At 44.7% G+C, this 244,296-nt stretch overlaps 7 protein-coding genes and 1 long non-coding RNA gene across 15 annotated transcripts in view; all 8 read left to right on the forward strand.

Moving 5' to 3' along the window:
• Positions 1–3,075, forward strand: part of LOC110502588 (protogenin B-like) — a 37,196-nt gene extending 34,121 nt beyond the window's left edge. Inside the window, exons 19-20 of the mRNA XM_036960800.2 lie at positions 1,131–1,238; positions 1,374–3,075. Of these exons, the coding sequence (XP_036816695.2) occupies positions 1,131–1,238; positions 1,374–2,264 (999 nt within the window). The 3' untranslated portion in view covers positions 2,265–3,075. The remainder of the gene's footprint in view (positions 1–1,130; positions 1,239–1,373) is intronic.
• An 8,156-nt stretch (positions 3,076–11,231) lies between these two features.
• Positions 11,232–14,048, forward strand: LOC118943910 (uncharacterized). Its single transcript, XR_016490206.1, has 3 exons — positions 11,232–11,940; positions 12,946–13,051; positions 13,961–14,048. It is a non-coding gene; the product is annotated as an uncharacterized LOC118943910 (long non-coding RNA).
• A 6,803-nt stretch (positions 14,049–20,851) lies between these two features.
• On the forward strand, positions 20,852–23,759 carry LOC110500919 (cAMP-regulated phosphoprotein 19). Its single transcript, XM_036960813.2, has 3 exons — positions 20,852–21,374; positions 21,965–22,087; positions 22,349–23,759. The coding sequence occupies exons 1-3, from the start codon at positions 21,312–21,314 to the stop codon at positions 22,523–22,525; spliced, it is 363 nt and encodes a 120-aa protein (XP_036816708.1). The 5' UTR covers positions 20,852–21,311; the 3' UTR covers positions 22,526–23,759.
• Positions 23,760–29,960: 6,201 nt separating this feature from the next.
• LOC110500932 (unconventional myosin-Va) lies at positions 29,961–75,329 on the forward strand. Of its 4 annotated transcripts, none has more exons than XR_016490210.1 (40): positions 29,961–30,171; positions 31,409–31,519; positions 33,366–33,537; positions 37,106–37,250; positions 37,412–37,568; positions 37,710–37,853; positions 38,202–38,283; positions 40,705–40,812; positions 40,936–41,042; positions 43,879–44,144; positions 44,367–44,448; positions 44,912–45,052; positions 46,704–46,829; positions 47,115–47,198; positions 47,688–47,810; positions 48,802–48,899; positions 53,189–53,275; positions 53,664–53,772; positions 54,774–54,985; positions 56,327–56,483; positions 56,795–57,034; positions 57,564–57,812; positions 58,021–58,114; positions 58,314–58,456; positions 59,050–59,223; positions 59,685–59,924; positions 60,040–60,345; positions 61,800–61,864; positions 61,994–62,071; positions 62,479–62,677; positions 62,992–63,085; positions 63,371–63,511; positions 64,144–64,329; positions 65,049–65,138; positions 65,543–65,693; positions 66,994–67,178; positions 72,196–72,293; positions 73,711–73,885; positions 74,143–74,223; positions 74,829–75,329. XR_016490210.1 is itself a non-coding variant. In XM_090214109.1 (40 exons), exons 1-40 carry the CDS (start codon positions 30,145–30,147, stop codon positions 74,979–74,981), a joined length of 5,649 nt encoding a protein of 1,882 aa, XP_090070235.1. In that variant the 5' UTR covers positions 29,961–30,144; the 3' UTR covers positions 74,982–75,329. The 4 variants fall into 4 exon arrangements, 2 of the variants coding, with proteins under 2 accessions (XP_090070235.1, XP_090070240.1); XR_016490211.1 differs by having other exon boundaries at positions 59,715–59,924; XM_090214109.1 differs by having other exon boundaries at positions 64,144–64,298.
• Positions 75,330–77,707: 2,378 nt separating this feature from the next.
• Positions 77,708–131,862, forward strand: LOC110502593 (unconventional myosin-Vc). Of its 2 annotated transcripts, XM_090214120.1 has the most exons (40): positions 77,708–77,895; positions 78,248–78,358; positions 81,798–81,969; positions 83,020–83,164; positions 84,170–84,326; positions 88,409–88,552; positions 88,792–88,873; positions 89,663–89,770; positions 91,247–91,353; positions 94,258–94,523; positions 97,619–97,700; positions 97,881–98,021; positions 102,053–102,175; positions 102,439–102,522; positions 106,227–106,358; positions 106,593–106,690; positions 107,665–107,751; positions 107,978–108,089; positions 108,389–108,600; positions 112,421–112,586; positions 112,715–112,861; positions 114,132–114,390; positions 115,828–115,891; positions 117,688–117,868; positions 118,330–118,423; positions 119,175–119,238; positions 119,340–119,420; positions 121,437–121,711; positions 121,820–121,883; positions 122,131–122,287; positions 122,839–122,923; positions 123,024–123,122; positions 123,617–123,771; positions 123,997–124,086; positions 124,257–124,407; positions 127,511–127,698; positions 128,701–128,798; positions 130,161–130,338; positions 130,896–130,976; positions 131,143–131,862. In XM_090214120.1, exons 1-40 carry the CDS (start codon positions 77,869–77,871, stop codon positions 131,296–131,298), a joined length of 5,223 nt encoding a protein of 1,740 aa, XP_090070246.1. In that variant the 5' UTR covers positions 77,708–77,868; the 3' UTR covers positions 131,299–131,862. The 2 variants fall into 2 exon arrangements, with proteins under 2 accessions (XP_090070246.1, XP_090070253.1); XM_090214127.1 differs by lacking the exons at positions 123,617–123,771; positions 123,997–124,086; positions 124,257–124,407; ... (3 more) ...; positions 130,896–130,976; positions 131,143–131,862 and adding an exon at positions 123,505–123,609.
• A 2,861-nt stretch (positions 131,863–134,723) lies between these two features.
• Positions 134,724–151,253, forward strand: LOC110500941 (guanine nucleotide-binding protein subunit beta-5a). Its single transcript, XM_036960848.2, has 11 exons — positions 134,724–135,306; positions 140,329–140,465; positions 140,818–140,859; positions 145,240–145,316; positions 145,463–145,595; positions 146,566–146,709; positions 147,090–147,181; positions 147,373–147,421; positions 147,581–147,677; positions 149,565–149,731; positions 149,944–151,253. The coding sequence occupies exons 1-11, from the start codon at positions 135,171–135,173 to the stop codon at positions 149,953–149,955; spliced, it is 1,086 nt and encodes a 361-aa protein (XP_036816743.2). The 5' UTR covers positions 134,724–135,170; the 3' UTR covers positions 149,956–151,253.
• Positions 151,254–164,716: 13,463 nt separating this feature from the next.
• On the forward strand, positions 164,717–182,197 carry LOC110500952 (uncharacterized). 3 transcript variants are annotated; one of them, XM_036960858.2, is made up of 11 exons: positions 164,717–165,780; positions 169,793–169,844; positions 170,065–170,082; positions 175,607–175,696; positions 175,962–176,063; positions 178,186–178,347; positions 178,436–178,540; positions 178,662–179,972; positions 180,422–180,547; positions 180,739–180,883; positions 181,003–182,197. In XM_036960858.2, exons 1-11 carry the CDS (start codon positions 165,241–165,243, stop codon positions 181,496–181,498), a joined length of 3,147 nt encoding a protein of 1,048 aa, XP_036816753.2. In that variant the 5' UTR covers positions 164,717–165,240; the 3' UTR covers positions 181,499–182,197. The 3 variants fall into 3 exon arrangements, with proteins under 3 accessions (XP_036816753.2, XP_090070272.1, XP_090070276.1); XM_090214146.1 differs by having other exon boundaries at positions 164,873–165,780; positions 175,607–175,713; XM_090214150.1 differs by having other exon boundaries at positions 165,134–165,780; positions 169,793–169,890.
• Positions 182,198–183,656: 1,459 nt separating this feature from the next.
• Positions 183,657–209,137, forward strand: LOC110502598 (ATP-dependent clpX-like chaperone, mitochondrial). Of its 2 annotated transcripts, none has more exons than XM_036960860.2 (15): positions 183,657–183,934; positions 184,440–184,512; positions 184,963–185,123; positions 185,492–185,609; positions 185,785–185,939; positions 189,207–189,357; positions 191,026–191,067; positions 193,065–193,229; positions 193,341–193,505; positions 199,039–199,127; positions 201,067–201,231; positions 203,774–204,073; positions 204,580–204,672; positions 204,893–204,999; positions 206,672–209,137. In XM_036960860.2, the coding sequence occupies exons 2-15, from the start codon at positions 184,458–184,460 to the stop codon at positions 206,763–206,765; spliced, it is 1,860 nt and encodes a 619-aa protein (XP_036816755.2). In that variant the 5' UTR covers positions 183,657–183,934; positions 184,440–184,457; the 3' UTR covers positions 206,766–209,137. The 2 variants fall into 2 exon arrangements, with proteins under 2 accessions (XP_036816755.2, XP_036816760.2); XM_036960865.2 differs by lacking the exon at positions 183,657–183,934 and adding an exon at positions 183,991–184,220.
• Positions 209,138–244,296: the final 35,159 nt, after the last annotated feature.

Here is a 244,296-nt window from a genome sequence, read left to right on the forward strand (position 1 = left end):
GTTGTTGTCCTGTTGGAAGGTGAATCTTCGCTCCAGTCTGAGGTCCTGAGTGCTCTGGAGCAGGTTTTCATCTCTCTGCACTTTGTTCCGTTCATCTTTCTCTCAATCCTAACTAGTCTCCCAGTCCCTGCCGCCGAAAAACATCCCCACAGCATGATGCTGTCACCACCATGCTTCGCCGTAGGGATGGTGCCAGGTTTCCTCCAGATGTGACACTTGGCATTCAGGCCAAATAGTTCAATCTTGGTTTCATGAGACCAGAGAATCTTGTTTCTCATGGTCTGAGAGTCTTTAGGCGCCTTTTGGCAAACTCCAAGTGGTCTGTCATGTGCCTTTTACTGAGGAGTGGCTTCCATCTGGCCACTCTACCATAAAGGCCTGATTGGTAGAGTGCTGCAGAGATGGGAGAAACTTCCAGAAGGACAACCATCTCCACAGATAAACTCTAGAGCAGTGTCAGAGTGACCACCAGGTTCTTGGTCACCTCCCTGACCAAGGCCCTTCTCCCCCGATTGCTCAGTTTGGCCTGGCGGCCAGCTCTAGGAAGAGTCTTGGTGGTTCTAAACTTCTGCCATTTAAGAATGATGGAGGCCACGGTGTTCTTGGGGACCTTCAGTGCTGCAGAATATTTTTGGTACCCTTCCCCAGATCTGTGCCTCGACACAATCCTGTCTCGGAGCTCTACGGACAATTCCTTCAACCTCATGGCTTGGCTTTTGCTCTGACATGCACTGTCAACTGTGGGACCTTATATAGACAGATGTGTGCCTTTCCAATTCATGTCCAATCAATTGAATTTACCACAGGTGCACTCCAATCAAGTTGTAGAAACATCTCAAGGATGATCAATGGAAACAGGATTCACCTGACCTCAGTTTCATGTCTCACAGCAAAGGGTCTGAATACTTATGTAAATCTGAAAGGAAAAAAAAGATTTGTTTTTTTTCTCGCTTTGTCATTATGTGGTATTGTGTGTAGATTGCTGAGGATTTTTTAAATTTATTGAATCCAGTTTAGAATAAGGCTGTAACGTAACAAAATGTGGAAAAAGTCAAAAAGGGGTCTGAATACTTTCTGAATGTACTCTACGCCTTTATCTGTCTCTAATCTGGTTCTCTCTCTGTTTTCAGGGTGGGACAAACCTGGTGATTACAGGAGCCGGCCCGGTCTGCGGTATCAACCGCAGCGAGAGATGGCACTTTTTTAAGAGGGAGAGATACAATAGAAATACAAGCCAGGTCGGTCTTCAGACATGAACCAAATCATGTTGCTGCTATCAAAATACCAGTCATGGAGTTTACAGTATTGAGTATTGGTCATTTGTTATACAATGTTGTTATACAACAAATATCTCTCCTCTCCTTTATCTCTAGGCTGAGAACAGAGCATATCTGTACGAGGCAGGGAAGACCGTTCTGTGTTACGAGGAGAAGGAAGGTGCGCCTCCCCTCCAGCCCTCCAGCCTGCATATCCTGTTCGGGCCACTAGGGGACATGGAGAGCTCCGGGGGCTTCAGTGAGGGAAACAGCTCTGGAACTACTGAGACCAGTGACGGAAGTCAGGAGACAGGAGACTCTGGTCACTACTCCAACGAAGAGATAAGCAATGAGATGAGCAACCCGTCCACCGCCACCTCAGGCCGTAACTCCAGGCCTCCGTCCTTCGGGTCGGAGTTGGATGACAGCCCAACTCCAAAGAAGGAAGAAGAAGAAAAGCCTGGTTTTAAAGTGGAATCTGAGGTGACGCCACTAAGACCTCCCTACCGTCTCCACCATGGTCTCCACCAGCCTGGTCATGACACTGTCCAGCATCCCTGTTCCCTCTCGGCTGAGGAAGCTGTTTATCTTGCCCAGGCCACGGTCCAGCATCCCTCACGGCCCTGTTCCCGCTCGGCTGAGGAAGCTGTTTATCCTACCCAGGCCACCGTCCAGCATCCCTGTTCCCTCTCGGCTGAGGAAGCTGTTTATCCTGCCCAGGCCACCGTCCAGCATCCCTCACGGCCCTGTTCCCTCTCGGCTGAGGAAGCTGTTTATCCTGCCCAGGCCACCGTCCAGCATCCCTCACGGCCCTGTTCCCTCTCGGCTGAGGAAGCTGTTTATCCTGCCCAGGCCACCGTCCAGCATCCCTGTTCCCTCTCGGCTGAGGAAGCTGTTTATCTTGCCCAGGCCACGGTCCAGCATCCCTCACGGCCCTGTTCCCTCTCGACTGAGGAAGCTGTTTATCCTGCCCAGGCCACGGTCCAGTCAGCAGGCTCGTCCTGGTGATAGGTTACCCGACCTGAATGCGGCTTATTTTCAGTTGAAGCAGCCCACCTTTCTCGCTTCTTTGCCTCCTGAAATAGGTCCTTGGGCAAGGAACATACACTTACATAGAGGGATCAGGAAGTTTAAGCTTTAAGGAGGAAATGGGTGTTTGCTTCAGGTCTACCTCAAGATATTTATAATGAATGTTGATGTTTTCCTGATTCATTTGGATCTTATTTTCAGTCTGTCTGGTTTCTGTCTTTGTGTCAAGTCTTTAGGGATGATTTCTTAGACACCTACCTCAGCGGGGTTGGATGCATCCGGTTGTCAGGGGAACTGGAAAGAGAGACTTCTGCTTTAGGACGTTAACAAGTCGACCAATTCCATCTTAACTCCTCCTCCACATTTACAGGATTGGTTGAACAGTGTAGAAGAGAACCGCCCCCCCCCCATATTAGCACACCAAAGAAAGAAACACCACACAGATGATGCTTTGTCATGAATTGGTGAAAGGGATGTTATGGGATCCTGATAAGCATGTTCAGTGAAGATTGGACATTGGAAGGGGCTTTACAGCATGTTCAGTGAAGATTGGACATTGGAAGGGGCTTTACAGCATGTTCAGTGAAGATTGGACATTGGAAGGGGCTTTACAGCATGTTCAGTGAAGATTGGACATTGGAAGGGGCTTTACATTTTTTTTTTTACAAAACTAAGCTTAATCTTTGTCCGGGAAACCAGTCCTTAATGTCTGTCCTAAACCAAAGCTCACCCAACAATGAATGTTCAAAAGAATGTAAAAAAATATATTGCTTCGTGATACATTCTATAATTAAGGAGATTGTTTTCTTCCATTGAAGCAGAGTGACCCTCCTCATTGCTGATTGTCTACCTCAGTTACTCTGACTCTGTGTATATATAGTACTACCTCATTTATAACAGTATATTGTGCAAGTACCGTATTATACTACTACCTCATTTTAAGAGTATATTGTGCAGTTTTATTTTCCCTAACTCAGGGTAATGAGGTTGAAAATATTTCCAAGCCATGTCGTCTTACCTGCAGGAGTTATAGTTACAGGCTGAATTTAGTTTGAAGATTTGTGAAAATTCCTTTTGGAATTATTTGTTTGTTTTTTTGTTGTAAGGTTGGAAAAGCGTTTACGTTTTTATTTTTATTTTTATGACGAGCCTCTTCAGTATAGTTCTAACATTGAAGCATTAGATACTGTATCACCAGTCTCTATTTGAGTAAGATCAAGTAACTAAAAATTAAACGTTGAACTGGCATTTTCAGTACGGCGTACCTTTTAAAAGCTTTAAAATGGCCTTATTACGTGGGAAAAGGGCTTGGCAGATGATTGTAGATACAGAGAACCAAAGAAAGAGTAGGAACACGCGACATAACAGCCCTACAGTATTGTAAGTGTCCTCTGAATCATTTCGCTGCCGTGTCAAGTATGTATATTTCTCATTGAATTATCGAGTTGAATACAATTCTTATTGTACATTTTCGAGACACGTTTTTATATCTGGTTGAAAGCTTTAGTGCTCTGTCTTTCAGACGAGTGTTCTCCATTTGCCTTCTATGTACAGTAGATCATTGATGCTAAATGCAGCGTTGGCGCTGTGCTATTAGATGCCAAAGAGTTGTCTACTTCCTCAGATGGGGGGATTCAGATAGATGATAGATCAGACTGGAGGACTGGTGGGTCCTCCAGATAGATCAGACTGGAGGACTGGTGGGTCCTCCAGATAGATCAGACTGGAGGACTGGTGGGTCCTCCAGATAGATCAGACTGGAGGACTGGTGGGTCCTCCAGATAGATCAGACTGGAGGACTGGTGGGATATTTGTATCCACTGTATTTCTAGCCTGGTACCAGATTTGTTTGTGCTATATAGCATGCCAGCCATGACAATGACCATAGGAGTTGGCTACACAGATCAAACACATCTGGGAGCAGGCTGCTATTATATTACACACCCCAGTTTGACAATACCACAAGATTCTGACTATCAAATCAATAACCCCTATGTGTGAAGAGCAACGTAATCAAGTTTTATATCTTTGAAAAGCAAATAATCTTGGACCAAAGAAGATGTTGTTTTAATAATTAGTTATTTGGTTTTACTTCTTTTTTTTCTTTCACAACAGTATTTGCATAATGTGTTATAAGTTGCTAGGATTTTTTGATTAACTAGAAAAGGCATTTTTAAAGTCGAATCATTGTGATGCCAAGTTCCATTTTGTTTTGTGTGGCTTGAGAGGTCAAAGAGCGCTCAGTTGTCAGTTGGATCGTGTTCATGAGATTTCACCTGAAAGATGTTCAAAGTTTACTTTTGGGACTTTATAAAACATTTTATGGCTTTGTTTTATTTTAGGATAGTTTTATTTCGTGTTAAAGCATATTTTTCCTGATGTCATGTCTACACTTCTGCTATCGGAATACGAAGGTCGCATTGAAAAGACGGGTCGCTTTGTGGTCTGATTGTGTTCAGATCTGGTTACCACTTCAGGAGTTGGTCAGGGATGCATTGTGTGCGGATTTCTCCTCAGTCTGGACACAATTCAGGCTACCGAAAGTGCATACAGTGGGCGATGTCATCAGCACTCCTCTCATAAGTCTCCAGAAAGCTTGTTTTGAAATCGAGAGGCGCCTTTTTCATTATAACGTTGGAGGACATACATTGTTAGTGTGTGAGGAATGTGTTTGCTGGCCTCAGAAATGCTAGCCAACAAGCTAATATTTAGAATAGCTATTTTTTTTTAGTTTGGCTAGAGTTATGCAAACCCTTTTGCAATCCATTTAGTGTTGCTTGCTAGCTACAGAGGTTAGCTGGCTGGTTAGCTACAGTAGTTAGCTACAGAGGTTAGCTGGCTGGTTAGCTACAGTAGTTAGCTACAGAGGTTAGCTGGCTAGTTAGCTACAGAGGTTAGCTGGCTGGTTAGCTACAGTAGTTAGCTACAGAGGTTAGCTGGCAGGTTAGCTACAGTGGTTAGCTACAGAGGTTAGCTATAGAGGTTAGCTGTCTAGTTAGCTACAGAGGTTAGCTGGCTGGTTAGCTACAGTAGTTAGCTACAGTAGTTAGCTGGCTAGTTAGCTACAGTGGTTAGCTACAGAGGTTAGCTGGCTAGTTAGCTACAGTAGTTAGCTATTGCCATCAGTTGTTGTTGTGTTATTATCATATTTAGCCTATTCCACCGTTTGTAGAATGCATACTGGCATTTGAATATAGCGCAGGAAAAAGGGGAATCCGGGCACTATGTGGACACGGTTACACATTTATTTGTAGGTGTAGACACATGACACTTTCGGAATTCCATGATCAGAATTCCCTGATCAGAATTCCATGATCAGAATTCCATGATCAGAATTCCATGATCAGAAATCCATGATCAGAATACTAAAGCTGCGTGAACTGTCAAGTCTAGACACGGCCTTAGATGGATATAAGAAAAGACTGGGCTATTGTCCCCCTCTGTCTGTGTTCTCAGAGCCTGCGTCAGGGACAGGTTTTGTCGGCTATGGGAGCTTCGCTGCCTTTGCCGGACACCAATTTGAATGTGTCCTTTTATTTCTACTATTGAACATGTGTTTTTGTTGTAACTTCCTGATTTTTGTCATTCATATTTACCATATCATGTATTTCTTTCTCCCAAGTGTTAAAGTAAACAGTGTTTCCGTGTTACAAACCACATTATTTTATCCTCTCAAGATGGTCTCATCATTTGAATAAAAATGTTTCCTGAAAAAGTTTTCCAGTGATAGTTTTTTTCAAAAATCATTGATATGGATGTGATGAGGACATAGTTTTATCTCAGTGTCACCAAAATACACTATACAGTGTCGACAGATACAGGATTGGTTTGTATATGTGGATCTAAGTCTGTCTAGCAAACCAAAAAATGGTTCTGTGTGAAAATTGCATTCTGGGAACTTTTGCAGCAAATGTTCTCATAACTCAAAAAACTGTCTTGTCGTGCTGAGGATTTATAGAACGTTTGTTTTAAACATTTACCTGTTGTTGCAAGAACATTTCTAGAAAATATTGAATCTGTTCTTTGAAGGTTACCAGCATGTGTCATTAGGTTATTGGGAACATTGTGAGAACGTCACAAAAAGATAAGTTCACGAAAACACACACACACACACACACACACACACAAAACTCCAGTAGTGTCGACATTCAGATCATGTCTGTAAAAAAATTACAAGAATGTTGACAGAACAGCCTTTGAGGTTTAAAAAAAAAAAAAAAAGGTTCCCAGAACATTTAATTAGGTTGTACATTACAGGCGATGGGTTCCCGAAACACAATGCTCAGTTGTGATGACATTCATACAATGTTTAAGTTAGGTTGCACAGAACATTCCCATAATGCTGTATGATGTTTCCACAATTTCTAAATAAGTCTGTTTTTCTATGACGTTCGTAGCCTCTTTGTTTTAGGTTTAACATAATATTCAAATATATATATAAATATATATATATATAAACACAACATGCAACCATTTCAAAGATTTTACTGAGTTACGGTTCATATAAGGAAATCAGTCAATTGAAATACATTCATTAGGTGCCTAATCTATGGATTTCACATGACTGGGAATACAGATATGCATCTTGTTGGTCACAGATACCTTAAAGGTAGGGGTGTGGATTAGAAAACCCAGTCAGTATCTGGTGTGACCACCATTTGCCTCATGCAGCGCGACATCTCCTTCACATAGAGTTGATCAGGCTGTTGATTGTGGCCTGTGGAATGTTGTCCCACCCCTCAATGGCTGTGTGAAGTTGCTGGATATTGGCGGGAACTGGAACACGCTGTTGTACACGTCGATCCAGACATCAGCAAACCGCTCGCCCACACAACGCTGTCTGCCATCTGCAAGGTAAAGTTGAAACCGGGATTCATCCGTGAAGAACACACTTCTCCTGCATACCGGTGGCCATCGAAGGTGAGCATTTGCCCACTGAAGTCAGTTACGACATCAAACTGCAGTCAGGTCAAGACCCCTAGTGAGGACGACGAGTATGCAGATCAGCTCGGATCGATGAGCTCGATGAGACGGTTTCTGACAGTTTGTGCAGAAATTCTTTAAATGTGCAAACCCAGAGTTTCATCAGCTGTGCAGGTGGCTGGTCTCAGATGATCCCGCAGGTGAAGAAGCTGGATGTGGAGGTCCTGGCGTGGTTATACGTGGTCTGTGATTGTGAGGCCAGTTGGACATACTGCCAAATTCTTTAAGGCGGCTTATGGTAGAGAAATTAACATTCAATTCTCTGGCAACAGCTCTGGTGGACATTCCTGCAGTCAGCATGCCAATTGCACGCTCCCTCAAAAGTTTAGACATCTGTGGCATTGTGTTGTGTGACAAAACGGCACATTTTAGAGTGGCCTTAGATTTTTCCCCAGCACAAGGTGCACCTGTGTAATGATCATGCTGTTTAATCAGCTTCTTGATATGACACACCTGTCAGGTGGATGGATTATCATGGCAAAGGAGAAATGCTCACTAACAGGGATGTAAACAAATTGGTACACATCATTTTAAAGAAATAAGCTTTTTGTGCGTATGGAACATTTCTGGGATCTTTTATTTCAGCTCATGAAAATGGGACCAACAGTTTATATGTTGCGTTTATATTTTTGTTCAGTGTACATTTAACTTTGTCTTAGAGGTCCTCAAAACATTTCAAGAAAATTTAGAAAATGTTATATTGAATTTTTACAACATTCTCTTTAAAGCACATTGGAATACATGCCCACGATGTTTCTCTCCAGATTGAATGGCAATACGCATTTGAGGACTGTATTGTAGGACCACTACAAGCTGATATAGACCCACAGGACATTTGAACAGCATTTAATCATAAACACACAAACCTATTTATTTTACTGTTTATACCGTATGTTGACAATCTGCACATGTGGGGTTTGAAACTGTCACGACTTCCACCGAAGGTGAATCCTCTCCCTGTTCGGGCGGCGCTCGGCGGTCGTCGTCACCGGTCTACCTGCTGCCACCGATCTTTTTTCCTTTTCTTTTGGTTATGTCTGTTTTGTGGTTCACCTGGTTTCATTTTTGGTTAATTAGGGGGGGTATTTCATCTCGACATTTCCTTTGGGTTTTTGTGCGGGATTGTTTTCGCTAGTTCATGTTTGTTTTTCCCTGGACTGTGTCTGAGTGGGGTTTTATGGCTACTGCTGTAGTCCGGTGTCCTGTGATTTTTGAGCTGATTAAACGCCCTTTTCATTCATTACTTGTTTCTCCTGCGCCTGACTCCACACCCACATCTCCTTGGGGAGTTTTGACAGAATCGGCAATGCTCGGTTCCCTAGCCAAGTCTTTTATCCTCTGCCCAATCACGGAAGCTCTCTTATTGTTTTAGTGTGTAACCATGGCAGTATGCTCAATGAGGAATTGCATGGTTCCTTTTTTATCCTTCTTAAACATAACTAACCCAGGGATATACTGGCAACTGGGTTACTCACCATCACTTCCCCCACCCTCTTTATATTCTGTGTACTTCTGGTCCTATATTTATATCCAAGACTGTGAATGTTGATCTAGGATCACTTTTGCTTTTCAGATCATAAAAAAATAAGAAAGAGGTGACTATGTCAAGCGTCTCAAAGTAGGAATTATATTGGGTTCATTTAAAAAAAAAAGTTGGAACAGTCTAACAACCTGGGGGTGAATTATTGTAACGACCTTGGGTTTATAACCGCGGAAATCGACCTTGCCACACGAGCATGCTTTTGAATGTCTGGTGCAAATTGAACATCTACCGTCAGTAGTTCAGGAGTACGTCCTGCAGATGGCAGCAAAGCGCTTCAGACACCTGACGTCTGCTATGACGAACGAATAGAGGAAAGACGTAAAGACATGTTTGAACAATGCGGGGCCTGTTTAACTCCGGCCATGGGATGATGTTTGTACATAATGACTGCAAGTTATAACTATTTGGTGTTCTTTGCCTTGTTTAGCGTCGACAACTTTTGTCTGCATCTCTAGTTAGGTATGGACCGCTGTTATCGCTGTTATCGCGTTCAAAACAACTGGGAACTCAGGGGGGAATAAAACGAGATCCGACTGGGGAAAAATAGCTCCGACCAGAAAATTACTGACGTCATGATTTGACCTCGTATTTTTCCGAGCTCTCAGTTGTTTTAAACGCAGCATACACACTACGAGCTGCAAGAGCATCCGATGTGTGGACCAACGCTAGCTAACTAACAGATACTGATGATAATTAACCCCTAGACAGCAAGTTATTTTTTATTTTTTTTGTGTTATTTCGTACATTATTAGCCCAGCCCATACAGCCGGAAATCCTTTTTGGATGTCAGAGCAGCGGTAACAGGCGATAACAGCAGGAATAAAACTTTCCTGAATTGGATCCTTAGTTCGTTAATCAAATGGCTACCCAGACTATTTGCATTGTTCCCTCCCCTTTATGCTGCTGCTACTCTCTGTTTATTATCTATGCATAGTCACTTTAACTCTACATACACGTACATATTACCTCAATACCTCGACTAATCTATGTCCCCGCACATTGACTCTGTACCGGTTCCTCCTGTATGTAGCCTCGCTATTGTTATTTTACTGCTGCTCTTTAATTATTTTTATTTTTTACTTATAAATTTTTTACTTCGCTTATTTTTCTTAACTGCATTGTTGGTTAGGGGCTTGTAAGTAAGCATTTCACTGTACACCTGTTGTATTCGGCGCATGTGACAAATAACATTTGATTTGATTTGGTGTGATTGTTATAACATACAGAAACACAAGTCCTTTTGTTAATCCGACCTAAAATACCTTACAATCAAATGCCGACCAAGAGAATTCCCTTCGGTTAGAGTCACAGCCTTGTATATTCCCCTTCAAGCCCATACCACGACGGTCCTCAAGGAACTACACTGGACTTTATGCAAACTGGAAACCACAGAGGCTATCTTTATTGTAGCTGAGGATTTTAACAAAGCAAATTTTGAGATAAACTCTACCTAAGTTCTTCTTCCTGTAGGCAGAAACTCAAACAGGAAGTACCCGTGCCATCGCACTGCACACTGCCCTGTCCCATCTGGATAAGAGGAATACCTATGTAAGAATGCTGTTGATTGACTATAACTCATCATTGAGCTCGGGGCCTGGGTCTGAAATCCGCCCTGTTCAACTGGGTTCTGGACTTCCTGACGGGCCGCCCACAGGTGGTGAAGGTAGGAAACGACACCAACACTTCGCTGATCCTCAACACAGAGGCCCCGCAAGGGTGCATGCTCAGCCCCCTCCTGTACTTCCTGTTTACCCATGACTGCGTGACCACGCACTACTATCTCTTCACTATAGCACTTGTTTTTCTCAATTATTTTAAATCGCCTCCGCATAGGAGATTCGATTGACTCCTCACAACTTTTGCCACCTCAATCTCCTTCACCCTTACAGGGCACTCCAGGAACTCAGGATCATGAACATGATCCCCCACCAACACCGTCGTCCTTCTACACACTTTCGTGCGTTTTGCCAGCAGCTCTTCGTTGTGCGTCAAGCATTTCGCTGTTTATGACTTCAAGCCTATCAACTCCTGAGACTCATTGTAAAAGGAACCACCAGCTTTCATATGTTCTCATGTTCTGAGCAAGGAACTGAAACGTTAGCTTTCTTACATGGCACATTTGCACTTTTACTTTCTTCTCCAACACCGTTTTTGCATTATTTAAACCAAATTGAACATGTTAATTTTATTGATGTATTATATTAAGTTAAAATAATTGTTAATTCAGTATTGTTGTAATTGTCATTATTACAAATAAAAATAGGCTGATTAACCGGTATCGGCTTTTTTTTGGTCCTCCAATAATCGGTATCAGTATCGGAGTTGAAAAGTCATAATCGGTCGACCTCTAATACACATTCTTACGCAACAAACACATCTCAACAAGAAGCGATGTATTATCCTCCATACACGTATCCTCCACTCCAATTTGAGACAATTTCACGTTTTGTTCGATACTTCTGTTGTCCGAACATTCGTCTTTACCGACTTTGCTCTACGTGTTGCTTGATTCCAACTCAGCCTCCTCCATCTTTTCCTCTCTCCTCTCTCGGTTTCTTCCTTTCTAAGGATGTTTTTCTTCTTCTAGCCACTTGTGCTTCTACATCTGCGTTGCTTGCGTTTTAGGCTGGGTTTCTGTATAGTAGAGCCGGGATGATATCAGTATCGCGATACTCTTAGAATCTTAGTATTGTGGCAAGGAAACAAAACACAAAGCAGATTTTTAACTATCCAGGGTCACATTTATTTTCTAAGCTATATATCCCACGATGTTACATCCAGCAGGTTTTTTAAAGGACCAAAGAGTCTAGTCTGCTTTGCTTTGTGTTTTAATTTTTTGCCATGGAAAAAAGTTATTGCGATACTGGCATCGTCACAGCCCTTAGTGTATAGCACATTGTGACAACTGCGGATGTAAAAAAAAGGGCTTTATTTAAAAAAATTAAAAAAACATTTTAATTGAATTTGATCAAGTATTCATAAAGTAAATATCCTCATGTAGCTACTACTAGTAGTCGTAATATTTGTTCCCTGTTTTATTTGTTCCGTGCTTCAGGACAACTCGTTGGAGTTTGAGAAGCGCGGAAATATTCCAGTCAAGTACAGAAGGGAGTTGTGGGGCAAGATAAGGTAATTTATTGATCCAGTTTTTTTTTAATCCTCTCACATGGCTCTTCAAGTCACCTCAGTTCATCGTATCATTGTTTACATTGGACTAATTGCGTTGTTAATGTGTGAGTCCATTTTAAATGCTGACTAGAATAGCAGCAACCTAACTTCTTTTTTGTTATTTTAGTGGAGGCGATTGTTAAGAGGAATTTTGTTCCTATGTGTTCATTAACCAATGCGATTAATACATTCTGTCTGTTTCTAAGAATTTGTAAGGTTCTAATTTAAATGAAACGGACAGAGATCAGTCAACTTCTTGAAGACTGGGAAAAGCAATGTAGGTTGGATCTCGTCACTACCTCTGTCGTGTACCAGTTCACCACTGGCCTGAAATAAACCCTCAATTCAGAGGTCAGGTCTTTGCCTTACGGATCCTGGATCCACCCGTGCACGGTTTTCAGCGGTTCCTCGGGACGACAGAGGTATCGAAGGACCAATTGATAAGATAGTTATGTTCTCCAGGTACCCAATTTAATTATATTACTCTCAGTCTGCAAACCATAATTTGTAAGATCCTGGTCGAATGAAACAGACGGAGGCCCAGCTAAAACAGTCAAAAAAGGTTTATTAACGGGAACATTCTAAAGTCAAGAATACGAATCAATTCATTTTATACTGACTTCTCACGCCCACACATTCACACAGCCATACACACACACACACACACACACAAACAGACGCACATACACACATACCCACACACACACGCACACAAACAGAAGCACACACATGTCCTGCTACGCACACACTGTCTCACCACCCAGCCGACAGAGATAATGACCTTGTCCTTGAGATGTACACCCTGTTCTCTCCCAAATCTCTAGTCAGGTCGGCACCAAGCTCAGACAGTCTGTGTTTATAATACCATAAAGACATATTGTTTCACCCTGATTCTGACTAGGACTACACATTTATTGATTATGATTTCATACATTCTAATCAATTCCATACAATTATATGTTTCAGGGCGGAACATTCTAATCATTCAATTAACAGACAATTCTCACCTATCAGTGATGAAGAAGGTGGAAGAGATCAAACAGAAACAACAGGCAAAGTTTATCATGAACCGGTGAGTACAATTCATAGTTTTCTGTTTTTGGTATAGTAAATAACAAGCAAAGTCCTAAATTAAAATGTGTAAAAAAATTGGCACATGCTTCGTAAACAACAGGTGTGGACACAGAGTGAATGCTTCCTGACCCTGTGATAGTAATGCTTCCTGACCCTGGGATAGTAATGCTTCCTGACACTGGGATAGTAATGCTTCCTGACCCTGTGATAGTAATGCTTCCTGACCCTGGGATAGTAATGCTTCCTGACCCTGGGATAGTAATGCTTCCTGACCCTGGGATAGTAATGCTTCCTGACCCTGGGATAGTAATGCTTCCTGACCCTGGGATAGTAATGCTTCCTGACCCTGGGATAGTAATGCTTCCTGACCCTGGGATAGTAATGCTTCCTGACCCTGGGATAGTAATGCTTCCTGACCCTGGGATAGTAATGCTTCCTGACCCTGGGATAGTAATGCTTCCTGACCCTGGGATAGTAATGCTTCCTGACCCTGGGATAGTAATGCTTCCTGACCCTGGGATAGTAATGCTTCCTGACCCTGGGATAGTAATGCTTCCTGACCCTGGGATAGTAATGCTTCCTGACCACCCTGGGATAGTAATGCTTCCTGACCCTGGGATAATAATGCTTCCTGACCCTGAAATTATAATTCTTCCTGACGGGCCCTTTAATTATAGGCAGAAGTTGTGATCTGATATTTGAAGGAACTTTGGGAGTAGTTTGCAAAGTCTTTGTGCCAATGTGTATATATTGGATACAAGGCAGCGTTATGATATGATTATATATTATTATTATATTATGATATCTCAGTAAATCAGTGGATTAGCAAGTCGTTGTGTCAATCTGTATGTATGGAAATGATAGCTCAATGAGCTCATACCTGTTTCTCCATCTGCTCATCCTACAGGCTGAAGAAGGGCAAACAGTTGGAGAAGGAAGAGGCCATAAGCGAAGTGAAGAAGAATATTCACCTCATCAAAGCACCTCATGCAGGCGAGACACCTGACTACAACATACACAGCTATTACTACAACATACACAGCTAGTACTACAACATGCACAGCTGTTACTACAACATGCACAGCTCTTACTACAACATACAACATACACAACTATTACTACAACATAAAACATACACAGCTAGTACTACAACATACACAGCTAGTACTACAACATGCACAGCTAGTACTACAACATGCACAGCTAGTACTACAACATACACAACTAGTACTACAACATACACAGCTATTACTACAACATACACAGCTATTGCCTCTTCTCTCCTTCCCTCTGATCACCTCACCTCTTTGCTTCCTGACCCTGAAATTATAATTCTTCCTGACGGGCCCTTTAATTATAGGCAGAAGTTGTGATCTGATATTTGAAGGAACTTTGGGAGTAGTTTGCAAAGTCTTTGTGCCAATGTGTATATATTGGATACAAGGCAGCGTTATGATATGATTATATATTATTATTATATTATGATATCTCAGTAAATCAGTGGATTAGCAAGTCGTTGTGTCAATCTGTATGTATGGAAATGATAGCTCAATGAGCTCATACCTGTTTCTCCATCTGCTCATCCTACAGGCTGAAGAAGGGCAAACAGTTGGAGAAGGAAGAGGCCATAAGCGAAGTGAAGAAGAATATTCACCTCATCAAAGCACCTCATGCAGGCGAGACACCTGACTACAACATACACAGCTATTACTACAACATACACAGCTAGTATTACAACAAACACAGCTGGTACTACAACATACACAGCTAGTAGTACAACATACACAGCTAGTATTACAACAAACACAGCTGGTACTACAACATACACAGCTAGTAGTACAACATACACAGCTAGTACTACAACATACACAGCTGGTACTACAACATACACAGCTAGTACTACAACATGCACAGCTAGTACTACAACATGCACAGCTGGTACTACAACATACACAGCTGGTACTACAACATACACAGCTATTACTACAACATGCACAGCTAGTACTACAACATACACAGCTATTACTACAACATACACAGCTATTACTACAACATACACAGCTATTACTACAACATACACAGCTATTACTACAACATACACAACTAGTACTACAACATGCACAGCTGTTACTACAACATGCACAGCTCTTACTACAACATACAACATACACAGCTAGTACTACAACATACACAGCTAGTACTACAACATGCACAGCTAGTACTACAACATGCACAGCTATTACTACAACATGCACAGCTATTACTACAACATACACAGCTAGTACTACAACATACACAGCTATTACTACAACATACACAGCTATTACTACAACATACACAGCTATTACTACAACATACACAACTAGTACTACAACATGCACAGCTGTTACTACAACATGCACAGCTCTTACTACAACATACAACATACACAACTATTACTACAACATAAAACATACACAGCTAGTACTACAACATACACAGCTAGTACTACAACATGCACAGCTAGTACTACAACATGCACAGCTAGTACTACAACATACACAACTAGTACTACAACATACACAACTAGTACTACAATATACACAGCTATTACTACAACATACACAGCTATTACTACAACATACACAGCTATTGCCTCTTCTCTCCTTCCCTCTGATCACCTCTTCTCTCCTTCCCTCTGATCACCTCTTCTCTCCTTCCCTCTGATCACCTCTTCTCTCCTTCCCTCTGATCACCTCTTCTCTCCTTCCCTCTGATCACCTCTTCTATCCTTCCCTCTGATCACCTCTTCTCTGCTACATGTTCAGTTTGACAAGAGAACAAACGTCTCCTTGACTGACTTTAAAGGGGTTGAATGCTTGTTGAGAGCAGCTTTTTAAATACATGCCCTCATTGATCTGCAGGCCAAGCCAAACAGCTGGAAGAGAAGATGTGGAAATGGGTAATGATTAACGTGTTGCTTTCGATGTGGTTGGTTTCAACAACTCATATTTCTGTTTGCTGTGTTTGAAATGTAACTGTTCCAAAGACAAGTGGTGTCAGTCTTCAAAGCATACTGTGTATAATACAGAGGACATGTGTTTTTAAAGACATTGGATACATAAAAGGAATTGATGTATCCTGCCAAGTGAAATAGGTTTCGGACGTTCTTATACATTCCATCTTATGCATTCCATCTTATGCATTCCAGCTTATACATTCCATCTTATGCATTCCGTCTTATGCATTCCGTCTCATGCATTCCGTCTCATGCATTCCGTCTTATGCATTCCATCTTATGCATTCCGTCTTATGCATTCCGTCTTATACATTCCGTCTTATGCATTCCGTCTTATGCATTCCGTCTTATGCATTCCATCTTATGCATTCCATCTTATACAGTGCCTAGTGAAAGTCTACCCCTCGCACAGTCTTTACATTTTGCGGCCTCAAAAATTAATCTAAAAAGGATTACATTCTATTTTTCCCCCCTACAGATCTACACAACCTACTCCACGTTTTGAACGTGGGAAAAAAAGTTGTAGAGCATTTTCCAAGTTAATAACAAATATTCACACCTTGTCTCTGATTTTCAAGCAAATTTAAGTCGGGACTGAGACTCAGGAACACTCAACACATCTTGGAAAGACATTCTGGTGTGTCCTTGGCATCATTTCTTTGTAACTGTCTCGCTGAAAAATAATACTATTCCAGAGTTAGGTTTTCCTTTAACTTTTCACCTGAGCCTTGCTCGTTTCATATTTATTTTGATCCTGACAAACTCCCCGGACCCTGCCGATGACAAGCATACCCATAACATGATGCTGCCGCCCCAGTACTTGAAAATACAGAGGGTTTCACACTGTTGTGTTGTATTGGATATGACCAAAACCTGTAGTTTTTCCATTTAGGCCAAAAAGTTAATGTCTTTGCTGTGTTATCTTGCAGTATTACTTAACAGTCTTGTTGCAAACCAAATGGATGGTTTGGAGTGGATTTTTTTTAAAACACATGCTTCCTTCTTTTCTCTTTGTCATAAAGGCCAGCAATGTGAAGTGAATACAATGTTGTTGATCCCTTTGTATTTTTAAAGTATTGTGGTGGCAGCATCATGTTATGGGTAGCCTGGCGGGTAGGAGCGTTGGGCCAGTAACCGAAAGGTCTCTGGGCTGACAAGGTAAAAATCTGTTGTTCTGTCCCTGAGCAAGGCAATTAACCCACTGTTCCCCGGGCCCTGAACAAGGCAATTAACCCACTGTTCCCCGGGCCCTGAACAAGGCAATTAACCCACTGTTCCCCGGGCCCTGAGCAAGGCAATTAACCCACTGTTCCCCGGGCCCTGAGCAAGGCAATTAACCCACTGTTCCCCGGGCCCTGAACAAGGCAATTAACCCACTGTTCCCCGGGCCCTGAGCAAGGCAATTAACCCACTGTTCCCCGGGCCCTGAACAAGGCAATTAACCCACTGTTCCCCGGGCCCTGAACAAGGCAATTAACCCTCTGTTCCCCAGGCCCTGAACAAGGCAATTAACCCACTGTTCCCCGGGGAACAGGAGCTAGGAGCTCAGATGCAAAAAATATTTATGCCCAACGTATAATACCCTGATGAAGACAGCTTGTCTGTCGAAACGATGAAACGATGGACATAAATATTTTTGCATCTGAGCTCCTGGAGTGTGTGGCCTCTTTTTTTTTAGAGGGAAATCTAACCCTGGGATAGAGTTTCATTTTTTCCATGGGACAATTACACCCGTTTATTGCTAAAGACGTACCACAATGCATTTCAAGAGGTGTTGAGTATTCCAGTCTCCATCCGGACTTAAATCTGTCAAATATATTTAAAAAACAATCTGAGACAAGGTTTTGAATATTGCTGTCCGTCAATGACTCCCAACCAAATTCACTGAGCTTGAGCAATTTTAACAGAAACAATGGTTGTACGTTACACTAAGAGTTGGGCAAGGCTGGTTGAATCATATTAAAAAATGATTCGCAACTGTAATGGCAAGGCTGGTTGAATCATATTAAAAAATGATTCACAACTGTAATGGCAAGGCTGGTTGAATCATATTAAAAAATGATTCACAACTGTAATGGCAAGGCTGGTTGAATCATATTAAAAAATGATTCACAACTGTAATGGCAAGGCTGGTTGAATCATATTAAAAAATGATTCACAACTGTAATGGCTGCCACCAAGTGTTAACTCAGGGGTGTGAAGATATACGCAATCAATACATCCCACATTTTTTATGTCTTAGTCATTTGGAAATTTTGACATTCTTACATGTGTTGATCGATTGGAGAAAACAATCTAATTGAATCAATTTTTTAGGTTTAATTTTAAAGAACTAGTTTACTATTTTCTAGGTTGATGTCTGAAAAGTAGTCTATGGGCCAGGAGAAACTAATAAATGGTTCATTTTTCTATAAAAAGCAGTTACAAACTTCAGCTAACTTTATCCACCACTAGTTGAAATCTATGGAAGTGATGTGAGCATGTTGTTGATTTTTTTTCATGACCAAATCACCTTCTAACTAACATTAAACCAAATATGGAGTTGATTTCAGGTGAGTTTTTTTTAAAACATGCCCCCATCACTTTCATAGATGTTTAGCTAGTGGTTGCTAAAGTTAGCTAAAGTTTAATCGCTGTTTACAGTTTCCCCTGGTCCAGAGACAACTTCCAGGGTAAGGAACCATCTAACGTCAAGATGTAAAATAGTGTACTAGTAGTCCTTTTTAAGGCAGCAAAATGTGAAGACTGCAAGGGGGTGTGTAGTCCCTAGTGAAAGTCTATGTATTAGTTTAGTTTAAACAAAAAAACGAGACAAATTATTCACGTAATGTTTGTCTCTGTCTTGAGCATTCCATTCAGCAATCATATCTGAAATGAGTTTGAGGTTGATATTATTAGTAATTTGTTATTCGTTATTCACTGTGTGTATATATATATTCCTTGTCATATTATTTATTTATTTATTTAATATTTTATATCGAAAATTCATTGTTGAAAAAGCGACCCGTAAGAAAGCATTTAACTGTTAGTCTACACTGTTGATTACGAAGCATGTGACAACTAAAATGTGATTTTATCTGTTTGGGGGAAATGCATATAATCAGGGATGCAGCTTAAGCCCCACCCTCTTCAACATATATATCAACGACTTGGCGCGGGCACTAGAACAGTCTACAACACCTGGCCTCACCCTACTAGAATCTGAAGTCAAATGTCTACTGTTGGCTGATGATCTGGTGCTTCTGTCACCAACCAAGGAGGGCCTACAGCAGCACCTAGATATTCTAAACAGATTCTGCCAGACCTGGGCCCTGACAGACCTGGGCCCTGTCAGACCTGGGCCCTGACAGACCTGGGCCCTGTCAGACCTGGGCCCTGTCAGACCTGGGGCCCTGACAGTAAATCTCAGTAAGACCAAAATAATGGTGTTCCAAAAAAGGTCCAGTCGCCAGGACCACAAATACAAATTCCATCTAGACACTGTTGCCCTAGAGCACACAAAAAAATATACATACCTTGGCCTAAACATCAGTGCCACAGGTAACTTCCACAAAGCTGTGAACGATCTGAGAGACAAGGCAAGAAGGGCATTCTATACCATCAAAAGGAACATAAAATTCAACATACCAATTAGGATCTGGCTAAAAATACTTGAATCAGTCATAGAGCCCATTGCCCTTTATGGTTGTGAGGTCTGGGGTCCGCTCACCAACCAATACTTCACAAAATGGGACAAACGCCAAATTGAGACTCTGCACGCAGAATTATGCAAAAATATTCTCCGTGTACAACGTAGAACACCAAATAATGCATGCAGAGCAGAATTAGGCCGATACCCACTAATTATCAAAATCCAGAAAAGAGCTGTTAAATTCTATAGCCACCTAAAAGGAAGCGATTCCCAAACCTTCCACAACAAAGCCATCACTTACAGAGAGATGAACCTGGAGAAGAGTCCCCTAAGCAAGCTGGTCCTGGGGCTCTGTTCACAAACACAAACACACCCTACAGAGCCCCAGGACAGCAGCACAATTAGACCCAATCAAATCATGAGAAAACAAAAAGAGAATTACTTGACACATTGGAAAGAATTAACAAAAAAACAGAGCAAACTAGAATGCTATTTGGCCCTAAACAGAGAGTGCACAGTGGAATATCTGACCACTGTGACTGACCCAAAAGTAAGGAAAGCTTTGACTATGTACAGACTCAGTGAGCATAGCCTTGCTATTGAGAAAGGCCGCCGTAGGCAGACATGGCTCTCAAGAGAAGACAGGCTATGTGCACACTGCCCACAAAATGAGGAGGAAACTGAGCTGCACTTCCTAACCTCCTGCCCAATGTATGACCATATTAGAGACACATATTTCCCTCAGATTACACAGATCCACAAAGAATTAGAAAACAAATTCAATTTTGATAAACTCCCATATCTACTGGGTGAAATTCCACAGTGTGCCATCACAGCAGCAAGATGTGTGACCTGTTGCCACAAGAAAAGAGCAACCAGTGAAGAACACACACCATTGTAAATACAACCCATATTTATGCTTATTCATTTTCCCTTGTGTACTTTAACCATGTATACATCGTTACAACACTGTGTATATATATATATATATATATATATATATATATAATATGACATTTGTAATGTCTTTATTGTTTTGAAACCTCTGTATCTGTAATGTTTACTGTTAATTTTTATTGTTTATTTCACTTTTGTATATTATCTACCTCACTTGCTTTGGCAATGTTAACACATGTTTCCCATGGCAATAAAGCCCCTTGAATTGAATTGAGAGAGAGAGGCACACAGAGAGAGAGAGAGAGGCACAGAGAGAGAGAGAGAGAGAGGCACAGAGAGAGAGAGAGAGAGGCACAGAGAGAGAGAGAGAGAGAGAGAGAGAGAGAGAGGCACAGAGAGAGAGAGAGAGAGGCACAGAGAGAGAGAGAGAGAGAGAGAGGCACAGAGAGAGAGAGAGAGAGAGAGAGAGAGAGAGGCACAGAGAGAGAGAGAGAGAGAGAGAGAGAGGCACAGAGAGAGAGAGAGAGAGAGAGGCACAGAGAGAGAGAGAGAGAGAGGCACAGAGAGAGTTTTTTTTCTCTCTGTCTACATACAATCTGCTGCACCACGAGAGAAAAGGGAGGGAGCCACACGGTCTTTTTTTGTGTAGGTGGTCTGGCTAGTAGCTGTGTGTCTAGTGTTGTTGGTGTAACCTTCGTTTTTGTAGAAAACTGGACATTTACATAGTTCGCCATGTCCGAGGAGATTGAAGGAACAAGGCCTGCCGTCGGGGAGGCAGCCCACGAGGAACAGCAGGTTAGAGTTGTATTACGTTGATGCTAACAAGCTAGGTTAATGATACATTGCTAGTAGCCATGTCAAATATGTCTGTCAAAGCAGCAGTTTAGTTAGTTAACGTTTAGTAACTTAATTTATTTCAAATGTATCATCACCGTGCATTGAACTGTGCACATAACCATTATTTTTTATCTATCAATATGAGTGGTTAGCTGGTTAGCAACACAGAGATAGCTTTATTAATTTTACCGGTAGCTAGCTAGCTAGCTATGTAGCTTAACTAGATGTTTTCAACAATTTTGTCTGCCTGCGTTCATGCATGCCGCTAAACTACGCTTTTTTGGGGGGGAGGGGGGCACATTGCAGATAAGCTGAAGGCTATGTTGCCAGCTAGCAACCTAACCCCACTCATTGGAGAATCAAATCAAAGGTCATAATTTATCTGATAGAATCATAACCAGTAGCTAAACTAAGCGACTTGTCAACCCTCGAGATGGACAAAAACACCATTTTGTTGCTGTTGATCATGGTAACATGACATACCATGTCACCACAACCCTATTAATTTGTGTTTATACTGTGTATTGTGTGTTGTTCCGTCAACACAGGAGATGGATGACACAGTCCTCAGCCCGGAGAAGGCAGAGGAGGTGAAACTCAAGGCCAGGTTCCCTCATCTTGGAGCCAAGCCTGGGGGCTCTGACCTGCTCCGGAAACGGATTCAGAAAGGGGTAATAATGGCCTGATGGTTGTGCCCTGCAAACACAACACTAGTTAGGCTGAACGTGCAAACTAGGCTATTTACACTTTACATTCACTTGCTTTCACAGCAATGCATTTTTGTTATGGAATCCTTGTCATGCTTTTTTTTTATAAGCATTGGTTTTCATTTTCTTGGACAACACAAACATCTTTGTAAAGGCTGTAACAAATCTGATCTGTGATTTATTTATATATACAGTATATATATATATTTTTTTTTCTCTGTTCAGCAAAAGTTCTTTGACTCTGGGGACTACAACATGGCCAAGGCTAAGGTGAAGAACAAGCAGCAGCTCCCTGCAGTGACGCCGGCTGAGAAGGCAGAGATAACCGGGGACCACATCCCCACACCCCAGGACATCCCCCAGAGGAAGCCCTCCATCGTGGCCAGCAAACTGGCTGGCTGAGGGGCTGATGGAAACAGGGAAGCTTTGGAAAATTTGAAATCTGTTCTGTTCTGGTGTTACCATTCCATCGCTCTCTCTCTCTCTCTCCTCTCTCTCTCATGCCAGTCCCAATTCAATCCCTACTTCCTTTACCTCTTGGCCCTAACCCTTCAATGTTTGATATATCTTGCTGTGGCTTCCACCACAGTACCTACACCTTACAGATTTGCAATCATTGAATGGTTAGAGCCAGAGGGAACAGGCAGAGAGGTAATTCAGATCAGTGCATTCTGTCTCCCTCCATCTCTTTTCTTTCCTAGACAGCTGTATTCTGCCCCCCAATTTTTTGTCCTCACCATCACCACCATCTCTATATGAATTCTGAAAAATAATATTTTTGAGAATCAAGCAGAAAGACTCCTGAGAAATATTGCTGCCAGAGGAGGACTGTCTTCGGATACTGACTGAAAAAATTGGTTTAAAGGGACACGTTTTTTGCAAAGTCTAGTTCAAAGTGGCCTGTATCTACTGTAGTGACTTATGTAAACTGTACATAGCCTATCACCATGTATGGGAGAGGCCAGGTCAATATCTTAGACATGTTTTACCTTCTATGGCTTCCGTTGACATTTTAAATTGTGAGGTAATATTCTAGAACCAACCGATGAGAATTCTTGATCACTCTTAGAATCCTGTTCTGGTTCCAGATCTATTTCTGTTTGTCTGGACAGCTTCTTGACCTTACAGTCATTGTCTAGACAACACAAACCGATCTGGTACCATCAGTCAAATGCCCTCCTCCACTGTCCAAAAGCTATGTTGTTTGTTTTGATGCATTGATTGAACATAGCCTGTATCGCACAGTAGCTGTCATGTATATTATGACTCTCATCTAAACCTCTTAAATGACCTTTAACAGTTTATGAGCCTCTGTTTTCTCTTGGGCAATATTTGCTCACTCACTCCAGTGAGAGAATCTCTGCTTGTCTGATGATATGGATCCCTATATAGTGCACTCCCTGTGAGGCTCTGGTCAAATGTAGTGGACTAGGGGTTAGGATGCCATTTCTGATGACATAGCCTCTGTGAATCTAGCCTAGGAATGCCTGCCTGCCTCTATATCTGAGACTCGGGTAAATTAGGTTTAGTAGTCGAGCAACTCGCTTTAAATGAAGTGTTGGTTTGAACGGTGTGCATGTGCATTGACTGTGCAGTCACGTTGTGCCATTTGTAAATAAAATAGTTTTGCACAATAGCTTTGTTTTGACCTTTTGTTCTCTTGGTTGATGTTTTACTTGTTTTCTGCTTTCACAGTAGCTCTAATACTACAGCTTTAATGTCTACGTTGACCAACACTGGCAAAGAACACAATGAACGTGGAAGAGAATATAATAGGCCCATTTATCTTCAAATCCATCCATTTATTAGTCTGGGTGACGGTCTGTAGCCTGGGTGACGGTCTGTAGCCTGGGTGACGGTCTGTAGCCTGGGTGACGGTCTGTAGCCTGGGTGCCGGTCTGTAGCCTGGGTGCCGGTCCGTAGCCTGGGTGACGGTCCGTAGCCTGGGTGCTGGTCTGTAGCCTGGGTGCTGGTCTGTAGCCTGGGTGACGGTCTGTAGCCTGGGTGCTGGTCTGTAGCCTGGGTGACGGTCTGTAGCCTGGGTGCTGGTCTGTAGCCTGGGTGACGGTCTGTAGCCTGGGTGCTGGTCTGTAGCCTGGGTGACGGTCTGTAGCCTGGGTGCTGGTCTGTTTACTCTCTTGTCAACTCCTAATGGAATTGTCATACCAAATGACCGCAATGGAGCTGGCAAGAACACAAACTGATCTGGAAACAGGTCGGCTCTATGAGCTCATCTGCATTTGACAATCGATGTGTTCTTTTAATATTTCATATTGATTCATCCAGTATCCCACATGTTTGGCTTCTTTTCCCCCCCAAAACAGAACCGTGAACTGTTGAAACAAAGTTGATTTCTAATAATAATACATGGGATTTATGTAGAGACCCATAAGTCACTTTCCAATTGTTTTTCAATTTATAATTTGAAATGACTTGTAATCTTCATAACCTAAAAGTTTTTTTAATTTATTTTACTTACTTGACACATTTGTAATTTGACAAATCTGAACAGTGTTTTCAATAACATTATTAAATACATCTGGACTGTGTTTTCCATAACATTATTAAATAAATCTGGACTGTGTTTTCAATAACATTATTAAATAAATCTGGTTGTTTTTATTCTTACCGATTGAATTTATTTTGGGTAACATACATATTCAACAAAATGTACAATGTGGACCCAGAGGATATCACAGCTTGTTTCCATAGTGATCCTCGATGGTAAAAACAATAACACGTCTAATGATTAAAAGACAAAGAGAAAATTACAAAATAACCATAAATACATTCATTTATTTTAACATCCTAAAAAGTGACACTATTCACAGCACTTCTCCCGAACCTTAAAAATCAACCGTTATTAACTTCACGTTAAAACAAATCTATTAATCCTTCAAATAAATACACCGTACTAGCAGTAGGGGGCGCAAGAGGCAATGTAGTGGTTTCTCTGATTTAGACAACCTTGTCCAGATTAAAATCTTTGCCTGCTTTTTTAAACTATTTCAGAGGCCATTCCATAGACAAATGCCTGTATAAAAAAAAAACGTGCTCCTCACAGTACTGTTTACTCTTGGGATTTTACAAGACATAACAAACACTAGCTCTGCTATTGTAACTGTGTTGGTTATGGACCATATCAATGTGGTTTTTCATATAACCTGGGGTACGATAATTTAAGATTGATTGACATGAGGCTGATTCCAATAGGGCTCTTGGTGACAGGATATTAAATTCTGCGTGACTTGGTTATTTTGTATAAATGGATAATACACTAATATTGGTTTTAAACTAAACCTTTACCGTCCGTACATAGCCGTTGTAATACCTACTAATTTGTAGTATTGTACGGGTATAAAGGGTTAAATTATCAAGCCCAAAACCTCACCTTAACATTCACTCTCCTCTCTCGGATGCCAGCGCTCTCACCCTGGACCCCAACACAGCCTACTGCCAGCTGTACCAGTCTAGAGGCAACAAGAAGGTGGACCCCAACACAGCCTACTACCAGCTGTACCAGTCTAGAGGTAACAACAAGGTGGACCAGCACTACCACAGCCTACTGCCAGCTGTACCAGTCTAGAGGCAACAAGAAGGTGGACCCCAACACAGCCTACTACCAGCTGTACCAGTCTAGAGGTAACAACAAGGTGGACCAGCACTACCACAGCCTACTGCCAGCTGTACAAGTCTAGAGGTAACAACAAGGTGGACCCCAACACAGCCTACTACCAGCTGTACCAGTCTAGAGGTAACAAGAAGGTGGACCAGCACCAACACAGCCTACTGCCAGCTGTACCAGTCTAGAGGTAACAAGAAGGTGGACCAGCACCAACACAGCCTACTGCCAGCTGTACCAGTCTAGAGGTAACAAGAAGGTGGACCAGCACCACCACAGCCTACTGCCAGCTGTACCAGTCTAGAGGTAACAAGAAGGTGGACCAGCACCACCACAGCCTACTGCCAGCTGTACCAGTCTAGAGGTAACAAGAAGGTGGACCAGCACCACCACAGCCTACTGCCAGCTGTACCAGTCTAGAGGTAACAAGAAGGTGGACCAGCACCACCGCAGCCTACTGCCAGCTGTACCAGTCTAGAGGTAACAAGAAGGTGGACCAGCACCACCGCAGCCTACTGCCAGCTGTGCCAGTCTAGAGGTAACAAGAAGGTGGACCAGCACCACCACAGCCTACTGCCAGCTGTACCAGTCTAGAGGTAACACCACCGCAGCCTACTGCCAGCTGTACCAGTCTAGAGGTAACAAGAAGGTGGACCAGCACCACCACAGCCTACTGCCAGCTATACCAGTCTAGAGGTAACAAGAAGGTGGACCAGCACCACCACAGCCTACTGCCAGCTGTACCAGTCTAGAGGTAACAAGAAGGTGGACCAGCACCAACACAGCCTACTGCCAGCTGTACCAGTCTAGAGGTAACAAGAAGGTGGACCAGCACCACCACAGACAGTACCTCAAGGTTCGACTGCCAGCTGTACCAGTCTGTACCTCAAGGTACCTCAAGGTTCGACTGTCTGCCCCAGGTCCTCTGCCAGCTGTACCACCTAATGCCAGCTGTACCAGTCTAACTGCGCCAGGTCCTCTGCAAGGATCCCTTGTCCGGAGGTGCCTACTACTGGGAGGTGGAGGGAAAAGGGGGGCCTGCACCTAAAAGGACCTCAAGAGGACAGGCTACGGGGACAGCTCCGATTCTAGCCACTCTGCCCAGCATAGTAAAGACCAACTGGATATCAATGCACCCTATTCATCCCGGATAGGGGTCTTCTTGGACCTATCGGCAGGCACCCTCTCCTTCTACACCATGAGGGGTACCATGTCTCTCACCTACCGCTTCAATGCCTCTTCCGCTGAGCACGTCTATCCAGGTTTCTGAGTCTGGTATCAGTCAGCGGTCACCATTGCGCTTTCACACCGAGGATTGGTGATTATCGAGGGGCAGATTTGTGGAAATATAAAAAAAATAAAATAGTTTTCATATATTATTATTCACTATGGATGTTCAAAAAGCTATGACTTACATTTCTGAGCAGCAGACCAGGTACATCTATATGTGCTCAGGCCCTCAACATGATCAGGACAGAGAAACCAGACACACGTTCCCTCAACATGATCAGGACAGAGAAACCAGACACACGTTCCCTCAACATGACCAGGACAGAGAAACCAGACACACACTCCCTCAACATGAGCAGGACAGAGAAACCAGACACACACTCCCTCAACATGACCAGGACAGAGAAACCAGACACACGCTCCCTCAACATGACCAGGACAGAGAAACCAGACACACGTTCCCTCAACACGACCAGGACAGAGAAACCAGACACACGTTCCCTCAACACGACCAGGACAGAGAAACCAGACACACGTTCCCTCAACACGATCAGGACAGAGAAACCAGACACACGTTCCCTCAACACGATCAGGACAGAGAAACCAGACACACGTTCCCTCAACACGATCAGGACAGAGAAACCAAACACGTTACTCATTGCTCACACTCCAAACAAAAGACAATGAAAATAAATACATTTGATCAAATAAACCAAAACTTGTTTCTCACAAGTGTAGCAGGTTGTGAACTCTGCAAACAATGTTTCCTCTCCGAGAATGAGAACGGTAAATTACTGTAATTAATACATGCACTGTAATTAATACATGCATTAACAAAAATGAATGTAAACAAACGACAGGGGGATTAACGGTACATTTACTACAGGCGAGTGGCAACATATGTACTGGTGAATTAATAAAAATAAGAAATAAAAGGGAAAACAATTCACACAATGAAACAATGAATGAGAGAGACTGGTCTATATCTTCACCACACACCCCTGCCCCGCTGAACCAGTCTGGAGAGAGAGACTGGTCTATATCTTCACCACACACCCCTGCCCCGCTGAACCAGTCTGGAGAGAGAGACTGGTCTATATCTTCACCACACACCCCTGCCCCGCTGAACCAGTCTGGAGAGAGAGACTGGTCTATATCTTCACCACACACCCCTGCCCCGCTGAACCAGTCTGGAGAGAGAGACTGGTCTATATCTTCACCACACACCCCTGCCCCGCTGAACCAGTCTGGAGAGAGAGACTGGTCTATATCTTCACCACACACCCCTGCCCTGCTGAACCAGTCTGGAGAGAGAGACTGGTCTATATCTTCACCACACACCCCTGCCCTGCTGAGCCAGTCTGGAGAGAGAGACTGGTCTATATCTTCACCACACACCCCTGCCCCGCTGAACCAGTCTGGAGAGAGAGACTGGTCTATATCTTCACCACACACCCCTGCCCTGCTGAGCCAGTCTGGAGAGAGAGACTGGTCTATATCTTCACCACACACCCCTGCCCTGCTGAGCCAGTCTGGAGAGAGAGACTGGTCTATATCTTCACCACACACCCCTGCCCTGCTGAGCCAGTCTGGAGAGAGAGACTGGTCTATATCTTCACCACACACCTCTGCCCTGTTGAGCCAGTCTGGAGAGAGAGACTGGTCTATATCTTCACCACACACCCCTGCCCTGCTGAGCCAGTCTGGAGAGAGAGACTGGTCTATATCTTCACCACACACCCCTGCCCCGCTGAACCAGTCTGGAGAGAGAGACTGGTCTATATCTTCACCACACACCTCTGCCCCGCTGAACCAGTCTGGAGAGAGAGACTGGTCTATATCTTCACCACACACCTCTGCCCCGCTGAACCAGTCTGGAGAGAGAGACTGGTCTATATCTTCACCACACACCCCTGCCCTGCTGAGCCAGTCTGGAGAGAGAGACTGGTCTATATCTTCACCACACACCCCTGCCCTGCTGAGCCAGTCTGGAGAGAGAGACTGGTCTATATCTTCACCACACACCCCTGCCCCGCTGAACCAGTCTGGAGAGAGAGACTGGTCTATATCTTCACCACACACCTCTGCCCCGCTGAACCAGTCTGGAGAGAGAGACTGGTCTATATCTTCACCACACACCCCTGCCCCGCTGAACCAGTCTGGAGAGAGAGACTGGTCTATATCTTCACCACACACCTCTGCCCCGCTGAACCAGTCTGGAGAGAGAGACTGGTCTATATCTTCACCACACACCTCTGCCCCGCTGAACCAGTCTGGAGAGAGAGACTGGTCTATATCTTCACCACACACCTCTGCCCCGCTGAACCAGTCTGGAGAGAGAGACTGGTCTATATCTTCACCACACACCTCTGCCCTGTTGAGCCAGTCTGGAGAGAGAGACTGGTCTATATCTTCACCACACACCTCTGCCCTGGGCCAGCTGCAGCTTAACTAGGTCTTTCCTTGCAGCACTGGACCCCATGACTGGACAATAATCAAGATTAGACAAAACTAGAGCCTGCAGAACTTGCTTTTTGGAGTGTGGTGTCAAAAAAGCAGAGCATCTCTTTAATAGGGACAGACCTCTCCCCATCTTTATAACCATTGAATCTATACGTTTTCACCATGACAGTTTACAATCTAAGGTAACGTCAAGTAATTTAATCTCCTCAACTTGTTCAACAGCCACACCATTCATTACCAGATTCAGCCGAGGTCTAGAATTTAGGCAATGATTTGTACCAAATACAATGCTCTTAGTTTTAGAGATGTTCAAGGACCAGTTTATTACTGGCCACCCATTCCAACACTGACGGCAGCTCTTCGTTAAGGGTTTCAGTGATTTCATTAACTGTGGTTGCTGATGCGTGTATGTTTGAATGTTATTATGTTTGAATGTTTGAATGTTTGAATGTAATATGTAATAAGCCAAGCAGCCACAAGGAGGTCACCTTTCAAGGCAACAGCCACCGGACGCGCGGAATAGATATACCCATAATGCACAGAGACTTCACACTTGAAGAAGTATGGAGATTCCTGTCGGCACGTAGCCGCTATTTTCTCTCTCTCCGCTACTTTTTCCTTTATATTTTTCATATTTATTAACTGGGTCGCAAATGAAGAGACAGAGGCCAAAGTGAAGAGTGGATATAAAGGCATATTGAATGTCATGGCAGCTTCTGAACTATACTCCAAGGTAGGCTAATATGATTAGTAGGTTTCTGTCAGTGGCATGTAAGTTAGTAGGACTATAGGATCATTTACGGATAGAGACAACAGTTAAATGGAGTTACGCTATTTTATCAACGTTGCCCTCAGTTTTGTTCTCACAGTTATAATGTGTGTGTGTCTTTATGTAACGTTAGGTCATTGCGATAGACTTTTTGCTACATGTCAATAACTACCACAGACAGTGAAGAGTGATGACACAGCTGTGGAAAGTTAAAAGTTACTCCGTGTATATCGCCTCGATTTAAGAGAATGGGAGTTGAGCGTTCCTCAACTACTTTGTGAGTTGCATCAAGATTATAAAGTTATTAGTAACATCAATGGTTTTGTTGGTGAGAAATGTCAATGATGATTATTGACTGAATAAGTAATGTTGTCATCTCATCCATAGTGATATTAGATTGTATATCCGAAGAGAATGGTCACAGATGTGTTTTTTTTTAAATGGCATTGATCATTTAGATTAGACTAGAATGCAGTTGTGTATCCAGAATAGATTCTGACTGTATGCGTGTTCACAGCTGCACTCGGATCGGACAAACTTCCTGTATAAATTAAGACACCGCAGAGCCGGCTCAAAATATGTCTGGGAAAATGGACCACAATCCAGGAATGAGACATCAGTTATACTCTGAATTGTCCCATTATCCAAACTCTTACACCGAGAAGATTGAACGAATGCTAAATAAAAATAAAAAAAACTAGCTCGTGTAAGAGTTGGGATAATAGGACAATTAGGAGTAAAAATGCATTTCTCATCCCTGGATTGAGATACATCCAGCTCTGCAGAAGCTTGTCTGACCCGAGTGTAGCTGTTAGCAAGCATAGGGGTCTGAATCTATTCTGGATAGTAGTAGTGCAACATTGTCCTTATGTTGACATGTCCATGCATTAACCTGTGTCCCTCTACTCCCTCTGTATAATTAGACTAGATCATACTAAAAAATGTCAGTATGTTGCCTAGCCATATCTATGACTCGTCGCTTTTTAAGTCCTAGATGTAGCTGTTATGTTGTTGACATTTCTATGCATTAACCTGTGTCCCTCTGTCCCTCTACTCCCTCTGTATAATTAGATTAGATCATACTAAAAAATGTCAGTATGTTGCCTAGCCATATCTATGACTCGTCGCTTTTTAAGTCCTAGATGTAGCTGTTATGTTGTTGGCATGTCCATGCATTAACCAGTGTTCCGCTGTCCCTCAGTATGCCCGGGTCTGGCTCCCAGATGCTGTGGAGGCATGGAAGCCAGCAGAGCTCACCAAGGACTACACTCCTGGAGACAGAGCTCTGTGTCTACAGCTGGAGGATGGCACAGTGAGAGAGGAGCTGGGTCTGGAGGGGTGGAGGGATGGGTCTGGAGGGGTGGAGGGATGGGTCTGGAGGGGTGGAGGGATGGGTCTGGAGGGGTGGAGAGATGGGTCTGGAGGGGTGGAGGGATGGGTCTGGAGGGGTGGAGGGATGGGTCTGGAGGGGTGGAGAGATGGGTCTGGAGGGGTAGAGAGATGGGTCTGGAGGGGTGGAGGGATGGGTTCTGGGTCTGGAGGGGTGGAGGGATGGGTTCTGGGTCTGGAGGGGTGGAGAGGTGGGTTCTGGGTCTGGAGGGGTGGAGGGATGGGTCTTGAGGGGTGGAGGGATGGGTCTGGAGGGGTGGAGGGATGGGTCTGGAGGGGTGGTGAGATGGGTTCTGGGTCTGGAGGGGTGGAGGGATGGGTCTGGAGGGGTGGAGGGATGGGTCTGGAGGGGTGGTGAGATGGGTCTGGAGGGGTGGTGAGATGGGTCTGAAGGGGTGGAGAGATGGGTCTGGAGGGGTGGTGAGATGGGTCTGGAGGGGTGGTGAGATGGGTCTGGAGGGGTGGAGGAGTGGAGAGATGGGTCTGGAGGGGTGGAGAGATGGGTTCTGGGTCTGGAGGGGTGGAGTGATGGGTTCTGGGTCTGGAGGGGTGGTGAGATGGGTCTGCAGGGGTGGAGAGATGGGTTCTGGGTCTGGAGGGGTGGTGAGATGGGTCTGGAGGGGTGGTGAGATGGGTTCTGGGTCTGGAGGGGTGGTGAGATGGGTCTGGAGGGGTGGTGAGATGGGTCTGGAGGAGTGGAGAGATGGGTCTGGAGGGGTGGAGAGATGGGTCTGGAGGGGTGGAGAGATGGGTCTGGAGGGGTGGAGAGATGGGTCTGGAGGGGTGGAGAGATGTTCCTAAGTAGCCTAAACATGATATTTTTTTAGATCAAGCTAGATACAGGGACTGAAACGTAAGAGGACACAACACCCGCGGTGCTTTTACTCCAAACCTTTTTACTGTTGCACAGCAGCTGACGGTTCAAGTTGAGGCATGTAAATCCATGTACTTCAGGTATGGAAATAAGCCCAAGATGTTATCCGAGTGGTTGGGCAGAAGAGGATCAGCATTTCAACTCTCTATTTAATGGAAGCATGGAGGAGAGACTAATTACACTATAAGGAGTTCAGTATTTAATGGAAGCATGGAGGAGAGACTAATTACACTATAAGGAGTTCAGTATTTAATGGAAGCATGGAGGAGAGACTAATTACACTATAAGGAGTTCAGTATTTAATGGACACATGGAGGAGAGACTAATTACACTATAAGGAGTTCAATGCTGCAATATGTCACTTTTTTTGGGGGCGACCTGATGAAATTCACATAGAAATGTGAATTATAGATGTGTCATTCCCATTGAAAGCAAGTCTAAGAAGTGGTAGATATGTTCTATGTGCTCTATTTGTATTGTTTCTTGTTAAAAAAAAATGTCCGTTCGGTTTTCTACACCAGCTTCAAACAGCTGAAAATACAATATTTTAGGTGATGGAACATATATTTAACAGTGGTTTTAGACGGTACAATGATTCTCTACACTATACTTGCTTGTTTTGTTACATAAATTGAAATTAGGGGAACTATTAGAATTTTAGCAACCAGGAAATGGTGGAGCGGTTTTTGCATAGTGCCCTCTTTAATTAATTATAAGGCATACTGTATACAATTACAATGTTGAATAAACAACCCATATTAGATACATTGCACCATCTGACATAAGCTTACACTAATTCCCGGTGCTTGTCCAGTGAATATATATATATATATATATATTTGTTATTGTTATTTTTGGGTTGTTGCTTTCATCTGATTGCGGTGTTTTCTTCCAGAACTTGGAACACAAGATCGACCCCCAGACCAATAGTTTACCCCCGCTAAGGAACCCTGATATCCTGGTGGGGGAGAATGACCTGACGGCTCTCAGCTACCTCCACGAACCAGCAGTTCTACACAACCTCAAAGTGCGCTTCGTGGAGTCCAAGATCATCTACACCTACTGTGGTAAAGACACACTCACACTCCATCTACACCTACTGTGGTAAAGACACACTCACACTCCCAAGATCATCTACACCTACTGTGGTAAAGAGACACTCACACTCCATCTACACCTACTGTGGTAAAGACACACTCACACTCCATCTACACCTACTGTGGTAAAGACACACTCACACTCCCAAGATCATCTACACCTACTGTGGTAAAGAGACACTCACACTCCATCTACACCTACTGTGGTAAAGACACACTCACACTCCCAAGATCATCTACACCTACTGTGGTAAAGAGACACTCACACTCCATCTACACCTACTGTGGTAAAGACACACTCACACTCCATCTACACCTACTGCGGTAAAGACACACTCACACTCCATCTACACCTACTGTGGTAAAGACACACTCACACTCCATCTACACCTACTGTGGTAAAGACACACTCACACTCCATCTACACCTACTGTGGTAAAGACACACTCACACTCCATCTACACCTACTGTGGTAAAGACACACTCACACTCCATCTACACTTACTGTGGTAAAGACACACTCACACTCCATCTACACCTACTGTGGTAAAGACACACTCACACTCCATCTACACTTACTGTGGTAAAGACACACTCACACTCCCAAGATCATCTACACCTACTGTGGTAAAGACACACTCACACTCCATCTACACTTACTGTGGTAAAGACACACTCACACTCCATCTACACCTACTGTGGTAAAGACACACTCACACTCCATCTACACCTACTGTGGTAAAGACACACTCACACTCCATCTACACCTACTGTGGTAAAGACACACTCACACTCCATCTACACCTACTGTGGTAAAGACACACTCACACTCCATCTACACCTACTGTGGTAAAGACACACTCACACTCCATCTACACCTACTGTGGTAAAGACACACTCACACTCCATCTACACCTACTGTGGTAAAGACACACTCACACTCCATCTACACCTACTGTGGTAAAGACACACTCACACTCCATCTACACCTACTGTGGTAAAGACACACTCACACTCCATCTACACCTACTGTGGTAAAGACACACTCACACTCCATCTACACCTACTGTGGTAAAGACACACTCACACTCCCAAGATCATCTACACCTACTGTGGTAAAGACACACTCACACTCCCAAGTCCATCTACACCTACTGTGGTAAAGACACACTCACACTCCCAAGATCATCTACACCTACTGCGGTAAAGACACACTCACACTCCCAAGTCCATCTACACCTACTGTGGTAAAGACATACTCACACTCCCAAGTCCATCTACACCTACTGTGGTAAAGACACACTCACACTCCCAAGTCCATCTACACCTACTGTGGTAAAGACACACTCACACTCCATCTATACCTACTGTGGTAAAGACACACTCACACTCCCAAGTCCATCTATACCTACTGTGGTAAAGACACACTCACACTCCCAAGTCCATCTACACCTACTGTGGTAAAGACACACTCACACTCCATCTATACCTACTGTGGTAAAGACACACTCACACTCCCAAGTCCATCTACACCTACTGCGGTAAAGACACACTCACACTCCATCTACACCTACTGTGGTAAAGACACACTCACACTCCATCTACACCTACTGTGGTAAAGACACACTCACACTCCCAAGTCCATCTACACCTACTGTGGTAAAGACACACTCACACTCCCAAGTCCATCTACACCTACTGTGGTAAAGACACACTCACACTCCATCTACACCTACTGTGGTTAAGACACACTCACACTCCATCTACACCTACTGTGGTAAAGACACACTCACACTCCATCTACACCTACTGTGGTTAAGACACACTCACACTCCATCTACACCTACTGTGGTAAAGACACACTCCCAAGTCCATCTACACCTACTGTGGTAAAGACACACTCACACTCCCAAGTCCATCTATACCTACTGTGGTAATGACACACTCACACTCCCAAGTCCATCTACACCTACTGTGGTAAAGACACACTCACACTCCCAAGATCATCTACACCTACTGTGGTAAAGAAACACTCACACTCCCAAGATCATCTACACCTACTGTGGTAAAGACACACTCACACTCCAAAGATCATCTATACCTACTGTGGTAAAGACACACTCACACTCCAAAGATCATCTATACCTACTGTGGTAAAGACACACTCACACTCCCAAGTCCATCTACACCTACTGTGGTAAAGACACACTCACACTCCCAAGATCATCTACACCTACTGTGGTAAAGAAACACTCACACTCCCAAGATCATCTACACCTACTGTGGTAAAGACACACTCACACTCCAAAGATCATCTATACCTACTGTGGTAAAGACACACTCACACTCCAAAGATCATCTATACCTACTGTGGTAAAGACACACTCACACTCCCAAGTCCATCTACACCTACTGTGGTAAAGACACACTCACACTCCATCTACACCTACTGTGGTAAAGACACACTCACACTCCATCTACACCTACTGTGGTAAAGACACACTCACACTCCATCTACACCTACTGTGGTAAAGACACACTCACACTCCCAAGTCCATCTATACCTACTGTGGTAAAGACACACTCACACTCCCAAGATCATCTACACCTACTGTGGTAAAGACACACTCACACTCCAAAGATCATCTATACCTACTGTGGTTAAAGAAACACTCACACTCACACTCCATCTATACCTACTGTGGTTAAGACACACTCACACTCCCAAGTCCATCTACACCTACTGTGGTAAAGACACACTCACAGTCCCAAGATCATCTACACCTACTGTGGTAAAGACACACTCACACTCCCAAGTCCATCTACACCTACTGTGGTAAAGACACACTCACACTCCCAAGATCATCTACACCTACTGTGGTAAAGTCACACTCCCAAGTCCATCTACACCTACTGTGGTAAAGTCACACTCCCAAGTCCATCTACACCTACTGTGGTAAAGACACACTCACACTCCCAAGTCCATCTACACCTACTGTGGTAAAGACACACTCACACTCCCAAGTCCATCTACACCTACTGTGGTAAAGACACACTCACACTCCCAAGTCCATCTACACCTACTGTGGTAAAGACACACTCACACTCCCAAGTCCATCTACACGTGTTGCAGGTAAAAACTAAAGCCTTTAACTCTGTTCTGGTGACTCACTGTAGACTTTGGAGTCCCGTTCACAGGACTGTGCGTTCCGTTCGAGGTAATATAGATAGTGTCGATCATATATTCAGAAGTCCTGACATTCTGACCTACCGTTCAGAATGTTCTACCTAAATATGCTTATTTTAACCGCTGTAAATATGCAATTGTGGTGGAGCTGCAGAGTTTTTTATCGGGAAATTTCATGTGGAAATTAGATCATTGTTGTCATTGTTGTTATTTCTGTATCTGGCAAAATATTTGTTGTTAACTGCTATCAGACCTGGGCTATTTGAAATGTTTTAAATGCTGTGTGTGTGTGTGTGTGTGTGTGTGTGTTGATACATCATGTCACTGATTCGTTAATGTGAATTCATTCAGGCATCGTGTTGGTTGCTATAAACCCCTATGAGAGCATACCCATCTATGACCATGACATCATCAACGCCTACAGTGGACAGAACATGGGCGACATGGATCCTCACATCTTCGCTGTGGCAGAGGAGGCTTACAAACAGATGGCCAGGTCTGTCAATCACTCAGCTCAATGCTTTGTCCTTGCTTCCTTCCTCTCTTGACGTGATTGGACAGGTCTCCATCACGTGACTTTCAGCTGTCCAGTCATGCAACTTCAGTGATTACTTCAAGGATGGCTGTTCTATCTTGTTCTTCTTCTTCTTCTTCTAGAGATCAGAGGAACCAGTCTATCATAGTGAGTGGGGAGTCTGGGGCTGGTAAGACAGTCTCTGCTAAGTATGCCATGAGGTACTTTGCTACGGTCAGCGGGTCCTCCAGCGAGGCTAATGTGGAGGAGAGAGTGCTGGCCTCCAGCCCCATCATGGAGGTAAAGAGACCACCGGTCTGTCTTTCAATTCAGTAAACTTTATTTAATCCTAGAAGGGCAATCGTTGTTGTAAGTCAACTACCCAAATGATACCCGGAGCTCGTTCATTCTATTCCCCCCCCCCCCCCCCCCCCCCCCTAGGCCATCGGGAATGCAAAGACGACTAGAAACGACAACAGCAGTCGCTTTGGGAAGTACATCGAGATTGGATTCGACAAAAACTACCACATCATCGGGGCTAACATGAGAACGTACTTGCTGGAGAAATCTAGAGTGGTGTTTCAGGTGAGGTCCAATACGTGGACTGTATTTGGTATGGCTGGAGTTCAGGGTGTGTTCTTTAGGGCAAACCGTAGCTAACTGGTTCATACCTACTCAACATTACCTCATTTATAAGTTTCTCATCTGTAAAAAAATAAATAATAATAATAATAGTTATTCACTGCATGTTGACTGGGGAGCCTGGGTTTTGCTACAGCTGAGATGTCCTCGTTCCTCTTCGTCCTAATGAATTATGGGGCTTTACGATTTTCTAACAAACACATTCCTGAAGAGAAAGAGGTAGTGTGCCACTGGCCCAGTCTGTCTTATTTTTAAAACTCAATTTGATTATACACTTTGTTGTCTTTGCAGGCTACCGAGGAGAGGAATTACCATATCTTCTACCAACTGTGTGCCTCCTCACACCTTCCTGAGTTCAAACCTCTCCAGTTAGGTATGGTGTGTTGGTACCATGTTTTAAGAGCGTAAATAAAATATCCCAAAAATGTTCCATGCGCACAAAAAAAATACTAATTTCTCTCAAATGTTCTGCACAAATTTGTTTACATCAATGTTCGTGAGCATTTGTCAGGTGTGGCATATCAAGAAGCTGATTAAACAGCATGATCATTACACAGGTGCACCTTGTGCTGGGGGACAAATCTTGTCACACAATACAATGCCACAGATGTGTCAATTTGAGAGCTCATGCAATTGGCATGCTGACTACAGGAATGTCCACCAGAGCTGTTGCCAGAGAATTTCATGTTAATTTCTCTACCATAAGCCGCCTCCAACGTTGTTTTAGAGAATTTAGCAGTACGTCCCACTGGCCTCCCAACCACAGACTACATGTATGGCGTCGTGTGGCTGAGCGGTTTGCTGATGTCAGCGTTGTGAACAGAGTGCCCCATGGTAGCGGTGGGGTTATGGTATGGGAAGGCATAAGCTACGGACAATGAACACAATTGCATTTTATCGATGGCAATTTGAATGCAGAGACGCCGTGACGAGATCCTGAGGCCCATTGTCGCGCAATTCATCCTCCACCATTATCTCATGTTTCAGCATGATAATGCACGGCCCCATGTCATAAGGATCTGTACACAATTCCTGGAAGCTGAAAAGGTCCCAGTTCTTCCATGGCCTGCAGACTCCCCAGACATGTCACCCATTGAGCATGTTTGGGATGCTCTGGATCGATGTGTACGGCAGCGTGTTCCAGTTCCCACCAATATCCAGCAACTTCCCACAGCCATTGAAGAGGAGTGGGGACGACCTTCCACAGGCCACAATCAACAGCCTGATCAACTCTATGTGAAGGAGATGTCGCGCTGCATGAGGCAAATGGTGATCACACCAGATACTGACTGGTTTTCTGATCCACGTCCCTATTATTATTATTTATTTTTTAAAGGTATCTGTGACCAACAGATGCAGATTTTATATCTTTGTTCAGTATATATTATACACCAAGGCTCTCCAACCTTGTTCCTGACGACCTGCTGTCCTGCAGGTTTTTGCTTCAACCCTAATCTAGGGTTAGTTACAACTGGGGTTGGAGTGAAAGCCTACAGGAGGGTAGCTCTCCAGGAACAGGGTTGGAGTTAATACCTACAGGAGGGTAACTCTAGGAACAGGGTTGGAGTGAAAGCCTACAGGAGGGTAGCTCTCCAGGAACAGGGTTGGAGTGAAAGCCTACAGGAGGGTAACTCTAGGAACAGGGTTGGAGTGAAAGCCTACAGGAGGGTAACTCTAGGAACAGGGTTGGAGTGAAAGCCTACAGGAGGGTAGCTCTCCAGGAACAGGGTTGGAGTGAAAGCCTACAGGAGGGTAGCTCTCCAGGAACAGGGTTGGAGTGAAAGCCTACAGGAGGGTAGCTCTCCAGGAACAGGGTTGGAGTGAAAGCCTACAGGAGGGTAACTCTAGGAACAGGGTTGGAGTGAAAGCCTACAGGAGGGTAGCTCTCCAGGAACAGGGTTGGAGTGAAAGCCTACAGGAGGGTAACTCTAGGAACAGGGTTGGAGTGAAAGCCTACAGGAGGGTAACTCTAGGAACAGGGTTGGAGTGAAAGCCTACAGGAGGGTAGCTCTCCAGGAACAGGGTTGGAGTGAAAGCCTACAGGAGGGTAACTCTAGGAACAGGGTTGGAGTGAAAGCCTACAGGAGGGTAGCTCTCCAGGAACAGGGTTGGAGTGAAAGCCTACAGGAGGGTAGCTCTAGGAACAGGGTTGGGCAGCCAAGTTATACATAAATATAAAAGAGTATTCCTCTTGTTCTCTATAATCTTACCACTCATGCTTCCATCCAGAGCGTGGAATGCTGTTGTCACGGCAACAGCAAGTCATGCTTCCATCCAGAGCGTGGAATGCTGTTGTCACGGCAACAAAGTTGTGCACTCCATCCAGAGCGTGGAATGCTGTTGTCACGGCAACAGAAAGTCATGCTTCCATCCAGAGTGTGGAATGCTGTTGTCACGGCAACAAAGTTGTGCACGCCATCCAGAGCGTGGAATGCTGTTGTCACGACAACAGAAAGTATGGCACTCCATCCAGAGCGTGGAATGCTGCTGTCACGGCAACAGAAAGGCATGCTTCCATCCAGAGCGTGGAAAGCTGCTGTCACGGCAACAGAAAATCAAACCATTGTGAGCAGCTATTCCCACATGTATGAAAGGAACATGTTTCCACACAGAGTGGTTTGGATGGAATATCCTTAATGAAATGCATCCCAAACATAGAAAAAACCTGATCCCAGATCCGGTTGTCATGCTAACTCATTGCAGGCTCCGTAAACATGTTTGAATGATTGATTCATAGGAAATCTATGGCAGGTAGATGAAGTCTGTTGTTGTTGTGTATGGTTCCTGTCTGCAGGTAACGCTGATGATTTCCACTGTACCAACCAGGGAGGTAGCCCTGTCATAGAGGGAGTAGACGATGCCAAAGAGATGTGCAGCACCAGGAAGGCTTTCTCATTGTTGGGTGAGTTAGGATAATAGGGAAACACCCCCCAAATACTTACTTCCTGGTTGAGCCAGGTGGAGGGCCACACTAAACCTGTAGTCACTAGAGACGACACTAAAAGAGGCTCTTTTTTTTTTTCAGGAATCAATGAAACGTATCAAATGGATCTCTTCCAGATCCTGGCCGCTCTGCTTCACCTTGGCAACGTGGAGGTGGAAGAGAGATCGGCAGACAGCAGTACCATCCTGGCGAGTTCAAAACAAAACCTCTTGACTATGTCCCAAAAATGGCACCCTTTCCCCCATTTTAAAGCATGACATTTTCTAGCTCTATGGATCCTGGATAGGCATTGAAATTAGGGAGCTCTTTAAGAATCTCTTATAACACGTTTGACTATTCTCACAGGGGCTGTCCTGCACATTTCCCTGGTCAGCGTAGAGCTATGCTGTACAAGGCATCACAGAGTGTAGCCTAAGGGGCTGTTGAAAGTACAACAATGCTGCCAATTCCATGTTGGTTTTGTATGGAATGCTGGCCCTTTTGTGTTCGGCCCAGTTTCCCGGACACTGATTTTGTTTAAGCCTAGTCCTGAACTAAAAAACACACTCAATGGAAAATCTGAATTTTTTTTTTTTTTTTGGCCACTGAATCTCCATTGAAAGTGTTATTTAGTCCAGGACTAAACTTTAATCTGTGTCCAGGAAACCAGCCCTTTGTCCCAAACTGATCATGTTGTGTTTGTCCCAAACTGATCATGTTGTGGTTTGTCCCAAACTGATCATGTTGTGGTTTGTCCCAAACTGATCATGTTGTGTTTGTCCCAAACTGATGTTCATGTTGTGTTTTGTCCCAAACTGATCATGTTGTGTTTTGTCCCAAACTGATCATGTTGTGTTTGTCCCAAACTGATCATGTTGTGTTTTGTCCCAAACTGATCATGTTGTGGTGTGTCCCAAACGGATCATGTTGTGGTTTGTCCCAAACTGATCATGTTGTGGTTTGTCCCAAACTGATCATGTTGTGTTTGTCCCAAACTGATCATGTTGTGTTTGTCCCAAACTGATCATGTTGTGTTTGTCCCAAACTGATCATGTTGTGTTTGTCCTAAACTGATGTTCATATTGTGTTTTGTCCCAAACTGTTCATGTTGTGTTTGTCCCAAACTGATGTTCATATTGTGTTTTGTCCCAAACTGATCATGTTGTGTTTGTCCCAAACTGATGTTCATGTTGTGTTTTGTCCCAAACTGATCATGTTGTGTTTGTCCCAAACTGATCATGTTGTGTTTGTCCCAAACTGATCATGTTGTGTTTGTCCCAAACTGATCATGTTGTGTTTGTCCCAAACTGATGTTCATATTGTGTTTTGTCCCAAACTGATCATGTTGTGTTTGTCCCAAACTGATGTTCATGTTGTGTTTTGTCCCAAACTGTTCATGTTGTGTTTGTCCCAAACTGATCATGTTGTGTTTGTCCCAAACTGATCATGTTGTGTTTGTCCCAAACTGATCATGTTGTGTTTGTCCTAAACTGATGTTCATATTGTGTTTTGTCCCAAACTGTTCATGTTGTGTTTGTCCCAAACTGATGTTCATATTGTGTTTTGTCCCAAACTGATCATGTTGTGTTTGTCCCAAACTGATGTTCATGTTGTGTTTTGTCCCAAACTGATCATGTTGTGTTTTGTCCCAAACTGATCATGTTGTGTTTGTCCCAAACTGATCATGTTGTGTTTGTCCCAAACTGATCATGTTGTGTTTGTCCCAAACTGATGTTCATGTTGTGTTTTGTCCCAAACTGATGTTCATGTTGTGTTTTGTCCCAAACTGATCATGTTGTGTTTTGTCCCAAACTGATGTTCATGTTGTGTTTTGTCCCAAACTGATCATGTTGTGTTTTGTCCCAAACTGATGTTCATGTTGTGTTTTGTCCCAAACTGTTCATGTTGTGTTTGTCCCAAACTGATGTTCATGTTGTGTTTGTCCCAAACTGATGTTCATGTTGTGTTTGTCCCAAACTGATCATGTTGTGTTTGTCCCAAACTGATCATGTTGTGTTTGTCCCAAACTGATCATGTTGTGTTTGTCCCAAACGGATCATGTTGTGTTTGTCCCAAACTGTTCATGTTGTGTTTGTCCCAAACTGATCATGTTGTGTTTGTCCCAAACTGTTCATGTTGTGTTTGTCCCAAACTGATCATGTTGTGTTTGTCCCAAACTGATCATGTTGTGTTTGTCCCAAACGGATCATGTTGTGTTTGTCCCAAACTGTTCATGTTGTGTTTGTCCCAAACTGATCATGTTGTGTTTGTCCCAAACTGATCATGTTGTGTTTGTCCCAAACTGTTCATGTTGTGTTTGTCCCAAACTGATCATGTTGTGTTTGTCCCAAACGGATCATGTTGTGTTTGTCCCAAACTGATCATGTTGTGTTTGTCCCAAACTGATCATGTTGTGTTTGTCCCAAACTGTTCATGTTGTGTTTGTCCCAAACTGATCATGTTGTGTTTGTCCCAAACTGATCATGTTGTGTTTGTCCCAAACTGTTCATGTTGTGTTTGTCCCAAACTGATCATGTTGTGTTTGTCCCAAACTGATCATGTTGTGTTTGTCCCAAACTGATCATGTTGTGTTTGTCCCAAACTGATCATGTTGTGTTTGTCCCAAACTGTTCATGTTGTGTTTGTCCCAAACGGATCATGTTGTGTTTGTCCCAAACTGATCATGTTGTGTTTGTCCCAAACTGATCATGTTGTGTTTGTCCCAAACTGATCATGTTGTGTTTTGTCCCAAACTGTTCATGTTGTGTTTGTCCCAAACGGATCATGTTGTGTTTGTCCCAAACTGTTCATGTTGTGTTTTGTCCCAAACTGTTCATGTTGTGTTTGTCCCAAACGGATCATGTTGTGTTTGTCCCAAACTGATCATGTTGTGTTTGTCCCAAACTGATCATGTTGTGTTTGTCCCAAACTGATCATGTTGTGTTTGTCCCAAACTGATCATGTTGTGTTTGTCCCAAACTGTTCATGTTGTGTTTGTGGTGTTATATTATCATTATGTTATTAAATATTATTGTGTCTTTGCAGCCTGACAATACTCACCTGACGGTGTTCTGTGAGCTGATGGGCGTGGCCTACCAGGACATGTCTCATTGGCTGTGCCACAGAAAATTGAAGACTGCCACGGAGACCTACGTTAAGCCCCTCTCCAAAGTGCATGCGGTCAACGCACGGGACGCGCTGGCCAAACACATCTACGCTAAACTCTTCAGCTGGATCGTAGACCACATCAATGAGGCTCTGCGCTCTGCTGTCAAACAGCACTCCTTCATTGGGGTTCTCGACATCTATGGGTGGGTGTGTGGTGGTGGTGGTGGGGGGGGGTCAGTGATGTTTTCTGGTGTTTACATTGTGAATGTACACTGAGTGTACATAACATTAAGGACACCTTCCTAACCCTTTTGCCCTGAGAACAGCCTCCGTTCTGTCATGGAAAGAGCAGATGTTCTTAATGCTTTTGTCCGCTCAGTGTATAAATGGTCTCTTGACCTTAGTCATGTTTTTTCCCCCCCCAGGTTTGAAACGTTTCACATCAACAGCTTTGAGCAGTTCTGTATTAACTATGCCAACGAGAAGCTTCAACAGCAGTTTAACATGGTAGGTGTCTCTCTCTCTCTCTCTCTCTCTCTCTCTCTCTCTCTCTCTCTCTCTCTCTCTCTCTCTCTCTCTCTCTCTCTCTCTCTCTGTGTCTTTTACATCTCCTCAAGTACCTAGGGTATAGGGGCTAGGGCTTGATTTGGGATTTAGGCTTTTACATCTCCTCAAGTACCTAGGGTATAGGGGCTAGGGCTTGATTTGGGATTTAGGCTTTTACATCTCAAGTACCTAGGGTATAGGGGCTAGGGCTTAATTTGGGATTTAGGCTTTTACATCTCCTCAAGTACCTAGGGTATAGGGGCTAGGGCTTGATTTGGGATTTAGGCTTTTACATCTCCTCAAGTACCTAGGGTATAGGGGCTAGGGCTTGATTTGGGATTTAGGCTTTTACATGTCAGCCGTTTGTCATACTTGTCTGTTTGAAACGTTAGGTCAGAGGTCAGCTTGTGTTCTCTCACTGCAGCATGTGTTCAAGCTGGAGCAGGAGGAGTACATGAAGGAGGAGATTCCCTGGACTCTGATAGACTTCTATGATAACCATCCCTGTATCAACCTCATCGAGGCCAAGATGGGGGTCCTGGACCTGTTGGATGAGGAGTGCAAAGTAACACGAAATACACACACACACACTAATAATAATGATGATGGATGGTCCTAGAATAGATCCTTGTGGAACACCAAGACAAGAGGGAGGAGTCTACTCCACACATACAGTGCCTTCAGAAAGTATTCATACCCCTTGACTTACTCCACATTTTGTTGTGTTACAACCTGAATTGAATTATTATTAATTTTTTTTTTTTCTTCTTCTCACCCATCTACACACAATAACCTGTAATGACATCACAGTACCCTGTAATGACATCACAGTACCCTGTAATGACATCGCAGTACCCTGTAATGACATCGCAGTACCCTGTAATGACATCGCAGTACCCTGTAATGACATCACAGTACCCTGTAATGACATCACAGTACCCTGTAATGACATCACAGTACCCTGTAATGATATAAAAAGTGAACACATGTTTTTAGACATTTTTTGCACATTTATTGAAAATGTAATTTCTCTGAGTATTCACACCCCTGAGTCAATATTTTGTAGAAGCAAAGTTGGCAGTGATTTTAGCTTTGAGTCATCTTTGGTATGCATACCATCTTTGCACATCTGAATTTGGGGATTTTCTCTTTGAAGTTAGATGGGGAGTGGCGGTGAAATGCAATCTTCAAGCCTTTCCACAGATTTAATGGGATTCAAGTCTGGGCCACTCAAGGACTTTCACATTGCTGTTCTGAAGCCATTCCAGCGTTGCTTTGGCTGAATGCTTGGTGTCATTATCCTGTAGGAATGTAAATCTTTACCTCCAGACTACGGTCGTTTGCTCTCTGAAGGTTCTCTTCAAGGATTTGCCTGTATTTGGCTCCATTCATTGTTCCCTCTATCCTTACCAGTCTCCTAGTCGCTGTCGCTGAAAAGCATGGGATGGTGTTAGATGGGTGATGAGCTGTGCCTGGTTTTCTCCAGTGATAGCTCTTTGCATTCTCAGGAGTGGCTTCCGTCTGGCCATTCTCCCATAAAGCCAAGATTGGGGAAGTGCTGTAGTGACTGTTGTCCTTCTGACAGGTCCTCCCATCTCAGCCAAGGAACTCTGTAGTTCTGTCAGAGAGGTCATTGGGTTGTTAGTCACCTCCCTGACCAAGGTCCTTCCAGACCAAGGTGCTCCCTGACCAAGGTGCTCCCTGACCAAGGTGCTCCCTGACCAAGGTGCTCCCTGACCAAGGTGCTCCCTGACCAAGGTGCTCCCTGACCAAGGTGCTCCCTGACCAAGGTTTCTTTCTAAATCATGTCTAAACGATGGAATTGTCCACAGGTGGACTCTAATCAAGTTGTAGTGACATCTCAAGGATGATCAATGGAAATTGGATGCAACTGAGCTCAATTTGGAGTCTCATAGCAAAGGGGGTATGAATACTTATGTAAATGAGATTTCTGTATTTCATTTTCAATCAATTTGCAAAAAAAACTTTGAAAAAACAAACATGTTTTCACTTTGTCGTTATGGGGTATTGTGTGTAGATGGGTGGGGGAGTATTTAAACCATGTTGAATTCAGGCTGTAACACAACAGAATGTGGAATAAGTAAAGGGGTATGAATACTTTCTGAAGGCATTGTACATACACACATATTTAGGATGTGAGTCAGGCTGATGTGTTCACTAACTTCTCCCCTTCCTTCCTCTCCTCCCTCCCTCAGATGCCCAAAGGCTCTGATGACACATGGGCTCAGAAACTTTACAACACCTTCCTGAAGAAAAGTGATCTTTTTGACAAACCTCGTATGTCCAACAAAGCCTTTATCATCCTCCACTTTGCAGACAAGGTACACAAGCATCCGTGTAAATTTAAAAACAAACAAAAAATGGTCATGTCAGACCTTCTATTTATGTATACGTTGACGGAGGCCATTGCCTGCTGTCTGACTGTAGGATGTGGTTTGTTGAGTGTAGGTGACTGACTGACTGAAATAGCTCTCCTCGTTTGAGCAGTACTAACCAAACCACTCCCGTTCTAGACTGAGGGTCAGGTTGAATATCTCATGTTATCTTCATCTTCTTATCATGAATTGACATGTTCCCTCTGTTTAACACGACCTTTTTGTCCCTAGGTGGAGTACCAGTGTGAGGGATTCCTGGAGAAGAATAAGGACACTGTCAATGAAGAGCAGATTACTGTGCTCAAGCTAAGCAAGGTTTGTTTGTTTATTTGTTTTGTTTGTTTATTTGTTTGTTTATTTATTATTATTTTTTCATATCAGTCAAACACGCAACCTTTCTCCCATCTTCCAGTCTGTAAATACCTTCTGTATACTAGTCTTCTGTAGAGGACCATCGTAGTGCCCTCGGGTTAACTAGTGTGATGTTTGAACTTGGAGAACACACCCAGCACAGAGCTGTAGCAACAAGTCTATGTTTAGATCTTGACAGACCGTTTTATGTCACGGATAAACTGCCCCCTGGTGGTGAATACAGGTACCTCGTTCTTCTTCGTTTTATTAGTGCACTTTTCATTTGGTGACAAAACCACTGGAGAAAGAAAAACGTCACAGTTAGCAGACAAAGAACCAAAAGATTACAGTCGAGATGATACAAGAAATGGTCACAAACAACCGTTTAAAAAACAACAACAACAACAACAGTTTCCTGTTCCTGTTTGAGACGTGTTTGACTCTTCCCTCCAGTTTGATCTGCTGTTGGAGCTGTTCAGCGACGAGGAGAAGCCTGCAGGCTCCCTGACCAGTCGCAGTAAGATGACACGGCCTGTTCAGGCTCAGAGAGACCACAAGAAGACCGTTGGAACGCAGGTGAGAGGGAGCTAGCAGAACAAGGCTAAAACATAATGGTGTTGTTTTTTAGATTCAGATTTCTTTGGAAGTTATAAAACACGCGTTGCCATGTTACAACCTTCTCAATGTAAATCTGATAGTTTTAGCATGACTAGTACTTTGCTACATTTAGATGAGCCTCATAGCCTGGTTCCTCTCTAGGTTTATAATCTCCACCCCTCATAGCCTGGTTCCTCTCTAGGTTTATAATCTCCACCCCTCATAGCCTGGTTCCTCTCTAGGTTTATAATCTCCACCCGGCACAGCCAGAAGAGGACTGGCCACCCCTCATAGCCTGGTTCCTCTCCAGGTTTATAATCTCCACCCGGCACAGCCAGAAGAGGACTGGCCACCCCTCATAGCCTGGTTCCTCTCTAGGTTTCTAATCTCCACCCGGCACAGCCAGAAGAGGACTGGCCACCCCTCATAGCCTGGTTCCTCTCTAGGTTTATAATCTCCACCCGGCACAACCAGAAGAGGACTGGCCACCCCACATAGCCTGGTTCCTCTCTAGGTTTATAATCTCCACCCGGCACAACCAGAAGAGGACTGGCCACCCCACATAGCCTGGTTCCTCTCTAGGTTTATAATCTCCACCCGGCACAGCCAGAAGAGGACTGGCCACCCCTCATAGCCTGGTTCCTCTCTAGGTTTATAATCTCCACCCGGCACAACCAGAAGAGGACTGGCCACCCCACATAGCCTGGTTCCTCTCTAGGTTTATAATCTCCACCCGGCACAACCAGAAGAGGACTGGCCACCCCTCATAGCCTGGTTCCTCTCTAGGTTTCTTCCTAGGTTTTGGCCTTTCTAGGGAGTTTTTCCTAGCCACCGTGCTTCTACACCTGCATTGCTTGCTGTTTGGGGGTTTTAGGCTGGGTTTCTGTACAGCACTTTGAGATATCAGCTGATGTACGAAGGGCTTTATAAATTGATTTGATTTGACCCTTTGTCTCGCCCCTCTCCTCAGTTTCGTAACTCTCTACATCTGCTGATGGAGACTCTGAACGGAACTACCCCTCACTATGTACGCTGCATCAAGCCCAACGACCTCAAATCCCCATTCATGTGAGTCTGCCCCCACACTCCTTTACCTTTAGGTTATGTTCATTAGGCACCAAACGGAGAAGAACAGGATGAAATAGCAAGGGACTATCTGGAGTTGTCCAATCAGAAATGTTCATTTTTGTTTTCAAAAACGTTTTTTAATTATTTTTTTTTAAAGTGATGTTCCCTAATAAATATGACATAGTTATTATCGTTTTGTAGCACCCTGGGAAAGAGAGGGTAAAAATCTGTCACCAATATGTTGATTCACAACGTTGTTTCAACATATTGTGACATTAATCTACGTGGAAAATACATTGGATTTGAAAAAAAGTCAACGTTTTGAGGATGAAATTTCAACCACGTGATTGTCATGGTAACTACTTTTCAACTGACAAAAACCTTGTATAAAATACAGTGGGGCAAAATACTTATTTTCCACCATCATTTGCAAATAAATTCATAAAAAATCCTACAATGTGATTTTCTGGATTTTTTTTCTCATTTTGTCTGTCATAGTTGAAGTGTACCTATGATGAAAATTACAGGCCTCTCTCATCTTTTTAAGGGGGAGAACTTGCACAATTGGTGGCTGACTAAATACTTTTTTGCCCCACTGTATGTTGAATTTGTACCTTTTGAAACAATTTGTACCATCTTCAACATTATATCCACTATCAGAACAAAAACAATAGGATGGGCAGCATCTCCAACTGGAGAATTGATCCATCTACAGCACCTCCTATTGGAGAGATGATGTATCTACAGCACCTCCTACTGGAGAGATGATGTATCTACAGCACCTCCTACAGGAGAGTTGATGTATCTACAGCACCTCCTACTGGAGAGTTGATGTGTCTACAGCACCTCCTACAGGAGAGTTGATGTGTCTACAGTACCTCCTACAGGAGAGTTGATCTATATACAGCACCTCCTACTGGAGATATGATCTATATACAGCACCTCCTACTGGAGATATGATCTATATACAGCACCTCCTACTGGAGAGATGATCTATCTACAGCACCACCTACTTGAGAGTTGATCTATCTACAGCACCACCTACTTGAGAGATGATCTATCTACAGCACCACCTACTTGAGAGATGATCTATCTACAGCACCTCCTACTGGAGAGATGATGTATCTACAGCACCTCCTACTGGAGAGATGATGTATCTACAGCACCTCCTACTGGAGAGATGATGTATCTACAGCACCTCCTACAGGAGAGTTGATGTATCTACAGCACCTCCTACTGGAGAGTTGATGTGTCTACAGCACCTCCTACAGGAGAGTTGATGTGTCTACAGCACCTCCTACAGGAGAGTTGATGTATCTACAGCACCTCCTACAGGAGAGTTGATGTATCTACAGCACCTCCTACTGGAGAGTTGATGTGTCTACAGCACCTCCTACAGGAGAGTTGATGTGTCTACAGTACCTCCTACAGGAGAGTTGATCTATATACAGCACCTCCTACTGGAGAGATGATCTATATACAGCACCTCCTACTGGAGAGATGATCTATATACAGCACCTCCTACTGGAGATATGATCTATATACAGCACCTCCTACTGGAGATATGATCTATATACAGCACCTCCTACTGGAGAGATGATCTATCTACAGCACCACCTACTTGAGAGATGATCTATCTACAGCACCTCCTACTGGAGAGATGATGTATCTACAGCACCTCCTACTGGAGAGATGATGTATCTACAGCACCTCCTACTGGAGAGATGATGTATCTACAGCACCTCCTACTGGAGAGATGATGTATCTACAGCACCTCCTACAGGAGAGTTGATGTGTCTACAGTACCTCCTACAGGAGAGTTGATGTGTCTACAGCACCTCCTACTGGAGAGATGATGTATCTACAGCACCTCCTACTGGAGAGATGATGTATCTACAGCACCTCCTACTGGAGAGATTATGTATCTACAGCACCTCCTACTGGAGAGATGATCTATATACAAGAAATGACATGTCACCGTACTTTATCGCTCATATATCACCAATTAGACTCTTTTACAAAGCATTCACAAAGTCATCAACAGCCATTGTTTTAATTCAACCCAGAGTTCAACTAAACATATACATACATATCAATTAGGCTTAGTGTTTCAAACTTCTGTTGATTTCTAATTTAATCTTCAAATGAATGATTCGTGTGTTGGATTAACGTCTCCATTTTTAACCAAAAATCAAAGTTAAAGAATAGGACAAAATCAAACCAAATCAAATCTTCAAATGTACTTTAAATAAAGTTGATTTTCAATTCGTTCTGTTCTTTTAACTTTTCTTTTTGGCGGGGGGGTTGAGATGGAAATGTGAATCCAACATATGAATAATTAATTTGTAGACAAACTGGAATTAAAACTGGGATTAAAGCCAGTCTGGAATTAAAACTGGAATTAAAACTGGAATTAAAGTCAGATACACAAAAGATACATAGCCTTTAAATGTTGATATTTGGTTGCGTTGTCAACCAAACACAACATCACTTTTCTAGCCTGTAATCGAACCCCAAATGCTGATGCTCCAGATACTCAACTAGTCTAAAGAAGGCCAGTTTTATTGCTTCTTTAATAAGACCAACAGTTTTCAGCTATGCTAACATAATTGCAAAAGGGTTTTCTAATGATCAATTAGCCTTTTAAAATGATAAACTTGGATAAACACAATGTGCCATTGGAACACAGGCCTGATGGTTGCTGATAATGGGCCTCTGTACGCCTATGTAGATATTCCATTTTAAAAAATCAGCCGTTTCCAGCTACAATAGTCATTTACAACATTAGTGCGGCTAGGTTGGGTTGTGTATCGGAGGACGCATGACTTTCAACCTTCGTCTCTCCCGAGCCCGTACGGGAGTTGTAGCGATGAGACAAGATAGTAGCTACCACAACAATTGGATACCATGAAATTGGGGAGAAAAAGGGATAAAAAAAAAAACGACAACAACAAAAAACATGAACAACTGTATTTCTGATAAATTTGATGTTATTTTAATGGACCAAAAAAATTTGCTTTTCTTTCAAAAACAAGGACATTTCTAAGTGACCCCAAACCTTTAAACGGTAGTGTACATGCCAGTCAACAGCTTGAACACACCTACTCAAGTCCAGGGTTTTTATTGATTTTTACTATGTTCTACATTGTAGAATAATAGTGACGACATCAAAACTATCAAATAACACATATGGAATCATGGTTAAATAAGTGCTCAGCATATGTGGGAACTCCTTCAAAACGGTTGGAAAAGGATTCCAGGTGACTACCTCATGTAGCTGGTTGAGAGAATGGCAAGAGTGTGCAAAGCTGTCCTCGAGGCAAGGGGTGGCTACTTTGAAGAATCTCAAATATATTTAGATATTTTTTTTAACACTTTTATTGGTTACTACATGATTCCATATGTGTTATTCCACCAATCAGTTATTTATGGTAGAGTGGCCAGACGAAGCCACTCCTCAGTAAAAAGGCACATGACAGCCCGCTTGGAGTTTGCCAAAAGGCACCTAAAGACTCTCAGACCATGAGAAACAAGATTATCTGGACTGATGAAACCAAGATTGAACTCTTTGGCTTGAATGCCAAGCATCACGTCTGGAGGAAACCTGGCACCATCCCTAAGGTGAAGCATGGTGGTGGCAGCATCATGCTGTGGGGATGTTTTTCAGCGGCAGGGACTGGGGGACTATTCAGGATCGAAGATGAACCGAGCAAAGTACAGAGAGATCCTTGATGAAAACCTGCTCCAGAGCACTCAGGACCTCAGACTGGGGTGGCGGTTCACCTTCCAACAGGAAGGTGTCGCCCCCCATAAGCACACAGCCAAGACAACGCAGGAGTGGCATTGGGACAAGTCTCTCAATGTCCTTGAGTGGCCCAGCCAGAGCCTGGAATTGAACCTGATCGAACATCTCTGGAGAGACCTGAAAATATCTGTGCAGCGACACTCCCCATCCAACCTGACAGAGCTTGAGAGGATCTGCAGAGAAGAACGGGAGAAACTCCCCAAATACAGGTGTGCCAAGCTTGTAGCATCATACCCAAGAAGACTCAAGGCTGTAATCGGTGCCAAAAGGTGCTTCAACAAAGTACTGAGTAAAGGGTCTGAATACTTATATTAATTATTTAAAAATAGTTTTAATACATTTGCTTCGTCATTGTGGGGTATGGTGTGTAGATTAATTAGGGGGAACTTATTTTTTTTTAGAATAAGGCTGTAACGTAACTAAATGTGGAAAAGGGGTCTGAATACTTTCTGAATGCTCTGTATGTATGTTGTCTTTGTAATAGGATGGACCCCATGAGGGCAGTACAGCAGTTACGGGCTTGTGGAGTCCTGGAAACCATCCGCATCTCAGCAGCAGGCTTCCCATCCAGGTACAGCAACACCAACGACAACACCAATACCAGCACCACCAACAGCACCAACAACACCACCACCAACAGCACCAACAACAGCACCACCAACAGCACCAACAACACCACCACCAACAACAACAACACCAACACCACCAACAACACCACCAACAACACCACCAACAGCACCACCAACAACAGCAGCAACGTCACCCTGCCCTTTGGCGCTGATTTAGCCAGCTCTAAAAGGAACTCTCACATAACATATACACAAGCATTCAACTTTCTCTCTACACACACACACACACACACACACACACACACACGTCACAAAGTGTTACCACAGCATGTTCCCGTAACAACAGAATCAGGAGCATATGTTCCTCACCTCACCTGTACCTGTGGACAGGTGGACCTACCAGGAGTTCTTCAACCGGTACCGGGTTCTGATGAAACTGAAGGACATTCTCTCAGACAGGAAGCAGACCTGCAGGAACGTCCTGGAGAAATGGGTTCAGGTAGGAAGTGTCAGGGGTTAGAGGTCAGGCCTTAGGGTTCAGGAATTGACCTGACTTGGAGAGATGGGTCACAGTAGGGACAGAGTGTACAAAATATATAAATGGATATATCTTACCATGTGAACAGCTTTACCATACTGGCCTAAACTCCTCTACCCAGAACCGTACTAGGGTGTCGACCAAGACCTGGTCATATCCATCATACCACAACCCTAGATCCTCCTTCATTTCTGTTTAAAAGGTTAGGCGTATCTTTATGCAATACATCCCTCTCTCCTGATTACAATCAAAGACTCTCACCTTCACTATACTCCACCTCCTTCCATACTGGGTGAGTGGATTCATATAGCTCTCTCTCTCCAAATGAGCTATGACCTGTGTCCACGATCGATATGGGAACCTGCACTGATATATGCCATAATTTCACACACAAACTGTCTACTTCAATTACTTCCATCCAGTTTGTATCCAGACTGGATACAAAGGTAGCATAGATATCAAACAAACAATGGTTAAATCAAATCAAATGTATTTATATAGCCCTTCGTACATCAGCTGATATCTCAAAGTGCTGTACAGAAACCCAGCCTAAAACCCCAAAACAGCAAGCAATGCAGGTGTAGAAGCACGGTGGCTAGGAAAAACTCCCTAGAAAGGCCAGAACCTAAGAAGAAACCTAGAGAAGAACCAGGCTATGTGGGGTGGCCAGTCCTCTTCTGGCTGTGCCGGGTGGAGATTATAACAGAACATGGCCAAGATGTTCAAATGTTCATAAATGACCAACAGGAGATTAGAACAGAACATGACCAAGATGTTCAAATGTTCATAGATGGCCAACAGGAGATGAGAACAGAACATGACCAAGATGTTCAAATGTTCATAGATGACCAACAGGAGATGAGAACAGAACATGACCAAGATGTTCAAATGTTAATAGATGACCAACAGGGTCAAATAACAATATGTGTACTAAAATGCTCAACAACCCTCTTATCTCCAAGGACCAGGACAAATACCAGTTTGGAAAGAGCAAGATCTTCTTCAGGGCGGGTCAGGTGGCCTATCTAGAGAAGCTGCGTTCTGATAAACTGAAGAAGGCGTGCGTTCGTATCCAGAAGACGATCAGATGTTGGCTGACCAGGAAGAGGTATCTCCGTATGAGACAAGCTGCCATCACCATACAGAAAAACACACGAGGTTACCAGGCGCGCTGGTGAGTGGAGAGACTACAACCTCACAGGGTTTCATTATATACCTATACTATTCATTTATATACCTTCCAGACAAGGAAAGCCAGGGAATGTAATCGATGTACGTACAGTATCGAATCATTATTTTACTGTAATTTGTCCCCACATTGCTTTTCTCACTGTGTGTAGGTTTCCACTAGTTCCCACAACCACATAGTCAAAATTGACTATATTGGAAAAATTCATTAAAAAAACAAAATGTAGAGTTTAGGCAGAAGGTTAGCAGTGTGGTTAGGGTTACGTTTAAAATCACATTTTAAGAAGATCGATTGTAGAAGTAGGCATGGGGTATGACTGTGGCAGTGGTACCTAGTGACGACCCCGTATGTGTGTCATGAACATTCTAATCTGTAGACCTGAAAAGTCCTGGAATTAGTCGTGTCTAAAGAGTGGGAACCCTGATCATTAATAGAGTCAGACATCTGGCCTTTAGGTGTATTATCTCTGACTCTCTCACTCTCACTCCCCCTCACCTCTCTCTCCTCTCTTGTCTCCCTCTCTCTCGCCTCTCTTCTCTCTCTCTCTCAACCTCACTCGCCTCTTGCTCCTCTCTCTCGCTCCCTTTTTCCCCCTCTATTTTCTTTCTGTCCTCTTTTCTCTCTCTCTCACCTTCTCTCTCCCCCTCTTTCTCTCTCCTCTCGCTCTCTCTCCTCTCTCTTACCTTCTCTTTCCTCTCTCTCTCTCCTTTCGCTCTCTCCCTCGCTCTCGCTCCCACGCTCTCTCTCCCTCACTCTCCCTCACTCTCTCTCACCCTCTCTCACCCTCTCTCTCTCCCTCCTCTCACCCTCTCTCTCCCTCCTCTCACCCTCTCTCTCCCTCCTCTCACCCTCTCTGTCCCTCCTCTCACCCTCTCTGTCCCTCCTCTCACCCTCTCTCTCCCCTCTCTCACCTCTCTATCTCTCTCTCTCTCTCCCTCCTCTCACCCTCTCTCTCCCTCCTCTCACCCTCTCTCTCCCTCCTCTCACCCTCTCTCTCCCTCCTCTCACCCTCTCTCTCCCTCCTCTCACCCTCTCTGTCCCTCCTCTCACCCTCTCTGTCCCTCCTCTCACCCTCTCTCTCCCCTCTCTCACCTCTCTATCTCTCTCTCTCTCTCTCCTCTTCTCTCTCGCACCTTCTCTCTCTCTGTCTCTCTCTCTCTCTGTCTCTCTCTCTCTGTCTCTCTCTCTCTCTCTCTCTCTCTCTCTCACCCTCTCTCTCTCTCTCTCTCTCTGTCTCTCTCTCTCTCTCTCTCTCTCTCTCTCTCTCTCTCTCTCTCTCTCTCTCTCTCTCTGTCTCTCTGTCTCCTCTTCTCTCTCCTCTCTCAGTCTGGTAGCGTTCCTGAGGAGGACCAGAGCAGCGGTTATCATCCAGAGGAACCAGCGTATGTTAGTGGCCAGGAGACGCTACCAGCAGCAGAGGTCTGCATCCATCACCATGCAGCGTCTGCTACGGGCCTACCAGGCCAGACAGACCTACCGCAAGGTATCCAACACACACCCGACCTGCTCCAAACTTCAAAACACACTTCTCTACACACAGTCGATCATTCAGGGGTCGGGTTCATTCAGGGGTTGTGTTCATTCAGGGCACAATATCAAAACGAAAAGCAGGGGAAAACGTTTTTAATTGGTTCAGACAGTACCTCCCTGTTTCAGACAGTTTTCTTGTGTTTAGAACCTACTGAAACACGACTCCGGTCTACAACAGTGATTTGTATTTATGTAGACCTTTTCCAGGTGCTTTACATAGTAAGGAGGAAACTCACCTCAACCACCATTCTCTGCTTCCCCCAGCTGCTGTACGAACACAAGGTTCTCACCATCCAGAGGTGGGTGAGAGGCTGGCTGGCCAGGCGGAGGTGCAGACGCTCCCTGAGGGCCGTGGTTTATCTCCAGAGCTGTGTGAGACGCATGGCTGCCAGGAGGGAACTGAGGAAGCTAAGGGTGGAGGCTCGCTCTGTAGAACACTTCAAGAAGCTCAACGTCGGCATGGAGAACAAGATCATGCAATTGCAGAGGAAAGTGGACGAACAGGTGAGAAACGGCACTTTCTGTATGGACGTAGGCACTTTCTGTATGGACGTAGGCACTTCCTATATGGACTTAGTCACTTCCTGTATGGACATAGTCACTTCCTGTATGGACGTATTCACTTCCTGTATGGACGTAGTCACTTCCTATATGGACGTAGTCACTTCCTGTATGGACGTAGTCACTTCCTGTATGGACGTAGTCACTTTCTATATGGACATATTCACTTCCTGTATGGACGTAGTCACTTCCTGTATGGACGTAGTCACTTCCTGTGTTAAAAGCTACAAATAGTAGTACTACTACAACTAAATGAACAAGTGAGACCAGGCAGTCTGGTTTCATGTTTATTTTGAGTAATGAATATTTTGGAAATCTTACTCTTTCGAGACACGCACCACTGTCTCCTTAGAAATATCTGTTTACTTCAGTATTGACCCCAGTTGAAAACAGGACATTGTTTCATGAGGTAATGCTGGTTGTTTGTCACATGTAAACCCTCAGTGTGTGTCCCCCCCCCTCCCTCCTGCAGCACAAGGAGAACAGAGAGCTCAGTGAGAGGTTGCGTACTGTGGAGCGGTCCCGGGCAGCGGAGAGCGAGAGACTGGGTGGAGAGGTGGAGCGACTGCGCGTGGCAGAGGAGGAGAGCAGAGTTAAAGCAGACGGGGTACCCTCCCTCCTGGAACAGCTGTCATTCCTCCGTCAGGAATTGGAGACTACCAGGGAGGAGAAAGAGGCCATACGGGAGGAGGCTAGGACATACAGGGTGGACACTGAGAAGGTAACGCAACTGCTGCATTCACCTACTAACTTAGACGGAGAAGGTAGAGCTAATACGGTCGTTTCTCCAAAGGGACTTAGAAAACGGTCAATGTCACTGATACATTGTATTAAGAATGGAACTTCCAAGCCTGATGTTGCCAGCACCATGCTGTACTGAGCCATGGAAACAAGTGTCCACTAATGTGGTTCCCTCTTCCGGCCACTAGGTGGTGTCAGAGTTGAATGAGAACAACCGCTCGTTGATAACGGAGAAAGACGATATGAATCAGCTGATCCAGGAACAGAGGCAACAGATCGCAGGTACAGTACAGGGGTCATGTTCATGATGGCACACAGTAAAAAAATATATATATAAAAAAAACGTTTTTCAATGAAAAACATAAACAATTTTTTTATAAACAATTTTTTTATTGGACAAGTCCATTTTACTCCTCCATTTTTTCCGTCTGTTGTCTTCCATTTGTTGCCTAATGAACACTTCCCTGTTCCCTTTGTCCAGAGAGCAAGGCCCAGGCTAAAGTCGGTATGCAGCTGGAGAGTGATATCCGTGAGGAGCGTGACCACTACCAGAGTCTGCTGAGTGAATACACACGTCTAAAAGAGAGACACGCTGACCTGAAAGAAGAGATGACTATCAGCGTGGTAAGATGAGTTATGAAGCATTATAGACCTTATAGACGTTTATTCATACGCAGGGGGTTGGAATGCTGTTATCCATCTCATACTGACATTCAAAGCTATTTATCTTACGTTTCCCAACGTACAGTGGGGCAAACAAGTATTTAGTCAGCCACCAATTGTGCAAGTTCTCCCACTTAAAAAGATGAGAGAGGCCTGTAAATGTCATCATAGGTACACTTCAACTATGACAGACAAAATGAGAAAAAAAAATCCATAAAATCACATTGTAGGATTTTTAATGTTTAATGTGATTTTCAGGATTTTTTTTTCTAATTTTGTCTGTCATAGTTGAAGTGTACCGATGATGAAAATTACAGGCCTCTCTCATCTTTTTAAGTGGGAGAACTTGCACAATTGGCCATCTCTTGGGATTTTGAATAATAATAATATACCGATCTTGGTTTGGTTTGACAGTGAAGTAACACTGCCGCTTTCCTAGCCTGGATTTCAGTGGCTTAAACCACTGCATACATTAGGTCGATATGAAAATAACGTACAGGTTTGGGTCAGTTTCGGCTACCTATCTAACCTCCATGCCATGCTGTCTAAACCAGATCACCAATAAACCAGGCCGCCGGAGAACAGACTCCAACCACAGCAGCAATGAGTCTGAGGGAACTCCCAGCTCTGAATCTGCAGAGGGAAAAAACAGTTCGGTGAAAACTCACAGCTCAACACGCAGCTCCTCGGGGTTCACCGAGTCCGAGACGAGATCTCTACGAGGAGACGTAAGGAACTCCAATATAAACATATGGAAAAAGCAACAAAAAAAAACTCCCCATCGTTGAGGTTTACGTGGTGGCTCACCACCACCCATAGCTTCCACAACGTCCGAGTGATGAACAAGGCTCAGGAGTATGCCGAGCACAAGGCTTCCACCCTCATTTTATTTTATTTCACCTTTATTTAACCAGGTAGGCAAGTTGAGAACAAGTTCTCATTTACAATTGCGACCTGGCCAAGATAAAGCAAAGCAGTTCGACACATACAACGACACAGAGTTACACATGGAGTAAAACAAACATACAGTCAATAATACAGTATAAACAAGTCTATATACGATGTGAGCAAATGATAGTCCTAGTCCAACAACAACAACAGGATGCTTTTCCTCTCCCATTTAGAATTCGCTCAGTCTTATTTTTTTTAAGATGAACTAAAACAAACGTTTTCTGGTGTTGTTGTTCAGGACGCGCCACACCAGGACGCGCCCCACCAGGCCGCGCCACACCAGGACGTGCCACACCAGGACGCGGTTGACATGGCAGTCCTGTTGAAGCTGCAGAGGAGAGTCACTGAGCTGGAGCAGGACAAACAGACACTGCAGAGACACCTGGATAAGCGGGAGGAGGCACAACAAGACCACGTCAAAAATGCAGAGAAGCAAAGAACTGCAGGGAGAGCTGAGCTGGACCTGGAGGCTCTGAAAGTGATGACATTTCATAAATTATTACTGCACAGTTACATTTGACCATTTCTTAGTTCATATCTGGTAATGTCTGTATATGTATAGCCGTTCTGAACTCTGTCTCCTCTCTCCTCAGCGCCAGGAGCTGGAGTCGGAGAACAAGAGGCTGAAGACAAACCTGGCGGAGCTGCGTCAGTCTCTAGCTACAGTCTCCAGCACCAACCCCGGGGCTAAGACCAACCCCGGGGCTAAGACCAACCCCGGGGCTAAGACCAACCCCGGGGCTAAGACCTCCACCAGCAGCCCCGGGCCGGGCTCCGCTCCCTACAACGTGCTCCTGGAGCAGCTCAACTCCTCCAACGAGGAGCTGGAGGTCAGGAAGGAGGAGGTGCTGCTCCTCCGCTCACACATGGTCCGCCAGGAGGTGCTCAAACACAACAAGGTAGGAGGAAGTAGTCCCAAACGGTACCCTAATTCCCTATGTAGTGCACTGGTCCCTGGTCTAAAGTAGTGCACTATATAGGGAATAGGGTTCTATAGGGCTCTGGTCTAAAGTAGTGCACTATATAGGGAATAGGGTTCTATAGGGCTCTGGTCTAAAGTAGTGCACTATATAGGGAATAGGGTTCTATAGGGCTCTGGTCTAAAGTAGTGCACTATATAGGGAATCTGGTTCTATAGGGCTCTGGTCTAAAGTAGTGTACCAAATAGGGAATAGGGTTCTATAGGGCTCTGGTCTAAAGTAGTGTACTATATAGGGAATAGGGTTCTATAGGGCTCTGGTCTAAAGTAGTGTACTAAATAGGGAATAGGGTTCTATAGGGCTCTGGTCTAAAGTAGTGTACTATATAGGGAATAGGGTTCTATAGGGCTCTGGTCTAAGGTAGTGCACTATATAGGGAATAGGGTTCTATAGGGCTCTGGTCTAAAGTAGTGCACTATATAGGGAATAGGGTTCTATAGGGCTCTGGTCTAAAGTAGTGCACTATATAGGGAATAGGGTTCTAGTAGTGCACTATATAGGGAATAGGGTTCTATAGGGCTCTGGTCTAAAGTAGTGCACTATATAGGGAATAGGGTTCTATAGGGCTCTGGTCTAAAGTAGTGCACTATATAGGGAATAGGGTTCTATAGGGCTCTGGTCTAAAGTAGTGCACTAAATAGGGAATCTGGTTCTATAAGGCTCTGGTCTAAAGTAGTGCACTATATAGGGAATAGGGTTCTATAGGGCTCTGGTCTAAAGTAGTGCACTATATAGGGAATAGGGTTCTATGGGGCTCTGGTCTAAAGTAGTGCACTATATAGGGAATAGGGTTCTATAGGGCTCTGGTCTAAAGTAGTGCACTATATAGGGAATAGGGTTCTATAGGGCTCTGGTCTAAAGTAGTGCACTATATAGGGAATAGGGTTCTATAGGGCTCTGGTCTAAAGTAGTGCACTATATAGGGAATATGGTTCTATAGGGCTCTGGTCTAAAGTAGTGCACTATATATAGGGAATAGGGTTCTATAAGGCTCTGGTCTAAAGTAGTGCACTATATAGGGAATAGGGTTCTATAGGGCTCTGGTCTAATGTAGTGCACTATATAGGGAATAGGGTTCTATAGGGCTCTGGTCTAAAGTAGTGCACTATATATAGGGAATAGGGTTCTATAGGGTTCTGGTCTAAAGTAGTGCACTATATAGGGAATAGGGTTCTATAGGGCGACTGCTGAGCAGAATCCCTCATCTTGACGTAATGAGTCGTTATTCGGGAGGTGAATTGTAGATCAGTGATTCTGCGCTGCCCGACTGAAAAATGAACTAAACATTCTGATTTACAAAATACGTAGTACTCGTGTACTGTTTTGAATGTGTTTTTCTCTACACTACTTGACTCCCCTTTCCTCTTTGGTAGGAAGCGTATGGAGAGATGCATAAGATGATTCATCTTGGTGAAACTCCACCCAAAGAGGCTGATGGGTAAACACTTCCAACTCACCCCACCCATTCTGGATCCTTTTACATTGATTGACCGCTGACATCTTGGTTTAGCTTGTTTTAAGTTAGTTGACTTGATATTGGTTTACTTGTTTCCCCTGTTTGCGTCAGATCCACTCCTGATTACCACAAGTTGAACGAGGATGGAGAGCTGTGGCTGGCTTATGACGGGTTGAAGGAGACCAACAGGTGAGCTGAGGGATAGCAAGAGGAATGTGTTCAAGGTTTTCAAGGCAATACAAAGGAACTAGATAAGGAAAACATTATGATGATGAATATGTCTCTTGTCTCTCTCTGTTTCTCTGTTTATATGTTTCTTTCTCTCTCTCCGTCTCTGTCTCTCTCTCTCTCTCTCTGTCTCTGTCTCTGTCTCTGTCTCTGTCTCTGTCTGTCTGTCTGTCTGTCTGTCTGTCTGTCTGTCTGTCTCTCTCTCTCTCTCTCTCTATGATGTTTCTCTCTCTCTCTCTCTTATGTTTCTCTCTCTCTATTATGTTTCTCTCTCTCTCTCTCTCTCTCTCTCTCTTATGTTTCTCTCTCTATTATGTTTCTCTCTCTCTATTATGCTTCTCCCCCTCCTCCCTCCTCCCTCCTCCCAGCCTGTTGGTGTCTCAGCTGCAGGTGCAGGACAGGAGGCATGAGGAGGAGTTGGAGGAGCTGAGAGAGGAGGTGCTCAGGGTGAGAGAGGAGAACAGGCAGCAGCAACAGTTCCTCTCCCAGAGCCTCCTCCTCCCCCAGGAGGCTCGCATCGAGGCCAGCCTGCACCACGAGATCACACGCCTTACCAGCGACAACCTGGTAGGTACCAGCCAGGGCTGCGTTCAGCAGGGTACGACGTTGTGGAACGTTTAGGTTCCGTAGGACTCAATTCAATTCAATTCAAGGGCTTTATTGGCATGGGAAACATGTGTTAACGTTGCCAAAGAAAGTGGGGTAGATAATATATAAAGTGAATATATAAAGTGAAAAACAATAAAAATTAACAGTAAACATTACACATACAGAAGTTTCAAAACAATAAAGACATTACAAATGTCATATATATACAGTGTTTTAACACTCTCTGATGTGTATAATAAGGGTCTATTCAGTACTCTACTTCTATCTTACAGGACCTGATGGAGCAGCAAGAGAAACAGGACAAGATGATCCGCAAACTTAAAAAACAGCTCAAAGTCTACGTGAAGAGGGTAGAGGAATACGAAGGTATACACACAGTTTATAATGCATTAATATAAACTATAAATAATAGAGGTCCTAAAATCTCATTTTAAGTGTCTATTAGTTGATTATCACGTATAATAGATACTGATTTTATTTCTACAATATAAAAGTCATTATGGTTTTTCAAACCGTATCGGACATAACCAGTACACTCTCTCTCTCTCTATCTATCTCTCTATCTCTCTATCTCTCTATCTATCTATCTATCTATCTATCTACCTATCAACCTATCTACCTACTTACCTACCTGGTCGTTGGTCTCATTAGCTGGCGGTCAGATGGAGAGGGTGGCTCCAGGTCCAGAGCCTCGCTCTCCTGTTGGTATCACCCGGAAGGAGAGGGACTTCCAAGGCATGCTGGAGTACCGGAGGGGGGATGAGAGCAAACTACTGAAGAGTCTGGTTGTGGGTAGGTTCTGCATGTTTCCCTGTTATTCTGCAGTTTCCAATAGTGGAAAAAGTAAATGTTTGTAACAAGTAAAAGACATAAATTGATTGATATATCTATCTTTGTCAGAGCTGAAGCCTTGAGGTGTGGTTGCTAACTCTGCTGTGCTAACTCTGCTGTGCTGTGCTGTGCTAGCTGTGCTGTGCTAACTGTACTGTGCTGTGCTAGCTGTGCTGTGCTAGCTGTGCTGTGCTAACTGTGCTGTGCTAACTGTGCTGTGCTAGCTGTGCTGTGCTAACTGTACTGTGCTGTGCTAGCTGTGCTGTGCTAACTGTGCTGTGTTAAGGCGGCAGGTAGCCTAGCGGTTAAGAGCATTGAGCCACCTCTGTGAAAAATATGTCAATGTGCCCTTGAGCAAGGCACTTAACCATAATTGCTCCTGTAAGTCTCTCTGGATCAGAGCGTCTGGTAAATGACTCAAATGTTGTTGTTTTTTAAAAATGGTGTTAACTGTGCTGTGCTAGCTGTGCTGTGCTAGCTGTGCTGTGCTGTGCTAGCTGTGCTGTGCTAACTGTGCTGTGCTGTGCTAGCTGTGCTGTGCTAACTGTGCTGTGCTGTGCTAACTGTGTTGTGATGACTGTGTTGACCCTTAGAGCTGAAACCTCGTGGTGTGGCGGTTAACTTCCTCCCTGGTCTGCCGGCCTACATCCTGTTCATGTGTCTGAGACATGCTGACTACTCTAATGATGACCAGAGAGTCAGCGTCCTGCTCAACTCTACCATCAACAGCATCAAGGGAGTCATCAAGGTACAGCGTTAGCATCAAGGGAGTCATCAAGGTAAAGCGTTAGCATCAAGGGAGTCTTCAAGGTAAAGTGTTAGCATCAAGGGAGTCCCCGAGGTACAGCGTTAGCATCAAGGGAGTCCCCGAGGTACAGTGTTAGCATCAAGGGAGTCCCCGAGGTACAGCGTTAGCATCAAGGGAGTCCCCGAGGTACAGCGTTAGCATCAAGGGAGTCCCCGAGGTACAGCGTTAGCATCAAGGGAGTCCCCGAGGTACAGCGTTAGCATCAAGGGAGTCCCCGAGGTACAGCGTTAGCATCAAGGGAGTCCCCGAGGTACAGCGTTAGCATCAAGGGAGTCCAAGGTAAATTTGGATTTTGATAGGCCTATGCTATTGTATTCTTATGGATTTCAGTGTGTTGAATTATGAGGGCGCTAGGTAGCCTAGCGGTTAGAGGGTTCGACCAGTAACCGAAAGGTCCTTGGTTCGAATACCCGAGCCGTCAAGGTGAAAATCTGTCCATGTGCCCTTGAGCAAAGCACTTAACCCTAATTTGCTACAGGGGCACTGTACTGCTATGACTGACCCTGTAAAACAACACATTACACTGCACCTGTCCAGTCTATGTGACAAGAAAACTTCTCATCAAATGACATCACATACTGAGGATGCCAAGTCAAGTTCAGTTGACCCATGGTAAAGTCCCACCCCATGAGTTACTGTTGCAATCTGTTTTTTGTTGTTGTTGTTCCCCCCCCCCCCCCCCCCCCCCAGAGGCGAGGAGATGACTTTGAGACTGTGTCTTTCTGGCTGGCCAACACCTGCCGGTTCCTACACTGCCTGAAGCAGTACAGTGGAGAGGAGGTAGGCTGGAGAGGAATCATCTCATGACAGTTATTGCTCGACTGATTTTTTTTAACTGTTTAATCCACAGTTACCAAGCACACACCGTTTGCTTAGCAAGTACAGCTTCCTCCTGAGTTGGCTCCAACCCCACACCCTCTACCTCCTGATGCATCCTAACTACTCCGTAGCACAAAATGGAGACACCTTCAAGTTGTGGAATGAGTTTCACAGATGCCCATCTTCTATACACACACACACACACACACACACACACACACACACACACACACACTCACAGAGAGAGTAGTGCTAGGTTCTGAGATTAGGATGGGACACACAAACCCCTTGTGTTGACTGTTTTTTACAACCTTATCTGTAGCTGCGGTTTGACCTCCTGTTTCTAACCATCTCCTGTCCTGTAGGCGTTTGTAAAGAACAACACCCCGCGGCAGAATGAGCACTGCTTGTGTAACTTTGACCTGTCAGAGTACCGTCAGGTCCTCAGCGATCTGGCCATCCAGAACTACCAGCAGCTGGTCAGATGCATGGAGGAGGCCCTGCAGCCCATGATAGGTGAGGAAACATTTAGCAGACGCTCTTATGCAGAGCCACTTACATTCAGTCTATTCAACTAAAGTAAGCAAATTAACCACATAGTATGATCAGAGTATGATGATCATGATAATATGCAAGAAAAACCTTCAAATGAGCAATGCTAGTGAGGGTGAGCAATGCTAGTGAGGGTGAGCAATGCTAGTGAGGGTGAGCAATGCTAGTGAGGGTGAGCAATGCTAGTGAGAATGAGCAATGCTAGTGAGAATTAGCAATGCTAGTGAGGGTGAGCAATGCTAGTGAGGGTGAGCAATGCTAGTGAGAATGAGCAATGCTAGTGAGAATTAGCAATGCTAGTGAGGGTGAGCAATGCTAGTGAGGGTGAGCAATGCTAGTGAGGGTGAGCAATGCCAGTGAGAGTGAGCAATGCTAGTGAGGGTGAGCAATGCCAGTGAGAGTGAGCAATGCCAGTGAGGGTGAGCAATGCCAGTGAGGGTGAGCAATGCCAGTGAGGGTGAGCAATGCCAGTGAGAGTGAGCAATGCTAGTGAGAGTGAGCAATGCCAGTGAGGGTGAGCAATGCCAGTGAGGGTGAGCAATGCCAGTGAGGGTGAGCAATGCCAGTGAGAGTGAGCAATGCCAGTGAGGGTGAGCAATGCCAGTGAGGGTGAGCAATGCCAGTGAGGGTGAGCAATGCCAGTGAGGGTGAGCAATGCCAGTGAGGGTGAGCAATGCCAGTGAGGGTGAGCAATGCCAGTGAGGGTGAGCAATGCCAGTGAGGGTGAGCAATGCCAGTGAGAGTGAGCAATGCCAGTGAGGGTGAGCAATGCCAGTGAGGGTGAGCAATGCTAGTGAGGGTGAACAATGCCAGTGAGGGTGAACAATGCCAGTGAGGGTGAGCAATGCCAGTGAGAGTGAGCAATGCCAGTGAGAGTGAGCAATGCCAGTGAGGGTGAGCAATGCCAGTGAGAGTGAGCAATGCCAGTGAGAGTGAGCAATGCCAGTGAGAGTGAGCAATGCCAGTGAGGGTGAGCAATGCCAGTGAGGGTGAGCAATGCCAGTGAGGGTGAGCAATGCCAGTGAGGGTGAGCAATGCCAGTGAGGGTGAGCAATGCCAGTGAGGGTGAGCAATGCCAGTGAGGGTGAGCAATGCCAGTGAGGGTGAGCAATGCTAGTGAGTGTAAAGGATAAACAAGTACAGTAGTGACACTTCTGAAATAACCATGCAGGGAAGAGTAGCGCTACTCACACAGTCCAAATGAGAAACGACAACAAAACAACTTAACAAACAAGTGACATTTTATTGTCCAACAATATCCCAGTTCCGGGTATGCTGGAGCATGAGAACTTCCAGGGAGTTCTGGGGTCTAAACCCACGGGCCTACGGAAGAGGACGTCCAGTTGCCCCGGAGAGGCTGTTTACACGGTGGACAGCATCCTACAGCAACTCAGTCTCTTCCACGCTACCCTGATTCAGCATGACGTCGACCCCGAGCTCATCAAACAGGTGTGTGTGTGTTGAGGAGTAAACTCTTGAGACAAATCTAGATGTGGTGTTCCACAGGCATGGATTGTTGAACCTCTGTTCTTTCTAGTTGATATGTTATCTCCCAGGGGGGAGGCCAGAGTTCTAGTTGATATGTTATCTCCCAGGGGGGGGGAGGCCGGAGTTCTAGTTGATATGTTATCTCCCAGGGGGGGAGGCAGCAGTTCTAGTTGATATGTTATCTCCCAGGGGAGGAGGCAGCAGTTCTAGTTGATATGTTATCTCCCAGGGGAGGAGGCAGCAGTTCTAGTTGATATGTTATCTCCCAGGGGGGAGGCCGGAGTTCTAGTTGATATGTTATCTCCCAGGGGAGGAGGCAGCAGTTCTAGTTGATATGTTATCTCCCACGGGTGAGGCAGCAGTTCTAGTTGATATGTTATCTCCCAGGGGAGGAGGCAGCAGTTCTAGTTGATATGTTATCTCCCAGGGGAGGAGGCAGCAGTTCTAGTTGATATGTTATCTCCCAGGGGGGAGGCCGGAGTTCTAGTTTATATGTTATCTCCCAGGGGGGGAGGCAGCAGTTCTAGTTGATATGTTATCTCCCAGGGGGGGAGGCAGCAGTTCTAGTTGATATGTCTCCCAGGGGGGGAGGCAGCAGTTCTAGTTGATATGTTATCTCCCAGGGGGGGAGGCAGCAGTTCTAATTGATATGTTATCTCCCAGGGGAGGAGGCAGCAGTTCTAGTTGATATGCTGTATGCTATATGTTATCTCCCAGGGGGGAGGCAGCAGTTCTAGTTGATATGCTGTATGCTATATGTTATCTCCCAGGGGGGAGGCAGCAGTTCTAGTTGATATGCTGTATGCTATATGTTATCTCCCAGGGCGTGAGGCAGCAGTTCTAGTTGATATGCTGTATGCTATATGTTATCTCCCAGGGCGTGAGGCAGCAGTTCTAGTTGATATGCTGTATGCTATATGTTATCTCCCAGGGCTGGAGGCAGCAGTTCTAGTTGATATGTTATCTCCCAGGGGGTGAAGCAGCAGTTCTAGTTGATGTGTTATCTCCCAGGGGGGGAGGCAGCAGTTCTAGTTGATATGCTATATGTTATCTCCCAGGGCGTGAGGCAGCAGTTCTAGTTGATATGCTGTATGCTATATGTTATCTCCCAGGGGGAGAGGCAGCAGTTCTAGTTGATATGCTGTATGCTATATGTTATCTCCCAGGGCATTAGGCAGCAGTTCTAGTTGATATGCTATATGTTATCTCCCAGGGGGGGAGACAGCAGTTCTAGTTGATATGCTGTATGCTATATGTTATCTCCCAGGGCGTGAGGCAGCAGTTCTAGTTGATATGCTGTATGCTATATGTTATCTCCCAGGGGGTGAGGCAGCAGTTCTAGTTGATATGCTGTATGCTATATGTTATCTCCCAGGGGGGAGGCAGCAGTTCTAGTTGATATGCTGTATGCTATATGTTATCTCCCAGGGGGTGAGGCAGCAGTTCTAGTTGATATGCTGTATGCTATATGTTATCTCCCAGGGCGTGAGGCAGCAGTTCTAGTTGATATGCTATATGTTATCTCCCAGGGCGTGAGGCAGCAGTTCTAGTTGATATGCTATATGTTATCTCCCAGGGCGTGAGGCAGCAGTTCTAGTTGATATGTTATCTCCCAGGGGGTGAGGCAGCAGTTCTAGTTGATATGCTGTATGCTATATGTTATCTCCCAGGGCGTGAGGCAGCAGTTCTAGTTGATATGCTGTATGCTATATGTTATCTCCCAGGGCGTGAGGCAGCAGTTCTAGTTGATATGCTGTATGCTATATGTTATCTCCCAGGGCGTGAGGCAGCAGTTCTAGTTGATATGCTATATGTTATCTCCCAGGGCGTGAGGCAGCAGTTCTAGTTGATATGCTATATGTTATCTCCCAGGGCGTGAGGCAGCAGTTCTAGTTGATATGTTATCTCCCAGGGGGTGAGGCAGCAGTTCTAGTTGATATGCTATATGTTATCTCCCAGGGCGTGAGGCAGCAGTTCTAGTTGATATGCTGTATGCTATATGTTATCTCCCAGGGGGTGAGGCAGCAGTTCTAGTTGATATGCTGTATGCTATATGTTATCTCCCAGGGGGGAGGCAGCAGTTCTAGTTGATATGCTGTATGCTATATGTTATCTCCCAGGGGGTGAGGCAGCAGTTCTAGTTGATATGCTGTATGCTATATGTTATCTCCCAGGGCGTGAGGCAGCAGTTCTAGTTGATATGCTATATGTTATCTCCCAGGGCGTGAGGCAGCAGTTCTAGTTGATATGCTATATGTTATCTCCCAGGGCGTGAGGCAGCAGTTCTAGTTGATATGTTATCTCCCAGGGGGTGAGGCAGCAGTTCTAGTTGATATGCTGTATGCTATATGTTATCTCCCAGGGCGTGAGGCAGCAGTTCTAGTTGATATGCTGTATGCTATATGTTATCTCCCAGGGCGTGAGGCAGCAGTTCTAGTTGATATGCTGTATGCTATATGTTATCTCCCAGGGCGTGAGGCAGCAGTTCTAGTTGATATGCTATATGTTATCTCCCAGGGCGTGAGGCAGCAGTTCTAGTTGATATGCTATATGTTATCTCCCAGGGCGTGAGGCAGCAGTTCTAGTTGATATGTTATCTCCCAGGGCGTGAGGCAGCAGTTCTAGTTGATATGCTATATGTTATCTCCCAGGGCGTGAGGCAGCAGTTCTAGTTGATATGCTATATGTTATCTCCCAGGGCGTGAGGCAGCAGTTCTAGTTGATATGTTATCTCCCAGGGCGTGAGGCAGCAGTTCTAGTTGATATGCTGTATGCTATATGTTATCTCCCAGGGGGGAGGCAGCAGTTCTAGTTGATATGCTGTATGCTATATGTTATCTCCCAGGGCGTGAGGCAGCAGTTCTAGTTGATATGCTGTATGCTATATGTTATCTCCCAGGGCGTGAGGCAGCAGTTCTAGTTGATATGCTGTATGTTATCTCCCAGGGCGTGAGGCAGCAGTTCTAGTTGATATGCTGTATGCTATATGTTATCTCCCAGGGCGTGAGGCAGCAGTTCTAGTTGATATGCTGTATGCTATATGTTATCTCCCAGGGCGTGAGGCAGCAGTTCTAGTTGATATGCTGTATGCTATATGTTATCTCCCAGGGGGGAGGCAGCAGTTCTAGTTGATATGCTGTATGCTATATGTTATCTCCCAGGGCGTGAGGCAGCAGTTCTAGTTGATATGCTGTATGCTATATGTTATCTCCCAGGGGTGAGACAGCAGTTCTAGTTGATATGCTGTATGCTATATGTTATCTCCCAGGGGGTGAGGCAGCAGTTCTAGTTGATATGCTGTATGCTGTTTGTTATCTCCCAGGGCGTGAGGCAGCAGTTCTAGTTGATATGCTGTATGCTATATGTTATCTCCCAGGGCGTGAGGCAGCAGTTCTAGTTGATATGCTATATGTTATCTCCCAGGGGGGTAGGCCGCAGTTCTAGTTGATATGCTGTATGTTATCTCCCAGGGCGTGAGGCAGCAGTTCTAGTTGATATGCTGTATGCTATATGTTATCTCCCAGGGGGTGAGGCAGCAGTTCTAGTTGATATGCTATATGTTATCTCCCAGGGGGTGAGGCAGCAGTTCTAGTTGATATGCTGTATGCTATATGTTATCTCCCAGGGGGTGAGGCAGCAGTTCTAGTTGATATGTTATCTCCCAGGGGGGGAGGCAGCAGTTCTAGTTGATATGCTGTATGCTATATGTTATCTCCCAGGGCGTGAGGCAGCAGTTCTAGTTGATATGCTGTATGCTATATGTTATCTCCCAGGACGTGAGGCAGCAGTTCTAGTTGATATGCTGTATGCTATATGTTATCTCCCAGGGCGTGAGGCAGCAGTTCTAGTTGATATGTTATCTCCCAGGGCGTGAGGCAGCAGTTCTAGTTGATATGCTGTATGCTATATGTTATCTCCCAGGGCGTGAGGCAGCAGTTCTAGTTGATATGCTGTATGCTATATGTTATCTCCCAGGGGAGGAGGCAGCAGTTCTAGTTGATATGCTATATGTTATCTCCCAGGGCCTGAGGCAGCAGTTCTAGTTGATATGTTATCTCCCAGGGCGTGAGGCAGCAGTTCTAGTTGATATGCTGTATGCTATATGTTATCTCCCAGGGCGTGAGGCAGCAGTTCTAGTTGATATGCTGTATGCTATATGTTATCTCCCAGGGGAGGAGGCAGCAGTTCTAGTTGATATGCTATATGTTATCTCCCAGGGCGTGAGGCAGCAGTTCTAGTTGATATGTTATCTCCCAGGGCGTGAGGCAGCAGTTCTAGTTGATATGCTGTATGCAATATGTTATCTCCCAGGGCGTGAGGCAGCAGTTCTAGTTGATATGCTGTATGCTATATGTTATCTCCCAGGGGGTGAGGCAGCAGTTCTAGTTGATATGCTGTATGCTATATGTTATCTCCCAGGGCGTGAGGCAGCAGTTCTAGTTGATATGCTGTATGCTATATGTTATCTCCCAGGGCGTGAGGCAGCAGTTCTAGTTGATATGCTGTATGCTGTATGTTATCTCCCAGGGCGTGAGGCAGCAGTTCTAGTTGATATGCTGTATGCTATATGTTATTTCCCAGGGCGTGAGGCAGCAGTTCTAGTTGATATGCTATATGTTATCTCCCAGGGCGTAAGGCAGCAGTTCTAGTTGATATGCTGTATGCTATATGTTATCTCCCAGGGCGTGAGGCAGCAGTTCTAGTTGATATGTTATCTCCCAGGGCGTGAGGCAGCAGTTCTAGTTGATATGCTGTATGCTATATGTTATCTCCCAGGGGAGGAGGCAGCAGTTCTAGTTGATATGCTGTATGCTATATGTTATCTCCCAGGGCGTGAGGCAGCAGTTCTAGTTGATATGCTGTATGCTATATGTTATCTCCCAGGGCGTGAGGCAGCAGTTCTAGTTGATATGCTATATGTTATCTCCCAGGGCGTGAGGCAGCAGTTCTAGTTGATATGCTATATGTTATCTCCCAGGGCGTGAGGCAGCAGTTCTACATCATCTGTTCTGTCACTCTCAACAACCTGCTGCTGAGGAAGGACATGTGCTCCTGGAGTAAAGGACTGCAGATCAGGTACAGTTCATTTTTCTCAGTTCGTTTTTACATGTTTTCACCCCAAAATATTTCTATAGAAGCTAAAAGGGTTTAGGCCCCAAGAATGATACCTGGGAAAACACTCGTTGTTCACTGTTTAAAAATAAAAATAAATAAGATTTACTTGTTAGAGGACTGACTATTTGTTCTGATATGCTGTGTTTTGAAACATGAATCTGTTTGTCACAAAGTGGCTGTCTGTCCTCTGTACTGTACTGTGGTTTTTGATAACTGTGAAAAGGCCTTTTATAAATACCGTACATTGGGATTGATTGGTTTCTCTCTAGGCACAACAAGTGACAGCTGGAGGAGAGGGCTGTCAGACTGTGGAGCTAACTGGGTTGGGGGGGGCTGTCAGACTGTGGAGCTAACTGGGTTGGGGGGGGGGGGGGCTGTCAGACTGTGGAGCTAACTGGGTTGGGGGGGGGGGGCTGTCAGACTGTGGAGCTAACTGGGTGGAGAGGGCTGTCAGACTGTGGAGCTAACTGGGTTGGGGGGGGGGCTGTCAGACTGTGGCGCTAACTGGGTTGGGTGGGGTGGGGGAGCTGTCAGACTGGAGCTAACTGGGTGGGGGGGGGCTGCCAGACTGGAGCTAACTGGGTTGGGGGGGGGGGGGGGGGGGGGGGGCTGTCAGACTGGAGCTAACTGGGTAGGGGTGTCTCTCTAGGTATAATGTGTGGCAGCTGGAGGAGAAGGGGCTGCCAGCCTGTGGAGCTAACTGGGTTGGGGGGAGGGGGGGGCTGTCAGACTGGAGCTAATTGGGTGGGGGGGGGGGGGGCTGTCAGACTGTGGAGCTAACTGGGTGGGGGGGGGCTGTCAGTCTGTGGAGCTAACTGGGTGGGGGTGTCTAGGTATAATGTGTGGCAGCTGGAGGAGTGGCTGGAGGAGAGTGGGCTGTCAGACTGTGGAGCTAACTGGGTTGGGGGGGGCTGTCAGACTGGAGCTAATTGGGTGGGGGTGGGGGGGGCTGTCAGACTGTGGAGCTAACTGGGTGGGGGGGGGGCGCTGTCAGACTGTGGAGCTAACTGGGTGGGGGGGGGCTGTCAGACTGTGGAGCTAACTGGGTGGGGGGGGGGGGGCGCGCTGTCAGACTGTGGAGCTAACTGGGTGGGGGGGGGGGGCTGCCAGACTGTGGAGCTAACTGGGTGGGGGTGGTGTCTCTCTCTAGGTATAATGTGTGGCAGCTGGAGGAGAGGGGGCTGTCAGACTGTGGAGATAACTGGGTGGGGGTGGTGTCTCTCTAGGTATAATGTGTGGCAGCTGGAGGAGAGGGGGCTGTCAGACTGTGGCGCTAACTGGGTGGGGGTGGTGTCTCTCTAGGTATAATGTGTGGCAGCTGGAGGAGAGGGGGCTGTCAGACTGTGGAGCTAACTGGGTGGGGGTGGTGTCTCTCCAGGTATAATGTGTGGCAGCTGGAGGAGTGGCTGGAGGAGAAGGGGCTGCCAGACTGTGGAGCTAAAGAGATGCTGGAGCCGCTGATCCAAGCCGCTCAGTTACTACAGGTCAAGAAGAAGACTGACGAAGACGCCCAGGCTCTCTGCACCATGTGCTCTGCCCTCACCACACTACAGGTACGGTCATCTAGGTGCCATTAGAGTATACATAGCCTGGTCCCAGATCTGTTTGTACTGGGCTTTCCGAACTCAGACTGGATTTGGCTATACAGCACAAACAGATCTGAGATCAGGCTACAGTATACAGAGTAGTAGTAGTAGTAGTAACTGGAAATATTTCTTCCTTTTAAAAAAATAATAATTTTGTGCCATGTGATCTCGTCTATTGATCATTTCTCATGATTTAGTTCATTTCTGTTTTTTTCTCTCGTCAGATTGTGAAAGTGCTAACCTTGTACACCCCAGTGATTGAATTTGAGGAACGGGTTTCAATATCCTTCATTAGAACCATACAGGTAAGGAGCTTGTCTGTGTGTACTTTGCTCTCTCGCATCTCCTTTTTTATATATATTGTCCCTACGTCATTGAGTTGTTCTCTCTCTCTCTCTACTCTCTCTTTCTCTCTACTCTCTCTCTTTCTTTCTCTCTCTCCTCTCTCTCTTCTCTCTTCTCTCTCTCTTTTCTCTTCTCTCTCTCTCTCTCTGTCTCTCTGTCTCTCTCTCGCTCTCTCTCTTCTCCCTCTTGCTCTGTCTCTCTCTCTCCCCCTCCACTCTCTCTCTCTCTCTCTCTCCCCATCCTCTCTCTCTCCTCTCTCTCTCTCTCTTCTCTCTCTCCTCTCTCTCTCTCTCTCTTCTCTCTCTCTCTCTCTTCTCTCTCTTCTCCCTCTCTCTTCTCTCTTCTCTCTCTCTCTCTCCTCTCTCTCTCCCTCTCTCCCTCTCCCTCTCTCCCTCTCTCCCTCTCTCGCTCTTCTCTCTCTCTCTCTCTCTCTCTCTCTTCTCTCTCTCTCTCTTCTCTCTGTCTCTCTCTCTTTCTCGCTCTCTCTCTCTCTCTCTCGCTCTCCCTCTCTCGCTCTCTCCCCCTCCTCTCTCTCTCGCTCTCTCTCTCTCTCTCTCTCCTCCAGGCCCTGTTGAAAGGCCGTGTTGAGTCACCGCTGTTACTTATGGACACCAAGAAGATATTCTCTGTGACATTTCCCTTCACCCACTCCCCTCTGGCTTTGGAGACCATTCAGATCCCTAGCAGTCTGAATCTAGGATTCCTCACACGGGTCTAAAAAAAAAGTGTATCCTTCCATCCTTCCTCCTTGAAGTCATCTCTGATTTACACATAGTTGGACAGGTTTGATGACTTCAAAGGAAGGAAGGGAGGAAGAAATTTGAACGGCGCCCAGGAATTCTCCCCAATGGGAGAAAGAGGGAACTACATGATTCACCAAAGATGCCTGACCATTCATGTTTTACAAATGCCTTAGAAAAAAAGTCAGTCCGTTTTTCATAATGTCCTGACCACATACAATTAGAAACAAGGAACATTTGGAGATCCTTTGTAATAATATGATGTATTTGGCAAGAGATAAATTATATTAAAATACATAATAAATCTTTTAGCAATAGTTACAGTATACTCTTGTGTTTCCCCTATATGTTCGCCACTGTCAAATCGTGGACTCATTTTCAGGATGGCAAAACGTTTTTCAGCGTAAACTTAAACCAGATATAAAGTATGTAGAAAAGATAATGACGCGATATATATATATATATTTTTTAAAATACGATCATCCTCGAGAACTAGCAATCACCAAGATGAGAACTCGATAGACAGTCAGAGAGAATCTAAAATTCCCCAAAATATTATGCTCTGTTGGCCCACCATTGATTTTCCTAAAAATGTTTGAGTCACTCAGATGGCATAAGAACAAGGCATAAGAACAAGGCATAAGAACAAGGCATAAGAACAAGGCATAAGCCATGGCAAAAAAAATGTTTATAATTGCAGCAAATTTGTTTTTTTTACTCAGAATTCTCTCAGCCTCATGACAACATGTGTGGAATTGGAGGAAAAATAGCTTTAAAGCTGTAAAATGTTGTTCTCTGCCCCCCATGGCAAAATGTGTAGAATTGTAGGAAATGTGTTTTTAAAACAGAAAAAAATGTCACTGCTGAAAAGAATCAGGCTACTGTTTACTTGTTAATGTATGCACAGGGAAATGGCACTGTTTTATATTTTACGCATTAAGAAATAATACATTGTTTGACACAACTATACTGAACAAAAATATAAACGCAAACATGCAACAATTTCAAAGATTTTACTGAGTTACAGTTCGCTTAAAGAAAATCAGTCCATTGAAATAAATTCATTAGGCCCTAATCTATGGATTTCACATGACTGGGAATACAGATATGCATATGTTGTTCAGATACCTTAATAAAACAGTAGGGGCGTGGATCAGAACACCAGTCAGTATCTGGTGTGACCACCTTTTGCCTCATGCAGCGCCACACATCTCCTTCACATAGAGTTGATCAGGCTGTTGATTGTGGCCTGTGGAAGGTCGTCCCCACTCCTCTTCAATGTCTGTGTGAAGTTGCTGGATATTGGCGGGACCTGGAACCACGCTGTTGTACACGTCGATCCAGAGCATCCCAAACATGCTCAATAGGTGACATGTCTGGTGAGTATGCCGGCCATGGAAGAACTGGGACATTTTCAGCTTCCAGGAATTGTGTACAGATCCTTGCGACATGGGGCTGTTTATTATCATGCTGAAACATGAGGTGATGGCAGAGGATGAATGGCACGACAATGGGCCTCAGGATCTTGTCATGATATCTCTGTGCATTCAAATTGTCATCGATAAAATGCAATTTTGTTCGTTGTCTGTCGCTTATGCCTCACCATACCATAACCCCACCGCCACCATGAGGCACTGTGTTTACAACATTGACATCAGAAAACCGCTCACCTACACAACACCATATACAGTTGTGAGGCCAGTTGGATGTACTGCCAAATTCTCTAAAAAGATGGAGGTGGCTTATGGTAGAGAAATGAACATTAAATTCTCTGGCAACAGCTCTGGTGGACATTCCTGAAGTCAGCATGCCAATTGCACGCTCTCTCAACATGAGACATTTGTGGCATTGTGTTGTCTGACAAAACTGCACATTTTAGTGGCCTTTTGGTGTCCCCAGCACAAGGTGCACCTGTGTAATGATCATGTTGTTTAATCAGCTTCTTAATATGCCACATCTTTCAGGTGAATGGATTATATCAAGGAAAAATGCTCACTAACAGGAATGTAAATACATTTGTGCTCAAAATTTGAGCGAAACAAGCTTTTATTTTTTGTGCGAATGGAAAGTTTCTGGGATCTTTTATTTCAGCTCATGAAACATGGGACCAACATTTTACATAATGCGTTTATATTTGTGTTCAGTGTAGGTGGATGAGGGAAATGGCACTAAGAGCTGGGATGAAGGGGGCAGGACTACTGCATTTTATTAACCAAAATAAATGTATTTCCACGAGTACCGTATATTTGGGAGCCAACGTTAGTTGGCTGATGCTGACCTATGTAATGTAGTGGCTAGTGCTTACTACCTTTGTAATGTAGTGCTTGTTGCCTTCCCATATATCACAGTAAATATGAATATCATGAGCACCACTCCTATTGTACACTGTGTGCTGGACACCGCAACCAAAGAGCCTTGCTGTTGACTCACACCCTCTGTGTGCCCATTGCTTCCCATAGAGATTAAATGACCATCTGGTTTTCCTAAATGTATAAACCTGAATATCTCCTCAAATGCTTTACAGTAGTTTTAATACTGCTGGGAAAAGGCCGAGATAAATATATAGGCTACGTTTGTTCCATTCCTTGAGTAAACGCAAGGCGCATGCCAATGGAATCACTATAGAATCACCCGCACAACTAAAAACCCGCTGAGGTATGTATCCTGTTTCTATTGTTGTCTTTGTTCAAATGAACACACCCCTAATGTCAAGCTGCTGTCACAAGACTGATGGGCGGGACGAGGAAGGCGAAGTCCACCGCACAGGTAAAGACAACACGCCTGGGGAAGTTGTCGACTTTTTTCACGCCACTGACAGTATGGATGTTGTTGGTTAAACTCACGGATTGTTAAAACTTTACTACCATGGCTTTGTCGGAACTTTATACGAAGGTGAGAAAATATTGAAAAGGGAAGTGATACATGTTTTTTTTTTTAAACTCATTCAATCTTAATACGGAATCTCAATCGGTTAGTTTTAACACCTGTTGAACACGTTGACAAATGTGTTATATGACTAACATATGGTGCACACTGTCCACCTGAATACAGTTTGGGAAATGATTATGCAAATGAGTTTCCAACTTTTCTTGTAGTCCATTATCAAATTGCTGTGTTACTACTAATTACATAGACTTCAATAATAAAGTAACGTATCTGTACACGTTTCTGTACTGTAATTTTGATCTACCGTTCACTCATCTCCATCTTGAGAAAGTAGGCTATAATTAATTGGCTCATTCAGTACAACAGAGTGTGGATACCGGATGAAGAGCATGTCTGGAAGTCAGCAGAGATCCTGAGAGACTTCAAACCTGGAGATGATACTTTACAACTGCAGCTTGAGGATGGCACTGTAAGTACTGAAGACAGACTATGAACCAGGGGGTCTCCAACCTTTTCTAGCATGAGATACTGTAATAAAAATAAAATTATTGGTGTACAAGAGTGTTTTCTGCCAATATACCTGGTAAAATAATAATGATTATTATAAACTGGGTGGTTTGAGCCCTGAATTCTGATTGGCTGAAAGCCATGATATATCAGATAGTATACTACGGGTATGACAAAACATTTCGTTTTACGGCTCTAATGACGTTGGTAACCAGTTTAATAGCAATAAGGCTCCTTGGGGGTTTGTGATCTATGGCCAATATACCACGGCTAAGGGCTGTGTCCAGGCACTTGTGTCTAAGAATAGCCCTTAGCCTTCGTATATTGGCCATATACCACATCTCCTCTAAAATCTGTGATTTTAAAACTCCTGGCTCCAGATTTGTTTTTAACTCTCAAAATTAATATTGTTCAAAGAACTTGGCATGGAAGAAAACTAACACATTTGGATTTTGTGTGTGTAGTTCCCCTTTAATTGCGCATCTAGAGTGAGGCATGTGTCATCTCATGCTGAGCAAACACAACACTTCAAAGATATTAACAACTCGGATGCGCTCAAATTTCCAGATTTCCTTGTACCAAATGTTTAATTCCGTCCATGCACAACCCCAGGACGTGGCTGCTCACGTTCCCTAGCTGATCCTGCCCTGCGGGTTTTTCGGTTGTCGTCGGGGGGAAAAATGCCGATTAGCAAACATGTTTTTGTCGGTGAGATTATTTTATTAGTGTGCCCATTATTATGCGCAGAAGCGTTTAAAAAAAAGAGACTGCGGCGCAGAATATGGACCCACAGACGTGGACAATATGGACTGATATTGTAGAGGATATTGGCCGTAAAAACTTTTAATTTTGAAAAGGATGCCGCGTTTTCTCCACAGCTCCACCAATCTGTCATATTTATGGCTAGCTAAACCTCGCCTATTTCTTCAAATTATCTTATTAATATCTGATTTTTAACCAAACCGCACTGCTAAATTTAAGTCTAACCTTAAATTAGTACCAACAAACGAAATATGATGAATTTGTATGATATGGTCAGTGTTGACTTTGTGGCTGTGGTAACTAGGGACAACCTGCGTGGTGTTGTTGCTTCCCTGTTCGCCATGATTTTTTTGGGGGGTCTAACATGTGGAGTGCTCATTGGCTGTCGCGTCCTAGGTTTTACTGCCAGGTGTAACAGTACAAATTTAGACCGTCCCCTCGCCCATACCCGGGCGCGAACTAGGGACCTTCTGCACACATCAACAGTCACCCTCGAAGCATCGTTACCCATCGCTCCACAAAAGCCGCGGCCCTTGCAGAGCAAGGGGAACTACTACTTCAAGGTCTCAGAGCAAGTGACGTCACTGATTGAAACGCTATTTAGCGCCCACGCTAACTAAGCTAGCCGTTTCACATCCGTTACACTCACCCCCCTTTTGACCTTCCTCCTTTTTCCGCAGCAACCAGTAATCCGGGTCACGGCACCAATGTAACAGTACAAATTTAGACCGTTCCCTCGCCCATACCCGGGCGCGAACTAGGGACCTTCTGCACACATCAACAGTCACCCTCGAAGCATCGTTACCCATCGCTCCACAAAAGCCGCGGCCCTTGCAGAGCAAGGGGAACTACTACTTCAAGGTCTCAGAGCAAGTGACGTCACTGATTGAAACGCTATTTAGCGCCCACGCTAACTAAGCTAGCCGTTTCACATCCGTTACACAGGCGCACCGCCAAAGTCAGAAAGTTATCAGGACATCCTGGTCTGGAGAACCGAACAGTCTTCATCAGTGCGTCCTTGACCCGCTCAAACTACGCGAGTCCCGACGTACTGATCTTAGCCCAAGTTCATAGGATTTCACCCTGATCATGAAAATTCGTCAGGGACGGCGAAATCGTGTAGCTTTATGCCAGGCATAATGTGCCCGTCTAGCGATGGTTTCTGTGCTGCTGCGGCTCATTTCATGGCAAAGTTTACAAATAATAGATAACAATTGATATACTTCCGCCAGGGTAACCTACTTAACATTTTAATTGAGAAGGTTTTGTGAAAAGTAGTTGTCGACCCACAAGATGGGCAATATTGCTGGAAAATTGACTGGCCGATATTGTGTTAGGTTTGGCTTTTTAAGCCATTAGTGGCTAACCAGGGGTGGGGTAATAGCGTCTGCGGTGACTGATACTTCTGAGATTTGTTTATGACAGTTTGCGATGGAACACGTGAAAATTGCATGTACTTTCAGAATTGTTTTGACGATGGATGGGCCTGTTGGAGAGCCCTGTTTATAACTATAGACCACAATACTCTGCACTGTACTGTATGGGCCTGTTGGAGAGCCCTGTTTATAACTATAGACCACAACACTCTGTACTGTACTGTATGGGCCTGTTGGAGAGCCCTGTTTATAACTATAGACCACAACACTCTGCACTGTACTGTATGGGCCTGTTGGAGAGCCCTGTTTATAACTATAGACCACAACACTCTGTACTGTACTGTATGGGCCTGTTGGAGAGCCCTGTTTATAACTATAGACCACAACACTCTGCACTGTACTGTATGGGCAATTTCAGTTTGAATGACAGTGTAACAGTATAACTTTAGACCGTCCCCTCGCCCATACCCGGGCGCGAACCAGGGACCCTCTGCACACATCATCAACAGTCACCCACGAAGCATCGTTACCCATCGCTCCACAAAAGCCGCGGCCCTTGCAGAGCAAAGGAGAACCACTACTTCAAGGTCTCAGAGCAAGTGACGTCACCGATTTGAAACGCTATTTAGCGCGCACCACCGCTAACTAGCTAGCCGTTTCACATCTGTTACCTCAGCACCACCGCTAACTAAGCTAGCCGTTTCACATCCGTTACCTCAGCACCACCGCTAACTAAGCTAGCCGTTTCAAATCCGTTACCTCAGCACCACCGCTAACTAAGCTAGCCGTTTCACATCCGTTACCTCAGCACCACCGCTAACTAAGCTAGCCGTTTCAAATCCGTTACCTCAGCACCACCGCTAACTAAGCTAGCCGTTTCACATCCGTTACCTCAGCACCACCGCTAACTAAGCTAGCATTTCACATCCGTTACCTCAGCACCACCGCTAACTAGCTAGCCGTTTCACATCCGTTACAACAGCATACATTTGCAGCAGGTAGCCTAGTGGTTAAGAGTGTTGTGCTAGTAACCAAATGGTTTCTGGTTCGAATCTCTGAGATGACTATGGGAAAAATCTGTCTCTGTGCCTTTTGAGTAAGGCACTAAAACGACATGTAAATCATACAGCATACTTTTAACGTTGAGCTTCTGTATTTTAGTATGGTTTGTAGACCAGGACTAGGTTTAGTATACTCTGTGTCCTGGAAACTGGCCACAAGAGGCTTTGAATCACCAACATCACACTGTTATTCCCCCTGTAGGAGATGCTGTACTCCCTGGACACATCCAGTCCTCAGCTCCCTCACCTTCGCAACCCTGATATCCTGGTGGGGGAGAATGACCTGACGGCTCTCAGCTACCTCCACGAACCAGCAGTTCTACACAACCTCAAAGTGCGCTTCGTGGAGTCCAAGATCATCTACACCTACTGTGGTAAAGACACACTCACACTCCATCTACACCTACTGTGGTAAAGACACACTCACACTCCATCTACACCTACTGTGGTAAAGACACACTCACACTCCCAAGATCATCTACACCTACTGTGGTAAAGACACACTCACATGTCCATCTACACCTACTGTGGTAAAGACACACTCACACTACCAAGATCATCTACACCTACTGTGGTAAAGACACACTCCCATGTCCATCTACACCTACTGTGGTAAAGACACACTCACACTCCCAAGATCATCTACACCTACTGTGGTAAAGACACACTCCCATGTCCATCTACACCTACTGTGGTAAAGACACACTCACACTACCAAGATCATCTACACCTACTGTGGTAAAGACACACTCCCATGTCCATCTACACCTACTGTGGTAAAGACACACTCACACTCCCAAGATCATCTACACCTACTGTGGTAAAGACACACTCCCATGTCCATCTACACCTACTGTGGTAAAGACACACTCACACTCCCAAGATCATCTACACCTACTGTGGTAAAGACACACTCCCATGTCCATCTACACCTACTGTGGTAAAGAAACACTCCCATGTCCATCTATACCTACTGTGGTAAAGACACACTCACACTCCATCTACACCTACTGCGGTAAAGACACACTCACACTCCCAAGATCATCTACACCTACTGTGGTAAAGACACACTCACACTCCCAAGTCCATCTACACCTACTGTGGTAAAGACACACTCACACTCCCAAGATCATCTACACCTACTGTGGTACTAAAGGAAATACTTCCCCGGCTGTCTTAATGGGATGTCTTTGGTTTTACTGTTCGTTTATCGGCTGGATGGAAGGTGAAAGTTCATGTCTGAGTGACGAGTTGTTGCTTTATATTTGTGTAGAATGTAGGAGATAAGAAAAATAATATTCACAGGGCAAGACATCTATTTTTTTATATTTTTTATTCTATATTAGAAGCTTACGATGTGAAAGCAAATTAGGATAACTCTGACTGTGCTCTATGTCGTGATGGTTTCCTTCACTCCCTTTCAGGAATCATCCTGGTGGCCGTCAACCCATACAAGCAGCTTCACATCTATGGAGATGCAGTCATCCACGCCTACAGTGGACAGAACATGGGTGACATGGACCCTCACATCTTCGCCGTGGCAGAGGAGGCTTATAAACAGATGGCCAGGTAAAAGTTAGACGGGCCGTCCCCGGGAGAGGGGCTGGTTTTGTGGTAGTAATGCCGCCCCCTCCCGGACCAACGCTATGCTCCTGGAGACAACGGTTCAATCCCTGTGTCGTCCCCACCCCCCCATCCCGGACCATGCCCTAGCCCTCACCCTCCGATCCAACAGGTCCCAGACGTGCTCAATGGGATTGAGATCCGGGCTCTTCGCTGGCCATGGCAGAACACTGACATTCCTGTCTTGCAGGAAATCACGCACAGAACGAGCAGTATGGCTGGTGGCATTGTCATGCTGGAGAGTCATGTCAAGATGAGCCTGCAGGAAGGGTACCACATGAGGGAGGAGGATGTCTTCCCTGTAATGCACAGCATTGAGATTACCTGCAATGACAACCAGCTCTGTCTGATGATGCTGTGACACACCGCCCCAGACCATGACGGACCTTCCACCTCCATGTTGCTATCCTGTACCTGTCCTGCAGGTGTGATGTTCGGATGTACCGATCCTGTGCAGGTGTTGTTACACGTGGTCTGCCACTACGAGGATGACCCCTGTAGCGCTGTCTCGTGCGTCTCACAGTACGAACATTGCAATTTTATTGCCCTGGCCACATCTGCAGTCCTCATGCCTCCTTGCAGCATGCCTAAGGCACGTTCATGTAGATGAGCAGGGACCCTGAGCATCTTTCTTTTGGTGTTTTTCAGAGTCGGTAGAAAGGCCTCTTTAGTGTCCTGTGTTTTCATAACTGTGACCTTAATTGCCTACGGTCTGTAAGCTGTTAGTTTCTTAATGACCGTTCCACAGGTGCATGTTCATTCATTGTTTATGGTTCATTGAACAACCATGGGTAACCAGTGTTTAAAACCCTTTTACAATTAAGATCTGTAAAGTTTTTTTATTTATTTTTAGGAACCTTTGAAAGACGGGGTCCTGAAAAAGGGACGTTTCTCTTTTCTAATTTTTTTTTAATGAGATATACATTTTTATTTATTTCCTTTTTTTCTCAGGAACAATAAGAACCAGTCTATCATAGTGAGTGGTGAGTCTGGAGCCGGCAAGACCGTGTCTGCCAGGTATGCCATGAGGTACTTCGCTATGGTCAGCAAGTCTGGCAGCAAAACACACGTGGAAGACAAAGTTCTGGCATCCAACCCAATAACTGAGGTATGTTTTTAAATACATGTGTCCTGGCAGTGAATGGTCATTACATGCAGCATCACAATATGTGAAGGAGGCATTTGATGTAACATGTTTCATTTATGCTTGTGATAATCTGTAGATAAAGGCCCCACAGTGTGATCCACGTGATAATCTGTAGGTAAAGGCCCCACGGTGTGATCCATGTGATAATCTGTAGGTAAAGGCCCCACAGTGTGATATAATCTGTAGGTAAAGGCCCCACAGTGTGATATAATCTGTAGGTAAAGGCCCCACAGTGTGATCCATGTGATAATCTGTAGGTAAAGGCCCCACAGTGTGATATAATCTGTAGGTAAAGGCCCCACAGTGTGATCCACGTGATAATCTGTAGATAAAGGCCCCACAGTGTGATCCATGTGATAATCTGTAGGTAAAGGCCCCACAGTGTGATCCATGTGATAATCTGTAGGTAAAGGCCCCACAGTGTGATCCACGTGATAATCTGTAGGTAAAGGCCCCACAGTGTGATCCATGTGATAATCTGTAGGTAAAGGCCCCACGGTGTGATACACGTGATAATCTGTAGGTAAAGGCCCCACAGTGTGATACACGTGATAATCTGTAGATAAAGGCCCCACAGTGTGATCCACGTGATAATCTGTAGATAAAGGCCCCACAGTGTGATACACGTGATAATCTGTAGATAAAGGCCCCACAGTGTGATCCACGTGATAATCTGTAGATAAAGGCCCCACAGTGTGATCCACGTGATAATCTGTAGGTAAAGGCCCCACAGTGTGATACACGTGATAATCTGTAGGTAAAGGCCCCACGGTGTGATACACGTGATAATCTGTAGGTAAAGGCCCCACAGTGGGATCCACGTGATAATCTGTAGATAAAGGCCCCACAGTGTGATACACGTGATAATCTGTAGATAAAGGCCTCACAGTGTGATACACGTGATAATCTGTAGATAAAGGCCCCACAGTGTGATCCACGTGATAATCTGTAGGTAAAGGCCCCACAGTGTGATACACGTGATAATCTGTAGGTAAAGGCCCCACAGTGTGATACACGTGATAATCTGTAGGTAAAGGCCCCACGGTGTGATACACGTGATAATCTGTAGATAAAGGCCCCACAGTGTGATACACGTGATAATCTGTAGGAAATGGCCCCACAGTGTGATACACGTGATAATCTGTAGGTAAAGGCCCCACGGTGTGATACACGTGATAATCTGTAGGTAAAGGCCCCACAGTGTGATACACGTGATAATCTGTAGGTAAAGGCCCCACAGTGTGATACACTCGTGATAATCTGTAGATAAAGGCCCCACAGTGTGATACACTCGTGATAATCTGTAGATAAAGGCCCCACAGTGTGATACACGTGATAATCTGTAGGTAAAGGCCCCACAGTGTGATACACGTGATAATCTGTAGGTAAAGGCCCCACAGTGTGATACACGTGATAATCTGTAGGTAAAGGCCCCACAGTGTGATACACGTGATAATCTGTAGGTAAAGGCCCCACAGTGTGATACACGTGATAATCTGTAGGTAAAGGCCCCACAGTGTGATACACGTGATAATCTGTAGGTAAAGGCCCCACAGTGTGATACACGTGATAATCTGTAGGTAAAGGCCCCACAGTGTGATACACGTGATAATCTGTAGGTAAAGGCCCCACAGTGTGATACACGTGATAATCTGTAGGTAAAGGCCCCACAGTGTGATACACGTGATAATCTGTAGGTAAAGGCCCCACAGTGTGATACACGTGATAATCTGTAGGTAAAGGCCCCACAGTGTGATACACGTGATAATCTGTAGGTAAAGGCCCCACAGTGTGATACACGTGATAATCTGTAGGTAAAGGCCCCACAGTGTGATACACGTGATAATCTGTAGGTAAAGGCCCCACAGTGTGATACACGTGATAATCTGTAGATAAAGGCCCCACAGTGTGATCCACGTGATAATCTGTAGATAAAGGCCCCACAGTGTGATCCACGTGATAATCTGTAGGTAAAGGCCCCACAGTGTGATACACGTGATAATCTGTAGGTAAAGGCCCCACGGTGTGATACACGTGATAATCTGTAGGTAAAGGCCCCACAGTGGGATCCACGTGATAATCTGTAGATAAAGGCCCCACAGTGTGATACACGTGATAATCTGTAGATAAAGGCCTCACAGTGTGATACACGTGATAATCTGTAGATAAAGGCCCCACAGTGTGATCCACGTGATAATCTGTAGGTAAAGGCCCCACAGTGTGATACACGTGATAATCTGTAGGTAAAGGCCCCACAGTGTGATACACGTGATAATCTGTAGGTAAAGGCCCCACGGTGTGATACACGTGATAATCTGTAGATAAAGGCCCCACAGTGTGATACACGTGATAATCTGTAGGAAATGGCCCCACAGTGTGATACACGTGATAATCTGTAGGTAAAGGCCCCACGGTGTGATACACGTGATAATCTGTAGGTAAAGGCCCCACAGTGTGATACACGTGATAATCTGTAGGTAAAGGCCCCACAGTGTGATACACTCGTGATAATCTGTAGATAAAGGCCCCACAGTGTGATACACTCGTGATAATCTGTAGATAAAGGCCCCACAGTGTGATACACGTGATAATCTGTAGGTAAAGGCCCCACAGTGTGATACACGTGATAATCTGTAGGTAAAGGCCCCACAGTGTGATACACGTGATAATCTGTAGGTAAAGGCCCCACAGTGTGATACACGTGATAATCTGTAGGTAAAGGCCCCACAGTGTGATACACGTGATAATCTGTAGGTAAAGGCCCCACAGTGTGATACACGTGATAATCTGTAGGTAAAGGCCCCACAGTGTGATACACGTGATAATCTGTAGGTAAAGGCCCCACAGTGTGATACACGTGATAATCTGTAGGTAAAGGCCCCACAGTGTGATACACGTGATAATCTGTAGGTAAAGGCCCCACAGTGTGATACACGTGATAATCTGTAGGTAAAGGCCCCACAGTGTGATACACGTGATAATCTGTAGGTAAAGGCCCCACAGTGTGATACACGTGATAATCTGTAGGTAAAGGCCCCACAGTGTGATACACGTGATAATCTGTAGGTAAAGGCCCCACAGTGTGATACACGTGATAATCTGTAGGTAAAGGCCCCACAGTGTGATACACGTGATAATCTGTAGGTAAAGGCCCCACAGTGTGATACACACGTGATAATCTGTAGGTAAAGGCCCCACAGTGTGATACACACGTGATAATCTGTAGGTAATGGCCCCACAGTGTGATACACGTGATAATCTGTAGGTAAAGGCCCCACAGTGTGATACACGTGATAATCTGTAGGTAATGGCCCCACAGTGTGATCCACGTGATAATCTGTAGATAAAGGCCCCACAGTGTGATACACGTGATAATCTGTAGGTAAAGGCCCCACAGTGTGATACACGTGATAATCTGTAGATAAAGGCCCCACAGTGTGATACACGTGATAATCTGTAGGTAAAGGCCCCACAATGTGATACACGTGATAATCTGTAGATAAAGGCCCCACAGTGTGATACACGTGATAATCTGTAGGTAAAGGCCCCACAGTGTGATATAATCTGTAGGTAAAGGCCCCCACAGTGTGATACACGTGATAATCTGTAGGTAAAGGCCCCACAGTGTGATACACGTGATAATCTGTAGATAAAGGCCCCACAGTGTGATCCATGTGATAATCTGTAGGTAAAGGCCCCACAGTGTGATCCACGTGATAATCTGTAGGTAAAGGCCCCACAGTGTGATCCACGTGATAATCTGTAGGTAAAGGCCCCACAGTGTGATCCACGTGATAATCTGTAGGTAAAGGCCCCACAGTGTGATACACGTGATAATATGTAGGTAAAGGCCCCACAGTGTGATACACGTGATAATCTGACAGATCATGTCCAATGTGCCACGGTGTTCCAGGCACAGATTGGCCTCACCAGCCACCTTACTTCTGATACATCTTAATGATACAATCTACACTGTGTTTTGATTAAGCATCAACTATGATGGACAAACTTGTAATGCAAGTTTTTTTTTTGTGTGTGTCAAGGCTATAGGAAATGCCAAGACGACCAGGAACGACAACAGCAGTCGCTTTGGAAAGTACACAGAGATCAGCTTCGACAGGAGATATCAGATCATCGGGGCCAACATGAGGACATATCTCCTGGAGAAATCTAGAGTGGTTTCCCAGGTCATACATCACATACTTGATTCTCAGATTTGATATGTGGTGTGTAAGGTAGCCTAGCTACCGTATAGTTGAGTCATGTTTACCGTTTGGAAGGCTTCAGTGAGCCACTGCTAGCCTGGTTCCAGATCTGTTTGTGTTGTCTTGCCATCTCCTTGCTTTTGCCATGCCGACGACCAACACGAACAGATCTTAATCGTTGCATGACTTTTAGACAGTGACGCTCTCTCCTTTCTCTTCAGTCCGAGAGCGAGAGAAACTACCACATCTTCTACCAGATGTGTGCCTGTGCAGACCAGCCTGAGTTCAAAAGCCTGAGACTGTGTGAGTGACGGACATTTATTTCACATGTAATTCTTCAGTTGTCTCCATTGAGATATATATTTTTTTATTTTATTTTTTATATTTAGCAAGAGAGACCTGTTAAACCCCTGGGGCTTGGTAGTTCTGCTACTGTATTAACTGTAGATGATAGATGGACGATACGGCCCCTAGAGAGAGGGGGACGATACGGCCCCTAGAGAGAGGGGGACGATACGGCCCCTAGAGAGAGGGGGACGATACGGCCCCTAGAGAGAGGGGGACGATACGGCCCCTAGAGAGAGGGGGACGATACGGCCCCTAGAGAGAGGGGGACGATACGGCCACTAGAGAGAGGGGGACGATACGGCCACTAGAGAGAGGGGGACGATAGACACGGCCACTAGAGAGAGGGGGACGATAGACACGGCCCCTAGAGAGAGGGGGACGATAGACACGGCCCCTAGAGAGAGGGGGACGACAGACACGGCCCCTAGAGAGAGGGGGACGACAGACACGGCCCCTAGAGAGAGGGGGACGATAGACACGGCCCCTAGAGAGAGGGGGACGATAGACACGGCCCCTAGAGAGAGGGGGACGATAGACACGGCCTCTGACTAGGCCATGAAAGTCATCTTCTCAATTATTTTATTTATTTATTTATTTATTTGTCTTTCACCGTTATTCAACCAGATGAGTCAGTATTTACACTGACATCCTGACAACAGATCAAATAATGTAGGCTACTGAAGTGTATGGGCTAGGTCAATAACGTGCTAATGGACGTGTGTCTGTGTGCTTGTCTCTCTCCAGTGAGGGCAGATGAGTTCAGGTACACCAGTATGGGAGGGGAGACTGCTATCGAGGGCGTGGACGATAGGAAGGACATGGAGGAGACACGCAGGACCTTCTCTCTGTTGGGTGAGAGACATCGCTCTGTTCATCACTCTGCAGGCCGACGTCGCTCTGCAGGCCGACGTCGCTCTGTTCATCGCTCTGTAGGCCGACGTCGCTCTGTTCGTCGCTCTGTAGGCCGACGTCGCTCTGTTCGTCGCTCTGTAGGCCGACGTCGCTCTGTTCGTCGCTCTGTAGGCCGACGTCGCTCTGTAGGCCGATGTCGCTCTGTTCATCGCTCTGTAGGCCGACGTCGCTCTGTAGGCCAACGTCGCTCTGTTCGTCGCTCTGTAGGCCGACGTCGCTCTGTTCGTCGCTCTGTAGACCGACGTCGCTCTGTAGGCCGATGTCGCTCTGTTCGTCGCTCTGTAGGCCGATGTCGCTCTGTTCGTCGCTCTGTAGGCCGACGTCGCTCTGTAGGCCGACGTCGCTCTGTTCGTCGCTCTGCAGGCCGACGTCGCTCTGTAGGCCGACGTCGCTCTGTTCATCGCTCTGTAGGCCGACGTCGCTCTGTAGGCCGACGTCGCTCTGTACGTCGCTCTGTTCGTCGCTCTGCAGGCCGACGTCGCACTGTTCGTCGTTCTGCAGGCCGACGTCGCTCTGCAGGCCGACGTCGCTCTGTTCGTCGCTCTGCAGGCCGACGCCGCTCTGTTCGTCGCTCTGCAGGCTGACGTCGCTCTGTTCGTCGCTCTGCAGGCCGACGTCGCTCTGTTCGTCGCTCTGCAGGCCGACGTCGCTCTGTTCGTCGCTCTGCAGGCCGACGTCGCTCTGTTCGTCGCTCTGCAGGCCGACGTCGCTCTGTTCGTCGCTCTGCAGGCCGACGTCGCTCTGTTCGTCGCTCTGCAGGCCGACGTCGCTCTGTTCGTCGCTCTGCAGGCCGACGTCGCTCTGTTCGTCGCTCTGCAGGCCGACGTCGCTCTGTTCGTCGCTCTGCAGGCCGACGTCGCTCTGTAGGCCGACGTCGCTCTGTTCGTCGCTCTGCAGGCCGACGTCGCTCTGTTCGTCGCTCTGCAGGCCGACGTCGCTCTGTTCGTCGCTCTGCAGGCCGACGTCGCTCTGTTCGTCGCTCTGCAGGCCGACGTCCCTCTGTAGGTCGACTTACTGCTCAGATCAACATGTACTGTTATCAGACATTTGTTTGATGACCATGCATTTGTAGTTGGGGACCTAATATTGCAGAATATTTTGCTTGCAGGGATCGTGGTTGTTTACTTAATAAATTAAGTTGACTGAACGGATTGTAAGTGTCTCTGGATAAGAGCGGATATTAAATTACTAAAATATCAATGGATTTCTTTAACTCGCTATTCCCCTAGGTATGTCTGCAGTCTTATTCTCCTGTCTTATGAATGTCTTATGAAGTCCTTATGTAGGTATGTCTGCAGGATGCAGTGTTATTCCCCTGTCTTATGTATGGGTTATGAATGTGTTATGAAGTCCTTATGTAGTCGAGTCTACAGAATGCAGTGTTATTCCCCTGTCTGTCCTCTGTCCTCCCTGTAGGGTTAACCAAGGACTTCCAGGCTGATGTGTTCAAGGTGCTGGCTGGGGTTCTACACCTGGGAAATGTGGAGATCAGAAATGTTGGATCAGACAGGTCATCAATTAGTGTAAGTCTAACTTACGTGTATCACGGGAAAACATTGGCTTGATATGTGTATGTGACCGAGTGGAAATCCAACCCGGTGTGAACTCACAACCCTTCATACCAGTGGTCCCCAACCGGTCGATCACCGTCGACTTCTTGATCTCCAAGGCATTTCTAGTCGATCCCAAACATTGCTGTAAAAAACAAACAAAAAAACGAACGATAAATCCTTGTGTGTATTTTTTTTATTGGTCTCGTGCCAGGTGGGCAAACTGTTGCCATTTCATGTGTCTGAAGGAGCAAACTCTGCCTTCCCGGTGGGCCCGGAGAGGAAATCAAGTGCACTATGCTTACCGCCGGCCAATCAGAATGCTCAGATGACCCCGTGTCTGCAGTAACGTAGCAGGCGGTAAAGAAAGACACGGCAGACTTGATACTGTGACATTTGAAAACGTTTAAGACTAGAGAGACTGTTGAATACAGCAAAGAGATGCTGTTTTTATGACTGAGTTCATGTTTAAGCTCTTACTCAGCGCCGTCAACACTTTATATTCAACACTTTTATCAGCCATTAAATGCGTATTCTCCCTATTTCCACTCAGCGCTACAACAAGCACTGCAGCAGTAATGAATGAGGAGGAAAGAGTATCTATAGGCCTTGTTGTTGTTGTTAGTGGCTTGGGGCTTTTAATATCAAGGAATATTTAACCTTCTCTGTTCATAGGAGTAACAACCTGAGTTTGTGCATGAGGCAGAAATAATGTGGTGCGACTCGAGTTTCGTCATCAGCTGGAAGACGGTGTCCCTTTTTGGTCAGAGTCAGTGGAGGAAAGGGAGAGCGGAGGGATGTTGGGAGACGGACCCTCAGCCTGCTGCTCTCTCCCTCTGCTGAGACGGACCCTCAGTCTGCTGCTCTCTCCCTCTGCTGAGACGGACCCTCAGTCTGCTGCTCTCTCCCTCTGCTGAGACGGACCCTCAGTCTGCTGCTCTCTCCCTCTGCTGAGACGGACCCTCAGTCTGCTGCTCTCTCCCTCTGCTGAGACGGACCCTCAGTCTGCTGCTCTCTCCCTCTGCTGAGACTGACCCTCAGTCTGCTGCTCTCTCCCTCTGCTGAGACGGACCCTCAGTCTGCTGCTCTCTCCCTCTGCTGAGACGGACCCTCAGTCTGCTGCTCTCTCCCTCTGCTGAGACTGACCCTCAGTCTGCTGCTCTCTCCCTCTGCTGAGACGGACCCTCAGTCTGCTGCTCTCTCCCTCTGCTGAGACGGACCCTCAGTCTGCTGCTCTCTCCCTCAGTCTGCTGCTCTCTCCCTCTGCTGAGACTGACCCTCGGTCTGCTGCTCTCTCCCTCTGCTGAGACTGACCCTCAGTCTTCTTCTCTCTCCCTCTGCTGAGACGGACCCTCAGTCTGCTGCTCTCTCCCTCTGCTGAGACTGACCCTCAGTCTGCTGCTCTCTCCCTCTGCTGAGACGGACCCTCAGTCTGCTGCTCTCTCCCTCTGCTGAGACTGACCCTCAGTCTGCTGCTCTCTCCCTCTGCTGAGACGGACCCTCAGTCTGCTGCTCTCTCCCTCTGCTGAGACTGACCCTCAGTCTGCTGCTCTCTCCCTCTGCTGAGACGGACCCTCAGTCTGCTGCTCTCTCCCTTTGCTGAGACTGACCCTCAGTCAGCTGCTCTCTCCCTCTGCTGAGACTGACCCTCAGATACAGGCACCATCAGCCCAGTAAAATAAAAAGTTAATTATTTTAAATGTCTGCTCACTCAGCTCTGCCTCACAAGTAATACAACAATGGATCTATTACCGGTGTGATCATATATCCTACCTCAATATTTAGAAATAGAATTAGAAAAGAATGTCCCGAACAACAATGCATTGTCAGGTAAATTCAAGCAAAGCCAATGTGTGGTGATAATGTATTGGGCCTATAGCTTACTGCACAAACCTCATTACTACAGAACTGTTTTTAATTGGTTAATGTTTCATAGGCTTACATTTACAAGTCATGTTAATAAACAAAATCAGAGCGGTAGATCTCAGCTTGCATTGTGACTCAGAAAAGGTTGATGACCACTGCTTTACAACCGTAACACACTCAAAAGACCCGGTCGGTACCATGGACCCAGAAAAGCCAAGGTGTCATCTGGGTCGTGGGTGACTGTAGCGATCCACCTACAAATATCAAGGGAATTCTTTATTAGCAACTGAAAACCTTCCCCCTCCCTCCCCTCCCTTTCCTGCCCTCCTCTCCATCTCTTCCTCCCCTCCCTCCTCTCCATCTCTCCCTTTCCTGCCCTCCCTCCCTTTCCTGCCCTCCCTCCTCCATCTCTTCCTCCCTCCTCTCCATCTCTCCCTTTCCTGCCCTCCCTCCCCTCCCTTCCATCTCCACCTTCCCTCTCCCTCCCCTCCCTTTCCTGCCCTCCCTCCCTTTCCTGCCCTCCCTCCCTTTCCTGCCCTCCCTCCCTTTCCTGCCCTCCCTCCTCCATCTCTTCCTCCCTCCTCTCCATCTCTCCCTTTCCTGCCCTCCCTCCCCTCCCTTCCATCTCCACCTTCCCTCTCCCTCCCCTCCCTTTCCTGCCCTCCCTCCCTTTCCTGCCCTCCCTCCCTTTCCTGCCCTCCCTCCTCCATCTCTTCCTCCCTCCTCTCCATCTCTCCCTTTCCTGCCCTCCCTCCCCTCCCTTCCATCTCCACCTTCCCTCTCCCTCCCCTCCCTTTCCTGCCCTCCCTCCCTCCATCTCTTCCTCTCCATCCCTCCCTCTCATCCCTCCCTCTCATCCCTCCCTCTCATCCCTCCCTCTCATCCCTCCCTCTCTCCCTCTCCCCTTTCTCCCTCTCTCCCTCTCTCCCTTCCTCCTCTCCATCCCTCCCTCCCTCCCTCCATCTCCATCTCTCCCTTCCCTCCATCTCCATCTCTCCCTCCCCCCTCCAGTCCAGTGATCCCCACATAGCAGCCTTTTGCGACCTTCTCGGGGTCAGTCCTGACGGTGTTACCCGTTGGCTGTGCCACCGCCGCTTCGTCATGGTGGCAGAGACGGTGGTGAAGCCGGTAACCAGCAAGCGGGCGGTGAACGCCAGAGACGCCCTCGCCAAGCAGATCTACGCCCACCTGTTCGACTGCATCATCCAGAAGATCAACGCAGCGCTGCAGGTCCCGGGGAAACAGCACTCCTTCATAGGTGTCCTGGATATCTATGGGTAATGTGTGAATACGTTACAACGGAGTCGTTTTAGCAGACGCTTTTATTCACGATGATATTTTAAGTACATTCGACTAAAGTGAGATCAATTGACCACGTGCAAATATCACGATCGTTTTAAAACCTTCGAAAATACGTTGGTGTCGATTATATTAACTGTAGGATAGTTGTACTGCATAGTGTACTATATATTAACTGTAGGTTAGTTGTACTGCATAGTGTACTATATATTAACTGTAGGTTACTTGTACTGCATAGTGTACTATATATTAACTGTAGGTTAGTTGTACTGCATAGTGTACTATATATTAACTGTAGGTTAGTTGTACTGCATAGTGTACTATATATTAACTGTAGGTTAGTTGTACTGCATAGTGTACTATATATTAACTGTAGGATAGTTGTACTGCATAGTGTACTATATATTAACTGTAGGATAGTTGTACTGCATAGTGTACTATATATTAACTGTAGGATAGTTGTACTGCATAGTGTACTGTATATTAACTGTAGGTTAGTTGTACTGCATAGTGTACTATATATTAACTGTAGGATAGTTGTACTGCATAGTGTACTATATATTAACTGTAGGATAGTTGTACTGCATAGTGTACTATATATTAACTGTAGGATAGTTGTACTGCATAGTATACTGTATATTAACAGTAGGATAGTTGTACTGTATATTAACAGTAGGATAGTTGCACTATATATTAACTGTAGGATAGTTGTACTGCATAGTATACTGTATATTAACAGTAGGATAGTTGTACTGTATATTAACAGTAGGATAGTTGTACTATATATTAAATGTAGAATAGTTGTACTATATATTAAATGTAGGATAGTTGTACTGCATAGTGTACTATAAATTACATGTAGGATAGTTGTACTATATATTAAATGTAGGATAGTTGTACTATATATTAAATCTAGGATAGTGTACTATATATTAAATGTAGGATAGTTGTACTGCATAGTGTACTATATATTAAATATAGGATAGTTGTACTATATATTAAATGTAGGATAGTTGTACTATATATTAAATGTAGGATAGTTGTACTATATATTAAATCTAGGATAGTTGTACTATATATTAAATCTAGGATAGTTGTACTGCATAGTGTACTATATATTACATGTAGGATAGTTGTACTATATATTAAATCTAGGATAGTTGTACTATATATTAAATCTAGGATAGTTGTACTGCATAGTGTACTATATATTACATGTAGGATAGTTGTACTATATATTACATGTAGGATAGTTGTACTATATATTAAATCTAGGATAGTTGTACTATATATTAAATCTAGGATAGTTGTACTATATATTAAATCTAGGATAGTTGTACTGCATAATGTACTATATATTACATGTAGGATAGTTGTACTATATATTAAATGTAGGATAGTTGTACTATATATTAAATCTAGGATAGTTGTACTATATATTAACTGCAGAATAGTTGTACTATATATTAAATGTAGGATAGTTGGACTGCATAGTGTACTATATATTAAATGTAGGATAGTTGGACTGCATAGTGTACTATATATTAAATGTAGGATAGTTGTACTGCATAGTGTACTATATATTAAATGTAGGATAGTTGTACTGCAAAGTGTACTGTATATAAACTGTAGGATAGTTGTACTATATATTAACAGTAGGATAGTTGTACTGTATATTAACTGTAGGATAGTTGTACTGCATAGTATACTGTATATAAACTGTAGGATAGTTGTACTATATATTAACTGTAGGATAGTTGTACTGCATAGTGTACTGTAGGGTAGTTGTACTGCATAGTGTACTGTAGGATAGTTGTACTGCATAGTGTACTGTAGGATAGTTGTACTGCATAGTGTACTGTATATTAACAGTAGGATAGTTGTACTGCATACTGTACTGTAGGTTAGTTGTACTGCATAGTGTACTGTAGGATAGTTGTACTGCATAGTGTACTGTATATTAACAGTAGGATAGTTGTACTGCATAGTGTACTGTATATTAACAGTAGGATAGTTGTACTGCATAGTGTACTGTATATTAACAGTAGGATAGTTGTACTGCATAGTGGACTGTATATAAACTGTAGGATAGTTGTACTATATATTAACAGTAGGATAGTTGTACTGTATATTAACTGTAGGATAGTTGTACTGCATAGTATACTGTATATAAACTGTAGGATAGTTGTACTATATATTAACTGTAGGATAGTTGTACTGCATAGTGTACTGTAGGATAGTTGTACTGCATAGTGTACTGTAGGATAGTTGTACTGCATAGTGTACTGTAGGATAGTTGTACTGCATAGTGTACTGTATATTAACAGTAGGATAGTTGTACTGCATAGTGTACTGTAGGTTAGTTGTACTGCATAGTGTACTGTAGGATAGTTGTACTGCATAGTGTACTGTATATTAACAGTAGGATAGTTGTACTGTAGGATAGTTGTACTGTAGGATAGTTGTACTGCATAGTGTACTGTAGGTTAGTTGTACTGTAGGATAGTTGTACTGCATAGTGTACTGTAGGATAGTTGTACTGCATAGTGTACTGTAGGATAGTTGTACTGCATAGTGTACTGTAGGTTAGTTGTACTGCATAGTGTACTGTAGGATAGTTGTACTGCATAGTGTACTGTAGGTTAGTTGTACTGCATAGTGTACTGTAGGTTAGTTGTACTGCATAGTGTACTGTAGGATAGTTGTACTGCATAGTGTACTGTATATTAACAGTAGGATAGTTGTACTGCATAGTGTACTGTATATTAACAGTAGGATAGTTGTACTGCATAGTGTACTGTAGGATAGTTGTACTGCATAGTGTACTGTAGGATAGTTGTACTGCATAGTGTACTGTAGGATAGTTGTACTGCATAGTGTACTGTATATTAACAGTAGGATAGTTGTACTGCATAGTGTACTGTAGGATAGTTGTACTGCATAGTGTACTGTAGGATAGTTGTACTGCATAGTGTACTGTATATTAACAGTAGGATAGTTGTACTGCATAGTGGATACATCATCATATGTTGTTTTCACTCCATTTTGGCACCTATTTCCTCTTTTTTTCCAGCTTTGAAACTTTTGACATCAACAGTTTTGAACAGTTTTGCATCAACTACGCCAACGAGAAACTACAACAACAGTTCAACTTGGTATGTATTCTCTAGTGACACAGACTCCAGTAGCTACAGCCACTCGAGATGTGGCATTGGGTTCTGGGATTACGAAGTCTGCAATGTCTCTTATTCGCAATTGTGGTGAAAGCAATACACTTGTTTCACTGAAAGGTTGTAACAACTAAGATATATATTTTCTGCTGTTTCCTATATCAGCATGTGTTCAAGCTGGAGCAGGAGGAGTACATGAAGGAGGATATTCCCTGGACTCTGATAGACTTCTATGACAACCAGCCGGTCATTGACCTGATTGAAGCTAAGATGGGCATCCTGGACCTTCTAGATGAAGAATGTCTGGTGAGACCAATTTATGTATTTAACAAGGATGTGTATAGATTTTTTTTGTTGTATGACAGGACAGTGTGAAATATAAAATGGATAATTAACTTGGGGCTCTATGCGTTGTCTGGAAAATAAGGAATGACGTGGAAGGTGTGTTTCCTATCGACGCGCTTAGTGGAGTAGGAAAAACTGACCTTCCACAGAGTGGCATTATTTTCCCACAGAACGAATAGAGCCCCGAGTCGATTATCCCTTTTTATACCATGGCTATAATTTAACACATTTTACCTCTAGAAGTGTGTTAATTTGCAGGTAGAAAATGTGTTCAACAGCCACTGAAGTAGCTAGCATGTTTACTAGATAGCTACAGTAGTTGCCGTGGTAACCAAACAGACTTGCTATAGCTCAGCTAACCAAACCATCAGGTCCTAGCTTACCGTTATAAAAAAAATCTAAGTCGACAAAAAATGTTTTCAGTTGGACTTTTACTTTCAAAAGCAGCTCAAACATAGGACATGTGAGAATGAACTAAAGCCATTTAATTCTACCTTGTGTATATGACACATTTGAGTTGTCATATACACGTGTTAAGCAGATGTTATTGTGGGTGTAGTGAAATGCTTGTGTTTCTAGCTCCAACAGTGCAGTAATATCTAACAATTAATATCAAACAATGCACACAATCTAAAGTAAAGGAATGATATGAAATATGGATGAGTAATGTCAGAGCGGCATAGACTAAGATACTGTAGAATAGGATAGAATACAGTATATACAGTGCCTTGCGAAAGTATTCGGCCCCCTTGAACTTTGCGACCTTTTGCCACATTTCAGGCTTCAAACATAAAGATATAAAACTGTATTTTTTTGTGAAGAATCAACAACAAGTGGGACACAATCATGAAGTGGAACGACATTTATTGGATATTTCAAACTTTTTTAACAAATCAAAAACTGAAAAATTGGGCGTGCAAAATTATTCAGCCCCCTTAAGTTAATACTTTGTAGCGCCACCTTTTGCTGCGATTACAGCTGTAAGTCGCTTGGGGTATGTCTCTATCAGTTTTCCACATCGAGAGACTGAAATTTTTTCCCATTCCTCCTTGCAAAACAGCTCGAGCTCAGTGAGGTTGGATGGAGAGCATTTGTGAACAGCAGTTTTCAGTTCTTTCCACAGATTCTCGATTAGATTCAGGTCTGGAATTTGACTTGGCCATTCTAACACCTGGATATGTTTATTTTTGAACCATTCCATTGTAGATTTTGCTTTATGTTTTGGATCATTGTCTTGTTGGAAGACAAATCTCCGTCCCAGTCTCAGGTCTTTTGCAGACTCCATCAGGTTTTCTTCCAGAATGGTCCTGTATTTGGCTCCATCCATCTTCCCATCAATTTTAACCATCTTCCCTGTCCCTGCTGAAGAAAAGCAGGCCCAAACCATGATGCTGCCACCACCATGTTTGACAGTGGGGATAGGGTGTTCAGGGTGATGAGCTGTGTTGCTTTTACACCAAACATAACGTTTTGCATTGTTGCCAAAAAGTTCAATTTTGGTTTCATCTGACCAGAGCACCTTCTTCCACATGTTTGGTGTGTCTCCCAGGTGGCTTGTGGCAAACTTTAAACGACAATTTTTATGGACATCTTTAAGAAATGGCTTTCTTCTTGCCACTCTTCCATAAAGGCCAGATTTGTGCAATATACGACTGATTGTTGTCCTATGGACAGAGTCTACCACCTCAGCTGTAGATCTCTGCAGTTCATCCAGAATGATCATGGGCCTCTTGGCTGCATCTCTGATCAGTCGTCTCCTTGTATGAGCTGAAAGTTTAGAGGGACGGCCAGGTCTTGGTAGATTTGCAGTGGTCTGATACTCCTTCCATTTCAATATTATCGCTTGCACAGTGCTCCTTGGGATGTTTAAAGCTTGGGAAATCTTTTTGTATCCAAATCCGGCTTTAAACTTCTTCACAACAGTATCTCGGACCTGCCTGGTGTGTTCCTTGTTCTTCATGATGCTCTCTGCGCTTTTAACGGACCTCTGAGACTATCACAGTGCAGGTGCATTTATATGGAGACTTGATTACACACAGGTGGATTGTATTTATACTCATTAGTCATTTAGGTCAACATTGGATCATTCAGAGATCCTCACTGAACTTCTGGAGAGAGTTTGCTTCACTGAAAGTAAAGGGGCTGAATAATTTTGCACGCCCAATTTTTAAGTTTTTGATATGTTAAAAAAGTTTGAAATATCCAATAAATGTCGTTCCACTTCATGATTGTGTCCCACTTGTTGTTGATTCTTCACAAAAAAATACAGTTTTATATCTTTGTTTGAAGCCTGAAATGTGGCAAAAGGTTGCAAAGTTCAAGGGGGCCGAATACTTTCGCAAGGCACTGTACATATGAGATGAGTAAAGCAGTATGGAAACATTATTAAAGTGACTAGTGATACATTTATTAAAGTGGCCAGTGATTTCAAGTCCATGTATATTGGGCAGCAGCCTCTAATGTGCTAGTGATGGCTGTTTAACAATCTGATGGCCTTGAGATAGAAGCTGTTTTTCAGTCTCTCCGTCCCAGCTATGATGCACCTGTACTGACCTCGCCTTCTGGATGATAGCGGGGTGAACAGGCAGTGGCTCAGGGTGGTTGTTGTCCTTGATGATCTTTATGGCCTTCCTGTGACATCGGGTGGTGTAGGTGTCCTGGAGGGCAGGTAGTTTGCCCCTGGTGATGCGTTGTGCACCACCCTCTGGAGAGCCCTGCGGTTGCGGGCGGTGTAGTTGCCGTACCAGGCGGTGATACAGCCCAACAGGATCTTCTCGATTTGTAAACGTTTGGCCACCTGGGGACAGCCCGTCAGGAATTCCAGGACCCAGTTGCACAGGGCGGGGTTCAGACCCAGGGTCTCCAGCTTAATGATGAGCTTGGAGGGTACTATGGTGTTGAAGGCTGAGCTATTGTCAACGAACATTATTCTTACGTAGGTATTCCTCTTGTCCAGATGGGATAGGGCAGTGTGCAGTGCGATGGCGATTGCATCGTCTGTGGATCTATTGGGGCGGTAAGCAAACTGGAGTGGGTCTAGAGTGGCAGATAAGGTGAAGGTGATATGAACCTTAACTAGTCTCTCAAAGCATGATGACAGAAGTGAGTGCTACGGGGCGATAGTCATTTAGTTCTTCGGTACAGGAACAGTGGTGGCCATCTTGAAGCATGTGGGGACAGCAGACTGGGATAGGGAGAGAGGGAATATGTCCGTAAACACGCCAGCCAGCTGGTCTGCGCATGCTCTGAGGACGCGGCTAGGGATGCCGTCTGGGCCAGCAGCCTTGCGAGGGTTAACATGTTTAAATGTCTTACTCACATCGGCCACAGTCCTTGGGAGCGGGCCGCGTCGGTGGCACTGTGTTATCCTCAAAGCGGGTGAAGAAGGCATTTAAATGTCTTACTCACATCGGCCACAATCCTTGGGAGCGGGCCGCGTCGGTGGCACTGTGTTATCTACAAAGCGGGTGAAGAAGGCGTTTAGCTTGTCCGGAAACAAGACGTCGATGTCCTCGACGTGGCTGGTTTTCCTTTGTAGTCCGTGATTGTCTGTAGACCCTGCCACATACGTCTAGTGTCTGAACCATTGAATTGCGACTCCACTTTGTCTCTGTACTGACATTTTGTCTGTTTGATTGCCTTGCGGAGGGAATAACTACACTGTTTGTATTCAACCATATTCCCAGTCACCATGCCGTGGTTAAATGCGCTGGTTCGCGCTTTCAGTTTTGAAATTATGCACGCTCTAGAATGCCCTTCAAGCCAATCAGAAACAAGTATTCAACATTGCCATGGTATAATTAAGCAATAAAGAGTGAGGGGGTGGTGTATGGCCAATATACCACAGCTAAGGGATGTTCTTATGCACGACGTAATGTGGAGTGCCTGGATACAGACCTTACTTGTGGTTTATTGGCCGTAAACCACAAACCCTTGAGGTGCCTTATTGCTATTTGCTTATTCTCTCTCTCTCTCTCTCTCTCTCTCTCCAGTTCCCCCAGGGTACAGATCAGAACTGGCTTCAGAAGCTGTATAACTACCTGGTTGACAACCCTCTGTTTGAGAAGCCCAGGATGTCTAACGAAGCCTTCATCATCCAACACTTTGCTGACAAGGTACAGTCACACTCCATGTCCCTTTTATATTACAGTGGAACTTAGCAGGGTTGGACTGAATTCCATTTCAACTCAGTCATTTCAGGAAGCAATTGGAATGTCAGTTTACTTCCTGAAGTGACTACATTTCAATGGAATTCACCTCTGCTCATTTTACATCCAATTTATTCTTAAATTATTTATTATTTATTATTTTTTGTTCACCAATTACATACCTCAAATCTGTGGCTTTTGCTTTGAAAATCTGTGTTGCGCCAATACAGGTAGAATATCAGTGCTGGGGCTTTCTAGAGAAGAACAGAGACACTCTGTATGAAGAGCTGATAGACACCATGAGAACCAGTAAGGTATGGACTGACCTCTCCCTCTCAGTGTGTTTCATAACATGCTGATAGACACCATGAGAACCAGTAAGGTATGGACTGACCTCTCCTTCTCAGTGTGTTTCATAACATGCTGATAGACACCATGAGAACCAGTAAGGTATGGACTGACCTCTCCTTCTCAGTGTGTTTCTCAACATGCTGATAGACACCATGAGAACCAGTAAGGTATGGACTGACCTCTCCTTCTCAGTGTGTTTCTCAACATGCTGATAGACACCATGAGAACCAGTAAGGTATGGACTGACCTCTCCTTCTCAGTGTGTTTCTCAACATGCTGATAGACACCATGAGAACCAGTAAGGTATGGACTGACCTCTCCTTCTCAGTGTGTTTCTCAACATGCTGATAGACACCATGAGAACCAGTAAGGTATGGACTGACCTCTCCTTCTCAGTGTGTTTCTCAACATGCTGATAGACACCATGAGAACCAGTAAGGTATGGACTGTCCTCTCCTTCTCGGTGTGTTTCTCAACATGCTGATAGACACCATGAGAACCAGTAAGGTATGGACTGACCTCTCCTTCTCAGTGTGTTTCTCAACATGCTGATAGACACCATGAGAACCAGTAAGGTATGGACTGACCTCTCCTTCTCAGTGTGTTTCTCAACATGCTGATAGACACCATGTGAACCAGTAAGGTATGGACTGACCTCTCCTTCTCAGTGTGTTTCTCAACATGCTGATAGACACCATGAGAACCAGTAAGGTATGGATTGACCTCTCCTTCTCGGTGTGTTTCTCAACATGCTGATAGACACCATGAGAACCAGTAAGGTATGGACTGACCTCTCCTTCTCGGTGTGTTTCTCAACATGCTGATAGACACCATGAGAACCAGTAAGGTATGGACTGACCTCTCCTTCTCAGTGTGTTTCTCAACATGCTGATAGACACCATGAGAACCAGTAAGGTATGGACTGACCTCTCCTTCTCAGTGTGTTTCTCAACATGCTGATAGACACCATGAGAACCAGTAAGGTATGGATTGACCTCTCCTTCTCAGTGTGTTTTAAAAAAATGTTTTTACTCTGTTTAAGTTTTGAACATACACACACACACACAGACAAGACAAAGCAATATCAATAATATACTCAACTAGAAAAAAATACAAATAAAAATACAAATAAATAAATAGCTTTAAAGATACCATACTTTAGACAAGTTAAACACACCGGGCAGAAGGCTACAGAGGTTAAAGGGCAATCTATAGTACAGGGACAGAGCAAACACCTCACCATTGTTCCTGTAAACAGTCAAGGGATAAGGGTGGAGAAATGCAACCACTCAGAGAGTCATGGCCACAGACCGACCATCCACTGGACAAAAAAAAAGTTTACAATGCTTTAAAATAAAAAAATAAAATGATTATTCATGTAGGTGTGAACAAAATGTAAAAATAACTGGGAAAAACAAGCTCACACTTCAGTCTCTGCCCGGGCAAGATGAACAAGGCATCTGCGGACCACAATCAATAAGCACATGGACCTTAATGCCCCCCCCCAGCAAAAACACAGAGAGAAACTCCCCCAACCCTTAAGTCACAGACTTATTTTAGTATTAATTGGAAAGCCATCAGAGGATGGACTGTTTAAAGTAAGACCGGAATGGAGCCCAAGCCTCATCAAACAGTTTGGGGTTCCCACGTGAATTTAATTTAATTTTTTCTAGTTTCAGAGAGCACAACACATCCCTCACCCAATATTTATAAGATGGGGGAGCTGCCATCTTCCAGTTCTGTAGTATTAGCCGTCTAGCTAAAAGAGTTGTATAAGCAACAGTGTCCGACTGGATTCTTGATAGATAGGGGGGGTACCCATGGGCAGTACTCCAAAAAGGGCTGTAAGGGGAGACGGATCTATTACAGTGTCATATATATATCAGAGAAACATTTTAATATTAATTCCCAGAAACCTGACAGTTTATGACAGCCCCAAAACATATGCAACAGTGTGGCTGGTTCCACCTTACATCTGACACAGGTAGGATCAAAATCAGAGAATATTCTTCCAAGTTCGGCCCCCGACCAGTGGATACGGTGAACCACCTTGAATTGAATGAGGCTGTGTCTAGTGCTAAAAGAGGACGAGTGCACCCTGTGCAGCACAGATTCCCAGGCGTCTTCCCCAAGTTCCTCCCCCAAATCCTTTTCCCATCGAGTCTTTAAAGGCACCAAAGAAGGGTTCTGTAAGTCATGAATGATTGCATATACATCTGAAATTGCGCCTCTAGGAAGCTTGTTCAGCTCCAAGATGCTCTCTATAGCTGTATTCGCAGGCCTATTGGGAAATCCAGGTGTGTTAGCCCTGACAAAGTTTCTAGTCTGGAGATAGCGGAAAAAGTGGGATTGGGGGAGATTGAACTTTTCCTGCAGCTGAGAAAAAGAGGCAAATGTATCATCAAATAATAATTGGGCTAGCGAGGAAAGGCCTAGTGAGTGCCAAATGCCAAAAGCCCCATCATTCAAAGATTGAGGAAATAAAATGTTCTGATTGATTGGGCCTGATAGAGAAAAGCCTCGGAGGCTAAAGGCTAAACGGAACTGATTCCAAATTTTAAGAGACTGCTTTACAATTGGGTTGGCACACCTTTTGCCTAGGGACACTGGGGGAGACGAGCACAGCACAGAGGAAAGTGCTGCAGGTTTACACGATTCAGACTCCATCTGGACCCAGAGTGGTCTAGGGCCAGTAGGATCAGTCTGCAGCCAGTACAGAACGGCTCTGAAATTTGCAGCCCAGTAGTATGTCTGAGAATTTGGTAGTGCTAAACCCCCCAATGACCTAGGCTTCTGTAAATGTTTTCTACCAATCCGTGGTACCTTGCCATCCCAAATAAAATGCATGAATGTTTGTTCCAGTGAAATAAAAAAAGATTGTGGAATAAAAATGGGTAAACATTGAAATAAATATAAAAATTTGTCCAACACATTCACTTTAATGACATTAATCCTTCCGATAAGAGAAAGGGGTAGCGAATTCCAAAAAGTAAAAGATTGTTTCAATCTGTCTGCTAGAGCAACAAAGTTTTCCTGAAACAAATTTGAATATTTCCTTGTCACTTTTACTCCCAAGTAAGTGAATTGATCCCGGACAATCCTAAACTGAGAATGCCCAGATCGGATGTGAAATGGCTAGCTAGTTAGCGGTGGTTCTGAGGTAACGGATGTGAAACGGCTAGCTTAGTTAGCGGTGGTGCTGAGGTAACAGATGTGAAATGGCTAGCTAGTTAGCGGTGGTGCTGAGGTAACGGATGTGAAACGACTAGCTTAGTTAGCGGTGGTGCTGAGGTAACGGATGTGAAATGGCTAGCTAGTTAGCAGTGGTGCTGAGGTAATGGATGTGAAACGGCTAGCTTAGTTAGCGGTGGTGCTGAGGTAAAGGATGTGAAATGGCTAGCTAGTTAGCGGTGGTGCGTGCTAATAGTTTTTCAATCGGTGACGTCACTCGCTCTGAGACCTTGGAAGTAGTGGTTTCCCTTGCTCTGCAAGGGCCGAGGCTTTTGTGGAGCGATGGGTAACGATGCTTCGTGGGGTGACTGTTGTTGATGTGTGCAGAGGGTCCCTGGTTCGAGCCCAGGTATGGGCGAGGAGAGGGACGGAAGCTAAACTGTTAAACATACTGGACTGTTATGTATGACTCATTCTATTCCCTGACACCTATCAGTTTCCTCTCCTGGCCAACTTCTTCCTGGAGGAGGAGCCAGGCGGAGTGGGCAGTAAAGGCATTAAAGTGAGGCCTGCCCGACCGGGGGTGAAGCCAACCAATAAGAATCTCAGGACCACCGTGGGTGAGAAGGTAGGTGACCAATCATGTTTACATCGCTTAGAAAATAAACCAATAAACACAAATAGAATTACGATACTTATCATTAAAACAACATATTGTACAGACTATTTTTTTTTTTAATTGTCAAATGAAAGTCATTTAGCCGACCACCTTTCTTGTTATTGGTATGTGTAATAGAGCTTGGACCTTGTGACAAGTCTGTCTGTATCCTCTCTATGTATGTGACACTGTTTTTCCTTCCAGTTCCGCAGTTCTCTGTACCTGCTGATGGAGACGCTGAACGCCACCACTCCTCACTACGTACGCTGCATCAAGCCCAACGAGGAAAAGATGCCATTCGAGTAAGTAGGCCCGAGCACGGTACCTACTTGATACTCTACGTCCGTCGGGATGAGGTCATTTAAAAACCGCAAACGATCTTCTGCTACTGTAGTCTGTGTTGTCACTGTGCCCTGTCCCATGAGAGATCAGTCTCTTACGAGCTCTGGACTGTATTTGTAGTTTAATATTGCATGATGTGTAAAATGGGGCTTGAAATCTGTGGCAAGACTCCCGTACTTCGGTCTCTTCAAAGGGTTCCTTCTGAAGTCTTTGTGTGTTGGGGGTGTTTCTCAATACGTCTTCTTGATATCCCGGAGTGTGTCTCGGGGGGTGTTTCTCAATACGTCATCTTGATATCCCGGAGTGTGTCTCGGGGGGTGTTTCTCAATACGTCATCTTGATATTCCGGAGTGTGTCTCGGGGGGTGTTTCTCAATACGTCATCTTGATATCCCGGAGTGTGTCTCGGGGGGTGTTTCTCAATACGTCATCTTGATATCCCGGAGTGTGTCTCGGGGGGTGTTTCTCAATACGTCATCTTGATATCCCGGAGTGTGTCTCGGGGGGTGTTTCTCAATACGTCATCTTGATATCCCGGAGTGTGTCTCGGGGGGTGTTTCTCAATACGTCATCTTGATATCCCGGAGTGTGTCTCGGGGGGTGTTTCTCAATACGTCATCTTGATATCCCGGAGTGTGTCTAGCGGGGTGTTTCTCAATACGTCATCTTGATATCCCGGAGTGTGTCTCGGGGGGTGTTTCTCAATACGTCATCTTGATATCCCGGAGTGTGTCTCGGGGGGTGTTTCTCAATACGTCATCTTGATATCCCGGAGTGTGTCTCGGGGGGTGTTTCTCAATACGTCATCTTGATATCCCGGAGTGTGTCTAGCGGGGTGTTTCTCAATACGTCATCTTGATATCCCGGAGTGTGTCTCGGGGGGTGTTTCTCAATACGTCATCTTGATATCCCGGAGTGTGTCTTTGTCTCGTCAGGTATGACTCTAAGCGGGTGGTCCAGCAGCTGAGGGCGTGTGGAGTCCTGGAGACCATTCACATCAGCGCTCAGAGCTACCCCTCCAGGTGATCCTAAACCAGCATCCACCCCTCCATACTTCCGACAGTAACACAGCAGTGAAATCTACGGGCCAGTTTCCCCGAGTACAGCTTAATCAGTCCTGGACTAAAAACTGACTAGAGAATCTTTGCTGAAAGTGCTTTTTAGTCCAGGACTTTTGTCTGTGTCCCGGGAAACCGTCCTTACAAGCTTAACCTTTTGTATTAACTGAACTGTGTTCTGATTGGTCAGGTGGACCTACATAGAGTTCTACAGCCGGTACAGTATACTGATGAGCCAACAGGAGCTGGTTCTCACCGACAAGAAGCAGACTTGTAGGACCGTGCTGCAGAGGCTGATTCAGGTGAGGGTTGAACGTATACAGGAGAAAGGAGTCAACCCCCCCCCCCCCCCCCCCGTCCCGTCCCGTCCCCCGCCCCCCCCCCCCCCGTCCCCCTGATTGCTTTTTATAGCACTCTTCTGTGTCCTTAACTTTTAGAATATTAGTTGAACGTCTCCCGTTGACATCGATGAAAAGGCAAGAGTTGTGCTTTAAAACACAACGCTGAACTGTCTCCTTGGTGAACCTGTTGAGGCGTATATCCAGGTCCATCTGTTCTTTTTATATAAAGCTCCTTTTTGCAAACCGCTTTCCCCTCCCAGGACTCCAACCAGTACAAGTTTGGCCGGACCAAGATCTTCTTCCGAGCGGGTCAGGTGGCGTACTTGGAGAAGTTGCGATTGGACCGTCTCCGAGGGGCGTGTGTGACCATCCAGAAGCATGTGAGGGGGTGGAGCCACAGGAGGACGTTCCTCCGTATGAGGGAGGCGGCCATCATCCTGCAACAGTACGTCCGCGGACAGAGACGGATACGGTGAGTGTCTTCACCACCACTACAACAGACAGTAGACAGAGACAGTGAGTGTCTTCACAACCACTACAATAGACAGTAGACAGTAGACTGATACGGTGAGTGTCTTCACAACCACTACAACAGGCAGTAGACTGATACGGTGAGTGTCTTCACCACCACTACAACAGACAGTAGACAGAGACGGTGAGTGTCTTCACCACCACTACAACAGACAGTAGACTGATACGGTGAGTGTCTTCACAACCACTACAACAGGATGGACGGACGGAATGTATTCAGACCCCTTGACTATTTCCACATTTTGTTACGTTTCAGCCTTATTATAAAATGTGTGAAATCGTTTTTCCAATCAATCTACACACGATACCCAATAATGACAAAGCAAAAACACATTTTTATACTTTTGCTAATTTATTTCAAATAAAAAACTGTAATATCACATTTACTTAAGTATTCAGGCCCTTTACTCAGTACTTTGTTGAAGCACCTTTGGCAGTGATTATAGTCTTGAGTCTTCTTGGGTTTGACGCTACAAGCTTGGCACACCTGTATTTGGGGAGTTTCTCCCATTTATTCTCTGCAGATCCTCTCAAGATCTGTCAGGTTGGATGTGGAGCGTCGCTGCATAGATATTTTCAGGCCACTCAAGGACATTCAGAGACTGAAGCTACTCCTGCGTTGTCTTGGCTGTGTGCTTAGGGTCATTGTCCTGTTGGAAGTAGAACATTTGCCCCAGTCTGAGGTCCCGAGCGCTCTGGAGCAGGTTTTCATCAAGGATCTCTCAGTACTTTGCTCTGTTCATCTTTCCCTCGATCCTGACTAGTCTCCTAGTCCCTGCCACTGAAAAACATTCCCACAGCATGATGCTGTCACCACCATGCTTCACCGTAGGGATGGTGCCAGGTTTCCTCCAGACGTGACGCTTGGCATTCAGGCCAAAAATTTCAATCTTGGTTTCATCAGACACGATAATCTTGTTTCTCATCTGAGAGTCTTTAGGTGCCTGTTGGCAAACTCCAAGAGGACTGTCATGTGCCTTTTACTGAGGAGTGGCTTCCGTCTGATTGGTGGAGTGCTGCAGAGATGGTTGTCCTTCTGGAAGGTTCTCCCATCGCCAAATAGGAACTCTGGAGCTCTGTCAGAGTGACGATCGTGTACTTGGTCACCTCCCTGACCAAGGCCCATCTCCCCCGATTGCTCAGTTTGGCCGGGCGGCCAGCTCTAGGAAGAGTCTTTGTGGTTCCAAACTTCTTCCATTTAAGAATGATGGAGGCCCCTGTGTTCTTCGGGACCTTCAATGCTGCAGGAGTTTTTTGGTACCCTTCCCCAGATCTGTGCCTCGACACAATCATGTCTCGGAGCTCTACGGACAATCCCTTCATCCTCATGGCTTGAGTTTTGCTCTGACATGCACTGTCAATTGTGGAACCTTTTTATATAGACAAATCATGTCCAATCAATTGAATTTACCATGGGTGGACTCCAAACAAGTTGTAGAAACATCTCAAGAATGATCAATGGAAACAGGATGCACCTGAGCTCAATTTTGAGTCTCATAGCAAAGGGTCTGAATTCTTTTGTAAATAAGTGTTTTTCTGTTTATTATTTTTAGTACATGTGCAAAAATGTTTTCACTTTGTGGGGCATTTTGTGTAGATTGATGAAGGACAAATGTTAATCCACTGTAGAATAATGCTGTAACAAAATTTTAGAAAAGGGGGAAGGGGTCTGAATAATTTAATGGTACGGTCCTAAACTGTAATGGTACGGTCCTAAACTGTAATGGTACGGTCCTAAACCAACACTAGACACTATGGAACACAATACAATGTATGTATCAGATGCTCAACATGCTCTGCTCACTCTTACTGTAATGGTACGGTCCTAAACTGTAATGGTACGGTCCTAAACCAACACTAGACACTATGGAACACAATACAATGTATGTATCAGATGCTCAACATGCTCTGCTCACTCTTACTGTAATGGTCCGGTCCTAAACTGTAATGGTACGGTCCTAAACTGTAATGGTACGGTCCTAAACTGTAATGGTACGATCCTAAACCACACAAAAGCAACACTAGACACTATGGAACACAAAGCTTTTACTATCTCATCCTGGAATATACAAGGTCAGAGGTCATCTGGCTTTGGCCTAAAGAGCAGGAACCTGGACTTCTTTAAAGAAAGACAGTCATCCTACAAGAAACATGGTATAGACGAGACAGACCCACTGGCTGGCCTCTAGGTTACAGAGAGCTGGTAGTCCCATCCAGTAAACTACCAGGTGTGAAACAGGGAAGAGACTCAGGGGATATGCTAATCTGGTATAGAGCAGACCTAACCCACTCTATTAAATTAGTCAAAACAAGAACATTTTACATCTGTCTAGAAATGATCTCAACAGAGAAACATTTCTCATGTGTGCTCCCTACAACATTTACCCCAAATATAATCCCCATACTTTAACAATGACAGCTTCTCCATCCTAGAGGGGGAGATCAATCATGTCCAGGCCCAGGGACATGCTAGTGTGTGGCGACCTAATTGCTAGAACCGGTCAAGAACCTGACACACTCAGCACACAGGGGGACAAAAACCTACCTGGAGGTGACAGTACTCTCTCCCCCATATGCCCCCCCTAGACACAACTACGACAACAAAAACGGGTCACAACTCCTGCAGCTCTGTTGCGCACACTGGGTCCGTACATAGTCAATGTTGGGCTTCGAGGAGACTCGTATGATAGATACACCTACAGCTCATCTCTTGGCAGTAGTACTGTAGACTACTTTATCACTGACCTCAACCCAGAGTCTCTGAGCGTTCAGTCAGCCCACTAACAGATCACAGCTAAATCAGTCTACCTGAACAGAGCAATACTCAATCATGAGGCATCAAAGCCAAAGGAACTGCACAATATTAAGAGATGCTAATGTATAGATGGAAGGAAACTAGTGTGGAAACCTACCAAAAAAACAATTAGGCAACAACAAATTCAATCCCTTTTAGACAGCTTCCTGGACAAAACATTTCACTGTAATAGTGAAGGTGTAAACTTGGCAGTAGAAAGACTAAACTGTATATTTGACCTTTCAGCTTCCCTATCCAATCAAAATATTTAAAGCAGGCAACCTTACAAAATTAACAATAATGACAAATGGTTTTTATGCAAAATGCAAAAACCTATCCAACCAAAAACATAGAGACCCAGAGAACCTGAGCCTCGGCCTTCACTATGGTGAATCACTAAAACAATACAGAAATACACTACGGAAAAAGAAGGAACAGCAGCATGTCAGAGTCCATGGAATCGAACCACTTCTGGGGAAAAATGGAACACACTAAACAAACAACCGAACGAAGAGTTATCTATCCAGAATGTAGATGTGTTGGTAAACCACTTCTCCAATCTTTTTGGCTCTATAACAAAGAACAAACAGAAAAAACATATACATGATCAATTACGAATCTTAGAATAAACTATTAAAGACGACCAGAACCCACTGGATTCTCCAATTACATTGACAAAAAAGCCCATCCAACCCAACCCAAAAAGGCCTCACTGCAATGCAGTGCCCTAGACCACTGCGCCACCCGGGAGGCCATACTTAAACTCTTTTAACATCATTCTCAGCTCAGACATCTTCCCCAATATTTGGAACCAAGGATTGATAACCCCAATCCACAAAAGATGGTAGTTATCACATGCTGTTAGCCTCTTCTTCTTTTCACCCTTCCTTCTCCTCCTCCCTTGGCATTGTGGGAATATTGAGATCCGTATTAGAAGGATCGTGGTCGTCTCTCCCCGTCTCTCCAGTAAATCGGTGACGGCTGCAGCGTTGAAGCAGGGCTGGGCTGCTGTGGTCATTCAGAGGTACTGGAGAGGTCATCTCACCAGACAGATCTTTAGAATGGTCCGGTCCTCCTCAATCGTCATCCAAGCCTTCACTAGAGGCTGGATTGCCAGAAAACGCTATAAAAAGGTATTGTGCTGTGTCCTATCTGAAATAAGTGTTGATAGCTACAGCTAAATCAAATCCATCTACCAACTGAGACCGCATTGGGAATTTGACTAAATTTTATTAATGCGTCTCTGTGTGTCAACTCTCAGATGGTGGAGGTGCAGAAAGCGCTGATCTTACAGAAGTACGCCCGGGCGTGGCTCGCCAGGAGACGCTTCCAGACCCTGCGGCGCCTGGTACACAACGTGCAGCTCTCCTACCGGTGCCAGCAGCTCAGGAAGAAACTGGAGGATCAGGTTAGAACCCCCCCCCCCCCCAAAAAAAAACAGTACAACACTGACCTGGAAGAGGTGGGGTGGAGTCTTGTTGGAAGAGGTGGGGTGGAGTCTTGTTGGAAGAGGTGGGGTGGAGTCTTGTTGGAAGAGGTGGGGTGGAGTCTTGTTGGAAGAGGTGGGGTGGAGTCTTGTTGGAAGAGGTGGGGTGGAGTCTTGTTGGAAGAGGTGGGGGGGAGTCTTGTTGGAAGAGGTGGGGGGGAGTCTTGTTGGAAGAGGTGGGGTGGAGTCTTGTTGGAAGAGGTGGGGTTAGTGCGGTGGAGTCTTGGAAGAGGTGGGGTTAGTGGGGTGGAGTCTTGGAAGAGGTGGGGTGGAGTCTTGGAAGAGGTGGGGTGGAGTCTTGGAAGAGGTGGGGTTAGTGGGGTGGAGTCTTGGAAGAGGTGGGGTTAGTGGGGTGGAGTCTTGGAAGAGGTGGAGTCTATCTTGTGTTGGTGTAACAGAGAACGTACTGTAAACTCACTCCACAGCTAACTTGAAATGGAGCAGATGGTGTTGTTTTCTATAGCTCAATCAGTTCGCACGTTGTGGCGGCGGCGAGGTAGAGGACCCTGGTTCAAGCCCGGTCAGAGGCATGTTCAGGGAGGCAGCGCTATATGCTAAGCTAACACACTGATGCCGGTTGAGACCAGGATCTTATTTTATTTATCCGTTAAGGTAAGTTGACTGAGAACACGTTCTCATTTGCAGCAACGACCTGGGGAATAGTTACAGGGGATGAATGAGCCAATTTGTAATTGGGGATTATTAGGTGACCGTGATGGTTTGAGGGCCAGGTTGGGAATTTAGCCAGGACACTGGGGTTAACACCCCTACTACTCTTACGATAAGTGCCATGGGATCTTTAATGACCTCAGAGAGTCAGGATACCCGTTTAACGTCCCATCCGAAAGACGGCACCCTACCCTGGGGTATTGGGATTTTTTTTTTTTAGACCAGAGGGAAGAGTGCCTCCTACTGGCCCTCCAACACCACTTCCAGCATCTGGCCTCCCATCCAGGAACTGACCAGGACCAACCCTGCTTAGCTTCAGAAGCAAGCCAGCAGTGGTATGCAGGGTGGTATGCTGCTGGCAAGGATCTTGTTCTGGTCTCGGTACAACAGGCCTGGGATAAATTTTCTGGTCTGGGTCTTAGTCTCAGCTCATGATCTCTGACCAGACCATAGTGTTTAGTCTTTAACTCGTGTGGTCAAGAAACACCACTGTATAGCATTTCTTTGATGTCTGTCCTTCCAGGGCAAAGAGAACTGTGGGTTGCTCGAGAGGCTGACAAGTCTGGCCGGTGCTCACGCCCAAGGTCTCGACAAGCTGCACAGTCTGGAGGCCCAGCTGGGGAAATCAGCCACTGAGAAGGCTTCGCTAGAGGAGCGAGAGAAGAAGAGCAAGGAGGACGCCGCCAAGACGATCGCCCAGCTTCAACAGGAAAAAGACGGGTTCATCGTGCAAAAACAGGACTTGGAAAAGAAGCTTGCAGATACAGCAACAGAGATGAAAGGTAAAGAGGAAGGAAATGATGGCTCAGATTGTTCTCTCTTTTTAAACCTCGTAAAAAAAGGTGGTCTGTAGTCTAGTTCAGGATTGCACTGGCATGTATGATCTTGGTCCACCGAGCTGGATAACACTGTTGCTATGGATTAGGACCGGGCTATCGATAGTGTCAGATATCGAAGATAATTAAGAGCCCTCGTCGATGGTGACGACATCCTATTTCAACTTTACCGGCACCACACCGTAAAGAGCGTCAATAAATGTTATAAACAATTTACAGAATGCAAGAGTAGAGCAAAATGTCATTTTTTTTTTCTCTCTCTCAATGTCAATGATTTTCGCCACGTAACTGACTCCATTTTAAAAGCCTCATTTTGTATTTTTCGTCCCCTCAATTTGATATGAATATGACTTCAGTTTTTATGCATGCTGGCTGGCATTCTCCCTCCGTGCTACTTCATGATCAAACAACACATGTATCAGACCGTTTGAAATTGTTTTGAATAAGCTAGGACATAATAGGCTGATGGTAATAATGAGAGGTAAAACAACCAATAGCAAGAGAGAACAATTGAACAAGCAGTTTTTTATTTTTTTAACAAAGCTTTACAGTTGAGCAAAGCTTAGTGTGTTATAGATGCATGTATCCCTCTTCCTTGCCGTTGTGAACCAAAAAAAAACAACCAAAAAACGAATCCTACTAAAGCTAAAGTTACAAAGATTTTTTTGTTTCTTCCCCTATTCTAATAAAGTGGGTAATGTCCTAAAGTTGCAGTTTACAAATGGGAACCATTTTGAAAGTCAGTCTCTCTATCGGCCATTTTCTATCACCGCTTGATTTTGAAGGATAATTATTACAGGTAACAAGTAGTGAAATTGAGCAAACATATGAAGATGGGAAATGTCGAATGAGAAGTCAAAAGACTTCTAAAATAAACTGTGTGTAGAGTAGGCCTATTTCCATAGCCTACTATTAGCAAGGTAGGCTACAACCGATCTACAACTATAGAAGCCTAGACCTACAAATTTGAATAAATGAATAATCAGCCAGTTGTGGGGGACAGCAGAGTTATGTGCTCTTCAGCCGGGCCCTTGATGATTTTACAACCGTCCGTCCGTCCGTCCATCCGTCCGTCGAGACACACACACCTCTTTCGTGCCACAGCTCCAACAGAGGCGACTAAAAAAAAAATTGTTAGCTCCAAAATATATTTAGTCATGAAGCCTCTCGTCCCTCCCGGAGCATGTGAGCTTGCGCTAGCTGTCTTTTTAAAAGGTATTTCTTGCCAATAAGGGGCGATACCATCTTTATATCACCATGTTTTATGGGTACTTAATCACGATTGGTCACAGAGGTTGACATCACCCAAACCTACAAGTATGGGTCCAGAATATTATCCCCTTATAGTCATTTTATACTGTGTTTCACTTCTTTAATTTCTAGACGGCTTCGATCAAATCAAGACGACTCTGAAAGAAGATCTGGAACGAGAAGAAAGATTGAGGAAGTAAGAGTTGCTTCGTGTACCTATAACGTTTTTTTTAACTTCTGAGCTGAGCCGAGCTAAACCAAGCTAAGCTGTACTGGGCTGGCCTGGTTACTCATCCACCATAGTAGCAGGAACAGTGGGAATATCTGAGCCAGTCTAGTATGGGTCAGGTCCAGTAATGGTCAGGTCCAGTAATGGTCAGGTCCAGTATGGGTCAGGTCCAGTATGGGTCAGGTCTAGTAATGGTCAGGTCCAGTAATGGTCAGGTCTAGTAATGGTCTAGTAATGGTCAGGTCTAGTAATGGTCAGGTCTAGTAATGGTCAGGTCCAGTAATGGTCAGGTCCAGTAATGGTCCAGTCTAGTATGGGTCAGGTCCAGTATGGTCCAGTCCAGTATGGGTCAGGTCTAGTAATGGTCAGGTCTAGTAATGGTCAGGTCTAGTAATGGTCAGGTCCAGTAATGGTCCAGTGTAGTATGGGTCAGGTCCAGTATGGGTCAGGTCCAGTATGGGTCAGGTCCAGTATGGGTCAGGTCCAGTAATGGTCCAGTCTAGTATGGGTCAGGTCCAGTAATGGTCAGGTCCAGTAATGGTCCAGTGTAGTATGGGTCAGGTCCAGTATGGGTCAGGTCCAGTATGGGTCAGGTCTAGTATGGGTCAGGTCCAGTAATGGTCCAGTCTAGTATGGGTCAGGTCCAGTAATGGTCAGGTCCAGTATGGGTCAGGTCCAGTATGGGTCAGGTCCAGTATGGGTCAGGTCCAGTATGGGTCAGGTCTAGTAATGGTCCAGTCTAGTATGGGTCAGGTCTAGTATGGGTCAGGTCCAGTATGGGTCAGGTCCAGTATGGGTCAGGTCTAGTAATGGTCAGGTACAGTATGGGTCAGGTCTAGTAATGGTCAGGTACAGTATGGTCCAGTCCAGTAATGGTCAGGTCCAGTATGGGTCAGGTCTAGTAATGGTCCAGTACAGTATGGTCCAGTCCAGTAATGGTCAGGTCCAGTAATGGTCAGGTCTAGTAATGGTCAGGTCCAGTAATGGTCAGGTCCAGTAATGGTCCAGTCTAGTATGGGTCAGGTCCAGTATGGTCCAGTAAAGTATGGGTCAGGTCCAGTATGGGTCAGGTCCAGTATGGGTCAGGTCCAGTATGGGTCAGGTCCAGTATGGTCCAGTCCAGTATGGGTCAGGTCCAGTACAGTATGGGTCAGGTCCAGTACAGTATGGGTCAGGTCCAGTATGGTCCAGTACAGTATTGGTCAGGTCCAGTATGGTCCAGTACAGTATGGGTCAGGTCTAGTATGGGTCAGGTCCAGTATGGTCCAGTCTAGTATGGGTCAGGTCCAGTATGGTCCAGTCTAGTATGGGTCAGGTCTAGTAATGGTCCAGTACAGTATGGGTCAGGTCCAGTGTTGGTCAGGTCCAGTATGGGTCAGGTCCAGTATGGGTCAGGTCCAGTATGGGACAGGTCCAGTATGGTCCAGTACAGTATGGGTCAGGTCCAGTGTTGGTCAGGTCCAGAATGGGTCAGGTCCAGTATGGGTCAGGTCCAGTAATGGTCAGGTCCAGTAATGGTCAGGTCCAGGATGGGTCCAGTCCAGTATGGTCCAGGTCCAGTCCAGTATGGGTCAGGTCCAATATGGTCCAGTATGGTCCAGTCCAGTATGGGTCAGGTCCAATATGGTCCAGTCCAGTATGGGTCAGGTCCAATATGGTCCAGTACAGTAATGGTCAGGTCCAGTATGGGTAAGTACAGTGTTGTTCAGGTCAGGTCCAGTATTGTGAAAAGGACACGATATTTATCTAGTTTAGTTTCTCAGGATTGCAGAGAACAACCTTGACCTGCAGAAGGAGGACCATGAGAAGGAGGTGGAGATTCTGAGGGAGGAGAACAGGAGGCTGAAGGAGGAGAGAGTCCGCCTGCAGAGACAGACGGAGGAGGGGGCGCAGGTCAACACTGATCTACAGGACCAGGTCATACAGCTCACCAAGCACGTCAAGGTGAGGTAATTTGGTCGTATAGCTCACCAAGCACGTCAAGGTGAGGTCATTTGGTCGTATAGCTCACCAAGCACGTCAAGGTGAGGTCATTGGTCGTACTGCTCACCAAGCACGTCAAGGTGAGGTCATTTGGTCGTATAGCTCACCAAGCACGTCAAGGTGAGGTCATTTGGTCGTATAGCTCACCAAGCACGTCAAGGTGAGGTCATTGGTCGTACTGCTCACCAAGCACGTTAAGGTGAGGTCATTTGGTCGTATAGCTCACCAAGCACGTCAAGGTGAGGTCATTGGTCGTACTGCTCACCAAGCATGTCAAGGTGAGGTGATTGGTCGTACTGCTCACCAAGCACGTCAAGGTGAGGTTCAAAGGGTGAAGGATTACTTGACTGATGTATTGATTGATGGATGGATGAATGTATTGATTGGTTGGTTAGTTCATTGATTGATTTTCTTCTTCCAAGGTTATACCTGAGTTACGGAAGGATCTTCATAACCTCCAAACCCAGAGAGATGATCTGGACCGGAGAATGAAGGGGCAGTCAGAAGAAGCGATAGGTACAGTAGGTCTACTCGGTTAATTCACACTACTGTGCCCTATACTGTCCTGGTTACCCATCCACCATAGTTGCTGATGCAGTGGAAAGGACAATGTGAAAAGAAAATATCCGAGCCGGTCCAGTACAGTGTAGGTCAGATCCAGTACAGGGTGGTCCAGTACAGGGTGGTCCAGTACAGGGTGGTCCAGTACAGGGTGGTCCAGTCCAGGGTGGTTCAGGTCCAGTACAGTGTAGGTCAGGTCCAGTACAGTGTAGGTCAGGTCCAGTACAGGGTGGTCCAGTACAGGGTGGTTCAGGTCCAGTACAGGGTGGTTCAGGTCCAGTACAGGGTGGTTCAGGTCCAGTACAGGGTGGTTCAGGTCCAGTACAGGGTGGTTCAGGTCCAGTACGGGGTGTGTCAGGTCCAGTGTTGTTTAGGTCCAATACAGTGTGGGTCAGGTCCAGTATGGTTCCGGTCCAGTATGGTTCAGGTACAGTACAGGGTGGTTCAGGTCCAGTATGGTTCAGGTCAGGTACAGTGTGGTTCAGGTCCAGTACAGGGTGGTTCAGCTCCGGTCCAGTACAGGGTGGTTCAGGTCCAGTACAGGGTGGTTCAGGTCGGCATGATAGTGTGAAAAAAGGATGAAGTGCTTCCAAAAGGTTTTGTTGCCAGGCCGTGATCGTTTTGTCGTCAGGCCATGATCGGTTTGTCGCCAGGCCATGATCGGTTTGTCGCCAGGCCGTGATCGTTTGTGACTCTTTTCCTATAGCTAAGATGAGTGTGATTACAAGACAACTTCTTGGTGGCGTGATGGAAGAGGAGGTCATTTCCAGGTAGTGTAATCTCTATACATATGTAACTATATATTATTCTCTATACATATTTGGGACAATGATAGGTTCAATCCAGTTTACACATGTTTTTTTGTTAAAAGGTTGGCCTCCGATGGGCCAGAACAGATATATGAAGCTGGGGATCTGTTGACGGCTTTTGATGGGCTGCAGAAAGCTACCAGGTCTGACACGTTTGGTTTTACCCCATCCACTCTGGATCTCTACATTAACCTGGTCCCAGATCTGTTTGTGTTGTCTCCACAAACCCCTACTGGTCCCAGATCTGTTTGTGTTGTCTCCACAAACCCCTACTCGTCCCAGATCAGTTTGTGCTGTCTCCACAAACCCCTACTGGTCCCAGATCAGTTTGTGCTGTCTCCACAAACCCCTACTGGTCCCAGATCAGTTTGTGTTGTCTCCACAAACCCATACTGGTCCCAGATCAGTTTGTGTTGTCTCCACAAACCCAGATCAGCTTGTGTTGTCTCCACAAATCCAAACTGGTCCCAGATCAGTTTGTGCTGTCTCCACAAACCCCTACTGGTCCCAGATCAGTTTGTGCGGTCTCCACAAACCCCTACTGGTCCCAGATCAGTTTGTGCTGTCTCCACAAACCCCTACTGGTCCCAGATCAGTTTGTGCTGTCTCCACAAACCCCTACTGGTCCCAGATCAGTATGTGCTGTCTCCACAAACCCCTACTGGTCCCAGATCAGTTTGTGCTGTCTCCACAAACCCCTACTGGTCCCAGATCAGTGTGTGCTGTCTCCACAAACCCCTACTGGTCCCAGATCAGTTTGTGCTGTCTCCACAAACCCCTACTGGTCCCAGATCAGTTTGTGCTGTCTCCACAAACCCCTACTGGTCCCAGATCAGTTTGTGCTGTCTCCACAAATCCCTACTGGTCCCAGATCTGTTTGTGCTGTCTCCACAAACCCCTACTGGTCCCAGATCTGTTTGTGCTGTCTCCACAAACCCCTACGGGTCCCAGATCAGTTTGTGCTGTCTCCACAAACCCCTACTGGTCCCAGATCAGTTTGTGCTGTCTCCACAAACCCCTACTGGTCCCAGATCAGTTTGTGTTGTCTCCACAAACCCAGATCAGCTTGTGTTGTCTCCACAAATCCCTACTGGTCCCAGATCAGTTTGTGATGTCTCCACAAATTCCTACTGGTCCCAGATCAGTTTGTGCTGTCTCCACAAACCCCTACTGGTCCCAGATCAGTTTGTGCTGTCTCCACAAACCCCTACTGGTCCCAGATCAGTTTGTGCTGTCTCCACAAACCCCTACTGGTCCCAGATCAGTTTGTGCTGTCTCCACAAATCCCCTACCCGACATAATGTTAGCACTGCTACTATGTGACATAATGTTAGCACTGCTACGTGACATAATGTTAGCACTGCTACTACGAGACATAATGTTAGCACTGCTACGTGACATAATGTTAGCACTGCTACTACGTGACATAATGTTAGCACTGCTACTACGTGACATAATGTTAGCACTGCTACGTGACATAATGTTAGCACTGCTACGTGATATAATGTTAGCACTGCTACGTGACATAATGTTAGCACTGCTACGTGACATAATGTTAGCACTGCTACTACGTGACATAATGTTAGCACTGCTACTACGTGACATAATATTAGCACTGCTACTACGTGACATAATGTTAGCACTGCTACGTGACATAATGTTAGCACTGCTACGTGATATAATGTTAGCACTGCTACGTGACATAATGTTAGCACTGCTACTGTAAGGATTCACATGGCCGTTCTGCCCCAATGTGAGGAATAAACCTTACTGAGTGTTAAGAAAATAGACATCTCTATTTCACACGGTGATCATTTGATGTCCAAGGCTAGTGAATTAAGGTGTTTGTCTGTCTGACACTGGTTGTTTGTCTGTCTGACACTGGTTGTTTGTCTGTCTGACACTGGTTGTTTGTCTGTCTGACACTAGTTGTTTGTCTGTCTGACACTGGTTGTTTGTCTGTCTGACACTGGTTGTTTGTCTGTCTGACACTGGTTGTTTGTCTGTCTGACACTGGTTGTTTGTCTGTCTGACACTGGTTGTTGGTCTGTCTGACACTGGTTGTTGGTCTGTCTGACACCGGTTGTTGGTCTGTCTGACTGTGTGACTTGTTTGTGACTGTGTGTGAGTGTTTTGTCTGTTCGTCTGTCTGCCGGCAGAGTGCTGGAGAGAAAGCAGAAGGAACAGAAAGAGGTCTCCGACAGCCAGATAGAGGGGCTGACGTTCAAGGTGGAACACCTGCAGAACGAAAACAATCAGCTGCAGAAACTCTTCCAAGAAAAAATGTCTGTCAACGACAGCATCGGCCAGGAAGTGACCAGGCTGAACCAGGAAAACATGGTCATACCTGAACTGAAGCAGACGGTGTCAGAGCTACAACGACATAAACAGGAACTGGAGGAGCAACTGGAGGAGCAGACCAGAGGGATGACAGGTAGACACAGTACACTACACCATCACTTCGGCCTCTAGGTTCGGGGTCAGTGTCATTGTTATCCAGTCAACTCAGGAAGTCATTACAATCATTTCTCTTTTTTTTTAGAAAAAATTGAGGAGATATCAAAAAAGCTTCAGATGAATGTTGAAGAGGAAGCCTCCCAACGCAGGTACGGTTGTACATCCTCAAGCCCTGAAATCATATAACAATATTCCATTGTCTACAGATGCTTTTATCCAAAGCGACTTGCAGGACAGTGAGTGCATACATTTACACTGTGTATGTATCAATCCCAACGGGAATTGAACCCACAACCACTATCTCGACATGCTAGCACCACGCCCTTACCAACTGAACCACAATCAAGCCGTCATTACTATTCTGATCTCAACTGACCCCCTAACCTCTCTGTTCAGGCTGTTGGAGCAGCATGAGCAGGTGGAGCGGGAGAAGGAGGAGGTGGAGAGGAGGGTGGAGGAGCTGGAGGAGGTGCTCAGGAGACAGAAGAACACGGAGACCGAGGCCAAGACCAGATTCACTCAGGAGGCATCACGACTCACTGCAGAGAACATGGTGTGTGACTGACTGACTTTGTTTGTTTGTGACTGTTTGTTTGTTTGTGACTGTGAGACTGACTGTGAGACTGACTGTGAGACTGACTGTTTGTGTTTTAATGACTGTTTGACTGACTGACTAACTGTTTGTGTTTGACTGACTGACTAACTGTTTGTGTTTGACTGACTGACTGTTTGAATGACTGTTTGACTGACTGACTGTTTGTTTCTGACTGACTGTTTGACTGACTAACTGTTTGTGTTTGACTGACTGTTTGACTGACTGTTTGTGTTTGACTGACTGTTTGTGTTTGACTGACTGTTTGTGTTTGACTGACTGTTTGTGTTTGACTGACTGTTTGTGTTTGACTGACTGTTTGAATGACTGACTAACTGTTTGTGTTTGACTGACTAACTGTTTGTGTTTGACTGACTGTTTGTGTTTGACTGACTGTTTGTGTTTGACTGACTGTTTGTGTTTGACTGACTGTTTGTGTTTGACTGTTTGACTGACTGTTTGAATGACTGTGTGTGTAATTCAGTCCTTGTGATATTTACGTTTAATTCCAGGACTTTGAAGAACAGCTCGACATGAAGGATCGGTTGATAAGGAAGCTGCAAAATAAAATCAAGAGTCTTCAAACATCCGAGAAAGGTAACATGATTATGCACTGACAAAGTAAACTTCTGGTACATTCCATCTATCATTTGATATTCAGCTCATTTCCTGTTTCTTTTTGTGGTTTCTTCCTCAGCCAATCAAACGCCAGCGCCCACTATTCCCAAAGAATACCTCGGAATGTTGGAGTACAAGAGGGAGGATGAACCCAAGCTCATTCAATACATAATTCTGGGTAATGAACACGTCACCATTCTGGGTACCGAACACGTCACCACTCTTGTTGGAGTTGACGTCGTTTTTAACGTATCGCATGACCCCAGAGGTCTACGTGGCCTAAGAAAAATAGATCACACGAACCTGAGAGGATGAACTAACAACTGGTTCTCACTATGAAAGTGTGACATGTCAAACAGCAGCAGCAGTATACAGGGTTTGGCTCATGTCTCTAACTGGGTTGTGTTCATTAGGCATCAAATGGAAGAAAGACTGAAACAGGGAGGGACTACCTGCACTTGTCCAATAAGGAATGCCCTTGTTTTTTTATTTTTTTTAAATATTTTTTTTGCAAAAATCTTTCCGTTGTGTGTCCTTAACACCACTCGGCTCTTCGTCAGACCTGAAACCCAGGGGGGTGGTGGTGAACATGATCCCCAACATGGCCGCCCAGCTTCTCTTCATGTGTGTCCGTTAATCTGGCCCATGTTTGTAACTGTCCTATGTTTGCAGACCTGAAACCCAGGGGGGTAGTGGTCAACATGATCCCCAACATGGCCGCCCAGCTTCTCTTCATGTGTGTCCGCCACGCTGACTACCTCAACGACGGAGCAAAGCTCAAGTCCCTCATGAACGCCATAATCAGCGGGGTTAAGAAGGTCATCACGGTAAACTGAGTCAGCGTTCTATTCTGTTCCTGTTCTGCATTTCACAGTTCTTCATACGACTCTGAAAACTCATAACAGGCCAAAATGTTGTGTGTGTGTGTGTGTGTGTGTGTTCTTCTTTTGTCCCTGGGGGAATGAAAGACCTTGTTTACATATCAAATGAGGATCTTATCAGGATTTGTTTGTTGTTTTTTTATGTTGTTGTCATTTGTTTACCTGTCTCAGGATCACCAAGCAGACTTTGAATTGCTGTCGTTCTGGCTCTCGAACATGTACCACATGCTCAACTGTCTGAAGCAGTACAGTGGAGAGGAGGTAGGATCGTCCTCTACTATTTAATACGGCACACCATCAAGGGGTTCTATCCACAGATAATGTACCAGTCCATATGTTGTTTCATATTTACGTAGTAATACTCTGACCTAAAGATCTGTTGTTGTTGTTATTATTATAAAATGTTCATTTTTATCCGGCGTTTTCCACAGGAGTTTATGAAACAGAACTCTCCGCGTCAGAAGAAGAACTGCTTGCAGAACTTTGACCTGTCTGAACACAGACAGATCTTCAGTGATCTGGCCATCCGTATCTACCACCAGTTTATATCTGTTATGGAGAAGGCTCTTATGCCTATGATCGGTAGGTTACTCTCATAAGATAACAACTTGTCTGAACACAGACAGATCTTCAGTGATCTGGCCATCCGTATCTACCACCAGTTTATATCTGTTATGGAGAAGGCTCTTATGCCTATGATCGGTAGGTTACTCTCATAAGATAACAACTTGTCTGAACACAGACAGATCTTCAGTGATCTGGCCATCCGTATCTACCACCAGTTTATATCTGTTATGGAGAAGGCTCTTATGCCTATGATCGGTAGGTTACTCTCATAAGATAACAACTTGTCTGAACACAGACAGATCTTCAGTGATCTGGCCATCCGTATCTACCACCAGTTTATATCTGTTATGGAGAAGGCTCTTATGCCTATGATCGGTAGGTTACTCTCATAAGATAACAACATGATGTACAGTACCAGTCAAAATAGTTTGGACACACCTACTCATTCCAGGGTTTTTTCTTAATTTTTTTACTATTTTCTTCATTTTAGAATAACAGTGAAGACATCAAAACTATGAAATAACACATATGGAATCATGTAGTAACCCAACAAAAGTGTTTAACAAATCCAAATATATTTTAGATTCTTCAAAGTAGCCACCCTTTGCCTTGATGACAGTTTTGCACACTCTTCCTACAGGTAGTAGGAGGGTGTTTGTCCCACTAAGCGCAAACCAGATGGGATGGTGTATCGCTGCAGAATGCTGTGGTAACCATGCTGGTTTAGTGTGCCTTGAATTCTAAATAAATCGCTGACCGTGTCACCAGCAAAGCGCCCTCACACCTCCTCCTCCATGCTTCACGGTGGGAACCACACATGCAGAGATCATCGGTTCACCTACTCTGCATCTCACAAAGACACGGCGGTTGGAACCAAACATCTCTCATTTGGACTCATCAGACCGAAGGACATGTTTCCACCGGTCTAATGTCCATTGCTCGTGTTTCTTGGTCCAAGCAAGTCTCTTCTTATTATTGGTGTCCTTTAGTAGTGGTTTCTTTGCAGCAGTTTGACCATGAAGGCCTGATTCACGCAGTCTCCTCTGAACAGTTGAAAGAAATTCCACAAATTAACTTTTAACAAGGCACACCTGTTAATTTAAATGTATTTCAAATCCAATTAAATGAAATAGCCCTTCTTACATCAGCTGATATCTCAAAGTGCTGTACAGAAACCCAGCCTAAAACCCCAAACAGCAAGCAATGCAGGTGTAGAAGCATGGTGCCTAGGAAAAACTCCCTAGAAAGGCCAGAACCTAGGAAGAAACCTAGAGTGGAACCAGGCTATGAGGGGTGGCCAGTCCTCTTCTGGCTGTGCCGGGTGTAGATTATAACAGAACATGGCCAAGATGTTCAAATGTTCATAGATGACCAACATGGTCAAATAATAGTAAACACAGTGAACAGGTCAGGGTTCCATAGCCGCAGGCAGAACAGTTGATACTGGAGCAACAGCACGGCCAGGTGGACTGGGGACAACAAAGAGTCATCATGTCAGGTAGTCCTGAGGCATGGTCCTAGGGCTCAGGTCCTCCGAGAGAGAGAAAGAAAGAGAATAAGAGAGCGCATACTTAAATTCACACAGGACACCGGATATAACAGACTGACCCTAGCCCCCCGACACAAACTACTGCAGCGTAAATACTGGAAGCTGAGACAGGAGGGGTGGGGAGACACTGTGGCCCCAGCCAATGATACCCCAGGACAGGGCCAAACAGGCAGGATATAACCCCATCCCCTTTGCCAAAGCACAGCCATTAGAGGGATATCTTCAACCGGCAACTTACCATCCTGAGACAAGGCCGAGTATAGCCCACAAAGATCTCCGCCACGGCACAACCCAAGGGGGGGCACCAACCCAGACAGGAAGATCACATCAGCGATTCAACCCTACTCAAGTGACGCACCCCTCCTAGGGACGGCATGGAAGAGCACCAGTAAGCCAGTGACACAGCCCCTGTAATAGGGTTTGAGGCAGCGAGTCCCAGTGGAGAGAGGGGAACCGGCCAGGCAGAGACAGCACCTCATGAAGCTGGTTGAGAGAATGCAAAGCTGTCAAGGCAAAGGGGGGCAACTTTGAAGAATATAAAATATATTATGATTTGCTTAACACTTTTTTTTGGTTACTACATGATTCCATAGTTTTGATGTCTTCACTATTATTCTACAATGGTACTGTACATTGATATGATTTTTTATTTGATTTATTTAACCTTTATTTAACTAGGCAAGTCAGTTGAGAACAAATTCTAATTCTCAATGACGGCCTAGGAACAGTGGGTTAACTGCCTGCTCAGGGGCAGAACGACAGATTTGTACCTTGCCAGCTCGGAGGATAAGATCTTGCAACCTTCCGGTTAATAGTCCAACGCTATAACCACTAGGCTACCTGCAGTCCCTCCACTCTAACCACTAGGCTACCTGCAGTCCCTCCACTCTAACCACTAGACTACCTGCCGCCCCTCCACTCTAACCACTAGGCTACCTGCAGTCCCTCCACTCTAACCACTAGGCTACCTGCCGCCCCTCCACTCTAACCACTAGGCTACCTGCCGCCCCTCCACTCTAACCACTTGACTACCTGCCACCCCCCCACTCTAACCACTAGGCTACCCTGCCGCCCCTCCACTCTAACCACTAGGCTACCTGCCGCCCCTCCACTCTAACCACTAGGATACCCTGCCGCCCCTCCACTCTAACCACTAGGCTACCTGCCGCCCCTCCACTCTAACCACTTGACTACCTGCCGCCCCTCCACTCTAACCACTAGGATACCTGCCGCCCCTCCACTCTAACTACTAGGTTACCTGCCGCCCCTCCACTCTAACCACTAGGCTACCTGCCGCCCCTCCACTCTAACCACTAGACTACCTGCCGCCCCTCCACTCTAACCACTAGGATACCTGCCATCCCTCCACTCTAACCACTAGGCTACCTGTCATCCCTCCACTCTAACCACTAGGCTACCCTGATACATACATTGATAGTCACTTTCCATTAAATATTTGTAGAAATCCAAGAAAGTATTGTTATATAAAGGTTAAAAATGTCAATATAGGTTTTCACACATGCATACAGTACCTGTTGTACATAAGGAGTGTGTGTCTGTTTCCTCCAGTTCCTGGTATGCTGGAGCATGAGAGTCTCCAGGGAATCTCTAGTATGAAGCCTACAGGTTTCCGTAAGCGTTCCAGCAGCATCTATGAGGACCAGGAGGTCTACACCATCTCTTCTCTCCTCCAGCAGCTCAGTCTGTACCACAGCACTATGAGTCAGCATGGCATGGAGGAGGTGCTGGTCAGACAGGTAGGAGGAGGGGCTGGTCAGACAGGTAGGACGGGGGGGTCACTCAGGGTCTGGTCAGACAGGTAGGAGGAGGGGCTGGTCAGACAGGTAGGACGGGGGGGTCACTCAGGGTCTGGTCAGACAGGTAGGAGAGGGGGGGATCAGACAGGTAGGGGGGGATCAGAGGGGCTGGTCAGATGGGGGGGGGGGGGGGGGGGGTCAGACAAGTAAGGGGAATCAGACCGATAGGAAGGGGGGGGGGGCAAACAGGTAGGAGGAGGGTGGGCAGACGGGCAGGACGAGGGGAGGGGGGGCAGACGGGTAGGACGAGGGGAGGGGGGGCAGACGGGTAGGACGAGGGGAGGGGGGTCAGACGGGTAGGACGAGGGGAGGGGGGGCAGACAGGTAGGAGGAGGGTCACTCAGGGTCTGGTCAGACAGGTGGGGGGGGGGGGCAGTGTGTGTGTGTCCTGGGGGCTGTAGGGGAAAGGAGTAAACTCCCTCTTGGGATCAATTGTGGGGTTGCACAGGTATCGATTCTTGGACCTCTATGATTTTCAGGTTCTATTTGCATCTACCTGTGTTTGTGTCTGACCCTGTGTTGTCCAACATCTACCTGTGTTTGTGTCTGACCCTGTTGTCCAACATCTACCTGTGTTTGTGTCTGACCCTGTCTTGTCCAACATCTACCTGTGTTTGTGTCTGACCCTGTGTTGTCCAACATCTACCTGTGTTTGTGTCTGACCCTGTGTTGTCCAACATCTACCTGTGTTTGTGTCTGACCCTGTTTGTCCAACATCTACCTGTGTTTGTCTGACCCTGTCTTGTCCAACATCTACCTGTGTTTGTGTCTGACCCTGTGTTGTCCAACATCTACCTGTGTTTGTGTCTGACCCTGTCTTGTCCAACATCTACCTGTGTTTGTGTCTGACCCTGTCTTGTCCAACATCTACCTGTGTTTGTGTCTGACCCTGTCTTGTCCAACATCTACCTGTGTTTGTCTGACCCTGTGTTGTCCCAACAGGCTTTGAAACAGACTTTCTTCCTGGTGGGTGCGGCCACACTCAACAACATCCTGCTACGCAAAGACATGTGCTCCTGTAGGAAGGGCATGCAGATCAGGTAGGGGTGTGTGTGTGTGATGAACAAGAAGAAACAGAGGAAGAGATGGGAAGTTAAATCCTCCCCAGCAAACAGTGAAAGTTCCTACAACGTATGTTAAACGTAACACATGTTTCAGGTACCTGTCTATATGCTACTGTAGGTAACGTAGCAACATGTTTCAGGTACCTGTCTGTATTCTACTGTAGGTAACGTAGCAACATGTTTCAGGTACCTGTCTGTATGCTACTGTAGGTAACGTAGCAACATGTTTCAGGTACCTGTCTGTATTCTACTGTAGGTAACGTAGCAACATGTTTCAGGTACCTGTCTGTATGCTACTGTAGGTAACATAGCAACATGTTTCAGGTACCTGTCTGTATGCTACTGTAGGTAACATAGCAACATGTTTCAGGTACCTGTCTGTATGCTACTGTAGGTAACGTAGCAACATGTTTCAGGTACCTGTCTGTATGCTACTGTAGGTAACGTAGCAACATGTTTCAGGTACCTGTCTGTATGCTACTGTAGGTAACGTAGCAACATGTTTCAGGTACCTGTCTGTATGCTACTGTAGGTAACATAGCAACATGTTTCAGGTACCTGTCTGTATGCTACTGTAGGTAACATAGCAACATGTTTCAGGTACCTGTCTGTATTCTACTGTAGGTAACATAGCAACATGTTTCAGGTACCTGTCTGTATTCTACTGTAGGTAACGTAGCAACATGTTTCAGGTACCTGTCTGTATTCTACTGTAGGTAACGTAGCAACATGTTTCAGGTACCTGTCTGTATGCTACTGTAGGTAACATAGCAACATGTTTCAGGTACCTGTCTGTATTCTACTGTAGGTAACGTAGCGACATGTTTCAGGTACCTGTCTGTATGCTACTGTAGGTAACATAGCAACATGTTTCAGGTACCTGTCTGTATGCTACTGTAGGTAACATAGCAACATGTTTCAGGTACCTGTCTGTATGTTAGGTAACATAGCAACATGTTTCAGGGACCTGTCTGTATTCTACTGTAGGTAACGTAGCAACATGTTTCCGGTTACCTTTCTGTATGTTAGGTAACATAGCAACATGTTTCAGGTACCTGTCTATATGCTACTGTAGGTAACATAGCAACATGTTTCAGGTACCTGTCTGTATGTTACTGTAGGTAACGTAGAAACATGTTTCAGGCACCTGTTTGTATGTTACTGTAGGTAACGTAGAAACATGTTTCAGGCACCTGTCTGTATGCTACTGTAGGTAACGTAGCAACATGTTTCCAGGTGTAACGTCCAGTTACCTGTTTGTTTTCCAGGTGATTGGAACCAGCGACCTTTCGTTTACTGTCCGAACGCCCCCTAACCGCTAGGCTACCTGTTTTGCAGGTGTAACATCAGTTACCTGGAGGAGTGGCTGAAGGAGAAGGACCTCGTGCAGGGTACCAGTGCCATGGAAACTCTGAAGCCTCTGTGTCAGGCTGCCTGGCTACTGCAGGTCAACAAGACCACTGATGACGACGCCAAGGAAATCATAGAACAATGCTCTGAACTCAACACTGTACAGGTACTGAAGGACGATGTACTACAGGGTTCTCCAACTAGCGGCCTGCGGGGGGGGGGTTATTTGGTCCCCCCCACCCAAGTTTTCTGAGCAAAAATAAATATACTTATTATTTTTATTTTTTTTACATTTTATTGTTGGACAGTAAACACTGTAAAAGCACCAGGAAATCAGCACTAAGTGATTTTAATTTAGGAAATCAGTTCTCAACTATTCCCACACGTAATAGAGAGATGTGATTGTATACACATGTAAGGAAGGTTTGAAATGATTTTAGTCAAATCTGTTTGTTTGTGTATTTCTTGCGGTCAATTTTCAGTCTGTAAATTTATTAGTAATTATGTTCCAGTCCCCTGACGATCTGCTCAAGAAAGGATCGTCCCGCGGCTGAATCTAGCTGATGTTTCTTCCTGTACTACATTACCCATAATGCTTTGACAAGAAGCTAACAAAATGTTGTACCCCTATCCTTACAGATACTTAACACGGGCAGTACTTTAGATTTACTGTGAATATTACTCAGTGTCACTGACAGAACCTTGTTTATTGTCCTGTTCTAGATTGTCAAGATTCTGAATTCTTACACTCCCATTGATGATTTTGAGAAAAGGGTGGCACCGTCCTTTGTCCGCAAAGTTCAGGTAAGGTGTAAATGTGCATCCCGATCACGTGACAAGGATCATGTGCACCTGAATTATTATGAAATTATTTTAATCACAGCAGTTCCAGTATATGGAAATTCAAGACAATCCAAAACCAGTTCCATGAACTAAATTTAAGAAATGAATGTATTTCCCTTGTCCTCAGGGCTTGCTCCAGGACCGTGAGGGGGGATCCTCCCAGTTGATGTTAGATACCCAGTATCGTTTCCAGGTCACCTTCCCCTTCACCCCATCCTCTCAGGCCCTGGAGCTACTACAACTGCCATCCAGCCTCAGACTGGGCTTCATCACCAGGATCTAACCCCTGACCTCTGGGGGAGGCGGTAGCCTTGACTTTAGAGAAGCGGTCCATTAACCTAAAGGTTGCTGGTTTGAATCCCAGGGATGACGGGGTGAAAACCTGGCAGGAGTGAGGTGCCACTGTCTACCAGCATCTCGGGTGCGACCAACTACCATTGTAGCCAAATAGCCTTTTAAAAATGATTTAGTGTCCGATAATACAGTTTGAAATAAATATTACTCTGACGTCTGAATTTTGTGACGTAAATGCAGATGCTGTTGCAGAGCTAAATGCTTGGAGAGTACAGTGAGAAACGTTACTTCTCAGCTGGATGAGATGGGAAATGCACTTCTGCAGAAAACAGTTTAAAGTTCAATAAGTTCAATATCAAACTGCTGTTTTTTTTTTGTAGTAAATTCAAATATGTCAAATACTCAATGTTTTGGAGTAACATGCACGGTACATCAAATGTCTTTTTTTGTTTTGTTTTCAAATATATATATTTTGTAAATCATACTGTAGAAGTATTTTTGTATCTTAAATAATATACCGAACAAAAATATAAACGGAAACATGCAACAATTTCAGAGATTTTACGGAGTTACAGTTTTATATAAGGAAATCACTCAATTGAAATAAATTCATTAGGTGCCTAATCTATGGATTTCACATGACTGGGAATACAGATATACATCTGTTGGTCTCAGATACCTTAAAAAAGGTAGGGGCGTGGATCAGAAAACCAGTCAGTATCTGGTGTGGATCAGAAAACCAGTCAGTATCTGGTGTGGATCAGAAAACCAGTCAGTATCTGGTGTGGATCAGAACACCAGTCAGTATCTGGTGTGACCACCATTTGTCTCATGCAGCGCGACACATCTCCTTCACATAGAGTTGATCAGGCTGTTGATTGTGGCCTGTGGAATGTTGTCCCCACTCCTCTTCAATGGCTGCATACACCCTACCGACATGGGGCCGTGCATTATCAAATCAAATGTATATACAGTGCCTTGCGAAAGTATTCGGCCCCCTTGAACTTTGCGACCTTTTGCCACATTTCAGGCTTCAAACATAAAGATATAAAACTGTATTTTTTGTGAAGGGGAGGGGTCAGGAGACACTGGCCCCATCCGAGGACACCCCCAGACAGGGCCAAACAGGAAGGATATAACCCCACCCACTTTGCCAAAGCACAGCCCCCACACCACTAGAGGGATATCTTCAACCAGCAATTTACCATCCTGAGACAAGGCCGAGTATAGCCCACAAAGATCTCTGCCACAGCACAACCCAAGGTGGGGCGCCAACCCAGACAGGAAGCTCACGTCAGTGACTAAACCCAATCAAATGACGCACCCCTCCTAGGGACGGCATGGAAGAGCACCAGTAAGCCAGTGACTCAGCCCCTGTAATAGGGTTAGAGGCAGAGAATCCCAGTGGAAAGAGGGGAACCGGCCAGGCAGAGACAGCAAGGGCGGTTCGTTGCTCCAGAGCCTTTCCGTTCACCTTCCCACTCCTGGGCCAGACTACACTCAATGATATGACCCACTGAAGAGATGAGTCCTCAGTAAAGACTTAAAGGTTGAGACAGAGTCTGCTTCTCTCACATGGGTAGGCAGACCATTCCATAAAAATGGAGCTCTATAGGAGAAAGCCCTGCCTCCAGCTGTTTGCTTAGAAATTCTAGGGACAAATAGGAGGCCTGCGTCTTGTGACCGTAGCGTACGTGTAGGTATGTACGGCAGGACCAAATCAGAGAGATAGGTAGGAGCAAGCCCATGTAATGCTTTGTAGGTTAGCAGTAAAACCTTGAAATCAGCCCTTGCCTTGACAGGAAGCCAGTGTAGGGAGGCTAGCACTGGAGTAATATGATCAAATGTTCATGCTGAAACATGAGGTTATGGTGGTTGGATGAATGGCATGACAATGGGCCTCAGGATCTCGTCACGGTATCTCTGTGCATTCAAATTGCCATCGATTTAAAATCATTATCCGTAGCTATTGCCTTGCCCATACCATAACCCCACCACCACCATAGGGCACTCTGTTCACAATGTTGCCATCAGTAAACCACTCATCCACACAACGCCATACATGCTGTCTGTCTGCCATCTGCCCGGTACAGTTGAAACCACGATTCATCCTTCGAGAGAACACTTCTCCAGCCAGTGGCCATTGAAGGTAAGCATTTCCCCACTGAAGTCTGTGATGACACCGAACTGCAGTCAGGTCAAGACCCTGGTGAGGACGACGAGCAGATCAGCTTCTCTGAGACGGTTTCTGCAGAAAGTCTTCAGTTGTGCCACAGTTTCATCAGCTGTCCTGGTGGCTGGTCTCAGACAAACCCACAGTTTCATCAGCTGTCCTGGTGGCTGGTCTCAGACAAACCCACAGTTTCATCAGCTGTCCTGGTGGCTGGTCTCAGACAAACCCACAGTTTCATCAGCTGTCCTGGTGGCTGGTCTCAGACAAACCCACAGTTTCATCAGCTGTCCTGGTGGCTGGTCTCAGACAAACCCACAGTTTCATCAGCTGTCCTGGTGGCTGGTCTCAGACAAACCCACAGTTTCATCAGCTGTCCTGGTGGCTGGTCTCAGACAAACCCACAGTTTCATCAGCTGTCCTGGTGGCTGGTTTCAGACAAACCCACAGTTTCATCAGCTGTCCTGGTGGCTGGTCTCAGACAAACCCACAGTTTCATCAGCTGTCCTGGTGGCTGGTCTCAGACAAACCCACAGTTTCATCAGCTGTCCTGGTGGCTGGTCTCAGACAAACCCACAGTTTCATCAGCTGTCCTGGTGGCTGGTCTCAGACAAACCCACAGTTTCATCAGCTGTCCTGGTGGCTGGTTTCAGACAAACCCACAGTTTCATCAGCTGTCTGGGTGGCTGGTTTCAGACGATCCCACAGTTTCACCAGCATCCACCAGGGATGTAAACAAATTGGTTCACATAATTTTAAAGAAATATGCTTTTTTGAGAGAAATAAGTGCGTTGGGAACATTTCTGGGATTTTTTTAAATTTCAGTTCATGAAACAACCCTTTGTTGTGTTTATATATATTAGTTCTGAAATTATTCATACCCGTTGACTTCTTCCACATTTTGTTGTGTTACAGCCTAAATTCAAAGTTGATTAAATTGAGTGTTTTTCTTACCCATCTATACACAATACCCCATAATGAAGTGAAAACATATTTTTAGACATTTTTTGCAAATTGATAAATGTAATACAGAAATATTGAATTTACATACAGTAAGTATTTACACCTCTGAGTCATGTTTTTTTTTTTATTTTTTTTATATATATATATATATATATATATATATTTTAAACATAATTCAACTTTGACATTGTGGGGTATTGTGTGTCGGCCAGTGACGACAATATCTAAATGTAATCCATTTTAAATTCGGGCTGTAACAACAATGTAAAGGGGAAAAGTCAAGGGGTGTGAACACTTCCTGAAGGCTCTGTAAATACATGTGCCTAAAATGAATTACATGCGAATAAAATGATGTATTAGTTGATTTCTGTTTTTTTTTTTTTGTAAGGATTTCTTACACATATGCTAACGTGTACACTTTAGACCTACATGATCGCATCAGTGTTGACCATGTCTAGAATGTTTTATACTATGGTTGAGGGAAAAACAATTCTCTCTTTTTTTGCGTCAAATTGTGTTTGATCATATAAGTAGCTATTGCGCACGTGATGGATCTAGTCTACATAGCGTCGATGGCAGCCTCCCTCTCGAAAACTGAGAAAGCATCTTTTCTCTGACGTCATGAGAGCTGCATCAGCTGTGAGCCCCGCGTCCTTAGCTTGCAAAATATACTCTCTCTTCTCTTCTTTTTTTTGCTGCCCGCATCTGCTCTGACAACGGGAATATATATGATATTTTCCACAAACCCTGAAATGGCTACACAGGAGGTACAACCGAATGAGACTCTCACCAACCTAAAAGCGGAATCGGACACGTTGAAAACGAAGCTCGAGGACGAAAGAGCGAAGCTGCATGATGTTGAACGTGAGTGGTGCTGAAAATGAGACGAGAGGGAAGGCCCCGCGAATCAAAACACTGCCTTCCGAATAGTACTGCATGCAAAATGTAAACACGACCATATCAGAATATAGATATAGATATAATAGGCCTATATTGTGAATTTGTCATATTGCTATTATCAGAGCACTGACTCGGTCACACGAAGAAAATAGATAATTCTTCATTCATTTGTAAACGGTTATTATATTTGAAGCCACTTGCTCGCCTATGTATTAATATCACTCGGATTTGTTCAAATGACAAGATGCATTTCCGGCTGCAATTAGACATATAGCCTAGGCTTTGGTGGAATTTACTCCTCTATTTGCTATTTCTTTTCTCACTCAAAAGCACCGTTTTATTATAGCCGAGATGGTGCTTAAAACAATATTCATCCTTGATTTATGCTTTAGTTTGTCGACCTCGTTGAGATCAGAGAGATTAATTTTAACATCTCTAACCGTTTACTGCGGTTTAATATGAATCCCCAACCCGGTGGGATGTTTTAATGCTAGAACACATTTAAGACCCTGCTCAGCTCATGGTATGATAACACCATAAGCAAACATCGGATATTCGTCCCTATAACAACAGTAGACTAACGTCGGATATTCGTCCCTATAACAACAGTACACAAACGTCGGATATTGCTTGGTGTCTGTAACTAACCACTCTAACCATAGATTGATCCCTTCAACAGTGCACTAATGTCTGATATTGGTCCACAACTAACCACTTTTAACATCAGTACACTAACATAGGATCTTGGTCCCTACTACAGTACAGTAACGTAGGATCTTGGTCCCTACTACAGTACAGTAACGTAGGATCTTGGTCCCTACTACAGTACAGTAACGTAGGATCTTGGTCCCTACTACAGTACAGTAACGTAGGATCTTGGTCCCTACTACAGTATAGTAATGTAGGATCTTGGTCCCTACATCAGTAACGTAGGATCTTGGTCCCTACTACAGTACAGTAACGTAGCATCTTGGTCCCTACTACAGTACAGTAATGTAGGATCTTGGTCCCCACTACAGTAATGTTGGATCTTGGTCCCTACTACAGTAATGTTGGATCTTGGTCCCTACTACAGTAATGTTGGATCTTGGTCCCTACTACAGTAACGTAGGATCTTGGTCCCTACTACAGTACGGTAACGTAGGATCTTGGTCCCTACTACAGTACAGTAACGTAGCATCTTGGTCCATACTACAGTACAGTAATGTAGGATCTTGGTCCCCACTACAGTAATGTTGGATCTTGGTCCCTACTACAGTAATGTTGGATCTTGGTCGCTACTACAGTAATGTTGGATCTTGGTCCCTACTACAGTAATGTAGGATCTTGGTCCCTACCTCAGTATGGTAACGTAGGATATTGGTCCCTACTACAGTACGGTAATGTAGGATCTTGGTCCCTACTTCAGTAATGTTGGATCTTGGTCCCTACTACAGTACAGTAATGTAGGATCTTGGTCCCCACTACAGTAATGTTGGATCTTGGTCCCTACTACAGTAATGTAGGATCTTGGTCCCCACTACAGTAATGTTGGATCTTGGTCCCTACTACAGTAATGTTGGATCTTCGACCCTACTACAGTAATGTTGGATCTTGGACCCTACTACAGTAATGTTGGATCTTGGTCCCTACTACAGTAATGTAGGATCTTGGTCCCCACTACAGTAATGTTGGATCTTGGTCCCTACTACAGTAATGTTGGATCTTGGACCCTACTACAGTAATGTTGGATCTTGGACCCTACTACAGTAATGTTGGATCTTGGTCCCTACTACAGTAATGTTTGATCTTGGTCCCTACTACAGTAATGTTGGATCTTGGTCCCTACTACAGTAATGTTGGATCTTGGTCCCTACTACAGTAACGTAGGATCTTGGTCCCTACTACAGTACGGTAACGTAGGATCTTGGTCCCTACTACAGTAATGTTGGATCTTGGTCCCTACTACAGTAATGTTGGATCTTGGTCCTTACTACAGTAATGTTGGATCTTGGTCCCCACTACAGTAATGTTGGATCTTGGTCCCTACTACAGTAACGTAGGATCTTGGTCCCTACTACAGTACGGTAACGTAGGATCTTGATCCCTACTACAGTAATGTTGGATCTTGGTCCCTACTACAGTAATGTTGGATCTTGGTCCCTACTACAGTAATGTTGGATCTTGGTCCCTACTACAGTAACGTAGGATCTTGGTCCCTACTACAGTAATGTTGGATCTTGGTCCCTACTACAGTAATGTTGGATCTTGGTCCCCACTACAGTAATGTTGGATCTTGGTCCCTACTACAGTAATGTTGGATCTTGGTCCCTACTACAGTAATGTTGGATCTTGATCCCTACTACAGTAATGTTGGATCTTGGTCCCTACTACAGTAATGTTGGATCTTGATCCCTACTACAGTAATGTTGGATCTTGATCCCTACTACAGTAACGTAGGATCTTGGTCCCTACTACAGTACGGTAACGTAGGATCTTGGTCCCTACTACAGTAATGTTGGATCTTGATCCCTACTACAGTAACGTAGGATCTTGATCCCTACTACAGTAATGTTGGATCTTGATCCCTACTACAGTAATGTTGGATCTTGGTCCCTACTACAGTAATGTTGGATCTTGATCCCTACTACAGTAATGTTGGATCTTGGTCCCTACTACAGTAATGTTGGATCTTGATCCCTACTACAGTAATGTTGGATCTTGATCCCTACTACAGTAATGTTGGATCTTGGTCCCTACTACAGTAATGTTGGATCTTGGTCCCCACTACAGTAATGTTGGATCTTGGTCCCTACTACAGTAATGTTGGATCTTGGTCCCTACTACAGTAATGTTGGATCTTGGTCCCTACTACAGTAACGTAGGATCTTGGTCCCTACTACAGTAATGTTGGATCTTGATCCCTACTCCAGGACAGTGTCGTGTCTTTGGCATCATTCATTTGAAGACTGTTTTTTTTATCAAATCAATTCTCTGTAATTATTATTACGTGATTAAACTAATCATGTAAATGTAATTAACTAGGAAGTCGGGGCACCAAGGAAAATCTTCAGATTACATAGTTATAATTTTCCTAATATAACTCTTCAAATAGTCTTCTAATTAATGAATTATTCGTTATCTCACGTTAGTCTCATTCCAAACATCGTAAATTGTTGGTTATCTGCATGAACCCAGCCTTCACTATGAATCATCCATACACCAATTTATTTTCTTAGTCATTTATTTACTAACTAACTAAATAATCACAGAAATGCATAAACAAACAGTAGATGTGATTACAAGGAAATGATAGGGAGGTTCCCTAGTGCGCTAAGCCGATATGATGGCTTGGTAGACAAAGGGAAGTGGATGTGGACTGAGAAGGGCGGGTATTACACAAGTCACTACACAGTTGATAATTCTAATAATTGAAATGCTAATCCTTTGCACATGAACGCTCACTCATTCGGGAATCATTGCAATCAATATATATATATACGCTCAGTGTGTCGTCAGAGATCTCTGTTGGAATCGTTCGTCTTTCTGTTGGAAAGTTCATCCGAACTTCTCTCTCCTTCCCTGGGGTCCTTCGTAGTTAGAATGGATACCTCAGAGTCCCATTCAGAAATGTTCTTATAGATTAGCTGTTTCGGCGGTTGTCGGTCTTCACAGTCAGTCAACATAAATTCTAGCTGCAGACTAGTAATTAGTATAGAAGATTTGCTCTTATTCTGTCGGTATCGATAGTTTGAGATTTTCAACAACCATTACAACCTTAGCTTCTACTGAGGTTTTTTTGTGGTCTCTACTCAACCTTCGCTCCCTCAGTTGACCGAGGCAGGCATGGTCTGAAGAGGATTTCTTCAGGTGGGGTTTTAATTTGGAACAGTAGAAGAGGGCTGTCCCATAACGCCAGATCAATGTCTGTGCTCATGGTGGTGGGCCAATGACTTAGTTAAACTTTGAAGGGAAGACAATTCTCTCACATTAATGGTTCAACACCATCTTACATCATTTCACAAATAGTTTCATCTTTACTCATTCATTTTATACAATAATTAGATGCAAACCTCATAACGGAGGCTCCTGTATAAACAGAGTTATGGTAATGTGGCCGTATTGTCTTTCCTGAGGTCACAATCATAAAACAAAATGGCCCGGGTTGTAGCTGGCTTCTCCACCGACCGTTTACACATTCTCCAAAACATGGACATTGTTCAGTTCTCAAGTTCTGTGATGTAGAAGATATTCCTTTGTTCTACTGTGTAACCCTCTCTCTATACTGCCTGGCCCTAAGGAGAGTCTCCTCATGGAATTCACAACCTGAGATAACAGAACCTGGGTGTAGGGGGAGGAGAGAGTTGGTGAGAGAGAGAGGGGGAGGGTACTCGCTATACCGAAAGAGGGCCACGTCATGACAGTAGTAAAGTTGAATATTGGTTCCTACTCCCTACTACAGTACAGTAACGTAGGATCTTGGTCCCTACTACAGTACAGTAACGTAGGATCTTGGTCCCTACTACAGTACAGTAACGTAGGATCTTGGTCCCTACTACAGTACAGTAATGTAGGATCTTGGTCCCTACATCAGTACAGTAACGTAGGATCTTGGTCCCTACTACAGTACAGTAACATAGGATCTTGGTCCCTACTACAGTACAGTAACGTAGCATCTTGGTCCCTACTACAGTACGGTAACGTAGGATCTTGGTTCCTACTCCCTACTACAGTACACTAACCTAGGATCTTGGTCCCTACTACAGTACAGTAACATAGGATCTTGGTCCCTACTGCAGTAACATAGGATCTTGGTTCCTACTACAGTACAGTACAGTAACCTAGGATCTTGGTCCCTACTACAGTAACATAGGATCTTGGTCCCTACTACAGTACAGTACAGTAACCTAGGATCTTGGTCCCTACTACAGTACAGTACAGTAACATAGGATCTTGGTCCCTACTACAGTACAGTACAGTAACATAGGATCTTGGTCCCTACTACAGTACACCAGGTGGCAGAGAAGGTGGATGGACTGGGCCAGTTTATCATGAAGACCCGGCGTACTCTAAAGGGACATGGAAACAAAGTTCTCTGCATGGACTGGTGTAAGGACAAGAGGAGGATCGTCAGCTCATCACAGGTGAGTATTAGATTATTGGGTAGGTTTCTGAAGACCTAAAAGATGGTCTTATTTTTCGTGGACAGATTTTCGTCGGAATAAACCTCTCTCGCTTCGACCTCTTCCTCTCTTATTGTAAAGCTCATCGCTCGTCGCTCAATTTGAGGTTCGGGAAAAGCTCCTAAAACAGATGTGTGCATATTTCAGTAGTCACATCTGAGATACTGACGGTCGCTGTCCATGGTGCTGAGTTTAAAATAATATGCACTGCTTTCAGTAGTGATCACATTTGTAACATTTTGTTGGAAATGTAAAGAATCTTAGGCCTGTGTGCCACTTCTAATGTTTTTTTCCTAATCTAACTTCTTTTCAGGATGGAAAAGTGATTGTATGGGATGCCTTCACCACTAACAAGGTAGGGAACCTTCTTTTTTTTTTCTCTGTCCAGAAAGGCTTTAGAGTTGACAAATGCTTGGAGAGATAGCAAGACTTCTGCAGTTATTTCATCTGATTTTGGATGAATGAGAACATTTTGTGCATCCCAAATGGAACCTTATTCCCCACATCAAATCAAATGTGTTTATAAAGCCCTTCGTACATCAGCTGATATCTCAAAGTGCTGTACAGAAACCCAGCCTAAAACCCCAAACAGCAAGCAATGCAGGTGTAGAAGCACGGTGGCTAGGAACAACTCCCTATGTTGCACTACTGACCAGTGCCCTATGGACCTGTAGCGGTGCCCAGGGTGGCCAGTGCCCTATGGACCTGTAGCGGTGCCCAGGGTGGCCAGTGCCCTATGGACCTGTAGCGGTGCCCAGGGTGGCCAGTGCCCTGTGTGGCCCTGTGTGGCCACGGCCACCTTTTGAAATCTGATTGGCCACCACAGTGCCCCCCCACCCCCCAAAAAAATCTGAGATCTGATACGTCATCTCTGAATATATTGATCATTCCCCCAGACTCATCAATCTCACAGGAGAAAACATCAGAGCAAACAGCGCCTCTCTGTCTCCGTATGGACAATGGCGCCGACAGAGATGGCCGCCTCGCTTCGCGTTCCTAGGAAACTATGCAGTTTTTTGTTTTTTTACGTGTTATTTCTTACATTAGTACCCCAGCTCATCTTAGGTTTCATTACATACAGTCGAGAAGAACTACTGAATATAAGATCAGCATCAACTCACCATCAGTACTACCAAGAATATGTTTTTCGCGACGCGGATCCTGTGTTCTGCCTTACAAACAGGACAACTGAGTGGATTCCATGCAGCGACCCAAAAAAACAACAACTCCGAAAAAGAGGGAAACGAGGCGGTCTTCTGGTCAGACTCCGGAGACGGGCACATCGTGCACCACTCCCTAGCATTCTTCTTGCCAATGTCCAGTCTCTTGACAACAAGGTTGATGAAATCCGAGCAAGGGTAGCATTCCAGAGGGACATCAGAGACTGTAACGTTCTTTGCTTCACGGAAACGTGGCTCACTGGAGAGACTCTATCCGAAGCGGTGCAGCCAACGGGTTTCTCCACACATCGCGCAGACAGAAACAAACAACTTTCTGGTAAGAAGAGGGGCGGCGGCGTATGCCTTATGACTAACGTGACATGGTGTGATGAAAGAAACATACAGGAACTCAAATCCTTCTGTTCACCTGATTTAGAATTCCTCACAATCAAATGTAGACCGCATTATCTACCAAGAGAATTCTCTTCGATTATAATCACAGCCGTATACATCCCCCCCCAAGCAGACACATCGATGGCTCTGAACGAACTTTATTTAACTCTTTGCAAACTGGAAACCATTCATCCGGAGGCTGCATTCATTGTAGCTGGGGATTTTAACAAGGCTAATCTGAAAACAAGACTCCCTAAATTTTATCAGCATATCGATTGCGCAACCAGGGGTGGAAAGACCTTGGATCATTGTTACTCTAACTTCCGCGACGCATATAAGGCCCTGCCCCGCCCCCCTTTCGGAAAAGCTGACCACGACTCCATTTTGTTGATCCCTGCCTACAGACAGAAACTAAAACAAGAGGCTCCCACGCTGAGGTCTGTCCAACGCTGGTCCGACCAAGCTGACTCCACACTCCAAGACTGCTTCCACCACGTGGACTGGGACATGTTTCGTATTGCGTCAGACAACAACATTGACGAATACGCTGATTCGGTGTGTGAGTTCATTAGAACGTGCGTTGAAGATGTCGTTCCCATAGCAACGATTAAAACATTCCCTAACCAGAAACCGTGGATTGATGGCAGCATTCGCGTGAAACTGAAAGCGCGAACCACTGCTTTTAATCAGGGGAAGGTGTCTGGTAACATGACCGAATACAAACAGTGCAGCTATTCCCTCCGCAAGGCTATCAAACAAGCTAAGCGTCAGTACAGAGACAAAGTAGAATCTCAATTCAACGGCTCAGACACAAGAGGCATGTGGCAGGGTCTACAGTCAATCACGGACTACAGGAAGAAATCCAGCCCAGTCACGGACCAGGATGTCCTGCTCCCAGGCAGACTAAACAACTTTTTTGCCCGCTTTGAGGACAATACAGTGCCACTGACACGGCCGGCAACGAAAACATGCGGTCTCTCCTTCACTGCAGCCGAGGTGAGTAAGACATTTAAACGTGTTAACCCTCGCAAGGCTGCAGGCCCAGACGGCATCCCCAGCCGCGCCCTCAGAGCATGCGCAGACCAGCTGGCCGGTGTGTTTACGGACATATTCAATCAATCCCTATACCAGTCTGCTGTTCCCACATGCTTCAAGAGGGCCACCATTGTTCCTGTTCCCAAGAAAGCTAAGGTAACTGAGCTAAACGACTACCGCCCCGTAGCACTCACTTCCGTCATCATGAAGTGCTTTGAGAGACTAGTCAAGGACCATATCACCTCCACCCTACCTGACACCCTAGACCCACTCCAATTTGCTTACCGCCCAAATAGGTCCACAGACGATGCAATCTCAACCACACTGCACACCGCCCTAACCCATCTGGACAAGAGGAATACCTATGTGAGAATGCTGTTCATTGACTACAGCTCGGCATTCAACACCATAGTACCCTCCAAGCTCGTCATCAAGCTCGAGACCCTGGGTCTCGACCCCGCCCTGTGCAACTGGGTACTGGACTTCCTGACGGGCCGCCCCCAGGTGGTGAGGGTAGGCAACAACATCTCCTCCCCGCTGATCCTCAACACTGGGGCCCCACAAGGGTGCGTTCTGAGCCCTCTCCTGTACTCCCTGTTCACCCACGACTGCGTGGCCACGCACGCCTCCAACTCAATCATCAAGTTTGCGGACGACACAACAGTGGTAGGCTTGATTACCAACAACGACGAGACGGCCTACAGGGAGGAGGTGAGGGCCCTCGGAGTGTGGTGTCAGGAAAATAACCTCACACTCAACGTCAACAAAACTAAGGAGATGATTGTGGACTTCAGGAAACAGCAGAGGGAACACCCCCCTATCCACATCGATGGAACAGTAGTGGAGAGGGTAGCAAGTTTTAAGTTCCTCGGCATACACATCACAGACAAACTGAATTGGTCCACTCACACAGACAGCATTGTGAAGAAGGCGCAGCAGCGCCTCTTCAACCTCAGGAGGCTGAAGAAATTTGGCTTGTCACCAAAAGCACTCACAAACTTCTACAGATGCACAATCGAGAGCATCCTGGCGGGCTGTATCACCGCCTGGTACGGCAACTGCTCCGCCCTCAACCGTAAGGCTCTCCAGAGGGTGGTGAGGTCTGCACAACGCATCACCGGGGGCAAACTACCTGCCCTCCAGGACACCTACACCACCCGATGTCACAGGAAGGCCATAAAGATCATCAAGGACATCAACCACCCGAGCCACTGCCTGTTCACCCCGCTATCATCCAGAAGGCGAGGTCAGTACAGGTGCATCAAAGCTGGGACCGAGAGACTGAAAAACAGCTTCTATCTCAAGGCCATCAGACTGTTAAACAGCCACCACTAACACTGACACTGACTCAACTCCAGCCACTTTAATAATGGGAATTGATGGGAAATGATGTAAATATATCACTAGCCACTTTAAACAATGCTACCTTATATAATGTTACTTACCCTACATTATTCATCTCATATGCATACGTATATACTGTACTCTATATCATCGACTGTATCCTTATGTAATACATGTATCACTAGCCACTTTAAACTATGCCACTTTGTTTACATACTCATCTCATTTGTACATACTGTACTCGATACCATCTACTGTATCTTGCCTATGCTGCTCTGTACCATCACTCATTCATATATCCTTATGTACATATTCTTTATCCCCTTACACTGTGTACAAGACAGTAGTTTTGGAATTGTTAGTTAGATTACTTGTTGGTTATTACTGCATTGTCGGAACTAGAAGCACAAGCATTTCGTTCGCTACACTCGCATTAACATCTGCTAACCATGTGTATGTGACAAATAAAATTTGATTTGATTTGATTTGATTTGTATGTGTTGCCCATGTATTTGATGCTGTCAGGCCAAAAAGAGTATGACATGTCATTCTTTTTGGCCAGACAGCGTTAGATACATGGGCTATATATGGATGGGCACATTATTATAGACACCTTCTGAATGTCATGGTATTATAGACACCCCTGAATGTCACGGTATTATAGACACCTTCTGAATGTCACGGTATTATAGACACCTTCTGAATGTCATGGTATTATAGACACCTGGATGTCCTGGTATTATAGACACCCCTAAATGTCACGGAAATGCTGATTGTTCCTTTTATAATGTGGTGTCCTCTAGGAGCATGCAGTGACCATGCCGTGCACCTGGGTGATGGCCTGTGCCTACGCCCCCTCTGGATGTGCAGTGGCCTGTGGGTAAGTCCCCCCCTGCTCCACCCACACGCTCCATTTTCCCACTGTGCACTTTTGGGTCTTGGCCCGGTTACTGTGAAGCACTGTCACAACTGTTGACGTTATAAGAGAGTTTAAAAATAAAATGTGATGGATTGATTGTGTTTCAGGGGTCTGGACAACAAGTGCTCTGTGTACCCTCTGTCGTTGGACAAGAATGAGAACCTGGCAGCGAAGAAGAAGTCTGTCGCCATGCACACCAACTACTTATCTGCCTGTAGCTTCACCAACTCAGACATGCAGGTTAGAGAAGACATTTTTCTTATTCTGATGTAATTATTTTTTTGTTGTACCATTTGTATATTTTGTTACAGTCTTTAACAAGGTTTGTATTCGCACCTTTCTATAAATTGTTGGAATTACTTGATTGCTTCAAAATCAGTCTAAAAGAAAAACCCACTGATATGCCGTGTCATAATTTGAACCAGTTTCACACATCAGGAAAATAATCCTGCAGCAACAGAAAATGTGAATTGTTATATGGATTATAATTAATGGATTGTTTTTGGTAGGGATTCCTACATTTTTCGTTTGGGCAAATCAAATCTGACATTTTAAAGTGGAAATTACAAACTTTAGAAGCCTTTTTAAACCTCAAAATCACTACAAGTTTGCATTTCCTGATGTGCAGGAATGTTTCTGCAACAACAGGATGATCAAATTAGGATGAGGCATCTGAATTTCTACTACTTTCCCATGGCAGATGAGTAATGGGAAATCACTGCACTCTATACCAGACCTGGAAAGAACTGCCATTCTTGTTTAATAATTCACAACATTCTAATGTTCCCCATTGGCTGTGTTTAGTCACATGCTTTAGCCTCGGGCCAAGACTCTTCTATTTATGGGTCAGTGTCATAGAATTCTGAATCTGAATTCTGAACAGCCAAAGTTATGACAATGGCTTCCCTCTGACCTTACTACTTGTAGTAGTGTAGTTGTACTTTGCTCTCTAAGGGCTGGTTTCCCTGACATATTCAATATAGAGTATTTTTTTGTCCTGAAATGAGCCTAATATAGGTCTGGGAAACCAGTCCCATGTGTACATTACGGGGTGAATCCTAACCTTCACTTAAATCACATTTTCACTTCGTCTCGCATTGACATTTAATGAATGACTAAGTGGCTGTTAGTTTTCACCCCTATATGAGAACGTGTATTATGTTGTGATCCCAAGATGCAGTTTGTGATGGAACCCCCTTTTGTGTTCCAGATCCTGACGTCGAGCGGAGACGGAACCTGTGCATTATGGGATGTGGAGAGCGGTCAGCTGTTGCAGAGTTTCCATGGACACACCGCTGATGTTCTTTGTCTGGACCTGGCTCCTTCTGAGACCGGCAACACCTTCGTCTCTGGGGTGAGGAGAAGACTAGGAGCATTTCACTATATTGTCCCACAATAGAGAAATTGTGAATAAACAACCTGACCTCCTCCTAAGCATTGTCTTTTACCTTTTTAACTTTTCAAACAAACATTTTTATTCAGAGAGAGCGGGAGATTTGAAATGATTAGTGAAGAAATCGTGGCAGGCTTGAGATTCAAACTCCTGTTTGTGTGGTCCAGAATGCAAAGATACTGTGTTACATTTGACATAATGTGGATATTTTTTCATTTAACCTTTTATTTAACCAGGAAAAGCCACTTGGAAGTTAAACCCTATTTTGGGTTTAAACCTTTCAAAACAATTTAGCAATAATTAATGAATTCCTTAATCTTCTTCTGTGTGTCTAAACACAGGGCTGTGACAAGAAGGCCAATGTATGGGACATGCGCTCAGGCCAGTGCATTCAGTCCTTCGAAACCCACGAATCAGACATCAACAGTGTCAGGTAAGGAGATACGAATGAATTCCAAGGGACTTAGAGACACACTGTGTTAATACCCCTGTATTAATCATAAGTGAGCCCCAGGCGACTGCAGTTGAAAACTAGCTGGCACTGTCCCTGTAAAACTAAGCTAATCTCCATTATGTATGGTTCGTTGTATATTACCTGCCGTTTGTCTCCTTCCTTGGCATCAGGTACTACCCCAGTGGAGATGCATTTGCCTCAGGCTCTGATGATGCGACAGTAAGTTGTCATCGGTATCGTTTACTGCTTGATCACATGTTGATGCTGCCTTTCAATGTCAAAGATCATGAAGTACTTTGACATTGAATGTTTTTAACCCGTTTGCAAAAAAATATATATAAAAAAAATCTAGTTATTGATGCATGTTTTTTGTTTCAGTGTCGTCTCTATGACCTGAGAGCTGACAGAGAAGTGGCCATTTATTCCAAAGAGAGCATCATATTTGGTGCCTCCAGTGTTGACTTCTCTCTCAGTGGTAAGATACTGTATTCATGAACTTCATCTAGTACACGTGCTTTTACCTCTCTACACTTTAGTGATTCCATGTCACTAACCAGTCTACACTTTAGTGATTCCATGTCACTAACCAGTCTACACTTTAGTGATTCCATGTCACTAACCAGTCTACACTTTAGTGATTCCATGTCACTAACCAATCTACACTTTAGTGATTCCATGTCACTAACCAGTCTACACTTTAGTGATTCCATGTCACTAACCAGTCTACACTTTAGTGATCCATGTCACTAACCAGTCTACACTTTAGTGATTCCATGTCACTAACCAGTCTACACTTTAGTTAGTGGTCCATGTCACTAACCAGTCTACACTTTAGTGATTCCATGTCACTAACCAGTCTACACTTTAGTGATTCCATGTCACTAACCAGTCTACACTTTAGATATTCCATGTCACTAACCAGTCTAAATTTAGTGATTCCATGTCATTAACCAGTCTACACTTTAGTGATTCCATGTCACTAACCAGTCTACACTTTAGGGATTCCATGTCACTAACCAGTCTACACTTTAGTGATTCCATGTCACTAACCAATCTACACTTTAGTGATCCATGTCACTAACCAGTCTACACTTTAGTGATCCATGTCACTAACCAGTCTACACTTTAGTGATTCCATGTCACTAACCAGTCTACACTTTAGTGATTCCATGTCACTAACCAGTCTACACTTTAGATATTCCATGTCACTAACCAGTCTAAATTTAGTGATTCCATGTCATTAACCAGTCTACCCTTTAGTGATTCCTTGTCACTAACCAATCTACACTTTAGTGATTCCATGTCACTAACCAGTCTAAATTTAGTGATTCCATGTCACTAACCAGTCTACACTTTAGTGATTCCATGTCACTAACCAGTCTACACTTTAGTGATTTCATGTCACTAACCAGTCTACACTTTAGTGATTCCATGTCACTAACCAGTCTACATTTTAGTGATTCCATGTCACTAACCAGTCTACACTTTAGTGATTCCATGTCACTAACCAGTCTACACTTTAGTGATTCCATGTCACTAACCAGTCTACACTTTAGTGATTCCATGTCACTAACCAGTCTACACTTTAGTGATTCCATGTCACTAACTAATCTACACTTTAGTGGTCCATGTCACTAACCAGTCTACACTTTAGTGAATACATGTCACTAACCAGTCTACACTTTAGTGATTCCATGTCACTAACCAGTCTACACTTTAGTGATTCCATGTCACTAACCAGTCTACACTTTAGTGATTCCATGTCACTAACCAGTCTACACTTTAGTGATTCCATGTCACTAACCAGTCTACACTTTAGTGATTCCATGTCACTAACCAGTCTACACTTTAGTGATTCCATGTCACTAACTAATCTACACTTTAGTGATTCCATGTCACTAACTAATCTACACTTTAGTGATTCCATGTCACTAACCAGTCTACACTTTAGTGATTCCATGTCACTAACTAATCTACACTTTAGTGATTCCATGTCACTAACCAGTCTACACTTTAGTGATTCCATGTCACTAACCAATCTACACTTTAGTGATTCCATGTCACTAACCAGTCTACACTTTAGTGATTCCATGTCACTAACCAGTCTACACTTTAGTGATTCCATGTCACTAACTAATCTACACTTTAGTGATTCCATGTCACTAACCAGTCTACACTTTAGTGATTCCATGTCACTAACCAGTCTACACTTTAGTGATTCCATGTCACTAACCAGTCTACACTTTAGTGATCCATGTCACTAAGCTGAATATGAACAGCGTACTGTCACATTAACCTTCTCTTCAGAAACGATGTATTGCATCTACGTTGTTGAAAGAGGACATGTATTTTCATTCTTCAGGCCGGCTACTGTTCGGTGGCTACAACGACTACACCATCAACGTGTGGGATGTCTTGAAGGGGACGAGGGTGTCCATCCTGTTTGGACACGAGAACCGTGTCAGCACTCTGCGTCTGTCTCCCGACGGAACGGCCTTCTGCACGGGGTCATGGGACCACACGCTCAGGGTGAGGGATAGGGGTTATCACCTGGATTGCCTACTCCTATCTATCCTAACCTATCTATCCATCCATCCAATCTATCGTATCATTCTATTCTTCTATCCATCCGGGGTTTCCCTGGTGTCCACCCTCTCCATTTGTTTTTCTAGAGAACAGCATCATGGTCTCTTTTTATGGTGAAGTAAGTTTATGTTTCAATTTTATTTATTTTTTTTCAGATCTGGGCTTAAGGAAAAGGACACAGAAGAGGAACAACTAACCTCAATGGTAGATAGATGGGATCCAGTTGTAAACTAAGAGACAGACGTGTTCCACTCGGCTTGAATACAATCCGAGGTTCAGATTCAGATGAACATAGATACAGTGGTAAAGGGCAGACATTGTCTTACTGTAGTGGTGTGTCAGGGTACATTTGAACCGTGGTCTTGGACAAGTTAACAGTCATTATCAAACAAACAACAAAAAAAAAACCCCGCAAAATGATACACTTTTTTTTTTACGAGCTTTAATAACGTATCACATTAAGTATTTTAGATCGCGCAAGGTCAATATATCTTAATGAAATTCATAATCACACACAGAATGATGATATAGCTACTCTAGTCTTAAGCAGATGGTCCAAAGAGAACTAGTGTGAAGTAGATGGTGATCAATAACAAAGTTTGAAATGAATCTAGTGAATATACAGAGAGTAAAAGATTAAGAGGAAGAATGTCTTCAATAACCTAATGTATAAGATGTAGTATGATGCGATGTTTAGATTTGAGATATGATGGAAAAACAGTTCATACATTTGGAACCAAACCCTCAAGAGTCACTAAGTCATCTTGGTTGATGCCAGGACAAATCCTCTTGGTTGATGCCAGGACAAATCCTCTTGGTTGATGCCAGGACAAATCCTCCTGGTTGATGCCAGGACAAATCCTCTTGGTTGATGCCAGGACAAATCCTCTTGGTTGATGCCAGGACAAGTCCTCTTGGTTGATGCCAGGACAAGTCCTCTTGGTTGATGCCAGGACAAATCCTCTTGGTTGATGCCAGGACAAATCCTCTTGGTTGATGCCAGGACAAGTCCTCTTGGTTGATGCCAGGACAAATCCTCTTGGTTGATGCCAAGACAAATCCTCTTGGTTGATGCCAGGACAAATATTCTTGGTTGATGCCAGGACAAGTCCTCTTGGTTGATGCCAGGACAAATCCTCTTGGTTGATGCCACATTTTCCATTCTAATACTTGACCCTTCGAGTTCCTTTCCACCTGTGGATTTCACTTACTGCTTGAGATGTTCACATGACAAACACTAGATAATATCTAGCTGACGTGAATATACGACCTTTTGTGAATACCTACTTATTTAAATTCTTAGACTTATGTATTCCTGTTCATGTAATTATTCTGATGATTGTAATTTGATAATTTATTGTAATTATTATATTGTAGTTTAGTGTATATACAAAGTTACATGATACAATAAACTATTCACCTATACCACACAAAAGTAATAAAATTAATTTGGACTATCAATTTTGTGTTTATTTCTGCTGTTGTGGTTGTCATATTTGGAATTTCTGTGATTTTAAGTTAAAAAATAAATAATTCTAAGCAAAAATATGTTTTTAACATATATCTCAATATGACAATGATGTCGATGATGATTGGATTTATTTTGTAACATATTTACCAGAGGTGGGACCAAGTCACTACCACAGGAGACACAAGCAAGTCTCAAGTCACAAGGTCTAAGTCCACGTTGTTCATTCTTAAGAGCAAGTCGAGTCGATTCACAAGTCTTAAATTAAAATCTATACATGCAATGACTTGTCAACTACAAATTGAGACCTTGGAACGTGACCTTGGAAGGTTCTGACATTTTTTTTTGCCAAAAAGGATTTAGTCACATATATAATATATCTTTAAATGGTTCTTTAAGAATTTTGAAAAAGTTCATTTTAAGTGGGGGAAGAAAAGAAAAGAAAAACTAGAACGTTCTATCACCATTGACCCGTTAGAACTTGGTGCTATAAGGTTATATCCGCAATCCAATCACAAGCCTGAACAAATACAGACGGACCAATCAGAACACATGTCTTTGCTATCTCCCTCTAAGTATGGTCTAGGTCAGGGTTTCTCAAACTCGGTCCTGGGGCCCCCTCACTGGGTGCAAGTTTTGGTTTAGGGCAACAACAAAAAACTAAAAGTGGAGCCCAAGGACCAAGGAGTTTGAGAAATCCTGGTCTAGGCTACTCTAGCCAGCAATAATGTAAAGCAAGCCACAACAACAACAACAACAACAAAACACTGTCAGAAATGTTTAAGTAGCCTAAATAATGTTGTTACATCGTTGTTCAGCGATGACAGTCATTTGTCTGATGATCGTAATACATTTCTTAATGTATTTGATGACGTGTTCTGACTATCTATTGGTAAAATAGTGTTAGTCTAGCATGTATACGTATTCAAAAAGGTATTCAAATTATTTGTCCCTAATCATAACTCCTGAGTGGCGCAGTGGTCTAAGGCACTGCATCTCAGTGCAAGAGCCGTCACTACTGGTTCAAATCCAGGCTGCATCACATCCGGGTTGTGATTGGGAGTCCCGTAGGGCGGTGCACAATTGGCCCAGCGTCTTACGGGTTTGGCCGGGGTAGGCTCTCATTGTAAATAAGAATTTGTTATTAACTGACTAAAGGTTATGTTGAAAAATAACAGATCAGCTGCTGGTCATTCTGAAATAACCTCTGTGTCGAGTTCCTCTCTCCAGGCAGTCTGGCCCCTGTAGATGCAACGGGGAATGCAACGACAACTAAAAGTCCTTCTACCCAACCAGAAGCAGATTATTCTCCCTCTTCAGTCCTCTTAAAAACTGAACGTGTTTAATTCAGAAGTGTCAGAATATTATGGCTGAACCCGGATTGACATTTGTATTTTCATTAATGACTTATGAAAGAAGAATTCACTACAAAACAGTTCTGAGATCTGGGATGTGAAAACTTTGATGCTCAATATCTCAGAACCATTCTTTGTGCTGATTTAACCTTATAGTCACACTGTCACGAAATATTTGTCTATTTATTGTGGGGTCCAGACAGCCATATTTTGTCGACAACACATGTTGTTTATGTATTAATTACATTGTAACAATAAATTCCAAATGCAAGCTTCATAATAAGTAAATCATCCATTTCAAGACATTTTGACATACCAAAAGACCAGTAGGACGATGCTAGTAATTGTTGCTTGATGCCCCATTGCTGGTGAGTTTGCAAACTAAACAGTTTATATTTTTGATCAACACATCTTGTTGGGAGCTGCATATGATTGTATATCAATCCTCTCTCCCTACACTTTGACATTTACGCTGCACCCGAGTTGAAAGCTGTAGAGCAAATCAGCAATTGGCTCGCTAGCGAGGACAGCTCATAATAATGGCTGGAATGGAGTCGCATCAAAAACAGGGTTTTCATGGGTTTGATAACATTCCATTCCATTATACTCCATTCCAGGCATTATTATGAGCCATTCTCCCCTCATACATTCTCCCCCCATACATATTTTAATAGGCTACAGCAGTGGCGGCTGCAGCCTATTAAAATATGTATGGGGGAAAAAAATGTGTATTAACGATTTTTCCCAGTCGGCGCTTGTTTTTTTTCCGAGCTCCCACTTGTCTTGAATACACTGAATTCGGGGCTTTCGAGTTCACAGTTGTTTTGAACGCAGCATACTAGCTAGATGTCGTCACAGATGAATGAGAAAACCAAGTCTATGGATAAAAGTCTATTTTCTGTCATCGCCGAGGGAATATAATAATAATACATTTAATTTGTAAAGCATTTTTCTCAACACCCAAGGTCCAAAAAATATAAATGAATACAAATGATCCAAAACACAGAACAGGTGTCGTCCGATCCGGTCGACAGGGGAACAGAATTAGCAGCGGTCCTTCACAGCTTTTATGAACAGCATGGTCTTGGGCTGTGCCTTAAGGATAGAGACTCTGCAGCCCTAATACTGTCTGGATACCGTATTTTTTTAGCTAACATTCCCAGTTATTTTGAACGCGGAATAAATCCAAACTCTCGCGGTATTTCAATGGTAAAAATTGTCCGTATGTGTATTCAATCTAGTTGACTATATGATCAAGAAAGCATAGGTAGATAATAACAATCATTTCTCCCACCTTCTATCCATTTGCTCTACAACATGTATTTAACTACAACTGCTTAATGTGTTTCTCGACGAAAAATTAAACCGCAGTTAATTTGGAATTATCCGTGGTTACTGAAAAAAACTATAGCAGAGTACCAGGAAGAAATCTCCCGTTTGAAACGGACGAATGCGCGTTCACGAACAACTCTGGATTTGGTTTTCAAAACTGAAGGAAAGGTGCATAGATTAGCAGGTTTGTGACTAAAGTCTCGCTTAATGACATATATTTTGCATTGCCTAATTTGAATGTGAAAGGCTTTGAGTTACACGTATCGCCATATCGGTTTACGGCGAAAATACTTTGTGGAGACCGTAATTTAAAGGTGCAACACAGGAATTTAGATTATTTTTTTTTGCGTTGTAATTTCAGAAAATAACCAGATTTACATTATAACTTTTAATGCGAGAAAAGTACATGGAGACAAAACATTTTTTAATGACAGGCCTGATGGAAACTGAACATTTTTTTTAATGACAGGCCTGATGGAAACTGAACATTTTTCGGTGAACTTTCTCAATGTCTTCAAAGCAAAATACCTTAGACAAGGTGGGATTTATTTTGTGCAGGTAAAATTAATTATGAGAGAAATATCGGTGGAAAAGGTTTTATGGTTTGAGTAACGTGATGAAGTGTGATACTGCCAACTATGACTACAGATGAAGTAAATTATGATTACTGCATTGTTGGGTTTAGAATTTACCAGACTTGTGCAGTGCATGTGACATTACAACGTGAATATTAAGTTATTAACTTCACAGGGTGGTGAGTTTGATGCTCCTTTCCATTAAATCTAGGGTCATTCTGGTGACATGATCAGGCTGCCACTTGATAAATAAAAACAATCGCTCTTTTGTCAATAATCTCATGTAGGCTATACGTGTGCTCCAGCCAACAGGCTATCTGCCCACACTGTATCCTCAGTGCCAATTACCAGAGAGGGCACACTAGAGGGCACACTAGCTACATAACTCAACATTCTTTGTGAGAAAACCATCAGTATAGTTAAATGTGATGGAAACCCATTTAACTTGCATTTTTTAAAATTAAATACATGGGAATTTAAACGCAAAAGGTATTTTGTATGTGTACCACGTCGTCACGCACAGCCTTTTATTAACAACCAGAGTATATGAGCGGAGTTGAGCGGTCGGAAATCACGCTCATCACTCACGGAGCACTGCTGCTCAGGGCACTCCACATCCTTTCTCAGGACTCCGCTAAAAACCGCTCTGTGCTCACAGGAAAACAACAGCAGGAAAACAACAGCCTCTCCAAATTCGCTCCATTCATTAAAATCACAATTTAACCAACACCCTTTATTTTTGTGACTACCTGGACGTTTGGTTTTGAAGTATTGCAACCGAACCACATGATTTGAAAAGTATTTTTTATAAACATGAAATGGTAAATGTAAGAAGCGCTCATTTCAAATAGGCTACATGTCATATTAAACAGCATATAAACACTAAATAGGTCAGGCGCCAGACAGGGAGACTAAGAAGGAACGAAAATGAATTATTTAGGCAGTATTATTTCAAAGCTATAGCCTACAAAGAAATACATTGTGAATAATTTGCGAGTGCGACACAATAGGCCCGTAGGGACATAAAGCGCTCAGCATTTAAACAACCCTTCGCTGTATTGAATCATTATTATAGTCTATAACTTTCGCATGTGACTGTGACTTACTTAGAATTAAATACAAATTCAATTAAAAATGCCTTATTAGGCTCAGTCTACAGTGCCTTTGAATTCATTTTTAGAAACTGGTAGAAACACCAGTTTGGCCAGTCTGGGGCTTCAGGCTCATATGATGGTTCCTGGAGAGCCGAACAGCAGTGGAGAATATCCTCTCCAGACTTGCAGAGCCACTGGGGATGCGCAACACCCTTTAGGCCTCTCTTGCCAGGCTGGCCAGAGATGCAGAGCTTTTTTTCTCTCTCTACGGTTTTTAGGCAAAATGACCCAATCAAAATGGCAGGCCTATTGTATGGATAATAGAACAAAAATGAACAAAACTTTTGAAAGCAGATGCTATCTTTTTTTAAATACTTTGCTACAATGACACACGTAGTTATCTACCCACCTCGTTCCTTTCTTTTAGTATATGCACATAGTAAGTATACCATCATGCTTCCACAATGATTCTTTAGTTGTGGACATTACATCACCACACTCCCTCTCCTCCATCTTTGTAAGTCACCTTGATTTTGCACCATTGTGTTTTTATCAGTAAACATGTAAAGCGAACTCCAAGACAGTAGCTAAAGTAAGGGGCTATAGCAGTACACAAGTAGACTACAGATGCATGCTGGGCCGGGCATGCCCTGAGCTCGTGAAGTGAGCGCTACTGGAGCAGGCGAGAAGACCGACGCTCCAGCCTTTGGGCACGCGCCAGTCCACACTCTGCTCGGCTAACGTTACTCTGTCTACAAGTCCATTTGTTTTTATGCAGGTTTGAAGAATATTCGCATGAAAATCTGTCACCTATTTGGATGAAAACCCATATTTTGTTGATAACATAGCTGGCGCTAATAGTGGAATGATAAGTGTTTTCACAGTGTTACTTAACAGCAAGTGGCGAGATTGGCAATGGGACCGCTGTGATATTCGCCTACTGATTTCTGCCGCCTGCGTGACATCTGTTGTCAAACTGGGAAAGCTGTTTTGTTCCACTAGCTTCAAACAGCTATAGAGATATTTTGGTGGCGATTTAGATACAATGATTCCCTACACTATTCAGTGCTTGTTTTCCCACAAACTGAAATTGTGCAAACAGTGTAGAATTTTAGTAACCAGTGCGATTAGTACGGTGCGATTTCCACTAGATAACACAGCCACAAAGTCAGAAACAGCTTTACCAGTTTGATATGTATTTGAATTGGATTTATTTCACCTTTATTTAACCAGGTACGCTAGTTGAGAACACCTTTATTTAACCAGGTAGGCTAGTTGAGAACACCTTTATTTAACCAGGTAGGCTAGTTGAGAACACCTTTATTGAACCAGGTAGGCCAGTTGAGAACACCTTTATTTAACCAGGTAGGCTAGTTGAGAACACCTTTATTTAACCAGGTAGGCTAGTTGAGAACACCTTTATTTAACCAGGTAGGCCAGTTGAGAACACCTTTATTTAACCAGGTAGGCCAGTTGAGAACACCTTTATTTAACCAGGTAGGCTAGTTGAGAACACCTTTATTTAACCAGGTAGGCTAGTTGAGAACACCTTTATTTAACCAGGTAGGCTAGTTGAGAACACCTTTATTTAACCAGGTAGACTAGTTGAGAACACCTTTATTTAACCAGGTAGGCTAGTTGAGAACACCTTTATTTAACCAGGTAGACTAGTTGAGAACACCTTTATTTAACCAGGTAGGCCAGTTGAGAACACCTTTATTTAACCAGGTAGGCTAGTTGAGAACACCTTTATTTAACCAGGTAGACTAGTTGAGAACACCTTTATTTAACCAGGTAGGCTAGTTGAGAACACCTTTATTTAACCAGGTAGACTAGTTGAGAACACCTTTATTTAACCAGGTAGACTAGTTGAGAACACCTTTATTTAACCAGGTAGACTAGTTGAGAACACCTTTATTTAACCAGGTAGACTAGTTGAGAACACCTTTATTTAACCAGGTAGGCCAGTTGAGAACACCTTTATTTAACAAGGTAGGCTAGTTGAGAACACCTTTATTTAACCAGGTAGACTAGTTGAGAACACCTTTATTTAACCAGGTAGACTAGTTGAGAACACCTTTATTTAACCAGGTAGGCCAGTTGAGAACACCTTTATTTAACCAGGTAGGCTAGTTGAGAACACCTTTATTTAACCAGGTAGACTAGTTGAGAACACCTTTATTTAACCAGGTAGGCTAGTTGAGAACACCTTTATTTAACCAGGTAGACTAGTTGAGAACACCTTTATTTAACCAGGTAGGCCAGTTGAGAACACCTTTATTTAACCAGGTAGGCTAGTTGAGAACACCTTTATTTAACCAGGTAGACTAGTTGAGAACACCTTTATTTAACCAGGTAGGCTAGTTGAGAACACCTTTATTTAACCAGGTAGACTAGTTGAGAACACCTTTATTTAACCAGGTAGGCTAGTTGAGAACACCTTTATTTAACCAGGTAGACTAGTTGAGAACACCTTTATTTAACCAGGTAGGCTAGTTGAGAACACCTTTATTTAACCAGGTAGACTAGTTGAGAACACCTTTATTTAACCAGGTAGGCCAGTTGAGAACACCTTTATTTAACCAGGTAGGCTAGTTGAGAACACCTTTATTTAACCAGGTAGACTAGTTGAGAACACCTTTATTTAACCAGGTAGGCTAGTTGAGAACACCTTTATTTAACCAGGTAGACTAGTTGAGAACACCTTTATTTAACCAGGTAGGCTAGTTGAGAACACCTTTATTTAACCAGGTAGGCTAGTTGAGAACACCTTTATTTAACCAGGTAGGCTAGTTGAGAACACCTTTATTTAACCAGGTAGGCTAGTTGAGAACACCTTTATTTAACCAGGTAGGCTAGTTGAGAACACCTTTATTTAACCAGGTAGGCTAGTTGAGAACACCTTTATTTAACCAGGTAGGCTAGTTGAGAACACCTTTATTTAACCAGGTAGGCTAGTTGAGAACACCTTTATTTAACCAGGTAGGCTAGTTGAGAACACCTTTATTTAACCAGGTAGGCTAGTTGAGAACACCTTTATTTAACCAGGTAGACTAGTTGAGAACACCTTTATTTAACCAGGTAGGCTAGTTGAGAACACCTTTATTTAACCAGGTAGGCTAGTTGAGAACACCTTTATTTAACCAGGTAGGCTAGTTGAGAACACCTTTATTTAACCAGGTAGGCTAGTTGAGAACACCTTTATTTAACCAGGTAGGCTAGTTGAGAACACCTTTATTTAACCAGGTAGGCTAGTTGAGAACACCTTTATTTAACCAGGTAGGCCAGTTGAGAACACCTTTATTTAACCAGGTAGGCCAGTTGAGAACACCTTTATTTAACCAGGTAGGCTAGTTGAGAACACCTTTATTTAACCAGGTAGGCTAGTTGAGAACACCTTTATTTAACCAGGTAGGCTAGTTGAGAACACCTTTATTTAACCAGGTAGGCTAGTTGAGAACACCTTTATTTAACCAGGTAGGCTAGTTGAGAACACCTTTATTTAACCAGGTAGGCTAGTTGAGAACACCTTTATTTAACCAGGTAGGCTAGTTGAGAACACCTTTATTTAACCAGGTAGGCTAGTTGAGAACACCTTTATTTAACCAGGTAGGCTAGTTGAGAACACCTTTATTTAACCAGGTAGGCTAGTTGAGAACACCTTTATTTAACCAGGTAGGCTAGTTGAGAACACCTTTATTTAACCAGGTAGACTAGTTGAGAACACCTTTATTTAACCAGGTAGGCTAGTTGAGAACACCTTTATTTAACCAGGTAGGCTAGTTGAGAACACCTTTATTTAACCAGGTAGGCTAGTTGAGAACACCTTTATTTAACCAGGTAGGCTAGTTGAGAACACCTTTATTTAACCAGGTAGGCTAGTTTAGAACACCTTTATTTAACCAGGTAGGCTAGTTGAGAACACCTTTATTTAACCAGGTAGGCTAGTTGAGAACACCTTTATTTAACCAGGTAGGCTAGTTGAGAACACCTTTATTTAACCAGGTAGGCTAGTTGAGAACACCTTTATTTAACCAGGTAGGCTAGTTGAGAACACCTTTATTTAACCAGGTAGACTAGTTGAGAACACCTTTATTTAACCAGGTAGGCTAGTTGAGAACACCTTTATTTAACCAGGTAGGCTAGTTGAGAACACCTTTATTTAACCAGGTAGGCTAGTTGAGAACACCTTTATTTAACCAGGTAGGCTAGTTGAGAACACCTTTATTTAACCAGGTAGGCTAGTTGAGAACACCTTTATTTAACCAGGTAGACTAGTTGAGAACACCTTTATTTAACCAGGTAGGCTAGTTGAGAACACCTTTATTTAACCAGGTAGGCTAGTTGAGAACACCTTTATTTAACCAGGTAGGCTAGTTGAGAACACCTTTATTTAACCAGGTAGGCTAGTTGAGAACACCTTTATTTAACCAGGTAGGCTAGTTGAGAACACCTTTATTTAACCAGGTAGGCTAGTTGAGAACACCTTTATTTAACCAGGTAGACTAGTTGAGAACACCTTTATTTAACCAGGTAGGCTAGTTGAGAACACCTTTATTTAACCAGGTAGACTAGTTGAGAACACCTTTATTTAACCAGGTAGGCTAGTTGAGAACACCTTTATTTAACCAGGTAGGCTAGTTGAGAACACCTTTATTTAACCAGGTAGGCTAGTTGAGAACACCTTTATTTAACCAGGTAGGCTAGTTGAGAACACCTTTATTTAACCAGGTAGGCTAGTTGAGAACACCTTTATTTAACCAGGTAGGCTAGTTGAGAACACCTTTATTTAACCAGGTAGGCTAGTTGAGAACACCTTTATTTAACCAGGTAGGCTAGTTGAGAACACCTTTATTTAACCAGGTAGACTAGTTGAGAACACCTTTATTTAACCAGGTAGACTAGTTGAGAACACCTTTATTTAACCAGGTAGGCTAGTTGAGAACACCTTTATTTAACCAGGTAGGCTAGTTGAGAACACCTTTATTTAACCAGGTAGGCTAGTTGAGAACACCTTTATTTAACCAGGTAGGCCAGTTGAGAACACCTTTATTTAACCAGGTAGGCTAGTTGAGAACACCTTTATTTAACCAGGTAGGCTAGTTGAGAACACCTTTATTTAACCAGGTAGACTAGTTGAGAACACCTTTATTTAACCAGGTAGGCTAGTTGAGAACACCTTTATTTAACCAGGTAGGCTAGTTGAGAACACCTTTATTTAACCAGGTAGGCTAGTTGAGAACACCTTTATTTAACCAGGTAGGCTAGTTGAGAACACCTTTATTTAACCAGGTAGACTAGTTGAGAACACCTTTATTTAACCAGGTAGGCTAGTTGAGAACACCTTTATTTAACCAGGTAGGCTAGTTGAGAACACCTTTATTTAACCAGGTAGACTAGTTGAGAACACCTTTATTTAACCAGGTAGGCTAGTTGAGAACACCTTTATTTAACCAGGTAGGCTAGTTGAGAACAAGTTCTCATTTACAAATGCGACCTGGCCAAGATAAAGCAAAGCAGTGTGACACAAACAACAACACAGAGTTACACAGGGAATAAACAAACATACAGTCAATAACACAATAGAGAAAAATCTACACACAGTGTGTGCAAATGGAGTAAGGAGGTAAAGGCAATAAATATCATTGGGTTCTATATGATAACCACTGGAGTTATTTCCGACAATAACGTCCTCCCAGTTATATGGATGTCATATTGTACAATTTGTGTCTCCTCTTTTTATGGTCATGGATCCAGCTTTGGTCGAACTAACGTCATATTTGACATTCCGTAGCAGATTTAGGCGGCAGGTTATGAGAATCAGGTTAAGCTTATGAAAAGGCTATGGATTAGCTAAACCCCCCCCCCCCCCAATAATACTTTTGACAATAGCTGGATCCCTTTTAGCCAGGACCTCTTTTTCATAAGCCTAGATGACATGGTTACAGTCAAGACAAGGTTGTTTATTTTATTGATCTGTTGTCAGTGTCAGGAGAGCAGGCCTAGGCTACCATCGTATTAAAACAGATTCAGCTCATTTCTCCAGTCATATAAAGTGTAGAATGGCATCACATGTTTATCAAAGGCAACATTTTCCAGTGCAAAGGAAATGTCTCTGATGTAGCCTATGCCACTACACACTTATCAGCCACAGCCTAAATGATCACTAGCCACTACTCATAACATTAGGAATAGTAGATGATAGAGGCATTACAGTCCTTTGTTATAAAGGTGCATTTTTTGTGGAGAAAAATAGCTTCCCAAAAAAAACTTTAAACTCACACGACACATGCTAATTTCTAGACTACAAGCTATCTACAGTACCAGTCACAACGTTTAGACACACCTACTCATTCAAGGGTTTTCCAGGCCTTCATGGTCGAATTTCTGCAAATAAACCACTTCTAAAGGACACCAATAATAATAATAAGAGACTTGTTCGGGCCAAGAAACACGAGCAATGGACATTAGACCGGTGGAAAATTGTCCTTTGGTCTGATGACTCCAAATTTGATATTCTTAGCTCTAACCGCCGTGTCTCTGTGAGATGCAGAGTAGGTGAACGGATGATCTCTGCATGTGTGGTTCCCACCATGAAGCATGGAGGAGGAGGTTTGATGGTGTGCTTTGCTGGTGACACTGCCAGTGATTTATTTAGAATTCAAGGCACACAACCAGCATGGCTTCCACAGCATTCTGCAGCGATACACCATCCCATCTGGTTTGCGCTTAGTGGGACTATCATTTGTTTTTCAACAGGACAATGACCCAAAACACACCTCCAGGCTGTGTAAGGGCTATTTGACCAAGAAGGAGAGTGATGGAGTGCTGCATCAGATGACCTGGCCTCCACAATCACCCGACCTCAACCCAATTGAGATGGTTTGGGATGAGTTGGACCGCAGAGTGAAGAAAAAGTAGCCAACAAGTGCTCAGCATATGTGGGAACTCCTTCAAGACTGTTGCAAAAGCATTCCTCATGAAGCTGGTTGAGAGAATGCCAAGAGTGTGCAAAGCTGGCGACGAGTGGCTACTTTGAACGAATCTAAAATATATTTTGATTTGTTTAACACTTTTTTGGTTACTACATGATTCCATATGTGTTATTTCATAGTTTTTATGTCTTCACTATTATTCTACAATGTAGAAAATTGTGAAAATCAAGAAAAACCCTTGAATGAGTAGGTGTCCAAATGTTTGACTGGTACTGTATACTGAAAAAAAATAAACCACTCAGGAACATTCAATGACATCTTGGTAAGCAACTACACTGTAGATTTGGCCTTGTGTTTTAGGTTATTGTCCTGCTGAAAGGTGAATTTGTCCTGCTGAAAGGTGAATTTGTATCCCGGTGTCTGTTGGAAAGCAGACTGAACCAGATTTTCCTCTTGAGATTTTGTGCTTAGCTCCATTCCATTTATTTTTATCCTGAAAAACTCCTTAGTCTTTGCCGATGACAAGCATACTCATAACATGATTCAGCCACCATCATGCTTGAAAATATGAAGAGTGGTACTCAGTGATGTGTTGCGTTGGATTTTCCCCAAACATGATGCTCGTATTCTGGACATGAAGTTAATTTCTTTGCCACAACCTATTATGAGACTTGTTAAGCATATGTTTTATTCCTGAACTTGCTGTACATAGTCCATCTGTAAATAGCCCACCCAATCTACCTACCTCATCCCCATATTGTTTTTATTTACTTTTCTGCTCTTTTGCACACCAGTATTTCTACTTGCACATCACCATCTGCTCATCTATCACTCCAGTGTTCATTTGCTAAATTGTAATTACTTTGCTACTATGGCCTATTGCCTTACCTCCTTACTGCATTTGCACACACTGTATATAGACCTTCTTTTTTTCCTATTGTGTTATTGACTGAACGCTTGTTTATTCCATGTGTAACTCTGTGTTGTTGTTTGTGTCGCACTGCTTTGCTTTATCTTGGCCAGGTCGCAGTTGTAAATGAGAACTTGTTCTCAGCTGGCCTACCTGGTTAAATAAAGGTGAAATAAATAATTATTATTATTATTTGAAAATTAGTCTTGCAAAAGGTTGTTGACTCCCAAGACATTTGAACTTTTCATTTGTAATTCATTTGTAAAACAAAATTAAAAACATAATTCCAATTTGACATTATTGTGTGTGACAAAATATAAATTTAATCAAATGTAAATTCAGGCTGTAACACTAAATGTGGAAAAAGCCAAGAGTCGTGAGTACTTTCTGAAGGCCCTCTTTTGTAATACTGAGTGACCGACAGAAAGGGAACTGATATCACTGATATCACTTTAGACCGTCCCCTCGCCCATACCCCGGGCACGAACCTCTGCACACATCAACAACAGTCACCCAACGAAGCATCGTTACCCATCGCTCCACAAAAGCCACGGCCCTTGCAGAGCAAGGGGAACCACTACTTCAAGGTCTCAGAGTGACGTCACCGATTGAAACGCTATTTAGCGCGCACCGCTAACTAAGCTAGCCGTTTCACATCCGTTACATATGTTATACTGAGTGACAGACAGAAAGGGAACTGATATCACTGTATGTTACACTTAGTGACCGACAGAAAGGGGAACTGATATCACTGTATGTTATACCGAGTGACCGACAGAGAACTGATATCACTGTATGTTATACTGAGTGACCGACAGAAAGGGAACTGATATCACTGTATGTTATACTGAGTGACCGACAGAGAGAGAACTGATATCACTGTATGTTATACTGAGTGACCGACAGAAAGGGAACTGATATCAACACTCCTACTCTGTGCCATTGTGGATTGGTGCTACAGGAAAATAATTATGTGGAAATGACGTGCCAGTACAATTATGGATATTACTGTATGTAAGGATGTTAACATGGTGCTTTCAGCTTTTCAGAAACAAAGAAAGTCTTATAACAGAGTGTACTGGTCTATGTGCTCATCATTCAATGGGCTCAGTTCAAGTCTCACTTGTTCACTTAAAGAATGCTTTCCTTGTTCAGAATTATCTTGAAAAACTTTTAGCAATTTTTTTGATTTTCAAGCAGCATGCACTTGGCAATAGATCAACCCCTCCCAAAAAACACCACAATAAGAATGTGAAATTAGATTGATAAAAGGAAAAGTCCCTATGCAGCTGAATCCATGTCATGTCCTATATATGGTCACTGCTGCGGATGATAAATCGAGTCAAAAGACATTGGACGCGAAGCTGTTCTCCAGAAGTTTCCAGAGTTGCGCAATGAAATCTCGCTTGACATTCAGAAAAGAAAAGACAAGTTATTCTGTGCCTTCGGACAGCTTTACTACAACTTTTCTTCGGATTTCTTCCAATAGAATTACAGAACTGTCTCTCGTTTGTTACCTAGAAATAGCATACAACTGTCTGTAACGTGGAATGTTTGTGCCTCGGTGGATGTAAGATCCAGCGTCTAGATCACTGAGTTCTGTGTGTATGCGTATCGGATGTATGCGCCTAGATCACCGTGTTGTGTGTGTTAGTAGGGACTAGTGGAACACACCTGGAGAGGAAACAGTGAACTAAAAAGCTTGCTGGTAGCATATTTCACTTTTTTTTTTTTAATTGGGGGGGGGGGGGGGGAATTGTCAGGACTCAGGACAGGAAGTAGGATGATGAGGGAGGGAGGTGGAGGTGGTTGTCTGGGACTCCCAGGGATGTTACGAGTTTTCTTGTTGGGGACTTGTGCTCTTACGGTCCTGAGCTCTGCAGGCTTGGTGTTCCTTCTGGTGCAACACATGCACCTGTCAGCCCACCTGGCCCGGTTGGATCTTCAGCTCCAGGTGCTCTCAGAGACTTCTGGCGCCGTGCTGCATCATTCTGCAGCAGTATCCCTCCGGGCCAGCGGGGACCCTGGAGAGGAAGCTTCCCACAGGACCAGCATGGACCCTGGAGAGGAAGCTTCCCACAGGACCAGCATGGACCCTGGAGAGGAGACTGATAGGTTGCAGGTGCTCTCAGAGGAATCAGGGTTGCAGACATCACCCCACAGGACGAGCAGGGAAGACCCAGGCAGAGAGGAGGCAGAAAGGGAGCTGCAGCATGGCCGACCCCGCAATAAGAGGAGCCAGGCTGGGAAACACCAGACGAAGCGACAGCAGAAACGTGACGACAGGGACATGATGATAATGATGACATACTCTATGGTCCCGGTAAGAATCCTCAGAAATATTTACTACATGAATTAGAGACAGTATGTTATGTGTCTACTAAGTGAGTTGTAGTAGGTTATTTTTGATTTATTTTTTACCTTTATTTAACTAGGCAAGTCAGTTAAGAACAAATTCTTATTTACAATGACGGCCTAGGAACAGTGGGTTAACTGCCTTGTTCAGGGGGCAGAACGACATATTTGTACCTTGTCAGCTCGGGGGATTCGATCTTGCAACTTTTCGGTTACTAGTCCAACCACTAGGCTACCTGCCGCCCCTCCACTCTAACCACTAGGCTACCTGCCGCCCCTCCACTCTAACCACTAGGCTACCTGCCGTCCCTCCACTCTAACCACTAGGCTACCCTGCCGCCCCTTTCACTCTAACCACTAGGCTACCTGCCGCCCCTCCACTCTAACCACTAGGCTACCCTGCCGCCCCTTTCACTCTAACCACTAGGCTACCTGCCTCCCCTCCACTCTAACCACTAGGCTACCTGCCGCCCCTCCACTCTAACCACTAGGCTACCCTGCCGCCCCTTTCACTCTAACCACTAGGCTACCTTCCGCCCCTCCACTCTAACCACTAGGCTACCCTGCCGCCCCTTTCACTCTAACCACTAGGCTACCTGCCGCCCCTCCACTCTAACCACTAGGCTACCCTACCGCCCCTTTCACTCTAACCACTAGGCTACCTGCCTCCCCTTCCACTCTAACCACTAGACTACCTGCCGCCCCAGGTAGATAGTTATTGTAGGTTATTTTTGTAATTTAGTGACTGGATATATTTTCATACTACTTTCTCGTACTGATCCCCCGCGGTGGGAATTGAACCCAACAAAGACCCTGGTGTTGCAAGTGCTGAGCCACATTGGATCATACCATAAGTTATGTGGTATGTAGAGTATAAACTGGAACAAGACTCTGTTACAGTTTAAGACAAGACCAGCTGGGACTTTCACAAGTTTTTTTTTCTTATGCATGTAGATCATCATTTATGATTACACAACGTTAAGTTACTGTAGAGTTTGTTTCGAGGAAGGAAGATTCAATCTGGAATAGTTTAGTATTCTCACTCTCCATATGTTCAGAGTCATTTCCTCTTTTTCAGTCTTCTGGGATTAGCAGAAATGTCCTTCCCGTGCCAAGAATCATCTCGTTGGAAGTCTGTGGATATATGATTAAGAGGAGGAAAACTGAGCGTCTGAAATATATCCTATTCCCTGTATAGTGCACTACTTTTAGAAAAGGTTATATAGGACCCTGGTCTAAAGTAGTGCACTATATAGGGAATAGGGTTCTATAGGGCTGTGGTCTAAAGTAGTGCACTATATATAGGGAATAGGGTTCTATAGGGCTCCGGTCTAAAGTAGTGCACTATATAGGGAATAGGGTTCTATAGGGCTCTGGTCTAAAGTAGTGCACTATATAGGGAATAGGGTTCTATAGGGCTCTGGTCTAAAGTAGTGCACTATATATAGGGAATAGGGTTCTATAGGGCTCTGGTCTAAAGTAGTGCACTATATATAGGGAATAGGGTTCTATAGGGCTCTGGTCTAAAGTAGTGCACTATGAATAGGGTTCTATAGGGCTCTGGTCTAAAGTAGTGCACTATATAGGGAATAGGGTTCTATAGGGCTCTGGTCTAAAGTAGTGCACTATATAGGGAATAGGGTTCTATAAGGCCCAGATCTAAAGTAGTGCATTATATAGGGAATAGGGTTCTATAGGGCTCTGGTCTAAAGTAGTGCACTATATATAGGGAATAGGGTTCTATAGGGCTCTGGTCTAAAGTAGTGCACTATATATAGGGAATAGGGTTCTATAGGGCTCTGGTCTAAAGTAGTGCACTATATAGGGAATAGGGTTCTATAGGGCTCTGGTCTAAAGTAGTGCACTATATATAGGGAATAGGGTTCTATAGGGCTCTGGTCTAAAGTAGTGCACTATGAATAGGGTTCTATAGGGCTCTGGTCTAAAGTAGTGCACTATATAGGGAATAGGGTTCTATAGGGCCCTGGTCTAAAGTAGTGCACTATATAGGGAATAGGGTTCTATAGGGCTCTGGTCTAAAGTAGTGCACTATATAGGGAATAGGGTTCTATAGGGCTCTGGTCTAAAGTAGTGCACTATATAGGGAATAGGGTTCTATAGGGCCCTGGTCTAAAGTAGTGCACTATATAGGGAATAGGGTTCTATAGGGCTCTGGTCTAAAGTAGTGCACTATATAGGGAATAGGGTTCTATAAGGCCCAGATCTAAAGTAGTGCATTATATAGGGAATAGGGTTCTATAGGGCTCTGGTCTAAAGTAGTGCACTATATATAGGGAATAGGGTTCTATAGGGTTCTGGTCTAAAGTAGTGCACTATATAGGGAATAGGGTTCTATAGGGCTCTGGTCTATAGTAGTGCACTATATATAGGGAATAGGGTTCTATAGGGCTCTGGTCTAAAGTAGTGCACTATATAGGGAATAGGGTTCTATAGGGCTCTGGTCTAAAGTAGTGCACTATATAGGGAATAGGGTTCTATAGGGCTCTGGTCTAAAGTAGTGCACTATATAGGGAATAGGGTTCTATAAGGCCCAGATCTAAAGTAGTGCATTATATAGGGAATAGGGTTCTATAGGGCTCTGGTCTAAAGTAGTGCACTATATATAGGGAATAGGGTTCTATAGGGCTCTGGTCTAAAGTAGTGCACTATATAGGGAATAGGGTTCCATTTGGTACTCTGCCAAACTCATCCTATCCTCTGGGCTAGAACCACAAAGGGACCCACTTGGCTGGAGAAATGGCACACTTCCTGAGTGACACAGGAAATGAACATCAAACCCCCACTGAACAGTGGAAAGAAAGAAGAAACAACTGGTTGTATTTTTAGATGCATGATTCATCTAGTTTCTCTAAACTGGAGCTAACGGTTAAGTTGCTATTATTGATCTAGAGGCGAAAGAAACGCACGCCTATTTGGCTGACGGAGTGGACCACTTAGAAATATAAACGAGAGCCGCACGCTCTAGGAGCTCAGATGCAACAAAAATATGTATGTCCAACGTTTCGACAGACCAGCTGTCTTCATCAGGGTGTAATGACAAACACTGCGGGGTGACTCATTCATATCGTGTCAAAAGACACACACAGGTGTCTGTAATCATGGCCGGGGGTGGCCTGATATCATTGGTTAGATCTCATATATTAAAATAGCATACAAATAAACATAAATGGATAGCGTACGATCATAGATACAATTTCGCTACGTAAAGCCTACAAAACATTTACAAAATCACAATAATCACAAGAATGTCTTCAGATCTGGAACGAATTGCAAAAATCGTTGAAGTTGGAGACTTTTATCTCCCTCACCAACTTCAAACATCTGCTATCTGAGCAGCTAACCGATCGCTGCAGCTGTACATAGTCTATCGGTAAATAGCCCACCCAATTTTACCTACCTCATCCCCATACTGTTTATATTTATTTACTTTTCTGCTCTTTTGCACACCAATATCTCTACCTGTACATGACCATCTGATCATGTATCACTCCAGTGTTAATCTGCTAAATTGTAATTATTTGCCTACCTCCTCATGCCTTTTGCACACAATGTATATAGACTCTTTTTTTAAATAAATTTAAAAAAAAAATTATACTGTGTTATGGACTTGTTAATCGTTTACTCCATGTGTAACTCTGTGTTGCTGTCTGTTCACACTGCTATGCTTTGTCTTGGCCAGGTCGCAGTTGTAAATGAGAACTTGTTCTCAACTAGCCTACCTGGTTAAATAAAGGTGTTCTCAACTAACCTACCTGGTTAAATAAAGGTGTTCTCAACTGGCCTACCTGGTTAAATAAAGGTGTTCTCAACTAGCCTACCTGGTTAAATAAAGGTGAAATAAAGATCAAAGACTACATTGAGACCGAAGGGAGCAAGGGTCTTTAAATGAAAGATCCAAGCTGTAGTGTCCTTTAAGTTGCTGTTATTGTCACCCGTTTCCCTTCACTTGTGTCTTTCAGATCAAGGTCCTGTTGGAACTATGTAACAGCACAAAAGACATGTGTTTAACAGGTGTGTTGTTGAAATAGCTCTTCTAATATCTAGGGTACACAGACAGGTAAGAAAAACACATTTTTTTTTTGTTGAAAAATACAATTATTAAAATAAAAAAAACATTAGCAACAGCCTTAATACAGACAGTACCTCATTGAAACGTTGCCTATTGCACAATGAAAAGGACATGAACACAAAAAGGTACATTCCTAACCATTCATTCCATCCTACATTACAGGCTCACCAGGACCTCCAGGTAAAACAATCAAGAACACTTTGCATCAATCAAAGCATGACAAAAGGGAAAGGGGGGATACCTAGTCAGTTGTAAAGGGAAAAGGAGATACCTAGTCAGTTGTAAAAGGGGGATACCTAGTCAGTTGTAAAGGGAGATACCTAGTCAGTTGTAAAGGGAAAAGGAGATACCTAGTCAGTTGTAAAGGGAGATACCTAGTCAGTTGTAAAGGGAAAAGGGGGGATACCTAGTCAGTTGTAAAGGGAAAGGGGGGATACCTAGTCAGTTGTAAAGGGAAAAGGAGATACCTAGTCAGTTGTAAAGGGAGATACCTAGTCAGTTGTAAAGGGAAAAGGAGATACCTAGTCAGTTGAAAAGGGGAGATACCTAGTCAGTTGTAAAGGGAAAAGGAGATACCTAGTCAGTTGTAAAGGGAAAGGGAGATACCTAGTCAGTTGTAAAGGGAAAGGGAGATACCTAGTCAGTTGAAAAGGGAAATACCTAGTCAGTTGTAAAGGGAAAGGGGGGCTACCTAGTCAGTTGTAAAGGGAAAGGGAGATACCTAGTCAGTTGAAAAGGGGAGATACCTAGTCAGTTGTAAAGGGAAAGGGGGATACCTAGTCAGTTGTAAAGGGAGATACCTAGTCAGTTGTAAAGGGAGATACCTAGTCAGTTGTAAATGGAGATACCTAGTCAGTTGTAAAGGGGGATACCTAGTCAGTTGTAAAAGGGGGATACCTAGTCAGTTGTAAAGGGAGATACCTAGTCAGTTGTAAAGGGAAAGGGAGATACCTAGTCAGTTGTAAAGGGAAAGGGAAATACCTAGTCAGTTGTAAAGGGAAATGGGGGATACCTAGTCAGTTGTAAAGGGAAATGGGGGATACCTAGTCAGTTGTAAAGGGAAATGGGGGATACCTAGTCAGTTGTAAAGGGAAAGGGAGATACCTAGTCAGTTGAAAAGGGGAGATACCTAGTCAGTTGTAAAGGGAAAGGGGGGATACCTAGTCAGTTGTAAAGGGAGATACCTAGTCAGTTGTAAAGGGAAAGGGGGGATATCCTAGTCAGTTGTAAAGGGAAAAGGGGAGATACCTAGTCAGTTATAAAGGGAAAAGGGGGGATACCTAGTCAGTTGTAAAGGGAAAGGGGGGATACCTAGTCAGTTAAAAAGGGAAAAGGGGAGATACCTAGTCAGTTGTAAAGGGAAGGGAGATACCTAGTCAGTTATAAAGGGAAAAGGGGAGATACCTAGTCAGTTGTAAAGGGAAGGGAGATACCTAGTCAGTTGTAAAGGGAAAGGGGGGATACCTAGTCAGTTGTAAAGGGAAAGGGAGATACCTAGTCAGTTGTAAAGGGAAGGGGAGATACCTAGTCAGTTGTAAAGGGAAAGGGGAGATACCTAGTCAGTTATAAAGGGAAAGGGGGGATACCTAGTCAGTTGTAAAGGGAAAAGGGGAGATACCTAGTCAGTTGTAAAGGGAAAAGGGGGGATACCTAGTCAGTTGTAAAGGGAGATACCTAGTCAGTTGTAAAGGGAAAGGGGGGATACCTAGTCAGTTGTAAAGGGAAAAGGGGAGATACCTAGTCAGTTGTAAAGGGAAAGGGAGATACCTAGTCAGTTGTAAAGGGAAAAGGGGAGATACCTAGTCAGTTATAAAGGGAAAAGGGGGGATACCTAGTCAGTTGTAAAGGGAAAAGGGGAGATACCTAGTCAGTTGTAAAGGGAAAAGGGGGGATACCTAGTCAGTTGTAAAGGGAAAAGGGGAGATACCTAGTCAGTTGTAAAGGGAAAAGGGGAGATACCTAGTCAGTTGTAAAGGGAAAGGGGGGATACCTAGTCAGTTGTAAAGGGAAAGGGGGGATACATAGTCAGTTGTAAAGGGAAAGGGGGGATACCTAGTCAGTTGTAAAGGGAAAGGGGAGATACCTAGTCAGTTGTAAAGGGAAAAGGGGAGATACCTAGTCAGTTGTAAAGGGAGATACCTAGTCAGTTGTAAAGGGAAAGGGGGATACCTAGTCAGTTGTAAAGGGAAAGGGGGGATACCTAGTCAGTTGTAAAGGGAGGTACCTAGTCAGTTGTAAAGGGAAAGGGGGGATACCTAGTCAGTTGTAAAGGGAAAGGGGGGATACCTAGTCAGTTGTAAAGGGAAAGGGGGGATACCTAGTCAGTTGTAAAGGGAAAGGGGGGATACCTAGTCAGTTGTAAAGGGAAAGGGGGGATACCTAGTCAGTTGTAAAGGGAAAGGGGGGATACCTAGTCAGTTGTAAAGGGAAAGGGGGGATACCTAGTCAGTTGTAAAGGGAAAGGGGGGATACCTAGTCAGTTGTAAAGGGAGATACCTAGTCAGTTGTAAAGGGAAAGGGGGGATACCTAGTCAGTTGTAAAGGGAAAGGGGGGATACCTAGTCAGTTGTAAAGGGAAAGGGGGGATACCTAGTCAGTTGTAAAGGGAAAGGGGAGATACCTAGTCAGTTGTAAAGGGAAAGGGAGATACCTAGTCAGTTGTAAAGGGAAAAGGGGAGATACCTAGTCAGTTGTAAAGGGAGATACCTAGTCAGTTGTAAAGGGAAAGGGGGGATACCTAGTCAGTTGAAAAGGGGAGATACCTAGTCAGTTATAAAGGGAAATGGAGATACCTAGTCAGTTGTAAAGGGAAAGGGGAGATACCTAGTCAGTTGTAAAGGGAAAGGGGGGATACCTAGTCAGTTGTAAAGGGAAAAGGGGGGATACCTAGTCAGTTGTAAAGGGAAAGGGGAGATACCTAGTCAGTTGTAAAGGGAAAAGGGGAGATACCTAGTCAGTTATAAAGGGAAATGGAGATACCTAGTCAGTTGTAAAGGGAAAGGGGAGATACCTAGTCAGTTGTAAAGGGAAAAGGGGAGATACCTAGTCAGTTATAAAGGGAAAAGGGGGGATACCTAGTCAGTTGTAAAGGGAAAGGGGGGATACCTAGTCAGTTGTAAAGGGAAAAGGGGAGATACCTAGTCAGTTGTAAAGGGAAATAGAGATACCTAGTCAGTTGTAAAGGGAAAAGGGGAGATACCTAGTCAGTTGTAAAGGGAGATACCTAGTCAGTTGTAAAGGGAAAGGGGGGATACCTAGTCAGTTGTAAAGGGAAAGGGAGATACCTAGTCAGTTGTAAAGGGAGATACCTAGTCAGTTGTAAAGGGAGATACCTAGTCAGTTGTAAAGGGAAAGGGAGATACCTAGTCAGTTGTAAAGGGGAAAGGGGAGATACCTAGTCAGTTGTAAAGGGAAATGGAGATACCTAGTCAGTTGTAAAGGGAAAAGGGGAGATACCTAGTCAGTTGTAAAGGGAGATACCTAGTCAGTTGTAAAGGGAAAGGGGGGATACCTAGTCAGTTGTAAAGGGAGATACCTAGTCAGTTGTAAAGGGGAAAGGGGAGATACCTAGTCAGTTGTAAAGGGGAAAGGGGGAGATACCTAGTCAGTTGTAAAGGGAAAGGGGGGATACCTAGTCAGTTGTAAAGGGAAAGGGGAGATACCTAGTCAGTTGTAAAGGGAAAAGGGGAGATACCTAGTCAGTTGTAAAGGGAAAGGGGGGATACCTAGTCAGTTGTAAAGGGAAAGGGGGGATACCTAGTCAGTTGTAAAGGGGAAAGGGGAGATACCTAGTCAGTTGTAAAGGGGAAAGGGGGAGATACCTAGTCAGTTGTAAAGGGAAAGGGGAGATACCTAGTCAGTTGTAAAGGGAAAAGGGGAGATACCTAGTCAGTTGTAAAGGGAAAGGGGGGATAGCTAGTCAGTTGTAAAGGGAGATACCTAGTCAGTTGTAAAGGGAAAGGGGGGATAGCTAGTCAGTTGTAAAGGGAAATGGAGATACCTAGTCAGTTGTAAAGGGAAATGGAGATACCTAGTCAGTTGTAAAGGGAAAAGGGGAGATACCTAGTCAGTTGTAAAGGGAAAAGGGGATATACCTAGTCAGTTGTAAAGGGAAAGGGAGATACCTAGTCAGTTGTAAAGGGAGATACCTAGTCAGTTGTAAAGGGAGATACCTAGTCAGTTGTAAAGGGAGATACCTAGTCAGTTGTAAAGGGAAAGGGGGGGATATCCTAGTCAGTTGTAAAGGGAGATACCTAGTTAGTTGTAAAGGGAAATGGAGATACCTAGTCAGTTGTAAAGGGAGATACCTAGTCAGTTGTAAAGGGAAAGGGGAGATACCTAGTCAGTTGTAAAGGGAGATACCTAGTCAGTTGTAAAGGGAAAGGGGGGATACCTAGTCAGTTGTAAAGGAAAAGGGGGGATATCCTAGTCAGTTGTAAAGGGAAAAGGGGAGATACCTAGTCAGTTGTAAAGGAAAAGGGGGGATACCTAGTCAGTTGTAAAGGGAGATACCTAGTCAGTTGTAAAGGGAAAGGGGGGATATCCTAGTCAGTTAAAAAGGGAAGGGGAGATACCTAGTCAGTTAAAAAGGGAAAGGGAGATACCTAGTTAGTTGTAAAGGGAAAAGGGGGGATACCTAGTCAGTTGTAAAGGGAAAGGGGGGATACCTAGTCAGTTAAAAAGGGAAAGGGAGATACCTAGTTAGTTGTAAAGGGAAAAGGGGGGATACCTAGTCAGTTGTAAAGGGAAAGGGGGGATACCTAGTCAGTTGTAAAGGGAAAGGGGGGATACCTAGTCAGTTGTAAAGGGAAAAGGGGGGATACCTAGTCAGTTAAAAAGGGAAGGGGAGATACCTAGTCAGTTAAAAAGGGAAGGGGAGATACCTAGTCAGTTATAAAGGGAAGGGGAGATACCTAGTCAGTTAAAAAGGGAAGGGGAGATACCTAGTCAGTTGTAAAGGAAAAGGGGGGATACCTAGTCAGTTGTAAAGGGAGATACCTAGTCAGTTGTAAAGGGAAAGGGGGGATACCTAGTCAGTTGTAAAGGAAAAGGGGGGATACCTAGTCAGTTGTAAAGGGAGATACCTAGTCAGTTGTAAAGGGAAAGGGGGGATACCTAGTCAGTTGTAAAGGGAAAAGGGGGGATACCTAGTCAGTTGTAAAGGGAAAGGGGGGATACCTAGTCAGTTGTAAAGGGGAAAGGGGGATACCTAGTCAGTTGTAAAGGGAAAGGGGAGATACTTAGTCAGTTGTCCAACTGAAAGCCTTCAACTGAAATGTGTCTTCTGCATTTAACCCAAACCCCCTCTGAATCAGAGAGGTGAAGGGGGGGGCTGCCTTAATCGACATCTACGTCTTCGGCGCCCTGGGGAACAGTGGGTTAACTGCCTTGTTCAGGGCCCGGGGAACAGTGGGTTAACTGCCTTGTTCAGGGCCCGGGGAACAGTGGGTTAACTGCCCTGTTCAGGGCCCGGGGAACAGTGGGTTAACTGCCTTGTTCAGGGCCCGGGGAACAGTGGGTTAACTGCCCTGTTCAGGGCCCGGGGAACAGCGGGTTAACTAACTTGCTCAGGGGGCAGAACGATAGATTTTGTACCATGTCAGCTCGGGGATTTGATCCAGCAACCTTTCGGTTACTGGCCCAATGTTCTAAAAAATAAAATAAAAAATGCATCTAGTCATACATGTAGTTATCGATGATCAAGGCACTCCAGGTGTGGATGGGAAGCCAGGAGTCAATGCTACAGAAGGCATATCAGGACCACCTGGACCTGCAGGGAGACGAGGGAAAAAAGGTCAGACACTGTTGGTGGTATGTGATTTTTTTTGTCCATGCACAAGTGCTCAATTATACATGTGCAGACCAGTGGAGGCTGGTGTCACCTTAAATTGGAGGACTTGTAATTCATTCTATTCCAGCCATTACAATGATTCCATCTTCCAATTCAAAGTGACACCAGCCTCCACTGGTACAGACCTAACGAAACTACATAATTTAAAGAAATCAGTAAAAAAAAAAAATCCATCCATAACTATCATGATGACCCCTTGCCTGTCCAGGTCCCCCTGGAGAGAGAGGGGAGCCTGGGGTGAAAGGAGACGTGGGAGACCCTGGACCTCCAGGACTGAAGGACGAGACCTCCAATGACATCATCATAGAGGGTAAAAGAGGGTAGAGTTCTCATTCTCTGAAAAATCCATCTTACTAGCTCACCCTACTAGTTCATCTTACTAGCTCACATGACTAGTTCATCTTACTAGAATACCCTACTAGTTAATCTTACTAGATCACCCTACTAGTTCATCTTACTAGATCCCCCTACTAGTTCATCTTACTAGATCACCCTACTAGTTCATCTTACTAGATCACCCTACTAGTTCATCTTACTAGCTCACCCTACTAGCTCACCCTACTAGCTCACCCTACTAGTTCATCTTACTAGATCACCCTACTAGTTCATCTTACTAGAGCCCCCTACTAGTTCATCTTACTAGCTCACATGACTAGTTCATCTTACTAGCTCACATGACTAGTTCATCTTACTAGCTCACCCTACTAGATCCCCTTACTAGTTCATCTTACTAGTTCATCTTACTAGCTCACCCTACTAGCTCACCCTACTAGTTCATCTTACTAGCTCACCCTACTAGTTCATCTTACTAGATTACCCTGCTAGTTCATCTTACTAGCTCACCCTACTAGATCACCCTACTAGTTCATCTTACTAGATCACCCTACTAGATCACCCTACTAGTTCATCTTACTAGCTCACCCTGCTAGTTCATCTTACTAGCTCACCCTGCTAGTTCATCTTACTAGATCACCCTACTAGCTCATCCTACTAGATCACCCTACTAGATCACCCTACTAGTTCATCTTACTAGCTCACCCTGCTAGTTCATCTTACTAGATCACCCTACTAGTTCATCTTACTAGCTCACCCTGCTAGTTCATCTTACTAGATCACCCTACTAGTTCATCTTACTAGCTCACCCTGCTAGTTCATCTTACTAGATCACCCTACTAGTTCATCTTACTAGCTCACCCTGCTAGTTCATCTTACTAGATCACCCTACTAGTTCATCTTACTAGCTCACCCTGCTAGTTCATCTTACTAGATCACCCTACTAGTTCATCTTACTAGCTCACCCTGCTAGTTCATCTTACTAGATCACCCTACTAGTTCATCTTACTAGATCACCCTACTAGTTCATCTTACTAGCTCACCCTGCTAGTTCATCTTACTAGATCACCCTACTAGTTCATCTTACTAGCTCACCCTGCTAGTTCATCTTACTAGCTCACCCTGCTAGTTCATCTTACTAGCTCACCCTGCTAGTTCATCTTACTAGCTCACCCTGCTAGTTCATCTTACTAGCTCACCCTGCTAGTTCATCTTACTAGATCACCCTACTAGTTCATCTTACTAGATCACCCTACTAGTTCATCTTACTAGATCACCCTGCTAGTTCATCTTACTAGATCACCCTGCTAGTTCATCTTACTAGATCACCCTGCTAGTTCATCTTACTAGCTCACCCTGCTAGTTCATCTTACTAGCTCACCCTGCTAGTTCATCTTACTAGATCACCCTGCTAGTTCATCTTACTAGCTCACCCTGCTAGTTCATCTTACTAGATCACCCTGCTAGTTCATCTTACTAGCTCACCCTGCTAGTTCATCTTACTAGATCACCCTGCTAGTTCATCTTACTAGCTCACCCTGCTAGTTCATCTTACTAGCTCACCCTGCTAGTTCATCTTACTAGCTCACCCTGCTAGTTCATCTTACTAGATCACCCTGCTAGTTCATCTTACTAGCTCACCCTGCTAGTTCATCTTACTAGATCACCCTACTAGTTCATCTTACTAGCTCACCCTGCTAGTTCATCTTACTAGATCCCCCTACTAGTTCATCTTACTAGCTCACCCTGCTAGTTCATCTTACTAGATCACCCTGCTAGTTCATCTTACTAGATCACCCTGCTAGTTCATCTTACTAGCTCACCCTGCTAGTTCATCTTACTAGATCACCCTGCTAGTTCATCTTACTAGATCACCCTGCTAGTTCATCTTACTAGATCACCCTGCTAGTTCATCTTACTAGATCCCCCTACTAGTTCATCTTACTAGATCATCCTCAACTACATTTGAGCTACTAAACACTGATTTTGCAGATAGTTACAATTGATGTTTTACTTGCAGTGATCATAATTGTATTACATACTGTAAATGTTTTTCTGAGAAGCTTGTTCAGATCCTGTTCTTCTGGTTGTGTTTGAAGGGCCTCCGGGTCCAAGGGGCCCTCCTGGCCCTGCCGGTCCCCCTGGTCTACCTGGCCCCCCAGCGACCTTAGAGGACCCAGAACCCTCTAGAAATAGGACCATGAGAGCACAGTTGTTAGAGAACACCTGTTACCATCAAGACAACATGTCTGACTCTCTGGGTGAGTATGCGGTTCAGAGATTCCACCAACAATGACATGCATTCATCCTCACTGTAAAACACTGTTCCATTTTTCTCTACACTCTTAGGTACAGAGAATACAGCCACAAGCAGTGACACCTTAAATGTAACCAACGCAGAGACCGTTAATAGAACCATCAGGGCACACATCCATCAAGCCAACATGTCTTCGGGTGAGCATACTGTCCTGGCAGAGATTCCACCAACAACAACAACTCAGAATCACCATGTATGAACATAAGTTTATTCCTCAGTGTAAAAAACAACAACACTGTTGCATCTCTCTCCCCTTAGAGTCAGCGAATCTAGCCGCAAGTAATGACACGTTGAATGTAACTGACACCGAGAACGAGGAATTAAATAACCGACAAATGACATACACAAGGATTGTGGAAGAAGGACCTTTGAATGCAACTCACACCGAGATTGTGGAAGAAGGACATTTGACCGCAACTCACACCGAGATTGTGGAAGAAGGACATTTGACCGCAACTCACACCGAGATTGTGGAAGAAGGACATTTGACCGCAACTCACACCGAGATTGTGGAAGAAGGACCTTTGAATGCAACTCACACCGAGATTGTGGAAGAAGGACCTTTGAATGCAACTCACACCGAGATTGTGGAAGAAGGACCTTTGACCGCAACTCACACCGAGATTGTGGAAGAAGGACCTTTGAATGCAACTCACACCGAGATTGTGGAAGAAGGACCTTTGACCGCAACTCACACCGAGATTGTGGAAGAAGGACCTTTGAATGCAACTCACACCGAGATTGTGGAAGAAGGACCTTTGAATGCAACTCACACCGAGATTGTGGAAGAAGGACCTTTGAACGCAACTCACACCGAGATTGTGGAAGAAGGACCTTTGAATGCAACTCACACCGAGATTGTGGAAGAAGGACCTTTGAATGCAACTCACACCGAGATTGTGGAAGAAGGACCTTTGAACACAACTCACACCGAGATTGTGGAAGAAGGACATTTGAACACAACTGAGATTGTGGAAGAAGGACATTTGAACACAACTGAGATTGTGGAAGAAGGACATTTGAACACAACTCACACCGAGATTGTGGAAGAAGGACCTTTGAATGCAACCGAGATTGTGGAAGAAGGACCCTTGAACACAACTGAGATTGTGGAAGAAGGACATTTGAACACAACTCACACCGAGATTGTGGAAGAAGGACCTTTGAATGCAACCGAGATTGTGGAAGAAGGACCCTTGAACACAACTGAGATTGTGGAAGAAGGACATTTGAACACAACTCACATCGAGATTGTGGAAGAAGGACCTTTGAATGCAACCGAGATTGTGGAAGAAGGACCCTTGAACACAACTGAGATTGTGGAAGAAGGACATTTGAACACAACTCACACCGAGATTGTGGAAGAAGGACATTTTAACATAACTCACACCGAGATTGTGGAAGAAGGACCTTTGAATGCAACTCACACCGAGATTGTGGAAGAAGGACCTTTGAACATAACTGAGATTGTGGAAGAAGGACATTTGAATGCAACTCACACCGAGATTGTGGAAGAAGGACCCTTGAACATAACTGAGATTGTGGAAGAAGCAGCATTTAGGAAAACTGGTATGAAACTATTTAAATCTATAAAGGGGTTGAATTAGGAAGGTGAAGGAATTAAAATTGTCTTCATAATTGACTGTATCTTCCCTATTCCCCCCCAATGACACCTTGAATGTAACCGACAGAGGATGCAAAAGAAGAACCTGTTTGGAAAGCTGGTATCAAAACTATTTGTTCATAGGCAACACTGGGGGTTCAGTTGGGATGTTGAAGGTAGATTATTGTTCTTCATAATTGGTTGCATTTTGTCAACAGAAGGCCTTAAAGTCTTCACTGTTCCCTCCAATGTAACCACAGCATTTAAAGGCACAGTTTTGGAAGCTTAGTTTGTACCACTGTACTAGACCTTCCACCTTTACTCGTGAGCGCCCCCTAGTGGAAACTGTTGCTGAGTGAAATTATTTCAAACATTGTCATTATTTAATTTCCATGTTTCTCTTTCGTATCCATAGAATACATTATCAAAACCATAACGTGCTTTCCAAACGTCACTAAAATGGAAACCACATTTGGAGTTTGGATGCAAGATGCAGCCCGGGTGAACGATGACCACATTTGGATGGCTGAACACTTTTCAGGTACAGTGCTTTTGGCAAGTCGTAAAGGAAATACCAGTAATATTGAGGAACCGTGTTTTTATAAATCGGGAAAACTCAAGGCCAAAGAAATAAATCAGCTGGTACAATACATCAAGTGTATATAAGTTGTAACAATGAATCCATTTCCAGCAGAAAGATACTGTGTGTGCGATTTTACATTTCGCTTTCAGGTCGAGTCTTGCAGGAGTACAAGAGCATTGCATCATTTCCTAACAGCAGGTCTATTGACATGAGGAAGTTCTACCAGGGTTGTGGCCACAGCATCTACAATGGGTCTGTTTACTATCACAATGCAGGAACCTCGAAAGTTGTCAAGTAAGTGTTTATTCGCTGCAGTTTAAAGCAACACGTATATTATCAGATATTATTTTTGTTTAAAATCTTGTACATGATTCTAAGTGTTTTATCCATTCTCAATATTTTGCTTTTACAAGGGATAACCTGAAGACCAGGAGATTACAGACACTGGCCATTGAGAATGCTCTTTACCACAATCGAACCTATCTCTTCCACAACTCCAAGACGTACTTTAAGTTTGCTGTGGACGAGAACGGACTGTGGCTTATATATGCTTCAGCTATCAGTGGAACCGTGATGGTGGCCAAGTTAAACCACGAGAGGTTTTCTGTGTTGTCTGTGGTCAGCACGTCCTATCCTGTACCGAACGCTGGGAATGCCTTTGTTGCATGTGGAGTTCTGTATATGACTGACACCAAAGACACAAAAGTCACACATGCCTTTGACTTAATGAAAGAGAAACCTTTGAATGTGAGTTTGGATCTCAGATCAGCCAATGGTATTATGGCCATGGTGTCATATTATCCCGAAAATCAACTTTTGTACATGTGGGACAACAGCTATGTGAAAATATGCAAGGCTTATTTTACTTTGGATCAAAAAAGTCTAGTCAAATGTTATGGTCGTAAATAAATCTTACGATCGTAAATAAATCTTATGATCGTGGGAGACATTCTGCCTAGGAGAATACAGTCAGTCACACCTTGAATGTAACCAATGCAGAGAAGGTTCTATTAAGAATCAGAGCACACACCCATCAAGCCAACACCCATCAAGCCAACGCCCATCAAGCCAACGCCCATCAAGCCAACGGCCATCAAGCCAACGCCCATTAAGCCAACGCCCAACAAGCCAACGCCCATCAAGCCAACGCCCATCAAGCCAACGCCCATCAAGCCAACACCCATCAAGCCAACGCCCATCAAGCCAACGCCCATCAAGCCAACGCCCATCAAGCCAACGGCCATTAAGCCAACGCCCATCAAGCCAACGCCCATCAAGCCAACGCCCATCAAGCCAACACCCATCAAGCCAACACCCATCAAGCCAACGCCCATCAAGCCAACGGCCATTAAGCCAACGCCCATCAAGCCAACACCCATCAAGCCAACGCCCATCAAGCCAACACCCATCAAGCCAACGCCCATCAAGCCAACACCCAACAAGCCAACATGTCTATGACTGTCCTGGCAGAGTCTTCTAATTTTTTAAGAATTTGAGTGTCATAAAATAATAATTTTTGTACAATATTTTTCATCAATATTTTTCTTCTTCTCATTCATTTTGTACAATTACCAATAAAAAAAACATGTTTTCTTTTCATATTTTACAGTAATTCTCTATCTGATCCTCAATTCAATCAACTGTAAATCCAGCCCTCATTCCCTTTCAAAGTTTGATAATGCAACACACTACATACACTAAAGCCTGACCTCAAAACAAATAGAAAACAAATTAATTCTGTAACAACGCGAACGGAACAAAACAGCGGTACCAAGTAGGCTTAGTAAACAGAATATCAGATTAATAAAGACATGACACAATCTATATTTAGGCCAGTGATATTAACAGTAAACAGAATATCAGATTAATAAAGACATGACACAATCTATATTTAGGCCAGTGATATTAACAGTAAACAGAATATCAGATCAATAAAGACATGACACAATCTATATTTAGGCCAGTGATATTAACAGTAAACAGAATATCAGATCAATAAAGACATGACACAATCTATATTTAGGCCAGTGATATTAACAGAATATCAGATCAATAAAGACATGACACAATCTATATTTAGGCCAGTGATATTAACAGAATATCAGATCAATAAAGACATGACACAATCTATATTTAGGCCAGTGATATTAACAGTAAACAGAATATCAGATCAATAAAGACATGACACAATCTATATTTGGGCCAGTGATATTAACAGAATATCAGATCAATAAAGACATGACACAATCTATATTTAGGCCAGTGATATTAACAGTAAACAGAATATCAGATCAATAAAGACATGACACAATCTATATTTGGGCTAGTTAAAAACACATCAGTAAACAAAAGGTGAATGTAGACCCAAATAACCAAAACATAGCCTACAGCCTACTACGGTGAGATGTATCCTGTAGCGGTCTTGCCAAACAAATAGGCCTAAAAAAGTATTAATAATAATAATACATACATTTTTAAAAATCATTCAAAATCACAGCGGAAGCCAACCACGAAGAAAATAAAAAAATATGGGACTACCAACCACAGCCGGATGTGATACAGCCTGGATTTGAACCAGGGACTGTAGTGACACCTTTCGCACTGAGATGCAGTGTCTTAGACGTAGCGGAGATACAGATTTTGCGCCAACCTGGCACTCAATTATTTTAACTTTTTCCCTAGTTTTATACAGGGACATAAAACTAACACGAAGGGGGCTCAGCCCCTTTTTGCACACTCGTGGTGCCGGGGCCTATGGGGGGTGGGGGTCTAGGCCATCCTTAAATTGGAGAATTTTGCGCTATTATTCTTAATTCTATGTATTAAAAAAATTGTGTATATTTTTCTCCATACCTCTTGCTTGAGCTGTCTGTATCCTCCTGACTGGTGGCTATTTTTTTAAATTAACAAAATATGATCAATATTGAAAGGACTGTGAGTCTTATTCAGTACATTTTCGTTGGTGGTTGCTTTTCTAAAGTCTACCAACCATGTCAGCTAAAATAGTTATACACGCTAGCTACTCTTAACTGGATTGAAAGCCTGAAATGGATTACTATCTAGTTATGAGGTTGGGAAACCTTATCTGGCCTGTAATTATACACGTGTGGAGTCTAACGAATCAGCAAGTCTGGAAGTTCCTAGTTCCGAATTGCAGTGTAAACGCGGTATGAGTTGAAGCGGTTTACCCCCATTATATCTGGACGGTGACACATTGGTATGAATGGCATCGTTGACCTGCTAATAAACCTACACCGTCGCAGTGACTCGACCAAATTGTGCTCCGGGAAGAAACTTGTCAAGCCTTGTTTTGGTTCCATCGTGCTTCGTGTACAATTCAAAAAGGTAAGGTTTGGTTTTCTAGCAAACTATATATTGGTAAGCCATATTGTGCGTCTCTTAAACATGTCACATAGCTGACCAGTTGGTTGACATGTTTTAGTTATGTTTGACCGGATAACTAAGTTAGCTAAATGACCTTTAATCCGGAATGCTCACATGTTTTTCTGTCGCTAGCCGTGTTTCCTACATAAAATAAATGAACTAGTTGCCCCACTGGCTTCCAAGTCTGGCCTCGGACTTCCAGCTATAAGGGTGTTATTTTTGTATTTTCACGTTTGTATAATAACTTGTAAGTCACGTAGCTGAAGACCACTACTTGTTGACGGGTGAACCTGAATAACTAGTTCGTTATATTGTTAGTGAGGAGTTTAGTTCCGTCAGATTTTTACGTGACTTTGTTCATTTAACTATCTAACTATGTCCTAGGTATCTACAGTACCTAACAATTGCCCGGGTTGATTCATGCTGGTTAGTAGTTAATCCTGTTTTATCTGTGTTTATTTGCTAGACATTGATTGACTAAAGTATGTCCTGTACATGCACATCGGCCGTGAGGATATTCTTGAATTCAGCACACAGAGGTAACGACACTTTGTAATCTTAATTAATTGTCATAGATAATAATAGTAATCTAAACGCGTCTCTAGCTAAACATGTTTTATTTTAAACAGGACGTCCTGTTGAATTACTTTAATACATTTTGGGTGTGAGAATTGTGTGCAATGTCCCAAATGTAGCGCACAGCTAGCTGTATTTCCGTAATGCCAGATGTTGATGTTGACATTGTAAACAACACCTTAGGCTACGTGATAATTAATGATTTCCGGGAAAGGCTGATCTAATGATTGGCTGATGGAGGAGGGGAAACGAGGCATAGAATTTGAATGAATCATTCTATATCTATGGAACGGGGAAGTTGGCCTGACCTAATATATATGAATCATGGCCATCCAGAAATAAAAACTACCAAGTTTATGGATTATGATAACATAGGCCTAAACATTTGGTTGCATGGTGTTTCTGTTGTACAGGACTGTCTTGTTCTCGTATTCAACTGTATGCTTTGAGCAGACCTGGTTCTTGTGAAGCTCACCTACCTCCCAGAGTCCGAGTCAGATCCTTCCATGAAACGGCAGTGTGTTTCGTTGCTAAAGATGGAACAACCAAGGATGGATCCAGCGACAATGGAAAGGTAAACACATCTGTTTGCCCGCTTTACAGAATGAATCACCCCGTGTTGACTAGACCCAGATCTGTTTGTGCTGTCTCGCCAACTCCTATGGTCATTGCTAAACTTGACATAACAACGTGGCAAGACGGCTTGTTCCCAGATCTGTTTATGCTAAGTGGTGACATCTTTAATAGAACGATTGAGTTGAAATGGAATTGGGTCCCCATCTCTGGTGGTGACAAGACACCATAATAGACTTTGTAATAAATACACAGTGCTTTTTTTTTTTTTCAAGCAGTGACAACGACATAGCTTCCTATCTGTGGCTACATTGCATTCACGATAGTGTGTCTCTCTCTCTCTCTCTCTATTGTGTTCGTCATATGCAGAAGAACCTCAGTGAGGGAAAAAGACTTCCGGGCTCTTCTGGTGGATCAGGGAAGGGGGGTAACCAGCTGCACTGTCCCAAATGTGGAGACCCATGTACACATGTGGAGACCTTTGTATGTGAGTACCTTTTTTAAAAAGATACGATGTTCACACAGGCTGTATTTTTTTTAGTTGTAGAAAAAGCAGTGGTAATAACGATTGACTTGTCACACAGTCACTACTATTGTATGAAATCAGAGATGGAAAAAGGAAACATTTCGATGTTGTTGTTTGTTTTGTTGTTGTTGTTCAGCATCAACACGTTTTGTAAAGTGTGAGAAATGCCATCACTTCTTCGTGGTGCTCTCTGAGACGGACTCTAAGAAGGGTCTGAAAAGAGAAGCAGAGTCGCCCGTTGAGGCTGTCAACATGGCCTTCACACAGAAACCTCCCCCGCCACCCAAAAAGGTACGTGCACCAATGACCATAAAGAGGAACTGGTTCTTGTTTCTCCTGTTTTTTTGTTGTTGTTGATGTGGTGGTTATCGTCAAACAGGAATTACTATGGTGATGCTGCAGGTATACCTGGAGCTATAATGCATTCCCTACATTTTTTTGGGGGGGGGGGCACTGAGCAAGTTTCAGGTCTACAACTTCAACGTTGTGAAAATTCTGTACAACTTCCAGAGTAAGTTTACTGTGAACACTGAGACTGTACCTGCTTTAAGTTACAGTTTTACTGTAAACACTGAGGCTGTACCCTCTTTTAAGTTACAGTTTTAACAGTGGCCAAGTCGGATACTGTGGCTATATGATCATAATGTAGGCCTACCATCAAGAACAATGGAGAAAATGCATCCCATAACATTTTACATTATATAAACAAATGTTGAAGTAGGCTATAGGATCACACCGGTAATAGATCCGTTGTTATATTACTTGTGAGGCACATCTGAGTGAGCAGACATTTAAAATAATTAGCTTTTTATTTTACTGGGCTGATGGTGCCTGTATCTGAGGGTCCTTCTCAGCAGAGGGAGAGAGCAGCAGACTGAGGGAGAGAGCAGCAGACTGAGGGAGAGAGCAGCAGACTGAGGGAGAGAGCAGCAGACTGAGGGAGAGAGCAGCAGACTGAGGGAGAGAGCAGCAGACTGAGGGTCCGTCTCTCAACATCCCTCCATTCTCATTGACCAAAAGGGGTCACCGTCTTACAGCTGATGGCGAAACTCGAGTCGCACCTGTCGTGACTTGACTATAACATTAGTCTGAAGAGAGTTGATTAGATAAATAACAAACTATGTTTAATTTTTACCCAATTTTTGTATTTTTATTAATCATGTAGCAATTAACTCATTAGGATCTGGGGCACCACAAGCAGTTATTTTAAAGAGATACCATCTCCCGAATTAAACTCTAAAACACCTATCACATCCTTTAACAGTCATCTTATTAATCCTCATCATTCTGAACAGTCGAAACCTACATACCTCAATTACCTCGTACCTCTGCACATCGATTTAGTACTGAGCATTCAGAGGGTGAGACAGCATGTGAGGGAGACAGAGGGTCAAAAACAGCCGGTCCAGAACAAGGTAAGACGTCCTGTGAAACATTTTCAGGGTTCCATAGCCCCAGGTAGAACAGTTGAAAGTGGAGCAGCAGCACGACAAGGTAGCACATCTGGTGAACAGGCCAGGGTTCCATAGCCCCAGGTAGAACTGTTGAAAATTAATCGGCAGCACTGGAGAGGACAGCCAGAGGCATGGTCCTAGGGCTCTCGTCCTCCGGGAGGGGAGAATTAGATGGCGCGTTCTTAAGATCACACAGGACACCAGATAAGACATGAGAATTACACCAGATATAACAGACTGCTGCAGCATAGAGACTGAGACAGGAGGAGGTCGGGGAACACTGTGGCCCCGTCCGACGATACCCCCGGACAGGGCCAACCAGGCAGGATATAACCCCACCCACTTTACTAAAGCATAGTTCCCACACCACTAGAGGGATATCAACAGACCACCAACTTACTCCCCTGAGACAAGGTTGAGTATAGCCCACGAAGATCTCCTCTACCGCACGAGCCCGAGGGGACACAAAACCGGACAGGAAGATCAAGTCAGTAACTCAAGCCTAGCACGACGTGACGCAGCCCTGGTAGAGCATCAGTAAGCCAGTGACTCAGCCCCTGTTATATGGCCCGAGGCAGAGAATCCCAGTGGAGAGAGGGGAGCCGGCCAGGCAGTAACAGCAAGGGCGGTTCGTCACTTCAGTGCCTTTCCGTTCACCTTCGCACCTCTCTCCCAGACTACACTCAATCATAGGACCTACTGAAGAGATGAGTCTTTGGCCTTTCGGCCTGCTTATTGGGACCGTGGTGTGCATGTAGGTATGTACGGTAGGACCAAATCGGAGAGATGGGTAGGAGCAAGTCCATGTAACGCTTTGTAGGTTAGCAGTAAAAACTTGAAATCAGCCCTTGCCTTAACAGGAAGCCAGTGTAGAGAGGCACTGGAGTAATATGATCACATTTTTTGGTTCTAGTCAAGATTCTAGCAGCCGTGTTTTGCACTAACTGAAGTTTATTTAGTGCTTTATCCGGGTAGCCGGAAAGTAGAGCATTGCAGTAGTCTAATCTAGAAGTGACAAAAACATGGATGATCTTTTCTGCATCGTTTATGGACAAAAAGTTTCCTGTTTTGGCAATTTAACGAAAATTGAAGAAAAAAACGACCCTTTGAAACAGTCTTGATATGTTTGTCAAAAGAGAGATCAGGGTCCAGAGTAACGCCGAGGTCCTTCACGGTTTTATTTGAGACGACCGTACACCCATCTGACAGCACATCTCTCTGTTTTCTTGGGACCTAGAACAAGCGTCTCTGTTTTCTTGGGACCTAGAACAAGCGTCTCTGTTTTCTTGGGACCTAGAACAAGCGTCTCTGTTTTCTTGGGACCTAGAACAAGCGTCTCTGTTTCCTTGGGACCTAGAACAAGCGTCTCTGTTTCCTTGGGACCTAGAACAAGCGTCTCTGTTTCCTTGGGACCTAGAACAAGCGTCTCTGTTTCCTTGGGACCTAGAACAAGCGTCTCTGTTTTCTTGGGACCTAGAACAAGCGTCTCTGTTTCCTTGGGACCTAGAACAAGCGTCTCTGTTTCCTTGGGACCTAGAACAAGCGTCTCTGTTTTCTTGGGACCTAGAACAAGCGTCTCTGTTTCCTTGGGACCTAGAACAAGCGTCTCTGTTTTCTTGGGACCTAGAACAAGCGTCTCTGTTTCCTTGGGACCTAGAACAAGCGTCTCTGTTTTCTTGGGACCTAGAACAAGCGTCTCTGTTTCCTTGGGACCTAGAACAAGCGTCTCTGTTTTCTTGGGACCTGTTTTGTCCAGAGTTCAAAAGTAAAACGTGCCACCATCCACTTCCTTATTTCTGTAATAAACAGCCTTCTATTTTTTTTTCAATTAAATATTTTATATCTTTAACTCTGCATTGTTGGAAAAGGACCCGTAAGTAAACATTTCACTGTTAGTCTACACCTGTTGTTTATGAAACATATAGAATTTGTTTGGGGAGTGGGGTGGGGGGAAATTGATAATGCACCGTAAGATTTGTCATGAGCTTGAAAACTTTACTTAAAGCCTGGAGATGCATTATGAAACAGTTCCTTTTATTGAGAGACTTGTTTGAACACGTTATAAAAGGTCTTTATCGTAAATGTCAACGACACTGTCTTTCAGATCTATGCCTACCTGGACAGGTACGTAGTGGGTCAGTCGTATGCTAAGAAGGTGTTGGCGGTAGCTGTGTATAATCACTACAAGAGAATCTACAACAACATCCCTGCTGGGAGCAGACAGGTGGAGAAACAGGCCTCGCTCACACCACGAGGTCAGTAGTACAGTCTACCGTTAGTTAGAAACAGGCCTCGCTCACACCACGAGGTCAGTAGGACAGTCTACTGTTAGTTAGAAACAGGCCTCGCTCACACCACGAGGTCAGTAGTACAGTCTACTGTTAGTTAGAAACAGGCCTCACACCACGAGGTCAGTAGTACAGTCTACCGTTAGTTAGAAACAGGCCTCGGTCACACCACAAGGTCAGTAGTTCAGTCTACCGTTAGTTAGAAACAGGCCTCGCTCACTCCACGAGGTCAGTAGTTCAGTCTACTGTTAGTTAGAAACAGGCCTCACACCACGAGGTCAGTAGTACAGTCTACCGTTAGTTAGAAACAGGCCTCACACCACGAGGTCAGTAGTACAGTCTACTGTTAGTTAGAAACAGGCCTCGCTCACTCCACGAGGTCAGTAGTACAGTCTACCGTTAGTTAGAAACAGGCCTCGCTCACACCACGAGGTCAGTAGTACAGTCTACTGTTAGTTAGAAACAGGCCTCACACCACGAGGTCAGTAGTACAGTCTACCGTTAGTTAGAAACAGGCCTCGGTCACACCACGAGGTCAGTAGTTCAGTCTACTGTTAGTTAGAAACAGGCCTCACACCACGAGGTCAGTAGTACAGTCTACCGTTAGTTAGAAACAGGCCTCGGTCACACCACGAGGTCAGTAGTTCAGTCTACCGTTAGTTAGAAACAGGCCTCGCTCACTCCACGAGGTCAGTAGTTCAGTCTACTGTTAGTTAGAAACAGGCCTCACACCACGAGGTCAGTAGTACAGTCTACCGTTAGTTAGAAACAGGCCTCACACCACGAGGTCAGTAGTACAGTCTACTGTTAGTTAGAAACAGGCCTCACTCACTCCACAAGGTCAGTAGTACAGTCTACTGTTAGTTAGAAACAGGCCTCGCTCACTCCACAAGGTCAGTAGTACAGTCTACCGTTAGTTAGAAACAGGCCTCGCTCACTCCACGAGGTCAGTAGTACAGTCTACTGTTAGTTAGAAACAGGCCTCGCTCACTCCACGAGGTCAGTAGTACAGTCTACCGTTAGTTAGAAACAGGCCTCGCTCACTCCACGAGGTCAGTAGTACAGTCTACTGTTAGTTAGAAACAGGCCTCACACCACGAGGTCAGTATAGACTACTGGTAGTTACCATTATAAAACCCATCTACTGTTAGCTGTAGTAGTTCTGACACCACGAGGTCAGTGTAGTATGTTAGCTGTAGTAGATCTGACACCACGAGGTCAGCAGAGTTCAGTCAGCTAAAGGCCTTTGTTTAAAATGTTAATCATATTTAGCCTCAGCTCCCAGGAAACGTAGACTGGACAAAAATGAAGTTGGCTTACTTCCAGAATAGTAGAATTTCAGTAGGCAACAAAGACCCAACCACTGTTTTCTAGAATGTGCTGAAACACCTGTTCAGTCCTGTTTATATCAGTCACCTCAAGGTGCTCTCGTTTAGTATAATTTGGCATTTGTTCAATGATTTTGCTTTTTACACCCACATTTCACAGTTTTAAATGGATTTTTAATGGATTTAACAAGGTGATGATATAACAACAACAACAGTGGGATCTGATTCCTCCTTGCAGAACTGTAGTGATGATGTGTAAATCTGGCTGCGATCACGTTGATTTGGAGTACTTTGTCATCCTCTGTAGAGCTAGAGATGAGAAGACGGGAGGATGAGTACAGGTTCACCAGTAAGTGATTTGATTGGTCCTCCTTACATAGTGTCGTATGATTTACAATTTTTTTTTTCATTTTTTTTTTTCAAGAATTACACAAATGCTGAAGTTTTACAGATGAACTTCTCTTGTTGTTAATGACTTATTGTTTTCAGGGTGTGTTAGATGATAACTTGATTTCAATTAGTCAACTAATCATCACTAATCCTTTGACTAATTTAATCAGTTGTGGCAGTTTCGGGTTAAAACAAAAAATTTGACACTTCTGGGTGGGTGGGGGGGGGGGGCATGATCTACCAACTGAGCCAAACAGGAAGCCCATATTAAGTATTTGAAAGGATGTTGAATACACAGTGGCTCCCAGTAGAGCAGAGCACATGTATTTTTAGATTGAACTTTGACCTATTGCAGCGATGCAGCACCACAGATACTGATACTTCACATTATAACTAGAGAGCCTAGATGATGTAATATCATGCCTGAGGTGGAAAATCAATACCAGGGACCTCTGACGTCAATCTTAAATGAATCACTCTTTATTGTCAGCAAGCTGGGCGGCAGGTAGCCTAGTGGATAGAGCGTTGGGCCAGTAACCAATCAAATCCCCGAGCTGACAAGCTGGAACAGTGGGTTAACTGTCGTTCTGCCCCCCCCGAACAAGGCAGTTAACCCACTGTTCCCCGGTAGGCTGTCATTGTAAATAAGAATTTGTTCTTAACTGACTTGCCTAGTTAAATGAAGGTTCAATTAAAAGGTTACAACAAACTCTGCACACTGTACAGGTTTATCAGAAACTCCGCTGGGGCGGTCCCAACAGTTGCCTTATATACGGCTATATCATCAGGTACAAGTTATATTTGCATGATTTAGCATAATTAATTCATTACCGGTGACTCGCACATGTGACTGACCAATACCTCACGAGGCTGCTTTCTCTCTCTCCCAAGTTGAGAGCTTGAAACTGAGATACCTTGGTTGTTCCCATAGCAACATTCTGGGCGTAGTGCCAAGTTGAGGATTCCTCCATACACGATCAGTCAGTCACCTGCATGAACCCATCTGATTGGTTATTAGAAAAGTAGCGTTGATTTGATTCACAAACACAACACTTCCTGTTCCTTTCTGTTGTTGTGTACTTGTAGAATAAGTTGACAAAACATTAGGAACGCCTTACTAATATTGAGTTGCCACCCCCCCCTTTTGGCCTCAGAACAGCCTCAATTCGTCAGGGCATGGGACTCTACAAGGTGTCGAGTGTTTCACAGGGACGCTGGCCCATGTTGACTCCCAATGCTTCCCACAGTTGTGTCAAGTTGTCTGGATGTCCTTTGGGTGGTGGACCAGTCTTGATACACACGGGTAAACTGTTGAGCGTGGAAAAACCCAGCAGCGTTGCAGTTCTTGACCCAAACCGGTGTGCCTGGCACCTACTACCATACCCTTCAATCGTTTGTCTTGCCCGTTCACCCTCTGAATGACAAACGCACACAATCCATGTCTCAATGCTTAAAAATCCTTCTTTAACCCCGTCTCCTCCCCTTCATCTACACTGATTGAAGTGGATTTTACAGGTGACATCAATAAGGGATCATAGCTTTCACCTGGATTCACCTGGTCAGTCTGTTATGGAAAGATCAGGTGTTCTTAATATTTTGTACACTGAGTATACAAGTAATACAGTAGAGATGTGTAGTACAACACAAGTTGCCAGGTCACAGTAGGCCGACATTGCATATCCTGTTTGGAAAAGGGATGTTTTTGTGCCAGGTCATTACCATGAGAGATGGGGAAACCCAAAAATGTGTTTTTGCCCTCTCGCCAACTCCTTATGGAATCAGTCCTTGTCAAGCTTGTTTGGCATGACTGATAAGGACCACAATGGAGTTGATATTTGGCAAGAGCACAAACAGATCCTGGGACCAGGCTAGAATTCACCACTGTCCTGCTGCCAAATCATCTGGACTCCAAATATACAATATGACAGTTTTTGTTTACATTTGTTTACATTGTAGAACTACTTCAGATAGCAGGGATCAGTCCCCATGGCAACGCTCTGGGAGCCTCCATGCAGCAGCAGGCTCCTCGGGAGAAGAGGGGCGGGGACGTGTTAGACTCCACCCACACTGACATCAAACTGGAGAAGAGCAACATCGTGCTGTTAGGCCCAACCGGATCAGGTTACTCAACAATTTATATATTTTTTTTTTGTTGTCCAAAAACAACTTACTGTTGTGAAATATATCCTTTTCTCATGTCCATAACAAAATATTCCTCACTATATTTCCCAGGCAAGACATTGTTGGCCCAGACTCTGGCCAAGTGTCTAGATGTACCTTTTGCCATCTGTGATTGTACCACCCTGACCCAGGCTGGCTACGTGGGGGAGGACATCGAGTCTGTTATCGCCAAGCTGCTGCAGGATGCCAACTACTCTGTGGATAAAGCACAGCAAGGTGGGTGGCTCATAAACACTGGTTTCTGCATCTTCAGGACTTCAATAGTTCCATAATGCTTTTCATATACAGTACTTTGTGAGTAGTCTGATGCAGGGATTATATTCGGGGTTTTTTATTTATTTTTTTGTGGATGAGAATTCACTTGTGGTTCAAAAAAACCTTATTATGAAAGTTGATCTTAATCACATATGTACAAAATGTATAATAATGACCACCAATATAATTCACCAATACAATATAATTCACCAATACAATATAATACACCAATACAATACAATACACCAATATAATATAATACACCAATACAATACAATACACCAATACAATATAATTCACCAATACAATATAATACACCAATACAATATAATACACCAATATAATACACCAATATAATACACCAATATAATATAATACACCAATACAATATAATTCACCAATACAATATAATACACCAATACAATATAATACACCAATATAATACACCAATACAATATAATACACCAATATAATATAATACACCAATACAATATAATACACCAATACAATATAATACACCAATATAATATAATACACCAATACAATATAATACACCAATATAATATAATATAATACACCAATATAATATAATACACCAATACAATATAATACACCAATATAATATAATATAATACACCAATATAATATAATACACCAATACAATATAATACACCAATACAATATAATACACCAATACAATACACCAATACAATATAATACACCAATATAATATAATACACCAATACAATATAATACACCAATACAATATAATTCACCAATACAATATAATACACCAATACAATATAATACACCAATACAATATAATACACCAATATAATATAATACACCAATATAATATAATACACCAATATAATATAATACACCAATATAATATAATACACCAATACAATATAATACACCAATACAATATAATACACCAATACAATATAATACACCAATACAATATAATACACCAATACAATATAATTCACCAATACAATATAATACACCAATATAATATAATACACCAATACAATATAATACACCAATACAATATAATACACCAATACAATATAATACACCAATACAATATAATACACCAATATAATGACCACCAATACAATATAATACACCAATATAATATAATACACCAATATAATATAATACACCAATACAATATAATACACCAATACAATATAATACACCAATACAATATAATACACCAATATAATATAATACACCAATACAATATAATACACCAATATAATGACCACCAATACAATATAATACACCAATACAATATAATACACCAATACAATATAATTCACCAATACAATATAATACACCAATATAATATAATACACCAATATAATATAATACACCAATATAATGACCACCAATACAATATAATACACCAATATAATACACCAATACAATATAATACACCAATACAATATAATACACCAATACAATATAATACACCAATATAATATAATATAATACACCAATACAATATAATACACCAATATAATATAGTACACCGATATAATATAATACACCAATATAATATAATATAATATAATATAATACACCAATACAATATAATACACCAATATAATATAATACACCAATATAATATAATACACCAATATAATATAATATAATATAATACACCAATACAATACACCAATATAATATAATACACCAATATAATACACCAATACAATATAATACACTAATATAATATAATATAATACACCTATATAATATAATACACCAATACAATATAATACACCAATATAATATAATGCACCAATATAATACACCAATATAATACACCAATATAATACACCAATACAATATAATACACCAATATAATACACCAATATAATACACCAATATAATATAATACACCAATATAATATAATACACCAATATAATATAATACACCAATACAATATAATACACCAATATAATATAATACACCAATACAATATAATATAATACACCAACACAATATAATGACCACCAATATAATACACCAATACAATATAATACACCAATATAATATAATACACCAATATAATGACCACCAATATAATATAATGACCACTAATATAATACACCAATATAATGACCACCAATATAATATAATACACCAATACAATATAATACACCAATACAATATAATACACCAATACAATATAATACACCAATACAATATAATACACCAATACAATATAATGACCACCAATACAATATAATGACCACCAATACAATATAATGACCACCAATATAATATAATACACCAATATAATGACCACCAATATAATATAATGACCACTAATATAATACACCAATATAATGACCACCAATATAATATAATACACCAATACAATACAATACACCAATATGATGACCACCAATATAATATAATACACCAATACAATATAATACACCAATATAATATAATACACCAATACAATACAATACACCAATACAATATAATACACCAATATAATGACCACCAATATAATATAATGACCACTAATATAATACACCAATATAATGACCACCAATATAATATAATACACCAATACAATATAATACACCAATATAATGACCACCAATATAATATAATACACCAATACAATACAATACACCAATATAATATAATACACCAATACAATACAATACACCAATATAATATAATACACCAATATAATGACCACCAATATAATATAATGACCACTAATATAATACACCAATATAATGACCACCAATATAATATAATACACCAATATAATATAATACACTAATATAATACACCAATACAATATAATGACCACCAATATAATATAATACACCAATACAATATAATACACCAATACAATATAATACACCAATACAATATAATACACCAATACAATATAATACACCAATACAATATAATGACCACCAATATATAATATAATACACCAATACAATATAATACACCAATACAATATAATACACCAATACAATATAATACACCAATACAATATAATACACCAATACAATATAATGACCACCAATACAATATAATACACCAATATAATATAATACACCAATACAATATAATGACCACCAATACAATATAATACACCAATATAATATAATACACCAATACAATATAATACACCAATACAATATAATACACCAATACAATATAATGACCACCAATATAATACACCAATATAATATAATATAATACACCAATACAATATAATACACCAATATAATATAATAATATTATACACCAATACAATATAATACACCAATATAATGACCACCAATACAATATAATACACCAATACAATATAATACACCAATACAATATAATACACCAATACAATATAATACACCAATACAATATAATACACCAATATAATGACCACCAATACAATATAATACACCAATACAATATAATACACCAATACAATATAATACACCAATATAATGACCACCAATATAATATAATACACCAATACAATATAATACACCAATACAATATAATACACCAATACAATATAATACACCAATACAATATAATACACCAATACAATATAATACACCAATACAATATAATACACCAATACAATATAATACACCAATACAATATAATGACCACCAATACAATATAATACACCAATATAATATAATACACCAATACAATATAATGACCACCAATACAATATAATACACCAATATAATATAATACACCAATACAATATAATACACCAATACAATATAATACACCAATACAATATAATGACCACCAATATAATACACCAATATAATAATATAATACACCAATACAATATAATACACCAATATAATATAATAATATTATACACCAATACAATATAATACACCAATATAATGACCACCAATACAATATAATACACCAATACAATATAATACACCAATACAATATAATACACCAATACAATATAATACACCAATACAATATAATACACCAATATAATGACCACCAATACAATATAATACACCAATACAATATAATACACCAATACAATATAATACACCAATATAATGACCACCAATATAATATAATACACCAATACAATATAATACACCAATACAATATAATACACCAATACAATATAATACACCAATACAATATAATACACCAATATAATGACCACCAATACAATATAATACACCAATACAATATAATACACCAATACAATATAATACACCAATACAATATAATGACGACCATCTCACTGAAGATGTGGTTTCCATGTACAGATGTTGTGTTTCTGGGATATTTACAGAACCTTCAAAAGGTATTCCTTGACATTGATTCAATTCCTTGATTCAATTTAGATTGTGTGTCACTGGCCTACCCACAATACCACCATAATGTAATAATGACTACCTCATCTTTGTACCACACACACAATTATATTTGCGGTCCCTCAGTCGAGCAGTGAATTTCAAACACAGATTCAACCACAAAGACTCTGCAAGGTTTTCAAATGCCTCGCGAAGAAGGGCACCTATTGGTAGATGGGTTAAAAATAAAAAGTGGTCATTGAATATCCCTTTGAGCATGGTGAAGTTATTAATTACACTTTGGATGGTGTATCAATACACCCAGTCACTACCAAGATACAGGTGTCCTTCCTAACTCAGTTGCCGGAGAGGAAGGAAACCTCTCAAGGATTTCACCATGAGGCCAATGGAGACTTTTTAAAACAGTTACTGAGTTCAATGGCCGTGATAGAAAACTGAGGGTGTCATCAGCAAGGACTGGGGAGTTTTTATTATTATAAAAAAAAAAAAAAAGTAGGATAAAAAGAAAGGGAATAGAGCCAAGCACAGGCAGAATCCTAGAGGAAAACCTGGTTCAGTCTGCTTTCCAACAGACACTGGGAGACAAATTCAGCAGAACAATAATCTAAAATCCAAGGCCACATCGACAGTGGAGTTGCTTCCCAAGACGACATTGAGTGGCCTAGTTAGTTTAGACATAAATCAGTTGTAAAATCTATGGCAAGACTTGAACAGGGTTGTCTATCAATGATCAGCAACCAACTTCACAGAGTTGAAAGAATTGAACTAATAATGTGTACATATTGTACAATCCAAAGCTCTTCGAGATTTACCCAGAAAGCCTCACAGCTGTAATCACTGCCAAATGGGATTCTAACATGTAATGAATCAGGGGTGTGAATACTTATGTAAATGTAGTTTATTTCTGTATTTTATTTTCAATATATATTCAAAAATTTCTAAAAACATGTTTTCACTTATGTCATTATGGGGTAGATCGGTGAGGAGAAAAAATATATATATTTAAACCATTTTGAATTCAGGCTGTAACACAACAAAATGTTGAATTAAGTCAAGGGGTATGAATACTTTCTGAAGGCACTGAAAGTAATTTGACCTACCTTTAGTTGAATGTAAACATCTCCCTGTCCAGGCATTGTGTTTCTGGATGAGGTGGATAAGATCGGCAGTGTTCCTGGGATCCACCAGCTCAGAGACGTAGGAGGAGAAGGTGTACAGCAGGCCAGTACTCAACACAACTCGACTTTTATTATCCCAAGCTTGGGAAAGTCATTTGGTCAACTTTTACAGGAGTGTCCAGACATACAACAAAACATTAAGAACGCCTGCTCTTTCCATGACATAGACTGACCAGGTGAATCCAGGTGAAAGCTATGATCCCTTATTGATGTCACTTGTTAATTCCACTTCAATCAGTGTAGATGAAGGGGAGGAGACATGTAGATGAAGGGGAGGAGACATGTAGATGAAAGGGAGGAGACAGGTTAAATACTTAAAAAAAATGTTTTTTAAGTTTTGAGACAATTGTTTAATTTAACTTTTATTTTAACTAGGCCAAGTCAGTTAAGAACAAATTCTTATTTACAATGACGGCCTACTGGGGAACAGTGGGTTAACTGCCTTGTTCAGGGGCAAAACAACAGATTTTTACCTTGTCATCTCAGGGATTCAATCGAGCAACCTTTCAGTTACTGGCCCAACGTTCTAACCACTAGGCTACCTGCCACCCTCGTAGATTGTGTGTGTGTGTGCAATTCAGAGGGGGAATGGGCAAGATAAAAGATTGAAGTTCCTTTTTGAACAGGGTGTGGTAGTAGATGCCAGGTGCACCGGTTTGTGTCAAGAACTGCAATGCTGTTGGGTTTTTCACACTCAACAGTTTCCCGTGTGTATCAAGAATGGTCCACCAGCCAACTTGACACAACTGTGGGAAGCATTGTTGTCAACATGGACCAGCATCCTTGTGGAACGCTTTCAACACCTTGTAGAGTCCCATGCCCCGATGAGTTGATGCCCCGATGAGTTGAGGCTGTTCTGAGGGCAAAAGGGGGGGGGGGGTGGCAACTCAATATTAGTAAGGCGTTCCTAATGTTTTGTCAACTTATTCTACAGCAACGGTTGTGCACTAGATGCCTCTAATGATGACTTCATTTGTATCCATTAGAAAAGTCTTAGTGTCATGCAGCATGCCAGCATACGGGTGGCTATTCACATATCTGATGTACAGCACATCGCAAACATTACATACCTGACTTACTTAGGCCCATCACCCTTTGTGGGGATCGTGGCTACAGTAGCCCATCGCCCTTGTGGGGATCGTGGCTACAGTAGCCCATCGCCCTTTGTGGGGATCGTGGCTACAGTAGCCCATCGCCCTTGTGGGGATCGTGGCTACAGTAGCCCATCGCCCTTTGTGGGGATCGTGGCTACAGTAGCCCATCGCCCTTGTGGGGATCGTGGCTACAGTAGCCCATCGCCCTTGTGGGGATCGTGGCTACAGTAGCCCATCGCCCTTGTGGGGATCGTGGCTACAGTAGCCCATCGCCCTTTGTGGGGATCGTGGCTACAGTAGCCCATCGCCCTTTGTGGGGATCGTGGCTACAGTAGCCCATCGCCCTTGTGGGGATCGTGGCTACAGTAGCTATTTTTACACGCAAGAGTAATAATGACTATTGCAATTCAATATTATAGCTGGGTGGTGTTCGTTTGGAACCTCACAGCCAGGATCCTTGATGTTGTGTGCTTGTAGAGCAGGGATCGCCGACTAGATTCAGCCTCGGGACAGTTTTTGTTGAGCAGATGGTTGGGGGGGGGGCCAGAACATAATTACAAATCATTTGTAGAATGTAAATTGACTGAAAGAAGCCCAAAGAGAGATGTTTGACTAAAACATAATCATTTTAAACCTTGATTACATTTGTAAACTATTATGTTTTTCTATTATGTATGGGAATACTTCAACAGATGACACTTTGTAACTGATTTCTTGGGTTTTAAGTCTTTTATATCCAACAATGACATTTTTACATTTTTAAATATAATAATAATTATTATTTTATTTTCTGTAAACTTTGGGGGGGGGGGCAGTTAGGCAAACCTGTTGTAGAGCGTTTACCTAATGGTTGTATTAGTGATTGACGTCGTGTGTTTCTGAATGTAGGGCCTGCTGAAACTCCTGGAGGGAACGATCGTGAACGTTCCAGAGAAGAACTCCAGGAAGTTGAGAGGAGAGACGGTGCAGGTGAACACCACTAACATCCTGTTCGTAGCGTCAGGGGCCTTCAACGGACTCGACAGAATCGTCAGCAGACGAAAGAATGAAAAGGTTAGTAAGAAAAAATATATATATATAATTTGCCCCTTTTTGTATCGACCCACACCTGTAAAACGGCTGTAGACTATTTAATTCACTGGTTTTATAGAGAGACTTGGTCAGTTGAGTATCTCTAGTCTGAGCATTCTTAATTTATGTATTTGTCCATTTTTAAAGGGTCAATCTGCAGTTTCTAAATCCATGGGTTTTTTTTTTTATTTCACCTTTTATTTAACCAGGTAGGCAAGTTGAGAACAAGTTCTCATTTACAATTGCAACCTGGCCAAGATAAAGCAAAGCAGTTCGACACATACAACGACACAGAGTTACACATGGAGTAAAACAAACATACAGTATAAACAAGTCTATATACGATGTGAGCAAATGAGGTGAGATAAGGGAGGTAAAGGCAAAAAGGCCATGGTGGCAAAGTAAATACAATATAGCAAGTAAAACACTGGAATGATAGATTTGCAGTTTAAGAAAGTGAAAAGTAGAGAGAGAAATAATGAGGTACAAAGGAGCAAAATAAATAAATAAATAAAATACAGTAGGGAAAGAGGTAGTTGTTTGGGCTAAGTTATAGGTGCGCTATGTACAGGTGCAGTAATCTGTGAGCTGCTCTGACAGCTGGTACTTAAAGCTAGTGAGGGAGATAAGTGTTTCCAGTTTCAGAGATTTTTGTAGTTCGTTCCAGTCATCATGTACCCGTTGATTCTTGAAAAATATAACTAAATAAATACCTCATGAGTTAAACAGTCGTATCCCATCAGAACCTACTCTGAACAAAAATATAAACCCAACATGCAACAATTTCAACGTTTTACTGAGTTGCAGTTCATATAAGGAAATCAATCAATTGAAATAAATTAATTTGACCCTAATCTATGGATTTGACATAACTGGGAAAACAGATCTGCATCTGTTAGTCACAGATACCTTACAAGAAAAGTAGGAACGTGGATCAGAAACCCAGTCAGTATCTGGTGTGACCACCATTTGCCTCATGCAGTGCGACACATCTGGGGCGGCAGGTAGCCTAGTGTTGTGCCAGTAACTGAAAGGTTGCTGGATCGAATCCCCGAGCTGACAAGGTAAAAACTGTTGTTTTGCCCCTGAACAGGCAGTTAACCCACTGTTCCCCGGTAGGCCGTCATTGTAATTAAGAATTTGTTCTTAACTGACTTGCCGAGTTGAATAAAGGTTCAATAAAATAGAAAATATCCTTCACATAGAGTTGATCAGGTTGTTGATTATGGCCTGTGGAATGTTGTCCCACTCCTCATCAATGGCTGTGTGAAGTTGCTGGATATTGGCGGGAACTGGAACACGCTGTTGTACACGTCGATCCAGAGCATCCCAAACATGCTCAAAGGGTGACATGTCTGGTGAGTATTCAGGCCATGGAAGAACTGGGACATTTTCAGCTTCCAGGAATTGTGTACAGATCCTTGCGACTTGGGGCCATGTATTATCATGATGTGATGCTGGTGGATGATTGGCATGACAATGTGCCTCGGTATCTCATCACGGTATCTCTGTGCATTCAAATTGCCATTGATAAAATGCAATGGTGTTCGTTGTCCGTAGCTTATGCCTTCCCATACCATAATCCCACCGCCACCATGAGGCACTCTGTTCACAACATTGACATCAGCAAACCGCTCACCCACACAACGCCATACACGCTGTCTGCCATCTGCCCGGTACAGTTAAAACCGGGATTCATCCATGAAGAGCTCACTTCTCCAGCGTGCCAGTGGCCATCGAAGGTGAGCATTTCCCCACTGAAGTCGGTTACGACGCCAAACTACAGTCCGGTCAAGACCCTGGTGAAGATGATGAGCTAACCGGAGACGGTTTCTGACAGTTTGTGCAGAAATTCTTCGGTTGTGTAAACCCACAGTTTCATCAGCTGCTCGGGTGGCTGGTTTCAGACGATCACGCAGGTGAAGAAGCCGGATGTGGAGGTCCTGGGCTGGTGTGGTTACATGTGGTCTGTGGTTGTGAGGCCGGTTGGATGTACTGACAAATTCTATAAAATTATGTTGGAGGTGGCTTATGGTAAAGAAATTAACATTAAATTCTCTGGCAACAGCTCTAGTGGACATTTCTGCAGTCAGCATGCCAATTGCACGCTCTCTCAACATGAGACATCTGTGGCATTGTGTTGTGTGACAAAACGTCACATTTTTTAAAGTGGCCTTTTATTGTCCCCAGCACAAGGTGCACTTGTGTAGTGATCGTGCTCTTTAATCAGCTTGTTGATATGCCAAACCTGTCAGGTGGATGGAATATCTTGGCAAAGGAGAAATGCTGACTAACAGGGATGTAAAACAACATTTGTTATTGTTTCAACTTCTGATCTACCGCTTTAATAATGCAGTATTTTCATCAATGGAACATGAACGTCTAGGCCTCTCCAGATGACGTCTCATTTCTTCAGTGCTTTAGACCACTTGCGTTTTCCTCAATTAACCCTCTCCTCCCTGGTGCTCCTCCGCCTATGTAGTACCTGTTGTTACCTCTCTCTTTTTCTTCTTCTCCTTTATAGTACCTGGGCTTTGGCACACCATCCAACATGGGTAAGGGTCGCCGTGCGGCGGCGGCGGCCGACAAAGCTAACAGTAGTGAACAGACGGACATGGTGGCAGAGATGGAGGAGAAGGACCGGCTGCTGAAGCTCGTGGAGGCCCGGGACCTCATTGAGTTTGGGATGATCCCGGAGTTTGTAGGGCGTCTGCCTGTGGTGGTGCCTCTACACAGTCTGGATGAAGAGACGCTGGTCCGTATCCTGACTGAACCACGCAACGCTGTCATACCCCAGTACCAGGCCCTGTTCAGCATGGACAAGGTTAGTAGTAGACTCGGTACCAGGCCCTGTTCAGCATGGACAAGGTTAGTAGTAGTAGTAGTAGTAGTAGTTGTAGTAGACTCAGTACCAGGCCCTGTTCAGCATGGACAAGGTTAGCACAAACTAGACATCATATTGTCATTATCAAGGATATGTTTGTCATGTTTAGTCTAGCCCAAGTCTTTGGCTGTCCAGATCACACAGCCTCTGCAGTGTCTCGGTCTCAGTGTCTCGGTTCCTGTTTTATCCTCCTGTGTTTCTCTCTCTTTCTCTGTCTCTGTCTCTGTCTCTTTCTCTCTCTTTCTCCCCCCCCCCAGCTGCTCACAGGACTGCTGGCTACTTAGCAGACACACTAGACATCATATTGTCATTATCAAGGATGTTTGTCATGTTTAGTCTAGCCCAAGTCTTTGGCTGTGCAGATCACATTCGCTCTGCCTCAGTGTCTCGGTTCCTGTTTTATCCTCCTGTGTTTCTCTCTCTTTCTCTTTCTCTGATTGTTCCAGTGTGAACTGAATGTAACCACAGATGCTCTGAGGGCCATCGCCAAGCTGGCTCTGGAGAGGAAGACAGGAGCCCGAGGCCTGAGGTCCATCATGGTCAGTCAATACAATGTGCTCAATTCCTAGAAGTTGGGTATTTGAGTCTTATCAGCAGTAACAATATACAAACAGTGGATTCAGTTGCTGATGGTAAATCTAAGTGATATTTCTAATGTGGTGAGTGACTTCTTGTGACGAAGGTGAAATTAATTCCTATACCATGTCTTGTTTCAGTTTTCTGACACTACTGTGTGAAATATCTCCTTTTTAAATACAGGAGAAGCTTCTTCTGGAGCCCATGTTCGAGGTGCCATGTTCAGACATCGTGTCTGTGGAGTTAACCGAGGACGTCGTCCTGGGCAAATCAGAACCACACTACGTCAGGTTCGTCAGCACCCGTTTGGTTCTTATTGGCTTCGTAGTGTCTTTGTTTGTTGCTGTATTTGTCTCTTGCCAGGATTTCAATGACTTGCCTAGTTAAGTAAAATATACATTTATAATGGATGAATAACAACCATAGCAGTCTGTTGGTTTCATCATGCCAGAGGTACAGCACCAGTCAAACATTTTGGAACATTTACAAATTCAAGGTTTTTTTTTTCTTTATTTTTACTATTTTTTTCAACATTGTAGAATAATAGTGAAGACATCAAAACTATGAAATAACACATATGGAATCATGTGAAAAGTGTGAAACAAATGAAAATTGTATTGGGTTGTGGTCGGGTGATTGTGGAGGCCAGGTCATCTGATGCAGCACTCCATCACTCTCCTTCTTGGTCAAATAGCCCTTACACAGCCTGGAGGTGTGTTGGGTCATTGTCCTGTTGAAAAACAAATGACAATCCCACTAAGCCCACACCAGATGGTATGGCGTATCGCTGCAGAATGTTTGCCATGCTGGTTAAGTGTGCCTTGAATTCTAAATAAATCACTGACAGTGTCACCAGCAAAGCACCATCACACCTCCTCCTCCATGCTTCACAGTGGGAACCACACATGCAGAGATCATCGGTTCACCTACTCTGCATCTCATAAAGACACAGCGGTTGGAACCAAGGATATCAAATTTGGACTCATCAGACCAAAGGACAGATTTCCACCAGTCTAATGTCCATTGCTCGTGTATCTTGGCCCAAGCAAGTCTCTTCTTCTTAGTGGTGTCCTTGAGTAGTGGTTTCTTTACTGTCATTTGACCATGAAGGCCTGATTCACTGAGTCTCCGCTGAACAGTTGATGTTGAGTTGTGTCTGTTACTTGAACTCTGTGAAGCATTTCTTTAGGCTTGCAATTTCTGAGTCTCGTAACTCTGGGTCTTCCTTTCTTGTCGTTGACCTCATGAGCGCTAGTTTCATCATAGTGCTTGATGGTTTTTGCGACTGCACTTGAAGAAACATTCAAAGTTCTTGTCATTTGTCATTTGTCTTTGCTTATTTGAGCTGTTCTTGCCATAATATGGACTTGGTCTTTACCAAATAGGGCTGTCTTCTGTATACCACCCTACCTTGTCACAACACAACTGATTGGCTCAAATGCATTAAGAAGGAAAGAAATTCCACAAATGTACTTTTTAAGAAGGCACACCTGTTAATTGACATGCATTCCAGGTGACTACCTCATGAAGCTGGTTGAGAGAATGCCAAGAGTATGCAAAGCTGTCAAGGCAAAGGGTGGCTACTTTGAACAATCTCAACTATAAAATATATTTTGATTTGTTTAACACTTTTTTTTTTTTTTGGTTACTACATGATTCCATATGTGTTATTTCATAGTTTTGATGTCTTCACTATTATTCTACAGTGTATAAAATAGTTTTAAAAATAAAGAAAAACCCTTGAATGAGTAGATGTGTCCAAACTTTTGACTGGTACTGTATGTTAAAAACAGAACACTGAGTACTGAAACCTGACCTGAAGTTCCCATGTAATGTTCCCAACATCTCCACAGACCGTACCTTGGCCCCACAACCACTAATTACTGACCCTCCTCTCTCTCTCTGCATACCTAACCCAAAGAGTGTTTTGCTAAATGCCTAAAAATGTAAATATATTTCCAGGGCTCCAGCGAAGGAGGCGGCAGAGGAGGAGTACGACTCTGGTATTGAAGAGGAGAACTGGCCCAGACAGATGGACGCAGCAACTAACAACTGATCTGATCCACCTTGACCTTTTACTGACACTCATTTTCAAGAACCGCTACATTCTCTACACACAGTGCAATCTAGAATCAATAGAACACCTTCTAGAATCTTTTTGGAAGCCAGTTGTGGGTTCCTTAAATTCCAGACCCTGAGACCCCGTGGAGCCCACTACTGAAACTACAGCTTGATGAAACTGTTTCTTGACCTTTCTCTCTCTGTGTTTTCATAAGGAACAACTAGGATGTGAGATCTGTAAATACCTGTTGATCGTGTGAATCAAATGGTAGTTGTTTAGTTATGAATGGAGGGCTACTAACAACGTGGACTTCATTTTATTTTATATAGTATATATATTTTTCATCTTTGGGGATTGCCTTTTATCTATCTTAAGAGAATGGCATTTTTATTCTAAATGATTTTAAATAGGTGATTGTGTTCTTTCCTATTGTGTTGTGATGAGGGCAGGTTGAAGTGGCAAAAGATAAACACATAACATGAATGGGATCAGCCAGGGAAACACATAACGTGAATGGGATCAGCCAGGGAAACACACATAACATGAATGGGATCAGCCAGGGAAACAATATAACATGAATGGGATCAGCCAGGGAAACACGTATAACATGAATGGGATCAGCCAGGGAAACACACATAACATGAATGGGATCAGCCAAGGAAACACATAACATGAATGGGATCAGCCAGGGAAACACACATAACATGAATGGGATCAGCCAGGGAAACACGTATAACATGATTGGGATCAGCCAGGGAAACAATATAACATGAATGGGATCAGCCAGGGAAACACATAACATGAATGGGATCAGCCAGGGAAACACATAACATGAATGGGATCAGCCAGGGAAACAATATAACATGAATGGGATCAGCCAGGGAAACACACATAACATGAATGGGATCAGCCAGGGAAACAATATAACATGAATGGGATCAGCCAGGGAAACACGTATAACATGATTGGGATCAGCCAGGGAAACACATAACATGAATGGGATCAGCCAGGGAAACACATAACATGAATGGGATCAGCCAGGGAAACAATATAACATGAATGGGATCATCCAGGGAAACACATAACATGAATGGGATCAGCCAGGGAAACACACATAACATGAATGGGATCAGCCAGGGAAACAATATAACATGAATGGGATCAGCCAGGGAAACATGTATAACATGATTGGGATCAGCCAGGGAAACACATAACATGAATGGGATCAGCCAGGGAAACACATAACATGAATGGGATCAGCCAGGGAAACAATATAACATGAATGGGATCATCCAGGGAAACACATAACATGAATGGGATCATCCAGGGAAACACATAACATGAATGGGATCAGCCAGGGAAACAATATAACATGAATGGGATCAGCCAGGGAAACACACATAACATGAATGGGATCATCCAGGGAAACACATAACATGAATGGGATCAGCCAGGGAAACAATATAACATGAATGGGATCAGCCAGGGAAACACACATAACATGAATGGGATCAGCCAGGGAAACACATAACATGAATGGGATCAGCCAGGGAAACACATAACATGAATGGGACATTATAATGTAGACTTGAGCGGGGGCGTCACATTGTTGAACTTATTTTATTGATTACATTGTGTCAGCGAAGCTTAATCAAGTCCACTAGTATTTGAACCCAGCTCTGGTCACCAGAGCATAATATTCCATGATGAGCACATCATGATTGTTTTTCTATGGCGTTAAATTACTGCAACAACTAAAACAACAACATTCTGGCACTAATTTAACTCCACATCTCCTCGTATCCACCATGGGTACTAACGGTGTGTGTGTTCATAATGAACACAGCCGAGCTGGAGATGTTTAAACATTAAACATCAGAGCTGCTGAGTTCATGTTAATGATCGTGTATTACAGGAACACGCCTGTCCATATAATAGTGTTCATTACGATCTAAAAGGCTGCACTGATCCTAGATCAGCCGTCATTGAGACTCTATTGTGAATACGGGCAAAGTTCTCCGAATATGGTTTTCCCTTTGCCCCGGGGCGGGCTTTTCAAACCCCCAACTCACCCTTTTGTAGATATGCTTCAGTATGTCACGTTACTAAAAGCAATTCAGTTTTTACTACTTATGTTCACACTGAACCATGATGTTCAATGTCCTCGTAGTGCTGTATGTACACTAATAGTAATAATATTAGATTAACATTCATCAGGTTTCTAACTTGTGTGTGTGTTGGCTTTCAGTCAACGGCTTTCAGTCAACACCTCCCAGTCAACACTCTTCTCAGAGGTAAATGATAACATGTAAAACGCCCCAAAGTTGTGATTGTTTTAAATATCATAAATAAAATGTATATCTCTATTACTGTCAATGTAGATTGTTTAAAAGCTTCTCTGCTATTTTATTCAAACTCCACTTGCAATGTCATGTGTCACCACTGAGGGGCGCCATGACTACCATGCCATGTGACACCACTGAGGGGCGCCATGACTACCATGCCATGTGGCACCATGACTACCATATCATGTGACACCACTGAGGGGCGCCATGACTACCATGCCATGTGACATCAATGAGGGGCTCCATGACTACCATGTCATGTGACATCAATGAGGGGCTCCATGGCTACCATGTCATGAGACATCAATGAGGGGCTCCATGACTACCATGTCATGTGACATCAATGAGGGGCACCATGACTACCATGTCATGTGACATCAATGAGGGGCACCATGACTACCATGTCATGTGACATCAATGAGGGGCACCATGACTACCATGTCATGTGACATCAATGAGGGGCACCATGACTACCATGTCATGTGACATCAATGAGGGGCACCATGACTACCATGTCATGTGACATCAATGAGGGGCACCATGACTACCATGCCATGTGACACCACTGAGGGGTGCCATGACTACCATGTCATGTGACATCAATGAGGGGCTCCATGACTACCATGTCATGTGACATCAATGAGGGGCTCCATGACTACCATGTCATGTGACATCAATGAGGGGCACCATGACTACCATGTCATGTGACATCAATGAGGGGCTCCATGACTACCATGTCATGTGACATCAATGAGGGGCTCCATGACTACCATGTCATGTGACATCAATGAGGGGCTCCATGACTACCATGTCATGTGACATCAATGAGGGGCTCCATGGCTACCATGTCATGAGACATCAATGAGGGGCTCCATGACTACCATGTCATGTGACATCAATGAGGGGCACCATGACTACCATGTCATGTGACATCAATGAGGGGCACCATGACTACCATGTCATGTGACATCAATGAGGGGCACCATGACTACCATGTCATGTGACATCAATGAGGGGCACCATGACTACCATGTCATGTGACATCAATGAGGGGCACCATGACTACCATGTCATGTGACATCAATGAGGGGCACCATGACTACCATGTCATGTGACATCAATGAGGGGCACCATGACTACCATGTCATGTGACATCAATGAGGGGCACCATGACTACCATGCCATGTGACACCACTGAGGGGTGCCATGACTACCATGTCATGTGACATCAATGAGGGGCTCCATGACTACCATGTCATGTGACATCAATGAGGGGCTCCATGACTACCATGTCATGTGACATCAATGAGGGGCACCATGACTACCATGTCATGTGACATCAATGAGGGGCTCCATGACTACCATGTCATGTGACATCAATGAGGGGCACCATGACTACCATGTCATGTGACATCAATGAGGGGCACCATGACTACCATGTCAAGCTTACAGTCAATAACACAATAGAAAAAAAATTAAGTATATATACAGTGTGTGCAAATGGCGTGAGGAGGTAAGGCAATAAATAGGCCGTAGTAGCGAAGTAATGACAATTTAGCAAATTAACACTGGAGTGATAGATGAGCAGATGGCGATGTGTAAGTAGAAATACTGGTGTGATAGATGAGCAAGATGATAATGTGTAAGTAGAAATACTGCTGTGATAGATGAACAAGATGATAATGTGTAAGTAGAAATACTGGTGTGATATATGAGCAGATGATAATGTGCAAGTAGAAATACTGGTGTGATAGATGAGCAAGATGATAATGTTCAGGTAGAAATACTGGTGTGATAGATGAGCAAGATGATAATGTGCAAGTAGAAATACTGGTGTGATAGATGAGCAAGATGATAATGTTCAGGTAGAAATACTGGTGTGATAGATGAGCAGATGATAATGTTCAGGTAGAAATGCTGGTGTGCGAAAGAGCAATAAAGTAAATGAAAACAATATGGGGAAGAGGTGGGTAGATGGGGTGGGCTATTTACAGCAATCAATACATTACAGAATTAAAACCTACAATAATACAATACAACATGATCCAGCCTAAAAAAAGCATTTACACTCCATAACAGAGTCTCCCATTAATAGTTCAAATTGATTCAGGGTCACTAACATATCTAGATGAAGCATGGATACAGAGGGAGTTTACCTGCTGGTGGTGAAGGAGACCAGACTACAGAGGGAGTTTACCTGCTGGTGGTGAAGGAGACCAGACTACAGAGGGAGTTTACCTGCTGGTGGGGAAGGAGACCAGACTACAGAGGGAGTTTACCTGCTGGTGGTGAAGGAGGCCAGACTACAGAGGTAAAGAGGGAGTTTACCTGCTGGTGATGAAGGAGACCAGACTACAGAGGTAAAGAGGGAGTTTACCTGCTGGTGGTGAAGGAGACCAGACTACAGAGGGAGTTTACCTGCTGGTGGTGAAGGAGACCAGACTACAGAGGTAAACAGGGAGTTTACCTGCTGGTGGTGAAGGAGACCAGACTACAGAGGTAAAGAGGGAGTTTACCTGCTGGTGGTGAAGGAGACCAGACTACAGAGGTAAAGAGGGAGTTTACCTGCTGGTGGTGAAGGAGACCAGACTACAGAGGTAAAGAGGGAGTTGACCTGCTGGTGGTGAAGGAGACCAGACTACAGAGGTAAAGAGGGAGTTTACCTGCTGGTGGTGAAGGAGACCAGACTACAGAGGTAAAGAGGGAGTTTACCTGCTGGTGGTGAAGGAGGCCAGACTACAGAGGTAAAGAGGGAGTTTACCTGCTGGGGGTGAAGGAGACCAGACTACAGAGGGAGTTTACCTGCTGGTGGTGAAGGAGACCAGACTACAGAGGGAGTTTACCTGCTGGTGGTGAAGGAGACCAGACTACAGAGGTAAAGAGGGAGTTTACCTGCTGGTGGTGAAGGAGACTAGACTACAGAGGTAAAGAGGGAGTTTACCTACTGGTGGTGAAGGAGACCAGACTACAGAGGGAGTTTACCTGCTGGTGGTGAAGGAGACCAGACTACAGAGGTAAAGAGGGAGTTTACCTGTTGGTGGTGAAGGAGACCAGACAACAGAGGTAAAGAGGGAGTTTACCTGCTGGTGGTGAAGGAGACCAGACTACAGAGGTAAAGAGGGAGTTTACCTGCTGGTGGTGAAGGAGACTAGACTACAGAGGGAGTTTACCTGCTGGTGGGGAAGGAGACCAGACTACAGAGGGAGTTTACCTGCTGGTGGTGAAGGAGACCAGACTACAGAGGTAAAGAGGGAGTTTACCTGCTGGTGGTGAAGGAGACCAGACTACAGAGGTAAAGAGGGAGTTTACCTGCTGGTGGTGAAGGAGACCAGGCTACAGAGGGAGTTTACCTGCTGGTGGGGAAGGAGACCAGACTACAGAGGTAAAGAGGGAGTTTACCTGCTGGTGGTGAAGGAGACCAGACTACAGAGGTAAAGAGGGAGTTTACCTGCTGGTGGTGAAGGAGACCAGACTACAGAGGTAAAGAGGGAGTTTACCTGCTGGTGGGGAAGGAGACCAGACTACAGAGGTAAAGAGGGAGTTTACCTGCTGGTGGTGAAGGAGACCAGACTACAGAGGTAAAGAGGGAGTTTACCTGCTGGTGGTGAAGGAGACCAGACTACAGAGGGAGTTTACCTGCTGGTGGTGAAGGAGACCAGACTACAGAGGGAGTTTACCTGCTGGTGGTGAAGGAGACCAGACTACAGAGGTAAAGAGGGAGTTTACCTGCTGGTGGTGAAGGAGACCAGACTACAGAGGAAAAGAGGGAGTTTACCTGCTGGTGGTGAACGAGACCAGACTACAGAGGGAGTTTACCTGCTGGTGGTGAAGGAGACCAGACTACAGAGGTAAAGAGGGAGTTTACCTGCTGGTGGGGAAGGAGACCAGACTACAGAGGTAAAGAGGGAGTTTACCTGCTGGTGGTGAAGGAGACCAGACTACAGAGGGAGTTTACCTGCTGGTGATGAACGAGACCAGACTACAGAGGGAGTTTACCTGCTGGTGGGGAAGGAGACCAGACTACAGAGGTAAAGAGGGAGTTTACCTGCTGGTGGGGAAGGAGACCAGACTACAGAGGGAGTTTACCTGCTGGTGGGGAAGGAGACCAGACTACAGAGGTAAAGAGGGAGTTTACCTGCTGGTGGGGAAGGAGACCAGACTACAGAGGTAAAGAGGGAGTTTACCTGCTGGTGGTGAAGGAGACCAGACTACAGAGGTAAAGAGGGAGTTTACCTGCTGGTGGTGAAGGAGACCAGACTACAGAGGGAGTTTACCTGCTGGTGGGGAAGGAGACCAGACTACAGAGGGAGTTTACCTGCTGGTGGTGAAGGAGACCAGACTACAGAGGGAGTTTACCTGCTGGTGATGAAGGAGACCAGACTACAGAGGTAAAGAGGGAGTTTACCTGCTGGTGGTGAAGGAGACCAGACTACAGAGGTAAAGAGGGAGTTTACCTGCTGGTGGTGAAGGAGACCAGACTACAGAGGTAAAGAGGGAGTTTACCTGCTGGTGGTGAAGGAGACCAGACTACAGAGGTAAAGAGGGAGTTTACCTGCTGGTGGTGAAGGAGACCAGACTACAGAGGGAGTTTACCTGCTGGTGGTGAAGGAGACCAGACTACAGAGGTAAAGAGGGAGTTTACCTGCTGGTGGTGAAGGAGACCAGACTACAGAGGTAAAGAGGGAGTTTACCTGCTGGTGGGGAAGGAGACCAGGCTACAGAGGTAAAGAGGGAGTTTACCTGCTGGTGGTGAAGGAGACCAGACAACAGAGGTAAAGAGGGAGTTTACCTGCTGGTGGGGAAGGAGACCAGACTACAGAGGTAAGGAGGGAGTTTACCTGCTGGGGGTGAAGGAGACCAGACTACAGAGGGAGTTTACCTGCTGGTGGTGAAGGAGACCAGACTACAGAGGGAGTTTACCTGCTGGTGGTGAAGGAGACCAGACTACAGAGGTAAAGAGGGAGTTTACCTGCTGGTGGTGAAGGAGACCAGACTACAGAGGTAAAGAGGGAGTTTACCTGCTGGGGGTGAAGGAGACCAGACTACAGAGGGAGTTTACCTGCTGGTGGTGAAGGAGACCAGACTACAGAGGTAAAGAGGGAGTTTACCTGCTGGTGGTGAAGGAGACCAGACTACAGAGGTAAAGAGGGAGTTTACCTGCTGGTGGTGAAGGAGACCAGACTACAGAGGTAAAGAGGGAGTTTACCTGCTGGTGGTGAACGAGACCAGACTACAGAGGTAAAGAGGGAGTTTACCTGCTGGTGGTGAAGGAGGCCAGACTACAGAGGTAAAGAGGTAGTTTACCTGCTGGTGGTGAAGGAGACCAGACTACAGAGGTAAAGAGGGAGTTTACCTGCTGGTGGTGAAGGAGACCAGACTATAGAGGGAGTTTACCTGCTGGTGGTGAACGAGACCAGACTACAGAGGGAGTTTACCTGCTGGTGGTGAAGGAGACCAGACTACAGAGGTAAAGAGGGAGTTTACCTGCTGGTGGTGAAGGAGACCAGACTACAGAGGTAAAGAGGGAGTTTACCTGCTGGTGGTGGAGGAGACCAGACTACAGAGGGAGTTTACCTGCTGGTGGTGAAGGAGACCAGACTACAGAGGTAAAGAGGGAGTTTACCTGCTGGTGGTGAAGGAGACCAGACTACAGAGGTAAAGAGGGAGTTTACCTGCTGGTGGTGAAGGAGACCAGACTACAGAGGGAGTTTACCTGCTGGTGGTGAAGGAGACCAGACTACAGAGGGAGTTTACCTGCTGGTGGTGAAGGAGACCAGACTACAGAGGTAAAGAGGGAGTTTACCTGCTGGTGGTGAGGGAGACCAGACTACAGAGGTAAAGAGGGAGTTTACCTGCTGGTGATGAAGGAGACCAGACTACAGAGGGAGTTTACCTGCTGGTGGTGAAGGAGACCAGACTACAGAGGTAAAGAGGGAGTTTACCTGCTGGTGATGAAGGAGACCAGACTACAGAGGGAGTTTACCTGCTGGTGGTGAAGGAGACCAGACTACAGAGGTAAAGAGGGAGTTTACCTGCTGGTGGTGAAGGAGACCAGACTACAGAGGTAAAGAGGGAGTTTACCTGCTGGTGGTGAAGGAGACCAGACTACAGAGGTAAAGAGGGAGTTTACCTGCTGGTGGTGAAGGAGACCAGACTACAGAGGGAGTTTACCTGCTGGTGGGGAAGGAGACCAGACTACAGAGGGAGTTTACCTGCTGGTGGGGAAGGAGACCAGACTACAGAGGTAAAGAGGGAGTTTACCTGCTGGTGGTGAAGGAGACCAGACTACAGAGGTAAAGAGGGAGTTTACCTGCTGGTGATGAAGGAGACCAGACTACAGAGGGAGTTTACCTGCTGGTGGTGAAGGAGACCAGACTACAGAGGTAAAGAGGGAGTTTACCTGCTGGTGGTGAAGGAGACCAGACTACAGAGGTAAAGAGGGAGTTTACCTGCTGGTGGTGAAGGAGACCAGACTACAGAGGTAAAGAGGGAGTTTACCTGCTGGTGGTGAAGGAGACCAGACTACAGAGGGAGTTTACCTGCTGGTGGTGAAGGAGACCAGACTACAGAGGGAGTTTACCTGCTGGTGGTGAAGGAGACCAGACTACAGAGGTAAAGAGGGAGTTTACCTGCTGGTGGTGAGGGAGACCAGACTACAGAGGTAAAGAGGGAGTTTACCTGCTGGTGATGAAGGAGACCAGACTACAGAGGGAGTTTACCTGCTGGTGGTGAAGGAGACCAGACTACAGAGGTAAAGAGGGAGTTTACCTGCTGGTGATGAAGGAGACCAGACTACAGAGGGAGTTTACCTGCTGGTGGTGAAGGAGACCAGACTACAGAGGTAAAGAGGGAGTTTACCTGCTGGTGGTGAAGGAGACCAGACTACAGAGGTAAAGAGGGAGTTTACCTGCTGGTGGTGAAGGAGACCAGACTACAGAGGTAAAGAGGGAGTTTACCTGCTGGTGGTGAAGGAGACCAGACTACAGAGGGAGTTTACCTGCTGGTGGGGAAGGAGACCAGACTACAGAGGGAGTTTACCTGCTGGTGGGGAAGGAGACCAGACTACAGAGGTAAAGAGGGAGTTTACCTGCTGGTGGTGAAGGAGACCAGACTACAGAGGTAAAGAGTGAGTTTACCTGCTGGTGGTGAAGGAGACCAGACTACAGAGGGAGTTTACCTGCTGGTGGAGAAGGAGACCAGACTACAGAGGGAGTTTACCTGCTGGTTGTGAAGGAGACCAGACTACAGAGGTAAAGAGGGAGTTTACCTGCTGGTGGGGAAGGAGGCCAGACTACAGAGGTAAAGAGGGAGTTTACCTGTTGGTGGTGAAGGAGACCAGACTACAGAGGTAAAGAGGGAGTTTACCTGTTGGTGGTGAAGGAGACCAGACTACAGAGGTAAAGAGGGAGTTTACCTGCTGGTGGGGAAGGAGGCCAGACTACAGAGGTAAAGAGGGAGTTTACCTGCTGGTGGTGAAGGAGACCAGACTACAGAGGTAAAGAGGGAGTTTACCTGCTGGTGGTGAAGGAGACCAGACTACAGAGGGAGTTTACCTGCTGGTGGGGAAGGAGACCAGACTACAGAGGGAGTTTACCTGCTGGTGGGGAAGGAGACCAGACTACAGAGGTAAAGAGGGAGTTTACCTGCTGGTGGTGAAGGAGACCAGACTACAGAGGGAGTTTACCTGCTGGTGGAGAAGGAGACCAGACTACAGAGGGAGTTTACCTGCTGGTTGTGAAGGAGACCAGACTACAGAGGTAAAGAGGGAGTTTACCTGTTGGTGGTGAAGGAGACCAGACTACAGAGGTAAAGAGGGAGTTTACCTGCTGGTGGTGAAGGAGACCAGACTACAGAGGGAGTTTACCTGCTGGTGGTGAAGGAGACCAGACTACAGAGGGAGTTTACCTGCTGGTGGTGAAGGAGACCAGACTACAGAGGTAAAGAGGGAGTTTACCTGCTGGTGGTGAAGGAGACCAGACTACAGAGGGAGTTTACCTGCTGGTGGTGAAGGAGACCAGACTACAGAGGTAAAGAGGGAGTTTACCTGCTGGTGGTGAAGGAGACCAGACTACAGAGGGAGTTTACCTGCTGGTGGTGAAGGAGACCAGACTACAGAGGTAAAGGGGGAGTTTACCTGCTGGTGGTGAAGGAGACCAGACTACAGAGGTAAAGAGGGTGTTTACCTGCTAGTGGTGAAGGAGACCAGACTACAGAGGTAAAGAGGGAGTTTACCTGCTGGTGGTGAAGGAGACCAGACTACAGAGGTAAAGAGGGAGTTTACCTGCTGGTGGTGAAGGAGACCAGACTACAGAGGTAAAGAGGGAGTTTACCTGCTGGTGGTGAAGGAGACCAGACTACAGAGGGAGTTTACCTGCTGTTGGTGAAGGAGACCAGACTACAGAGGTAAAGAGGGAGTTTACCTACTGGTGGTGAAGGAGACCAGACTACAGAGGTAAAGAGGGAGTTTACCTGCTGGTGGTGAAGGAGACCAGACTACAGAGGTAAAGAGGGAGTTTACCTGCTGGTGGTGAAGGAGACCAGACTACAGAGGGAGTTTACCTGCTGGTGGTGAAGGAGACCAGACTACAGAGGTAAAGAGGGAGTTTACCTGCTGGGGGTGAAGGAGACCAGACTACAGAGGTAAAAGAGGGAGTTTACCTGCTGGGGGTGAAGGAGACCAGACTACAGAGGTAAAGAGGGAATTTACCTGCTGGTGGTGAAGGAGACCAGACTACAGAGGTAAAGAGGGAGTTTACCTGCTGGTGGTGAAGGAGACCAGGCTACAGAGGGAGTTTACCTGCTGGTGGGGAAGGAGACCAGACTACAGAGGTAAAGAGGGAGTTTACCTGCTGGTGGTGAAGGAGACCAGACTACAGAGGTAAAGAGGGAGTTTACCTGCTGGTGGTGAAGGAGACCAGACTACAGAGGTAAAGAGGGAGTTTACCTGCTGGTGGGGAAGGAGACCAGACTACAGAGGTAAAGAGGGAGTTTACCTGCTGGTGGTGAAGGAGACCAGACTACAGAGGTAAAGAGGGAGTTTACCTGCTGGTGGTGAAGGAGACCAGACTACAGAGGGAGTTTACCTGCTGGTGGTGAAGGAGACCAGACTACAGAGGGAGTTTACCTGCTGGTGGTGAAGGAGACCAGACTACAGAGGTAAAGAGGGAGTTTACCTGCTGGTGGTGAAGGAGACCAGACTACAGAGGTAAAGAGGGAGTTTACCTGCTGGTGGTGAAGGAGACCAGACTACAGAGGGAGTTTACCTGCTGGTGGTGAAGGAGACCAGACTACAGAGGGAGTTTACCTGCTGGTGGTGAAGGAGACCAGACTACAGAGGTAAAGAGGGAGTTTACCTGCTGGTGGTGAGGGAGACCAGACTACAGAGGTAAAGAGGGAGTTTACCTGCTGGTGATGAAGGAGACCAGACTACAGAGGGAGTTTACCTGCTGGTGGTGAAGGAGACCAGACTACAGAGGTAAAGAGGGAGTTTACCTGCTGGTGATGAAGGAGACCAGACTACAGAGGGAGTTTACCTGCTGGTGGTGAAGGAGACCAGACTACAGAGGTAAAGAGGGAGTTTACCTGCTGGTGGTGAAGGAGACCAGACTACAGAGGTAAAGAGGGAGTTTACCTGCTGGTGGTGAAGGAGACCAGACTACAGAGGTAAAGAGGGAGTTTACCTGCTGGTGGTGAAGGAGACCAGACTACAGAGGGAGTTTACCTGCTGGTGGGGAAGGAGACCAGACTACAGAGGGAGTTTACCTGCTGGTGGGGAAGGAGACCAGACTACAGAGGTAAAGAGGGAGTTTACCTGCTGGTGGTGAAGGAGACCAGACTACAGAGGTAAAGAGGGAGTTTACCTGCTGGTGATGAAGGAGACCAGACTACAGAGGGAGTTTACCTGCTGGTGGTGAAGGAGACCAGACTACAGAGGTAAAGAGGGAGTTTACCTGCTGGTGGTGAAGGAGACCAGACTACAGAGGTAAAGAGGGAGTTTACCTGCTGGTGGTGAAGGAGACCAGACTACAGAGGTAAAGAGGGAGTTTACCTGCTGGTGGTGAAGGAGACCAGACTACAGAGGGAGTTTACCTGCTGGTGGTGAAGGAGACCAGACTACAGAGGGAGTTTACCTGCTGGTGGTGAAGGAGACCAGACTACAGAGGTAAAGAGGGAGTTTACCTGCTGGTGGTGAGGGAGACCAGACTACAGAGGTAAAGAGGGAGTTTACCTGCTGGTGATGAAGGAGACCAGACTACAGAGGGAGTTTACCTGCTGGTGGTGAAGGAGACCAGACTACAGAGGTAAAGAGGGAGTTTACCTGCTGGTGATGAAGGAGACCAGACTACAGAGGGAGTTTACCTGCTGGTGGTGAAGGAGACCAGACTACAGAGGTAAAGAGGGAGTTTACCTGCTGGTGGTGAAGGAGACCAGACTACAGAGGTAAAGAGGGAGTTTACCTGCTGGTGGTGAAGGAGACCAGACTACAGAGGTAAAGAGGGAGTTTACCTGCTGGTGGTGAAGGAGACCAGACTACAGAGGGAGTTTACCTGCTGGTGGGGAAGGAGACCAGACTACAGAGGGAGTTTACCTGCTGGTGGGGAAGGAGACCAGACTACAGAGGTAAAGAGGGAGTTTACCTGCTGGTGGTGAAGGAGACCAGACTACAGAGGTAAAGAGTGAGTTTACCTGCTGGTGGTGAAGGAGACCAGACTACAGAGGGAGTTTACCTGCTGGTGGAGAAGGAGACCAGACTACAGAGGGAGTTTACCTGCTGGTTGTGAAGGAGACCAGACTACAGAGGTAAAGAGGGAGTTTACCTGCTGGTGAGGAAGGAGGCCAGACTACAGAGGTAAAGAGGGAGTTTACCTGTTGGTGGTGAAGGAGACCAGACTACAGAGGTAAAGAGGGAGTTTACCTGTTGGTGGTGAAGGAGACCAGACTACAGAGGTAAAGAGGGAGTTTACCTGCTGGTGGGGAAGGAGGCCAGACTACAGAGGTAAAGAGGGAGTTTACCTGCTGGTGGTGAAGGAGACCAGACTACAGAGGTAAAGAGGGAGTTTACCTGCTGGTGGTGAAGGAGACCAGACTACAGAGGGAGTTTACCTGCTGGTGGGGAAGGAGACCAGACTACAGAGGGAGTTTACCTGCTGGTGGGGAAGGAGACCAGACTACAGAGGTAAAGAGGGAGTTTACCTGCTGGTGGTGAAGGAGACCAGACTACAGAGGGAGTTTACCTGCTGGTGGAGAAGGAGACCAGACTACAGAGGGAGTTTACCTGCTGGTTGTGAAGGAGACCAGACTACAGAGGTAAAGAGGGAGTTTACCTGTTGGTGGTGAAGGAGACCAGACTACAGAGGTAAAGAGGGAGTTTACCTGCTGGTGGTGAAGGAGACCAGACTACAGAGGGAGTTTACCTGCTGGTGGTGAAGGAGACCAGACTACAGAGGGAGTTTACCTGCTGGTGGTGAAGGAGACCAGACTACAGAGGTAAAGAGGGAGTTTACCTGCTGGTGGTGAAGGAGACCAGACTACAGAGGGAGTTTACCTGCTGGTGGTGAAGGAGACCAGACTACAGAGGTAAAGAGGGAGTTTACCTGCTGGTGGTGAAGGAGACCAGACTACAGAGGGAGTTTACCTGCTGGTGGTGAAGGAGACCAGACTACAGAGGTAAAGGGGGAGTTTACCTGCTGGTGGTGAAGGAGACCAGACTACAGAGGTAAAGAGGGTGTTTACCTGCTAGTGGTGAAGGAGACCAGACTACAGAGGTAAAGAGGGAGTTTACCTGCTGGTGGTGAAGGAGACCAGACTACAGAGGTAAAGAGGGAGTTTACCTGCTGGTGGTGAAGGAGACCAGACTACAGAGGTAAAGAGGGAGTTTACCTGCTGGTGGTGAAGGAGACCAGACTACAGAGGGAGTTTACCTGCTGGTGGTGAAGGAGACCAGACTACAGAGGTAAAGAGGGAGTTTACCTACTGGTGGTGAAGGAGACCAGACTACAGAGGTAAAGAGGGAGTTTACCTGCTGGTGGTGAAGGAGACCAGACTACAGAGGTAAAGAGGGAGTTTACCTGCTGGTGGTGAAGGAGACCAGACTACAGAGGGAGTTTACCTGCTGGTGGTGAAGGAGACCAGACTACAGAGGTAAAGAGGGAGTTTACCTGCTGGGGGTGAAGGAGACCAGACTACAGAGGTAAAAGAGGGAGTTTACCTGCTGGGGGTGAAGGAGACCAGACTACAGAGGTAAAGAGGGAATTTACCTGCTGGTGGTGAAGGAGACCAGACTACAGAGGTAAAGAGGGAGTTTACCTGCTGGGGGTGAAGGAGACCAGACTACAGAGGTAAAGAGGGAGTTTACCTGCTGGTGGTGAAGGAGACCAGACTACAGAGGTAAAGAGGGAATTTACCTGCTGGTGGTGAAGGAGACCAGACTACAGAGGTAAAGAGGGAGTTTACCTGCTGGTGGTGAAGGAGACCAGACTACAGAGGTAAAGAGGGAGTTTACCTGCTGGTGGTGAAGGAGACCAGACTACAGAGGTAAAGAGGGAGTTTACCTGCTGGTGGTGAAGGAGACCAGACTACAGAGGTAAAGAGGGAGTTTACCTGCTGGTGGTGAAGGAGACCAGACTACAGAGGGAGTTTACCTGCTAGTGGTGAAGGAGACCAGACTACAGAGGGAGTTTACCTGCTGGTGGTGAAGGAGACCAGACTACAGAGGGAGTTTACCTGCTGGTGGTGAAGGAGACCAGACTACAGAGGTAAAGAGGGAGTTTACCTGCTGGTGGTGAAGGAGACCAGACTACAGAGGTACAGAGGGAGTTTACCTGCTGGTGGTGAAGGAGACCAGACTACAGAGGTAAAGAGGGAATTTACCTGCTGGTGGTGAAGGAGACCAGACTACAGAGGGAGTTTACCTGCTAGTGGTGAAGGAGACCAGACTACAGAGGTAAAGAGGGAGTTTACCTGCTGGTGGTGAAGGAGACCAGACTACAGAGGGAGTTTACCTGCTAGTGGTGAAGGAGACCAGACTACAGAGGTAAAGAGGGAGTTTACCTGCTGGTGGTGAAGGAGACCAGACTACAGAGGTAAAGAGGGAGTTTACCTGCTGGTGGTGAAGGAGACCAGACTACAGAGGTAAAGAGGGAGTTTACCTGCTAGTGGTGAAGGAGACCAGACTACAGAGGTAAAGAGGGAGTTTACCTGCTGGTGGGGAAGGAGACCAGACTACAGAGGGAGTTTACCTGCTGGTGGTGAAGGAGACCAGACTACAGAGGTAAAGAGGGAGTTTACCTGCTAGTGGTGAAGGAGACCAGACTACAGAGGGAGTTTACCTGCTGGTGGTGAAGGAGACCAGACTACAGAGGTAAAGAGGGAGTTTACCTGCTGGTGGTGAAGGAGACCAGACTACAGAGGTAAAGAGGGAGTTTACCTGCTGGTGGGGAAGGAGACCAGACTACAGAGGTAAAGAGGGAGTTTACCTGCTGGGGGTGAAGGAGACCAGACTACAGAGGTAAAGAGGGAGTTTACCTGCTAGTGGTGAAGGAGACCAGACTACAGAGGTAAAGAGGGAGTTTACCTGCTGGTGGTGAAGGAGACCAGACTACAGAGGGAGTTTACCTGCTAGTGGTGAAGGAGACCAGACTACAGAGGTAAAGAGGGAGTTTACCTGCTGGTGGTGAAGGAGACCAGACTACAGAGGTAAAGAGGGAGTTTACCTGCTGGTGGTGAAGGAGACCAGACTACAGAGGTAAAGAGGGAGTTTACCTGCTAGTGGTGAAGGAGACCAGACTACAGAGGGAGTTTACCTGCTGGTGGTGAAGGAGACCAGACTACAGAGGGAGTTTACCTGCTGGGGGTGAAGGAGACCAGACTACAGAGGTAAAGAGGGAGTTTACCTGCTGGTGGTGAAGGAGACCAGACTACAGAGGGAGTTTACCTGCTGGTGGTGAAGGAGACCAGACTACAGAGGGAGTTTACCTGCTGGTGGTGAAGGAGACCAGACTACAGAGGGAGTTTACCTGCTGGTGATGAAGGAGACCAGACTACAGAGGTAAAGAGGGAGTTTACCTGCTGGTGGTGAAGGAGACCAGACTACAGAGGGAGTTTACCTGCTGGTGGTGAAGGAGACCAGACTACAGAGGTAAAGAGGGAGTTTACCTGCTGGTGGTGAAGGAGACCAGACTACAGAGGGAGTTTACCTGCTGGTGGGGAAGGAGACCAGACTACAGAGGTAAAGAGGGAGTTTACCTGCTGGGGGTGAAGGAGACCAGACTACAGAGGGAGTTTACCTGCTGGTGGGGAAGGAGACCAGACTACAGAGGTAAAGAGGGAGTTTACCTGCTGGTGGTGAAGGAGACCAGACTACAGAGGTAAAGAGGGAGTTTACCTGCTGGTGGTGAAGGAGACCAGACTACAGAGGGAGTTTACCTGCTGGTGGTGAAGGAGACCAGACTACAGAGGGAGTTTACCTGCTGGTGGTGAAGGAGACCAGACTACAGAGGTAAAGAGGGAGTTTACCTGCTGGTGGTGAACGAGACCAGACTACAGAGGTAAAGAGGGAGTTTACCTGCTGGTGGTGAAGGAGACCAGACTACAGAGGTAAAGAGGGAGTTTACCTGCTGGTGGGGAAGGAGACCAGACTACAGAGGGAGTTTACCTGCTAGTGGTGAAGGAGACCAGACTACAGAGGTAAAGAGGGAGTTTACCTGCTGGTGGTGAAGGAGACCAGACTACAGAGGTACAGAGGGAGTTTACCTGCTGGTGGGGAAGGAGACCAGACTACAGAGGGAGTTTACCTGCTGGTGGTGAAGGAGACCAGACTACAGAGGTAAAGAGGGAGTTTACCTGCTGGTGGTGAAGGAGACCAGACTACAGAGGTACAGAGGGAGTTTACCTGCTGGTGGTGAAGGAGACCAGACAACAGAGGTAAAGATGGAGTTTCCCTGCTGGTGGGGAAGGAGACCAGACTACAGAGGGAGTTTACCTGCTGGTGGTGAAGGAGACCAGAGTACAGAGGTAAAGAGGGAGTTTACCTGCTGGTGGTGAAGGAGACCAGACTACAGAGGTAAAGAGGGAGTTTACCTGCTGGTGGTGAAGGAGACCAGACTACAGAGGGAGTTTACCTGCTGGTGGTGAAGGAGACCAGACTACAGAGGTAAAGAGGGAGTTTACCTGCTGGTGGTGAAGGAGACCAGACTACAGAGGTAAAAGAGGGAGTTTACCTGCTGGTGGTGAAGGAGACCAGACTACAGAGGGAGTTTACCTGCTGGTGGTGAAGGAGACCAGACTACAGAGGTAAAGAGGGAGTTTACCTGCTGGTGGTGAAGGAGACCAGACTACAGAGGGAGTTTACCTGCTGGTGGTGAAGGAGACCAGACTACAGAGGGAGTTTACCTGCTGGTGGTGAAGGAGACCAGACTACAGAGGTAAAGAGGGAGTTTACCTGCTGGTGGTGAAGGAGACCAGACTACAGAGGTAAAGAGGGAGTTTACCTGCTGGTGGTGAAGGAGACCAGACTACAGAGGTAAAGAGGGAGTTTACCTGCTGGTGGTGAAGGAGACCAGACTACAGAGGTAAAGAGGGAGTTTACCTGCTGGTGGTGAACGAGACCAGACTACAGAGGTAAAGAGGGAGTTTATCTGCTGGTGGTGAAGGAGACCAGACTACAGAGGTAAAGAGGGAGTTTACCTGCTGGTGGGGAAGGAGACCAGACTACAGAGGTAAAGAGGGAATTTACCTGCTGTTGGTGAAGGAGACCAGACTACAGAGGTAAAGAGGGAGTTTACCTGCTGGTGGTGAAGGAGACCAGACTACAGAGGTAAAGAGGGAGTTTACCTGCTGGTGGTGAAGGAGACCAGACTACAGAGGTAAAGAGGGAGTTTACCTGCTGGTGGGGAAGGAGACCAGACTACAGAGGTAAAGAGGGAGTTTACCTGCTGGTGGTGAAGGAGACCAGACTACAGAGGGAGTTTACCTGCTGGTGGTGAAGGAGACCAGACTACAGAGGTAAAGAGGGAGTTTACCTGCTGGTGGTGAAGGAGACCAGACTACAGAGGGAGTTTACCTGCTGGTGGTGAAGGAGACCAGACTACAGAGGTAAAGAGGGAGTTTACCTGCTGGTGGGGAAGGAGACCAGACTACAGAGGTAAAGAGGGAGTTTACCTGCTGGTGGTGAAGGAGACCAGACTACAGAGGTAAAGAGGGAGTTTACCTGCTGGTGGTGAAAGAGACCAGACTACAGAGGGAGTTTACCTGCTGGTGGTGAAGGAGACCAGACTACAGAGGTAAAGAGGGAGTTTACCTGCTGGTGGTGAAGGAGACCAGACTACAGAGGGAGTTTACCTGCTGGTGGTGAAGGAGACCTGACTACAGAGGTAAAGAGGGAGTTTACCTGCTGGTGGTGAAGGAGACCAGACTACAGAGGTAAAGAGGGAGTTTACCTGCTGGTGGTGAAGGAGACCAGACTACAGAGGGAGTTTACCTGCTGGTGGTGAAGGAGACCAGACTACAGAGGGAGTTTACCTGCTGGTGGTGAAGGAGACCAGACTACAGAGGTAAAGAGGGAGTTTACCTGCTGGTGGTGAAGGAGACCAGACTACAGAGGGAGTTTACCTGCTGGTGGTGAAGGAGACCAGACTACAGAGGTAAAGAGGGAGTTTACCTGCTGGTGGTGAAGGAGACCAGACTACAGAGGGAGTTTACCTGCTGGTGGTGAAGGAGACCTGACTACAGAGGTAAAGAGGGAGTTGACCTGCTGGTGGTGAAGGAGGCCAGACTACAGAGGTAAAGAGGGAGTTGACCTGCTGGTGGTGAAGGAGTCCAGACTACAGAGGTAAAGAGGGAGTTTACCTGCTGGTGGTGAAGGAGACCAGACTACAGAGGTAAAGAGGGAGTTTACCTGCTGGTGGTGAAGGAGACCAGACTACAGAGGTAAAGAGGGAGTTTACCTGCTGGTGGTGAAGGAGACCAGACTACAGAGGGAGTTTACCTGCTGGTGGTGAAGGAGACCAGACTACAGAGGTAAAGAGGGAGTTTACCTGCTGGTGGTGAAGGAGACCAGACTACAGAGGGAGTTTAAGTGCTGGTGGTGAAGGAGACCAGACTACAGAGGTAAAGAGGGAGTTTACCTGCTGGTGGTGAAGGAGACCAGACTACAGAGGTAAAGAGGGAGTTTACCTGCTGGTGGTGAAGGAGACCAGACTACAGAGGTAAAGAGGGAGTTTACCTGCTGGTGGTGAAGGAGACCAGACTACAGAGGGAGTTTACCTGCTGGTGGTGAAGGAGGCCAGACTACAGAGGTAAAGAGGGAGTTTACCTGCTGGTGGTGAAGGAGACCAGACTACAGAGGTAAAGAGGGAGTTTACCTGCTGGTGGTGAAGGAGACCAGACTACAGAGGGAGTTTACCTGCTGGTGGTGAAGGAGACCAGACTACAGAGGGAGTTTACCTGCTGGTGGTGAAGGAGACCAGACTACAGAGGTAAAGAGGGAGTTTACCTGCTGGTGGTGAAGGAGACCAGACTACAGAGGGAGTTTACCTGCTGGTGGTGAAGGAGACCAGACTACAGAGGTAAAGAGGGAGTTTACCTGCTGGTGGTGAAGGAGACCAGACTACAGAGGGAGTTTACCTGCTGGTGGTGAAGGAGACCTGACTACAGAGGTAAAGAGGGAGTTGACCTGCTGGTGGTGAAGGAGGCCAGACTACAGAGGTAAAGAGGGAGTTGACCTGCTGGTGGTGAAGGAGTCCAGACTACAGAGGTAAAGAGGGAGTTTACCTGCTGGTGGTGAAGGAGACCAGACTACAGAGGTAAAGAGGGAGTTTACCTGCTGGTGGTGAAGGAGACCAGACTACAGAGGTAAAGAGGGAGTTTACCTGCTGGTGGTGAAGGAGACCAGACTACAGAGGGAGTTTACCTGCTGGTGGTGAAGGAGACCAGACTACAGAGGTAAAGAGGGAGTTTACCTGCTGGTGGTGAAGGAGACCAGACTACAGAGGGAGTTTAAGTGCTGGTGGTGAAGGAGACCAGACTACAGAGGTAAAGAGGGAGTTTACCTGCTGGTGGTGAAGGAGACCAGACTACAGAGGTAAAGAGGGAGTTTACCTGCTGGTGGTGAAGGAGACCAGACTACAGAGGTAAAGAGGGAGTTTACCTGCTGGTGGTGAAGGAGACCAGACTACAGAGGTAAAGAGGGAGTTTACCTGCTGGTGGTGAACGAGACCAGACTACAGAGGTAAAGAGGGAGTTTACCTGCTGGTGGTGAAGGAGACCAGACTACAGAGGTAAAGAGGGAGTTTACCTGCTGGTGGTGAAGGAGACCAGACTACAGAGGTAAAGAGGGAGTTTACCTGCTGGTGGTGAAGGAGACCAGACTACAGAGGTAAAGAGGGAGTTTACCTGCTGGTGGTGAAGGAGACCAGACTACAGAGGTAAAGAGGGAGTTTACCTGCTGGTGGTGAAGGAGACCAGACTACAGAGGTAAAGAGGGAGTTTACCTGCTGGTGGTGAAGGAGACCAGACTACAGAGGTAAAGAGGGAGTTTACCTGCTGGTGGTGAAGGAGACCAGACTACAGAGGTAAAGAGGGAGTTTACCTGCTGGTGGTGAAGGAGACCAGACTACAGAGGTAAAGAGGGAGTTTACCTGCTGGTGGTGAAGGAGACCAGACTACAGAGGAAAAGAGGGAGTTTACCTGCTGGGGGTGAAGGAGACCAGACTACAGAGGGAGTTTACCTGCTGGTGGGGAAGGAGACCAGACTACAGAGGTAAAGAGGGAGTTTACCTGCTGGGGGTGAAGGAGACCAGACTACAGAGGGAGTTTACCTGCTGGTGGGGAAGGAGACCAGACTACAGAGGTAAAGAGGGAGTTTACCTGCTGGTGGTGAAGGAGACCAGACTACAGAGGGAGTTTACCTGCTGGTGGTGAAGGAGACCAGACTACAGAGGTAAAGAGGGAGTTTACCTGCTGGTGGTGAAGGAGACCAGACTACAGAGGTAAAGAGGGAGTTTACCTGCTGGTGGTGAAGGAGACCAGACTACAGAGGTAAAGAGGGAGTTTACCTGCTGGGGGTGAAGGAGACCAGACTACAGAGGGAGTTTACCTGCTGGTGGTGAAGGAGACCAGACTACAGAGGTAAAGAGGGAGTTTACCTGCTGGTGGTGAAGGAGACCAGACTACAGAGGGAGTTTACCTGCTGGTGATGAAGGAGACCAGACTATAGAGGTAAAGAGGTAGTTTACCTGCTGGTGGTGAAGGAGACCAGACTACAGAGGTAAAGAGGGAGTTTACCTGCTGGTGGTGAAGGAGACCAGACTACAGAGGGAGTTTACCTGCTGGTGGTGAAGGAGACCAGACTACAGAGGTAAAGAGGGAGTTTACCTGCTGGTGGTGAAGGAGACCAGACTACAGAGGTAAAGAGGGAGTTTACCTGCTGGTGGTGAAGGAGACCAGACTACAGAGGGAGTTTACCTGCTGGTGGGGAAGGAGACCAGACTACAGAGGTAAAGAGGGAGTTTACCTGCTGGTGGGGAAGGAGACCAGACTACAGAGGTAAAGAGGGAGTTTACCTGCTGGTGGTGAAGGAGACCAGACTACAGAGGTAAAGAGGGAGTTTATCTGCTGGTGGTGAAGGAGACCAGACTACAGAGGGAGTTTACCTGCTGGTGGTGAAGGAGACCAGACTACAGAGGTAAAGAGGGAGTTTACCTGCTGGTGGTGTAGGAGACCAGACTACAGAGGTAAAGATGGAGTTTACCTGCTGGTGGTGAAGGAGACCAGACTACAGAGGTAAAGAGGGAGTTTACCTGCTGGTGGTGAAGGAGACCAGACTACAGAGGGAGTTTACCTGCTGGTGGTGAAGGAGACCAGACTACAGAGGTAAAGAGGGAGTTTACCTGCTGGTGGTGAAGGAGACCAGACTACAGAGGAAAAGAGGGAGTTTACCTGCTGGGGGTGAAGGAGACCAGACTACAGAGGGAGTTTACCTGCTGGTGGTGAAGGAGACCAGACTACAGAGGTAAAGAGGGAGTTTACCTGCTGGTGGTGAAGGAGACCAGACTACAGAGGAAAAGAGGGAGTTTACCTGCTGGGGGTGAAGGAGACCAGACTACAGAGGGAGTTTACCTGCTGGTGGGGAAGGAGACCAGACTACAGAGGTAAAGAGGGAGTTTACCTGCTGGGGGTGAAGGAGACCAGACTACAGAGGGAGTTTACCTGCTGGTGGGGAAGGAGACCAGACTACAGAGGTAAAGAGGGAGTTTACCTGCTGGTGGTGAAGGAGACCAGACTACAGAGGTAAAGAGGGAGTTTACCTGCTGGTGGTGAAGGAGACCAGACTACAGAGGGAGTTTACCTGCTGGTGGTGAAGGAGACCAGACTACAGAGGTAAAGAGGGAGTTTACCTGCTGGTGGTGAAGGAGACCAGACTACAGAGGGAGTTTACCTGCTGGTGGTGAAGGAGACCAGACTACAGAGGTATAGAGGGAGTTTACCTGCTGGTGGTGAAGGAGACCAGACTACAGAAGGAGTTTACCTGCTGGTGGTGAAGGAGACCAGACTACAGAGGTAAAGAGGGAGTTTACCTGCTGGTGGTGAAGGAGACCAGACTACAGAGGTAAAGAGGGAGTTTACCTGCTGGTGGTGAAGGAGACCAGACTACAGAGGTAAAGAGGGAGTTTACCTGCTGGTGGTGAAGGAGACCAGACTACAGAGGTAAAGAGGGAGTTTACCTGCTGGTGGTGAAGGAGACCAGACTACAGAGGTAAAGAGGGAGTTTACCTGCTGGTGGTGAAGGAGACCAGACTACAGAGGGAGTTTACCTGCTGGTGGTGAGGGAGACCAGACTACAGAGGTAAAGAGGGAGTTTACCTGCTGGTGGGGAAGGAGACCAGACTACAGAGGTAAAGAGGGAGTTTACCTGCTGGTGGTGAAGGAGACCAGACTACAGAGGTAAAGAGGGAGTTTACCTGCTGGTGGTGAACGAGACCAGACTACAGAGGTAAAGAGGGAGTTTATCTGCTGGTGGTGAAGGAGACCAGACTACAGAGGTAAAGAGGGAGTTTACCTGCTGGTGGTGAAGGAGACCAGACTACAGAGGGAGTTTACCTGCTGTTGGTGAAGGAGACCAGACTACAGAGGTAAAGAGGGAGTTTACCTGCTGGTGGTGAAGGAGACCAGACTACAGAGGTAAAGAGGGAGTTTACCTGCTGGTGGGGAAGGAGACCAGACTACAGAGGTAAAGAGGGAATTTACCTGCTGTTGGTGAAGGAGACCAGACTACAGAGGTAAAGAGGGAGTTTACCTGCTGGTGGTGAAGGAGACCAGACTACAGAGGTAAAGAGGGAGTTTACCTGCTGGTGGTGAAGGAGACCAGACTACAGAGGTAAAGAGGGAGTTTACCTGCTGGTGGTGAAGGAGACCAGACTACAGAGGTAAAGAGGGAGTTTACCTGCTGGTGGTGAAGGAGACCAGACTACAGAGGGAGTTTACCTGCTGGTGGTGAAGGAGACCAGGCTACAGAGGTAAAGAGGGAGTTTACCTGCTGGTGGTGAAGGAGACCAGACTACAGAGGTAAAGAGGGAGTTTACCTGCTGGTGGTGAAGGAGACCAGACTACAGAGGTAAAGAGGGAGTTTACCTGCTGGTGGTGAAGGAGACCAGACTACAGAGGTAAAGAGGGAGTTTACCTGCTGGTGGTGAAGGAGACCAGACTACAGAGGTAAAGAGGGAGTTTACCTGCTGGTGGTGAAGGAGACCAGACTACAGAGGTAAAGAGGGAGTTTACCTGCTGGTGGTGAAGGAGACCAGACTACAGAGGTAAAGAGGGAGTTTACCTGCTGGTGGTGAAGGAGACCAGACTACAGAGGTAAAGAGGGAGTTTACCTGCTGGTGGTGAAGGAGACCAGACTACAGAGGTAAAGAGGGAGTTTACCTGCTGGTGGTGAAGGAGACCAGACTACAGAGGGAGTTGACCTGCTGGTGGTGAAGGAGACCAGACTACAGAGGTAAAGAGGGAGTTTACCTGCTGGTGGTGAAGGAGACCAGACTACAGAGGGAGTTTACCTGCTGGTGGGGAAGGAGACCAGACTACAGAGGTAAAGAGGGAGTTTACCTGCTGGTGGGGAAGGAGACCAGACTACAGAGGTAAAGAGGGAGTTTACCTGCTGGTGGTGAAGGAGACCAGACTACAGAGGTAAAGAGGGAGTTTACCTGCTGGTGGTGAAGGAGACCAGACTACAGAGGTAAAGAGGGAGTTTACCTGCTGGTGGTGAAGGAGACCAGACTACAGAGGGAGTTTACCTGCTGGTGGTGAAGGAGACCAGACTACAGAGGTAAAGAGGGAGTTTACCTGCTGGTGGTGAAGGAGACCAGACTACAGAGGGAGTTTACCTGCTGGTGGTGAAGGAGACCAGACTACAGAGGTAAAGAGGGAGTTTACCTGCTGGTGGTGAAGGAGACCAGACTACAGAGGGAGTTTACCTGCTGTTGGTGAAGGAGACCAGACTACAGAGGTAAAGAGGGAGTTTACCTGCTGGTGGTGAAGGAGACCAGACTACAGAGGTAAAGAGGGAGTTTACCTGCTGGTGGTGAAGGAGACCAGACTACAGAGGTAAAGAGGGAGTTTACCTGCTGGTGGTGAAGGAGACCAGACTACAGAGGGAGTTTACCTGCTGGTGGTGAAGGAGACCAGACTACAGAGGTAAAGAGGGAGTTTACCTGCTGGTGGTGAAGGAGACCAGACTACAGAGGGAGTTTACCTGCTGGTGGTGAAGGAGACCAGACTACAGAGGGAGTTTACCTGCTGGTGGTGAAGGAGACCAGACTACAGAGGTAAAGAGGGAGTTTACCTGCTGGTGGTGAAAGAGACCAGACTACAGAGGGAGTTTACCTGCTGGTGGTGAAGGAGACCAGACTACAGAGGTAAAGAGGGAGTTTACCTGCTGGTGGTGAAGGAGACCAGACTACAGAGGGAGTTTACCTGCTGGTGGTGAAGGAGACCAGACTACAGAGGTAAAGAAGGAGTTTACCTGCTGGTGGTGAAGGAGACCAGACTACAGAGGTAAAGAGGGAGTTGACCTGCTGGTGGTGAAAAAGGCCAGACTACAGAGGTAAAGAGGGAGTTGACCTGCTGGTGGTGAAGGAGTCCAGACTACAGAGGTAAAGAGTGAGTTTACCTGCTGGTGGTGAAGGAGACCAGACTACAGAGGTAAAGAGGGAGTTTACCTGCTGGTGGTGAAGGAGACCAGACTACAGAGGTAAAGAGGGAGTTTACCTGCTGGTGGTGAAGGAGACCAGACTACAGAGGTAAAGAGGGAGTTTACCTGCTGGTGGTGAAGGAGACCAGACTACAGAGGTAAAGAGGGAGTTTACCTGCTGGTGGTGAAGGAGACCAGACTACAGAGGGAGTTTACCTGCTGGTGGTGAAGGAGACCAGACTACAGAGGTAAAGAGGGAGTTTACCTGCTGGTGGTGAAGGAGACTAGACTACAGAGGGAGTTTACCTGCTGGTGGTGAAGGAGACCAGACTACAGAGGTAAAGAGGGAGTTTACCTGCTGGTGGTGAAGGAGACCAGACTACAGAGGGAGTTTACCTGCTGGTGGTGAAGGAGACCAGACTACAGAGGGAGTTTACCTGCTGGTGGTGAAGGAGACCAGACTACAGAAGGAGTTTACCTGCTGGTGGGGAAGGAGACCAGACTACAGAGGTAAAGAGGGAGTTTACCTGCTGGTGGTGAAGGAGACCAGACTACAGAGGTAAAGAGGGAGTTTACCTGCTGGTGGTGAAGGAGACCAGACTACAGAGGTAAAGAGGGAGTTTACCTGCTGGTGGTGAAGGAGACCAGACTACAGAGGTAAAGAGGGAGTTTACCTGCTGGTGGTGAAGGAGACCAGACTACAGAGGTAAAGAGGGAGTTTACCTGCTGGTGGTGAAGGAGACCAGACTACAGAGGTAAAGAGGGAGTTTACCTGCTGGTGGTGAAGGAGACCAGACTACAGAGGTAAAGAGGGAGTTTACCTGCTGGTGATGAAGGAGACCAGACTACAGAGGTAAAGAGGGAGTTTACCTGCTGGTGGTGAAGGAGACCAGACTACAGAGGTAAAGAGGGAGTTTACCTGCTGGTGGTGAAGGAGACCAGACTACAGAGGTAAAGAGGGAGTTTACCTGCTGGTGATGAAGGAGACCAGACTACAGAGGTAAAGAGGGAGTTTACCTGCCGGTGGTGAAGGAGACCAGACTACAGAGGTAAAGAGGGAGTTTACCTGCTGGTGGTGAAGGAGACCAGACTACAGAGGTAAAGAGGGAGTTTACCTGCTGGTGGTGAAGGAGACCAGACTACAGAGGTAAAGAGGGAGTTTACCTGCTGGTGGTGAAGGAGACTAGACTACAGAGGGAGTTTACCTGCTGGTGGTGAAGGAGACCAGACTACAGAGGTAAAGAGGGAGTTTACCTGCTGGTGGTGAAGGAGACCAGACTACAGAGGGAGTTTACCTGCTGGTGGTGAAGGAGACCAGACTACAGAGGGAGTTTACCTGCTGGTGGTGAAGGAGACCAGACTACAGAGGTAAAGAGGGAGTTTACCTGCTGGTGGTGAAGGAGACCAGACTACAGAAGGAGTTTACCTGCTGGTGGGGAAGGAGACCAGACTACAGAGGTAAAGAGGGAGTTTACCTGCTGGTGGTGAAGGAGACCAGACTACAGAGGTAAAGAGGGAGTTTACCTACTGGTGGTGAAGGAGACCAGACTACAGAGGTAAAGAGGGAGTTTACCTGCCGGTGGTGAAGGAGACCAGACTACAGAGGTAAAGAGGGAGTTTACCTGCTGGTGGTGAAGGAGACCAGACTACAGAGGTAAAGAGGGAGTTTACCTGCCGGTGATGAAGGAGACCAGACTACAGAGGTAAAGAGGGAGTTTACCTGCCGGTGGTGAAGGAGACCAGACTACAGAGGTAAAGAGGGAGTTTACCTGCTGGTGGTGAAGGAGACCAGACTACAGAGGTAAAGAGGGAGTTTACCTGCTGGTGGTGAAGGAGACCAGACTACAGAGGTAAAGAGGGAGTTTACCTGCTGGTGGTGAAGGAGACCAGACTACAGAGGTAAAGAGGGAGTTTACCTGCTGGTGGTGAAGGAGACCAGACTACAGAGGTAAAGAGGGAGTTTACCTGCTGGTGGTGAAGGAGACCAGACTACAGAGGTAAAGAGGGAGTTTACCTGCTGGTGGTGAACGAGACCAGACTACAGAGGTAAAGAGGGAGTTTACCTGCTGGTGGTGAAGGAGACCAGACTACAGAGGTAAAGAGGGAGTTTACCTGCTGGTGGTGAAGGAGACCAGACTACAGAGGTAAAGAGGGAGTTTACCTGCTGGTGGTGAAGGAGACCAGACTACAGAGGTAAAGAGGGAGTTTACCTGAAAGGCCTTTGTAGATGAACACTTACAAATGTATCTTTCTGCGCATATAAAGTGAGGTCCAACCTTCCATTTGGTACAAGGAGTAATGGTGGGTGAGTGACTTGGCATCTGTTATAAAGCACAAGGATGCATATTAAACAGAGTCCAGTCTCTGTAAGACAGAGGAGGCTGCATGGTAAACAGAGTCCAGTCTCTGTCAGACAGAGGAGGCTGCATGGTAAACAGAGTCCAGTCTCTGTCAGACAGAGGAGGCTGCATGATAAACAGAGTCTCTGTCAGACAGAGGAGGCTGCATGGTAAACAGAGTCTCTGTCAGACAGAGGAGGCTGCATGGTAAACAGAGTCCAGTCTCTGTCAGACAGAGGAGGCTGCATGGTAAACAGAGTCCAGTCTCTGTCAGACAGAGGAGGCTGCATGGTAAACAGAGTCCAGTCTCTGTCAGACAGAGGAGGCTGCATGGTAAACAGAGTCCAGTCTCTGTCAGACAGAGGAGGCTGCATGGTAAACAGAGTCCAGTCTCTGTCAGACAGAGGAGGCTGCATGGTAAACAGAGTCCAGTCTCTGTCAGACAGAGGAGGCTGCATGGTAAACAGAGTCCAGTCTCTGTCAGACAGAGGAGGCTGCATGGTAAACAGAGTCCAGTCTCTGTCAGACAGAGGAGGCTGCATGGTAAACAGAGTCTCTGTCAGACAGAGGAGGCTGCATGGTAAACAGAGTCCAGTCTCTGTCAGACAGAGGAGGCTGCATGATAAACAGAGTCTCTGTCAGACAGAGGAGGCTGCATGGTAAACAGAGTCTCTGTCAGACAGAGGAGGCTGCATGGTAAACAGAGTCCAGTCTCTGTCAGACAGAGGAGGCTGCATGGTAAACAGAGTCCAGTCTCTGTCAGACAGAGGAGGCTGCATGGTAAACAGAGTCCAGTCTCTGTCAGACAGAGGAGGCTGCATGGTAAACAGAGTCCAGTCTCTGTCAGACAGAGGAGGCTGCATGGTAAACAGAGTCCAGTCTCTGTCAGACAGAGGAGGCTGCATGGTAAACAGAGTCCAGTCTCTGTCAGACAGAGGAGGCTGCATGGTAAACAGAGTCCAGTCTCTGTCAGACAGAGGAGGCTGCATGGTAAACAGAGTCCAGTCTCTGTCAGACAGAGGAGGCTGCATGGTAAACAGAGTCTCTGTCAGACAGAGGAGGCTGCATGGTAAACAGAGTCCCAGTCTCTGTCAGACAGAGGAGGCTGCATGGTAAACAGAGTCTCTGTCAGACAGAGGATGCTGCATGATAAACAGAGTCTCTGTCAGACAGAGGAGGCTGCATGGTAAACAGAGTCCAGTCTCTGTCAGACAGAGGAGGCTGCATGGTAAACAGAGTCCAGTCTCTGTCAGACAGAGGAGGCTGCATGGTAAACAGAGTCCAGTCTCTGTCAGACAGAGGAGGCTGCATGGTAAACAGAGTCCAGTCTCTGTCAGACAGAGGAGGCTGCATGGTAAACAGAGTCCAGTCTCTGTCAGACAGAGGAGGCTGCATGGTAAACAGAGTACAGTCTATGTCAGACAGAGGAGGCTGCATGGTAAACAGAGTCCAGTCTCTGTCAGACAGAGGAGGCTACATGATAAACAGAGGAGGCTGCATGATAAACAGAGTACAGTCTCTGTCAGACAGAGGAGGCTGCATGATAAACAGAGTCCAGTCTCTGTCAGACAGAGGAGGCTGCATGGTAAACAGAGGAGGCTGCATGATAAACAGAGTCCAGTCTCTGTCAGACAGAGGAGGCTGCATGGTAAACAGAGTACAGTCTCTGTCAGACAGAGGAGGCTGCATGGTAAACAGAGTCCAGTCTCTGTCAGACAGAGGAGGCTGCATGGTAAACAGAGTCCAGTCTCTGTCAGACAGAGGAGGCTGCATGGTAAACAGAGTCTCTGTCAGACAGAGGAGGCTGCATGGTAAACAGAGTCCAGTCTCTGTCAGACAGAGGAGGCTGCATGATAAACAGAGTCTCTGTCAGACAGAGGAGGCTGCATGGTAAACAGAGTCTCTGTCAGACAGAGGAGGCTGCATGGTAAACAGAGTCCAGTCTCTGTCAGACAGAGGAGGCTGCATGGTAAACAGAGTCCAGTCTCTGTCAGACAGAGGAGGCTGCATGGTAAACAGAGTCCAGTCTCTGTCAGACAGAGGAGGCTGCATGGTAAACAGAGTCCAGTCTCTGTCAGACAGAGGAGGCTGCATGGTAAACAGAGTCCAGTCTCTGTCAGACAGAGGAGGCTGCATGGTAAACAGAGTCCAGTCTCTGTCAGACAGAGGAGGCTGCATGGTAAACAGAGTCCAGTCTCTGTCAGACAGAGGAGGCTGCATGGTAAACAGAGTCCAGTCTCTGTCAGACAGAGGAGGCTGCATGGTAAACAGAGTCTCTGTCAGACAGAGGAGGCTGCATGGTAAACAGAGTCCAGTCTCTGTCAGACAGAGGAGGCTGCATGGTAAACAGAGTACAGTCTATGTCAGACAGAGGAGGCTGCATGGTAAACAGAGTCCAGTCTCTGTCAGACAGAGGAGGCTACATGATAAACAGAGGAGGCTGCATGATAAACAGAGTACAGTCTCTGTCAGACAGAGGAGGCTGCATGATAAACAGAGTCCAGTCTCTGTCAGACAGAGGAGGCTGCATGGTAAACAGAGGAGGCTGCATGATAAACAGAGTCCAGTCTCTGTCAGACAGAGGAGGCTGCATGGTAAACAGAGTACAGTCTCTGTCAGACAGAGGAGGCTGCATGGTAAACAGAGTACAGTCTCTGTCAGACAGAGGAGGCTGCATGATAAACAGAGTCCAGTCTCTGTCAGACAGAGGAGGCTGCATGATAAACAGAGTCCAGTCTCTGTAAGACAGATGAGGCTGCATGATAAACAGAGTCTCTGTCAGACAGAGGAGGCTGCATGATAAACAGAGTCCAGTCTCTGTCAGACAGAGGAGGCTGCATGGTAAACATAGTCTCTGTCAGACAGAGGAGGCTGCATGATAAACAGAGTCCAGTCTCTGTCAGACAGAGGAGGCTGCATGATAAACAGAGTCCAGTCTCTGTCAGACAGAGGAGGCTGCATGGTAAACAGAGGAGGCTGCATGATAAACAGAGTCCAGTCTCTGTCAGACAGAGGAGGCTGCATGGTAAACAGAGTACAGTCTCTGTCAGACAGAGGAGGCTGCATGGTAAACAGAGTACAGTCTCTGTCAGACAGAGGAGGCTGCATGATAAACAGAGTCCAGTCTCTGTCAGACAGAGGAGGCTGCATGGTAAACAGAGTCCAGTCTCTGTTAGACAGAGGAGGCTGCATGGTAAACAGAGTCCAGTCTCTGTAAGACAGAGGAGGCTGCATGGTAAACAGAGGAGGCTGCATGATAAACAGAGTCCAGTCTCTGTCAGACAGAGGAGGTTGCATGATAAACAGAGTCTCTGTCAGACAGAGGAGGCTGCATGATAAACAGAGTCTCTGTCAGACAGAGGAGGCTGCATGATAAACAGAGTCCAGTCTCTGTCAGACAGAGGAGGTTGCATGATAAACAGAGTCCAGTTTCTGTCAGACAGAGGAGGTTGCATGATAAACAGAGTCCAGTCTCTGTCAGACAGAGGAGGTTGCATGATAAACAGAGGAGGCTGCATGATAAACAGAGTCCAGTCTCTGTCAGACAGAGGAGGTTGCATGATAAACAGAGTCCAGTCTCTGTCAGACAGAGGAGGCTGCATGATAAACAGAGTACAGTCTCTGTCAGACAGAGGAGGCTGCATGATAAACAGAGTCCAGTCTCTGTCAGACAGAGGAGGCTGCATGGTAAACAGAGGAGGCTGCATGATAAACAGAGTCCAGTCTCTGTCAGACAGAGGAGGCTGCATGGTAAACAGAGTACAGTCTCTGTCAGACAGAGGAGGCTGCATGGTAAACAGAGTCCAGTCTCTGTCAGACAGAGGAGGCTGCATGGTAAACAGAGTCCAGTCTCTGTCAGACAGAGGAGGCTGCATGGTAAACAGAGTCTCTGTCAGACAGAGGAGGCTGCATGGTAAACAGAGTCCAGTCTCTGTCAGACAGAGGAGGCTGCATGATAAACAGAGTCTCTGTCAGACAGAGGAGGCTGCATGGTAAACAGAGTCTCTGTCAGACAGAGGAGGCTGCATGGTAAACAGAGTCCAGTCTCTGTCAGACAGAGGAGGCTGCATGGTAAACAGAGTCCAGTCTCTGTCAGACAGAGGAGGCTGCATGGTAAACAGAGTCCAGTCTCTGTCAGACAGAGGAGGCTGCATGGTAAACAGAGTCCAGTCTCTGTCAGACAGAGGAGGCTGCATGGTAAACAGAGTCCAGTCTCTGTCAGACAGAGGAGGCTGCATGGTAAACAGAGTCCAGTCTCTGTCAGACAGAGGAGGCTGCATGGTAAACAGAGTCCAGTCTCTGTCAGACAGAGGAGGCTGCATGGTAAACAGAGTCCAGTCTCTGTCAGACAGAGGAGGCTGCATGGTAAACAGAGTCTCTGTCAGACAGAGGAGGCTGCATGGTAAACAGAGTCCCAGTCTCTGTCAGACAGAGGAGGCTGCATGGTAAACAGAGTCTCTGTCAGACAGAGGATGCTGCATGATAAACAGAGTCTCTGTCAGACAGAGGAGGCTGCATGGTAAACAGAGTCCAGTCTCTGTCAGACAGAGGAGGCTGCATGGTAAACAGAGTCCAGTCTCTGTCAGACAGAGGAGGCTGCATGGTAAACAGAGTCCAGTCTCTGTCAGACAGAGGAGGCTGCATGGTAAACAGAGTCCAGTCTCTGTCAGACAGAGGAGGCTGCATGGTAAACAGAGTCCAGTCTCTGTCAGACAGAGGAGGCTGCATGGTAAACAGAGTACAGTCTATGTCAGACAGAGGAGGCTGCATGGTAAACAGAGTCCAGTCTCTGTCAGACAGAGGAGGCTACATGATAAACAGAGGAGGCTGCATGATAAACAGAGTACAGTCTCTGTCAGACAGAGGAGGCTGCATGATAAACAGAGTCCAGTCTCTGTCAGACAGAGGAGGCTGCATGGTAAACAGAGGAGGCTGCATGATAAACAGAGTCCAGTCTCTGTCAGACAGAGGAGGCTGCATGGTAAACAGAGTACAGTCTCTGTCAGACAGAGGAGGCTGCATGGTAAACAGAGTACAGTCTCTGTCAGACAGAGGAGGCTGCATGATAAACAGAGTCCAGTCTCTGTCAGACAGAGGAGGCTGCATGATAAACAGAGTCCAGTCTCTGTAAGACAGATGAGGCTGCATGATAAACAGAGTCTCTGTCAGACAGAGGAGGCTGCATGATAAACAGAGTCCAGTCTCTGTCAGACAGAGGAGGCTGCATGGTAAACAGAGTCTCTGTCAGACAGAGGAGGCTGCATGATAAACAGAGTCCAGTCTCTGTCAGACAGAGGAGGCTGCATGATAAACAGAGTCCAGTCTCTGTCAGACAGAGGAGGCTGCATGGTAAACAGAGGAGGCTGCATGATAAACAGAGTCCAGTCTCTGTCAGACAGAGGAGGCTGCATGGTAAACAGAGTACAGTCTCTGTCAGACAGAGGAGGCTGCATGGTAAACAGAGTACAGTCTCTGTCAGACAGAGGAGGCTGCATGATAAACAGAGTCCAGTCTCTGTCAGACAGAGGAGGCTGCATGGTAAACAGAGTCCAGTCTCTGTTAGACAGAGGAGGCTGCATGGTAAACAGAGTCCAGTCTCTGTAAGACAGAGGAGGCTGCATGGTAAACAGAGGAGGCTGCATGATAAACAGAGTCCAGTCTCTGTCAGACAGAGGAGGTTGCATGATAAACAGAGTCTCTGTCAGACAGAGGAGGCTGCATGATAAACAGAGTCTCTGTCAGACAGAGGAGGCTGCATGATAAACAGAGTCCAGTCTCTGTCAGACAGAGGAGGTTGCATGATAAACAGAGTCCAGTTTCTGTCAGACAGAGGAGGTTGCATGATAAACAGAGTCCAGTCTCTGTCAGACAGAGGAGGTTGCATGATAAACAGAGGAGGCTGCATGATAAACAGAGTCCAGTCTCTGTCAGACAGAGGAGGTTGCATGATAAACAGAGTCCAGTCTCTGTCAGACAGAGGAGGCTGCATGATAAACAGAGTCCAGTCTCTGTCAGACAGAGGAGGCTGCATGGTAAACAGAGTCCAGTCTCTGTTAGACAGAGGAGGCTGCATGGTAAACAGAGTCCAGTCTCTGTAAGACAGAGGAGGCTGCATGGTAAACAGAGGAGGCTGCATGATAAACAGAGTCCAGTCTCTGTCAGACAGAGGAGGTTGCATGATAAACAGAGTCTCTGTCAGACAGAGGAGGCTGCATGATAAACAGAGTCTCTGTCAGACAGAGGAGGCTGCATGATAAACAGAGTCCAGTCTCTGTCAGACAGAGGAGGTTGCATGATAAACAGAGTCTAGTTTCTGTCAGACAGAGGAGGTTGCATGATAAACAGAGTCCAGTCTCTGTCAGACAGAGGAGGTTGCATGATAAACAGAGGAGGCTGCATGATAAACAGAGTCCAGTCTCTGTCAGACAGAGGAGGTTGCATGATAAACAGAGTCCAGTCTCTGTCAGACAGAGGAGGCTGCATGATAAACAGAGTCTCTGTCAGACAGAGGAGGCTGCATGATAAACAGAGTCTCTGTCAGACAGAGGAGGTTGCATGATAAACAGAGGAGGCTGCATGATAAACAGAGTCCAGTCTCTGTCAGACAGAGGAGGTTGCATGATAAACAGAGTCCAGTCTCTGTCAGACAGAGGAGGCTACATGCACATACAACAAGTCACCATAATCAATAACAGAGAGAAAAATGCTCTGAACAACCTTCTTTTTAGCCATAAGCGGGAAGCCTTATTACGAAAATAAAAACCCAATTTCAATTTAAGCTTTATCACAAGATTACCCACGTGAACTTTAAAGGACAACTTGTCATCAACTTGTCATCCAATATTGGTAGGATGACACTTTTTCAATGGATAAGCCACCAGATTTGACAATGCTAACCTTCTCAGAGTTCTAGCTCTGTTATTAAAGGTCATGCATATAGTTTTTTGTACATCCAAGACCTTGAGACCATAAAGTGAGGCCTGCAGTGAAAAGCAGTCTGCAGCTCTTCAACAGACCGAACCAGAGAAGGAGCACATGAATATACGACTGTATCATCTGTATATACAGTTGAAGTCGGGCGTTTACATAAACCTCAGCCAAATGCATTTAAACTCAGTTTTTCACAATTCCTGACATTTAATCCTAGATAAAAATTCCGTCTTAGGTCAAATAGGATCACCACTACATTTTAAGAATGTGAAATGTCAGAATAATAGTAGAGAGAATGATTTATTTCAGCTTTTATTTCTTTCATCATATTCCCAGTGGGTCAGAAGTTTACATACACTCAATTAGTATTTGGTAGCATTGCCTTTAACTTGGGTCAAACGTTTTGGGTAGCCTTCCACAAGCTACCCACAATAAGTTGGATGAATTTTGGCCCATTCCTCCTGACAGAGCTGGTGTAACTGAGTCAGGTTTGTAGGCCTCCTTGCTCGCACACGCTTTTCCAGTTCTGCCCACACATTTGCTATGGGATTGAGGTCGGGGCTTTGTGATGGCCACTCCAATACCTTGACCTTGTTGTCTTTAAGCCATTTTGCCACAACTTTGGAAGTATGCTTGAAGTCATTGTCCAATTGGAAGACACATTTGCGACCAAGCTTTAACTTCCTGACTGATGTCTTGAGATGTTCCTTCAATATATCCACATGATTTTCCCTCATGATGCCATCTATTTTGAGAAGTGCACCAGTCCCTCCTGCAGCAAAGCAAAGCCACAACATGATGCTGCCACCCCCGTGCTTCACGGTTGGGATGGTGTTCTTCGGCTTGCAAGCCCCCCCCTTTTTCCTCCAAATATAACGATGGTCATTATAGCCAACAGTTCTATTTTTGTTTCATCAGACCAGAGGACATTTCTACAAAAAGTACGATCTTTGTCCCCATGTGCAGTTGCAAAACGTAGTCTGGCTTTTTTTATGGCGGTTTTGGAGCAGTGGCTTCTTCCTTGCTGAGCGGCTTTTGAGGTTATGTCAATATAGGTCTCGTTTTACTGTGGATATAGATACTTTTGTACCTGTTTCCTCCAGCATCTTTACAATGTAATTTGCTGTTGTTCTGGGATTGATTTGCACTTTTCGCACCAAAGTACGTTCATTTCTAGAAGACAGAACTTGTCTCTTTCCTGAGCGGTATGACGGCTGCTTGGTCCCATGGTGTTTATTCTTGCGTACTATTGTTTGTACAGATGAACGTGGTACCTTCAGGCGTTTGGAAATTGCTCCCAAGGATGAACCAGAATAGTGGAGGTCTTGGCTGATGCCTTTTTGATTTGAAGGTAAAAGAAGGTGAAGGTGATACAGTGAATTATAAGTGAAATAAGGAACTCATGACACGCCACAGGGAGAGGGCCCTGAGGGAACTCATGACACGCCACAGGGAGAGGGCCCTGAGGGAACTCATGACACGCCACAGGAAGAGGGCCCTGAGGGAACTCATGACACTCCACAGGGAGAGGGCCCTGAGGGAACTCATGACACGCCACAGGGAGAGGGCCCTGAGGGAACTCATGACACGCCACAGGGAGAGGGCCCTGGAGGAACTCATGACACTCCACAGGGAGAGGGCCCTGAGGGAACTCATGACACGCCACAGGGAGAGGGCCCTGAGGGAACTCATGACACTCCACAGGGAGAGGGCCCTGGAGGAACTCATGACACGCCACAGGGAGAGGGCCCTGAGGGAACTCATGACACGCCACAGGGAGAGGGCCCTGAGGGAACTCATGACACGCCACAGGGAGAGGGCCCTGAGGGAACTCATGACACGCCACAGGGAGAGGGCCCTGGAGGAACTCATGACACGCCACAGGGAGAGGGCCCCGAGAGAACTCATGACACGCCACAGGGAGAGGGCCCTGGAGGAACTCATGACACGCCACAGGGAGAGGGCCCTGAGGGAACTCATGACACGCCACAGGGAGAGGGCCCCGAGGGAACTCATGACACGCCACAGGGAGAGGGCCCTGAGGGAGCTCATGACACGCCACAGGGAGAGGGCCCTGGAGGAACTCATGACACGCCACAGGGAGAGGGCCCTGAGGGAACTCATGACAGTCCACAGGGAGAGGGCCCTGAGGGAACTCATGACACTCCACAGGGAGAGGGCCCCGAGGGAACTCATGACACGCCACAGGGAGAGGGCCCTGAGGGAACTCATGACACGCCACAGGGAGAGGGCCCCGAGGGAACTCATGACACGCCACAGGGAGAGGGCCCTGAGGGAACTCATGACACTCCACAGGGAGAGGGCCCCGAGGGAACTCATGACACGCCACAGGGAGAGGGCCCCGAGGGATCTCATGACACGCCACAGGGAGAGGGCCCCGAGGGAACTCATGACACGCCACAGGGAGAGGGCCCTGAGGGAACTCATGACACGCCACAGCTAAATATGAACTAGTAGGGTTTGTTTTTCTGCTTAGTAATGTAGTTATAGAGATACATGTGTAGCAACATGGTAACATTTTTAATGGGTCATGTTCAGTAGGGCACACCGTAGCAGAACATTTAATGGGTCATGTTCAGTAGGGCACACCGTAGCAGAACAGTGTTAATGGGTCATGTTCAGTAGGGCACACCGTAGCAGAACAGTTTTAATGGGTCATGTTCAGTAGGGCACACCGTAGCAGAACATTTAATGGGTCATGTTCA

This window comes from Oncorhynchus mykiss, chromosome 2, assembly GCF_057628025.1.
Source record: "Oncorhynchus mykiss isolate SJ-2025 chromosome 2, ASM5762802v1, whole genome shotgun sequence".
Classification (NCBI taxonomy): Eukaryota; Metazoa; Chordata; class Actinopteri; order Salmoniformes; family Salmonidae; genus Oncorhynchus; species Oncorhynchus mykiss.

What these genes read in the sequence shown, in the direction of transcription:
- LOC110500919 (XM_036960813.2), top strand. Translation starts at nt 21,312, where the DNA reads ATGTCCGAGGAGATTGAAGGAACAAGGCCTGCCGTCGGGGAGGCAGCC. An exon ending in CAGCCCACGAGGAACAGCAG is followed by an intron (nt 21,375 to 21,964) that starts GTTAGAGTTGTA and finishes CCGTCAACACAG; the next exon opens with GAGATGGATGACACAGTCCT. An exon ending in GGAAACGGATTCAGAAAGGG is followed by an intron (nt 22,088 to 22,348) that starts GTAATAATGGCC and finishes TTCTCTGTTCAG; the next exon opens with CAAAAGTTCTTTGACTCTGG.
- LOC110500932 (XM_090214109.1), top strand. Translation starts at nt 30,145, where the DNA reads ATGGCAGCTTCTGAACTATACTCCAAG. An exon ending in CTTCTGAACTATACTCCAAG is followed by an intron (nt 30,172 to 31,408) that starts GTAGGCTAATAT and finishes GCTGTCCCTCAG; the next exon opens with TATGCCCGGGTCTGGCTCCC. An exon ending in GCCTTACCAGCGACAACCTG is followed by an intron (nt 62,678 to 62,991) that starts GTAGGTACCAGC and finishes TCTATCTTACAG; the next exon opens with GACCTGATGGAGCAGCAAGA.
- LOC110502593 (XM_090214120.1), top strand. Translation starts at nt 77,869, where the DNA reads ATGGCTTTGTCGGAACTTTATACGAAG. An exon ending in GTTCAAAAGCCTGAGACTGT is followed by an intron (nt 88,874 to 89,662) that starts GTGAGTGACGGA and finishes GTCTCTCTCCAG; the next exon opens with TGAGGGCAGATGAGTTCAGG. An exon ending in AGGAGGTGCTGGTCAGACAG is followed by an intron (nt 127,699 to 128,700) that starts GTAGGAGGAGGG and finishes TTGTCCCAACAG; the next exon opens with GCTTTGAAACAGACTTTCTT.
- LOC110500941 (XM_036960848.2), top strand. Translation starts at nt 135,171, where the DNA reads ATGATATTTTCCACAAACCCTGAAATGGCTACACAGGAGGTACAACCG. An exon ending in ATGCCTTCACCACTAACAAG is followed by an intron (nt 140,860 to 145,239) that starts GTAGGGAACCTT and finishes GGTGTCCTCTAG; the next exon opens with GAGCATGCAGTGACCATGCC. An exon ending in TGTTGACTTCTCTCTCAGTG is followed by an intron (nt 147,678 to 149,564) that starts GTAAGATACTGT and finishes TTCATTCTTCAG; the next exon opens with GCCGGCTACTGTTCGGTGGC.
- LOC110500952 (XM_036960858.2), top strand. Translation starts at nt 165,241, where the DNA reads ATGATGAGGGAGGGAGGTGGAGGTGGTTGTCTGGGACTCCCAGGGATG. An exon ending in TGACATACTCTATGGTCCCG is followed by an intron (nt 165,781 to 169,792) that starts GTAAGAATCCTC and finishes TGTGTCTTTCAG; the next exon opens with ATCAAGGTCCTGTTGGAACT. An exon ending in GATGGCTGAACACTTTTCAG is followed by an intron (nt 180,548 to 180,738) that starts GTACAGTGCTTT and finishes TTTCGCTTTCAG; the next exon opens with GTCGAGTCTTGCAGGAGTAC.
- LOC110502598 (XM_036960860.2), top strand. Translation starts at nt 184,458, where the DNA reads ATGTCCTGTACATGCACATCGGCCGTGAGGATATTCTTGAATTCAGCA. An exon ending in GTTAGGCCCAACCGGATCAG is followed by an intron (nt 193,230 to 193,340) that starts GTTACTCAACAA and finishes TATATTTCCCAG; the next exon opens with GCAAGACATTGTTGGCCCAG. An exon ending in GAGGCCTGAGGTCCATCATG is followed by an intron (nt 204,673 to 204,892) that starts GTCAGTCAATAC and finishes TTTTAAATACAG; the next exon opens with GAGAAGCTTCTTCTGGAGCC.